We start from the raw sequence: 243,793 nt of genomic DNA, 5'->3' as shown, positions 1-243,793 counted from the left end.
GCCTTGGGGGTCAGGTGCGGGCCTCCCATTCAAATTTCAGGTGGTATAACTCTGGCCCCATCTGCACAGACTCTACCAATCCGTTGTTCTGACCAGGCCCTGGCTGTGACTGCAAGGTGCAGGGACCTTGACTGTGGGACCAAGCAAAGCCAGCAAGTTCTGTCACCTCAGGCAAGACCCTTCTTCTAGCTGGGCTTAGGAATTTTTTTATTTTTTATAGACTGCATTTTGATTCATTGTACACAAATGGGGTACAACTTTTCATTTCTATGGTTGTACACAATGTAGATTAACACCATTCGTGTAATCATACTTAGGAATTCTTATTTTAAAATTGACCCCCTCCAGTAACCCTCAGTCATGGCCTATTGTTTACCTAACACTAGTCACAGAAAACAAACCTTGACAAAAATCATCCTGTTGGGGGAGGAAATTTTGAAAGTTATTTAATTATTCTGCATCCAAGTCTTTTCTCAAATATGTGTTTGCAAATAACTTTTGTTAGAATGTAGCTTGTCTTTTCATCTTCTTAAGGAGGTCCTTCACAGAGCCACATTTTAATTTTGCTGATGTTTGATTAATCAGTTTTCCCTTTTGTAGATTGTGCTTTTGATTTTGGTATAAGAATTTTTTGTCTACAACAAGAACCTGAAGATTTTATGAGTTTGTTTCTCTAAAAGTTCACAGTTTTACATTTTAAATGTAAACTCATGTTACATATTGAGTTAATTTTTATACAGTTCTGATATTTGTGTCAAGGTTCATATCTATATCCAATTGCTCCACCACCATTGAAAAGGCTCTCCTTCCTCCATTGAATTGGTTTTGCACCTTTGTCTAAACGTGGTTGGTCATGGTTGCGTGGGTGTTTCTGGGTTCTCTTGTTTTTTATTTTATATTTTTGCTGAGATGGAACACAGAGCCCTCACACGTGGTAGGCAAGTGCTCTATCACTGAGCTACACCCCCAGCCGAGGATTCTCAGTTCCACTCCACTGACCTATGTGTCTCTCCCTCTGCCAATACTACACTCTCTGGATTACTGCAGCTCTATATTCAGCCCACTTTAATTTTTTCTCTCCCATTTTACTTTTTTGTTGAGATTGTTTTAATTATTCCGGGACTATACTTCTCCAAATAAATATTAAAGCAAACCTGTTGATGTCTACAAATAATAACATCTCTTTTGCTTATTTTTATTATGCTGGGGATCAAACCCAGTGTTGCACATTCTAGGAAAGCCACTCTACCACTGAGCCATACATACCTGCAGCCCCCAAAACACTTTTACTCTGTAGATTATTTAGAAATCCATTGCTTAATTTCAACATGTGATTTTTCTATGTATCTTTTTCTATGTATTCTTTTTCTATATGATTTTTCTATGTATCAGATTTCTTATTTAATTTCTCTGTAATCAGTGACCGTATTCTGCATGATTTTAAACTTTAGGAATGTTTTGGGTTTTTCTTAATGGTCTAGTATATAACTATTTTGGTAAATGTTCAATGTGCTCCTGAATATGTATTTTGCAATTATTGGTTACAGTGTTCTCTGTGTGTGTCAATGAGGTCCATGTTGTTAATTTCATTTTTCAGATAGTCTTTCTTACTTATTTTTTAGCTTATTCTATTAAATACCGAGAGGTATGTTAAAATCACCCAAAAGTGATCATAAATTTGTTAATTCTTTTAACTTGGTGAAATTTTTCTTTATATATTTTAAAGTTATATTATCAGGTAAATGTTTTGTGTTTTCCTGGTGGATTGATTTCTTTAATTATTATTAAATGCTTCTCTTACTGCCCACTGATTGTCCTTGCCTTTTTCAGATAGTAGCAACAACAGCTCTTCATGGGGTAGAGTGTGCATCTCTATCTCCCTCTATCCTTCAGTTTCAATGCTTCTTTTTCCTGACTTTTGTAGTGTACCTGTAGTAAACATTGATATTTAAAAAATCTAATCTGGAACCCTTTGCTTTTACACTTGGTATTCTCATTAATTCAGATTGAAACCTATCAGCATACCCACTGTTGTGGTTTGGGTATGAGGTATCCCACAAAGCTTCTGTGTTAATGCAGGAATGTTCAGAAATAAAATGAATAGAGTATGAGAGCTGTAGCCCAATCAGTGGATTAATCCATTTGTTGGATTAATAATTTGAAAGAACCACTGTACTGGGTGATAAATGTAGGCGTGTGGGGTGTGACTGGGAGGCTGGTCATTGGGGGCACGCCCTTGGGGATTACTTCTTGTTCCTCTGGTTCCTCTTTCTCCCTCTCTGGGCCCCCGTCCACCATGAGCTAAGCTGAATAGCTTTCCTCCACTATGTTCTTCCACTATGATGTTGTGCCTCACCTTGTGCCCAAAGCAATGGAGTCAGCCAATTATGGACTGAACCTCTGAAACTGGAAGCCAAAATAAACATTTTCTCTTTTAAATTGTTCTTGTTGGATATTTTAGCTACAGCAATGAAAAGCTAACTAATACACCATACTCAGTCATCTTAATATGAATTTTCTATTTGCCTTGCTTGCTTTTCTTCTTCCCTATTTTATTTTATTCTGAACAACTGCATTTCCCTTTCTTTGTGGATGAAACTGCCAAGAGGAATAAAATCAAATGGGCTCACACAGACTCCTGACTGCTCTTCAGAATTACCTAAGGTTCTGCTAAAATGCAGATTTATTTTTTCACCCCAGAAGTGTTGAATCAAAATGTGCAGCAGGTAATAAACTAGGTGTCTATTTTAAGCTCCACAGGTAACTAGGTGTCTATTTTAAGCTCCATAGGTAATTCTGATGGACAGCCAGTTAAGCCATCCATCTTGATCGCATATCAAAATGTGACTGAGAAAATATCTTTAGGATCAGTACCCTTTCTTAGCACTTCAACAGTCCCTACACAGGGCCCAAAGCCACCCTGGTTAGATTCCAACTGTCTCTACCATGCACAGCCAAGAGGCACACTCTTAGAAGATTCTTCTCAAATATATCTGAAGTGCCTGGAAATGCAAATATTCCAGGAAGCCTGAATCTCTGAGGTTGACCCCCGTGACAGGCTTGGGGTTATCAGCTGGGCCCCACCTGCCTCCTCTGGTCTGATGTCTGGCATCACAAGACCAGCAATCTGAATATCAACCACTGTTCCCTTCTCCTCAGTTTCCCTTCAGTGTCCAGCAGGCCTTTCTATAGGACTGGCTAACCTTTGTTCCCACTATGCAGGGAGATCTGTAACACTCTCTCAGAGACCAAGCAATGTGAATGCCGAATTCATGCAATCACCATGCACACTGGATTTTGTTTCTGTTTTATTGTAAGTCATTATCATTACAGTATTTATGGCACTGTGGATTACAGTTTTTAAAAGTCATCTTGCATAGTCCTGAGCCCTTGTGTCCTGTGGAAAGAGAGGTTACCTTTTAAATTAACCACAAATGCCCTAGATGTTATAAACCTGTATCTCCCTCTTGTGATATAGTTTAGTGCTTCCAGCTGTATCAAGAGAGAGTTGAAATTGGTATATCAGTTTTACCTTTGACAATCAAATGAGGGAAAAAAACTGGAGGACAGAGAGCAGTGAACAATTTTTTACCTTAAGAAGAGATTTGGTGTCGAGATAAGATCAGAATAAATCAAGGGGAAAAAATACTCTGTTAACTGGAGACATAAAAGGTGATATCTTAGTGTGACCTTCTTCCCCCAAAATAACAATAATAATATTAATAATAAACCAATATCTATGCCATAAAGCAAATAGAGGCATCATAGATATATAATATCACATTATATATATAAGGCACATGTCACTGAACTCATAAAAGCAAATATTATGCAGAGAAAAACTGAAGCTAGTTTTTCTGTTCTTTCTACAATTCCTCAACCAAAGATTTTGTTGGGGAAAGAATTCTGAAAGGTTTTTGTGTTTGTTTGCCTGTTTTTATTTGGCCTGAAGGTTTTAAAAACACATTTTTATTAAGAACCAAAAGTCTCAGACCTTTTCAGTGAGCACAGTACCCTTTCTCCTCAAAGGGCCTTGTGGCCCACATTGGTTGGAGCTGACTTTCATGTGGCTCTATAGTTTGAGTCCCTGCACAATATAGGATGAAGATATAAAATCTGACCCAACACAAGAGGCTGGGGTGTGTGTGTAAAGAGAGGAGGCATACTGTGCTCAAACTCTTCTTTGGAAGGCCTAGTTTCTCCTGTCAGCAGGACCCTGAGGAGCCTCTGTGGTCAGCCCTGACACTGTGCTCAGGACTTGTCCCTTGTGGAAACAAGGCTGCAGACTGGAACTACTCAAGTAGTCCCCACTATTCCCTCCTGGAGGGTGACAGGAGAACCAGTCACTGACCTACCAGCCCTTATCCATTCTCCCAGAGAGCTGACACTGACTCCAGAGCCTGTCCTTGGACATTTCTCAGTGTAATTTTCTGGCCTTCTGTGTTGTGTAGTTTTACTCTTTTGTGGTCTGAGTGGGTCAGATAGCAGAGAAGTAATGTGTGGCTTCCTCTTTCTGTTTCTAAGAGTTCCTTTGGGCCTGGCAGCTCCCACACATGCCACTTCAGAGGTTCAGACTTCCTGGGTGGTATGGCTCAGTGAGCAACCTGACCTGGACCCCACTCCCTGGTGAGGCCCCAGATGGACCCTCACAACTCACAGGGCAGCTCTGCTGGCCAGAAGAAGGGGATCAGGGCAGCACAGGTTAAGTTTCTCTCTTAGACAAAAAAACCATGAGAAACCAGCAAAAGATAAGAAGGAAACGTGCTAAAACTCACTTCCTTGGTCCTCTCAGAGGACCTGAGAGAGGTGAATTCAAGGGCAATCTGAGAATTATCCTTAGGGAGCTAACAAATAAACAGTTACCAAATCAAGTGAAAGCAGCCCTCTGGGGCTTTACATTTCCAGTTATCTCAGATGCACTTAAGAGGAATTGTTTAAGATTGTGCTTTTTTCTTCAGGCCCACTCATACCAAGTTTAGTCAGGTTTCTCTCTCCCAAACAAAGCTGGAATCATAGCTCAAAGAGGGTCAATTAGCAGCAACACCATAGGTGACAATAAACACTTCCACCTCTACTATCTCATTTGATCTTTACTCCACCCTGCGAGGTCACATTGTAGAGATGAAGCACCTGAGCTTGCTGGTCACAGGAAGGACCCATGAGCCCTGGACTCCTGCCTCCTGGTTTGATCCTTTTATCACTGTCCCATTACCATTTCTAGCTCAAGGGAAGGGGCCAAGAGCCCCGGAAGCCTGTCTCCTCATTCGATCCTTCTGCAACTGTCCCATTGCCACTTCAAACACATCTTTGGGAATTGAGTTGCTCTCTGTGGCCAAACACACCTGGGAAAAATGAGTTTCCTTAGCACTTGTGAAACCATCATGAGGATGGGCAAGGTGGGAAGGTGAAAGGACCAAACAAAGTGAACTCTTGAAAAAGTCAAAAGTCTCAAGTGTATGAATGAATGCAATTAGAACCGAAACAGTGCTTTGGAGGAATCTTTGAAATCTTTGACCAGTGTGAGTCCTAACTGCAATAAAATCCACGGGCATTTGAATATTTAACATTTTAACTCAACAACATTTTGTTAAACACATCTTAGGATGGAGGGAAGGCGAGAAAGAATGAAGGGCAGTATCTGGGATCTCTGTGGGTCTTCTTGGCCACAGCCATGGAGAGGGGAGCGCTTCCAGCTCCCAGGAGTCCTTGCAGCATGCTGTGCTGTGGGAATGACATGGGCTTCAAGCTAACGGCCATGCTGACCATTGGGAATGAGGTGCCTGTCGGCCCCAAGGCCATTCTTCAAACTGTCTCTGTCTTTGCCTTTGGTAGCTTCTTTCTCTTTCTTCTCCTTCTCCTCCTCCTCTTCCTCTTCTTCTTCATATTCATCTTCATCATCACTCCTCACATCCTGAATGTTCTAGACAAAGGAAAGAATTGGCTGTCAATGATAGCCTTTCAGGAAGAGTCTTGACTAAATATGCAAATGAATAGAGGCCCAGTTTAGAGGTTTGATTCCCTTGAGGAAAACCCAATATCCATGCAACCAATGAGCACCAGGAAAGACCAAATCATGTGTCATAAAACAAACCTTAACAGACTTACAGAATTGATATTATGTGAAGCATATTTGCAGCCAAAATGGAATTAAAGCTAGATGTCAATACTATTTACAAAAACAAAAAAAAAAAAAAAGAAAAAGAAGAAAACCTCATATATTTGAAAATGAAAAAATAATAATAAATAATAAATCAGCCAAAGAGTAAGCCTCAAATAATATCAGAAAACATTTTGAACTAAATGAAAATTAAAATACAACACAACTTGTCTAGTGTGCCTAAAATAGTGCTTGAAAGCAACTTTGTAGCTTGTTTATATTGGGAAAGAAGAAATGTCTCAAACTATTTGAGCTTTAACTTTAAGAAAACTAGAAAAAAAGGAGAGCAAAATAAACTCAAAGCATTCAAAAGGAAAGAAATGATAAAGACAAAGGAAATCAATTAAATTGAAAATAAACAAAATGAGGAAAAATAATAAAACCCAAAGCTCGTTCTTTGAAAAAACCAGAGCCTCGATAATTAATTAGTAAGTCTTAAAAATAAAAAAGAGGCAGAGTAAAAATTCCAGAGAAAATAGGGGTATGACCATGGGTACTGCAGACTATAATTATAACAGAAAGCTATCAATATCTCTATGCATATTCATTCAAAAGCTTAGAGGAAGTGGATCAATTTCTCAAAAACTAGAAAGGAATAAGACTTACTCAAGATGAAACAGATAACCTGAATATTCATATAACTATAATAGAAATTGAATTTGGAGTCAAAAACTTTCTGGAAAAGAACAGCATTAAGCTAAATGGTTTCATTGGTAAATTCTATGAAACATATAAAGAAGAAATGGCAATAATTTTTAGAGTCTCTTCTAGATAATAGAAGAGGAGGAAGTGTGTCTCATATGATCTTATAAAGCCAGAATTATCCTGATACCAAAACCAGATAATGACAGTATAAGACAACTACAGACCAATATCAATTCACATAGCGAAAAGTCATTAACAGAATATTTCAAACCAAAATAGGAAATGCATACATAATACTTCATGATGAAGTGGGATTTGTCCCTGTAATGCAAGACTGGCTCAAAACATTGAAATCATCAATCAGCATAATCTATCATATTAATAATCTAAAGAAGGTATGGTTACATTGATACATTAAAATGATGTGACCAAATTCCACATACATTCATGATTTTTAAAAATAACCTCTTGGCAAAGAAAAAATAGAAAAGAACTTCCTCAATTTTATTCAAGGGTAGCTTCAAAAACTTAGAGCCAATATCATGCTTCCAAATTAGTGAATGCGATCCCCCTAAGATTAGGAACAAGGCAAGAATGTCCATTTTTACCATTCCTATTCAACAGTGTGTTGGAGTTTTAGTCAAGATAAGAAAATTCATACAGTTTGGAAAGAAAGAAAGAAGTGTGTCTATTTGCAGATATAGTCATATCTGCAAAATCCCAAAAAATTCCTAAAATTATTGTGGTTAGCAAATAATTAGAATAAAAGATCAACACACTAAATCACACATACACACCCCCCACACACCCACACACAATCTTTATCACTAAATGTTCTCAACGACATTAGGCCCTAACCCCTGGAACCTGTGAATATTATCTGATATGGCAAAGTTTCTGGAGATGTAACTAAGTCAAGGATTTTGAGACAAGATTATCCTGGACTATCCAGGTGAGCCCTAAATGCCATCACAAGTGTCCTTATAAAATATAGACAGAGGGAATTCCATACATAGAAGAGAGGCAATGTGAAGACGGAGGAAAAGACTGGAATAATGTCCTTATAAACCAAGGAAGTCAGAAGGCCCCAGAAGCTACATGAGGCAAAAAACAGATTCTCTACTAGACTGAAGGGAGCACAGCCCTGATAACACCTTGGTTCCAGGGCAAGACTGATTATGGATGTCCGACCCCAGAACCGTGAGAGGACACCTTCCTGCTATTGTAAGTACCAGGTCTGTAGTATGGTGGCCATAAAAACTAATACAATCAGCATATCCAATTAAAAATTGACATTTAAAAATTCATAACATTTACAATAGTTTCAAAAATGAAATAGATAGACATCCACCATAGCAGGTATAGGATCTGTATATAACATCTACAAAACTCTGATGACAGAAATCAAAGACCTAAATGATTGTATAAATACATTATGTTCATAGATTGGAAGACATAACAGCAAAATTACTGATTATTCTCAAATTGATCTATGGATTGCACAAATAACCAATAAAAATCCCAGCAGGATTTCTTGTAGACACAAACTAGCTAATTCTATAATTAATATGAAGAGATTTAAAAAAACTAGAATAGCTAAAGCAATTCTGAAAATGGTGAACAAAATGGGAGGAGTATACTATTCAATTTTAGGACATACTATAAAGTTAACAGTAATCAAGACAGGATGGTATTAGCAAAGGTATAAACACATAGATTAGTGGAATGAACTGGATAGAGACTCTAGAAATAGATTCACATGAATACGACTGACTTGACAAAGGTTCAAAGACTAGTCTTCACAACAAATGGTGTTGGAACAATTGGACAATTACAGGCAAAAAAGTAAACTTTGATCTGAATGGTATACCTTATAGAGAAATAAACTCAAAATAGACCATAGATCTAAATATAGAATGTAAAACTATCAAACTTTTAGAACACCCATGACCTTGAGTTGAACAATGAGTTCTTAGACATAGCACAAAAGTAGAACCCATAAAATAAAAAAAACTGACAAACAGCTTCATTAAAATTGAAAACTTTTGCTCTAACCAGAGAAGGAAAAGATAAGTTACAGATTGGGGGGAGGGGGATATTTGTGAATCACATGTCCAACTTGCATACGCAATAAAGAACCCTGGAAGCTCAACAGTAAGAAAACAACAGATTTTTTTTTAAATGGGCAAAATGCATAAGAATAGGCACTTCACAAAAGAGAATGCAGGATGACAAGTAAGCATATGAAAAAATGTTCAACATAATTAGCTATTAAGACAGTGCAGAGGTTGGGGATATAGCTCAGTTGGTAGAGTGCTTGCCTTCAATGCACAAGGCCCTGGGTTCAATCCCCAGCAAACCCTCCCCCCCCAAAAAAAGTCAGTGCAAATTAAAACCATGATGAGATACAAGCCCATTAGAATTGCTAAAATTAAAAATACTGACAATACCAAGAGCTATCAAGGATGCAGAACAACTAGAACTCTCATGTCTTGTTGGCAGAAATTAAAAATGGTTCACATTCCCTGGAGAACAGTTTGACAGTGACTTATAAAGGGCAATACATATTTACTGTAGTTACACATACTCAGGTGTAGGTTTCAGCAGACCTACACTTGAGTAGCTACCTTGAAGAAATAAATATTCACACAGAACCAACATTTATAACAATTCTATTTATAATTGCCAAAAATGAAAGCAACCCAAATATCCTTTAATTGGTAAATGGACGAACTGTGATATATCCACATAATGAAACAGTAATTAACCATAAAGAGGAACAAACTACTGACACGTAAAATGTTGAATTAATCTCAAAGAGTAGCGAACCAGCGGGACCGCAGCTGATGTAAATCCGAAGGCAGATGCCCACCTCACCAAGAAACTACTGGACCTTGTTCAGCAGTCATGTAACTACAAGCAGCTTCAGAAAGGAGCCAATGAGGCCACCAAAACCCTCAACAGAGGCATCTCTGAGTTCATTGTGATGGCTGCAGATGCTGAACCTCTAGAGATCATCCTGCACCTCCCACTGCTGTGTGAAGACAAGAATGTGCCCTATGTGTTTGTGCGTTCCAAGCAGGCCCTGGGGTGGGCCTGTGGGGTCTCCAGGACTGTCATTGCCTGTTCCGTCACCATCAAAGAAAGCTCTCAACCGAAGCAGCAGATCCAGTTCATTCAGCAGTCCATTGAAAGGCTCCAAGTCTAAGCCTATGGCCTCCCCCCTGCTCTCCCCACCAGCCCACTACCAGTTTGTGTATCATATTGTCTGTCTTAGCATGTGGTCAGCGACTTTCTATAAAATATTGTACTAAATCTGTTTTTTGGATTTTTGTATTGTTTTTGCTTTGTTTCACAGGGTTGCTTTTCCCCATCTCTTCCACCCTCTCTGCCAATTCTTTTATCTTCCCTTTTGAAAAATGAACTAGTGCCCAAAACAAATAGCAGAGTGGTGGCACCAAAGGCAGGAAGAGCCAGCAGCAACCTGCCTGAGCCAGGAGAGCCATCCGGTTGTGGCTTTCATCCACTCACTCCCACATGTGCAGGACAGGATGGAGTGGACACTGGCCACTTTGACTTAGAGTCTCTTATGCCTGGCATACAGACTTTCCATACTTGTTACCATGATGTCCTTCTCTCGTCTTCTCTTCCCTCAAGATTGTGTCATTTGGGGACGAAGCATGTGTTCTATGAGATTGTTGGGCTTATGTCCAAGTGTATTTACTAAAGTATTCCTGTGTACTTTGGGTAATGTGATGTTAAATTCTTGCTCCGTCCATTCCCTGAGGGTGACAGAGCAGCAGCATAGCTGCAGGACTCCAAAGACAACCTGGGTGAATGGGCGTCAGGAGACAGTCTACCTGGATCGTGAAAAGTCAGGAGTGGCAAGGGAGAAAGTGTCATCTGGTGCTAGAATGAGGGATTCTGGGGAAATCACGGAGACCTGGCTGGAACCTACAGAGAGATGATGGATTCCAGGAGACATCCTCTCTGAATAGAATTTCTTTAGTGGCCACTTATCACCAGCTCTGGAGCCCTCGCCCATATCCCGCCACAATGTAGGTCAGACTCTTTGTCACATGAGGAGAGTGCTGATGTGTTGTTCATTCTTGAACATCCTAATAAATAAATATATTCATATTCCATTTTAAAGAAAGTAAAAAAAAAATCTCAAAGATATAATGCTAAAACAAAAATTAGTCTCCAAAGGTCACCTACTATATGACATACTAACGTCATTTACATGACATTCTTGAAAAGATAAGACTATAGGGATGGAGAATAGGTAAGCAGCAGTGAGGAATTGGGTTATAGGAAAGAGTTATTTTGAGTGATGGAATTGTTTAATATCCTGATTATGGCAATGGCTACACAAATATATACACATGTTAAAATTCACAGAATAAAGTACATTTTAGTGCTGATACTTTCCAAAATAACACTTAAAAAAGATTTCTTTTAAAAAAAAAACTAACACAATTGGCTTCCCCCAAAACCACTTGCTAAGTAAGGCATTACTCAGATAGGCATTTTTGTTGTTGGGATATTTTTATTAATGGTAATTAGAATGTTTTCTGTTTTCTTTTGCAGAGGCTCATTAAAGAGAGTTTTTAATTAAGAATTTTATGTTTCTTCATCTTCTTTCATTGCTTCTCAAAGTAATTTTGCTAGGAAATCTCCTAGAAGAAAAACATTACCCTAAGAAAGGGGGCAAGGGATTGGTATAAATTGGCCCTCTTTGTGAAAAATAAAAGATGGTATGAATTATTAAAACAAGTAAGAGAATTCTGCAAGTCTAGTCATAGACATGACCCCAGGGTTACCCACTAAGCCAGTTCACAAGCATCTCTATTAAACCCAGTTTAGAATGGAGGTTGGGGGAGAAAGGTAAAGGCTGTTTCCTCTCACATCATTTTTTAAGATGACATTCCATAACCATACAACGTATTTTTCCTCTTGTGACCTGAGGATTAAAACTAACCGCCTCCCAAGAGTCTCAGGGTAGATGTAACCAAATACCTCCTCTGGGTGCAATCTGCATGAAAACATGGCTTTTGAAAGAAACCAATGTGCATATATTCTGCTGACTTAGTCAAAGAAATTTAAACTTTATGGGACTTGTCTCTGTAGGTTGTGTGCTTTTCCACAACAAAGAAAGCATCTCAAAATAAACAAATTTCATTGCAAACGTTGAGGAATAAACTGGGCATCTGACGATGCAGCAGTAAAAGGTAAACTTTCTCTGTAATACTGGGAGCTGGGATCTTGGATCCTTATCCAGATGGAGCCTTCCAGGACAGGGCCATGCTCCGGGAATGTCAATGCCCCTCAGGCTTCCTATTCCTTTATCAAAATTTTTTTAGGGAACAGGGGGAAACTTGAAAAAGAACAAAGATCCCAATTTCTTTCCAGAAAGACAAACTGGCATCTACCCACTTATTTCTTTAAGACTTGGAGAGCTGCATTAGCTGAGAAAGAAATCAGTCCTTAGGTGCCACCTTATCTCCCCCAGTCACATCCTCTATACCCTCATCTCTAAGAAGAGGCCCTGGACCATATGGCACCTTTTGGGACTTAATGGCATCTCCATGATCACCAAGGTTGGGAGCACTACCGACTTTCAGTGAGCAGAAGCTAGAGATGCCAACATCCTTCAGTGTGCCTCACATTCATGTGTCCCACCAGACACATGAGCAGGTGAAAACCCTGCTCATGACTAGAATCAAACACCATTTTACGTCCAACTACAGTAATTATTGCATGGCTTTAATATATTGTCTTTCCTGGGTTCCACATCTGCAGATTCAACCCATCAAGGACCAAAAATCAAGGAAAAGAAATTGCATCTGTACTGAACATGTATAAACATTTTTATTGTTATTATTCCCTAAACAATACATTATAGCAACTGTTTACATAGTACTTAATTGTACTAGGTGTTTTAAGTCATTTAGAGATGATTTAAAGTATATAGGAGGATATTTGTAGGTTCTATGCAAATACCACATCATTTTGTATAACAGATTGAGCATTTGCAGATTTTGGTATCCTGGTGCAGGCGGGTTGTCTGAGAACCAGTCTCCTATGGATGTGGGGAAACAAATCTGTTCTGAATTTTCCATGCATGCAACTATGTATATAAATCAAAGAAATAATATAATTTGTTTTGTTCTAAACTCCACAATTCCAGAAAACCATGTCACAGATGGAAACACTACCAATGACATTTGAGTCACCTGCATCAACCCGTACTTATAGCTTGCCCATTTGTATAATTCTACAAATATAAAAATACAATCATCTGTCAGTTTTGTTATGCTCTCTACTATAATCATGCACACATTTTACTCATGAAATGTGTATTTTACCAGAAAACCCTTTAATCTTATCTCTTTTTTTAATGACAGTTGGGGCATTATATTATTTTTTGAACTTACATTTCTAGGTAACTTATATTACCTAGGAATTTAATATCAGACTTTTGAAGGGTTGTGGATGTGGCAGGACTGGAAGCCACTGCCTTCGATGATGAATCAAGCTCAGAAAGGAGCCTGTGGATTTCTTGGCAGTAAGAGTTTGTTGGATGGACATGTAGGTGGCTTCATGTTATGCAAGGTTGAATAACATAGATTGGACAGTGCATGTGATCCAAATATAAATCAAATCTTATTTTACATTCAATTTTATCTTAAATATATCATCTTTAATATAAAACTAACAGCAAAGACACTTAAAAGTCTTACCCTGGACCAGTCACTGAACTAAGCAGTTACTATAAGCAATAATATTCTCTCATCACAACCATCGGATATAGGAAGTATTCTCTACTTTAAAAGAGAAAACTTGAGCTGGGAGGGGTTCAATAACTTTCACAAGGCATACAGGGTGAAAACAGTCCTTTGCAGACCCCTATTGAAGAAGGCTGTGCCAATACTTGGAAAGGCAGGGGCCCCAAGGAGGCACACACCCCAGTTCTTTTTTTTTTTTTTTAATCTTTTTTTTTCTTTTTATTGTAAACAAATGGGATACATGTTGTTTCTCTGTTTGTACATGGCGTAAAGGTATACCGTTTGTGTAATCATAAATTTACATAGGGTAATGTTGTTTGATTCATTCTGTTATTTTTTCCCTTACCCCCACCCCTCCCACCCCTCTTTACTGAGGTCAGTTCTGTATATAAGAAATTTCCCTCTCCTCTCCTTCTGAGCTGGGCACCATTTGGCTCACTATCTCTTCTCTCCCCCATTCTGACCTTGCCCTTGATGCCATCAGGACTGGTCTGAAATAATGAAAATCATCCCTAACTAATGATTTTTACTAGGTGAGACAAACACTGACATGTTCTATTTTAGTTCATTTAAAATTGATGGTCAAGATTAGGCAGCGGACTTGGCAATCTATTAATGATTCGCAACCCACCATTTGAAAAACACTAGCTAAGGTATTCTAGACAAATGAGTTTTTTCTAATCAGCTGAAATCAGAAAAACTTAATAAAAGATGGAGAACACATGTTCTACAAAAATATTTGCATATTCTGCAAAAAAGAAACAAACCAATTTATAAATCTTTTCCAGCAATTAAAAGACTTAATAGAAAGCAAAAACAAATTGAATGTGCTCTAGGGGAAAACCAGGAATGCACATAATTGCTAAACATCAAGTCACAGTGTTTTCTGGAACTCTACCTGTCTGCTTTGATTGAGTGCCAAGACTTTTCTTACATGACCAGCATGGGTCCCATTCTTGGAACCAACCAGCCTCTTTTATTTTATTACCCTTCACACTTTTGTACACCAACAGTCCCTACTGGGTGTTGTCACAGGGCTGCTAGAATTTACCAGGTTACCAGATTTTGTTTCTGGGCTATTAGAACTCATCTGATACAAATTGTTGACTCTGAACCCTCCCAAAACATGCATAAAAAATGATTCAAACCTTCTTTGAATAGTGGAGGGGTGGTGGTCTTAGGTTTCAGCAGACCAAGAACTGTGGCGACCACATCATTCTCGTGTGCCAAGGCACAGTGCAGCACATCTGCTCATTATCTGCCAGATCCAGCTTCCCCTTGGTGAAGGCTTAGCAGTCACCATTTAAGAGAGCAATTTACCATTCTGATCATTTTAGATAATTTGCTTTCCAGAACTAGTGAACACAATTACTATTCAACTGAGTTTTCTTCGAAAGTGCTCTGGGTCCTCTAGAATAAATTATTAACAATACTATTGATTTCATAACTGAAGGTGGAAGAACGTAATTTTTGCAAGATCTTTTAAGAGCTTAAGAGTTTTTGCCCCAATGGTTCCCTTTTGGTCACACAAAAGGACAGTGAAAAGTACGAGGAGCAAGTATGAGGCTTGGTGGAGACCTTGTTACTGGTCCGAACAGATCTTGGAGCTCCCATGTCACTAAACAGGAATGGTCCTGGGAAATGCTGTTGGCGTGGTATACTCCATGGCTGAGGAGAACTGCATTCAGAGGACAGGCTGGAAATCACAGTCACCATGAAGGAGATTCTCATCAGTGCTAGAGCATCCCATAACTGGCAGAAACAGAACATCCTGAATTTGGGACCAAAATGACTTCACCTTATTGAAGTCATGTCAAAAACCAAATTGTCCTACATAAGGCATGTTGAAAGAGAGGGGCATGAAGGTGAACTGTCTCACATCCGAAGAGTCACTCAGACTTAAAGCAGGTAAATATCTAGTTTTCCCAGAACCAATGTTGAAAAATTTGTCCTCCTCCCACTGAATGGTCTTGGCACCCTTAACAAAGGTCATTTGACTGTCTTACAAGGGTTTACTTCTTGGGCTCTCTGCTTTACTCCATTGGTCAGACTGTCTGTGTTTATAGCAGTACCACACTGTCTTTGTAAATTTGCAGTAAGTTTGGAAATCACGAAGTGTTAAGTCTTTCAGCTTTGTTCTTTTTTGTTAAGATCATTTTGGCTGTTCAGGGTACCTAAAATCTTTTAAATCCTGTGGCACTTAGATCTATATTGCTTAAAACATGACCTTAAAAGTTGTCTATTTATAGTTCCCTGATTTATGGAAGAGGAAACAGAGCCAATTTTTGAGACAGGTTCAATGTATACAGAATGCCTCCTTTTAAGTTTCAGGGCCAGACACAAAAGCTTTCTTTTACACTGTCCCAACTTACCAATGTAAAACAGAAAATGTTTTATCTTGATTTATTAAATAATAAATAGACTTAATTATTATTAATCAAATTATCTGATTTTAATTATAATTTAATTATCTTATTACTGCATTATAATTATTGAATTTCTTTCTATTCCTTAGAAAACTTCCATTTTGCTAAGACTTTGAGGAATTAAAAATGAGCTTACAACTGGGTGCCTTGGCACACCCCTGTAATCCCAGCTACTTGGAAAGTAGCCAATCTGGACAATTTAGAGAGACCTGTCTCCAAATAAAAATTTAAAAGGGCAGGGGTTGTAGCTCAGTGATATGGCACGTTTTTTAGCAGGTGTGAGGCTCTGGGTTCCATCCTCAGCACCGGGAGTTGAAGGGGGAGAGAAAGTGCTTCCAAGAGGAAAAGCAAGTTTTAGGGCTAGATGGACTCTAGAGGGTATCTGGTGTGACATCTCCATCTTAATCCTTTGAAACTGAAATGCCATACTCATTTAATAGATCCCCATTTCTCCCTCTCCCCAGCCCCTGACAATCATTCTGCCTTCTGTCTCTATGACTTTGCCTACCATAGACACCTTGTATAAGTGAAATTTTACAGTATGTCTTCTTAAACTTATCTCACTTAGCACAATATCCTCAAGTTTCATCCATGGTTTAGCATGTGGCAGAATTTGTTTTTTTAAGGCTAAAAATAATATTCTTTTGTATTATGCTCCACATTTTACTCATCCATTCATCAATCAATGGACACTTAGGTTGCTTCCATATTTTAGCTCTTGTGAATAATGCTGTGTGAAAATATCTGCTTTTAATTATTTTAGATATATATCCAAATGTGGAATTGCTGATTATGTAGTAAGTCTATATTTAATTTTCTGAGGAATCACCAGACCATTTCCACAATGGTTTACTAATTTTAAGTTCCACTAGCACTTGTTATCTTCTGGTTTTGATAGTCGCCATCCTAATGGTGTGAAGTGGTATCTCATTGTGGTTTTGATTTGCATTTCCCTGATGAATAATGATACTGAGCATCTTCTCGTGTGCTTATTGCTCATTTGCATACTTTCTTTGAAGAAATGTCTCTTAAATCTGTTGCCTATTTTTGAATCAGGTTGTTTGAATTTTATTTTGGTATTGCTTTGAGTTTTAGTTCTCTGTATATTCTGAATAGTAATCCTTTATCAAGTAAGTTATTTGCAAATATTTTTCCCATTCTGTGGATTGCCTTTTTCTCTGTTGATAGTCTTTTGATGACCCCAATTAAAAAAAATTCTTAGAGTTCAATTTGCCAAACATGTTTTGGCGGCATCTAGTAAATTAGACCTGGCAATTCTACTTAAGGAGAAATTCACACGCATGGTCACAAGGAGACATTCATCAACATGAGTAATCCTATGAAGAGTTAAAAAAAATCATCAACTTGCATGATTATATATACTAGATCATACCATTCGTGTAAAGTTTTAAAGTACAGGAAACAATAATATCTATAGTTACACCCAAACATGATAAATATATAAAAGCAAGAGTGGAAGGACACAAGTTTCAAGGAGTGGTCACTTCTAGAGAGGAAGGGAGGGAGAAAGGGGAATAGAAGAGTCAGAATGTACTGGAATAGACCACCTGTCTTCACTAGCTTCTCATAGGCGATTTTATCTAGTATACAGTAGGTACTTGTTCAGTGAGTGAGTGGTGAGTGGGAGTGAGTGAATGAATGAACCTATACCACAGCATTAATTAAATATCATCTAAATGTAGATGACCTCTGAATTTAAATCTCCAGCATGAACCTGTCCTCCTGGCTTCAAACTCAAATAATCAAGAGCTAGCCAATCTCTCAGTTGTCTAACAGCCTTCTCAGATTCTGATCTCCTCCACCTACACTACCTTTTCCTTTGTTCTTTCATCTTTCAGCAAATGGAACCACCATTCACTTGGTTGCTCTCAGCAAAAACCTAAAAATCCTCCTCTTACAGGATATTTCATTTTCCAGCCTATTGCACTCAGCTGAGCTCTTTGATACAAGCCCCTGCACTTCTCAGCTCTCCAAAAGTTGTCTCAGCGATTTCTAAGCTGTATCAAATCTCTGTGGCCAGACTCCAGACTCTGAGCTGTCGCGGCCTGTGACCCCAGAGTAAGCAGGCACAGCAGTCTGCTGAGCTGTGCAGCACATGTCTTGGTCCTGAAATGCCCACTACAGACCTGCAGTCCCCTGCAGCAGGACTTGTGGCGGCCACTTCAGACAGTTCCTGCTGGACAGTGCCACTTCCCTGTCTTAGAGGAACAAGATTGCTATTCAAACAGTATTGCTCTTGCCCTTCTCTGGGGATAGACAAAATATGATTTGTTCTTTGGCAATTTCAGTCCACCAACCCAACTTCTAAAGGAAATGCATTACCTTATGATCAACTGGCCCACAGTGGAGTGGTCATCGCATGAAGCTATGCTACAGCAGAGATTCCCAAATGATGTGTCACAGAAAGGCTAAAAGGAGTGCTGAGATATTGATCCCCTCAGTCCATGGGGTGACTCTGTCTTAGTTCTTGAAGCTACCAGAGCCCCAGGTGCCTAGAGTCACTTTGGTCACTCCTCCTACTTTGGGTCCCACCTAAGTTCACCCTCGTGTACTGTACAAAAATCAATTTCAGATACCATGAAGTGATGAAGGCTGGGAAATACTGTCCTGGAATCTAACCTCAAAGCTGAATAAAAACTTTCCAACAAGTAGAAACCTTATCTCACTTTCTTCTGCTAAGAAGTCCTCTTAAGTATGAAGGCTTGAACTAAATGTAAGAGGCTGGGTGGCTCAAAGGTGGATCTGGTGCTTTCTATAGAGAGAAATGTGTGCGTAGTGGTACAGGTGAGGGTGGTTGCCACCAGCATGTGGCATAACCATTTCCTTCAGTCATTATCATATGACACAGCATGAAAATGTTTCACCATCCTGTGTTTTTAATGTGAATGTATTCCTATCCACAGTAACCACCCTGCATGTACAAAACATATAACATAACCAATATCACTCAACTATTATATGACTCTCTACCATGTTAACCTCCACCAAAAAAAAAAGAGTTTAAACTCAAATCCTGATATCTATGCTTTCTACTTATTTTTGACATGATTTTAAAATGTATTTTAAGATTCCAGAAGAAACATGTTTTTATTAATTATATGTGATTTGCCCATTAGTTATAAGGTAAGTGTCTGGACCTGGTCTATATTCCTCAAATACGATTGCAAAAAAAAAAAAAAAAAAAAAAAAAAAAACCCAACAACTAACCTCAACTATGAGAAAAAATACTTACTAATGCTCACAGGATAAAAATGTTCACTTCTAGTAAATGAATAATCTCTGCCCACTGTACTTCCACATATCTCTGGGAATGATATTTGCAACTATGTCTTCAATAAAACTGTAGTTGTATATTTGAAATGCTGTAACTAAACTCTCTGCTCAGGAATCTGTGGTTTTGCAGTAATGTCAAAAGCCCAGGAGGTTGTGAATGACTCATAATGTCCCACAGCTTTGTGAATGACTCCATGTCTAAATCCACACTTGGCAGTGAAACAAAGAGCAATATAATAAGCATTTTATACCATTTTGAAAGCAAACGTTTAACTTTCACTGTATTAAAAAAAAAGCACATTCAGTCAAAGTTTAATTTTCTGTACTAGCAAAATACTTTCCTTTTTGCTATATTAGTTCTTATTATCCAAGTTGACAAGGTCACAGAAAAAAAACAATTGAGTTTTTCCTTTTTTTTTCTCCTCAAAGGAGTTACATTAAATCTAAATTGGGTTCTTGAAACCTGGCTACATATAGACGTTTTCAGTAATGTGGAATACAAATTTTCTAGATCAGTGCTTCTCAAACTTTAATGTGCACGAGTCATCTGTGATTCTTGATGAATTGTAAATTCTCAGTGACAAGGTGGCTAATGGGACCTGAGATGTTGCATTTTTAACAGTCTTTGGACATTACACAGGCTGGTGGTCACAGACCACACTCCAGGCTACTTGCAGGGCCACAAACCTCTAGAATGCTGCTGTGGGTGGAAAGAAAAATTTGAAGCAGAATCCCTTCCTTACCTAGGTCTCTTTCAAGTTCTAAAATTCCATAATTTCAAGTTGATTTCCTTAGTCTATTTCATGACTAACATTTCAGTTCAGAGAGGAAACAAAATTAAAAGTATATTTTATCTTACAAAAATAAGTGGTTATTTAAAAATAATTAATAAATCATGATTCATTTGAATCATATTCTTAATTCTTCAGGGACACATACAATTTAAAGAATTCTGTTTTTCTACTAAGGAAAAAAAAACAATGTACTTATCTCAACAGACTGAATTTTTATTTATGAAGTTTATGTTAGCAGAGAACACCTCTGTGAATTGAGCATCTACTACTTATGTTAAAATTTGCAGGAGAAGAGTGTTTATTGAGATGTTGGCTAAGTTTATAAAGGTGGGGAAGAGTACAGATGTCTCCGGGTTTTAGGAAGTGGACCCAGTAAATGGAAGGATGTCCATGTAGACTTTTCCAGTGATGGAGAGGACACACACAGCTTATTTTTTCTACTTAATCTAGTGAATCTCAAATTAGATTCACTTAGGTTTGGGAAGAAGACTGCTTAAAATTCCAATGTTTGGGTCCTACCTCACATATTCCTGTTCAAGTGGTCTGATTTGGTCTGACCGCGAGCACTTTCCTGCCAAAGCCCATAATCAGTTGTAGCCAATGTTTCTAGTAAGTAGCAAGTTGATCTCAAGTAAAAATATGGAATTCTGGAAGATCTCAGGGTATGAGCAGTGTATCTTATTCTGTATTAACCTTAAATATGAATATAATCTCCTACTGATTAAAAAATACATCAGGCAAAAATAATAATAATGACTTTTTAGTGAGCTGGCTTGCATTGAATACTCCCAAATTTTTTAATAGGCCTTTTAAATGAAGGTCCTCAGAAACATTAAAGCCCCTGTCACCAAATGTCATGCTTTCTCATTCTCAAACAAAAGGCTCAGAAGACAACCTGATCAAGCAAGTGGAAATTTAACAAAAAGGGAGTTAACTTCCAACAAGAAAAGAAAATCACCAGCACCACACGATCCCCAAACAGAGGAAATGTGACAGTGCTGTAAGCAGGAGTTAAAGGTCTTAATCAATTTCAAGCTCAATATGAATTAACAGCATAATGTGACTATTAGCAACTATATACAAAAGTAGGTTGCATCTAGAAGTGGAATTGTCAGAAAAAGAGACCTAACAGACTTGCTTGACTATGTATTTATCAGACCATACCTCAAAAACTGCTCAGTTCCAATAAAACAGTTATAGAATCTGGACAAAATGGAACAGGAGAATGATCAGGTAGGTGGAAAGATGCCTCAGCATACCTTAGGAGATACAGTTGAAAGAATTGGATGTATTCAGCTTATGGAAGCAGAGTTGGGGATGATGAAGGCCAAAAGGGTTGGTCACTGAACAGTGACCAGGTGATTCTTTTCAGCTCTGGGGAGCCCTCCAAAACTGGGACATGGTCAATATCACTTATGAGATATGTGGTAAGATACCTGTATTTAGAAAAACTTCAAATGCCCAAGTGTGTAAATGATTTACTTGAAGGCTTCTGAAGTTGAAGAACATTGGTGGGTAGCCTAATTTTAGATTTCCCCCTGAAACTCCAAGAACAACTGTAGAATCACCTTGGACATATGCCTTAAGCTTTCCTTGGAAACAGAGAACACTGTTCAAAGAAATTATAAGAAGAAGAAAAATACATACAAATTCCAATTCCAGCTTGTGGCTGGAAAAGGCAGGAGGGGAGGCTGGAAAAACCCTATGGACATGGGTAGTTGAGAATATAGGACTTGAGAAGCACAGACAGCATCATCTCAGAAAGAGAAAGGGAAGCCATAAATGCCACATGGGGCCTTGGTAGTTCATAGCCCTTGCTACCTAGAAGGGGCCCAGATTCTCTGAGTCAGCAAGCGATAACCCTTAAGAAGCAGTGCTCAAGAGGGTGAATCAAGTACACCTAATATAATATATTATTAAAATTAATGTTGCCCATTATTACTTTTTAAATGTCACTATTAGATAATTGTTTTAAATGTCTATGTGTCTTGCATTATACTTTTATTGGACAGCACTAGCCTAGAGGGAAAAATCAGAAAAAAAGGAGACATCTAGCTATTATATTTGATTGAAAATTAGAACAGCCTGTCTCAGGAAGTATATTAGCTATTGTTATTTAGAAAATATAATACTACAACTTCTGTTCCTGGCCATGATGGAAAAAAATTGATAAATTACCCTAACACCTTAAATGACTAGGAAACTAGGTACAATATATAGAACAATGGGTTTTAGGTACTGTTCAGAAAGCAGCTTAGGACTGCGATTCCTGAGAAAAGGAAAATGAAAAATGAGAGCCCTAACTGCCCCAGTGTACTGCTTGGATGCAGTTTCTAAGCTGAAGCATAGTAAGGAACTCAAATAGACCAGTGGTGCCACTGAGCTGAGGAAACTGAGATAGGGTTTACTAGAGTTAAGTAAGCTAGAATTTGTGGGTCAAAATACTGGGAAGAAGGAAAAAGGGAGCCATGGAGAGAGGTTGAGAGCATGCACCAGAGATTGTAGAAGGGTTCCCTTCAGTCTTTAGCTGAGTACTGATCTGTGTGCATGCATGAGGAAACTGACTGAAGGCAGGAAACAAATCACCAAGAAGACATTGACAAAACAATCCCCAGAGTACATACTGGGTTGGCCATTTGTTGTCATCTTGTCACTGGCCAGAGTAAAAAGAACTCTTAACACATGGGCATTTGGGAAAATGTTAAGAAGGACTAAAGGCTATTTTTGTTTCATCTTAACAGAACTTAATGGAAAACCATAAAAAGAACAACCTTATTACAAGTAATTTAACTACATATAAAAGCAAAATCTAACACTATTTAAAAGAATACAACACCATCCAGCATCCAACAATGTAAAATTCAAAATGTCTGGCACCCAACAGAAAATTATAAAATTTGCAAAGAAGTTAGAAAATATGGCACATACCCAGGAGAAAATTCAACTAATATGAGCAGACCCAGAAATACCACAGATGATAGAATTTTTACAAAGATACTAAAATAGCTATTGTAAATATGCCTTATATATTCAAGGAACTAGATAAAAATTAAAACATAATAATGACAGAAATGAAAGATTAAAAAGACCAAAATGAAATTTATAGAGATAAAATAAAATATTTGAAATAAAATATTATACTCTATGGGAATTACTCACAGATTAGAAACTGTAAAAGAAACAACCAAAAATCTTGAAAACATAAGCAATAAAAATCATTAACAATGAAGCAAACAGGGATAAAAAAGACTGAAAATGAACATAATATCAATGACTTGTAGACCAATATAAATTGTAATTGAAGTTTCAGATGAAGAGGATAAGAGAATACCAAAGAAACTTCAAAAAACTTGCTCAAATCTGAATTCAATAAAAGCTAAAAATTCATAGTTTCAAGAAGCTTGACAAAACCTAGGTAGAATAAACAAAAAGAAAAATACCCAAGGACACATCATAGTCAAATTGTTGGAACCAGTGCTGCAGAGAAAACTCACAAAAGCAGGTGAAGGAAAAAGACAAGAAGTTAGCAGATATCTTACCACCTGCAGATTAACAGTATTGAAGTACTGCAAGAAGAAACAGAAGGAGAGAAAGAGAGGAAGGAAGGAAGGGAGACTGATGTGATATTCTAAACCCAGCAAAAAGTATTTTTTTAATGAAGGAAAAAAATAAAGACTTTTAGACAAACAAAAGCTGAGAGAATTAGATGCCAGAAAACATTAGTACAAGAAATATGGGTTTTCATGGGAGAAAAGAACAGGGGAAAAATTAAACCAGATAGACATTCACACAAAGGAATGTTTATTTACACAAAGGAATGAAGAGAGGCAGAACAAAACAAAGCTTTTGAAACTTCTTGCTTGGAGAGGAGAACAAGATTTACCCACACAGAGGGAAATGGATATTCGTACATATAGGCAATGGTTCTCATGAGTACAACTTCCTCTAGTGGGCATTTGACAAATGGACACAGTTTTGGTTGTCACAATTAGGGTGAATGCTATTGTCATCTAGGGGGCATTCTACAATGAACAGGACAGTCCTAACAATAAAAAATTACCCATCCTCAAATGTTACCAGAGCCCTGAGCTACAGGCAGGTCTACAGAGTTAAAGTCTGCTCAAAGAAGAGAGGCCCGACCTCACTGCTAAGATACATTCTCTGTGAAGGCTATGGGCCAGGAGGGCTATTGTCTCCATGGTGACTGAGAAACAGCAGATGAGGCTGTGAGGGCAACAGATCTGTAAGCTCCAGCACTTGGCTCCCCACACCTTCGGTAAGCTTCTGGGCAAGGTGAGGCCTGGCTTTAATCCCTTTCCTAGGACAGGGCTACCTACTAGAGCATTCCCTAATACTCTAGAACCCCAGAAGAGGCCAGTTTTCTAACCAGACGTCTAGATATAGTGTTTCCAGGTCCTCCAGTGGACTGGGGCTCACACGAGGACTCACAGCCTGAGAGATATGAGTGTCTGGGGATTGTGGGAAGAACAGGAAAGAACAACTGCAGTCCTGTAATCGAGCCAGCCTTGGACACCGTGGAATATATGCTTACACATCTATAACACCACCACCACCACCATTTACTCTACACCTCACAGTTTCAACAGTTTTTCGTGGAGAGCATTTTTTCCTCACCATAGTCCTTTAGGAAGACAGGACAGTTATTAACCCCAATAGGAAAACAGTTTAAAAAATTTAAGACTTTTTCAAGGTTTCCTGTCTAAAGGACTTGGGGCTCTGAACCCTGTGATTGGTTGGGTGCCTCCTGACTTAGGGAAAATGTGGATCCTCTTGGGGCTGACGCCAGGTTTGGAGTAGGGAAGGCACACATGGAATGCCCTGTGGGTGATGTGGTGCATAGAACCCCTCGGGACCAAGGCTCTCTACCCCTGTGGTGGGTAGGCACACAGCTGTTGCTTCTCTAGGTCTTATAGTGGGCTGATGGGAGCTGACTTGTCCAGAGTTACATCCCTTCCCCCAGAGGGCAGTCCCAAATGCTCTCATGCATGAAAACACACACACACACATACACTTTCTCTCTCTCTCTCTCTCTCTCTCTCTCTCTCTCTCTCCCTTTTCTCAAATGACATGAGGACGAAAAATGATGGCAACAGAAAGCTTTGAAGGGCCATGTTTGCTTCAGGCCAACTCAGCAACCTCATGCAGTTTAATCTTTTCCTCATTCCTCTCTTTTGCTGGGCAGCCAAGATCCTGGGGCCCTCCCAACAGCCTAGACTTCCTCACATTCTTCGTAATATCTCACGTCCAGGTTAAGTGGGTAAGTAGCTATTTCTGGTGTGTGGGTAGAATTAGAGGGTACCATATAATTGTTACATAGGTGACGTAGCTACCATGAAGGGCCAGTTCTGACGTTAAGCCAAAGTCCCCATTGTAGTCAGGCCTCAGTGAAGGACTCTGGGGATGTTTCAGTGGTTCCACCCCAAGCCAATTCCTTTTCTTTGATAGATGTAACCACATTTCCAGGTTCACACTGAAAATATATGATAGAAGCATACCAGTTGCTTGGAGCTGTAGTGAGTCCAAGGCTCATTAGAAATGACAATTTGGGCCTCCAGAGCATAGGCTGTGGAGCTAATGCAGTGTGTGTGCCCAGTGCTGCTCTCCTTGGATCTCCTGAGTCCTTGCATGTGGCAAGGAGACACAAATGGAAGAAAACAGCCCCTTTGAAAGCCCAGAGCTCCATAGATGACATACTTAGCTGTTTCCAAAATGGAACATAGATCATGTCATCTGTGTGATAAATCATTCAGGCACTAAAACCCACATGAGAGATCAAAATGGAAATGTTTTTAAAACTATTTTCTTCTACCATCCTCTACAAACTGAATGCATTCTCAGGAATATGTTTTCTTTTGTGTTACATGAAGCTCTCTTCTAAGACTTACAAGGTGGGGGTAGGGACTTAAAATAGTGGGAGATCAACGGGGACAGTGTTGGCCAGCATGGAGTCTCCCCGCACCTGTTTCTACCAATCTTTTTGGCCCGAGGCCACTAATAAAACTTTTACATCCTGGCATAAATGTGTAGATTTATTAACAAGCCATGAATTGGGCCTGTGCCCCTTGTGAAAAGCTCAAATTCCATATAAGACATCTGTGTATGTGTGTGTGTGTGTGTGTGTGTGTTCATGTGTGTGTGTGTCTTTCTCTCTTCTAATAAAATGGAGATGATCTATTTCTTTCAGGATAATATAAAGGTGTATTTTGTTTTTGTGAAGTGATTTTTTTTAAAATCATGGGTACAAGAAATATCAGAGCTTCTTTGATTTCTTCTTTCTTGGGCCTTCCTCACCCCTTGCCCTCATTTCCAACTACAGTAAGATCAAGAGCTCAGAGGCCATCATAGACATCATTTGGGAAAGAGGAAAGAAAGGCAGGATTCGAATGCTACAGGTGTCAAAGAAATGCTTGCATTAGGCAGCTTTCCTCTGAAGCAAGTTCCTTCATTTGACAATTGATCGAATGACTTGATCAGTCCATTGTCTTCAAAGAACTAGCATTTTGAAAACCATTTTAAGAAAATATTTCAGACAAGAAATTTAAGAGTGGCAAAGGGAAGTGACAAAGCAAGTACAGCAAATCATTCAGGTAATCAAATAATTCACAGGTGATTACATAGAAGGGTGACTGTTTTCAAATAGATACCTAGGTACCAAAATCTCCTTAGGGTAACAATTCTCAGTTGCTTTTCATACCTACTTCCAAGCAACAGGTAGACTAAAGAAGCCAAAATGAAGTTTATTTTCTTAAAAAAAACATTAATTTAATGTTTTTCCATTATGGGTCAGTTAACTGGATTTAAGAGCTGATGAGATACACTGGTGTCCCCAGCCACAGAGGCACTGCAACTCCTGAATGTGGTTATCAAACCATTGTTCCAATACACTAGAAAGAGGAATCATTTTAGGGAGACAAAAAAGCAACATAATATCCAAATAGTCTGCATAAAGATATTGAACATCCCAGTCTAAGAGGAATGTCAGGACAATGTTATCCTGGGGTAGAGGAAAGATATCTGACTGGAATCCAGGTCACTGGGCATGCCTGAGTTCTAATCTGCATGACCTCGGAACACCCCCACCCCTGATCCCCTCCAAGTCTCTGTTTCCCTGCTCAGCAGATGAGACCTCCTACCAGGCCTGCCTCTAGGTAAAAACCTGCAGTGGGGTCTTCTTTGGAGCACTCATCTGGGTGCCCTCATTGTACTTATGGATCCAATACGGAGGCTTCTAGGTCAAGGACAAAGGAACAGTAATTCCATGGGGGCAAGAAAGCTAGGAAGAAGTGGGTTTACTTATGAGCCCTACCTCTCACTCGTAATATATATTTTTTTCACTTTTATTGTCTTAAAGCCATGAAGATGGTTGTCTGTTCAAATCTGACTACTTTAAGCAACTGTACCCTTTCAGAGTTAGTTTATAATTGCTTTAAGTCAGAAAATCCCCAAATGGGATAGCCTTTATGCAATTTTCTAGAATTCTCTATATGAAGAGCTGAAATTAATCCATCAATTATTTGCAAAGTAATGATAACAAAGATAACTAGCAAAGTCAAAGATGAGATTGTGAAATTTTAAGTTGAGCATGAGCTATGTTAAATACACATTCAGACAAATACATAAACACACAGAGAATATGTATGACTTATGTGTTGAAGACATACATTCACAGGTACTGAACTACTAGGAAAGCAGAAGAGCACAGCATTACAACCTGGGCTCTGAAGTCTCAGGTTTCATGAGTGTGAATCCCACTATTGTGTGACCTTGGCAAGCCATGTCACTTCGTCATCCATACTCACTCTCTTCCTCTATAACGGAGAGGTGATGACAGTGGCTTCACCATGAGACTTAAGGTCAGCATGCATTCACATATGTGGATGTGAGTGGTGCACTCAAAACAATAGTAAGACCTTGAAGGGGGAGCCAGGTGTCATGGTGGACCACTTAATGGTCTCTTCCAGTTCTAAAACTCTACAGGGATTCTCTTTAGTTGTGGAGCTGAATATATAGTGTAGAAATATATTCAGATTTGAAATTCTTTATGCCAAGAAACATAAGTACAGTTATTTTTGCCATTATAAATTTATAAATTCCACTGTTTCTTGAAGTAAATTGTAAAACTAGTTAATCTGCATAAATATTCAGGAATATAGAAATATAAATCAAGAGCACTTTTATAATACTTTATTTCAATCATCAGCCTTTGTGACATTTTTATGAAATTTTTATCCAGCAAAGTGCAGTTTTTATATCTGCTAGTACCTACTAACAGACTTCTGGGCTTCTTGGGTATTACAGATTTTGTATTTCTTCTCTAATATGCTGACATCTGAGAGAATGTGTCAAAAAGGATCATCCAGAATGTGAGTCATGAAAGTCAACTGGCAGAAGACAACTTAGGAAACTGTCACTGGAGCCCTTGGCTGCAAGCCACAGATTCTGACACCTGACATCAGCTGTCACACTAAAATGAAGAACTCTGATGGAAGCCAACTGCCAGACAACTTGTTATTTGCAGGCTCTTTGTAAGTCAGTAGAAGAAACCTGCTTAAGAAGTAATGAGAATGATAGTATCAGCTAATGTTTATTATCTGCTTACTATGTGCCTGATGCTGTTGGAAGGGCTTTATCCCACAAGGCAGGTTCTGATGTCACCATCCTCAATTTGTAGGTGAGGAAACTGAGGTAATGCATAGAAGTTATACACCCAAGATCACTCAGCCAGGAAATGGGAGAGTTAAGGTTTGAATCTGCCAAAGCCTATATTCTTAGCTACCTAATTGCTTTATGTGGCAGTGATTTGGGATTAAAAACAAAACTACACCATACAAACAAAAAAACTAGCAAAATATTTTCTTGTGCTTTTAAAAAGTTCAAAAAGTAAGTTGAGAGATTTGTGTTCTATTTTAAACCATTGTTTTGATTACTTGGTTTGTTTACTATTTTTGACTCCATGCAAGTATTTTAAATTAATTTTCTGGTTATTAAATTTCTGCCCTTAACTCATATGAGAAATAATAAAAATGGTGAAGTATTTCAAGCTAAAAGACTCAAGTCCTAGTTTTTGCTTTGCCAGAAATCACTGTGAATTTGTCCAGGCCTCAGTTTCCTCATGTTTATTACCACCTTCCTTTCTTTAACTAAGCCAGGGCAGGGTATGCAAAGTGTCATTCTATGAAGTTAAGAGACACTGCCTGGTGAGTTGCAGATGGCTGGGGCACACTGCCAAGGGGCTAGTGTCTCCATTCCAGCTTTAATGGCTGTGTGCTCCAGCTCCCCCTGCACGACTTGGCTCTTCACCAGTGTAAGATGTCACAGAGACATGCTTGAGTTGGCCAGGACCCAGTATGATATTTAAAAAGAAGAAAATAAAAGCTTAAGGATGATCAAGTTCTCTTAAGTAATATTAAACAAAAGCATTCTATGCTTCTTCTCATTTCCTTTCAAAGCACTTCTCATGTTTGCAAAGAACATGACAAGATGAATGTGTCAGCTTTTCATGTTTCCTGATGTGATGCATGGGTTGGTAGTTCATCGTAAAATCACCCCTTTTATAGGAATCATGTTTCAGAGACAAACCTTGTTCTCTGATATCACAGTGTTACTCTTAATTTAAGATATTCAAGAAAAAAGCAGAGAGTGGGAGGCCCTCATTCATCATGTATATACCAGAACTCTGTTGTTAGGGAAAAGAAGAAATGCTAATTTTATGAAGTATGATCATTTTCTTCTGTTCATTCCGCTCTGCAAATTCATGGTGATCGTAATTGATTAATAAATTAGCTTGTAACTTTCCACCCAAAACAATATTGTTTCTCCCAAATTACTTTTTCATTTGCATTTTCAAAATTATTTACTGAGAATCTGCCAAGTGTAAGAAATTGAAGGCCAAATTCTCAATCTCTTACAAATTCTCCATCTCTGTCACAAGATTTAAAAGAAATTTTGGGAGGCCTATGAACTTCTGCATTTCCATTTTTAAAGTATCCGCTTTAATTAGTCACTTTAGTAACAACTTAGATTGCATTAAATGCTAAATACTTTTTAAATAGAGTTGAAAACTGATTTACTTGTTCCTCTAAGAATTTCAGCTCCTGCCTCTAACCCTCTTCTCTCTTTTGCAATGCAACTACGCCTTCAAATACCATTCTTTAAAAGGAGGCTTTATGGCTTTGGAGGAATAAGCTGATTTCACAGCCAGTTTTGCCACTGCTGTGGAAAACAGAGTGCATATGCAAGCCAGCTGAAGTCATACGAACTACAAGGATTAGGGCTGCAGGGCCCTCCACCACTACTGTCAAACTGCAATTGGAAACAGCTTTCCCAAAGTACAGCATGAGAAATCAGGGATTCTTGCCCATGGCTTGCCAGGTCCATGGGCTTCTAATTGGGCCTGGCACAACCCGTTAGAGATCAGAAATGTGAAAATCACAACAAAACCAAACTAGAGCATTTCTGGCTTCTAAGCCTTGCTCTCCCTGGATCCCTTCCAGGACTATAATTATTGTCACTCACCAGTTAATAAGGGGCTAGTTTCTGCACTGGAACAGGAGGTCCAGGAAGGCTTGATCCAATGGAATTACAGGTTCAGCTCAGGGCCCTCCCTTTAACCCAATGACAGATGTGCAAGTCATCTAACTCTTCAAATTCTTAACCTTATCTCAGTTACTGCAACTTTATTAGCCATTTGGATATAAGATAATTTTTTCACAGATCATAGAAAAACTATTTAGATTTTTCATGAGCTAGAACCATTTATTGAAAGTTCTTTTTCTTGGCATTTCAACTTGAAGAGTCACCTCTCCAGGAAACAAGCTTGTGTCAGTAGTAATTTAGTTATTTAAAAAAAAACTTTCAGATTTTTAAAAAAATTAAACAGTGGTAGCTCAATTTCCTATACCTCTTTCTAGATCCAAAAGCTAAGAGATGGAAAAAAAAAAAAAAAAAAAGAAAGAAAAAAGAAAAAGGAAAAAAATCCCTCAGGTCAGTTTTTACAACGTCCATTTCACTTGTCAACTCTTCAATCATCTTTGTTATACATTTAATAAAATGGAAAAATGAATTAATCAGAAGTTTGATCCTCAAAAATGAACTTATTTGCCTGTTTCCAGTCTACTTGTAACATACAAGTCACCCATTCTGATGATATATGATGCTATCGCTATACATAGATGTAAACACCCAGGGTGGGCCAGTTGCAATTTTCAGCTTAAAGCATGGCTACCTGACACTTTCTAGACATAGAAGGAGTGGGATCTGATTTTTCCCCTTGCTTTAAAAGTGCAACTCAAACTCCATCACTTAGTGGAACTTGCCCTGGTCCCTTGAGTGAATGAATTTCTCTTTTACCTTTTCTTTCACAGCAAGACTCTGGAACCTCTATTTAGCACAGGACATTCTGTACATATATTTAATTTCCAGTAGGTGAATATTTCCCCACTAGATGGTGGACTGCTTCCCTAAAGCCAGTGATTGTGCCCTATTCATTTCTCACATGGTTCTGGAATCGAAGCCCACACCTAATTCAAACCAAAATAAAACAAAATCTTCTATTGTCTAAAAGGTATTATCAATTTGTTATTACAGTCATATGCTGTACACTACCTTTAGGTCAATGAGGAACCACATGTATGATGGTAGTCCCATAAGAAAATTCCCATTACCTAGTGACATCACAGCCATCTTGACATCATAGCACAGCATGTGGCTCACAGGTCTGTGGTGATGCTGATGTAAACAAACCTATTGCACCGCCAGTCACATAAAAGTATGGTACAGACAATTATGGACAGTACATAATACTTGAGAATGATAATAAATAATTAGGTAATGAGTTTATATATTTACTATTCATTGTGTTATTACTTTTGAGTGTATTCCTTCTACTTATTAAAGCAAGTGTATTGTAAAACACTGTGCTCTGTTATGCCAGTAGCAGCCTCATCTATCTTGTGTTAATCATGACACTTGATCACATCATTTTCTGTTGTTTCATTCATCACAGCCATAGAAGCAATAGGCTACACCACACACACACACACACACACACACACACACACACACACACACACAGACAATACCCCAGGTATGCAGTAGGCTATATCAACTAGATGTGTGTGAGCACCCTTCATACTTCCTATTAACATGACAACCAAATAACCTAACAATGCATCTTTCAGAACATATCCTGTTGCTAAGTGATGCACAGCTGCATTTAGAAAAAGATGTTTTTACAAACAAAGTACAACTAAATGATGGACAATATTTCAGAGAGTAGAAGCAAGTTCAGGGAGAGACCATTACATGCAAATTAGATATTCAGCAGAGGTAAACACTTCGAAATATTACTCAATTATATAATTTACTATTATAAAACTGGTCACAAACTAGAGCAAATTTTGACTTATTAGGTGATTCTTTAAAAATCAGCAATCAATTATTGAATTAAACAGTTCAAAATAACATTCTCAAATAGAATCACTTTCTTTTTTTCTTTCTTTCTTTTTTTTTTTGTTGAGGGTGAGGGTTGCTAACGATTGAACTCAAGACCTTGAATGTGCTAGGTAAGCACTCTACCACTGTGCTATACTCCCAGCCTCTAAAAGCAATTTCTTAAATGTTCCTCAGGATCTACTTATAAAAATATCTAACTACATCATAGAGAAAATTTTTATCAATAATAATCAAACAATAGCTTAGTTGTAGAGTGTTTGTGTAGTATGGATGAGGCCCCAGGTTCAGTGCCCATCACTACAAAACAACAACAAAATTAATAATAATCAAACCAAGTAAAAAAAAAAAAAGAATTCTGATTAATCTATGAATTAACTTGAGCATTCCACCATCTGGGCCTCACCTCTAATCTGGCAATGAAGTCTACCTGTTGGGAACAATAATATTTGAACAAACCTTACCTTCAAGAATATACATCTTTTGAGCATCTTCACGATGAAATAACCCCAATAAAGATGAAGGACCTGCAGGATCATGAGCTGTAGGTTGAGGAAGATGTATGAAAAGAAAGGCTCAAGGTAATGCAGAGGCAGAATCAGTGTGCAATATAAAATCCTGAAAACCAAACAGATGGGAGAATTGCATTACAGCCAAAGCACTTGTGAATTTTTCAACAAAACCCAAATATTTTCTCTCCCCAAACACACATTTACTTCATTTCTAATGATGTCCAGGAAATTCTCAGGAGAAAAAAGTAGGATAATATTACCTTCTGTATCACTATTGGCAAGCAACCAAACAGTGCATACAATCTCTTTCCTGGAAGAAAAGTTAAAGCGAGTGATATTTTTACTGCCCACTTCTTTCACTATAGTTTCTGTGCCTCAGTTTCTTCTTTGCAAACAGGAAAGTATACACTAATCCTATTCACCTTCCAGGGGCAGGGGAGGGGATGTGAGGGACAAATGAGGTAACATGTACATATGGTGTTTTTATCACATTATGACACAATCTCACTTATTTTTCATCAGAGGTAAATGGAAAGGGCTGGAGATGTAACTCAGTGGTAGAGCACTTGCCTAGTATTGCAAGGTTTGGGTTAAATCCCCAACACCACACACACACACACAAACACACACACTCACAAAAGGTGAATGGAGAATTCCACAGAAGTAAAACTTCCAAATAAAAGAGCATTAACAAGGCAAAAATTCCACAATTACTTCCATTTGCACATCCTAAAGTGAATTGCATACTTTATCAGTATCATAAACAGGTACCTGGACATAATTTGAACTATCCCTTATAACTCAAGATGCACAGTGTCTTCAGATATTATTTCAGTATGAAGAGCTAATTGTCCCTTTCCTAATATTCAAACACCACTGTGATCTTAGAGTTCTTGATTATGTTTGTTTATAATCTTACTATTCAGTTATAAAACTAACATAAAATAAAAAAGAAAATGCCCATAATACCATCATCATAAACAAATAACACTGTAATTTTAGTGTACTGTCTTCCAGTTTTTTTTCTACCTGGATTTATGTTCATTTATTTTTTAAAATAGCATACAGTCAAATTTCCTGGTTTTTGGTGTAGAGTCCAATAAGTTTTATGTATATGTTTGGTAACTACACCACAGGAGGATACAGAACAGTTCATCCTGTCAAAGAGCTCCCTGACACTATCCCTTTACATTCACACCCTCCCCACTCTTAACATTTGTGACCACTTATCTGCTCTCCAACCTTTGCTTTTGTCTTTTTGTGGATTCACAGTGTGTGAGTTTTGAAGACTGCCTCCTTTCCTAAGCATGGTGCCCTTGAGTTCAGTCAAGTTGCTGTGGATTTCAGTAGCACCTGGTTATCCACTGTATGGATACACTGCAAGTTTATCTCCTCACCTTTTGAGGAACAGTAGGGATGTTTCTAGTTTTTTGACAATTACCAATAGAACTGCTACAAATATTCACACTTCTGTTTTTGTTAACTTAAGTTTTCATTTCTTAAGAGTAGGTACATAGGGTGGAACTGTTCTGTAGCATGTGGTAAGTGTATATTTAACTTTGAAAGAGATTAAAAACTGTTTTCCTAGGTGGCTGCTTTGCATTCCCACCAGCAATGCATGACATATCATTTGTTCTATTTCTTCATCAGTACCTGATTTTGTCCTGTAGAGATATTTTGCCTCTGCAAAATTATAGCACTTGAGAGATTTTTATGTTCAATTCCATTTAGTTTTACATTAAAGACATTTGACACTGCTTAAACAATCTGGGGGATATGGTCTTTCCCAAATGGAAGATGATTTCTTTAGAGGTGTATGTTCCTAAAAGTGAAATTGCTTGTTTCAAGGTGTACATTAAAGTTTCAAAAATCCCAGGTGTATATTAAAAAGTATTAAAATAGTGCCAAATTATTTGCCAAAATTATAACAATTCCTAAGGTCACCAGAAGTTTATGAATAGTTTCATTGAATTCTCCCAACCAGTGTTGGTGAGTATGAGTGAGTTTACAATTTTCTCATTAAAAATCAAAACAATTTCATTTGGCATTATTTGCAATGCTTTTACAGATCCCCTGTGCCTGCTTAGTAGCTCTGTTTTCTATTTTTCGAGTTATCAGTTCAAGTTCTTTTTTCAAAAAACAATGATGTAAGTTCTATATAAATATACTAGTCATTTATCTATTTTATTTATGAGGATATTTCTCAAAGTTACATTTCAATTAAAAATACAGCCTTATTGTTTTTTTAGAAACTTAGGAAGTACTAAAAAATATAAAGAAACTAAGAAAAAAATCATCAAAAATTTCACAACTCACAAATACCCCAAAATATTTTGGTGAATATAACTCAAATCATCGCTTCTAAAAACATATTCTTTAACCTGCCTTTCTTTCTTTCCTTCTTTCTTCCTTTCCTTTTCTTTCTTTCTTTCTTTCTTTCTTTCTTTCTTTCTTTCTTTCTTTCTTTCTTTCTTTCTTTCTTTCTTTCTTTCTTTCTTTCTTCCTTGTATCCTTTGATACCGGTTGATGTTATATAATAGAAATCACACTAAACGTGTGATTTTTTGCCCTGATTTTTTCACTCAATAATATGTTGTGCAGAGCTTTCCATGCCAATGAATATAGCTATACATCAGAAGCAAGTAAATGTGCTTGTAAAGAGAAAGATAAATGTTTCAGGCCTCTGGGCCATTCAATCTCTGTTGCAACTACTCAACTCTGCCTTCGTAGTATGAAAGCAACCATACATAATATATTAATGAATTACATAAATGAATTCAAGTAGAAACAGTACATAAATCAATGGATATTGCTGTGTTCTGATAAGACTTTATTAATGAAAAGAAGCAGTGGGCTGAATTTGGCCTGTGAGACATAGTTTGCCAACCTCTTACATGTATCATGCTATGTAATATCTGCCTAGAAATCCATTTCAGGGATATATAATTATTTAGTCCCTAACCGAAGACATTTAAGTTCTTCCCCAATTTTCATCATATTTTATAGAATACAATTACTTGTAAAAACACTGATAAAATTGTTTGATTCTATCCTTAAATAGCTAAGATTCTAAACTCGAAGCAAATATTCTACTCATTTTACATTTGACAATATATGGCTAGACTTCTTTCCTGCAAGACTGTACTGATAGATAGTACCTACTATGATAGATTAACCAACCAACATTGGTTAACCAACATTGTATTTTGTCAGTCTCTATGTAAAAGAACATTGTACTATTTATATTTTTACTTCATATGAAGTGACCATATATATTTATACCAGAGGTTGAACTCAGGTATACTTAACTACTGAGCCACATCCCCAGCCCTATTTTGTATTTTATTTAGAGACAGGGTCTCACAAAGTTTGCTTAGCACCCACAATTGCTGAGGCTGGCTTTGAAATCATGATCCTCCTGTCTCAGCCTCTCAAGATGCTGGGATTACAGGTGTGCATCACCACACTTTGCACATTTATATATGTTATTGATTATTTTTATTTTTCTTATGTGAACTGTTTATCCATGGTATCTGTTCATTTTTATATTGAAGTGTTTACTTTTTGTGTTGATTCACAAGTGTTCTTTGTATGTTAAAGATAACAATACTATTTTTAATTTATAATAAATATTATTATAGTCTGATACTTTCTTTCAACTCTTTTTATATTTTTTGACATATTAGTTTTAAAAATATTTTATAATCCAATCTATCTTCTCCTTTATATGTAGCTTACATATTATGCTTTAAAAGATCTTTTTTGTTCTCATATAGGACATATTTTCCCACATTTAAAAAAAATCCAGTTCTACTATTTATAGGCTGCATGACTTTGTGCCACTTCTTTGTACATTTTCTCAATCCTAAAGTGGAAGCAAAAAGTACCAACCTTATTCATTCACTAAATATTCATTGAGCACCTAACAAAGTGCTACCTGGCATTTGGCAGGAACTAAAAATACAGTAATGAATACAAGGGACCCAAACCCCTGGACGAGTGGGGCTTACATTCTGGTGCTCACATTCATAGGGTTATTAGTGGGAATTAAAGGCAATAATATTTGTAAGGCCCTTGCTGTTCTGGTTTGTTGTGTCCTTGGGCAATTTTCTGTACTCTAAGCCTAGAATGCACCTCCCTTTGCAACTAAAAGTTTTTTTTGTTCATTAAAGCAAGTCCCCTTCAAAAGTCTCCACATTATTCTGGTCACTCCTGAATTTATAACTTTGCTGTGGGACCCATACTGCCAACATCTTCGTAGACCCTGCAGCAATAGTTGCTCATATAAATTGGCTCCTCACTGGCAGGTAGGTTCCCAAAGGCAGGGCCACAACCCATAGTTATCTCTGGGCCTCCCCTACCTGGCCCAGGGCTTTGTCCCTTACTAGGTCCCCCATTGGGAGTTTGTCAGTGTCCAAATTGACAAGGGAACCTCGTTGAAAATACCTCCTTTACATAGTCTATTAGAGAATATGAATAATTAGCAAACTTACAATTGTTCATTGTGGTCCATGCAAAGAGAAAAGGACAAGGCGTATGGAAGAGTTCTGACTGAACTTTCTTTCCCTGTTCCCTCTAGTTGAAGGGAAGACAGGAGAGAGGGTTACAGTTGGAGGAAATTGTACTAAATATTTAGATGTTCTTTGGCAGGAGGTATCATGGAAAATTCAAGGAGTTGAAGAACCTTGATAGCAGGCTCTTCCATTTTGAAAGCTGTATAATTCGTAAAGCTCTGAAGGGAGTTTGAAGGGAGAGGAGCGGCAGGGAAGGGTGATCTAAAAGGAGGTGGCCAAGGAAAGTGGAGCCATCCAAGTAACAGTCAATTGCTGTTTTAGAAAGGGGACATCTGAACCAGAATCATCAGAGCCAGTTCAAGGCCTAACATTACTTGTATTTTGCCTCAAACCTGCAGGTATCACTGACCCTAGTTCCTTAGTCACCTGGTGGAATTAACCCCACCTCTCTGACTGGGAGGCCCAGGGAGAGACACAAACTGTAGAGCTCTCAAAATGGAAGAGACTGTCATTTTGGTGCAAATGCCTCTGAGAGAGTTAAGCCTCTGGGCAGAGGGAATAGGCCAAGGATGTGGGCTCTGAAGCCTGTGAAGTGTGGATCAGGGCTCCCAGGATCTTAAGCAAGTTCCATCACCTTCCTGGGCTTCAGTCATCTATAGATTGAGAACATCACCACCTGCCTCATCAGGATGCTGTGAGGATTCAGTGAGGTGACACATGGAAAGAGCCTAGCACAAGTATACAGGAACTGATAATTATAACTGTTACTCTCACCAGCACTATGATGTTACTACTCTCCTACCCCTTCCCTACTGCAGGCAACCCACACTAATGACACAGAGCAACTCCCATGCCGCAGTGCTGCAGAACCGGCTGGACTTTCTACTTGGTGGGGAGGAAAGAGCCACTTAGAAGGAGACCAGGCTCAGTTGCCCGGCATTCTCTACAGAGAGGAAGAGCTGACTAAGACATGAGAGAGGAGCTCAGAATAAGGGGAGCCTTTGTGATACAGGTGATGGCAGGTTATGATATCACAGTTAAAATTTTTAGAACCTCATTAAAGGATGATCCAATCTCACAATCTGCTTTTCTTCTCCTTCTTTGATTAAAAAAAAGTAGGGGGAAGAAAACTATAAATGCATCTCCACTTACCAACTTTCTCCTAATACATGAGCACACACATATATACAGGCACATGCATGGACATACAATACTTGTACATTTTATTCAGTCACGATCTCATAGTGACTGAATGGAATTTTCCTTTTCATAAAGAATGCCAAAAGACAGTCAGACTCCTGAATTCCTAGAACCACTTGGCCCCTGAACACTGGACTTGAAACTTTCCATATTGATAAAGTACTGCTACTACTAGTGTCCACTTGGATTGAAAAGCTCAGATTTTTCTGGTTTTGGTTTTGTTTCTGATCTTAACCCCTTTAATCACTAGAATTCACATAGTTAAAATTAATCACAGTTTTGGCATAAACAGTAGCTGGTTTTGCTGGGCTAGGTAAGGCAACCACCCAAAAGTTATATTTTTATAATGAAAATTAAATGTTGAAGGTCCTTTGTTCTTGCTAATTGTAAGTGTGAGCATTAAATCCTATTAGAAAATACTGGTTCTGCAGGTGAGCAACTGTCTTCTTCAGAGTTGTCTTAGATTCAGTGACTGTGTAAGTTGTCTAACTTAATAAATAGTAAAGGCAAATATCTTTCTTAATCATCTAGTTTAGTTACTAAACTAGAAATTTAATTACTAAACTAAATTAAAAAATATCTTTCTTAATCATCTAATTTAGTTACTAAACTAGAAATTTAATTGGAAAGATATCTTTGCTATGTTTCAAAATGTCCTATTTCTAGGACTGTTTCTCCCATAACTAACTGTGTGATCCTAGGTATACCATAATTCCTCATCTGTGAAGTAAATATGAGGTCTAAACGTTTTGGCAATGTCAATGTCATGAAAGACAAAGAAGGAATAGGAAAATGGTCCAGCTAAATGTCAGCTAAATGCAATATGTAATCAGAGGCCAGAATCCAAGTGGTGGGGAAAAATCAATAAAAGATATTATTGGATTGATTGACAAAACTGTAAAATGGAAGGTGGATTGCTACATTTCCTGCAATTAATAACCATGCTGTGATTATGTAAGAGAATGCCCTGTTTTTAGGAAATACACACTGAATTGTTTAGGGCACAAAGAATTATTTAGATGGTGTTAGTAACTTTCAAATGATTCATAAATAAGTATATACATGTATGTGTGGAGGGTAGTGGAAGAGTGAGAAGGAATAAGTAAATGTGGCAAAACTCTAACTAGTAAAGAGTATGTAGAGGAATTCTCTGCTACATGCTTGAAATTTTCCTGTAAACTTGAAATTATTTCTAAATAAATTAATAAAGGAGTTCAACTAAATTATGAATAAGGTCCCTTATTCCAAGATTCTGTGGTCTGAAGAATGGATGTTGTCTTTTATAAATTTATAAACAACATAAAGGAGCTACTAAGCACAGAGGTGGGAGACAGGGCTCCTCTGGGGGCTCTCTATTGAACAAGACAATGAACATATGCCACAAAACTCACTGTCTCCATCAGGTGTGTAACTGGAAAGTCTGGTTGTAAGATTTACATCTGTGGTGTGGCTTAAGGAGTGGCCCCAGCTCCAATAGAGCCTTTCTTGCCCCACACAAGCCCCTCCTTTCCTCTGCCGAAAGTGCCGAGGGCTCCAAGCCAACCATGGTGCCATTAGGGCCCATGCTTAGCCTTCTGCCTACCATGCAGGTCCCAGGCCTTCTGAGGAAAGAAAGGCACCATTGTGTCCTTCTCTTCCTTCCCCAGTGAGGAACATCGTCTAAAAGCATTGTTGGATACTTTCACCTTTATCTTTAAAAAAAAAATGTTTTAAAGCTCTCCTTTTTTTGCTAGCCATTTTTAAATGTTTCTATGGTCCTATCATCCATAACATTCCCTTTCACATGTGGCTTCCCAGAACATCAAAAGCTGAGATCTGAAATCCAGTGACCAGTGGTGGGAAAAATAAAATGATCAAAAGCATACACACTCTTGGAGATAAGCCAGCCAGGTATTTGAATATTATTTATAGTTTGGAATACTTGGATTTTTTTCTTTTTGGAACATTCGAGAGTCACAGGTCACTAATAAGAGTCTTTATATGAACAAGGGGTGGATACAAAGATCTCTTCTACTGCCAGTAGGCATTCTTGGAGGATAGTAACTGTGTCTCTCCACTCCTCCTACTCTTTACAATGTCTAGCTCTGGTGAGTTCAGGCCACAAAACAAAAAGCCACACTGTCACCTGAGGCTGTGCTGTGATGAACAGTCAACTCTCAGACTGCAAATCAGCAAAACAGAGTGCACCTTCCCTTCAGATTGATTAGTCTGGGGAAAATCTATATCAACTCTTATAATTTATGAAGCAAACTGTCAGAAGGCAGGGGAATGGTTTAGCTGTGCTAAGAAAGGTCCTTCTTGCCCTCTGATTCTCTGGTAGTATTTGTATAATGTTCAAGTAGATAAATTTAAAAATAATAGTTGGGAATACAATATGAAAAACGTAAGCCTACATTTTAGATGGTTTCAAATAAAAATGCAAATAAATGGGGTTATAGGCAATTAAAGTAATTTGACCAATGACAATTTGGATTTCTGCCTAACATAAATGAAACAATGCTTAGAAAAGCAATTTCTATTAACTCTTGCTGACACTGACTGAGAATCAGCTAAAGAGACTCCTCAGACATAGCAAGAGGAATGGAGACAGGTGATGCAGATGCAGAAACACAAAAGGGAGAGCTGTTGGTGAAAAGCAAACATGCTTGAGGCTCAGGGAAATGAAAGAAAAAAATTAGTGTGATGTACAAGCTCCAGTTCTTTTTCTCCAGGCTTTCAGACAAATCTCAGACAAGTAGAACCTCAGTTAGCTTTCTCCCACCTTACACTGAATCTCATCACAAGATGTGCAACAAAAGCAATTGAGAAGAACAGAGCAACTAGTTTGCAAACAGCCCCCTTAGCACCTAGAAATAGTCTGGATCTGAGTCTGTTAGCTGAGTTGCCTTCTGATGCACCTATCATCTACACATGGCCCACAGTAAATTCCCAGCAAATTTGTACAGAATAAATATCTTTGAGAATTGAATCTACAGAGTTACAAGTTTTGGATGGATGGGTGGAACCAGGCTGACAACAAGGAATTCAATTTTCCTCTTGGGCACCATCAAGATGATTATGTAACAAGTCCAAGTTGCTAGGAGGCTCCCCTAGGGCAGTGTACTACAGCTGAGAGAAGCCCCCTTTCTGACAGTAGGACCTTAGCAGCACAAACCAATGATTCTTTCAAAGACTTAAAAACTGATCTCCAAATTTCCAGTGGCTTGATGGGGTTTTTCTCAACCTTTCAAGCAATGAGAATCAGTCAATGTCAGTACATAAATATTTTTACCAACAAAAAATCTTACAGTTAAGTCTGTTAATACTGGTTATTCATAATCCAACTGCTCTTTGCAGTGGGCTGGTGAATTCAGTTCTCAGATCAAGAAAATGTCAAATGCATATAACTAATTCTTCTTGAAATTCAGAAATGCTGGCAGGAGAGTAAGTTCTTAAGTCTAGGATTTTTAACATTGAGATACATGGAGAAAATAGTATACTACCTTCACAGTCAACCCCAACACTGTAATTGATGGTTATGAGAGCAAACAGGCTTGTTTACTTGAGACATGGGAAAAGTCTGAGGTGAATGTTCTCCACTGCTAAATGAAAAGTCAACCCAGCAACAATGGTATAGAAACTGAAAGAGAGTTCCCTGAACTGAGAGCTTCCATGGTGTGTGCTTTTAAAATGGGTCTTCCAATTCTTGGAAATCATTTCCATCAAGAAATAGTTTCCTTCCTTTGAATATGAGCTGGCTTTAGGGATCTGGTTCCAATCAAAACCATGAGGTGGGAAGAGACATGATGAGACTTCTGAGGCAGAGTTCTAGAAGGAGATACGGTGTCTGCCTACCTCTCTCATAATGCTCGGCGTCAATGCAGCTACTGTGCTATGAAGAGGCCAAGGCCACATGGAGGAGCTCCAACCTACAGCCCCAGCTCAAAGATCAGCCAGAAATCATCCAACCAGCTGGTTTTACATGTGCTACTTCAACTATGTATCTGGGGAAGACTTCAAGAAAATTCCAACAGTAGACACTATCTGACTTCACAGCCACCATTTGATTGTAACCACATGAGAGACTCTAATTGAAAACCATCTAGCTAAGGCCAGTCAACTTTAAGAACCATTAGAGATGGTTGTAATGTTGGAACACTACTGTTGTAATGCTGTTGTTTTAAGAGAGGTCTGCAAACTATAACCTCTGGATAAATTCTGGCCTGCAAAATGTTTTTGTACAGCTTGTGGGCTAAAAATTACTTGGTACAGTTTTAAAGAGTTCTAAAAAAAAAAAAAAAAACCAAAGAAAAATATGCAACAAAGAGGATATATGGCCTTCAGAGCCTAATATTAATGCTGTAACCCTTTACAGAAAAAAAGTTTGTCCATCAATGTTCAGATGGTTTGTTATGCAAGCCACAGACAACTGGAATGTGTGGTGTCTTTGGACACGATGAGATGCACAACAGGTAAAGTGCTGGCCTTATACTGCTATAAAAGTCACACAAAAAACTATCTCCAATTACTACCTGAAAATCTATTTTTACCTTATCAATAATTGCTACCAAGACCTGGCATGTAGCTCAGTGGAACAATGCTTGCCTAGCATGGGTAAGGACCTGGATTCAATCCCCAGTACTGCAAAAATAATAATAATGATGATGATGGTGATGGCAATCATCATAATAATAATTTCTATCATACAACATTGTAATTTCACAAACATATCTGTCCAGTCAAAGCAAAAGTGATAGTAATGTGATTTATCATCCAAGGAATATATGAAGCATACCTCTTGGATTTGATTCTAGATTAAACTCCAAATTTTGAAATACTCATTAATAATTGTAGCAATGATAGGCAGCATTATTGAATCTTTACTAAGTACCAGACATTTTTATAAAACTATTTTATGTGTATTACTTCAATTAAGCCTCATGTCAACACTTATTTCCATTTTAAAAATAAGAAAACTGAGGTGAGGAGAGATGACCTAATCTGTCCAAAATTACAGAGGTCTAAGTGTAGGACCAGGACCTGAATCCAGGCCTGAGTCACATCCATGAAGTTAAACACTACACTGGGCTGCTCCTGTCCAGAAAATGTAAGACACCTAGCTGAGGTTGAGAGAATGCACTAGGCTTGCCTCTGGTCAGACCACCTTGGGTGTTAGTTAAGGGTGCTGTCCATTCACCTAGGATGAGGCCTGGAACAATAGTTTCCATCCATCTCCCTGGGATCTAAGAATCTTCGATAGTACCAATTCTTCTGTTGAGGGGATCTGAAGCTTCCAGAGCAGCCCTAAACTAAGAATGTTAAAGGATATTCCTTCCAAGTCATCCAAAGCTTCCCCACTTGATTCTAGGACCAAATTGTTTCACAAGAGTGAAATGAGTTTTAGTTTCCTCATATGAGAAGTGGGAATGATATTACCTATTCTTTAAGATTTATTGTGTAGACTAGAGCCAAGACATGTACAAAACCTAGTGCAGCAGCTATGTAATGGCTGTAATTATTATAATATGGAGTATGCCTTTGTTCTGGAGAACTGGTGATTGGCCAATGGCTTTACACTGAGAAACTGGAAAAGCTGTTCATCACAACAAAAGACGCTTAGTCATGAAACAAGACACAGAGTAAGAATTGCTGTTCACCCGTTGGACTACACACTCTCCATGTCCCTTTGTAATAAGCCTCTTCTGTGTTGTTTCAATTATTTATAAAAATGTAAGCTTTTAAAAAATTCATGCTCTTTAAATAAAATTATAAACACTGTATATAAAAATAACTTCATCATATTCTCTTCTTCAACTGAACTTGGAACAAATAACTGGAGATCAAAGTAAGGACAGAAAGGGCAATGTTACAATGTAAGAATGCACCCAGGCCACCTCAGCACGCTGCCCAAACATGGAGCACAGCACTTTGTCTACTCACCAGAAGGGGAAAATAATGAGGCGGCTGACGAAAAATATGGCAGAGAAGATGAAAAACAGGGTGTTACAGGTTTGCTTCCATCCAGCATAAGAAAACATCTTAGCAGACTAAAAACAAAGAAAGAAACTGCATTCAGATAAAGTGATAGTGGCATAGATTTCAAAAATTAATACATGAAATGATATGATGTCCGGGATTTACTTGAAAATGGTCCCAGGAAGTGAGGTGTCAGGAAGCAACTCTTGGGGCCCTCAGCTGTTTGAAATAAAGTTTTGAGCACTTGATTATTTCCTATTTATTTCATGCTAGTCTGTACTGCTCATATTATCTGCACTGAATAAGAAAAATTACTTGAAAGGGAAGTTGAATGCAGTTTTGGAAGGTTGATTGATGGGGACAGTCCATTGCACTATTCAGTGCAGCCCAAGACTGAAGAGAAAGTTTCTGGTGAGAACTGGGGGTGAGGGATGAGGGATGGGAGGGAGTGGCTAGAATGCAGACCATCCTCTGGGGAGCATGGTTTCAACTAAGTCAATTTCAGAATTGGTATTGCCCTGGAGTTTCAAGGTTATTCTTGAACAAGAAAGACAACATATGTACATTCCAGGAAGGGAGCATATATTCCATGCTTTTTCATATTTACCCAGGAGTGAGAATACGGTCAGCCTTTGAGGTTAATAGACCCCCCACAGGGAATAAATTTAGCTGCTGACATAGAAGGCTAGCACACCTGGTCAGGTGGGAGCCAAGTTCAGGGACAAAGACCAGAAGTTTGGAGTGACTGGAATGGAATGGGTATCTGTCTCAAAGGTCAGAAACCACCATGGGAATTTAGAGATGTGCACTTGTAAGGGCAATGCAGCATTCTTGGGTTAAAAAAAAATATGCACAATGCATTCTAGACTGTGTGACGATCAAATACTAGATGAGAGCCCCTCTTCTATGCTAAGTATTAGTCAGATTACATTAAAGTGTTGGGTCCTAGATCCAAACTCGGACCTGGGGAAAATTAAAGTGAATGGGAAGATGCATGGAGAAGACAAAAATAAGAATTGTAGATGTGGAGAATGTTTTTTCTTGCAATAAAAAAAGAAAGTAAAAAGAAAGAGGTAAGAAATGCACCACCAATTGTCTTGAGGAATATGAAAGATTAAATAAACTCCATCTCAAGGAAGGTCTAAACAGGGGAAAAAGTGGTACCATGTCTGGGTTCAATTGGAAATTGACTGAGAGGACAAGTACTAACATGACTACTCAAGGAAATCTTGGATCATATATCCTTGGGAGAATATTAGAAAATGGGGCCCTGCCACCATTAGATGTTGATGAAAGGTACCAGCCTTATGTACAGAACCTCAAGTTAAATCAGACTTGTGAATCAAAAATGATTCATGATCATTAACAACATAAACTGTTCTTAGAGTTTACCCATGAAGGGAACTCTAAGTTTGACATTTCATTTTTCTTGTTTTTTTTTTTTTTTTTTTTTTTTTTTTTACCTAAGAACTTCAGAACATTTTAAACAGTAATGAGCTAAATTTCAAAATATGCCCTAAGGGATGGATATGACTTCTCAAGTTACAGTTGGGGATAAAAATAAATAAATAATAAGTGATTTCCCCAAGTCTCTCAGGGAGTTAAGCTGTGTCTATGACAAGAAAAAGGAGGTCGAGGGGAAAACCCAGCATTTATTCCCAGTTTGAACATCTAACTCTCCTTTAATTACACAATGAAATTGTTTTTGTACTGGAGACACACCAAAGGCAATTGAACAAGAGCATTTAGAAGCCACAGACTAGTATAAGACTCTTAAGTCCTGGTCAATGTGATCTTTATTTTCAGTCAGGTTACCGAGACATGATCAGAGAAGGAGGTAAATCTAACGGAGATGGCTATAGTGAGAAAGCAACACAAGAAAAATCTGTCCCAATCCTTCTTTTTTCAAAGACATTTATTACCCTAAGGCACATACAATAATCTTGACCCTGAGAATGGGATTTACATACCTAATTACAATTACAAACTAGATACAACATTCAGTACACAGAGAATACTTTAACTATAACCAGGTGCTTTGAAAAGGCTTCAAATGACTTCTGGTTACTTCTCAAACAGGATTTGGAAAATTACAGTTCAGTTCATGGGCTAAAGCTGGTCAACCCCTAAGAATGGTTTTCACATTTTTAAAGGGGTATAAAAACAAGAAAAAAAATTACAAAAAACAAACAAACAAAAAAGAATATGTCACAGAGATCACATGCAGCCCACAAAACTAGATTTACTACCTGGCACTTTACCAAAAAGTTTGCTGAACTCTGATCAAGAAGAACAGGAGTCTATTAAATTTAATTTCTTCCATATCGACCTATATTTAGTTATTAGCCCTCCAAGGAGCAATCCTAAACTTGAAATGGGTTAGCATCATTTTCCTTGGGTTCATTATAAATGAGTATATTGAAATGAATAACTAAGTGGTTCTGGGAAATGTTGCTCTAAATACAGCAGGAGATCTGGCAGTGAGAGGACTGTTCAGTCACAGCCTCAAGGTCAACAGGAACGGATGTATCACAAGCAGGTCAAGAAAACAGTCCTAATGTTAGTTGTTAGGAAGACCCTTGCTTAATGTTTCCTGCTTCAGAAACTACCCTACGCCCCTTTTCTCTTTTAGAAAGTGATGCCTTTTAATAAAACATCAGCTTGCCTTCCTTAAAGCAAGGTATTACGTTGGACGGAGATTGGGGTATACAGGCATTGGCTTAAATGGATAGATGGTGCCATCCTAGTTTGAGACTCCAGAATACCATAAATCCAAGTATTCCTTCTAAAAGATTAGTTTGTTCCTTATTCAAATATCTCATCTTACTCCCTGAGTTGGCATCAGCATGCAACTTTCATAAGTGGAATCCCAAAAGTTAACCTTTCACTAGCACCTTGGAGAAGGCTGGAAAATAAAAACCAAGAGGTTTCATTTCTTTCATCTTGTAGGATCTAGAAACCAGAGACATTCTTGGACTTCAGGTGTTTTCAGGGAAAAAGAGCCCTACTAAATCGTTCACAGACAATTCTTTCTGTGAGTAGTTACAGAAACACAAGAGTGGTATTGTTAATATATTTTTAATGGCAAACGTTTACCTCCAGCCAAATGTCAGCTACATCGTGCACAATCATCACGAGGGTCCCACTGCGAATATAATTAGCACACCAAGAAAAGCTCATCAAACTAATAGCAGCCAGGTGGTGGATGACATTCGCTAGAAAATCCTGTATAACAAGAGGAAAATGGAAGCCATTAAGCAAATGCAGTTAATTCCCAATCCTTGGAAGACATGATAATGATAATGATAATGATAATGATAATGATAATGATAATAATACCAATAACCTGCACTGTATGTTTTGAAATTTATGAAGCACTTCCACTTTAATTTTTAAACACAATCCTTGTAAGGAAGCTAGGCCAAGTATTATCTTCATTGACAAAGTCATTTAACTTTGAGACAGCATTGAATAGCTGTCATCTAACCCCTATCATCTGCTATTTTTTCTACTGCCCCACACTGGACATACATGTACACACACAGAGATGCACACACACAACAAATACACACACGAGCATATCCTTGTGTACATTTACATATATTGTTTATTCCTTACTTAATTCCAAGAAGGAAAAAATAATGTACTAAAATTATATAACCATAAAAGTAAGTAACTGCTTATGAAATAAGTAACAAATAAAATTGGAATAATATCAGAAAATCAAGGCTAAGGAAAGCTACCATCACTGAGTACAAAACCATAAGAGATTTTCTGCAAAGAAGGACAAATAGCCAGTCAGTACCCAAAAAGATGCACAACATCATTTGCTTTCAGGAAAATGTGAATCAAAAACCAAGGTGCCACTTCACACTCCCTAGGATGGCTATAAGAAAAATGATGCACCTTAACAAGTGCTGGCAAAGATGTGGAGGAATCAGAACCTTGTACACCGCTGCAAGAAATATGAAATAGCACAGCTGCTTTTTTAACAGTCTGACAGTTTCTTAAAAAGTTTGACATAAAATCACGTTGCCCAGCAATTCCATTTCTAAGTGAAATGACAGCATAAGTTCATGTAAAAACTTCTTTATGAATACTCACAGGATTACTTATAGAGCCAATTTGAAGAAGCAACCCAAATATCATCAACAAACAATAAACAAAATGGGGTATATCCATACAGTGAACAATTATGTAGCAATAAAAAGGAACAAAGTCTGACACATAAACGACAGAGCATGGATGAACCTTGAAAATATTGATTCGGACAAAAAATCACCAAGAACTGTATGATTCTGTTTATGTTATACAATCACCAAGTATTGTATTTTATATCCATAAAAGGAAAATTCATAGAGACAGAAAGTAGATGAGCAGTTGCCAGGGGCTGGGAGACATGGGGAATGACTGCTAAAGAGTACAAGGTTTCTTTTGGAGGTGGTGAAAATGTTCAAAGTTGATTTCACAACTGTGAATACATTAAAAAACCAATGAATTATATGTTTAAAATGGTTGAAGTATGTGGTGACTATCTCAATAAGGATATTTTAAAAAATAAAGATTTTGGTTTCCCTGAAGCCAGACTAAAAGAGTAAATATGACACTACTAACAGGTCAATGTATGGAGCATTTGCTGAAAAACAGGAATTGTTTTATGTAATCCTCACAGCAACCAAAGGAGGTAGGAACTATTTTTAGATCCACTTAATAGAGTAGGAGACCAAATTTAGGGATTTTAACCAACCACCTCAATACGTTAGTGAGCGGGAGAGCCAGGGAACTGACTGCAGAGGTGTGCTTCAGCCATCCCCCAGCAGTTCTTTGTCTTTAAAGTATGAGTTTATAAAACATAAGACAAAAACCTAAATTTAATCTTTGAAAAGGAACTTAATACAACTTCAAATAAATGAAAAATCAACTATCATCAATCAAAAGTCAAAGAAATAAAGGATAATAAGATCAACCTACCTATCTAGGAAAATAAGAGTCAATTAAAGTTGGACATATTAGTTGCTTAAAATTAGCAACAGTTAATCTATAACTATTATTGAGTTACATGGGAATGGAAATTATTTCTTTCAGATTTTTTTCAGTGTGTTCTTACATTTAGAGAACGTTTTCATTGATGTCTAGTTGACTGCAGCATGCCCCCTAGTGATGGGTAACATCCATCACTCACCTCAAACATTTAATTAAGCCAACTTCATTTTACCTAAATTGAATTAAACTTAATTTTATTTATCATACAAATTTTGTTACAAACCAGACTTTTGCATAGGGTGTAGCATTATATAGTATAGGCCAAGAGTTTTATCATTTGACCTGTGTTGCTAACATATGAGGAATTCTGGTGACTGCATTCAGGGTCTAAACTGGTTTGCTTAAGCAGGGCACAGTGGTGCACACCTGTAATCCCAGCATCTTGGGAGACTGAGGCAGGAGGATTGAAAGCTTGAGGTAAGCCTCAGAAGCTTAGATAGACTCTGTTTCAAAGGAAAAAAAAAAAGACTGGGGATGTAACCAAGTGGTAGAGCATTCCTGGGTTCAATTCCCAGTACCAAAAAAATAAATAATAAAAACACAATAAAATAAATGGTTTGCTGGACCAGCAAAAAGTTCAACTAAACAGCCCCTAAATTTATCACTTTGTGACTTCAGAGGAGGCTTTTAAGCTGTGACTCAGTTTCTCTGTACATAAAGCAAGGCTAATAATGCTTGAAGCAAAATTTCCCAAGAAGAATGTCTGATGAATTCAGGGGAAAAAATGTTTGTTAAAAGTTTTTGAAAACATCAAAAAGTCTTATTTAAAGTAAAACTAGAAGATGTGTTTGTGGGATGTAAACTAATACTTTTCTTCTGTGCTTTAAGCATATTAAATTCCTAAATCAAAAGAAACAGAAAACATAAAGGAAATTTCTTTTCTTCTTCTTGGGGCTTCAAAGTTAAAGCTTCAATAGTGTTTCACTACAAATATTTATCAAGGCACCAAAGCAGGGGCATAACTTACATTACTTCATTTATTATCAGAAGCAGAAAAGAAATGAACTGGAACTAAGTACATATAAAATATAATTTAAAAATTAGAATTTGTGGCAGAGGGATGAAATTTTTAAAACAAATATTTTTAGTTGTAGATGGACACAATGCCTTTATTTTATTCATTTATTTTTTTGTGGTGCTTAGGATCGAACCCAGTGCCTCGCACATGCTAGGTGAGTGCTCTACCACTGAGCTACACTCCCAGGCCAGGATGAAAATTTTCAAGGAAACCAATAAAAAAGAAGTTTTGTAAATAAGACACTTACCTTTCTCTTGACGTCAGAGCCAAGGCTAAATAACAGAGACCAATAAAAACTCATTTCTAAAATGTAGTACCAATACTGGGATGGCAGCAATGGCTGAGGAAAAGGAAAGTAATCATTACTTTAAATGTCACCTTATCAACAATTTATTTTGATAAATTTATAGTCTACAAAATTTCCTAAAATAACAATGATTTATATTTCAACTTCCAGAAAGGAATTGGAGATATTTCAAGGTGTTTTATTTTTAAAAAGGTAAAGAAGCATCTCAAAATCAAGTTAAATGTTTTATCTAAGCAAGTCATAAAACTCATTGTAATTACCTTATATTAACTAAATGGAAGTTAAGTTAGAATATCAATTTAAAAATCTTAAGAACAATAGGAAGTCTGTTTTGCTCCTCTATGCTTCTTCTTGTTTAATATTTCCTTAATATTACTGAAAATTTGATGTCACAACCTCTTTTCTGGTTATAGTCTGGTGGTCAGAATTGACCCATGCTCAATAAAGTGTAATAAAATGTGCTCAGGGGCTGGGTTTGTGGCTCAGTGGTAGAGAGCTCACCTAGCATGCATGAGGCCCTGGGTTTGATCCTCAGTACCACATAAAAATAAAATAAAGATATTGTGTTCACCGATAACTAAAAAAAATTTTTTTTAAATCCTTAAAATAAAAAAAGAATAATAAAGTGTGCACATTATTTAAGGACTCTAAAACTTCTGAAAAAAAAAAAAAGAAATAAACTTCCACTACTAGACTTTCCCTTAATACTTCTGTAGCAGGGGGTGCTTATTTTAGCTAGGTTGAGACGTTTTATTACTTATGGGACTGATTGTTACCTTAATACCCCCACTGAATTCTGACTTTGGTACCCCAGCCTTGTGTGATTCCCTCCCACACTGTCTGTGGACTTGATCCTGGTCATTAGTCAAAGGGACATGAGCCAAAGGAATGGAAGCAGAGACTTCATAAGCACCCTTAAGAAACCTGAGCTATCTTGCTGGAGAGAGTGCAAAGAAGAGAATAAAGGGGATGATTGAGAAAAACATGAATGAGGGTCAGCTATTAACTGACTGAAAATGCATTTATGAACTCAGCTGACACCACATGGAGCAGAACTGCTTAGCTGAGCCTAACCTAAATTGCCAACCCAAATCATGACCAATAAATACTTACTGTTTGAGGCAGCAAGTTTGGGGATCATTTGTTATGTACCAAGATGATTGATACACCCAAGAAGATAAGAGAAAGTTAGAGATGGAGGATGACAGTACTGGGTTATGGTCTAGATATTGCCAGGGTTTCTTTTGATCTAACCTTCTTTGATTCTTTAATGCTGAGGCTAACACATTAAAAGGACTATTTATTTCATCCTTGATAAGATCATAAAAGAATTACAAAGTTTCTTCTTTCTTTTATGATAAACGAACCTGTATGAGACTAACATCAGTAAAAAAAAAAAAAAACTTAAAAATCTGGACAAAAGACAAAAAAAGGAATATCTGGTTTTGCCATTAGAGAGCAACCAAGGCATCCAGAACCTGAAAGTAAAGACCCCAAGGAAAAGAAAATGCACTAAAGTGAACATTTAATTTCAAGAAAACACTTTGTAAAGCAAGTATTACAAATGTTAAGCAGAATAAATTCAAAGAAAACCATCACTATGCATATCACAAACTTAGCATGTGCCAATTTATAAGCAGTTTTGGAGGCCAGAAACTAAAAAGTAGCAGAAGTTAAGCAGGAAATCTCATAGTAGTAGGAGGTAAACTGGTGTTCAGGCCACTCAAGGAAAAGAAGTCTAGTAAACACTGTATTCTTATTCTTCTATTTCAAACTACTGAAGAAAATGTGAAAAACATGGGTAAGCGGGAAACACATCTAATCCTCACAAAGACTGTGGTCCACACAAAATCAAAAGCAGATTAATCACATGACATACTTTATTGCTCAACAGAAGTGAATGTAATACTTTTAGAAGGAAAATATCATCCTGACCATCGATATGTTTCAACATCCAATGTCTGTCATTCAAAAGCTATAAAGTAGAAGGAGAGAGGAGTGAGAAAAGTGAACATGATACTAGACTTATCTGATTTAACTTCAAAATAATGTCAAAAAACAGGTTAAAAGACAGAAATTTTCTGGAGAGAACTGGAACCCATAAAAATAATTAAATGAAAATTTGAGAATTGAAAAATACAATAACTGAAATTATGAATTCAAAATATGTGTTTAGCAGCAGATTACACACTGCTGGAAAAAGCATTAGTGAACTGGAGGACACGAAAGTAGAAAAAATACCCAACTATAAAGTTGAACCCACTTTCTGAAACTGAAATTTTAACCCACTTTCATGCTAACAGGTTGATTTGTCACAAGTTTCTTGGATGCTAATAGAATACAGGAAATAAACTATAGTTTATGATTTACAGTAATATCAGTGGCCAGACTATCAGTATCTGGGCCACTTCTTCCATCCTCAATTCCCACAGGACTAAACAAAAAGGGCCAGATGACAACTATATACATAATAGGTTACATTATATGAGAGGAACCCTGAGCTAGGGGACCTGATTCTTTCATGACGAACAGTAATGTTTCTTTTCTCTGAAGGGAGACAATATCTCTATATTCTGAGATTGTTTGCCATACAAACATCCCTGAAAAAATAGTCTAGAATAAAAGACAGTGCTTCACTTCATGTGACATGAAGAAATCCAAAAGCCTTGTGGAGATGGTCTTTCAAGTAACTGAAACAAAGAGAGGGAACAGGAAGAAAAATATTTTTAAAAGCATAAGAGATATATGAGGCCCAGTGTAAAGATCTAGTATATTAACACATTTGTAACTGGAATTCCAGAAAATTGGAGACAGAGGAAGGAACAGAAGCAATGACTAAGAATTTTACAAAACTGACTAAATAAATCAAGCCACAGTTTCCAGATGTACTAAGCAAGGTGTACCCTATGCAGGAAAAATTCAAAGAAAACCACATCTATATATATCATAATAAAACTGCAAAAACATAAAATGTTAAAATCAGCTAGAGGAAAAAAGACATTTTCAAAGAAGCAAAAGTAAAAATGACAGCTAAATTCTTAAAGAAGCTAGTGGAATCCAGAAGAAAATGGAATAACATCTTTAAAGTGTTGAAGGAAAATAATTGCTAACTTAAAATTCTGTACCCAGCAAAATGACCTTTAAAAAACAAAGGTAGTATGAAAAATTTTAGCCAAACAAAAGCTGGCAGACCAACTATTAAAAAATGCCATAGGGACTTCTGGTTGCAAAAGGATAATAATTCCAGATGGAAGCATGGAAATGCAGGAAGTAATGGATATCAAGAAAAGAATAACTTGACTGATTTATAAAACAATAATAGAAATGAATGCAGAGCTTCAAATATATAAAACAGGAAGGTATGTGGTATATTCTAATGACCTTTCAATAACTAAAAAGAGAAAAGAGCACTAATTTGTATTAGACTCCAATTAGTCAAGGATGTATATTGTGATCTCTTGGATAACTAATAAAGAATAAAAAGCCCTGAAAAGTCAACATAAGGGAAGAAATGGAATAGCAACTTTTTAAAAAACTTGAATGTGGGGCTGCAAGTGAAGCTCAGTGGTAGAGCACTTTCCTGGCATGTGTGAGGCACTGGATTTGATCCTCAGCACCACATAAAAATAAATAAAATAAAGATAAGAAAAAAGATACAGAACTGCTTAAAAAAAAAAAAAAAACTTAACTGTCCCACAGAAAAGTAAGATGGGAATACAAAAGTAAATGGATCAAGTGGGTACAAATAAAAACAAATGGTAAAATGGAATATTTAAATCCAAACCAATCATTCATTAAAGTGTGATAAAACTAAGGAATGAGATGAGTGATGAGTTACCAAGGATGAGGAAACCCAGGTAGTGAAAGAACCAATGATGGCATGGCAGTGGGCAAAGAGAAGGAAGTGGACTAAGACCTAAGGGACAATTTGAGGGGGCTGGGTGTTGACAAGGGGAGGGGTATATCAAAGGGATCTTACCTGTCTGGGATAGCCATTCCAAACCTCCCAGAGGTCATATGCCCAAGGTTTCTGAAAAGCAAACAGGAATCCAGGAGAGAAGAAACACGTTTGTCAGTCAAAGGCTGATTTCAACAGAAAACAAGCACTCCTTGATGTTTATTGGGGGCAAAGATCCACTGCCCAGGAAGACTAGATTTTGTATATTCCTGTTGCTTCTGTTGTACTACATAGTTCTCCCAGGTAGGTATTTATCCATATTCTTATATGACACCCCTGCCAAATTCACTGCTTCTAGTGAATCTGTGATCAGTAAATAGTGCTATCTTATTGAAGGAATTATTTTGAACAATTACTAACAAAATTATTTCTGAACCAATTCAGTTACTGTGTCTGTAGCAATAAAAATATCTTGAGACATCCATAGCAATAAAATATTTGAGAGAAAGCTCTAAACCTGGTTATCTTATTGGAAGTATATACTAACGGAATTAATAGGCAAGAACTTTAAAAATTAAAGGTAAGGTAGATTCCAATCAAAGATATCAAAAAGACAACTTACATCATAAAGAAATGCAATTCCAGCAACAGTAATCATTAAGTAAAATGCAAATCGCCAGCTGCCAAAAGAAAGAAAAGTCTTTTATTCCCTTATAAATGCTATTGACATCTGAGAAGAAAAGGATTGGGTATGACAGAGTTTGGAAGAACATACATTCTGGAGTCAAAGAAATCTAAGTCCATATCCTGGCTCTGCCATTTGTTAGATGTCTACAACCTTAGGCACATAATTTCACCTCAGGAAGTCTTCACTTTCTCATCTGTATGATGGGAATAACAAAATTACATCAAAATGTAAAAGGAATTGAAGATAATTTACAAAATATTTTTTGTGTGTACAACCATTGAAATGAAATGATGTACCCCATTTGTGTACAAGGAATCAAAATGCAGTCTGTAAAAAATTTAAAAATAAATAATTAAATAAAAAAATTGATCATAGTTCTAGTACGAAGTAAGCAACAATAAATGATACCTATTATTATTATGACTAGTCATTATTATTATTATGACTGGACACATAAAATATAATGAATTAATACTAGGATTGCCATCAACATAATGAGAAGGAATCTAATTGGCTCAATAACCTATTTGGGGGGCTGGGGTTGTGGCTCAGTGGTAGAGCTCTTGCCTAGTACATGCGAGGCACTGGGTTCAATCCCCAGTACCACATAAAGATATAAATAAATAAAATAAAGTTTAAAAAATAACCTATTTTATTCCCATTTAATTTCTACTTGAAAAATTTGTATGTGGTCAGACTTTACTCTTTTTGCCTAAAAGCAGAATTTGAAAGAAAATAGTTTTTTTTTTTTTGTCATTAAGTTTTTTTTTTTTTTTTATTGTAAACAAATGGGATACATGTTGTTTCTCTGTTTGTACATGGCGTAAAGGCATACCATTTGTGTCATCATAAATTTACATAGGGTAATGTTGTTTGATTCATTCTGTTATTTTTTCCTTTCCCCCCACCCCTCCCACCCCTCTTTACCCTCTATACAGTACTTCCTTCCTCCATACTTGCCCCCCTCCCTAACCCCAAATCTAACCCTAACACTAACCCTTCCCTCCCCCCATTATGTGTCATCCTCCACTTATTAGCGATATCATTCGTCCTTTGGCTTTTTGAGATTGGTTTATCTCACTTAGCATGATATTCTCCAATTTCATCCATTTGCCTGCAAATGCCATAATTTTATCATTCTTTATGGCTGAGTAATATTCCATTGTACATATATACCACTCATGTATGGGGAAAGCTTTATGTATTAAGAACTTAAAAGACATATCAATTGATTGTAACATCTGAATCTAAATTTAGATCCTGATTCAAGTAAACAATCTGTAAAGAAAATTACAAGACAATGAAGACACTCATACCTGCTGTTAGCAAATTAAAATTCTTTTAGTATGATAATGGTACTGTACTTATGTTTAAAATAAAGAGTTCCTCCTTTTAAGAGATACATCCTAAAAGACTTACTAATTAAGTCGTGCAATGCCTGACATATTCTTTAAAAATTACCTATGACTGGGGAGAGTAGCATGAGGAGGTATTTAGATAGCATGGGATTGGCTTTGAGTTGATTGTTGAAGTTGGTGAATTGGTAATAGCAGTGATAGTTCATTACATAGTCTTTCTACTTTTGTATATGTTTGTAACTTTCCAAAATGAACAGAAGCTTAGATTAAAAGTTATGAGTATTTTATCTAATGATTGCTGAAGTGGTAATAATACCAGAATAATATTTATTCCTTACACTTGTGTGAGGCCTTACAGTGTTTTCCTCAACATCCCTGTAATACAGGTAGGAAATAGGGACACAGGCATATACTGATTTTGTAGATGAAAAATCAGTCTCATTATAGCCAGGCTACTTTCCCAGTTCATCTAGTAAAAAATAGTGAAGCTGAGGCTGTAAGTATAGATCTTTGGATTCTGCATCCAGTAGTGTTGCCTGAACTTTATCATTGCCTCTGAGTTAGAGCACAATCCTTCTTCATGGCTTATTACGACAGGAGAAAAAAGTGGGATTCAATGCTCAGAAATTTGAACCATAAAAATACTCAAAGGGCATTTTACAAAATGAGAGTTGAGACCTATCTGTACTTGTCATCTTTGTGTTTGGCCCAGAGAGCATTTCTTTGGCTCCCTGGGTTATCGTGTCCAGATAAGAATCAAAAAAATAGATGATAAGCCCAGACATCCTACAAATGCAGCCAAAAGTCTAGGTGGCACATCTTTTGTTTCTCAAACATTTATTGATATCTTGAGTCTGTGCCAGGCACTGTGCTAAGCACATGTTTTCATATTTTTATCAGGATTTTAACATTTATTTTAACAAGATTATGAAGTTGATACTATAATTAGCCACTTCTTGCAGACCATTGCTTGATTCTCACAACCCTAAAAAGTAGATAAGATAAATACTAAAGGAAACTAGTGCTGAGAGAGATCATGTAAGTTACCCAAAGTCATTAAGTAATAATCAGATGCAAGAGTCGAACCCAAGTTTCACATTTTTCTGGACCAGTTCTACTTAGGTTTCATCACATCATACCTGAGGTTCTCGAATTGTGCACCAGGGATCCCCAAGGTCAGAATATTTTCATAATATTAAAACAGTATTTCCCCCTTTAGTTCTCTTGCAAACAGTATTTCCCCCTACAGTCTCTCGCAAGACTGTAGTGGCAAATTCTAGAGGTCGTGTGACATGTGATTGTGTTGCTTTGAATGAAAACTGCACTGGTGAAAGGTGTGCACATGTAGTCTTATATTTTATAAATTTTTTTAATGTCTAATATAGCAAATGTCTGACTAATTAAGTTCTTGTGGTTTTTAAGAGAACATGGAATCCTGAGACCAAGAAGTTTGAGAACTACTGCATTTTACAGACAATAACATGAATGATGATGTATTTGCTGATGCCATTTTACTTGGTTCAAATGAACCTAAGAGGATAAAAACTTTCTTCTTATCCCCAGGAGGGGCTTATGTAAACATGATTGTGGGAGGGAAGAAAAAAGCACTGGAAAAATTCAGAAACTGATCCATTAGGTAAAGCTGGTAATAATGGGAGAAGAGAGGACTGCAAGGTGAAATCAGAGAGGAACTGGGTAGCAGGGACTTAGATCGGTGGCAAAAGAAGCTGGTGGGGTCAAGTGGGGCCAGATGGGACTCTGAAGTGGGAGAAGTGGAATGAAGTAGGCAGTGTACCTATGTGGTCAGACAAGGGTGAGTTGCCAGTGCATCTGGAAAGCCCTCCCTCTCGCACTGGGGCAATCTGTCTATATACTTTAGGCACTTTGGAGTTGTTTCTTATTATTAGATGGAAATGCTTACTTTAAAAAGAAAGATGGCCAGGTAATATGGAATTTGATTTTTTTGTTTTTTAAAGGCCCCTCTGAGGACTAAAATCTTGAATACTATAACATGGGAATAGTAACATAAAGGAAATAACATAAAGGAAATATAACATAAAGGAAATAACCATGGAAGCAATTAACTGAGCTCAGGGTGCTCAGAGATTAATCCATTTAGACATAATGGAGAGCTCCAATAAGATTTTCTGACAGTTGGAGAGTAATTTGTAAGAGGTTGGTGTTAGGAAATACAGGTTTCCTGAGATTTCAAAATGCCTGGGGATAGTACCTTGAGCAATGATTTCTAAGGCACATCCCAGGAATGAATAGGAAAAAGTGGATAGTAAAAATGAAACAGCTTGGCATTTTACCTACATCTGTTTACATAGTCCATAATCAACTTTCAACAGTTATCTGACAGAATAAATTTGGGGCACTGCTAAATAAGATGAAGTTTAAATTTGATTTGTGGGTTCACTATTTCCTGAACATATTATATAATTTCCTGCTTTATATCTTTGCTTTATGTGAAAATTCCACCCCAAATCACGCTTTCTTTTCTTATGGAAACTCGACCCATTCTTCAAGGTCCAGATAATAAGATCTTGTCTGCTCTGAAAAACTTTTCTCTAACTTTGCCAACATGCTGACACCCCCTCTGAAGTCCAAGAGTACATAAACATCACCATGAACCTGCTGGTATATAGTCCTGTGTCACTGGAGTGGAATAACAATAGGTGTTATGGCTTCATGCATGGTGGTCTGGTCCCAAGTCAGCTTGTTAAGGTCAGGTAACAGGCCTTACATGTTTACTTCCCTCTTAAAACTAAAACTCTGTACAATCTAGGATAGTGCTGCATACCAAGATCTTCAACATGAATCTCTGTATGGCCTGACTGACTGGTTAAGGTAACTTGAAATTCCCTTCTGTAGCTTGAACTCTGTGGACAGCTTTCAGTGGAAAACACAGCCCAAGTGTTTCTATATTGCCAAATATTACTCTGTTAGGGAATGCTTTGCTTGGTGAGGGGGAGGCAGGAGGTAGAAGTGGCAGTATGAGGCAGCAGAAATTATATCAGAATAGAAGACAAGACTTGGGCACAACAGCTCCTCAGACAGCTGACTTTGAGTCAGTTCCTTAAGCTAGATGGATGTGCAATTTGTCATTTTTCAAACACAAGCCCCACGCTATTGATGGGAGAATCGAACACACTTTTATTGACTGCAAGGCACTACAATGCATAAGAAATTGCCAGAGAATTTCACTGGAATATGATTCAGCTCAGAGATAGAGAATTAGTCCCATTCTGAGCACTTTAAGATAAAATCATCTGTTAGCAAGAATGAATGAATGTCAGCAGGAAAAAAGGAGGATCTAATATGAGACCTGATCTACTATGCACTGCTTTGTGGTGATGAGTTAGAGATATCCCTTGTGACCTGGCATCAGTGGTAAAGCAGTATTAACTAATCTTTCAAAAGCTAAAAACCAGAGAGAAACCAGTTAGAAAGAGAAAGGCCATGCATGTGAAGCCACTGCATGAAAGGCAGTTTAAGTCTATGATAAGAAAGAAGGTGTTTTGAGACACCCTAAAGAATTGTCTGTCCCTCTAGACATTAGCCAGCTTCACAATTAGATTATAGACCTCAGGAATGAATAGGGAAATTAAGTGAAGTCATGAAGTCTTGTGACAGGCTTCAGTTATTTATTTGTTTCTTAATTTGGCCATTCATTCATTTCAACATAAAAATAAAATTACCTGGTACAATGTGAGGGTCTTAAGAAACAGGCAGAAAGAAGGAATACATTGGTGTGTCGAATGTGGTATCAGACACAACCCAACTAATATGCACTTGTCTGGATATATAGAAGAGGAGATATAGTAAGAGCAATGATCTAGTTCACCTTTTTGGACAAAGTTTCTGCCACTAAGGGAGTGACCCAAAGAGCTATAATATTCCATAGGAGGGGGGAAAATCCAGCAGAACTCAAAGGAAACCAAAAATAAATGTAGTGCGGCCTCTCTACCTGGATACCATTCCAAGTAAACCATGCTAGATGCCCCAGCCCATCCTGAACCTCCTGTTAAGCAATCTGGGAACTAAGGCTGTGCAATCCACAGCAAGGCTGAGGCTCCTGAACCAAGTCAGACAGAAATAGGTCCTCACAGTCAGTGTCCTGAGAGGAACACACTGGGAAGTGTTCTGAGACCTCCTCTGCTCTTACCATCATAGTGATTGGAAACAGGAGAAAAAGCCTTGCGACCTAGTGCCAACCTCAGCTCTAGAACAGACAACATCAGGTAAAGATGTGTCTGTGATTTTGGGGACATCAGGCTAAGTATTTAGTGTCTCCTGTCCACCTTAGAGAGTTCATAGCTGGCCCGTTTCAGAGAGCAGGGAATGGAAGCACAGAAGGGGAAGAAGCAGGCACCTGGAACACCCTGACATACAGAGCTGGGTTTGAACCCTCTCTCCATTCCAATGTCAGTATCCTCCCTGAGAGGACCACTCTGCTCCACATAACTCTGGAGCACTGCAAAAGCTTTGACCATCCTTCTTACCAGGCTTCCTGGAATTTCTTCAACCTGCAAGGCCTCTCTTGATTCCGCCGACTCCTAAACCATCTTTCCACCTGGCGCTCCGTCAAGTTACACTTCTTTGCTAGCCCATAAATATCAGTCTGAAAAAAGGTTAAATGAATCAATGAGTGATAAAGAGCAGAATCAGATGGGCAGGCAGTCAAAAGACAGCAAGCTTGTATACAAGGGACAAGAGACCTTCTGCCATAAGACCTTGAGCCAGGGAATTTATCTCTTTTGCTTATGGAATTACACACACATACACATGTACACACACACATACACACAAACAAACAATAGAGAGAATGTCAGTAGCCCAGATGTTTTACTGAGAAAGACCAAATCTTACACTGGTAGCAATCCACATGTTTAAGTTGCATTTGTGAACTCATTCACTCAGCTAAAACTTATTCAGGCCTGCTGGGTGTCAAATAGAATAGCATAGTTTTAAATGTCAATGAAATCCAATTTCCTAATCTTTTCCTATAGGAAAACTGAAGTCTTAAGCATTTTAGTGACTGTTGAAGACATAAAATTCATAGCAGAGTATTGACAGGAACTTGGACTAATATGCTTTCTGTTATTTCACATGATTTAATAGCTTTAGAAGATAATTTGAGAAAAACAGGTGTTGGTCATCTACTTTCACATTTAATCAGACATACAGTTTATTTCCAACTAATCTGAAATATTTCTAATCATTAAAATAGTAATCAAAAAATATAATAATGACAGTTTATACTCTGGGAAACACTAATTTACAGGGTATGGTTTAAAATTAGAAACAGTATGGATGATGGATTAATTCAAAGGTTACAAGCTTGATGGTCAACTAGGGCCAGACAAAACACCAACTATCAAGTAGGTCAGATCTGTTTCTTAATAGGATTTTAACATAGGTATGTTTTATACGTTAAACTTAGGACAACACTCTTCATTTCCAGAAAGAAATACACCCTGTAATTTTTCAAAATTACATCAATTCCTAGATCTTTCTAAGAAAAAAGCATTTCCTCTTAATTCCATTATGAAAAAATTAAAGTTGCCTAAAACTGACCCTCAGCTTTGGCACTAAGGAAATAAGCAGTAACTCTGTGGATGCAGCACACAGAAAATCATATGTCACATCCCTGTCTGATGATTCCAGAGACAATGCAGTCCTAGGATGTTGATATGAAATCACTGGGTTTTAAAAATGTGGATCAATACCCAGAGGTAAGTTTTTTGTTTTGTTTTGTTTTGTTTTGTTTTTGGTATGGAGGATTGAACCCAGAGTCACTCAATCATTGAGTCACATCCCCAACCCTTTTTCATATTTTATTTAGACACAGGGTCTCACTAAGTTGCTGAGGCTGGCTTTGAATTTGTGATCCTCCTCAGTCTCTTGAGCTGTTGGGATTATGGGCATGTAGCACCATGTCCAGCCCCCAAAAGTAAGTTTAAGCCAGTAGTAAGGAACACTGTGAGGCCACACAAAGCCTGACTGCAGGCCAGATGGTTGAACCCCCAGCAGTCTGTAACCAGCCAGATAGCTTTTGCTGTATCATTTCATAGGGTTCATGGAATCATCCAGGGCACAGGACAACTGCAGACAAAGTCATCTGAAGCAATCATGCTGAAGGACTGGAAGAGAACTAATTACAGCTTTAATATCCCTACCAAACTGCTACTTGCTTACTTGATCTGAAGAGAGGGAAAAAAAAAAAAAGAAAACAAAAGCAGGATGCAGCCATGTTAGTCTGTTTCCCTTTAAAGTACCTTCTCTAATCGTTTTTAGGTCAAGGGTTCGCTTGTTGCTGTTTGCTTTGTTCTTCTGAGGAAATCAAATTCATTTGTGCCTACTTTTTCTGGACATTGTGCTAAATGTTGGAGATCTAAATGAATGAGACTTCCATGGGCATCCTCACAGGACAAAGTATGATAAGGATGTCAGAAGATATCACAAGGAATTATAATGAAATACCATGAGTGTTAAGACAGGGAAAGATCAGGGTACATGGGACTTTACTCCATGGAAGGTCCTATAAGTCACCCTTCAGCTGAGCCCTTAAAAGTGTCACAAGGAGAAGACCAGGAATCCAGTACCCTGCAGAGGAAGCCACATGCGTGGTCATGGAGAGATGAGAGCAGGGTGAGCAGAGAAGCCTGGAGGAACACAGAGCCTTCTGGAAGGGGAGGAGCATCTGAGAGGAGGGGAGGAGAGTGTCGCTAGGGTCACTTTGGGAGGACTTCATCTGGAATCTGCCAGTTTAGGGGCTGCTTGCATTTTCAGGTCTCTTTCTTACAGTGTGTAAAGAATGAATGAGTAGGACAGAGACTGGAGGTGGAGATAAAGTTCATGCTGCCCTCTTAAGCCTCTCCTCTTCACAGTGAGGGTCTAACAACTGAGGCTGGACAATACTGGAAGTTGGACCCTATACCCAGAAACCATCGCATGCTCACATCCTCAAAGGAACATGGCAGGTGTGGGGGCAGTAGAACCTGATGGGAAGGGCAGCAAGCTGAAAACAGAGGACCCAGTCCAACTGCCTCCTCGAAGCTCTGTCTCCAGCTCCAAATTCTGCCTTGGGGAAAATGCCATAGTAATGAGGCCATTTGCTTCTGGCCTCCCAGGAACAGCTTGAGGATCAAGGGATAGGAATATGACATGTTGAAGATCAAGTGCTGTGTCAGTGCTACAGATTTTTATGGTCAAACACAAAAAGAAGAGCATGGACTGAAAATTATTTAAGAAAAAGATATTCTTTTCCTTCTAAAATAACTTGAAAACATTACTGATCCCCAAGACAAATAATATAATTCAAATCCTATTGCTTAGTCCATAACAGGACATATTCTCAAATGCTGCTACACTGTATATGCTGGGTGTTCTGAGAGTGAAAAGGCTCTGGGTCTAATTTTATTGTTTTAAACATTTCATTCATGCATTCATTCATTCATTCAAAAATACTTAATCTCTCCTTACTAGTGTCAGGCACTATTCTAAACATTGGAGATTTAGCACTGAGCAAAATACTTAAATCCTCACCTTCATTCTGGAATTTCCCCAGATTTTAGAACTTTGTTATTATCCCACCACTTCTATAAATATCTGCTTAATGCATGCATCTAAAAGATAATAATTGTATATGATTTGAAGCCTTTTTGTTTCTTGTTTTTGAGTAGAGAGGAACCTAGTTGGAATTCAGTCTTGAAATTACTAGCCTCGTGAATGACAATATTATTGGGTGAGAAATCTTGCAAGCAAGAGTTTATAGAAGTATTTAATTAATACATGAAACAAGCAATTATTGAATACCTACATGCACAGAAAATTGGGCACGATATTATTGGAATGGAAACAAGCACAATTAAGAAATAAGTAATATGCCTTTGGTATAATTTGAGTTGAGCAGATATATTTTAAAATGCTCCTGTAGAAATCAGTAAATGATAAATACAAAATTAATGGTATGGACTACAAATAATAAAAGCTGACCTTTACTGAGCATCCACTATGCGCCAGGCACTATTCTAAGCCCTTGTGTGTATTAATTCAGTCCTTAGAAGAACCCTAAGAGAAAAACATTATCATTGTGTTCAATTCAAAAGGGAGAAAACAGGCACACAGAGTGAGGCTAATCTGCCCATCTAGGCACTTGAGGTCTGCCTCAGAACTGACTCAGTTCCCACAGCCTGTCCTCACAACCATGCTGTTAGCCTCTCCATTACATATTACTATGAACACCGTAGTGATTGGAGAGTGCGGGGAAAGCCTTACAGGCAGAGCCTAGGAGAGAGGTAGTATGGCCCTAAGGAAGAACAATGAATGGAGGCCAGGCTCCTGGCTGCTTGACTGTGGTAGAATAACCCAGATTCTTTGACTCTCATATGTCTCACCTATAAAACAAACTGTACTAGGTGAGGCTTTTGCTCTAAAAATGTATGAATTCATGGATGAGTCGGTCTAGCCAATGAGAACACACTCACTGACCTAAGAACTGGCTTTAGGTCAGTCTTCAAGTGCCACATTTTTAAAGCTCTCTTCCAGAACTTATTTGTTCCACATCCATTCTAATCATGTTTTTGCTAAGGAAAAGGCTTGACAATAAGTTCCATTGTCACTATATTTGATCAATGACAGAATAATTGATCTTTTGGTCAGATGTTGGTCTCTTTCATATCTTTCTCCAACATATCTGGTCAAGCCTCAGCATACCTTCCTATACAGGGAGCCCAACAGAGCAATGAGAGCAATAGTCATAGTGATACAACTGAACTCACAGAGTTGAGGACCCTCAAAGAATCTATGTCCTAAAATGGTATAAGCATATACTTGACTTTTAAAATGACTGATGAAAGCTGACTGCATTAATGGTAGCGGGTGTCACTTTTTTATTTTTTGTTGTACTGGGGATTGAACCTAGGGCCCCAGGCATGCTAACCAAGCACTCTATGACTGAACTACATCCCCAGTTCAAGAGTGTGCTATATTTGGAGAAGTTTCATTTCCCATGTCATTTTAACTATGGAAGTATAATGAAACTGCAGTGAACAACAGACTGACCTGGACACTATTTATTACAGTCATTAATTAATTAAAAACTTCAGTGATATATAAAAATGCAGTGCACATCAATACCTGAGAAGAATACTTTGTACCAGGCACAGTGGTGGACACCTATAATCCCAGTGACTCAGGAAGCTGAGGCAGGAGGACCACAGGTTTGGGGCCCGCCTCAGCAATTTATTTTATTTTTTGTCTCAAAACAAAAAATAAAAAGGGGACTGGGGCTGTAGCTCAGTGGTAGAGAGAGCACTTGCCTACATGTGAGGCAGTGGGTTTGATCCTCAGCACAACATAAAAATAAATAAATAAAATAAAGGTACTGTGTCCATCTACAACTAAAAATATTTTTAAAATAAAAATAAATAAAAGGGCTAGGGATGTAGCTCAGTGGTAAAGCATTACTGCATTCAATCTCTAGTACAAAAAACAAAACAACAACAACCAAACAAACCCCTGCTGTATTGGGAAGAGAACTACGACTCTCTTGAAAATTCTCTCTCAGGAGACAATCAGCAGCATGGCAAAGTTTTGAGTATGTCAAGGCCATGGCAAAATAAAAATGTCACTCAAAAAAGTGACCCATGAACACTTTCACTATACACAGTAAGTGTTTTCATGGTGCCACAATCATCAAAAGTGTCAGATAGGACTTCTCTGCTCTGACAATTATCTTTCTTCATCAGAATACTTTGTGTATATTCTCATTAAAAACTAAACTTACTATTAAAAATTAAACTGTGATCTTCATACCCAAATCATGGTACTGTTAATTCTCAATAATATGCTTGAAAACAATAGTTTGATTATTAACATTTGATAATTTATGTCATAATATGTATTTGTAATTTGATATTATCCTTGGGATGCTGTATAAACTGTCAACAGAGCAAAGAAATAATCCAAAGTGAACCAAATCCTTTGCTGATCAACTGGAAGAGACACCTTGCACAAATAAGGTAAGGAATGAATGACTGAACCACCAAGAAAGGAGATCTTTAAATCCACAAGCAAAGAATATATACTTACTTGTGATGGTTGCCTTGTGGAATGCTTGAAAAAGTTCTCTAAGGTGGTATTTGGTGTAATTTTTTTAACTGCCTTTTGAATGCCAAATGTTTTTGCTAGAGGTGTAGCAACAAACCTACAAAAATATGAAAAGAAATTAAGCTCAAAATCTCAGAATGAATCCACAATGACACCAGAAAACTAGAGTTGTAACTTCAGATGCCCAGGGGAAAATCCATCATTTGCTTGTGTTGTGCTATAGTTTGGATGCTAAATGCCTCCCAAAGATCCTTGTGTTAGTTTTGGTTCCCAGGGTGGCACTATTGGGAAGGTACTGTGGATTTCTAAGAGGCAAGTGGGAATTCTTAGATAATTGGGAATATGCTCTTTTGCTTCCTGATTCCTGAGGTGAGCAATTTGCTCTATAATTTCTATTTGGTTCTTTGTTATAATTTATAATTTTTATTACTTTACTGATACTGTTAATTTGATTATACATTGTTTTCATATTTTCCTTTAGTTCTTAAGTATATGGTTTTCTCTAATTCTTTGAACATGTTTAAAATAGCTGATTTAAAGTCTTTGTCTAATAAGTCCAACACCTAGGCTTTCTCAGGGACACTATGTTTTCTATGTGTAGGACATAAATAAATACATTTCTTATTTCTTCATGTGACTCCTAAGGTTTTGTTGGAAATTGGATGTTAAATACTGTAAAGTCACAACTCTGGAAATCAGACTGCCCTCCCTTGGAATTTGTTGATTTTTTTTACAGTTTGCTGTTGTGTGTTTAGTTACTTTTTAAAAACTAAACTGTAGACAACTGTAGACTCATTCTTCGTCATGTGTGGGCACTGAAGTCTCAATTAGGCTAGCTTAGAAGTCAGTTAAGGATTAGACAGAGATTTCCTTAAATGCCTAGAACCATTAAGTCTCAAAGTCTTTACTAAGTGGCTCTGTGGGCATGTTGGGGCACACCTTTAGCATTCAGCAAGGCAAGATGCCTTAGCTTACGCTCCCTGATTACACAGAACCTCAAGGTCATTCAGAGATGAGAGTTCAGGGCTTTCCCAGGTCTTTCCCGAGCCATGGACGTGCCCGAATCTTTACACTTAAAAGTTTCAAAAATATTCACAGTCCCTTATGAACACTTCATTTCTCAGCTTTTCATGTTATGCTTTTCCACTAGACTATAATTTGCTCTGATTATTATTCATTGCTTAATGAAGTTATGAAACTAATCAATTGCCACAGATTATTTTAGGTAAACATCCCCAAAGAAAAGCTTTTTCACTGGGTGAGCTGAGTCAGGTCTAATAAAGACAGCCTTCTTAGAAATGTCATCCAGGGAGCTAGCAGGCATGTCAGATAATGAAAATTCTCTAGCAATGATGCTTTGAAAAAGCTCCAACTCTGTTCTGCTCCCCTCATTGGCTTTTTTAATGAAGTATTTGCTCAAATCTTTTGCCCATTTTTAAAATCAAGATAAACCGAGTTATAAGATTTCTTCATATTACTGAAATTAAGTCCTTTATAAGATACATGTTTTACATATACTTTCTCCCTGTCTATGGCTTGCCTTTTCATTCATTTACATTATCTTTTTTAAATAAAATAATTATTATCCAGACATGGTGACAAACACCTATAATCCCAGCTCTTTGGGAGGCTGAGGTAGGAGGATCACAAGTTTGAGACCAGGCTGGGAAACTTAGTGAGACTTTCCTCAACCAAAAATAAAAAGGACAGGGAATGTAGCTCAGAGTTTGCTTGCCTAACATGCACAAGGTCCTGGGTTCAATTCCCAGTACCACAAAAAAAGGGTAAATAATAATTATTAAGGCATTTTTATATATCATATAATTAAACCCTTTCGAGTATGTAAATTAATGACTTTATAGTAAATTTACTAAATTATACGTTACCATGAATCACTTTTAGAATATTCCCATCACCCCAATATGATCCCTCATGCATATTTACTGGTTCCTTCTTCCTTCTTGAACCTACCCTAGGAAACCACTAATTTTTTTTTTAATATCCTTATAGTTTTGCCTTTTCTGGATATTTGGTTTAAGTGGAATCATATAATATATGACTACTTGTGTCAGGCTTCTTTCATTGCTTAGCAGTTCATCCATGCCATAGCACAGATTTGTAACTCATTTCTTTTTATTACCGACTAATCACCCAGGGTATGGAAATACATTCATAGTTTCTTTTAGACAGCAAGCATTTTTAGCTCTTTCTCAAGAGAAACAAATGCAAATGCCTGAGCATATTCTTTTTTTTTTATTATTAGTTGTAGATGGACACATTACCTTCATTTTATTTATTTATTTTTATGTGGTATTGAGGGTTGAACCCAGTGCCTTGTACATGCTAGGCAAGTGCTCTACCACTGAGCCACAACTCCAGGCCCTGTTTAAGCATATTATTATACTCAGATGTTCATAACAGCTTCATTTGTAATAGTTCCAAAGTCTAAACAACACAAATTTCTATCAATTAACTAAACCATAAATAAATTGTAGAATGGTATATCTATATGTTGAAGCTACTCAACAATAACAAGGAACCATTGATACACATTACAACATGAAAAAAATCTCAAAAGCATTATGTTAAGTGGAAGAAGTCAGACACAAACAACTATAATTTATATGATTTCCTTTGTAGGAACTCCTAGAAAATGCAAAATTATAGTGGTGACAGAAAGTAGATCAGTGATTATCAGGGGCTAGCAGGGGACTAACTAAACAAGGGTAAAGGGAAGTTTTTGGCTGATGGAAATCTATACCATAATCATGGTGATGGCTATATGACTGTATTCATTTGTCAAAATTCGCCAAATTTTGGATGAACTTTACATAAATAAAACCTTGATGAAGTCAATGTTGTAAAATAATGGGATATCTCTATTGTTCCTTCAGTTCTGATAAAGTTTGGTTTCTGCCAAGTCTACTCTATTCTAGTACTTATTTGGAGAGTTTCTGTGTTTAATTAAATTCAGGACATTTAAGTTATGAATGATTATTTAGCCCTTTATTCATTTTTTAATATCCATGGGAGTTGAATGAAAAATCTCCTAAGATAATGGGATACAGTGTATAAGTCTGTTCAACTTCCAGATGGACTAAGGTCCTTTGGAAATGGTCCATGGAAAGACATATAAAAACAAGCTAATTATGCACCAGATGTACACAGCAATGTGGATAGATTATAAAACACAGTGCTGGATTTTTTTACAAAAGAATAAGGTCTTAGTGCCATTCCATTTATGTCAACTGACCACACATGCATGTAAAGCACATGTTTTCCTGGGTCACACAAATAAAGGACCATTAGACACACTGGAACACAGCAGGGAGAAGAAAGGGAGTAGGGAATGGAATGAAAAGTCAATTAGGAAAAAGCAATTTAAATCAGTCAAAAGAGCTCTTATTAAGACCAATGACAATGTGTTATGTCTTTGTGATTTGAAGAATATGGTTAATTAATACCACTTTGGCACAAAAGTCCCCCCGCAGAAAAAAACCCAACTCATAGAAACTAAGATATCCTTAAAATGAACTAAATCTCAAAAAATGTATTTGGCAGGATTTTGGAAAAATAATAAAATTGGCTCTTTTATCCAACTTATTAGTTGAAAATTTCTATTGGTGAAAACATTCATTGTTTTTACTAGTAAAATAATAAATATGAATGGTTTCATATGGTAGTGTTCTCAATCATACTGACTCAGTGCTATCTCTTCAGATGTTAGAAATAAAGAAATTAGGTGGGGGGGACAATTAAATTCATACTATCAGGGATTGAAATCAATCTTGAAGCCAAAAGAAGTAGAACATTTCTTTCTAGAAGATCATTTGAAAGATAAGCATAAGAAGCTATAATACTGATATGAGAAACAAAGATAAATAAAAATTATCAGTTTAAACAAGAAAGAGAAATATGGTTCTCTTCATAGCCTTAATGAGAGAAATCACATTTTTAATAGAACAGAGAAAGTATATAATACAGTAATCTAATTCAGTTCTATCCTTTCTTTTCAAATAAATATAGAAAATCAATCACCTGCTGGGCATGGTGGAACATACCTGCAATCCCAGTGGCTGGGGAGGCTGAGGCAGGAGAATCACAAGTGCAAAGCTAGCCTCAGCAACTTACTAAGGCCCTAGGTAATTTAGTGAAATCCTGACCCAAAATAAAAAGTAAAAAGGACTGGGTATGTGGCTTAGTGGTAAAGTAGAACCCTGAGTTCAAACCTCAGTATTGAGAAAGAGAGAGAGAGAGAGAGAGAGAGAAAGAGAGAGAGAGAGGAAAGTCAATCACCTTATATAAGTATAAATAAATAGGTACTTAATTAAAAATGTTTTGAAAAAGGTAAAAGAATGAAGCACACAGAAACTATATGATAAGCTGAACGGATGCTGAAAGGGAAATTTTAAGTCTTAGCTCTAGAGATTAACCTGACTAAACTTTCATTTTATTAATATGGCAGAGAAAAGTCCAGAGGAAGGAAAATGAATGATACACTTCTTTCATGTAAATCACTCCAACTTAGATTAATTAGCAGGGAATGAGTCCCTTAAGTTCAGTAGTACTGCAGAACTGAGCCTTTAGATACGCTGTTCAGACACCAGTCAGCCCCTCTTTGTCTAATACCAGTCTTCCATCAGCCAAAAGCTTAGCAATCCCAGACTTCCCTCTTTATTTTCAATATTCTTTTATAGAATAAAAGGAGGGCAGTACCAGGCACATACTAAGTATGGCAATTTTAAATACTTCTCCTAAATAGATACAATAGCCTACTGGCATAAGATTGACTCCAGTCCCTAAGGATTCAGAGGCTCTGTGAGCAGGGTTGTTCAGAATTCCATATGTGAGAACAAAATATCTGGAGCAAGGCAGATCTCAGATAACACTCAATTCTAATGTGCCAATTTTGAGACTATTTTTACTTGCACAGCCAGTAACAACACTTTTTAAGTTCCTATATTGCTAAAGATGACTTACTCCATCTCCCCCATCCTTCTTTAAAGAATGAAGGACATTCTGTCCCATCATCACTTTATAGTGCTGAGTGGAAATGGTAGAGGTGGAGAATCTCTACCTTAAACAATCAAGTACAAGGAAAAGGTGACCTTCTGATTTTATTATCTCACCTCTGCCTTGGACTTACAGGGCCATAATTTACTCAGAGATGATGGGTCTATCCTATAAGTGCTAAACTCTGAGTGGTTTAGATCTTTCAGTCACACTTTGAACACATAAAAGAATGCAGAGAAGACAAGTGGTTGGAAACTGCTGGTCTTGAAAATAAGTAGATAAATAAAAATATAAGCCACAAACAAAAACATGCAAAGAAAGGAAATCCTAAATACAAAACAAATGTCAGTCACTTTCAAATTATCTGTTTTTTGTTCTTGTTCCTTTCTTATCAATTCTGTCTCTCCACTCTTACTTTTCTGGGAAGAAATATTACTTCCTGATCTTAAAAGGCTCTTGGCTAGGAATAGAAGACAAAAATGAGCCAGCCATATCAGAACCCCTGGTCACGTCAAACAATGTGAAGATGTAGGAAGTATAGTCCAGGACAAAAGAAGATTTCTTGTGACAAATATATCATAGGATATGCTGAAACAATGTCAAATTTATAGATTTAGACAGTTCAGAAAAGTTTACATTGCAATCATCTCTTTAAAATATGTCTTCTTTATTCCCCAGAGATATTCATTTTCTCTCTTCTGTTATCAGTAGTAAAAGTCCAAGAAGTGGGAAAAAAGAAAAACAAAGCCAACAACCCTGAGCCTGTAGTATCTGTGAGTTCAGGTCCTAGATCTACTCCTCACTTACCTGTGAGCCCAAGCAGGCTACTCTCTTTTCATTCCTCACCTGAAGACTGAGATCATCACTTATGATTTTTTATACCTCTTAAACTATAAGTTCCTGTCAAATGCAAGGTGTAAGCAATATTTATTTATGATATGAATGGCTTAATCTGCTACAAATGATAGTGGAAGTCCTGAAACAAATGTACTTATACTTTAGAAAGTGTGGTCTCTCTCCCATGTTAAATGTTCCTTCCTTCTATTGCACTAAAAGAGATATATGAGATTGGTGGAATGGTACATGATTTTCTGTAGTGTCAGAATGGACAAAGCTAATAGTGAGTTATTAGAAGTAAAAGTTACAAGGAGATAGAAAAGAAGATTCAGATTACTCTTAATCCCTTGAGAAAAGAAAAACAAAATGGTTCTAGGAATTTCTTCCTGATTGTTCTTGGAGAAGCCAAGACCAAAACATAACAAATTGGTCTTCCACAGCTGTGCTATTTTGGCAACAAAAATAATTTTCTGGATCACTGTCCTGATCGAATTGTAAAAAATGAAGTTGCCCACTGAAATGTAGGAAAATCTGGGATGGAAATAAGTAATAGACCCAGATTGCCAAATTCAAGATAACCAGATATATGCAAAAAAAAAAATATTTCAGGATAGTAAAGAGTAATTCTTTATTTGAAGTTCAGTGGCAAATGCTGCTTTATTTATTTATACATTTTTTGACAAATCCAACTGTGAGTAAAAAGTAGAGTTAACTGCTAGAAAGGAAGTACATTTTCAAATGTGCTCAGCTAAGGGTATTCGAGGACTTTTTCTTCCAATAGCAACAGCATATTGTTGGCCTAAGTGAAGTTGTATTTGAAAAAAAAAAAATTGGCAAGTCCATGAAATAGAGTTGATCAAGCTAATTCTCCAGATAAAGACCCTACAAATGGCTATAACCATAAGATCTGTATTGCAGTTAATCTCAGACAACATGATTCTTATCAGAGTTTGTCTTAAGTTTTTCCAGCTCTTGATATTCAAGTATTATTTTTGTTCCAAATAAATTAATATACTAATAACAGTTTTTTGAAACAGAGACAACTACAGAGATTATAAATGAACATTTATTTCCTGTTATCAGAACACTAGTACAATTTTAATTAAAAGATTGGAAGAAATATTTATTTAAATTAAATCAACAAAAAGAAAAAGAAGATTACTATTTTCTGAGAAAGTGAATTGATTTTTTCTTTGATTTGCCTATACTTTGAGATGAAGGACAGCTCTAAAACCTTTAAATAAACTTTTAAGATGAGTGATACTGTGCAGCAATATTTGGATTGGTCTTTAATGAGCCAGTTCTGTTATTTTACTGGCATTTTACAATGAGAGTTCATTCCTGAGTCACAGACTTTTCTTACCTTGTCCCTCTGGGAAAGTACATGTATTGTCAGACATTCCCATATAGTGGAAGATAAACTGGGTTCCCATAGGGTCATTGACTCTAATAAACTCTGTGATTCTTTATCTGCCTTTTATTAGTATTATTATTAACACTAATTTTACAAATCAATGGAACTCACTGTGATATTTCCCTAATGCATACAATGTGTGCTGATCATGTCCTTTCACCCTTAACCTGCCTTGATCTCAATCTTCTTTACTGGTAAACTAAAGCACACAGTGCTAGCCACATTCCCCAGTTTTTCTTGGTCAACCTCTAAGTTATGTTTGGTGTGCACTGATGGCACAAATTCTCCCTGAGAGTCTTCAGCCCATTAGTGGCAATCTCCAACAAGAGATTCATTAAGGACCTCACCAGATCTAAGAATTTATTATTCTAGGGTTGGAGCAAGGAAGGGGAATGAGGAAGACACAAATGTTACTTACTTTTCAAAGAAATGTCTGATGATCAGCAAGAGAAAAGCATATGGGATCGTCATATACAAATGAGAAGGTTTGACAAAGACGAGTCCATCGTGATCTTCAAGATCTGACCACTGTATTGTTGGAGGAAGCCAGAATCGTTCCAGCCAGAACCATTCCTTAAATGTCTGAAACATTCTGCACAAGTGAAAAGGATACATTAGACTGCCAAATCAACACTTAAGAAACACTAAGCACCTTCACTCAAAAATATCCAAACCAGACTAATTTTGAAAATAAAGCAAAAATGGAATACTACTATATCATCCTCATCATCATCCTCATCACCATACTGGGTATTGAACCCAGGGGCACTTTACCACTGAGTTACTTCCCCAGCCCTTTTTACTTTTTATTTTGAGACTATGTTTCACTAAGTTGCCCAGGCTGGTCTCCAATCTGTGATCCTCCTGCCTCGGCCTCCTCTGTCTCTGGGATTATAGGCATGCACCATTGTACCCAGCCTGGAATATTATTACTTAATGGGTTTCATGATCCCTCTCTGCATAAAACAAGAATTAATCTTTTAATACTCCCAGAACAATTTGGCTATGGAGTGGAAAACTAAAGTTTAGCATACTTCTGTTCACAATTTTGGCAGCACACGTGAATATCAGGGGTATGTATTTTCCTGTTATATGCATCTAGGATATCAAATTTTTTAATTTTTAGTTTTCTATGACTTCAAATACTAAAAGTCAAGCACATGAAAGCTCTGAGCAGGTTTAAGTCTTCACTAGTACCCTAAAAATTTTCCTAAAAGAAATATTACAAGGAATTCAAATTAGTCCATGTCATTAACTATTTTTGGAGACTATTACTTATGAGTACTATGCTAGGCACTGAGATCACAAAGATGAATAAGACAAGGTTCCTGTCTTGAGGACTGAATAGCCTTGTAGACAAGGCAGATGTCAACAGGTGACTTTATCATACTTCTTTAGGTACAATATAAAAAATATTTACAAGGGTATACCAGGGTGCTACAGGAAGAAGATGGTGGGCACTGAACCCAGCCAGGCAGTGTCATGGAAAGATAACTAAAATAGATGGTCCTCGAGATGTCTTGAATAAGAAGGGGAAATAAAACAAGCAAGAAAAGGTTGAAAGCTAGAGATGAGGGAATATAAGACTTAAGAGAAAGAACTATGGTCAAGTACAGAATAACAGAATTGGATTCTGTAGAAAAAGCAGTGTTTTGCCTGTGCTCTCACACCACAACAGGCAACAGAGAAGACTTCCGTGATCCCAGAAGGTATGGGTGTTTCTCCCCACCAGCAAGCAAGCAGCTCTGCAGCAGTGGGCCCTTACTGGTTGTCCTCCAATTAAATTCTATTTTGAAACTACCTGCCTGGAGATAATGTCATATCTCATAGCTTGGGAACTCAGTCCCAAGACTGTCATCCTGCCCCCACGTTAGATGCCAATCTGAAAGCCCAGGGTGTTTTGCATGTGCTTCTGGCAACTGGTTATACATGTGTGCTTCCTACAACCTTCTTCTGGGTTCAATTAATTTGCTAGAGAGTCTCACAGGACTCAGGAAACACATACTTACATTTACAAGTTTATTATCAAGGATGCTGATAAAGAGAAGCATTGGGCAGAGCTTCCATGCTGTGTGTGGGAGCACCACCCTCCAGAAAGTTCCACATGTTCAGCCATCTGGAGGCTCTCCGAACCCCATCCTTTTGGAGGTTTCATGGAAACTTCATTACATAAGCATGAATGAATAGATAGATCATTAGCCACTAGTGAAGGATTTAACCATTACTCTCCACCTTCTGCGAAGGTAGTCAGGGGTAGGGTCTTTGCTGGGCTCAGCCCATCCTGAGGCTGCCCTCAGTGAACTCATTAGCATACAAAAAGATACTGACCCTTTAATGACTCCAAGATGTTGTAGGAATATGCCAGGAAATGGGAATGAAGATGAGATATAAAATTCACAATATCCCTTTGATGTTTTAATCTCATTTTTAGGCTGTGCCCATTTTCATCTTGACTTATAATGCTTATGTAGGGGTTACCACTATAAATAATTCTTTGTTCATTATACACAAACATTGAATCAAGATGTATTGAAAACCATTGACACTGTAATGCACAATAGCCAAAAACACTTAAAAGGAGATAGAAAAAAAGAGTTGAGGACAGCCCCCTGGAAAATGTAGTTCAAACTGAGAATAAATCAATAAATCTACATTATTCACTCTTCCTTCATGTGCTGCCACCAAACATCAATTACTGCAGCTTCAAAAGTGTTAAGAATCCCTTCTTTTACATCATATGCAAAAATTAAGTAGCAATGAAGCACAGACCTAAATATAAAGTCTAAAGTTATGAATACCTTAGAAGGAAAATACGGGAATAAATCTCAGTGACCTTGGCTTAGGCAAAGCCTTCTTACATATGACACAAAAACCTAAGCAACAGAGAAAAAATACAGCATTCCATCAAAATTAAAACTTTTTCATCTCAATGGCAATCATCAAGAAAATAAAAAGACAACCCACAGAATTGGAGAAAATTTGAAAACCATGCACCTGATAAGGCATTCGTGTTTAAAATATGTAATTCTTACAATTCCAGAAATAAAAAAACAAGTACCAATTTAAAAATAGGCAAAGGATCTGAACTGACATTTCACCAAAAAGAATATACAAATGGCCAATAAGCACAGGAAGGAATGCTCAGCATTACTAGTCACAGGAGAAATGCAAATCAAAACCACACCCAAAAATACCCTTCACACCCACTACTGGATGTAATAAAAAGATAACAAGTGTTGGTGGCACATGGAGAAACTGGAATTCTGGGGCACTGCTGGTAGAAATGTAAAATGGTGCTGCTCCTGTGGAAAACTGCCTGGCAGTTCCTAGAGATGATAAATACACAGTTACTATATGACCTAGCAATTCTACTGCTAGTACTACTCAAGAAAATTGAAAGGATTAATGTTACAACTCATATTATCCTTAAAAATTTTATGCTGCCTAATAGTGTCCAGACACAAGCTGGGCATGGTGGCACATGCCTGTCATCCTGGCAGCCAGGGAGGCTAAGGCAGAAGGATTGCAAGTTCAAAGCCAGTCTCAGAAATTTAGTGAGACCCAAGCAACTTAGCAAGACCCTGTCTCAAAATAAAATTAGAAAAGACTGGGGATGTGGCTCAGTGATTAAGTGGCACGAGAGAGGAGAGAGAGAGAGAGAGAGAGAGAGAGAGAGAGAGAGAGAGAGAGAGAGAGAGAGAGAGAGAGAGAGAGACCAGACACAAAAGGCCAGATTATATGATATGTTGTATGTGAAATGTTTAGAATAAGAAAATCCACAGAGACAGAAAGTAGATTAGATGTTCCTAAGACTGGGGTGACAGAGGTGTGATTGGAAGGGAATGGGAAGTGACTTTATTATAGAATTATAAGCTGCTTTTGGTAGAAACGCTGACTCTTCATTTGGGCCTGCAGATGCACAATGGGTACCTAAAAGCAGGATAAAGTCTGGCATCTCTGCCTTCATTTTGTATCTGTCTTCTTTTTTACCTCAAAGTTTGGATCAGATTTCTGCTTAACTTTGTACATTGGCATATCTTGATGAATCATTTGTTTATTTAAAGTTGGTAATCCATTGCCTTCAAAGCTGAAGACACCCAAGGCAAGAGTATTTTCAAGATATGCTGGTGAGATAGGAATTTTGGAATTAAGGAAAAGATACTGAGTCTCAAAGGAAGTGCCCATAAACCACTGAAATGCAGAAAGCACTCATAAACAATTTTGCCACTTCTGAGCAACATGCCCTTGGCCCATACCCTTGATTTGCATCCTTGACCCAAATCCTTGTAACATAAGGGCAATGCACAGCACAGGGAAAGCCAACAGGAAATGATGTAACTCTACCCTGGGTCCACCTCAAATTCAGGGCCTAGCACCAGTCATCTATATATATTAACACCCAACACCAAGGGTCTGCTGTCTCTCCCTCTGTGGATAGTCCACATTTGCCTTCGAGTGTGTATTCCTTGCTTTACTCCAAAGGCGTTTCTCTTGAGACAGGTTCCATTCTTTTTTGAATATGTATCTACTTTCCTAAATAAACTCGTCTATGCCTTTGGATTGTGCTGAAATTCTTTCCTGTCCCATATGCCAAGAACCTCACTGGTCTTGAGTCAAGTTCCCTCTTCTCTCTGGAAACTTTCTTGTACCCTTCTTCAGAGACATGTTTTCTCCCACGACACAGACATTTGACTTGCAGCTTTTACAATGTATACCTAGGAGAGTGGTGTACACCTAGATGTCTCCAGTCATCGCCCTACACCTTTCAGGAACAGCAGAACCTTGAAGACTAATCATCCCAGGAAGAGACTGCCCTCCAAACAGGAGCAATCACCTCATGGTGAGATAGGAATTTAGGGATACACAGAGAACGCCAAATTTCAAAAGAGAAATGCCCATAAATTATGGGAACACAGAAGCAACTCCTGAGCAACCCAGCCTGTGTCGCCCCCCTGTCTTGTCCTTGCCTGCATTTCCTAACTGGTTAATGAAAAACCAAAACTGCAGGACAACCACAAGACATCTGAAGGAAACACTCCTGTAGGAAGCATGTGCATTAAACACTTTGGTGACTGAGAAACGACTCTAGCCCCATTACAACAGTAAGATGCACACCACCCTGGGTGGAGATTTAAGATGCTAACCAGACATTTGATGTAGGAAATAGCATGATTAGAACATACAAGGGCAATGTAGAAGCACAAGGAAAACTGGCATGAACTTGCATAACTCTGTCCTGACTCCACCTCTAGTTCAGCCTCCTTGTCCTCTAACTGAGCTGTCCTCTTCCAGGATCAGAGGTGTGAGAGATAAACATCCTCAGCAGGGAGTAGAGACTGCCCCCTCAAGCAATGACTTCTCCAGAGCCACCTTGCAGAACTAGACCCAAGCTAACAATCAACCAGACCACCATTTGACCAATTATGCATGACTCTCACCCTCTGCCCTAATTCTTTCCTCTATTTAAACCTAAAGCTCATGTCAGTACCCCAAAGACAGGGCTGAGATGTTTGATCTCACTGTGCCTTCCCAGTATAGCCATATTGATTAGAGTTTCTTTCTGGCTTTTCACCACTACATTTTCCACTTGGATTGGGGGTGAGTGGCCAGATTTGATTCACTGGGACCCCAGAGTCTAGCCTCTAGCCTAGAACTCTGGTAACAGCTTGAGAAGAGGTATAGCATTTCTTTAGGGGGTTATAAAAATTCAAAAATTGTGTGGTATTGGTGGTACAACTCTATGAAAAATACTAGAAAACGCTGATTCTCCCACTTTAAATAATGTATAGTTTGTGGATTATATGTCAAAAAGAAAACAAAAAGTCGGCATGCCTCCTCAGCTTCATCACTTTTTAACCTTTTCCCCCTTTAATCCATGGATCCTGAACTTCATGCTAGAGCTCCCTATTATTTCATTCATTGGGCTTAAGTTTTACCTCCCAAATTCACCTGAGTCAAGCCTGTGTCTTCAAACCCAAAAGAACAAATAACTGAAAGAAAGACTATACTCAGATTCAGACTTCAGCATGATTTTAAAGTATATGCCTTCCTGCCTGGGGAGAAAAATTGCAAGCTTTAAAAAGAAAAAACAAGGGGTGGGGTTGTAGCTTGGTGATAAGATGTTTATAGAGCATGCACAAGGTCCTGGGTTCAATCTCCAATACCACAAAACAAAACAAAAACTCCCCTGAAAAATCAGCTCACTCAGATGAGAGAATAAAAGTGTCCACTAGACCTCCATAAGTCAGCATGTTAGCTCTAGTCTTGGGCTTTAATAATACAGGCTTCCCTCTAGTCAGCCTCTTTACCACATCCTCCCCCAACCCTTTCTTTCTGTCAAGATGAGATCAGAGGCTAAACAGAGAGAAATGAGGTGAAGAGACGTGGAACAAGTGCTCTCTTCTGATCCTCTATGCCATTTCAATCTATTTCTAGGAAACAAGACACATACTCTTGGTTCCTTGGCAGCTGCTCCTAATGCACCACCTGTGCTATCCCATAACTACTACCTCTAGCATCCTTTACAGTCACCTTTCCCTGACCCTAGTTTACAGAACAGACCATTTTTGGGATAACTTAGCACCCCACACTCATAGAAGATAGGAAAAATCACTACCATGCATGAGCTGGTGCAAAGCTCTGCCCACCATGAAAGCCACATGCACAGCTCTCTATCCACTATCATCATGGAGGGCTTAGACACCCCAAATTGCCTGTTTTCTTTGGACTTTAGATCCAGAGAAGATAATGCCACCCAGCAGCAGCATATGGCACCCTGCCCTGACTGCCGCTGCTACTGCTGAAAAGATAGTTGCTTCTGAGCTACTTAACTTTCCGAATTGCCTTGGTTTCCACTGTTGTCCATGTCTGGTACAACAGTCCTCTTTTATGTGAGACACCTTCATTAAAGTCCTTTGTTTAAATACTAAGAAAGAAGAGGATTCTGTCACCTGCAGCCAAGATCCCTGAGTGACACACCTCGTATCTTCCACAAACTCCTTTAGTAGAACTAGTAGCTCCAATTCAGTTGTCTGAACCTTAAATTTAGCAGAGATGCCCGTCCTTAAGACTTCCTTCTAAAGCTTACATGGAGAAGTAGAACTCCCCTTCATAGCCAAAGAATGGAAGGCAGACTTATTAGACTTTGTCCACTTATCCTTCTATTTAGCCTCTTATCTCATCTTGCCAACAATGGGCACTCATTTGTTCCTTTATCTTCTTCCTTTCTCTCCCACTTTTACCTCCGTTTTACCTAAGTTTTAAATCTGACAGTGGCACTCACAGTCACTGAATAAAGTCTTTTCGTTTGGTTGGCTGATTGTTTATTTAGTTTGTTGTTCCAAAGAGGCTGCTGGCTTCCCTGATACAGCTTTAAAAAGATGCTTGGTAATGACGGAAGCTAGTACCTATCCAGGGAGAAAAATGATAAGTTCGTGCTACAATATTTCACCAATACCCAGAAAGAAAGGACAATTACAAAATATTGAAATAGAGAGACACCTTGGTTTTAAAACCTCCTCAAATTACTGCTCTGAAAAAATGTCATAAGCATTTGAAGCAATGCAAGGCTTCTGTCATTTAGGGATCCTTTTGATCAGTCTGAGAGGCTCACTGACTCCCACATTAAACTCTTAGCCCATCTCTCAGCTTTATTCATTTGGCTTACCTCTAGGCCTTTCTGACAATTTAAAAGTACACTGTTAGAGCCAGGCACCTGTAGCCCCAGCTATTGGGAAAGGCCAAGCAGAGAGCACTCGAGGCCAGGAGTGCAAGACACTGTGAGTAACATAGCTAGTCCTATCTCAAAATAAATAGATAGATAAATAAACTCTTCAGTATCTCTGCTTAGATTTTCTTGGAAGCAAACATATTTATTTACTCCCTAGTTATTCCCAGTTCCTTTCTTTTTCTTTTCAGCTACTCAGTTCCTTTTTCCCATTGCTTGTATATTTTCTGAGTACTACAACTTTTATTGATGTAAAAAATTTGAATTGATGTAAAAAATCCAAAGCTGTTTTTTGGGGGTTAAGGGGTACTGGAAATTGAACTCAGGGCATTCAACCACTCAGCCACATCCCCAGCCCTGAAGCTATTTCTTTAAATAAGAAATATTTTAAGAAAAATATGGGCAGTTTTTTGGTTTTGTTTTGTTTTTGTTTTTGTAATCTGGGGGAAGTATTTGTAATGGAGGGGCATCTCAGCCCAGCTGTGCTCTCCCACCTACTAATGCTTTAGAAGTTTCAGTAATTAACATTCTTTTTTATTATTTTTTATTGCCGTACTTGGGACAGAACCAGGGCCTCTTGTATGCTAGGCAGGCATTCTACCACTGAGCTACACCCCAGCTGCTACAGAAACTTTTAAACCCCATTTTCAACTCCAGCTGCCAAAAATCCACAGGAAGACAGCCTAACAGAGGCAAGAGTTTATGGCTCATTATCATCTGACCTCACAGATATAGGACCCAATAGGGTGAGCCAGTTCCTCTGATGGACACCATTAAATAAAACCATCGGGGCCACAAATTTATCACTATTTGAAGCAGGAGTTTTGTAAAGTACTCGAAAATATGACACTACAAATATTGTGGGTGGAGGTAAGAACTCCACATCAGACTAAGGCATCAGACAGCTTCTGGGGACATCCATCAAATCCCTACTATAAGTGCCACATCAGCTTAGAAGGTGCCTCTGTAGGACATAGCTCTCAATAGAGGAGTGACAAGAAAATACCTCTACAGAAGAAATCTTTCTCAGAAGACAAATGACACTGAAATAAAGATATATTCCTGAGGGATGAATAAAAGAAAGATACTCTTGAATTAATATTCACAATCTCTGAGTGTTACTACAGTTGGAGGAGGTGAGAATTAGTGAGAGTTTTGGGGACTAGGTGAACAGCTAGGTTATAGCTGGCCCAGGGTTCTCTGGTGAAGACAAACTCAGCTCCATTAGAGTGAGGACCTTGTCCATCTTGGTCACTGTGATCTATCAAGAGCTGCCCACACAATAACTATTTGTTGCATGAATAGACAGAAGGCTTACTGATACTGTAATGTATTTTGGAATAATGAGTGATACCATAGCTAAAAATGATATTTAACTTTATCTACAGTTTCCTTTTTGTTGGTTTTAAAATAATTCTTAAAATCTGGTTCTAGGGTCAGGTAAACATGATTATCTATATCAAGTCTGTTGTGGTTTTTTTTGTTTTTTTTTTTTTTTTTGGAACTAACTATACAAACCAAGCCAAAAATACTGGTTATGTGTTTAAGATAAGACAAAGGAAAACATTAGCAGCTACTTGCCTCCTGTGAACAGTATTATTAAGGACAGGGCCAACTGCAAATTCCAATTCTAAAAGCATCTAAAATTGTGCCATTTCAAATGAATGAGACAATGCAAAATGATAGAACAACTTAACCCTAAAGGATATTATTGTGACTAAGTTAGTGCATTAAAATCCTATAAATGCCTAGGCTTATAGCTATAAGAAAACTGAGGAGAAAACGGAAAATAAACTCCTATACTTTGTGTTGAGAAGCTATTAACTTTCAAAACACAATTTTAAACAATTCTTCAAACTAAATTTTACAGTTATATCAATTTAAAGCCTTGAAGTAATTCAGAATAAACTTAGAGATTTAAAAAAGAAAAGTTCAAAGAATTTGTAGCAAAAATGTGGTATCACCTCAAAGATGTCTTTGAAGGGTATCATAATGTCCCCAAGTACACATTTATCCTGCCTGTGAGTTAGAGACCCCACCCCTAACCCCCCAGTTTTACCTGGGCAACAATTCCCAGTCTCCCTGTGGCTAGATGTGGCAAGCCACATGACACAGAAGTGGAACTGAGGTGGGTAATCTCCCTAAAGACCGAGCTGCAGGTTCTGGTTCTTCTCTTCCTGTCTGATAGCTGGAGATGAGGATGATAGGGCAGAAGCAACCTATGCAGCCAACTGTCTAATTCGTCCTGGCCCATTAGTATGTGGATGCTTCCATACAAGAGAAATGAACTTCTGTCTTACCTGAGTCATTGAATTGCTAATTCTCTTTGTTATAACAGTATATACTTTAACTCTAATTAATCTGTACAAAGGGTATAAAGGAGACATAAGCAACAACAATACTTTGTATTGCTTCCAGGTAGACTATAAAATCTGGAGACTTTTACTCATTAAAAAAAATATCATTATGAGAATAAAAAGGCAAGCTGCAGACTGTGAGAAAAATCTTTTAAATATTTGCAATACAAAGAACTGGTATCAAGAATATGCATCTTTACATATAAAGATATATAACTCAGTAAAACATAAATCAGAGGACCTCTTCTATAAGCAATCTGCTGGGGACTAAGGTTTCCACTAACATTCTGCCTCGTGAGGAGTAGTTAAGTATTTGCTCTGCCTATAGGGCTTCTTGTTTGGAGCTTGTGCCAGTTATCTATTTGATGCCTCTCAGGGGCAAATTCACCATTTGGCCTGTTCTGGGAAAATGTATTGAATCCCTTACGTACTTTCCTGTTGCCAACTGGCCCCTTTGTCAGTAGAGGGTAGTGGCGAGACATTTTGCTTGCTAGTTGTGGAAAGCTCACAGTGAAGGGCTCCAGTGCCCCAGCAGCCTGCAGATTCCAGTCCCTCACTTGAGGGGTTTTTTGGCAGAGGGCCTCCAGTGAAATACCTCCCAACAAACAGCCCTTCCCAGAACTCTAGAGGACAACTTCATGGCAAGTTCCAGAGGGCTGGTCTCCAGCAAATTCTGCTGGTACCTGAAAGACTCTGCGTGTCAGTGCTGGGGAGCCTCTTCTTTGGGTGCTCGCCATCCCAGGGGTTGTGCCTGTTTCCTACATCTGCTATTGCTATATTCTTTAGGGTTTTTCTCACTGATCATGCCCTGGTGAATTCAATCCTGACGGGGCCCAGTCTTTCTTGATGGGAAAGTCCAGCCATCTTTATGTGCTTACTGTAATCCTAGAAGGCCGAGGGTTTCTTGAGAAAGTTAGCAAGACCTCTGAAGTTCACAGGATCAGGGGGAACCTGATCTCAGTTTTCCTCCAGTACTTTTAGTAGTGTATGCTTTCCTCCGCTGTGCCATAGATTAATGATGACTTCAAGTTTCATGAAGACATGATTCCACCCTTCTGCTTCTGCTAATTCTAAAACTTAGGTTATGTTCACATTAGCCAGCTATCACTTTCTATACTAGGGCAATAATTTTTATTGTTGCTAAACATAGTTGGGATATTTTCCAAGCAAACTTAGTAATCTCCTAAAATGCCATTTGTCTGGGGTCAAGGTCCCTTTTAGGACAGAACTGTTCCCTACTGTTCTTTTCTTCCAGCCATGCACTAAAACTTCACAGAATGCCTTAATGTAGGTTGCCATCCATCAGCCCCTTCCTAACCTAAATCTTGAGTCAATGAAGTGTGATTTCTATAAGAACTCTAGGCAGAGTTCCTGACTACTATCGTGTGTAGGAGAAACTCTACCCAGAAAAGGTTCCTCCAGAGGCCTATTGTCCAAAATGACTTTGATTGTCTGGTGGCAGCTCCCTCCCTCTCCTTGCCCTGCAGACTATCCTGAGATTCTTGTACAATGGCCCTGGATGACAGGGGCCCCTGTCTACTTCTCCAGTCATCCTATGTCACCCTTCCCCTCACTATTGGACACCACAGCCACAACCAGGTCTTCTTTCTAACCCTTGAGAATAAAGCCAAGGGCCCTTCTAGCCTTGGAGCAGGTACAAGGTTCTTCCCACGTGTCTTCACCCCACTCTCCTCCTGACCCCTCAGGTCTCCAGTTTAATGTCTGGAAGGTCTTCATCCAGACTTTCTAGGACCTTCACTCCCCTGACACAACCCTCAAAGCTAAATGAAGGACTCCTATGAGGTACTCCTGTCATTCCCCACTCCATTTCTTCATAATGTATCAAATTTGCAATTACATATTTGTACATTGATTTGACTAAGACCTGACTCTCTTCTGAGACTTCAAGATCCATGAAAGCAGAGACTACTTTGTAGGATTTGTTAGCATTCCTAACTTGGCATATATCATGGGGAGGAGAATAACACATGGCCAAGCACATGCACTTCAGAGCTAGGTTGCCTAAACCTAAAGTCTGGCTCTGACAGTTAACTAGCATGAGCTCTTGAATAACTAACTTATCTCAGTTTCCCTATTTACCAAAGGGAGCTAGCAATCATACCTCCCTGCAGGGTTATTAGGATGAGTCTGTGGGTAAACACTTGTAAACCACTTTATTACATGTCTGCTAAATGATAAATTGAGATAAAGCTATTAAATATCATGAAGTCATTCTCAAGAGAGAAATTAAATGAACTTTCAGGCCCTAAAATTCTGTAACTGACATCAATTAAATTAGAAGAAGTTATTTAAAAATAATATTCAGGGCTAACTATGACATAGTAAAGCTATTACAATCATACGTTACTGGTGACACACAAATGATACCACCCTTTTGGAAGTCAGATAATGAATTTTAGGAGTCACTAAAATGATTAGGCCTTTCTAGGAAGACACATAGAACCACATGAAATTTTCCCTTTTAAAACCATAGTTAAGGGCTGGGGATATAGCTCAGTTGGTAGATATAGCTCGCATGCACAAGGCCCTGGGTTCAATCCCCAGCACCGCAAAAAAAAAAAAAAAACAAAAACACCATAGTTAATATAATACACTAATAAATACATAAAACTATAGTTAATAAATTCAATGCTAGCAATATTCATTTTTTAAAAACTCAGTACAATGTACATTTTGAAGTGTTAATTCCAGGTAATAATATTAAGATGATGTTAAAAATTATAAAATTTATCGACCCCAAAAATGCTTGTGACATACTAAAAATCAAAACCCAGATTCAAAGTCATATTTATGTAGTGATCATATGTAATGGGATATTGTATTATCATGTTATGACATTTTATACAAATATATGTATATGTATGTATATGAAGACAAAAACTACAAAGAAACATGAAAAAATAATTGATATACTAAAATTCTGGGTGGTTCAAATTTGTAAAATACTGTTGAATCAATATTAGAAAATCTATAATTTTTTCTTATTTAACGATGTAAGTTAAGAAAAGCTAATTTAAAAATATATATATATACAACATCTAGCCCAACCTTTGAGATATGAAGAAACAGAGTCCCAAAGAAATAAAATTGCTTTATCTAAGCAAACCAATGTTTTTCTAACATAACCAGTTCCTCCTGACAAAAAGGTAATAATGTGATTTATTTCACATTAATTTTTTTAAGAGCCTAATTTTTTAAGTAAATGTTTTTATATACAAAAGTTAATGACCAGGTATAGTAGCACATGCCCATAATCCCAGTTACTCAGGAGGCTTAGGAAGAAAGAATGAAAGTTTCAAGTCAGCTTAGGCAATTTAGTGAGACCGTATCTCAAAGTAAAAAGTAAAAAAGAGCTGGAGGTGTAGCTCAATGAGAGTCCCTGGGTTCAATCACCAGTACTGGGGGGAAGGGAGGCTAATGGCTGATTTCAATAAGGCAAGTTGGTTATCTTCATGAAAGTTTATCACAGCATTTTTACACATGTGAACAGCTAACTATTGGGAATATTGTATCTTAATAATTTTCAAGAAAATACAAAAAGGTGGAGTTGCGAATTGGTGCAGCTACTCTAGAAAGCAGTATGGAGATTTCTCAGAAAACTTGGAAGGGACCCACCATTTGACCCAGTTATCCCACACCTTAGTTTATAGCTAAAGGACTTAAAATAAGCATACTACAGTCACGCAGTCACATCAATGTTTATAGCAGCTCAATACGCAATACCTAGATTGTGGAACTAACCTACATGCCCTTCAGTAGATGAATGGCTAAAGATGCTGTGGTATATATACACTTTGGAATATTATTTAACCACAAAGAAGAATAAAATTATGGCATTTGCAGGTAAATGGATGGAGTTGGAGGATATAATGCTAAGTGAAATAAACCAATCCCAAAAAACCAAAGGCTCAATATTTTCTCTGATAAGTGAATGATGATACATAATGGGAGGTAGGGTGGGTAAGAGAAGAATAGAGGAACTTTGGATTGTGTAGAGGGAAATTAGAGGGGGAGGGGGCTGGAGAAGGAAAGGTAGTGAAATGAGACATAGATCATTACCCTATGTACACGTATGATCACACGAATACTGTGAATCTACATGGTTTAAAACCATAGAAATGACAAGCTGTACACCATTTGTGTACAATGAATCAAAATGCAGTCTTAAAAATAAAATTAAAAAATAATAGGAAGACAGGTTCTTGAGATTGACCTATAAACTGACTTAAGAGTCTGGAAGTGTAAAGACATGAAGTTACAGCAAGTAATCTCCCCAAAATATTCTCCTTCCTGAAGCTTCCCCATCTCTGCCCTCCTCATTAAGTGGACAGAAATTGCCAAAGCCCTGCTCAGAATGGAGGAAGGTAAGAGTGCCAAGATATTTCTTTAGAATGATAATATGGATATAAACTTGCAGAAAAACAGGTATGACTACAACCAGAAGAATGTAAAGCAAAGTTACAGAATAGATAAGGTAGGATAATGTAATGTCTTAGGGTTCGAGGTGACTGGGAGGGACTCCATGAGAAAGTTTCATAGGATTGACGTTCTGCCTTCAAAGGCAGCACTCCCCTCCCCACCATCTTTGGTTCTTCTTCTTCTGTTAAATTTTCTGTTAATTTTAGGAGACTGAGAAATGTATTAAGTCTCTGGGTAACTAGGTAATGGTGTCCTGTTGCAATGTTAAGAAATTTTAACCAAAACAACATCACGTCAGCATTTCCTTTCCAATTGCTACAAAATATTTTGCTCCTCTCCAGTGGCTCCTTCCTTGCAAGTTCTCCTCCCTTGTTCAGTGAGTCACATCTTGCTTCATAAGTTACCCTGTTATTAGTCTCAGGCACAAGTGAGTGGTTCAGGCAAAAGCAAGGGAGCTGGGAACCTGCTACTGGTGACTCACAAAGAGCCTAAGATGAGTCATCTGGGCCTGTCTCAGTTCTCCATTGAGAGACTGCAAGATTGGCTTAGTGTTCGCAGAGACCTTCTGTGTGATACTCAAGGGTTCTTCCCCATGACTCCATCCTGTTAGAGAGGGTTCCATCAGTAAGGCCATCATACAAGTGGCAACCTGGTTATTGATGAATAAAATGAAAAAAATAAACCAACAAAAATGAATGCTGTGCTTTACACTCCAAGTAGTTCACTGTCTTTCACAGAGCCTACACATTAAGAGATTTAAAATACAAACATAAATTTTTTTAATCACTAAAGAAGATATGTGCAAAATCTTAAGACAGAACTATGATTCTGGAGTCAGGAAGCCCAGTTTAAGGGTCAGTCCTGTCACTTAATAGCCAAGTGGTCTTGGGTAACTCCATCTCTCTAAATCTTCATTGCTCACCTGTTAAATGGGGTTAATTCCACCTCCTACAAAGATGTATTATAGGATTAAGGGAGATTAACTATAAAGACATACCTGAGCACAGTGAAGTGCTGTATAAATGTATAGCAATCTGAGCTTATTATCCCAACCTATTGGATACAGAAAAGAATCAGCTATAATCTAGTTTAAATAATAAGGTAGATACTAAGTTTAACAAGATTCCTCAGGGAGAATGTTGGGAGACACCCCTGCTTTTCTTTTCTTTCTCTTTCTTCTCGTCCCTTTTCTTTCCTTCCTTTATTTTTGGTACTGGGGCCTACACCCAGAGCACTTAACCACTAAGCCACATCTCCAGACCTTTTTTAATATTTTATTTAGAGACAGGGTCTTGCTGAGCTGCTTAAGGCCTTGCTAAGTTGCTGAGGTGGGCCTTTAACTCATGATTCTCCTGCCTCAGCCTCCCAAGCTGCTGGGATAACAGGTATTTGCCACCATCACTGGCCCCTGCTTTCTCACCGCCCTCCCCTACCACATTCCCATCATCTCTCTCATGATGGGAATAGACCACTGGTTTCATATATTTATTTCTGTAAGGAAAGTCTACATAAAAGCAAAAAACCTAGGGGACAAGTCTTGGAGAGGCAAAAGTGCAGAAAGTCATGTGATTCCATACTTTCCGATGATGGGATTTACCTGGGGATGGGAAGAATGTCCTGCCCCAACCTCAACACACTAGGTATAATTTACAGAGCAGGACATATGGAAACCCAACACCTAGTGGCCTATTAATAAGGGTTTGTGAATCTGATTGCTACACTCAACCCTTCCAGCAATATGACTAGTGATGTTTTCTAAGTTTTTAATTACTCATCTGTAAGATAGGTGTAGCAATATTCATTTTTAAAGGTTTAGGTTAGGATTAAATAAGGTCATGTGTACAGATCACTTTAGTGTGTTGCCTGGCATACAAGTACCCAATAAGCTATGAGTGTTAGTACTGTGGTCACCATGTACCTTTCCTCATCAATGGCACTGTGGCCTTTGATGGCACAATGGCCAGCCATCACTCCCTGACTTCATACAATACCCTGTGCAGTGTTTAGGTCACCCAGAGCTGGTGCCATGAGGGAGCAGCTCTTCTGAGGGAGGAGTGTCACTTGACAGGCTAAATCACTTCCTCAGTGACAGCAGGATTCTTACATCATGGAGCCATCTTGGGCAGGGGTAACCAAAGGCATCACTTTATGGAAGACACAAGGACCTAGGGAAGGGTATGAGGCCACACCTCAGACAAGCAGGAATCTGGAACATGTTTCACCCACAGATACGGGGCAAGTTGGGTCACTTTTAGGGAAGAACTGGGGTTACTAAGGTACACTGATGAAGCAAGCCCCAATTTTAATATTTTAAAATATATGTTTATATGACATTTAAAGGCGGGGTTTCCTGTTGTACAGCCTGCCACCCCCACAGAATGAAGCACCCCTTGGAAAAGAACAGATGACAAAGATTCTAGTGATCTCCAGATGAGGGCAGGTTCAGTGGGTGTGACCACTTAGGGAGAGGGCAGAAAATGGAGAAGGGCACAGAAAAATCACCTGGTCTCAACTGCTTTCTTCTGGGACTCTAAAATCATTGGAAAAGTTGAAACAATAAAAAGCAAGATTTCTCTCTGGTCAAAGATCAGTGGTATTGGGCTAGAGGATTGAGCACCTGTTGGAATAGTCATAGTTTTCTCCCTTCAGCCAATCGCCAGGTCATCGGTTTTTCTTCTTTGGCTAGGGCAGTTGCTGCCTCTATCAATGGCTACCAGCTCTTGCAATTTATTTACCAACCAAAAGAAAATAAATCAGAAGGTCAAAACTGGAAAACAGCTAGTTATTCCTATCTACTTCCTATTTAATGCAAGAATCCCCTTAAAAGAAAAAAAAAAAAAAAAGATAACACTCAGTTTTTAAATATACAGAAAGGGGAGAGGGAAAGACTGATATTTTATATAAATAAAAATGGTTTCAGGTTGCTCTGCAAAATCTGGAATATAGGGAATATATTTAATTCACTCAATATACTTCTTTGGATTGACAATTAAATCTATGGCTTTAAATTTAGATGTATTTTGTATGTAGAGGTGCTGGACAGAAAAAAGTCCTGGGTATATTGTTGAAAAATCTATTGGATATGAGGGCAATCTGGCTGTGACATCTGTCACCCATTGATCCCTAGGGTTGAAACTGTAGCCTATTATTTTAAAAAAAATTTCCCTGGGTTTCTAGGTTTTTCAAATACACATTTTTCCCAAAGAGGATATCCTTAAATTTTATCAAGATATATTTATATACTTTCTATTCCATCTCTCTGATGGCTGACTATTAAGGAAAATCAGCTAGTTTTAATGAGAGAAAATAGAGTGCCAACATACATGGGTTCTTAGCTCAATACCACATCTGGCATGTTACCAGCTCCCTTTTCCTGGGGGAATCAGTCAAACATGTGACAATATGATTTTTTAATTGTTCCTCCATTGATCCTGATCAGGAAACTATGGATTTCTATAATTTCTTCTTAAATTTTCTTCTTGGGCTAGGGGTGTAGGTTAGTGATAGAGCATGTGCTTATCCCATGAAAAGCCCTGGGTTCCATCCCTAGCACCAGAAATAAATCAATGAATAAAATTTCTTCCTTAAACTAAGAATTACTGAATATGTGTAAACATACAGAAGAGAGAGGAATGGAATTGGAGTTGAACTATTGAACAGATACCCCCTTACATGATCTTAAAAGAAAAAAAAAGGAATGCTCTGAGAGAAAATACACTAAAGAGTCATATGATACTCTGCTCCAAATATACCAAGTGGAAGTACTGTCTAAAATAAACCTAAGTGACACTCTTCCAGGTCTTGGTGGATTCTCTGAAAATATGCTAGCAGATGGTGTCCATCTGAGCCTCAATGAAGACCTTTTATTCATGGAAAGGGACAGCCTTGGATTACCCTTCTTCCTTGCCAAGTAAGCCTCTCTTCCTGCTGGGCACCTGAAGATGGGAATGTTACTCATCAGTCATTTTATGAAACCTCAGCAATATTGACCTTTGCTATGCTGTTAGGTGGATACTGTTTATGGAGCATGACAGGAAAAGAGAAATACTATTTACATATTTGACATTCTGAAACTGCTCAGTCTTTGTCACTCTCTTGCATATCAACAGATGATATGATCAAGTGCCACCTGTATGTCAAAGGCATTGAGCTGGATGCCCAGGAGCAGCCCTACCCTTACACTCTGACCTTAATTGAACACATCCCACTCTGGTCATCCTCTGATCACACTTCTCCTATGGGATTAGGAGTCTATAGACCCAAAGGATCATGCCCACCCACACACCATGCACCCTTTCTGAATTTGCTAGGAGTACCTTGGATCCTAAAATTCTTGCCCAAATAGTTGTGAGCCCGTTTTCAAAGCCTGGATGGGCTCTTTCCCAGGTCTGTTTTCACGAAAGTAACATCACAGTACACTCCTAGGCCTAGGGAGCCAAAAGGAGACTGTTGAAGTAGAGGAGAGGAAGAACCAAGCCTTAGACACATAGAATGGAATGTCCACACACATGTGCATCAGGATCCTGGCCAAGTAGAAGAGAATTGGGTTTGGGAAGAGGGATAGGGCAAGGATGAGGTCTAGATGCCTCCACTAGTACTGGGCCCCAAAAGTATGAGGAATAGGCCTGTACTTTGGGCCTAGGATTGGTCTGCAATTCCAGAAGCCCCATGAATTCTGGAAGTCAAGGATATGTTCAGACTGTGTAGCCACCTAGAGGGTTCAATAGCACAATTGAGAGAGAAATTCTCAGAACTTTTGATTGTCCAGCTGAACCACACCTTCCCAGAGAAAGCTCCTTTTTAGTTAGCCGGGAGTTAGCTATTCTCTCTGTGGCTTACTGATGGCTCCAAGTTCTCCTTATCAGTAGGTGGCTTCCTTACTATTTACTTTCAACTCCACTAGAAAGCAGGCTGGGAAAGTATATTTAGGACTGAATGGCTTTGCTGTTTAGCAACATTTTGGGTAAAGTGTAGAAAATGATAGGCTAATGTGTGGTGCAGGCTTGAATGTGAAGCCCTTCTGCCTGAATTCCTACTGCCCCTTAAGAATTGAGTATGTAAGGAGTGTGGACCATGGGGCAGAGTCCCACATAAGCCAAGGACAAGGGGTAAAGGGGAAAGTATAAGACATGTGATTCAGATGCCCTGTGCCATTGATACCTGGGATTGCAACTGAAAATTTGGAATAATAATACCACCTTTTCACAGACCATTACAAAAATTAAATAAGATAATTAAAATTGTAACTAGCAAGTAGATATAACACATCACAGGTAACGAAGTTGCATATAAAAGCACAAACTCATTGAATCTTCACAACACTAATTATTCATAGCTTCCTATTTGCAGGTAAAAAATGAAGTTTAGAGAGATAAAAGGACTTGCTCAAAGTGACAGAGCCAGACGAAAGGCACTGAGAGTAAATACATGACTTCTCTGTACAGTACCTGATTTTTTTCATCATGTCAGTATCTGTGAATAATTCTCCACCACACCAATGACCAGTTTTTTTTTTTTTTTCTTTTTTTTTTTTTTTTTTTTTTTTTTTTTTTTGTGGTGCTGGGGATTGAACCCAGGGCCTTATGCTTGCAAGGCAGGCACTCTACCAACTGAACTATATCCCCAGCCCACAAAAGACCATATTGACTGGAATATTTTACAATTTTGAAGAAATGTGATTCTAAAAGTTCCTCCTTATAGGTGAGAAATTGGAGGCTGGAATCCTACCAGGCACCACCATCTCTTCCTTCCACTAGAACAGGAAGTACTGATGGAGTACTTCCATTAGTGAGGGAATGGGTGTGAGGGAAGAGGCTGTGAGATCAAAACAATGCAAGCTTTACCAAATATCTCCCCTTTCAGAAAAAAATGTGAATCTACAGTACCTCACAGAGAATAACATGGTAGTTGCCTTACCCGAACATCACCCCTCCCCAGAATGTGAAAAACCATACCATATAACTGATTTTGAGTCAAAGATATAATTTCTCAAGCTTACAGCTAAGAAAACACAATAGAGGTAAAATAAAATAAAATGTAACGATAATTACCTTGAGGGAATATAATAGCTTTCTACCAAAGGACTCACCTACTTTAACTATATCTATATCTATATTACAATGTTATAGTTACATTCACAATATCCCTGAAGAAGCAGAAAAAAAGGAAAACATAATTAGTGCACTATATGATTATATTCATAAATTGCTTTTTAGCTCTAAAACTTGAAGTCAGAGTTATAAACTGATGGTAGAAATTAGTTGTAGCCAAATTGGTTCTACCTATCAGTTTGGTCTGACAGAAATACATAGTGCTTTAAAACAATTGGAGCTAACATTTAAAATTCAGGAATTTTCACAAAGATATTCAGAATTGTAGTTTCTCTTAAAAACAAACAAACAAACAGAAGATGTAGCAATGATCACTACATCTATAGTTAAGTTCCCAGTTAAGGAACTATAGGCCTTAACTGGGGTACAAGGTTATACATCTGGTCCCTGCGAATTTCAGTCTCTAACTAGCTTTTTAAGGCATAAACTTTGTTACTCCTATGTTGCTAAGATTTCTTAGTGTGAATTATGTCTCCAAAGTCAACATAATTTGAGAAAAGATCATAAAGGCCTGATATAAAGATGATGGTTATGCCATAGCACATGGGTTTTCAAAGGGCCAGTTGTGAGTGTGGCTTTACATGTGAATTACTTGGGAGACATTTTTTAACTATATTTTCTACTTATCCAGGCTAATTAAATCAGGATCTCTGAAGACACAGTACTAGGTGCAATGTTGTTATTGTGGTATATATATAACAAACATGAACTGAAGTGTAGCATAGTAAAGTCCAAAAGCATAAAAGAATATTACTAGCACCCTAGACCCTTCCTCTGTGTCCCTGGCCCATCACTACCCACCTTCCTCAACTATCCCATCCCAACTTCCACCACTATGGATTAATGCTACCTGTTCTTGAACTTTACATGAATAAAATCATGCTAAACGCATTCTTTGGCATCTGGATTCTTTCACTCAACTTTTAGGACTGAGATGAGTCCTTGATGCTGTACGTAACAGTTGCTCATTTTCACTGGTGTTTAATATTCTTTCATATGACTCTATCAATACCTGTTTTTCCACCCTATTACTGATGAAAATTTGAGTTGTTTTGAGTTTGGAGCTATAACAATTGATGCTGCTATCTATGAACATTCCTGAATGTGTCTTTAGGTAAACATATGTATGCATTTCCATGGGGGAAACAGCTAGCAGAAATGTCAGGTCATATGTCATGCTCATACTCAGGTTTTGTAGCTATTGCAGAACAGTTTTCCAAAGCTGTTGTGCCAATTCGCACTCCCATGAGAGTGTATTAGAGTTCCAGCTGCTTAATTTCCTCACTGACACTGACACTTCTCATATCTGTCTTTTAAATTTTAACCTCTCTGGTGGGTATACAGTGGTACTTCATTGTGGTTCTAATCGACATTCCCTGATAGCCAACAAGATCGAGAGGTTCATGTTTCTTGGCCATTCGGAATGCTCCTTTGTGAATACTTGCTCAAACCTCTTGCCCCTTTTTCTATTGTGTTCACCTATCTTTCAAAATTGATTTACTTATGTCTTGGATATGACTCCTTGTTGGTTATAAGTGTGGCAAATGCCTCCTTTCCCTCAGAATCTTGGATTTTACTTTTTATGGCACACTTGGAGAAACGGAAGTGCTTAATTTTAGTGTAGTCCAATTTACAGATATTTTTTCAGGTTAGTACTTTTTCGTCTTGTTTAAGAAATCACTGTTTACCTCAAGGTCATGAATAAATTATATTTTTTTCATCTAGAACAATGCTTTTCAGTAGAAAACAAAAATGAGTGTAACATGTAATCTTAAATTTCCTAGTGGCTATACTTTTTAAAGTAAAAGAAAGTAAAATTAATTTTAATAACCCATTTTATGTAACCCAATATATCCAAAATATCATTTCAAAATATAATCAATATGAAAATTATTAATGAGATTTTGGGATTCCTTCTAAATATCTACCTTATTTTATACTTCAGATATGTTTTTATTGGAGCAGTTCCATTTTAGGTGCTTAATAGTCACATGGGAATGGTGTGTTTTACCTATCACATATAGTTTAATACTTAGATCTGACTGAAATGTGAGATGAGAATCAAAAGTTTTTCCATGTGGACTTTCAAGTGGTAATCCTTTCCTGTGGTAACCATCTCATCAAAATCAAGGGTCTCAAAATATGGAGGTTTGTTCTAGAATCTATAGCCTATCTTGTTGACTTATTGTGTTCTGCTTCTAGTTTATTTTTAGCAATTTCCTTGTTGTTTCAATTTTCATCTAGTAGTGAGAACCATTTCCAGTGGATCACCAAATTCATTAGCAGAAATTATATTTACAGAGTAGAATGAAATAGAAAACAATATGTATCAAGCATTATTGTGTAAAATTATTATTTCAGGAAATTGTGAGTACATTCTAAGTTGAGATTTGGGAGGTATTTCTTACTAACAGTAAAACTCAAAAAAGTTTGAAAATCACGGCAATAGCATAATCTATGAGACAATCACTTTGGGAATCCAACTTACATATTATTTTATAGTCATCATCTAGAGGAACTATGAAATTTTGCTCTTACACAATTGGTCATAGATCAGAAGTTTACATAAAGCAGATCTCTTTTGGAAACAAGCCAGGTAAAGCCAGTTACAGCCACTGGAACAGGAGGGACTTGGAGTGAGACCCTGAACTTTGACCAAAACATAATATGGCAATGATCCTGCAATATACACATTACAAATGAAAATTGGTAACTTGCACAATTTTTCTTTTCTTTTTTTGCATCAGCACAGTGTGTGTTTTTAAAGTTTTAATCATGGGTCAAACAGAAAACAAACTTTGGAAGGCAGAAATAAAAGCCAATTTAGTTATTAAACCTTGACTTGTTTTAATCTTCATTACAGAAAAATGCTCTCAGAATTTCTTGCTTGAATCTTGAAGCTATTAGTTTATCATTCAGCCTGTGTCGGGATCAACCTAATCAACAATTACTTATTGATTATCCAATAAAATATGTCCGGCAAGAGAATCAAGATAAAACAAAAAGGCCTTTTTTCTGCACACAAGTACCCCATAAAAAAAAAAAAAAAGTACCCCATAGAGAATTAAACAGATTATCACATACTATTTTTCTTCACTAAGTACTTCATTTCAGAACATGAATATAGTTAAAAATTATTTCAAGTCCCTTAATATAATATTTTATCTCCTCACATAACCTAAATATATACCTTGCCTGTGAATTTCACATTTTCCCATTAGTGAGAAATATATGAATCTTTGTTCCACTTTCATACTATGCACATGCAAAAAAGTGTGTGTGTGTGTGTGTGTGTGTGTGTGTGTGTGTGTGTTTGTATACACACCAGTTGGGGTCTTTAAACATAATTTATTTATTTATTTTAATTAGATTTTAGTTTAGTTCATGTTGCCAGCATTTAAAAATCTCAGTACAAGGACAAATCTTAAGGTAACATATATAGTTAGGCTGTAAAATGATAGGATTGATGGTCTCAGAGGGCTTAGGAAAATAAGTCCCTCTTACTTTAGAATGCCTTCTTTCACAGTGCCAATTGTCTGGCCTGTCTAGGGCTTACACAAAGATTTCTTCAATTATCTGGGTCCACCCAGTAAATAGAACCACAGATCTGAGCTGCATAAGACCAACATGGTGAATGCACTGAGTATGGAAGTGTTTCCAGGAGAAGGAAGAATATAATTACATTAGACTACAGAGGGAGTTTCCCTGTATTTTTCTCTCTTGTCCTTTGGCTACAATCTGCAGTTTCTCAGGATTCAAAGTTAGGGACAGATTGAAAAAAAAAAAAATTCTTGATGCCAACTGACCTACTCAATGAACTTGACTCCAAGTTTTTTGTCAGTAAATAAATCAAATCCATCTTTATAAAGGTGAATATCTCTAGGTCAGTCGTTGTATTTCATCCTTCAGTTCACACTGGGGAGGCCCTGGGAAGCTCAAAGTTGTTGTGTGGATGGGATGGCCTGGGGCCCACGGTAAAAGAATGGCTGCCATGCTACCCTCTGTCCTGAGAGGACCGAGCATCCTGGGAGTGGCCAGGCACCCTCCTCCTGGGTAGATCAGCTCCTGGTAATGCTTCTGCCATGCCTTTGGGGGCTCAGGGAAACTCACATTACAATGCATGCACGTGTGTGTGTGTGTGTGTGTGTGTGTGTGTGTGTGTGTGTGTGTGTTAAAGCATATATCTCTTGGTTTTCACTTGATACTTTGCAATGATTAGCACAACACACTTCCTTCACTTTTTTTTTTTTTTTTTATATTACTGGGAATTGAACCCAGGGGTGCTCTATCACTGAGCTACATTGCCCAGACCTTTTCACTTTTCATTTTGAGAAAAGTCTCACTAAGTTGCTGAGGGTGACCTCAAACAGGTCAGCCTCCTGCCTCAGCCTTCCAAGTCTCTGGGATTATAGGCAGACACCATTGCACTTGGCCACAAACTGACTTTTAAAAAGAAATGTTGGGGAAAAAAAGAAAGGAATGTCTGATGCCCTTGCTTTTCCCCTGATTTTCACCATGCTTTGGGAGACTTTTAACATAAAATATTCACTACCCTGCAACAGAGGCAGTTTCAAAGTTGGACCAGCTGCACAAAGAAGATCTCAATAACCATAAAGAGATTTCCAAAAAAAAAAAAAAAAATCCCAGTGAGACACAATAATTCAGCACCAGAGGACAATTAAGCTCCATGGGGCAGGACTTGTCTATGCTGTTCACTGCAGATATTCCTATGCCTAGAAAAGAGTCTAGCACACCAAAAGCATCAACAAAAAAAGGCAAAATGGAGAATACTATTTATTGAGAGTCTACCATTGTTCAGGCCGTGTGGAAGGTACTTGGTATCTCTTATCCTTTTATTCCTTATGACAAAGCCCTATGTAGTGGATACTATCACAATCTATATATAAATAAACAAAAAGCAGCAATTTGTATTTTAAAAATCTGTCTTTCTGGTCTGTGTTCTCTGTCCAGCTTGCCATCCATTCACCCCAACAGTAGAAGTAAACTATTGATTGACTTTTGATCTTTTGCTATAAGACACTAGTTAGAATGTTTGAATATTATTGTGGGTTCAGAAACTCTTCCATGTGTTGAAGACTGTGGAGGACTGATGGAATAGTATGGGAAGAATTAGAGCGGCTCAAATCCTCTCTCAATATGCACAGAGGCAACAAAGTTTGGGCTTTTTCACTTTCCAGCTATACCACTGTAAATCTCACTAAATCTAAATTTCCTCATCTGAAGACTATTATGAGTCTCATCTCTTTGAATTAAATGTAAAAATACACACAAAGCAAGGATTATACATTAAATGTAGACTATAATTAATAAGTTATAAATACTAAATAGGTTATAAATAATAAATGTCAAGTATAACTAAGTCAGAATTACCTGCAAACTCAGTAAACTAATTTGGTCAATACTTTAGGAAAAGGCATCAATATTTTTAATGAGAGGACCACACAATTATTATCCATATGAACAAATACCTATTATCTCTTTAAGGAATTTGCCTCTTTGGCCAGCAATTCTAATGATGAAATTTTAAGTGGAAATCCTCCTTAAGTAAATAAAAAGCTCATAGGTGGACAGGATTGAAGAGGTAAGGTATAAAGTCTGTACCCTGTACCTTCATGCATGGTAGAGATAGCACTTGAACATAATCAATTGATGAATAAATTAATATTCATCATCTGGGGAATCCCAGAGGTTTCTTTCCCTAGCTCTATATAAAGATTTTTTAGAAAACAAAAATGCTTAAAAAAATATTTACTAAACATTTGCTGGGATTAGAAAAAAATAAACTTCTCTTTTGTTTTTCTGCATGAAGCTGGTGGTTTTAGAAAAAAATCAGCTAATTTCTTCTGGGCAAGACTTTGAGCATTATAGTCCTCAAGACAGAACCACCTTGAAGACGTCTGTCACCATGAGGTGAGCGAATCCTGCCTTGCTCTAAAATTAAGGCACTATGAAATGATCTAAAATGGCCTTTGCCATGCCGCCTGGCCAACATTGGTGGTCACCCTTTTCATTTCACTTTGAGTCAGACTTTACTTTCCTAATAAACTGAGTTATGCCGAGCACTCAGCCTCCTGTGCATTCACTGCCCAAACCATTCTCCCCATCCCTTCAGTGAATCAGTGTAAACTTGCCAAAGAGTGAGTAACACAGGTCTGAAGTAGAAATATGGACTCGACATTTCCTCTCGATTTCTAAGCACTGCTGAAGTGAATTTCTTCAAGCAGCAGCTACAAGTCTCTTTCTGTATCTCTCACAAAACATCATGGCAAAAATTTTGTGCTCTCTGTACACTCCCACACCTCTCTCTCTCTCTCTCTCTCTCTCTCTCTCTCTCTCTCTCTCTCTCTCTCTCTCTCTCTCTCCCGCACACACACACACACACACACACACACACACACACACACAAAGTTAAGGCCGCCTTGTCTGAAAGTTCTCAAATACTAACACCACCAATGAGATGGAGATGGCGCCTACCTTTTGGAAATGTCAATCCACAGAAGATGCCCCTTGCTTGTGAAGAGCAGTTAGAGAGACGTTTCCAGCATTGCAGCCAGCTTTGTTCTCATCAGAAAGCAACACACCTCATCTATGTGTAAGCTCTGAAATTCTTTCAGAGACCCACCCTTGAAAGTTGCAAGTCAAGATTTCTGACTGAGGATAATTGAGTGACGTGAGGCAAAGCTACTGGATGCACTTTCAGGTTCTTCCTGATGGGATGTTACTTCCTGTTTCACCACTTGGAGAGGGGAAAACTGGAGTTCAGTCAGACACTGAATTACAAACGCATCATTTGCCTCGCGGTTGTTGCCTTTCGGTGCACACAGTCATTAGTCAACCACTCAACAGGATGGTTTCGCTGTTTGTTAAAAGAAAGGGGCTTATGCTGCTGCAGAGAGAAACCTGAAACACTGTGGGCAACCCTACACTCTGTTTAGTTCTGGTTTGACAACTACTATACTCTCTGGAAGCCTCAGAATACCAGCAGAACTTTTTGCCAACTGAATCACCACCACCACACACCACAAAACTCATTCACTATGGAGCTTTAGTCCACAGAAATGGGATTTCTCCACTTTATTCCTAGTAATGGAAAAGAATTGCTTTTTTGAACTCTATAGCATCCAAAAACTAAAATTGTCTGGCAATCTATTTTTTTAGAACCGTCAGAAGTAATTTGCTTTTGTTTCAGTCCCAAAGACCAATCATCACCGACAAAGACAAGCACATTAGTATCAAGAAATAGACATTGTCTCTGTGTGCTTGAAGCACTTCAATTTCAAAGGCAAGTGTGTGTGTTTTATAGTGTTTATTTGAGGTGTTGTACCTCTTAGGGCCATTTTCACTTTCTCTTGCTGAAGATGAAACAACTCTGAGCTTGGATTATTTAAAAGTGCTTTGACAAGTGAGAAAGCCTCAACAAGTTGATTCACGTATCACTTGTAAACCAAACATTGTGTTCTAGGAGGTTTAGGCAGCTCCGCCTACTCAGCCTGATTCAAAGATCTCATTAGCCACCTTCCACTGCTAAAGACATTTTTCTCTTTCTATCAGGTCATAGATGACAGCAGATTTAAAAAGGACTGGAGACAGAGAAAGGGAAACACTAACATCGATTCCACTGAAACTCCGAAGTTTCTCAAATTTTCCTAATGAATTTAGATCAAAGAGGACTGGTAAAAGCCCCTTCAACACTTGCTCACTCAACTCTTCCCAGTGTGTCTTTTTCCTCACAGACTCTTGTCTATTAAGAAGTTCATGGATTTAAAAAAACATTAGGTAGAAGGGTGGAACTCTCAGTGATTAGTTTCTAAAGCTGGTAGGCTGTCAGTTGGGTCTTGATTATTCCTTGCTAGGGATTGGAAAATCTCCTTGGCTTCCTGACATGGTCTTCCAAGTTCTGATCCACCTTCTTTCAACTGACCCTAGCTTATCTTCCTATTTACAACTTTTTCTTTTTTTTTCTTTCTCCTTCCTTTTTCCCTTGCTGGCAAGCCTCTGCCAGTCACCTTCCTTCCTCCTGTAAGATCAAAACCAAACTCCTGAACATGACACTGCCTGGTTACAACCTAAGGCCTCAGGTCTCCTTTTGCCCCTTCTGGCTGTTTCAGGCAAAAGGAGCTGGCAGTTTTCAAGCCCTTGCCACGTGCTGCTCTTTCTTCTTCTCTGATTCCTCTAGTTAGCTGTTTGGTGCTTATTAAACAACACCCCAAATTGTGAGCATCCCACATTCACTCACTTTCACTTCAAGGACATCTGGGGAAGAGAATATTCCTGAACCCTATTCAAATTCCTTTCCTCAGAATTAAACAAGCTAAAAGATTACTCTGGAACCATCTTTAAACAAACATTTTTAATCAATTGTATAATGAAATACCTGTTATCTACCAATGAAATATAATGTTCAAATAAAATAGGAACTCTTTATTTACATATAGTTTCAATATCTCCTTTACAATCAAAAGATCTCATTAGTATCTACTATCTTTTTTTGTTTTTGTTTTTGGAGGGGGAAATATAACCCACTACATGCTAAGCACGTGCTCTACCGCCAAGTCACACCCCCAGCCCTATCTCCCATATTTCTTGGGTCACTGTCAAGGTGTATTTCCTCCTTCTTCAGGAAAAATTGTGAATAGGAGCCTGTTGCATACTCTACACTAGAGGAAGGGAAGTAAGGAATTCTGCAGGCTGGCTGGCTAAGACCTCAGTGAGAGCTATGGATTATGTGTCAGTCTTCTGTGTCTCCTACAGCTTCTCTGATGAAGATAACCCCAGGGCACAGGGGGGAAAATGAACACGAATATGATTTTTTCAGAATTCTTTTTCTCTTTTTATTTGTGCCCTACCATACATTTATCTGTTCATTGCTGATAGAAGAGAGAGCTCCTGGAAGTATTATGGAAAGAGCAAGACACATGCAGAGGTGTCATTTCTTCCCAGGAATACTTAACTATATTATGTTATGAGAGAACTTCAGGAGTAAGTGGAAACATTAAAACTGTGTTATATTTTGAATCCTCAATAGGTATTTAGTCATTAAGTCAAATCATTAGAATGTTAACCATTCACTGCACTTAAAAGTAAAAGATCACACCTCTGACGAATGAAATGTAGAGAGTTAAGCATAACATTATTGGAGTGATTTTGTGGGGAGCAGAAGAGAACACATTACAAAATGGCTATTTTTGTACACAGAGCAAGCTGGATATTAAACGTATTGAAGTGAGTTATGTGTGAAGTACCTCCTACATAGTACATTTTTCTTAGTACCATAAGGGAGAGAAATAAGAGTGAAATAGGGGAGGTGCCTTAAGTGGATGGGAGGCAAACCCACTCAGGATTCTGGAGGGCCACTTAGGGACTCAGAAGAGGAAAAAAACAGACTAAGCAGGATGTAGGGAAATGGACTTCAGGCCACTGCAGGCAGAGAACTAGATATCATGCCAAACATTCTGCTAGCCAAGAGCAAAGGTACACAGCTGCATAGAGTGCAGACATGGAAGGAAGGAAAGTAGGGCAGTTTCTGATCATCTATACTGTGTGTTATACTTTGAACCAATCCTTAATTGAACTTCATAGAAAAAAAAATGTAAGTTAGAATGGACCTGTGTTTTCCTCAAAGGAAGGAATCCCTTCCAAGCAACTTACTGAATAGTTTTGATCAACTTGTTCTTACCGAACTAGGCAAAATTTCGGAGTGTTTACTGTCAATAAACTCTGTTTTATTCTAATGCTCAGTCTTACCATTTTCACAGACTTTTCAAATGCTAAGGTTTGCTCAGAGGCAGAAATTTCATGTCAAAAATGCTACCAAACTGTGTATATTTGAATAGGTGTGTGGGGAAACTCCTAAGTGACATAATGAAACAAATGCTTTCACAAATATGACACCACCATGCTGAGAATTCCTAAGGAACATGCACTAGACATCTTTAAATCCCTGATTCAAGCCAGGCATGACGGTGCCTGTAATCCTAGCTATTTGGGAGGCTGAGGCAGGAGGATCACAAGTTTGAGGTCAGCCTAGGCTACCCATAGCAAGACTCCTGTCTCAAAAATAAATAAATAATAGGAAAAATATCCCTTAATCAACAGTTACACTGAAACAGTCCCCTTTCCCATGATGACTCACCCAAATTCCTGACGTATTACAGGATTACAGGACCTGAGTTTTATCTACCCTCCTTCCATTCCACCAGGTCCCACACTTACCCTGGCCTATAATTAAAAGGCTGAAAGGTTCCCCTGGCAGTTAATTTGAGAAGCCACTTAGAGAGAAAGTAAGAAAACTAGAGAAAATCACCTGTAGTTAAACAAGTCTTGAGAATAGACATTCAGACTCCCTTGGGTACCCACCCTCCCCACAAAGAGCCTCTCTCTTGCTTTATCCCCCCTCCTTTCATCTATTCCCTTCTAGCTTACATGATCTCTTATTTATTTGTTTGTTTATTGTCTGTCTCTGCCCTTATACAGTCCAGGAGGGCTGGGATTTCTGTCTTCCCTGCCCTGCTGAATCCTCTGGGACTAGTTAGAACCATTCCTGGCACAGATTCAGCCCTCAATGCTAATAAACTTATTTATCTATATATTTACAGTTGTGTCTCTTCCTCTCTACCACAACAGGTTGTTACTTTTTCAAAGGTGTCTATTGGATTCTTTCAATATCTGAAGAGAGTATTGCATGTCATGAAGGTGGCTAGTTCTACTTTGAGTTTGTTGGGAGGTATGGAAATTTTTCCCTGGAAGACTTAAGTTTGTCATATACAAAGGACTTCAATGTGGCACATATTATAGGAAGGCCATGGTGCTGGAAGCAAGTTAACCATATTATCATGTGAGCAGGTACTCAACCCAACTGTCTCTTAATGGCCTGTCAGTTCACCACCCTCACTGAGTGAGGACTGGCCAGATGGTCATGGTCACTTATGCATACAATCCCTGGTCACAGGTGTGCCTACCAGTGACAGGGAAGAAGACAGCTCAACTTTCTTCCTCAAGAAAGTTTTGGTTTCTAAACTCAGTCCCACTTGGTGCTCACTATATGATCTTATTTGCTGCATTTCTCCAAATAAGTCACTTAACCTCTCAGTCCCTCGGTTTCTCAACTACAAAATGAGGAAAACAAGAGCAACATTTATAGACTTGTAAAACATTGTGACAGCATATACAAAAGCCCCTTGTACCTGGTATACAGTAAGCATAGAGAGCACTGTATGTGAAGTTAACTACAATGATGTTATGATGAGGATGAATATTTATTGTGTTTACAAAATATACCAGGCATATCATTTCTTTTGAAGGTGCTAAGAATCTTAGGAATAAAAATATATCCTGACTACCAAAACAGACACAAGCACACACATGCATAGATGAGCTGAAGCTTTCACAGATCCTTACACAGAGGTGCAGAAGGAAACATACATGTGTATATATGCTGTTGGTACATTTTTATGCTCAAACATAATTAAGGAGATGAACTCTCATTTACCTCTTCATGTCCCACCTGCATGAAAACAGAAGCTGTGGATTTTAAATGAGGATTTAAGACTATATAATATGAAACTAGGAAAAAGAAGTAGGCAGAAAAAGTTTTCATCACCCCAAATAACTAATCCCATGATTGTCTCAGATCATAAGTAGAACTTGGTAGGGTCAACATCTGTGATCCCTTTATCTAATATTGTGTAGGGCATCTCAGTAAAGGGACTCATGGGAGTTTCATCAGCACTAGACACGTAGGAAGAAATAGGAGATAAAGAAGAAATTAGTGTTCAAATAAATATTTGGACTGTCCATGCTATGCCATGTGTGAGCAAGACAAGGAAGCAAAACACATCTTATTCATTCATTCAACATATATAGTACAAGATGCTTGAAATACAAAGATAAATACAATGTCCCCGACCTCCTGGATTATGATCTAACTTCTCCCTCTTCCTCCTGTTACACTTCCTATCTCATACCCTACTATGCCACCTATTAAAAAACAGCTGGGAGAAATGCTGGAGAAACTGGAGATGCCCAAGAATGAATCACTCTTCAGCTCAGGCATTCCTGATGGGATTTAAAAAAAAATAGGTGGAAGCACCCTTTGAAAACACAAGTTAGGCTAAATGTTGTGGTGTCAGCCAGCTTAAGACCCATCCTCAAGAACAAGACATCTGTACCTTCTGCCTCCTTAACAAAAGATTGGTTACTTTAGCACTAGAGAAATTCGACAGCTCAAGGTCAGGGTGCAAAGCTATGGCTGTTCAGCCAGCTCAATTGCTCTGATCATATCCCCATTTTCTCAAAGGGAATGTCTAAACACTTCCTCTTATCACTTTGCTTTTGTGCATTGAAGCAGTGATGGTGAACTGAACATTATGGGGTGACCAGGTAAACAGTGGTATTGAGATAGTTTCCAATCCTGGAAGATTGTTTCCTTTGCTTTTCAGCTCTGAGAAGGAGAGAGACAGAGAGAGAGACAGAGACACACAGAGAGAGCAAGTGCTACCCTCCTGCTTGCCCCTACCAAGCAATCTCAAATCATAGCCCCATAAATGACTTTCTTGCTGCAGAAGTTATGGCTTTTTTTTTTTTTTCTTCTATTGCAGGGTTGGGGATTGAACCCTGGACCTTGCACATGCTAGGCAGGTGCTCTCCCTAGGAACCATATTCCCATCCCAGAAGTTATGATTACTTTATGCAAGTTATATTAAATTTAAACCTCTTTGTTTATTTCCCCACCCCAGAAATGTGATCCCCACCATATTTTCCACCATACCCCAATACTAAGCTGCTCCTCCATTGAACCAGAAGCTCTTCTGGCTCTGACCTTGACTCATGCCTCATCTGTGATTCCTCCTTATCCAAGCCCCTGCCATTTCCTCTAGGACACTGCCTATCAAATCAACCTTTCTATTTCTTGAGTCTTTACACTTTTAATCCTAATCACACCAGTAACCTCATTTTATATGCAGCACCATTCTTCAATAGTACAGCACAAAAATACTTTTGTAATACCACTTGATCAGATGATGTATATGTGTGTATACACGTTCATATGCATACACATGCAGGAATGTGCCTTATCTCCAAGAGGCTCTAAACCCTATGAGGTCAGATCTTTTCCCATAAATATTACAGAGTTTATAGAAAACCCTTAATGTGTATCAGAGTATAACATACTCTTATCTGAGAACAGTATTATACTATTATTTTATCTGATGGTACCATTTCCCCCCTCTGTTTTAAGCTTTATATACTTTATTTGCTTTACTTTCTTCCATGACATTTTAATTCATTCAAATTATAGAGAACTTACAGTGAACAAGGCAGATGTGGTCCCTGCTTTCTACTTACTTAAGGAGTCCGCAGCTTTGGCTATGGCTGGGAAAAGCAAGCCCATTCCCTTGAATGGGGGCAGTCACCCACTATTCCTCTGCAGGAGACTACCAACAGATCAACTGAGTTACCCAGCCAATATGAGGGGTTCAATATTTTAGAAGGCATTAAAGGATAGGAATGAAACACCACATACCAAGTTGATTATAATCTGTTTCTTTCTGGCTTCTACTGAGATTAAATTAGGAAAGAGAATCTTTTTTGAAACTCTCTTGCATTATATTGATTTTGAATTAGGAATTCAGATGTCACCTAATCTGTTTCACTGTTGGGTGTTGTTGGAAAATGTTGTATATAACAGGATGATTTCTACTTTTCTGATGGATGCCTCATAACTTCCATGAAACAAACCTGTCAAAGACTATCTTCTCATCAAATCAACCCCATGAAAAATTAAGTATACTAAGTATTTATATCAATATTTTGTAATTATAATGCTCATTCATTTACACACGTATTGAACTCCCATCACAGTAGTTATGATATCAGTAAGTATTGTTAAAATAAAAAATGGTTTGCTTGTTCATGTTAAACTACCTTCAGGGCCAATGAGCAAAATGGGACACTGGCCATTTACAATTAAATGTCTGCACTAAACAGAGGATAAATAGCACACAGGGAAATTATCTCCTAGAAATATAGTCCAAACTTTTAGCTATTTAAATCCTTAAAATCAAAATTAACTACCCAGCCAATCAATAAGTAAAAATACAAAATACAAAATAATTACTATAATAATCATTACATTGACAAACTTTAGTTTAAATATTTTAAAAAATTTATCAAAGCTGAAATGAAATTATCGTCAATAATAGATAAGAAGAATTCACTGTTATTCAGGTTCTAAATTTTCTGAGAAAATAATATCATAACTGGATCGGATCAGAAAATTCTTGAACTGTTAAACTTTTTTTAACTGGTTTTTGGCAGGGACAATGTAAAGCAAAGTTCTTAGTATGGTCACACATGGCAATAGTAGAGGTGATGTTAAGTCACACATATTTTTATAGTAACAATGATGGCTTATGGCTTCCATAATCAGTAACCACCAGAGCGACTGATCTCACATATTGGAGCAATTCTGTCATTCCATTTCTTACATGTCAGGAATAATCTATACTTACTATGATGGATCAGACACCAAAACACATACCATGTTATGTAAAGTCAATGTAAAACATGGAGTTAGTTAGGGCAAAATATCATTTGACTCTTCTACAGTTCCAATCATATAAATAGTTAGTATTCAAGGTTATAACTCCTGAAAAGACAGTATGTACATAATATATTTATCCTGGTCCAAATAACTTAATTTTTTAGTGTAAACCAGAGTAAATAAATTTTACATCATGACCTAATACAAATGTACTTACAAAATATATATTTTGATATAATGTATCAAAAAACAAAGTTTCACAAAATGGTTCTTATCTATACTATTTGTAACGTACCCTATTGTCTAATCTAGTTTAATCTTGACTCCTTAATTTAAGAAATTTTGGTTTAGACCCACTAAATTGATTTCGTAACCCATTAGTAGATGATGACACATGATTTACACTATGTCGTCAGTTGCTTTACAACTCCACATAGTACATGTCCTTCTAGTTGATTTAAGGACATTTTCTCTTTGCAGGGGTATGCAGGGTCTGGAGATTGAACCAGGGCCTACCACTGAGCTATATTCCCAGCTCCAAAATGTTTTCTTATGAGAAGAAAAAACTCTGGGTAAGCAGCAAGTATCAAAGAGTGATTCAGTCTCCAAACTATGACTACAAGCAAGACAGTGGGAGGTTTGTTCATCTTTGAGACCCCAACACCTAGAACTGCAGTAGGTCTTAGGCACACATTGGGCCCTTGATAACTTTGTTGAATTTTAGGACAAACAAAGGGTATGTTTTTAATGTTTGTTTAGAGTCAAGGTATAAAGATATCAATTTTCAATTGACCTACTTAAAGAGGCTTTGTGGCCAGAGGTAACAAAGATGATGGTGATGCACTGAGTCCAGTTCAGGCCACCAGCCCACTTGCAGACAGTCTCCAGGGCTCCCTGCTGAATTCCCTACATCGGAGCTCAGCAGAACGTCTGGACTAGATCTCTCCTTAACTAGATGGGGTTAATAACGTGCAGAAAAAATGGAGGTAACCCAGCAACCCTTCTTACAACTCCGCATCACAAAAACCTGGGAAGGCAAAGCAAAAATGAAAAACCACTGGTCACCGAAGTCCTGGGATGTGCCTAACTGACTTTGTAAGACTGAATATGCGGGGGCTGCAGTTAGAGGGGTGCCGACACAGACCCTGAGGACACGGCCTGCTGGGCCTGCTCCTGCTCAGAGGGGCCCGGGACCAGGCTCAGCCTGTGCGGGGACAGGGACTCAGTCTTGGCCTGGGCGGGGACAGGGACTCTCAGCCTTGGCCTGTGATGTGTGGTCTGAACCTCAGTGGGCCGGGCCTGTGCCCTCTGCCCGACAGCCTCATCCTCTGGCTTACCTTTCTCCTCCTGTCCTCAGGCCAAGGAGCGTCCTCGAAGCCCGCAAGGCGGTCGCGCCCCGGTGCATCCTGGGAGAGGCCCCCAGGCCAGGCGCTGGACACGTGGGTGCAGGGAGACCCCGGCAGGTCACTGAGCAGCTCTGCTCTGTGGTAGCAGCTGCCTTTATGGCTGCTCTTTCCTGCTGAGTACCTTACCTGGACCACACTCACCTTGATGGGCCAGTTGACTTGGTGACATGGACTCAAAGGGGCTAAGTCACCAGCTTGGGCTATTCAGCTAGTTAGGTGGCACAGGTGGCTTTGAACCTGGATCTTTTACGATTGGGAACTCAGCGCCATTACAGAATCTCTTTAGAGGGCAAATAACGTTGTAACTTGTCTACAGACTGTTGACAGCTTTCTGAGGTGAGGAAAGGAAGGGGAAGTTTTTCTAGCATAATACCTTAAGGGTCCATGCACTCTAAGCTGGCAAGCCCTGGTCTGCAGAGATTTCACATTACAAGGCTGAATTAACACAGCCAGACTGATAAATAGAAGACGGACAAAATGGAAGCCACTTTGAGAATGGAGTAGAGAGGCGCTTATTTCTCTGAATATTTGATTAAAATAAAAATCTATGAAGACTGTCACAGTGGCACACACTTGTAATTCCAGCTACTTGGGAGACTGAGTTAGAAAAATCACAAGTTTGAAGTCAGCTCAGGCAACTTAAGAGACCCTGTCTCATAATAAAATAATATTTTTAAAAAAGGACTGGGGCGGGGGTATAGTGTAGCTCAGTGGTAGAGCACTTACCTAGCATGTGCCATGCCCTGGGTTTGATCCCCAGTACCACAAAAAATAAATTTCTAAAAAAGCCCCAAACACAGATTATATTGACTCTTAGGCTGTAATTTGCTAACCCCTGATATAGAGAACAACAGGATGGGTATCAGGGAGTCACGGAGGGGTGTTCTGATTCAGCTTCCACCCTTCCTTGAATCTAATCAGGTAGTAGGAAAATTAAAGAGCTCATATTTGGTTTTCATTTCTACTAACATGGAATCATCTTTAGAATAAAATTCATATAATGCATTCAATATCAATGTGTATTTGCCAAATGCCTCATTTCAGTATTTAGTTTGTATCTATGTACAGCAAATATGTTAACTTATGACAAGAAAAATAATTTAAGAGGCTAACCGTATGTATGCTATGCTTCAGTGAAAAGCTTTCTGATTGTGTTTATAATAAAAATTCCATTTGTTATCCGATGCTTCTAAATGATCAAACTAAAGAAATCATACTAAAACATTCAGATTAAAAGTGACATAATATCCAGGTGGAACCTGAAAGCCTGACCTTATCCCAATGTTCTTGTCTCTACCTACTACAGTATTTTTTTAAATTATTATTATTATTATTATTATTATTTTAAGCAGGTGGTTTACAGCTCAAGCAGCAGAGCCAGGGTAGACAATATCAACTGCATAAGGGTTCCAGCATCATTTGTTTTACATATCACTGTCCCAAATGGCGTGCTGTGTGTTTGTGAATCCAGTCTCCCACAGTAGGTATGTCACCACTGACCTACAACAACTGAAATGACACATTGTCTCTGGAGGTGGCTCTTTGCCCTCTTTCATAGCAGACTACTAAAGAACAAAATAAGCAATACTGTTTACTTTTCACAATGCTGTTAAAAAAAAAAAAAAAAAGCCTCTGATGGAATCCTGGTGGTTGCTCTCTCCTTGCCAATCCAGGAAGTGGAGAGTACTTATTTCACATCTGTTTCTAAATCCCTACCTGGAGGTATGCTGACATGCTCTTTTGCCAATACAGACTTTGCAGAGACTCCAGCTATCTGTGTTTACTCTCAAATATTCTTCTGACTCCAGTATTCATTTGTAATAAAATTCACCTGTACAGGGGAGAAGTTATTGCTAATTAATTTTATTTTCCAGTTCACTGATCAGCTTCCCATCCGGGTGATCATCAAATCATTTATTGTTCATATTAAAAGTGAAACACAATTAAGAGGGCCTATGCCAGGGGCTGGGGTTGTAGCAAAGTAATAGAGCAGTTCCCTAGCATGCATGAGGTTCAATTCCTAGTACCTGTTCTTTCAAAGGGGCTATGTGCCATATCCAAGCAAGGAATACTGCATATAGTAAAAATGATTTACTTGTCAACAATCTAGTGGGTAAAAGAAAACGTTTTTCTTTATTGTGGAGAAAACTAACAAAATCACAAAGAAAAAGTTTTTGAAGACAATTTACAGGAAAAGAAATAGTAAAAAATCCAATTCTGTTTTATGTAAGTAGGCTATGCTATACATTATGTTCTACAGAAAAACAAACAAAAATATTCAGTAATCCTGGTGCAGTGATGGATTCCTATAATCCCAGGTCCTTGGGAGTCTGCGGCAGGAGGATCACAAGTTAAAGGCCAATCTCAGCAATCTAGACTGTATCTCAAAGTAAAATATAAAAAGGACTGGGGGTGTAGCTCAGGGTAGAGAAGCCCTGGGGGGGGGGGGGGGCGGGGATAAAAACCTAAATGGTGATGCTCTGGGGAAAACTGCCCTTCCTTATAAGGTATTAAATGACTTAAAATACAAAGTCACTAACAATCACAAACATGCACTGGTATATTAATTCCTGAACTTCAAGAGAGAATTGTGTTTGGCAGGAGACTTACAACAATTCAGAAACACACAGACCTGCAACTCAGCACTACTAGAAAGTGTTTTTCACAGTGTTTTAAACCCTACCACCTTGCTGTTATGGCTTGGATATTAGGTGTCCCCCAAAGCTCACATGTGAGACAATGTAGGAAGTTTCAGAGGAAAAATGATTGGGTCGAAAGAGTCTTAACCCAATCAGTGAATTACTCCCACCCAATCAGTGAATTAATCCATGATGGAATTAATTGAAGTGGTAGGGTGTGGCTGTAGGAGATTGGAATTCAGGCATGGCTTAGGGTATATATTTTGTATCTGGAGAGTGGAAACTCTTTCTCTCTCTTTCTCTGCTTCCTAAGGATGTGAACTGCTTCTCTCTGCCATGCTCTTCTGCCATGATATTCTGCCTCACCTGGAGCCCCAAGGAATGGAGCTGGCCTTCTATGGACTATGACCTCTGAAACCCTGAGCCCTCAAATAAACCTTTCCTCCTCTATAGTTGTGCTGGTTGGGTCATTTAGTCCCAGCAGTGAAAAAGCTGACTAAAACACTTGCCCTCCATGATTAGGTAGGCTCTTGACAAGGAGACTGTATGGAAAGGAAATCCATAGATCACATGCCATTTCTCAATGCTTCCAAGTCCCAGAGAACCATACTTTGAAACAAAAGTCCTGAAAAGGAAAATTACAAGCAACCCAGGTTATGCATAACATATACTTTACTCAATGCACTAAGCAACTGATCTACAGTTTGATCTGACCACTTGGCATAGCTCATGGTCAACTGTAAATTTAGAAAGGGATCACTGTTGGTTTTTCCTATTCCTTACATAGTAACTACACTAGTGAGCTTTGCAATGAGGAGGGGATACACTGTATTAATTGTAAAGGCTTTGGTCAGGGTTCAGCTCCACTTTCCTTAGAATCGAAAAACTTAGAATTGGTTTGTTGCTCTGATCTATGAAAGCTTAGTTAAGAAAGACATTTCATTAACTACAATTTCCAAATGGCCATTTTAATAAAACAAGGCAACTTTACAGGCTGTCATAAATGATAATCAGGACCAGTTGATGTTTGCTATTTAGGTCACATATTCAAATATCTGGGCAGACCAAGTCTACCAAATATGGCATCACTGGGTTGTGTTATGCAGTGGTGGGCGCAGGCCCCGAATGCACCCAGGAAGAGGTGGGAGGATGGGCAGTAAGTCAAATCGGTTTACAGGGAAGGAAATACTTGTGAGCTGAACATCCCCTTCAGTGATCATTATGAAACTGACTTGGATAGCATTGTTTCCAGCCTTTCTGTCATTCCAAACATGCCACCCCAAATTCCAGTTTCAGATGGTACAGAGAACACAGAGGTTGAAAACCACTGTCCTCATGGTTTCTACCTTCTGTTCTGTGGTGTAGATTTGGGTCCAACTAAAAGTACTCTCTCAAGTGCACCAATGCTTCAAATACTTTGCCCCAAATGATGCAAACATTCAGTAACTTCTTTTCGATTCTCATCCTACAGTTCTTCTCATTTCCTTATAGTATTTCTGGTTTGCCTGCCTTCTGAATTTATTTCATTTTCCCTCTTATATCCAGGCCTTCCTTACCCCCTTTTTCTATATATATACCCTCAGGGAAATGGTACTTTCTATGATTTTCATAATATCTACATGCAAACAATGCCCATATTTTGTTCTAACATTCCCTCCTGCTATTCAAGAGATTTCTGTCTACTGGATATCACCACATGATCACAGAGCCTTCAGTCACTTGGGTGAAAACAGATCTCATATTCTTCACAATGTGTTTTACCTCACTTTAGTTAAACAGCAGTAGCAGCATCTCAGCTATCAGAGGGGAAAAACAGCTCCTTGTTTCAGATTGACTCTTTGCTTTTAAAATGTAATGTTCTTTACAATCTCTTATCTCTGAGGATATTGATAGATTAACTTCTTCCTGTTTAATGTTTCATGTTTGTTTTGGCTTCAGCTTTTCCTATAAGGACCCAACCCCCATGCTTGATGATCCCCAGCTTCTCACTTTGTAAGAATGGGGCACTTACATGCCTTCTAGAAGGTCTGTACACAGAGTGAGGTTTGCAACTGTGAACTTCACAGTAGGGTGATTTGGCTAATTTCTTTGGGTACCTCCCTCCCCTTCCTGTGTCAATATGTTTAGATCTTTTCTCTTGGCTTAGATTTCCCCGAAAAGTCTTCTAGGCTCTTGGCTAGAATTAGAAGTGTTTTGGGAACAGAAGTGGGGAGAAGGCTGAGGAGGGAAGTGGTTTTCTCCTGAGTCCCCCTATTTCAATCTATTATTCCTATCAGCTGTATCTGGTGTTTCCCTGATCCAAAGATCCTCTGGTTTACTCTCTTTGGGAACTAGATCTCTAGTCTGCCAGGCTTGTGGTGGGGACAGTGAATAGAAATTTAGCTATAGGGAATGGAGCAGGGATTGACTTTCCATCAGGTATTGCTTTATACAGTATAATGCTCCCTATAATAAATTCCTGAGCCTTCAGGGGATCCACCATGTAAATCAGGCTGCTCCCAGTTTTCCCTATGTAAGATTGAGGATTTTGTTTTCTTGGGTTGCTAAGTCAGTTATTGATCATCTACCTACCTTTTAACTTTCAAAATTGTTTCTTCCCTTTCTGTTTTATCCTTGTGTGTCTTGTTGCTCCTGATTTTTGTCTCTTTACTATTATCTTAGGATATCTGGAGGGGGAGAAGTAGATATGATATTCAGCTGGAAGGCCCACATGTACCTTTTTCCAATATCCTGGCTTCAAGGGACTTCTGTAGCAGATTCTTGCCAATCTTTCTGTTTGTTCATCTAGTCATTACATTGCATGGAAATTACTTTCTTCGTTTACTCGAAAATCACATCAGCTTTCCACTGCCTACTCAGAATTTCTTGGTGTGGTCCTAGATAATCTGACCTTAGTATACCTTTCTAAGTATAGGACTTATACCATCCATCACCCATATCCAAAGATGCAACAATTTTAGTTTCGAAGTGTCCATCACTTTCTGTCTTGAGGAAAGGAAATAAATTATGGAGAGAAGTGTGAGAAGACACTGGAAGCAAACCACCTAGATCCATTAACTTGGCTCTACCACTTTGCCAACTGGCTGACCCTGGGCAAGTTACTTAATCTCCTCATCTGCAAAACAGAGCTCATAATAGCACTCACCTTCTAACATTACCATGGGGGTTTGCAGAGCACTTAGAACAGTGGCTGGCATTTGGGAGATGCAACCTAAGCATTAACAATTACGATTCCCTGCACATCTGTCTCCCCTAGGAGATTATCAAGTTTAGAGAAGACTCATTTATTCAACATTTGTGGTGTACCTATGATGTGGCAATTGTTAGCCCCTGGGGACAATGTAAAAAACAAAAACAATAAAACCAACCTTGGTAAATGGGAAGACTGTTGACTAATGATTCAAGTGGCAAGTGACAAATGCTACACTACAGGAAAAAGGAAAGTGCAGAGACTACAGAGCATGTAAAATCTAATGGTCCAGAACAGATGGGGAAGTCTTTCTGACCTAACATTTGAGATGAGATATGAATGAATGTATAAGGGCAAAAAAAGTCTGTGTTGCTAAGAACTGTGGGCAGGCGGAGAACCACAGGTGAGGCTGAAGAGGCAGGTTGGGGCCCATTGCACAAGGCCCTGAGTAACCAGTTTGAGTCTGCATGTCATTGTCTGACCAGCATTTGTCAACCTCACCATTCTAGTACAATGGGTGTGCCACAGGTAATTTTGAGGAATCAAAAGCAGTTTGTTACTAATAATAAATAAAATGTGGCTACTTGACATTTTTTTAAAAATAAATCAGGACACACTCCCAGGGTCTAACAAAAGAAGCCACAAACAAAAGAAAACTTTACTTCCATTTACATAGAAGTAAAAAACCAGGTAAAGCTAATCTCTATTGCTTCCATTCAGGACACAGTTGCCTTCAAGGGTATATAGTGACTAGAAGGAGAACTAAGGGGGACTTCTGGGTGCCACTAGTGACTTTTGACTGGGGTACTGGTTTCACAGGAATACCACTTCTGAAAATTCAACATTCTGTATACTCACACGAGCACCTTTTTGTATCCCTTATGCTTCAAGTTAAATAGAGTATGTTCATGACACTTTGTGTTCACTTGCTTTTACTGAGAGGAGTAGGGTTACAGATGGCCCCCTGGGAATCCCCTGGTAGATAAATATTACTCATTACCTGTTTCTTAATGGCCTAATCTCAGAACAGCTCCTGGTTATTCTAAAAAGCCAAGGACAGTCACCATATAACCAAGGGTCACCTTCAGTAATAGCAGGGCTTGGCATGGGTGTGATGAACTGAAATGCACTCAGATGCCTGTTACACACTTGGCACTCCTACCAGATTTCTTTCCCCTCATTTTATGTACAATGAAGGATGGTGGTTTCTTATTATCTTCATAAAGAATTGTAGGCCAAACATATCTGCATTTGCAAGAGTTAAAATTCATTCAATATTTTTGTATCCTAAGGAACATTTTCTCAAAAAATTTCATTAAAAAAATATATTTTTTACCTAGCTACAAGTAAAAGAGCACAAAAAGATATGAGAAGTCAAATCTACTTCACATCTCTTTCTCAAGGTAACCACTGTTAACACACACATACACACACACACACACACACACAAAATCTGGGGGCAGTCCTGGGGATTGAACACAGGGCCTTTTACATGCTTGGCAAATGCACTACCTCTGAACTACATTTCCAGCCCTTTTTATTTTTTATTTTGGGACAGGGTCTCCCTAAGTTGAAGAGGCTAGCCTTAAGCTTACAAACCTCCTGCCTCAGTCTCTTGAGGTCCTTCCTGCACATGCACTACCATGCCTGACTTCTCTTACACATTCTTAAAATCACCATTTATATGATCAGCCCTCAGTATTATGGATTTAACCATAGCAGATTGAAAACATTTGAAAAAATATTGCATCTGCACTGAATGTATCAACTTTTTTTGTCATTATTCCCTAACCAACATAATGTACATAGTATTTACATAGTATTAGTAATTAATCTAGAAGGATGTAGGTAGGTTATGTGCAAATAATGTGCCATTTTATAAAAGGAACTTGAATGAGAATTTTGGTATCTTGGCAGGGTGTGTGTGGGTGGAGCGGGTACTGGAACCAATTGTCTGTAGATACCAAAGGATGACTATATAAACACAAGAATGTGTATTACTTCTGCCCCACTATTTTTCCTAAATAAGTGGTTGCCAATTATAGCCATCTATTTTTACTAGAGATGTTCCATATCTATAAACATGGATACCACCCATTCTTTTCACAGGTATACAGCATTCCAATGATATTCCTAGTCTTTTTTTGTTTTACAATGTGGCACTGAACATCCTTGCATATATATTTTTTAATGTACTTTTTAAGTTATAGTGGAGCCAGATGCAGTGGCACACACCTGTAGTTCTTATTCCTCAGGAGGCTGAGGCAGGACAATCACTTGAGTCCAGGAGTTTCAGGTCAGTGTGGGCATCTCAAAAAATAAAAAGGGTAAAATAAATAAATAACTTATGGTAGAAACTGAATGAATGCATATCCTTACTAACAGTGTGCTAACAAACCTTTTGACCTTTGGATTTCTGTTTAACATGGGCACCTCATTATTTTAATTAGCAATCTTCTATTCAGTTCCACCGATCCTTCTATTTCTACCTTAGTAAGTACTACACTGGTTTGATTACCATAGATAATCAAACATTAAATCAAATATTAATCAGAAGATAAATTTTAATGTCTAGTAGATTAAGTCTTTTCTACAAAGGGGACATTTACAAAGTATTTTAAGGACATCATTTTAGATTGCTTTAATGACAGACTTACCAGCATGATACAGTTGCTGCTCATATTACACAAATCTAATAAACATAAAACTCCATTTACTGCTTCTGTTCAGAAAGACAGAATTATTCATATCACAACAATTTTAAATTAGAAAATTACCTGAAAAATTGCCTAGAAAAAATTTTTTAGAAGACTCTTGTTCAAAAGCTGGAGGCATCACAATGCCTTATATCAAAAACATGCTGCAAAACTATGGTAATCAAAACAAAATGGGATTAGCACAAAGACCAATGGAACCCAATAGCAACTCCACAAATTAATCCACATATTTACATCCAACTGATTTTCAACAAAGGTGTCAAGAACAGTCATTGAAGAAAGGACAGTCTTTTAAATAAATGATAACTGGGAAAACTGGACATAGATATTTAGAAGAATAAAACTAGACCCTATCTCTTACTACACACAAAAATCAATTCAAAATAGATCAAGGACCTAAATGTCAGACTGGGAACTATACACCACTCACATACACATACACACACACACACACACACACACACACACACACACAGAAACATAGGGGAAACACTTTAAGATATTGGTATAAGCAAAAATATTTTGGATAAGACCCCAAAAGCACATGCAACAAAAGTGAAACAAGGGAAATGACACTTGTTAAATGAAGATGCTTCTGCATAGCAAAGGTAACGAGAATGAGGAGACAACCTGAAGAATGGGAGAAAATGTCTGCCAACTATACATCAGACAGGAGATTAATATCCAGAATATATAAATAACTCAAACAACTCAACAGTAAAACAAACAACAACAAAAACAAATACTTCAATTAAGAAAAATAGTCAAAAGACCTGAACAGACCTTTCTCAAAGAAAGACACACAAAATCCTCGTAATCTGGAGTAGGGGGAGGGTGAGGGCAAGACAAATTCAAGTTTGAGGCCAGCCTCAGCAATTTAGGAAGACATTCAGTAATTTAGTGAGAACCTGTCTCAAAATAAAAAGTAAAAAGAACTGGGGATGTAGCTCGAGTGGTCAAGCATCCCTGGATTCAATCCCTAGTACTATTAAAAAAAAAAAAAAAAGATGACGTGCAGATGACCAGGAGTATATGAAAAAATGATCAACACCATAAATCAGAGAAATGCAAATCAAAACTACAATGAGATAATATGTCACCCTAGTTAGAATGGTTATTGTCAAAAAAGACAAAAAACAAAACCAGAAAAACAAATATTGGAGAGGGTGTGCAGATAGAACTCTTATACACTGTTAGCAAGAATGTAAATTTGTACAGCCATTATGGAACATAAATAGTATTGAGGTTCCTCAAAAAACTGAAAATAGAACTACCATATAATCCTATCACTGGGTACATATTCAAAGGAAATGAAATCAATATATCAAAGAGATACTTGCATGTACATGCTTATTGCAGTATGATATAATAGCCAAGATATATAATCAATTTAGACATCCATCAATGAAATAACGCATTAGAGATGCATTATATGTACACAGTATACACACAATGAAATATTATCCCTTTAAAAATAATGGAATCCTGTCATTTTCCAGCAACATGAATGGAACTAGAGGATGTTAAGTGCAGTGAGCCAGGCACAGAAAGACAAATGCTGCAAATTCTCACTCTTGTAGAAGCTAGGGAAGTTGATCACATGGAAGAAAGTAGAAGAGAGGTCACTAGAAGCTAGGAAGGTAGGAGGAAAGGAGGGGTAGAGATTGAATACTGGGTACCACGACATTGTTAGATGGGGGAATTGGTTCTAATATTCTACAGCACAGGAGGGTAACTGTAGTCTACAACAACATACATTTCAAAATAACTAGAAGAATTTGAAGGTTCACAACACAGAACTGATCATTTTGAGGAGTTGGAGATAGTAATTACCCTGATTTGCTCATTATACATTATATACATGTATCCAATTATAATACTGTGCCCCATAAATACCTACAAATATTATATGTCAACTAGAAATGTTTAAAAAAAGAATCACATTCATGCAGTAGACATGTTCATACAATAGACCTTCATTCCCCAAATCCATGTCCATCTGGAATGTATAAGTATGATCTTATTTAGAAAATAAGGTCTTTACAGATGTAATCAAGTTAATACAAGGTCATACTGGATTAGAATGAGTCCTACTTCAATGACTGTTGCCCTTAAAAGAGGAAAAATGGACATAGACACACACACACCATGCCATAAGCAACAAAGACTAGAGTGATGCAGCTACAAAGCAACAGACGCCAAGGATTGCTGGCAATACCAAAAGCAGGGAAGGTTGTTCTCTGCAGCTTTAAGGGAAAGCACATCCCTGATGACACCTTGATTTTGGACTTGCTGCCTCCAGAACTGAGAGAGAATACATTTTAGAGGTTTTAAGTTGTTAAGTAGGTGGTAATTTGTAATGGCAGCCCTAGGAAACTAATACAATAACTGTCCCAAATCGTGTACGCTTGAATCACCATCAATTTCAAGAAGCATACAATTACATCAAGTGATGTGGCATTTGCTTCACCTTTTTCAGGCACTAAGCTGTTTCCAATAGGTAAAAAGAAAGATTTAGAAAACCCTTTAGTGTTGGTTTTTTGTTTTTAACTATTATCTCGTTGAGACACAATTTACACTGAGGAACACCAATTCATGAAGTAAATTGCCACTGTTTCACAAAGGGCTCACACTTTTATTACACAGTGCCTCTGTACTTTTTAGCAACTTCAAAAGTGCAGTTGGATTATATGGGAAGAGATTTTTCTTTTGCAAACGGCAAATGGCATCTTGTAGCTCTTTGAAGCATTTTATTATTCTATAAAATATTCTTGCTTCAGAGACAGTGTTATTTGGGACTGCTTCACAATCAACGGAGAAGGAAGTAGTAGATTCTTCTGGAATCAGAGACCATGATTGAAGCTCATGGCTAAGTTCTCTTTTATCCTTGCTTGACCCAGCTGGGTCTTGAATTTTCTTAAGTGCTTCTTGGTATATAGATGTCTGTTCACAGATGTTTGCTGAACACTGGTTTGTGGATTCTGCTTCAGAATCATCAGAGTCATCATAATCTACTAGACTGTGAGAAGCCTGGAGGGAAGACAGACTATGATCCCTCATGATATGGGTTTCCTTGGACATCACAACCTGGTTTAGTGGTTCAGAAGAATCATCAGAAGCCCAGGAGACCCAAGCGTGTTCCTTTCTGTGACTATCAGGAGTGGTCAAATGATGAGGTGGTATGGGGTTGGTGCATCTGTCTTGGACTAGTGAGGGAACAAAACCACAAATATTTGTGCCATGATGAGATTCAGACGCATCAAAGAACTTACAAATAGTGAAAAAATTATCCCAGTCTTTTTGCAGTAATTTTAAATATCTAACAAAATATTCAAGAAAACAGGTTTCTGATGAAATCAAAAAGTCAAGAAGAACTGTAGAATCAAATCCTATATTTTTTAAGAAGAATAAGAAAATACAGTGAGGATTATAGCCATATTCATGGGTGTGGCACATCCACATTTCCTTTTCTTGAGTCAACCTTTTGGTAGCTTCACATTCTCTGAAAATGAAGGTAATGGTGAACTCAGATTAATGACGTTTTAAAAACATAGCAGTTTTGACAGATGTAATCTGCATGTCACATATTTACCTGTCACCTTACTTTTTAATCTACTCATTACTTAAAAAAAAAAAAAAAAAGAGTTCAAAACAAATTCTTTTCCCCACAAACTATAAATGAATTTGACTCAATAAAATAAAGCCCACTGTCTTGGGCATTTCCAGTTTTTGTCTGACCAAGGGAAGTCCTGTCATCTTTTATCCTGACATCAGAAACCCTCATTCTCTTCGGCAAACAATTCCATGTGATAAGGTGGAGCTGGAACCTAAACCTCCTTCCCCACTCTCCTCAGCAGAGGTGGGCAAGTGACCCAGACTGACCCATCAGTGCACTTCATGCTCCTTGCTGGTCACAAGGACTGGTTCTGGTAAGAATCTGGAACTTAAGTGAGTTAATCAGATCTCTGCTGGAATTTTTACTTGGACTATGAAAGGTTATAATTCTAAGACTGACATAGGCCTGATGAGCTGCTGGTAGCTATGCCTAGAATGAATTCAGAATTGTGAGAAAGCAAAAAAAGAGAAGTAACTGATGACAACTGAATCCCTGATACCAACTGGATCCCTTAGAACTCCCCATTCTGAGCCAATAAATCTTTATTTGTTTATACCAGTTTGAGATTTCCACCATTTACCGCCAAAAAAATCTAATACAACTACATTTTTAAAAAAAGTATGTATGACATAAGTGCATGCCATCCTGAACATTGAACTGAAGAGAGAAATTCATATATAAAACTAATTTAATTAAGAGGCTTCCTCTTTCTTAAGGAGTAAGAAGTCAACTTTGAATACAATTAAGATATGCTCTTAGAGGCCTGTGTATTTTCAGTATGAATTTTTATTTTACCATTTTTGAGCCTAATTCAAATCACATGCAGGAATTTTGTGTTCTTGATTAGAACCTTTTGAAAATTGGCCTCAAACACTAGATCTGAAAGCAGCCACTGCCAGCAGTGTCATAACACAGCAAGTACTGGCAGCACAATGCTGCACTGCCGATCATTAGTGAGAAATCCCTTTCTCCCAGGCCAAGAAAGAAATGGAAATAAAGCAAATACTTTAGGAGTTTAATAAAGCAAAGCAGAAATAGTGGAAAAGGTCATCAGTTATTAATTTCAAAAGCAATTATAGATATTTGCCACAAGAAGATATTGCTGCATGTGCAGCTGTTTTAATAAAGCAGAAATAGAATCAGTATAAAATGTCACCAGTAACAAAACTTCAAAACTAATTTTACATATTTGCTTGAATTAGGTATGAGTCAAAATGTGGCTGTAGATTACATTGAAAATATAGAACAGGTCCTTCGATTATTTATAAGTCGGTACTTTTAAAAGATAAAAAAAAAAAATCATCTTACAGAAGTTTAATACAGAAAAGTAAAGTCTCAGAGGTAAGAACCCAACAAATGTGATTTGTCCCTAACTACACAGGTAAAGCAGAGGTGCAGACTACACAGGAACCCCGGTATTCAGATTCTAGTCTAGTTCTACTTCCACTGCCTAGTCTGCCAAGTTTTCATAATAACTCAAATGTAATCTTGTTTGCATGTAAGGCAAGATTAAAGAAAGGAATTAGAACTTATGAGAAAACCACAAGATACATCCCCCAATGATGGAAGGTAAATAATACACTCAGCACATTTTCTGAAATGTTTCCTGCCTTTTTGGCTTACAGATAGTTCAATAATTACTTTCAACTACACTAACCTGATCAACTTTAGGTAGATGCCCATTGATGCTTTGGCAGCCTCCAGCATGTCATCATCTTGTTCTATGAAGACCCTGGACAGCCATTCACACGGATTGTGTATTTGTAGTGAGGGCTGAAGATGAGGCTTTAAGAAGGTCAGTAACTCAGACATGAACCTGTGTAAATCAACTTCAGAAAATGCAAATTTCAAAGTGTAGGCAATAGTTTACAGATACATCAATAATATCTTGTCTATATACAAATTCCTAATGTCTAAGTACTTTAAAGTGCTAGATCATAATTCACACCTTCTGAAAGTCATGTAAGTTAGGGATTATTTCTATTTTATAAACGAGGAAACTGAGGCTCAGAGAAAAAAGTGATTTAGAAGGCAGGCATTTAAAATGTACAGACAGATGTCTATTTGGCACAATTGCCAAATAAGTAATTATAATACAGCTGATAAAAAAATTACATGGTGATCTTTTGATAAAAGCATATACATAAATGATGAAAAAAGAGGTCTTTTCATTGGACACTATAGCTTCTTTTTACTAGAGACAATACAACCAAGCAAGCTTTTCCTTCAAAATAACAGAAAAATATTTTTTTTTTGTTTATTTAAAGCATGAAAAGAAAGTCTTGCTTAATATTAAGCAAATACATCAAAAAAGGTTTATGGAGTTTTAAAACTGAATTATACAATAGATGCCACCTAGTGTTCCAAATTGTAACTACATAAAATTATAACTAATATGTAATTATTAAAAGCTCAATAATATTCAAAGCAGTTCAGGAAAGTCACTGCTTACAATTTATGCTTTTCACTGAACTAGTAGGCTGCCTGGTAGACATTTATTATTCATTTTTCTCAAGTGAAATAGAGAACGTGTCTTTCCCAATACCTACACTGAAAATCATACTTTACCCAGGCTTTCTTTGAACACTTGATTTATCATCTTGGAAATTTTATGCAACAATTCCTTCATCAATATAACTTCTTACACATTAGTTTTAATTCAATTTCTAATTATCAACAATCCACATAAGTAGGTATACTACATTCATAATTAAATAAAATACAAATATATGACTATAAGTTGACTTCTATCACTTACAGAGAGTGATTTTTTGACTGAAGTCATTTATTATGCTACACACATTCAGTTAGCCCACAAAAAGCTGCATATTCCTTCAGGTTATTATTCTCTTTTTTGGGAAAATAAACTTAAATTAGTGGAATTTATACTAGTTCTGAGACTTCATAATTATGAATTGTTTTACTTAAGCAAATAATGATATTTAGTTTGCACAAAAAAGGAGTTTGGAGAATTACCTTTCATTTCATTTGTTGAGGTACCATTTTGAAACTTGATTTCTAAGGATTTCATTGTAATTAAGCTTGCTGCTCTAAGGATCACATGATCTGGACCACAGAGATGTGCACATCCAGGCTGAACTTCATCACCTCCAAAGCAGGAAGGTTTTCTGTGAATAGACAATGTCTTCAACAACCCCAGGTGCACAGTTTGCAAAACAGCATTAGCTAAAGCCAACATATCTGTGTCTAAGTGATGATCTGGTGATATTGCAGCAGACACAGAGCCATGACAGAGGTCTTCGCCCACTTTACAGAGAAGGCACTTTTTGATGAATATGATCAACTTTCTTTTGACAAAAGCCTGAATAGGCCAAGTGAGAACATTTAGCACACAAGAAGGTTTCAAAAATAAAATCCTTTGGCTCCTGCAATGTAACTTCAGGTAGATTCTGGAGGTTATGAGAAGTTCAAGCAATTCCAGGAAACATACCAAGCTGTTTATTATTTTAGAAGGATTTTGACAGTTTTCAAAATGCTGAGAAAATAAGGAATCGTAGAATACTTCAAGAGCAGTATCAAAAGGAGTCAGGAACTGCTTTAAAATTTCTGCAATTATAAAAACAGTAATTATAGACAACAGGGAAAACAAAAGCTTTTTAAAATACAATTTTACAATTCAATTTTTATAAATACCACTTTGTAAGAGAAAAGATATGTTTGGAATATTTACCTAGAGCATGAACAAATGAGAACAGAGATTAACAGTTAATTACCATGGTTAACATTCACTTTTCAAACACCGATAGCAGATTATATAAAGAATGCATAATAAATAAAAGCTTTATTTTTTTCCTTATAACTTTTTTCACTTTAAAAAAGTTAACCTTGAGCTGGCAGCTCAGTGGTAGAGTACTTGCCTACTGTGCAGGAGGCTCTGGATTTGATTCCCAGTGTGCGTATACATGCAGGCACACACACACAAAATACGGGGAGATTTTTTTTTTTTTCAGACTTCAAGATAGATCAGAAGTAAAGTAAGTATTTTTTCTTGATTATAAATATAATGATCCTGGAAATTAGATGATGACTGTTTATGGGGCAATGTAATGTGTACCTGTTTTTTCTGAACATGTATCTTTAAAGATTTCTTTCATTAACACTGTAAGAGTCCAGAGACAATGTATTGTTTCATCACTTGCAGAATATCCATAAAGATTTTTTTGGCAGAAAGCAATCCATGAATTACTTAATGTTATCTATAAGGAAGAAATTTAAAAATGTAGTTATGATTCAGTATTTTCTTTAAAATCATAAATTACCTAATTATATGTAATACAAATATACAACATTGTTTACTTGTTTGCCTAAAAAAAGGGCATGATAACATTTGGTTAAACAAGAAGCGAGTAAAATAACCTAATATTCTTTAAGTGAAGAAATTCAATATACCAGAGAAATAAAGGAAACATGCCAATATTAGCAGTCTTATCTCTAGGTGATAGAATGATATATAGCTTTTATTTTGTCCTTTATACTTTGTCACACTGTCCAAATTTCCTACTACCAATAACATCTTTTTATAATTAGAAAAAAAAGTTATTTTAAAAAGGGAACAAGTCATTATAGCTGAAAGAAGTCAGCAGATACTTAGAATTGCTTATTAACTAATTCACAGATAAGAGAGTAACTGATTCTAATATATATTCTTGTCCATATATTTTTTCCATTATGCTGAGGATCATTCTCAAAATTTATCTACATTAAACCTGTGAAATCAGGCTTGGTCTCAAGCAGAGATGCCTGAACTTTTTTTGTGAAGAGGAGTCTAACCTACTTCCTTGAGAATGTGAAGAAAGTTATGGGCTCTGATGTGAAACCCACCTCTTAGGGTTAAGAATCTGATTTATTATAATTTATAATGTATTTAAGATGCTAATCCTTGATTTAAGTCACCATGATATTATTACAGTCTTAGGTTTTGGTGGACTTCTACATTATTATGTAAGCAAATATTTTATTAATGCAAACTCTTGAAGGGTTAAAATCAAGTGCCAAAGAACAACTCTGAAAATATCAGAAGAGAAATAATAACATAATTTGATTACTAAGCTTACCTTTTCTCTCAATTGAAAATACAGAAGCAATGCAAGGCACTTTGCAGCCATGTGAGACAACAATTTGTCTGAATTTTGTAACATGTAGATCTACAGCAAAATAAATACATGTAATCACTACTGTTGAGTATTTTTAAGACTTTCATTTTAAATATCTAGATCTTCAAAAATGATAACCATGGCTTACCAATTTAGAATCAATTTCAGTTGACTGCAAAAGAATTTTAATTATATCTCTGTATTTCTCCTTTGCATGGATCTCAGTTTCAACAGACAATATCCTGGTTATCATCACTTTGATCACAGTTAACTGAAAGAGCATCATCTCTCGGGCACTGCTCATCTGAGAGTGTCTCTTCACACACACAGGTGCTTCAGGAATGGTAGTCACCTTGATCGAGAGCAACTGATGCTGGCCTGGCACAGCACTGGTGTTCAGGCATTCTAAGGAGCTGGCTGCAGAGCAATCTTGATCTGAAAGTGCTGGGTTGAGATAAAAGACGTAATCATGGCTGTCATTTTCAAGTGTGGCTCCGGAAAGTACTTTTTGGTATAACTGTTCTAGAACTTCACAGAAGGCTTTCATTTTGATTTCCAACATGAATCTTTAAGATGGCTGGTAACTCTAATCTGTAAATATTCGTATCTCAGAAATGTGATGAAACCTCTATAATGCTTCTTCAGTGAAGCCTGAAATAGAAGAAATAATTTAAAAATTGAGAGTTACATACATATCACAAAGGAAAGACAACTGTTTCCACTTAATCACAAAGTCTTAAGTAAGGGTAATGTTGGTTGCTGAATTTCTAATATGGAAATTCATAATAAAAACATCACTTAAAGACCATAACAATGAAATGTATGCTTTCCATATAGATTTAAGGGCATAAAATTAAGGGTAATTTTATCACAGCAAAAGTGTTTCCTTTCTTCTAACAGTGCTCAATGGGCTGCAAGGGTTTCTTGAGCTCAGTGCTGTTAACATTTGCAGCTAGATTATTCTGTGGTCAAGAGATGTCTTGGGCTCCTTAGGATGTTAAGCAACATTCCTAACCTCTACCCTGTACATTCCAAAGCACTCCCAGCCTCACCCACCAGATTCTGACAACCAAAAATGCAGACATTGTCAAATGACCCTTGTGGGCAAAACTGCCCTAGTTCACTGGGGTAACTCAAATTCATTAACTCCAATTTATAGATAAAAATCTGAGTTTAAATTGCTATATGGCCAAACAATATTATAGCTATTACTCTTTAAGTTCCAACTCAGAAGTATATAATAATAACAAGAAACCCTGATTATCACCAATATCTCTAAATTTAAAAAAAATTTAAATGTCATCTCAAGAAAAAGACAAAATATGAAGCAAAAGTAATCCAAACATGAGCAAACTGTATTTACAGCTGGATGCAAATTTAGAAATTCCAGTAGTCTAGGACTCCTCTGACATGATGGAGATCTGGGAGAGTAGGGGGAAGGATAGGACATTTAGGGCCAGACAGAACTTTTATAAAGCACAGAATATGGATCATTGACTGATGGATCAATATCAGAGGAAGCATGTAGTATAAAGACTTTGGCATAAGCAAAGTTTTATTCTTCTTATGGAATACTGGTGTCTCTGGGAATGACCTGATCCTGTGGGTGCTCTGACCCTTTCATTGCCTTTGAGCTATTTTACATCTCTTAATTGTAGATAACTGATACCAATGCAAATAATTCTTATCCATAGAGAAGTAAATAATGTTCTGACAGAGGGGCATCCCTTTCCCCAGTGGGAAAGGTTTTGCTTCCACTTGAAAACATTTTAATATTCCTTAACTCGATACAAATTCATGGTTCTCTTATTTCTCCCTGAAATGGGCTGTGACATCTGATTCCTTTCCCTCATGAATTAATGAGTTTAGTAAAACCTCTGGTAGATTGTTCATGTTATGTGGGTCATGATTTTGTCCTCTTAAAACTTAGTGTTTAACAAAATCCTTTCTAGTCCATCTGGACCCGTGTATAAATGCAGGACTCATCTTTAACCTCCTTCTTTGGAAAAGACTTTGAAGATGATCACTTACATTGGACCTCACTTCTACAGTGTGGCTCACCATCCTAGCTATGGTCTTCCACTTCTATACACCGGCTTCTTCCCCCTATTTAACTCCTAAGGAATTTCAACTGCTGACCACCCCACCAGACAAAGCTGCCCTGTTTCAGTCCTCTAGTGCAGAGCTAAATATAAGAAACCTATAGATTTTAAAATTATGAACAAAGCTTTGGTAAGGTTTCTCTGAATCCCATTTTCAAGCTGCAGTGTACATCCAAGATGATTGATTAACATATCTAATGGTAACTTTGTTCCATTTAACAGTGTTAAATTTTATCAGAGCACTGTGCTTCCAGAAAGCAGCTACATTTAAGAGCACTGTGCCCCTTTGTATTCCAGGAAGAAGTCAACCAGGAAGGATTAGCCCATGTCCTTATTCCCAGATAGGGTCTACCTCTAGCCTTCTCCCATGACTCCTTAGTTTTTATTTTTTATTTTGTTGAGGTGAGGGTCTCTCTAAGTTGTGAAGGCTGGCCTTGAACTTTAGATCCTCCTGCCTGAGACTCCAAGTAGTTGGGATTATAGGTGTTGAATGGCACACTGCTTTCTTTGTCCTATAAAAATCTTACCTTTTCTTCCTCCTTCTTAAGAGGTTTCTCACTGGTGAACATTCTCTCTATTGCAATAGTCTTTATAAAATCATCACTTCAGCTGTTGTCAGTTACACATTAGAAATTGGTTTTCATATTCTACTTCAATGTCCAATTTCATCATACTTATTTTTCTTTATATTTTAGTTGTAACAATAACATTTCTTCTCAATAAAACTACTGACACTTTAAAATAGAATCTTTCAGGCTTCAACTAAAATCATATGCTCAACTCATTAAAAATTTTAGCAACAAATGAAACTATTTTTATTTCAATCCTACATCAATAAAATACTTCTAATGATATTTCTATGGGCACAAATTCTTAAATTTTACCATAAATGAAAATGAACTTGCTATTTGATCATTTCTATGTGCACAAAGGACAATTTTGCACAGTTCAATCTTTTTAGCATACAAACAAAAGTGAGTATCAGTAAATAAAAATTTCAGAGAGAAAATAACCTGTTTTCTATCATGGTGGGACCCTGTGGCTATGAGAAAGAAATCAGGGTGAAAAGTTGTAAACTTTAAATTAAAAATACAGATTTAAGCCAGGTGTGGTAGCAAGTCTGAGGTCAGCCTCAGCAGTTCAGTGACACCCTCAGCAACTTGGTGAGATCCTGTCTCAAAATAAAAAATAAAAAGGGATAGGAATGTAGCTCAGTAGTAAGGTACCCCTAGGTTCAATTCCCAGGACCATAAACAAATAAACAATCCAGAGTCAAATGGAAACTTTATAAACAGAAAAGAAATGATGGGGTCACAAAAGCCTAAGGGCCAGGTAGATGACAAATGAATGAGGACCAGTTAGTTGTTAGGTTGTTCTGTTGGGACCAAATCAAACATAAATTACACTGTCTCTTAAAATATTTATGAAGGCTGAAGAAATCTGCACTAAAGTAAAAGTGAAAATTGAAAATTGCATGTTTTTTTTTCTTTTTTAAAAGCAATCATAGTGTTAAATAAAAGGGCAAAAATTGAAAAAGCAAACTAGGGGGATGAACTGACCACTTTTTTTCCAGAAGTGCCTGCTCTGAGGTTGGCACATGGCAAACTGCATTATCATGCTGGCCTGGAGGAAGGTGTACCCTTCAGACACCAAGCTTGTAAGAGACAAGAACAAAGCAGAAGGCTACTTTGGATGCTGTGAGGCTTTGAAGCTGTTCATACATAGTAAACAAGAGAGGTCTGTCTAGCCTGAAAAGGGAGTAAATAACTAGAGAGGTCAAATCAGGACAAGTGAACAAGCAGTGCATCGCTTGGTGTCTACAGAACATGCCTCTTGGCAGGGAAGAGTAGACTCCCACTCCTGGCAGCCTAAGAGGGTACCAAGACAAGTTACAAGGCAAGTGCAGTTCTTCAAATTTCCTCTGCTGCCCCAAAGCCCAGAATGACAGGTGAATAGCAGACCTTGGATAAACTTCCTAACAGTAAGCAGTAACTCATATAGCCTAACCTTGACCGTCTATTCTCTCATTGTACTATTAAACAGAATACCAATCCCCAAAATCATTTTCAAGGTTAATTACTATGTAATTTACCAATACAAACCAGGATTTAATTTAAAAAAATATTCAGCAACCAAAGGTTGGAACATTGATCAGAAAAGTTGCTTAAATTTTTAAATTAAATTTTAGTAGGTACAGCAAACCCAGCAGCTCCTCATGAAAAGTTGCAATGATCCTACTTTGACATCAGGTCATCGACAGCTTAAAGGTACTATGAATATAAGTGACTGAGACTCTGTACTACAATTAAGATAATTTTCATCTTTTACAAAATTAACTCAAAATGGATGTAAAACAACCTTTCAGAAAAAGAAAACGGACAAAATCCTTGGGATCTAAGGTTAGGTAAATCCTTGATTCCAAAAGTACAATTTGCAAAGATAAAAACTGATAAACAGAACTTCAACAAAATTAATTTTTATCCTATTAAGAGGATGAAAAGACAAGCTATAGACAGAAAAATATGTAAACCATATATCTGACAGAAAGCAAGTACCTAATATACATAAACAACTCTTAAAACTCAATGTTAAAAAAATTCAATTCGAAAATGGGTAAGGGATATGAACAGACTGAAGAGGATACACAGGTGGCAAATAAACACATGAAAAGATGATCAACTGCATTAATCATTAGAGAAATGCAAATTAAAACTACAGTGAAAGACCATTCTCAAAATAGCTAAAACAAAAATCAGTGGCACTAAATGCTGGTAAGAACAAAGAGAAACTGGATCCCTCTTATATGGCTGGTGGAAATATAAATGATACAGCTACTCTGGAAGACAGTTTTGCAGTTTCTTAAAAAGCTAAATCTATACTACAATGTCCTCCCCTGGGTGAATAAGTAAACTGGGATGCATTCACACTATAGAATGCCTCTCAGCAACAAAAATGGAAGAACTATTAACACATGCAACATCAAAAGAATTAGGTTGAGGGGGGAAAAGATAATCTCAGAAGGTTGCACATTGCATGATTCTATTCTTGAATGGTAAAGTGAGGAACAGATTAGTGGCTGCCTGCTGGTAGGGAGGCCTCCTGTCCCTCAGTGGGTAGGGTTATAAAGGGTAATGGAGGGATCCTTGTGATCATGAACTGAGTGGCAGACTAACTTACATAGATAATAAAATTACACGGAACTAAGTACACTTTCAAACAAATATAAGTAAAATGGGAAATCTGAATGAGATTGGTAGATTGTGTGGATGACAAGATCCTGGCTGTGCTGGGAATATAGTTCAGAGGTAGAGCACTTGCCTAGCAATTCCTGGCTGTGACATTGTACCACAATTTAGCAAAATGTTGCTCTGTAGAGGGAAACTAGGTAAAGGCTACATAGTATCTCTCTGTACTGTTATTATTTCTTTTTCTTTTAAAACATTTTTGAGTTGTCAATGGATCCTTTATTTAATTTATTTATTTATATGTGGTGCTGAGAATCAAACCCAGGACTTCACACATGCCAGGCAAGCACTCTACCACTGAGCCAAAACTCCAGTCCCTGTTACTATTCCTTAACTACTTGTGAATTTATAATTATCTCAAAGTGAAAAGTTTAAATAAAACTTCAACAACTTTGGCACTATACATCAGCCTTTTGATTCCCAGCATTAATGTACAAAGGAGTTTGTTAATATCCATTGTTTTAAAAAACACACTAGAATTTTGAATTTGAAAATATCTAGATCTAAAACTAAACAGAATGGTATTTTTAAAAAGGTTTTTTTTTTTTTAAAAAAAAGGTTAAAAATGTTTTCTTAAAAATATTTCCTATATAAGACATAGGTAGAGTTTCTAAGCCTATTCATTAGAAAACATTCTCATCACTTAATTTCAAAATTATCAAAGAATAAGCTACAAATAACTTCATCCTTTCTATGTGGGGAAACTACTTTAAGGAGTCTTTAGTTTAAATTCAGAAAACAGAGAAGCATCTATTTTCACAGTCAATGTTACTAAAAGTCAAAAACTTTCTCATATGACTTGGCTAATATAGTTTGCTAATAAGACTCAATACTGGGCTTTAGCCTAGTTCAACAATAGGTTCAAATCTAACCAAATCTGAGAGGCTACTTAGTCTAGATGCTAAGATACTTAAAGCAGAAGTTGAGGCACTCCAAACAAATGCTTCTTCCTGGATTCTGGTTCCCTCCCCCAACAAAATAGCATTAACTTTGCCAGAAAAAACAAAATTGGTCTGGTTTGGCTCTTCAAGAGCACCTCTCTCTGCTGTCAAAAGAAGGGAGGGGGACATCTTTCAAACAGCAAGACATGTGCTGGGTCTTCCCTTTGCCTGGCTAGATTCACTTTTCACCCTTCTCAGTGCCCCAACAGACTCCAACAGGAGATTTGAAGGGATGAAAAGAAGGAAGGCCACTCTCTCAACTACCAGGAACTGAGCTTCTCCTTACCCTCAGGCCTGACGGGGACAAGTAGCAGTTACTAGCCCTAGCCATAGGGTGCAGTACTACCCCTTCTTAAAATAATGGTGCTCAAACTTTGGCCTGCATCAGTATTACTTGAAAGGCTGTAAAAACAGACTGCAGGGCCCAACCTAAGGGGTTTCAGGTATGGTAGTTCTGGAATAAGGCCCAATAATTTGTATTCTGAACAAGTTCCCAAGTTATTAATTTTTTTTTTTTTTAAGGTTCAGGAGATCGAACCCAGGGCCATGGCACATGCTAGGTAAGTGCTCTACCACTGAGTTACACCCCCAGCCCAGAACTCTTAAATTCAAGTGTTTATAAATTGTCTTCCAATTAAACTTCTGTCCTGGGATTCTAATAATGGTCAAAATTTTTATTTAATTTTTTTAGTATGAAGACAAAGGCTGACAATCCAGTTAGAGAAAAGAGACTCAAAAACTTAAGTCATTTTGTGTTGAAGTGGAATAGCCAATAAACGCCTGGGATTTGGAGTCAAATGGCTTCACTACATCAAAGTTGTCATGGGGACAAATTATCTTCTAAACCTCAATCTCCTGTGTTCAAAGGACAACAATGATACTAAGCTTACAGGATACTGGGAAGGGTAAATGAAATCCAAGTGTTCCTGAAATATCCACCTCAGCTTCTGTCTATGATTCTTCTGCATTTCTATGAGTGGAATAAATATGTTTGTGGAAAAAAAAAAAAAAAAGGATGGTTTATTTTGATAAAGATAGCCCCTATCCTCATTTTATAGAGGGGCAGAAGGAAAATACTGATTGCCAGAATATATATATATTTTTAATGGTAGGATGCCTACCAGACTTTTAGTAAGGAAGTTTAGTAAGAACTAACTAACAGGTATGGGGCTTCTGGAAGGGAAGCAGGACATGAACTAAAAGATGGGAAACAGTGCAAAAGCAAGATGTCATGGTCGTCTGAACTACATAAAACCTGACTGCACTCATTGCAGTTCACCTTTAACTAGACAGATGCAGATATCAGTAAATGCAGAGCTGCTGGACAGATTCATAAGCAATTGGTATTAGTTTTAGACAAGAAATGAAATAGTTTTGTTTTTAGGAGCATGGAATAACAGGGATTATAGCATTTAACATAAACTTCATCATTAGAAAATATCTGCATGTATCTTTCCCAGGTAGCTCTATTATTTGACCACTCCAAAAGCTAACTTTTCTCCAGCATAGCACAAATTGATGCTGAACAACAGAATCGGAGCTTTAGGCTGGGGGTGTAGCTCAGTGATAACAGTGCTTGCCTACCATGCACCAGGTTCACTCCCCAGCACCACATACACATACAAACAAAAACAACATCCCCACCAAAACAAAACAAAACAATCACAGTTCATTGTCAGAAGAAATATTGGAGATGGTTTAGACCAATCAAACTTTAACACTGGAATTCCCTGCTAGGCTTGTTAGAACACAAATGCTGAGAGCACCCCCACAAGATGATGATTTTGTGGATCTCAGGAGGGTCCAAGAAATGGACCTGGGCCTACACTCAGAGAATCACTGACCAATCTACCCAATTTTTCTGATGAGAATCTAAGTTCCTTAGGTTTATATCATATTGTATAAGTATTTTAAAAATAGACACTTCCTAGCGTATTAATATTTTTAAAATGAAATTTTTCTACTCTTAGTTGTTAAAACATGATTTCATGTTTTAAGTGGTCCTTCAGAATGAAATCTTTCATTGAAAGATTTTCTTCACTCATTTACTCTGCAGTCCTCTCCTCTACCCCCCAAAATATGCCACCAGTGGCAGGTAGAATTTAGTGACTGTCTATAGATATAGACTACCAGATTTATAGAACTGCTGAATTTTGTACTATTTGGTTTTCAGTTTATTTAAAAAAAAATGGCTTCCTCAATGGAGTAGTACACACTTAAGGTATGGCTTATATGGTGAAAAGATTTGTATAACCCAAGGAGGATGTTGATACTCCCTTAGTCTCCTTAAAATGTTCTTTCCTGACTCTGAACCTTGATATGGTGCTGTTCCTTCTGCCTAGAAAGTTCTTTCATTCACTTTTCCTTTTGCTTTAAGCTGAAATATGACTTTCTCTGAGGTCAGGCCCTCCTCAGATGTTCTCTGTCTCCCAGTACTGATACTGTACCTTACAGAACATGTCACTATTATATTTTCATTGTTTGTTCAATGATTTGTATGTTTCCCATGCTAGATCATAAATTCAGTAAGAGCTGTCTGCTTAGTTCATTACTTCTCCAGTTTCTTGCATAGGAGAGGCACTTATATTTGTGGAACATATTCCTGAAGATAAATGTAGTAGCATATATATCTAAAACAATATTAAAATCAATTCCAACATGTTTTTGTCTGTCCTGCCCACCCCCTCATGCTGGGGATTGAATTCAGGGTCTTTGAATGGTAGGAGAACAATGTACCATTGAGCTACATCCCCAGCCCCTAATGCCATGTCATTTTTAACTTCTGAATTTTCAATTACAATCACAATTTCAAATAAAAAATTTACAAACATATTATATAGTAGTATCCATAATAGAACAGAGTTCTGAGCTCACTCAGTCTTTATTTTATATCTGACAATGTACTCAATATAAGTCATATCTAAAGTGGTTGTGGTAAAGTACAAATTAAAACTATCCTTGAAGAAAAAAAAATCCCTGCACAAGAGCTATAGGGAACGCAAAAGTTATCAGTTAGTTTCCTTTCTTTCGGTATCTTTTATACTGGGACAAAGGTACCAAGGTCTACAGTAGAATTTCTCTACCTAGCTCCATCCCTACTTCCTGCAACATACAGCTGACCTCAGGCTCCAAGAGAGCTGATAGGAAGCCAAGGTAATTAATGCATGTGTCTATGATAGCTCTATTCACTAGACCAGGTCCCTCAACAGTCCCCAAATAAAACGTACTGTCAACCAGAGCATAAATTGTTCATTCTTTCAAATAACAAGTGCTTTAAGGGCCAGGATGTAGCCTCCTGGATGGGAGTTCTAGACCTTGGTCCACACTGAAATCACTGGAACACTACTAGGAAAAATCTGTGAGCCCTGAACTCTCCAGAGACCAATTAAATCAGAATTGCTGCACTGGAACTTGGGCATTTTGCCAATGATAATTTTTTTCTACTCAAGGAATAAACTCAATTCTGGCTGAGTTAGGGTTTTATGAATTAAACTTCATAAATATTTATCCTGAGTTACTTCATTTATATGCTGTGAAATTAGTCAATTTGTGATTCCTGTCAATTTGATATTACCTAAATGAATAGAAAATGATGTCCATTAAAACCTAATCAATGTTAACTTGTTAAAAATACTCTGTAATCTAGGGTAGGGTGTGTAACTCAGTGGCAGAGTTATTGCCTAGCAGATGTGAGGCCTGGGTTTGATCCCCAGCACTCTGCAAATGAAACAAACAAATCTTTGCATATGTGAGGCCCCTGACTGGATCTGCAGCACTGAAAACAAAACAAAACAAACTCCAAAACCTTTGCTATCTAAATTATTTTTAAATCAATAAAAAGTTGTAATTTAAGAATTAGAAAATTTAATAGCATGATTGAATAAGTCCATTTAGTAATATCTCCCTATCATTTGAAAAGTTGTTGCAACCTAAACATAGGATTTTATGGGTAATCAAACCCAGAGATTTGAGTTACTGTGCAAGTGCTCTACCATTGAACTACATCCACAGTAGGTAGACTTTAAGTGAAGAACAAATGGCCAAAAATAGGGAAGAGCTGACAATCAGGAAACAACTCAGAGATCAGGTCCCTCACCAAGAACTCTTACATATTCAACTTTCAGGTGAAGCAGTATTTAGAGAATACACTATTTGAGCTGCATGTGTGCTACAACAGCTATAAGACAATATGTCCTCCATAACCATTTACATATTTATACACCTCTTTCTCTCCTCTCTTTCCTTTTTAGAGTTGAAATTGCCTGATTTTATAATTAGTACATGTTATAAAACTGAACTTATAAATTACATATGAGCTGTTAAAAAACAAAATTTTAAGAAATTTAGTTTAAAGATCTAATAACCATTTTATTTACTTGTAGTTCTGGAGCTTGAACCCAGGGATTTATGCACACTAGGTGAGGGCTTTACCACTGAACTCCAAACCCAGTCCTTGTTTTAAATTTCAAGACAGGGTTTTGCTAAGTTTCCCTTAGTTTCCCTAAATTTCCCAGGCTGGCCTCAAACTTGCAATCCTACTGCCTCAGCTTTCCCAGTACCTGGGATTAAAGGTATGCACCACCATGTCCTTCTCTAATAGTTCTTTTTTTTTTTTAATTAATAATTCATGAATTGAGCTGCATTTAATCTAAAGATTGAGAAAAGGTGTTCCAATGAGCTGAGTGGGAGAGAAAAACAAAAATGGATTGGTCATTTCAAAGTTATTTTCCTTATCGGGTTAAAACAGAGGAGCATCCTTATTATGCTAGTTCAAGCACACAGGGCCCCTTCTGATTTGTTGCTGGACATCTCATGTTTTTCAAAGTTCCTTAGATTAGTGGCATCTAACACAAGTGACTCCATTCTGGTTTGGTCTGGTCTGTTCACAGGGCTTAATACAGCAACATAATCCAAAACAATGGCCTCCCATATAGTTCTTTTAACAATGCTAATAAGACACCACTTTTAATCTTTTTTTTTTTTTTTTTTCCTCCCCATCACTTGAAGAACACTGGGGACATGGTGCAGAGATCAAGGTTCCCAGTAAGGAAACTTCTTGGGATTTGCTTTAGATAGAATGAATGATTAAGTCTAGAAATTCATAGCACAAGTATTGCTACAGCTTTGTAAAATCTATTTAAAGACAAAAATAAAGTACAAAAATATAGATAGACCAGCTACACAGGAGACTGAGGCAGAAGGATCCTGAATTTGATGTTGGCTTGGGCACACAGTAAGACTCTGTCTCAACAAACAACAAACAAAGAAAAAAAACACGGTAATATAGTTGAGTTAAAGGTGAGGTATTCTAAAAGTTTTTCAAAACTTCCTGGGAAGTTGTTTTGTTTTTATAATAAATTAGGAAAAAATCATGGTAGAGTTAAAAGACCAATGGCTACTATAATTTAACACCATTTAATTACAAATGCTATTCTAATTATTCCTAGAATTATAATGGTTTCTAATTATATTTCAGCTATCTATTTTAAGGAAAAAGGGAAATTTAGAGATTTAAAATTTTGAAATATGACTGATTAGAAGTATAATGAGATTAAAAATAAAGCTGATTAAAAATTGGAATTTGCATATCCCAAAATAAGTGGTATTCATCAAAGTGTTTTTTGTTGTTTTGTTTTTAGCAAGAGTTACCTCATTTTAAATGCATCACTGTTCTAGACACTTCCTGAAATCTCTTTTGAAATTGCTTGCAGAGCTTGGCATTTATTCTTTTGAATATACAGTTATATAACTATACTTTCTAAAGGGATTTAGCTTCAAGTAACAACCAGAAATGATGAAAATTTCTTGCATGATTTGCAACCTGGCTCTTACTGAACCAAACTTTTACATTTTATAATTCAAGCAAATGTTAATAAGGATGTTCTAAGAGTCTGTATTTTCTGAAAAGCCTTACACAGAACAAAAGGAAGTCTTACACTCACCAGATATGTATATAAATCAATAATCTACAATGTTCAAGTGCCTTCTCTACCAGTGTGAGGTGTCAGACTTTAAAACACATCATTTTACTCTTTTCTCTCTCTACTAATCTGTTTTTTCCACTTATAATTTCATTGGTGAAATTCCTGGTCAAAGGGAAAAATTCCTTACACAAAAAATAAGCATATGTTAATGTGCTTAACTGTGTAATGGAACTCCTTCCTCTCTGGAAGGTCCTACACAGTCACCCTTATTGGATCCTCTTCCTCTCCTAGTCTCTTATATGTTGGGATCTGTAAGTGTTCAGGCCTCTAGAACAATTTCATGGACTTTCAATATCTTTAATTATTACCTTCAGAGTTATAGGTTAGTTTTTTTCTAAGTTCTCTATAGATGCTCCTTGACTTACAATGGTGTTATTCCTGATAAACCTATCACAAGTTAAAAAGGCATTAATACATCTAACCTAACTGACATCATAGTTCAGCCTAGCCTTCTTAAACATGCTTGGACCCTAACATTTGCTTTTAGTTAGGCAAAATGATCTAACTATTTTTAGATCATTATTATTTTTTTTATTTTTATTATTATAACTATTTTTATTATTATTTTATTTTAACTAAGCCCATTTTATAAATAGTGTTGAATATCTCATGCAACTTATTGAACATTTTTGAAAGTGAAAAAAAAAAAAAAAACAATGATTATATGGATACAGGAGACACAGATGGGCATTTTGTAGATTTGATGGGACACAAAACCACAAAACACAATATCCAGAAAACATTGGCAATGCAGTATGCTGTAGAGTTCTGGTGGTTTCCTCTGGTGATCCTGTGGCTGACTGGGAACTGTGGGTCACTACCACTGCCAGCACTGAGAGAGTAGTGGACTGCATTATTGCCAGCCTGGGAAAAGACCAAAATTCAACATTTGAAGTACAGTTTCTACTGATACTTACAGTAAGTTGAACCATCATAAATCACACTGTCAATACTCAAGTACCAACATGCCTCCTGGAGAGCTCCACTTGGAGGTCTTACAGGCACCTTAAGCAAACTCAACACTTTTTCTCTTCCCTCAACTTACTTTTCTCCTACACTCCTCAGTTTAATATGACTTCCATATTTCCTTGTTACCCAAGGTAGAAACCTGGGCATCTTCTAACCCTTCCTCGACCTTCTTCCCTCCATCCTCACCATCATTGCTGCATTCACCACTTTTGTCCTGAACAACTACAACTAATTCCTTCCTAAATGGTTGTATCTTTGCCCACCCCACATCCACTTCCTTGAAAAATGTTTACTTTCTTTGGAATAAAGTCCAAGCCCTTTAAACATGGTTTAGCACGTCCTTTGAGATCTAACTATTGGGGTCTCCTCACTTCTAAGGTCACAAACTAAGCTCCATACTTTTTCTAACATTCCTGGAAACTGTGCACTTAAGAGGCTCCCAGGCTGCATGTAGCCCACTTTTTCTAATTAAATCACATTCAACCATCTTCTCTCCACCCTCCACCTTCAACTTGGAAACCATTACCCCCAGAGAGTCTTCTACATATCCAAGTCAGGATCAGAGAGTTCAACCAAATAATCCCTAAGTCAATACCGCAGTATTTGTCTCACTGAATTCTCAACTGTTTTTTAGTTTGGTCCCCCTGCCCCCACCAACACACACACACACACACACACACACACACACACACACACACACACACACACACACTTGACTGTGAGCTTCTCTGGACAGGACTGAGCCCTGTTTGTCCACCTAAGCATGTAGGTGGCTCATGTGGGAGGAACCAAGCAAGTATTCTTGAATAAATGAATGATAGATAGAAGAAAATAGTAGGGAACAAACAAATGGTTATGATCCCCACCTGCCACAAAATATCTTAATATATCTTATTAAATAAAAGTAGTTGATACATTATAATATTTCCTTCATATACGATCAAGCAGGTCTTTCATTTTTTAGAATATTGGTGGGAGTCAAATGTCTGGTGTATTGGGTGACCTTAGTCTGAGACATCATCTCTTGCCTGGACAAGTATGCTGTCCATAATTGCATTAATCCAGCTGTCCACCAGTCTTCTCTATCGAGAAAGTCAGTGGTCTATTCAAACATAAATAAGAGACTGCCAAAGCAGTCCTTATAATGTCCTGCAAGATCTGCTGCCTGTCCCACACCTTCTGCTCTTATCAACCCAACCCTTTACCCTGCTTCAGCTACAGTGGATTTCTTTCTTCAGTTCCTGTGAACAGCCAAGTTTATTCCAGCATCAGAAGCTTTGTACTTTTTATTCACTCTGCGTGCAAATTTCTTCCCCTACATCCTGATGTGGCTAGCTCTTTGTTGTTCAGACTGCTGATCAAATGTCACTCTGAGACCTTTCTTAACTACCTAAAACAACCTATCACGTTCTCGTCAAATTCGATCCCCTTATTTTGCTTATCTTCATATAGACTGTCCCTGATCATCCTGTATTTGTCTGCCTTGATAAAATGAAAACACAAGTGATTGCCTTTCTCTCGCTTTCTGTTGTCTCCCCAATGACTGAAACAATGCTTGGCCAGTAAACACTTGTGAAATGAAGAGACGCATTTAATAAACACGTCCTCATATGCCCATCTTTTATCTTTCCCACTCTCACATTCCCTTCACTCACAAAGACGTGGACCAGAGGACCGCTATCCCTCCAGGACAGCCCTTGAGCCAGCATCGCGATTCCAAAGACAATGCTATCTTGCACCCTACTGGAGGCATCCCCAGCCTGTAGCTCACCGGGTCTCTGAAACCGACAGACGCACCAAGGACTAGGCAATCGAGTCTGAGAAGCGCTGAGGAGAGGCGACGGGACAGGGACTCCCTCTTCTCACTTCGTGCAGACCGCTGCCTCCCCGGCTCCGGTACCAGTCCCTCAGTCTTCTGTACACACGCCTCTCCTGTCGCTCAGCTCAACAACCGCTTGCGGTTACCTGTCCCGGAATTGGCTCAGGACACTCTGCCTTCGCAACGCCATTCGTGTTCACATCTGTTCTCTCAGGGCCACCGTCGTTCACAGAATGTATACGCTAATCCACTCCTCCCGCATGCGCACAGGTCCCATTCGGTGTACAGCGTCTCTTAGCAACCACTTCGAGTCCCTCTGCCAGGGGCGGAGCCTTGGAAGCCTCCGCGGGGAAGCCGAGGGGAAGTGAATGAGACCAATCGGAGACGAGTCTTAGCACCGTCCGACACGCCTCCTCTAACTGTCGCGAATTCGCAAGCAGCTTTACGGCAGGCAGGGGGTGGGGGCTGCCGGGGGAAGGAGGAGAGAAGGAAGCAACCAACCAACCAAGTCGCCCCCACCCCCCCACCCCCTCCCACCCCGGACCTGGTTTACGGCTCAGGGCTCAGGCTCCAGTGCGGCCGCTGATTGGCTGCTGAAGGATTGGTCCCATCCCAGTGACCCCAAAGTGCTGAAGGGAGGGGGCGGGGGTGGCCCAGTGCAAAGTGCATCCCGAAAGCCCCCTGTCCGGAGACCCAGCTGCTGGCACTTCGGACCCTGTACGACCTGGGACCTAGCTGTCTCGAGACCTCCTGAGTCCCTCTGTAACTAGAAGCCTCCGGCCCGGAGCGCGGCAGCCCCCTGTTCCGAGCCCCTGAACCGGGACTGCACCCCCCATCCCCGAGCCGGGACTTCCTCCCTGCACCCCTGTCCCGAAGCTGCCTGGAGGCCAGGACAGCCACCCCTACCCTACTCGGCTGTCTGGATGCTCTCCGGGCCAGGGCCGTGAGGCACCGAGGAGGATCGGGAACACCGTGTCCGGCCCTGCCTGGGGTGTTTCTTCAATGGAGAAGTTGGTGAGTGTGGAGGAGGTTGAAAGGAGGAAGAGAAGCAGCAGCTGAGGAAGCAGGTAAAGTCAGTTACCTCCTCCGAGGGGGCTACCTGGGGGTGTGGGAGGAAGGAGGATCACTGTTCCTGCTTGTCTGCCCTTGCCACTTTTTAGCTTTTTCCTTTGCTCCCTCTTTCTTAGAACCCTCTCCTCCTCGCCCCTGGGGCACTGCACCACTCACTGGTTTCTGTTTTCCAGGTGTGAACTGACCAGAGGACACTCAGGAGCAGGAAAGGGTCTTGTCCACTCATCAGAGAAGCAGCAGGCAGAGTGCCTCTGACCAGCATCTTCTATAAAGGTAATGAGCCAGACCTCCCCTCCCCCATTGTTTATTCCTGGCCCCTACCTCATTAGGCAGTGCATTATTTTCAGGGCGGTTGCTTGGTGATGCACCCTTTCCTAGACCCCAGTTTCTTAGCAAAAACAAAAACACTGTGGGGCCTGATCCTTAACATTTTAATAATTTCTCTATTCCAGAAACGTATTTTCCTTTTCCTATCTGTTCAGTCAGTGTGTTTCCATGTTTTGCATTATCTTTTGATACACTGTGCCATTTGCTCTGAGGCTTTGAGACCTTTTTGTAGCTCTACCACCTTCCTTACTCTCATAGGAATTCTTCAATTCCATGTTAATTGCTTGTTAATTCTGAATGACTGCTTTTTAATTAAACCACAATTTACTGTCCCCCCCCCCCCCATTTACTACTGTCACCTCTTCTGTACCTGTGTCAGAAAACCTTTTCAGTTACCTGAGAACAGTCTGGTAGTGGAGGGTAAACTAATAGCTTGAAATTTTTATGTTTCAAAAATACTTTGATTTTTTTCCATAGTAAAAAGTGAATATATTAACCTTTTGAGTGTGAATAGTATGAAAAAAGTATTAGCCCCAGAAGCACATATGTATGATTAACTCTTTAGGTTTTCATGTTTTTGTGTGTGACAAAAATGAATAGACACCAAAGTTGTTGCAAAGAGATATTTGTTACATCACAGGTATTCTAGACAAACAAAAGTTTACACAATATCTTGTTAACAATTATTTGACAGTCATGAATGCAAAAATAAAGGAATATTTTGATGTGTTTAGATAGCTGGGGTTTAATTTTGGCCCTCTTAATGAAAAATTTTCTCATTTCAAAACTCAGAGAATTTGCTAGATCGAAATTTAAGTATCTAATTCATGTTATCACATTTCTGCTGCCTATTTTGATGCTGCCTTTGAAAATGTACTAAAGGTTAAGTTTAGGACATTAATGTCGTTCCTAAAGAGGACATATGAGCACAGAAATTATATAAAAGTTCATTCAGAAATCAGCCAAGTGAATGACTTTTCTAGCATCCACTAGCAAGAGTATAAAGTGACTTATTAACCTCAGGGTTATTTTAATATCTCAGATTGCATAAGGGTTTTTTGGTACAATAAGGTACTTCAAATAACATGATATTTTACTTACTCTGTTCCACTGGACTTTCTACTTTTCATACTTATTCTACTGATTCTCAAGATCTAGCTGAAGGTACTTTTAAGGGATTTTCATATTCTCGAGATGTGGAACCGGATGTCAAAGGGAGAGTATATTCTGAATGTAATTAGAAGCACCATCTACCAGTGACCGTTCTATGGTGAAAATATAGGTTGGCCTTTGTATGTATACAGGAATCAAGGCTAATTGATAATTTCAGTAAAAACTAGGCACAAAGCTGTCAAGTTAAAGACTGCTTTTTATTATTTAAATATGGAAGTAACCAGAGATACCTAATGATTACTTTAGAACCTAAAAAATATGCTAAATACTTGAGATATGACTTAAAGATTAAAATGAAGTGAATGTTTTCTATTTAACCCTCTTGCTGAAAGACTTTTTCTGCTTTGGATTTAATCCTAGTAAGTTCTCATTTCTGAAGGCTGTCTCCATTATCTGAGATGGTAAGGAAGGGGAAGTCTGTCACTAGTCAAACTTGTGAAGAGGGCATTGCTTTTCCCATGTTTCCCACCTGTTCATTTTCATTTCTTACATAATATTGTGGATCGGCTCAAGTTTTAATTGTTTTTCTAAAATGAGAGTATTTGGTCTAGGTTATGCCAAACATTTAAAATATTTAATTTGGGTACTTACTACCAACATGGTCAGTTAGGTTGTTTGTATTTTTTCAACCTGGCTGCCAACTTTGTGTTAATTCTATTGCCAGACACATCATTTTGAAAAAAAAAAAAAAAAAAAAAAAAAAAACTTCGATTTATTTGGTCACCAAATAATACATTTATAATCACATAGGGAAGACTAATTGATTTTAATTGATGCTATTCAATGATGCCTCTTTAGAATACTATGGATAATACACTCATAATTATTTAGTAGCATGACAATATCTCCTTATTTTGTTCATTTTTAACTTTGGTGACATAGAGGTATATGCTACTCCTAAAAAGCTTAAAGTCATTTAAAGTTTATGTTGTATCTACTACCTGACTTTCAGCCTTTCGTTTCATTTTCCAGTGAATGCAACCCACAGTATAACACTTGTCTCCTTTCTTGAAGACCTTCCACTTACTGACCCATGTATTGGCATACATGGGTTATTACAATAATATTGACAAGGTAGCATCATTCTTTATACTTGTGATTTAAGCTTTGAGTTGAGTCTGGATAAGTGAATTTTAAAATTTCATTTATTGTCTCATCTACATTTCAGGATATTGGGTTTTCTGCTGAAACTTAAGTGAGTCCTAGATATGTTGTACATGATAATAAATCCCTGTTATTCCCAGGCCCAATAATTTGGAGGAACTACGAATACCCTCATATTTATTCAGGAACATAAACACTGTGCTATGTTGAGCGATTTTAAAATAACACCTCCATTTTATTTTGGGTTTCAGGCTCTTGATCATATAAGTAGAGCTCGTTAACATGCATTTCAGCCATGTTGTATGTGTTGATTGGGCCTTGGGCCTTGGAGTGTTTCTGTATCCATCTTTCCTTTTAAGTCTTGTGAGCCTCTGGTAGATTGTTTCCCCCGCTTAGAGCCAGTATCCTTGAAGTTGCTGATTTTATTTCTTTACCAGCTTATATCTTTGTTTACTCTGTAAGGAAAGGCTTATTTCTTTTTTCTGAGTAGCAAGCTGTTATCTTGTTTCTAGTTTGTGTGAAATCATAAAGACAGTTCTAATTTGTATCACTTAATCAAAAAATGTGTGAACTTTTAGTGAAAATAATATGCAAAAGCAACTAAGTTCTAGTTATTTATACTGAAGGGAATTGGAGAAATGTGGTCAAACTTGGTGAAGGTTTTATAATTTTGGACAGGTTTAAATATATTTAGTTTTATGGGGTTTTTATTTCACTATCATACCACATATTTTCTTTTAAATATGTGAAACAAGAAGTTTTGGTTTTACTAAATGAGGTTCACTTGACCCCTATATGGAAATTAAATGGTAATTTATCTTAATTTCTAAACTTGTAGTTTCTAATATGATTAAACAGTATAAAACTTTGGGAACCCAAGATTGCTTTTTTTTGACCCCCATGAGAGAGGAAAAGATGAGTTAGCAAAATTTAAACACAGTGTTAACATTGGGCAATAAGATCGTCTGTAAAAATGATACATATTTTAGAACTGGTTCACTTTGATACATACTTCTACAGTATTCAGTGTTTGTATACTTTTTGCTTTATTCTGACTGTGAAACTTAAAATAGAATTTTTAAAGATTGTATCCTTAGAGGATCATTAGTTCCTGAGTCCACAAGTCATCAAGACAGCCTCACACTGAATATATGTTATTTAAAAAATTGTCTCCTTTGCCATATTCCTTTTTTTCATAGGTGACTTCCATGAGCTATCAGATTTTTAAACACGTACTCCCTGAGGGAAAATGGGCTCTTCTCCATTCTCATCTGTGGATTTCCTTGATGGTTTGTAATAGACCCTTTTACCAGTGAAAGCAGTATTCACTTTTAAGTTCTATGGTCTTTTTTTGTTGTTGTTGTTAATTTATACCCTATTGGGTGCAGCTCTCATAAAATAACACCAAGAGAAAATTGTCTGATGCTTTGGACTATTGGCTTGTTTTGGTAATAAATCAATGCCCTCCATAATTCAAAATGATGCAATTGACAGGGATCATGTATACATAGTACATGGTTTGTATGTGTTTTTCCCTGTATCGAATGATGAACCAGATATAATTAAGGAGTTCTTTCTTGATTTAAACCTGCAGTTATTAATAGTGCTTGGTTTTATCAGATAAGAGGAAAATAATCCTAAAATTTCTAGGATTTAAAAAAATTCATTTTATGTATGCAGAACTATTAAAATACTCCCCAGAGCTGATGTCTGTGGCCAAGGCCTAGCACAATCCTGGTCAGCTCAGACATTCAGTGGGCATTCATTTGTTTGATTGAAGTAACTTATATGGAATTATCACAAGTTACTAATGTTCATATATCTTTCTTGTGGCAAGAAATAATTTAGTCACTTTATCTTTTAATATCCAGTCTTTTCCTGATATTATTAACAAATACTTTTTTGTATTTTCCTCAGTCCCCCAGCTGTCATGACCTCCTCCCCATCATGTCTACCTACCTCCATGGTAGTGGTGATGGCTATTTAGAAGCCAGTAAAAACCATAAGGATCTTATGAGCTTGAAACCACATTGATCTTTACTTTGGGGAGGCAGGGACTGCTAGGACACACTTAGAAATAAGGTATCCAACGATGTTCATTTTTGACATGTAAATGCCATTAATGTGAAAAATGATCATAGGTCATATGTGGAAATGTGTGAGGATCACCATTGGAAATAATTGATTTGCATTTTTTAAATAGACTTTATTTTACCATAGCTTAGAAAAATCACAAAGATAGTATAGAGTTCCCATATATTCCATAGCCAGTTTGTACTATTAATATCCTATGTTAATATATATTTGTTACCTTCTTGAGTGGGTACTAACTACACACATTATTTGGAACTCTGAACAGGAGTTTTATTTTTCTTCTCTTTATTTGTTATTTATTATTTATTTCAGTGTGTACTCAGTGGTATTTATTTTATATTTTGGATTATAATTCAGTACTATTTGAAGTATTTCCTTGCTCCAGTTGTTTCATCTGTGGCCATTGAGGGCTCTTTCGTTTGGTTCCTTTGTTCTCTCCACTTAGTCCATGGTTGAGTTTTTTTTCCATTGAGCACAGGCTTTTTAGTACTACAAGCTGCTCCAGGCTCATCTTTTATATTTCCTGCCCCAGTCTTAGACTTAGTCATTTCTATAAGGATTGTCCTGCATTCTTTACACTTTGCCTTGTAGGAGGTGCTCTGATCTTATCTACTTCATTTATTTAGAAACAATAAGGTAGAATTTAAAATTTTATTTCCCAGTGAAAGTTAACAGTCTTTGCCTTCCTTGGAAAAGTTTGACAAAGAAAAATCAGATATGGAAAGAGCAAAAGGAGTGGACTATACTAATTTGGGTTGGTTGAAAATTCTAGCTTGCAGCCAGCAGCACCTACAACAACTGCTACTTTTTCCCTGCAGTTTGTCAGGTTGCCAGGTAGTCTGGCCATTCCCTCACCTGAAGGTTTAAGTGATAGGGGGCTTGGCACCTCTATCCTGTAATCGTGAGAAGGAATGGTGGTTTTCCCAATACATAATTCCTAGAGTGATTCTCTTGTGATGTGTGGAAATCACTTTGCATGTGTCCTTAACAGAGCTAGTATTCACTTGACATGGAGAAAGATCCCTTTTCTTGTAGATACAGTGGGAGTTGTTCCCACCCCCGCCAGGACTCATGGGGAAGTTGACAAAAGTGTTGTTACTCTTTTACCTAGTTTGGTGTATGCATAAAGAATTAATATTTTTGACATTATTGAGTTGATACCTCTTGAGCACATGAGACACCAGCATTTATCCTTTTAGTTATCATGGATCCCATTTTGACCCTGGCCATCTACTATATTCAGTGCGTAGACTTTCTCCTTTTAATCTTGTTTAGAAAGCACAGCAGGTAACTCATGGTATCACTTAAAAAGTAATTCAAATGAAGTGTTTGAAGATACATTCTCAGTAGAGGAAAAAGAAGAATTTGTGCTTGCATTCAGAATCCAAATGTGTGATTTCTTCTTTTCTTTACTCTTTAAAAAAAAACTACATGGCGGGGGGGTGTCTGTAACTAAATCATGTTTGATACCACCTTGAAAAGTATTGTAAGTAACAGGATCATTTTCTCTAAGAGTTTATCTGAGTTCTTTCTCTCTGTATAGATTTATTATAAAGTACTGAAATTTAAGCTCACCAAAAAAGACTGCAGGTGGCTACAATTTCTTTATTATTTTTAGGAATTTCCCTGTGATTGTTACTTGATTTGTTTTTAGGTTAAGAAGGCTCTTTTGCTCTGCAACCTGGACAACCCTCTGAACTCCTCCTCACAATGCTATATGTACACAATGGTTATTAGGCAGTCGATACACCAGGAGAAGGGACTCTCTTCTGAAAGGTAAGGTAAATCAGGTTATCAATCAGCTGTGCTACATTGGGCCATTTAACTTTCACTTTTCTTGAAATCAGCTAACATACTGGGCTGGGAGAATAACTCAGTAGTAGAGCACATACTTAGCATGTGTGAGGTCCTGAGTTCAATCCCAAACATCAAAAATAAATTAATAAATTAAATAAATGTGTAAATTATGAATTAAAAAATAAATCAACTAATGTGTACCTCATATGCAACTTGGTGAAAGAAAATGCAGGTTTGTTTTTGATACTGTTTCAATTTTTGGGGGGGAGGGTGGCATAGCAGCAGTATACTACATGCAACACTTGCTAAAAGAAAATTCAGGTTTGTTTTGATTCTGTTTCAGACTTTTTCTTGCACAGCAGACCTCCTTTAAGTGCCAAGAAAACCATCCCACTTAAAAACATTCTGTTAAAGTTGATTGCTTCGAGTATATAGTTAGTTTGTATTAATTCTTTCTGATGATCTTCACCTTTTCTCTTATAACACTGAGAATAAGCAAAAACCTAATTCTTTAAGGTTTCCAAGACAAAGTTTAATATCAGCGAAGTAACTAAGTGAAGAGATAGGGGGGAAATCTTATTTTTTAAGAGAACAAATTGTGAAGAACTTTCTAATTTCCCTATTTTCTCTGAGAAAACTGCTATTTGTAGCAGTAACTTCATATTTTTAAATTACATCACTTAGTAGTGATACTTATGAATATGTAATTACATAATGTTCCATGTATAAAATCATATCAGATATTTGTACTCTTAAGCTGTGATGGTTTGACCTAAGTTAGGCTTAGTTTAAACTGTATATAGTCTATAAGGAGAAATTTTGCAAGGTAAATTATTATTGGTCACAAGAGTATCCCAAAATGTCTAACCTACATATGAGAACAAAATGTCTTTAAATGGCCTTATCACTTAATTTTTAATTTTTATTTTTAGAAATGGCAACTATTACTTAAAAGATGAATCTAATCTATTCTTTCAAATGAGTTAAATTGGAATATCTTTCTAGAAGCTTATTAGAGTTTAAAATGTTTTTGTACTCACACATATGAGATATGGCCTTTCACCAATTCAATTTGGATTGTTCCTGTTTACATGAAGATCTCATTTTATATTTAGTTTGAGTATACATCTCTTTTGTGACCTACTCGAGCTTATGGGAATTCTAAGTATTTTCCTTTAAAATATTTTATCATGTAGTTAATCAACAGGTTTTTCAGATTCTTAAGAGTTTTAAAATAGATCATGATTTTTCTGCTTTGAATATTAATAAAGTAAAACTTCTGAAAAACAATTTAGAAATTGCAAAGAGGATGTGACAGAAAAGGAAGGTAGCAGCTCATACATCAGATAACCTAAACTTGGAAACACTGATAGAAAGAAACAGAAATAGACAAAAGGAAGGTATATATAATAAAAATATTTTACTCTAATTTACTTAATTCAGTCCACTTTTCCTTCCCCCAACCTTCCACCATAGGCTAAAAATAAGATATTATTGATTTACTTTAAAGAACCAACCTAAAGATTTTTCTTTTTTTTTTTAACTTCTCATAATTGTCTACAGTCTTTAAAGAACATGGATTGTCCATTTGATGTTTCCTATTTACTACTTCTGATCAGTGATAGAATCCTTGAATATTTGTGATCTGAATCTCTTCTGTGGTACACCACATAAATCAGATCTCCTAATTTTTTTAGCTGCCTGGTGTCACCTCCCATTTTATCTAAAGTAAAACTCTTATGCCCATTTGTTGTTTGTTTTGAATTTTCAAAAAATTGAAGAAGAAATGTTTTGTTCCAGGAGTTCAGGGCAAAATCATTTGTCATCTTAGTGAAATTTTGATCTTAATGTTAACCAGGAATATGAACTATTGTTTATTTAGGTTTACTGACTTAGCAAATGGAGATAATCCTGTGATATTTTGTGCATATAGTATTAGGAGCCACATATTATATTCTAAATTTCATAAATTCTACCTTCCTGAAAGGCTGATCCCTGTGACCTGATGAATCCTTTGTAAAAAGTAGACTCGCTAGGATGTTACACCACCATTGTCGAAGGAACCCTGAACTCCAGGAAGAATTGCAGATTCAGGCTGCCGTGGCCGCTGGGGATGTTCACACAGTGCGAAAGATGTTAGAACAAGGCTATTCTCCAAATGGCCGAGATGCTAATGGCTGGACCCTGCTTCATTTCTCTGCAGCAAGAGGAAAGGAAAGATGCGTTCGAGTATTTCTAGAACACGGAGGTGAGTTTATCACAAACCTTTCTCCTCATGGAGAAACTTGAAATCATGTTTAAAGTGCATGTGTGCATGTGCCCATGTGTGTATGTAATTTTTAATGCCTCCTTTTCGTTAATTCTCAACATCTTGTTCCCCCTTCTTTGTGAACAAAACAGTGAGTTTTGTTTAAAACCAGATTGTTTGAAAGATGAGTTTAACTTTCTCCCCTACATATATAGTTTCTATATACAGCCAGGTTTTCTCAAGTAATTTTAACCAATCTGCCCTTCTTGGGTTGTGTAGTTAAGTTTTGTTTTCAGAAGCAGAAGTGGTTGAGGTACTTATAATTAGAGAATTGCACAAGTTTCCCCTGTTGATAATTGCTCAAGCAGAGAGACCTTAGTGCAGACTTCTTTTAAACATCTTGGCTCTAATCGTCTTATACTTAGAATTTGTCTTTCTTTTTATTTTGGATTCTTGCTTTATTATCATTGCTTTAGAGTAGTTGCCTTTTCCAGAACTGTACATAGTTTCTAGGTATCCTACAGGAAAACTGGTTTTTCTGAGGTCTAATTTTGTATAAATATATGTAGTTGGAAACTACATTTGTCATTTGATGTTTTTGCTTCAAAAAACTGTGCCTCTCCCTAAGATTTTGTTTTTAATTTTTTTTTTTTTTTTTTTTTTTTTTTTAATTTTGGTACCAGGGATTGAACTCAGGGGCACTCGACCACTGAGCCATATCCCCAGCCCTATTTATATTTTATTCAGAGACAGGGTCTTACTGAGTTGCTTAGCGCCTCACTTTTGCTGAAACTGGCTTTGAACTCGAGATCCTCCTGCCTCAGCTTCCCGAGTCACTGGGATTACAGGTGTGTGCACAACTACATAAGATTTTTAAACTAATGATTGTTCCACATCAATTTACTTTTTCTTTTTCTTCCAGTTGAACTTCAACTGCTTGATTTTCCTAAGGTGAATTATTTATTTTTTATCATTTGTACCCACATTAGCTCTATAAATTATGGTATAAAACAGCTTGATTGGAACTCAGGTTACATATGTGCCATTCTAAGGCTTGAATTGCTCATAAACAATAGACTTTCATTCTTAAACTTGTGCTTTGTTGCAAGGCTAGCCAAACTTCCTTGCATTCTAAAGTGCATAAACATGTTAGAAGTCCCACAGTTCTCATGAGGATTGTGTGAATTACGTGAATTATGAGTACAATGGCTACGAGCATGGAATAGTTGCAGGACAAAGCGAAACCTGAAATTGGAAGTAGTCACACATCCCAGGGGCCCTGAAATGGGAATCATATGCCTGAAAATAAGTGAGTTGTCAACAGGACCCAGAAATTCATTGGCCTGTGCCTGCTTTCTAGTTGTCTTCCACATCATTTCACCATACAACTTGAAAACCTCAGTTCTGAAGTTAATGAAGGGGAAACATAAGCGGAATGCCAGGAAAAAGATTGAAAAAACAAAAAGGTGGGTGTAGGATCAAGAACACTTAAAATTCTGGCAGTACATTGTAAAATTAAGACCAAGATCAGAGCTCACATATTTTATTCTACGTAGTCTTGTTACTTTCTGCTTCCATCAGCCTTGCTTAAAAAAAAAAAAAAAAAAATTTAATTAAAAATAAAATTAAGAAGAAAACGTTTAAATATTCAGGTAACACATGGATACTGTCTCCTTAGCACAAATAAAACACATCTTCAAATAAATTACAAGTAAAGCCCAAGTCCCCTTTCACCAACCCCTAGCCCTTGTCTGCCTCCCACTGCCTGTAAATAACTATGGGTATAAGTTTCATTTGGTGCTTATCTTTCCAGAACATGACCTAATACCATCGCATGTACTTATAAGTATTATACTGTTTTGTATAACGTATGGTTTTTGACCATAAGCAATATGCTTATTTACTACTCTACAGCAGTTGCTTTATACTCAATTGTATGACTTAAAGATATTTCTGATATCAGGGGTTTGCTCTTGTAATAAGAAGGCAGCTGTAGGTCATATGTGAAAGGTGTGACTGTTCCATTAAAACCTTTTTTATAAAAATCAGTGGTGGGCTGGCTGCAGTGGTACGTGCCTGTAATCTCCGCTATGAGGAAGACTGACGCAGGAGGATTGCAAGTTCCAGGCCAGCTTAGGCAACATAATGAGACCATGTCTTGAAACAAAATGAAACAAAACAAAACAATCAATTGGGGGAGGGGAGGAAAACCAATGATGGGCCACATTTGATTTGTGGGTCACAGTTTCTAACCCCTGTTCCCTCTGTATACATATAATTCTGTGTCTGTGTGTGTGTGTGTGTGTGTGTGTGTGTGTGTGTGTGTGTTAGTGTATTTACAGCTTCATTTGTATGATTCAAAGGAGTTGGTGTAGCTCAGTGGTACTGTGTATACCTAGCCAGTGTTAGGCCCTGGGTTTGTTTGATCCCTAGCATCATAAATAGATACAATTCACATACAATTCACTCATTTAAAAGTGTACAATTCAGTGACTTTTACTGTATTTATAGAGTTGGATATCTATTACCACAATTAATGTTAGAATGTTGTCATTACTCCAAAGAGAAATATCACATGAGTTTTATAGTAACGTGTAACGTGAAAGCCGCCGTAGATGATATGTTATATATGTGACTGGACTACTATACCAGATCTAGAAACCATCATGAACACCTTTTTCCTAGGTCCTAATATGATTAATACTAAGTCTTATTGATTCTACTTCATAAATAGCTGTCAATAAACACATGTTGAGGTTTCAATATGTATTTACTAATATGGATTTACTATCATTTGTTCTCTTTTTAATTTTTTTGAGAAAGGACAAAATTTTCTCAAGAGATCTTATCTTTTGAGAAGGTAATATGTATGTACCTCAATAAAAACAAAATTAAAGGTACCAGAGACTGGTCAGAGAGGAGGAAGTAGATCCTCATTAGTCCTAGTCCCAGTCTCAATCTCCTTCCTAGAGGCCATAACTTTTCATCGTTTTTTTAAATACCTGCACAGATAGTCTGTGCATATAGGCATAATTATTTTTCCATCCTTTACCTTCTAGCCTGCTCCCTTTTCTTAATATTCTGTTCTGTATCTTGATTGTTGTCACCTAACAGCTTAGTGATAGTTCTTTGTGAGAATATAGTTCTATATATAATTTATTTATGTAATTTATTTCCGCTTAACTCCTGTTATTGGACACATTAAATTGTTTTCATTTTCCGCTAGTAGTAGTATTACAGAGAATGTCCTTAACTGATCTTTTTACATATGTGAGTTTCTCTCTCTAATAATTCCTAGACGTGCACTTGCCACGTCAATAATTTTTTAATGGATACTGACAAATTATCCTCCAAAGAGGTTATAATTGCTTATGTCCTTACAGACTAGTGGGACAGTGCCCATTCTCCTACCTTTGCCAGTAGTGTATCAGCAGATGGTTTGCTCTTCCTGTGTGTGACATGCTTGCCTCTTTTTTTTTTTTTTTTTTTTTTTTTTTGCAGAATCAACGAAAAATTATGAGACTAGGCTTTCTGTTTTTTTCTTATTGACTGGAGGAATTGCTTATATATTCCCCTTTGTTAGTTACATATTACAACAATCTTCTCTGAGTTTGTAGGTTTTTTTTTTTTTTTTTTTTTCACATTCTTTTTAATTTTTAGTAATCATTTGTTTTGTGGTACTGGAGATTGAACACAAGTCCTTGTTCATGGTAGATAAGTGCTCTACCACTGAGCCACATCCAGCCCAGTTTTTCCACATTTTTGATGTTTTTGTTGTTGGGCAAAAATCTACATTTCAATGTATGTGAGTTCTGTTTCTCTTTTGTCTTATGGTTTGTGCCTTTTATGTCTTGTTTAGGAAATACATCATGTCTTGGGATCATTATTTGCCTGTATTTTCTTCTGAAAAGGTTTGTGTTATTTAGGTTGGTCCAGAATTGGTTTTTGTGCATGTACAATTTTCACCTCTTTTCCCCAAAGATAGCCTCAGTTTTTCCTTCTTTCCTCATGGTGATGCACTGTTGGATCAGATAAAGTTTTCTAACGGGAAGTTCGAAGAACCTCACATGTGGTTCCATTTATTCTGTTTTAAGTACTGTTACTCTATAACACATTTTAATAAAAAAAATTTTTTTTGAGAAGCCCTTATTTGTTCTTATATAGCATCCCTTTCCTGCTTCTTTTATTCTAATAGAGTAAGAGCTTCAGAGAATATTTTTTTCTAGCATATTATGAACCAGTTCAGACAAATTTATTTGTGGGAGAGGAAACTCCTCTTACCTGCTCCCTGTGACCATATACAATGCTTAGGCATGTTCTATACTTACTAGCATAGTCCTGGCTTTCCATCTCACAACTTGTGGGTATCACAGCTTGGTACAAGCCACTACCCCCACTATGTTCTTTCCCAATAAATGGCACCACAGTGTAGGGCCACAATGCCAGAAGTCTAGAAACCATCTCAAACACACTTTTCCTTACTTCTGATGTGATCAGTTACTAATTCTTATTGATTCTTCCTTGTAAACAGCTGTCAACTGTTTCACCTCTTTTCACGGGAGACGCTGCCCAACTCTTAGGCAGGGAAGCCTCTTTCTTCACCAGGACTGTTGAATTGGTCTCCTTCATCTCCACATCGTCTCGCCCCACGCCCCCCAACCCAGCCCATCTCCAAATAATTTTATCTGTCAGAAATGGAAATTAAAATATTTCCTTTTCAAAATCCATCAGTGGTGTCCCATTTCCTTCCTGTGATCTGCTTGCAGAACCTGACTCCTCTTACTTTTCCTGCTGCAGCTTTGAGCCCCACCTCCTTTACACCTTTGCTGAGCTTGGGCTTTTTCCTGGATAGGTCACTCTTATGCTTGCCTCACCCTGACCCCCTTTCCCTTGTTTATGCTTATTTCTCCCTCAAATCTCTCCTGCCACTCAGGTCAGCTGAGATCATCGTTTATGTCCCTGTTGTATGATAAAATACTGTTCCAGTAAGATATTCTACTTCTATTGCATGGTATTGTTCCCTGGACCTTCTTATTGTAGCACCTATCAAAAAGCATGGTAAATTAGTTTACTATTCAATATCTCCATCTCCAGTTAATCTGAAGTTTCATGAGGGTAGAACCCCCCCTTTTTTTCCTCTTTAGAAAGAGATAAAATTAGCACCAGTTATCTAAAATAATGGTTTACCAGCCTGACAGAGATAACACTGATCTTCTATCAAAAACTATTGTTTGAAAATGGGCTAGCCTTGTGATAGAGTTAGAACATTACCTGAATTTATCAGACCTTCTCTTTTCAAAATCACCAAATGGGGAAATGAGTGAAAAAAAAAATGTATAAGAAGAGTTGAACATTTGGCTCTCTCCACCTTCTCCTTTCCTCCTTCTATTCCCCTTTCTTTTGTGTGTGTGTGTGTGTGTGTGTGTGTGTGTGTGTGTGTAAGAGAGAGAGAGAACTCATAGGTGAGTTGTCCATTTGGTTCCCTCTAAATAATTTACTCATGTATTTATTAAAAAATTATTTATTGAGCACCTATATTAGGCACCAGGTTATGGAAATAAACAAACATGGTGCTAACCTTCTGGCATTTTAGTTAAGTGAGTGGACAGATTTATAGCTATATTTACTGAGCATTTACGATATGCCAAAGTCTTCACAACTATTAAGGTAGTGTTAATTGATTTTCACAATGAAAAAGCAGCCACAGCAAAGTAGATGATTCGCCTAAGGCCATTCACTTCACTAATGTTGGACCTGGGAATCAAACCATTATCCTAACCATGATTACTCCTTGGAAGAAAATGTGGTATTTCCAACAGAGTGAGTTAAGTGCCATGTACTGTAAGGTCCCCTTTGTCTGCTGGGTTTGGGGTTGGGGTGGCAAGGATATATTTCTTGAAAAAGTGGGGTTTGAATGGAGATTTTGAAAGGTGTGCAAGACAGTAGTGTGGGTGCTGAAAGAATGGGGTGTGGAATTAATCCAAACACATGGGGAGTGAGCAAGAAGGTTGAAGAAGAGAAGAAACATGTTTGGTTTTAGGAACTGAAAAAAGTTGAGTATGATTGGAGCATATTCAATAATCTATTCTAAGGACATTGTGAGCTGTCAAAATATTTAATGGAGAGGAATGGGAAAAACAGATTGTGTTCTAGAAATTCTCTAGTCGTAGTAAGTGTATTAGAAGGGCCTAAGACCTAAGACCTAAGGAAGTGGGATATGAGCTGGGAGTGAAAGCAAGCAAGAAGACATGAAGGTTTTGATTTGAAGATCTGGAAGAAAGAGTTACCGATTCTTGAAATATTAAAGATTAGCAAACGAGCAAGGTAGATGCAGTTTATGAAACAGGAGATGTTTAATATAATCCACTCATGGAGCTACACATTATTTTTTTTGAAATAAATTAAAGGATCAGATTTTACCAATCTGTACACCCGTGTAGTAAAACCACTGATGAGTGTTGCACAGAGTTAGCAAAGCTCAGAGCTAAGAGGCCTCCCATGCCTCAGATGGGTGTGAGTGGTAGGACCATAGGCAGAGTGCTGCTGAGGAGCATCTATACTTCTACTATGGAAGAAATCCAGTTCATTTAAAAAAATAAGCAAGTTTGAATGAGATGTATTTGAATTGTATAAAGTATTTTTATGCATAATATACAAGTGAGTTTGTTTTAAACATAAATATAATTGACAATAGCTTATTTCTCCTCAGATGCACTTGTGGAAAGGAATTATAATTTATTCAAAAAATTATTTAGGAGTTCCCCAATAATATCTAAAAAATCAGCCTTAATAATGTAAAATAAGTAAATGGCTATAGATTTCTGCTCCTAATAATTGTTTAATAAAACACTTGGTGACTTGGGAAAAAAAATAAGCAAGTTTGAGATGGATAACTAATAATGTATTCCAAAATTCCAAAACTAAAAATGTATTCCAAAAGGGGGAAAATAAAACTCTTTCTGTAGTTCATTCTAAACCTGTGTAGCATAGCATGGGAAACTTTTTAAATTTCAGTTAAATGAATTCAGCTCCTTAGTCACATTGGCCATGTTTCAATTGCTCTGTAAGCACATGTGACTAGGGGCTCCTGTTTTAGCACAAGTATAAAACTTCGGCCTGCACAGGTAAGTGGCATTTTGTTGCCTTACTTTTAAACATCATGTTTCAAAATGATAAAAACTTAGAGTTTTATAAATTTTCAACACAAATAGAATACATAAAGTGATACCTCTGTACAAATCATGGCAGCCTTTCTGTGCTAATAATCTAGTGTCCTGTTGGAATTATAAGAGAAGTCTATTACAAGGGTAGGAATTATTTAAAAAACCCTTATTATTATCTTCACTTTCCAATTTTGAATCTTTCTGAAAATTCCAAGATAACATTGGACAGTTCAAGAAAAGAAAGAAATATACCATATCTTAGTGTACTATATTGTTTTTAGATTGAGTGCTTTTGTAAATTGGCCTGGAGGACATTAGACAAAAGCTCTAAAAGTTAATTGTATAGAGCAAATCCCCAGAGGAACCCAAGAAAAGCATCTTAAGTCCCCTCTCAATAAAGTAAATAAGTCATGCGCAGTGGTGCACACCTGTAATCCCAGTAGCTGGGGAGGCTGAGACAGGAGGATCAGAAGTTCAACGCCAACCTCATCAACTTAGCAAGACCCTATATCAAAACAAAAAAATACCAAAAAAAAAGCTTGGGGTGCTAGGGATGTGGTTCAGTGGTAAAGCGCCTCTGGGCTCAATCTCTGTTACCAAATAAAATAAAGTAAGTAAAACTCTCTTGGTGTGGAATACATGAAAATAAATGAGATAAGGGAATGAATAATCAGAGACATCCACAGAAGAATGGTAAGAACTTTTTTGATTTTCAGAAATGAAAGGCGGTGCAAATGATAATGCCAAGCATGGTGGGAATTTGTGAGAAGACTTTTTGAAAGCAATTTGGTATATTTGTAATCTTAAAACTGGTAGATGTTTTTGCCCATTAAGTGTACTTATGTTCTAATAATTTAAATTCAGTTAAATTAATAACTAAATCCTCTTAATTTATCCCAAGTACATAGGCTTAGAAGCAAGAAATATTTTCTCTATAAAAACACCACTTCCATTATATATAATTTAAAAAACTGAGATATTCTCAGAGCCCAAATACAGAGAAAGGGCTGAGTAATTAGAATGTGATTATGATTACATATAATATTTTTTTTAAGTAGGAGAAAACTGAAAGTCTGTTATTACATTAAACAGTCATTATTAGGGAATACTGTTTTTTACCTTTGAGTGGTTCTGTTGTAAATAGTATAAATATACTATATCAATATACTTATCTCAGGAATTCAAGGTTTGTTTAACATGTAGAAGTCCATAGGTGACTACTTTACTCTATTAAAAGGTTAAAAGATAAAAAATCAAATGAATATGTTAATAGATGCAGAAAATGGTTTGATAGCATTAAAATTCTCATTCCTGATTAAGGCTGAAGCAGACCAAAGAAGGCAACTTAACGTAAGGAAGTATATCTATGAAAAGCTACAGTTTGTGTTCTACTCAAGGATGAACTATTGAATATTTTCACTCTATAAGATAAGAAATAAGGCAAGGGTATATGCTTTTACTATTTTTATTCAATATTTTATTTTGAGTTCTAGACATTGGAATAAGAGAAGAACAATAAAGTGAAAAGGAAAAAGTATAATTATTTGCAGAGAACATAATTTACATGCAAAAAATTATAAGAAATCTGCAAAAATGGACTAGAACTGAGAATTTAGCTATGAGCCAGTATCATAAAACTCAATTTAACTTTTCTTTCTGAGCAATTAATATGTAGAGAATGAAATTTTAACTCACTATATATGGCAAGGAAATTTTGAATTTGTAGGAATAAATTTAAAAATGTATAACCCATGCACTGAAATATTGCTGAAGGAAATGAAAGAAGATATACATAAATGGAGAAATATTCTATTTGTTCAGTTTTGAAAAAATCAATATTATTTGTATCATTTTGAAGAGATTGCCATTTTTGGAGTCATTAGAGTTCCAATCAAAATTTCAGCAGGCTTATTTGAAGAAATTGAAAAGTTGATTCTAATATAAAATATATTAGCCAAATTACTTTTAAAGAAGGTTGGAGTATTACCCACTTTCAAAACTTTAAAGTTACAATAGTTGAGTCACTCTGGTATTGTATGGATAGACTTTCAGATTATAGAATAAAACAGAGTTCAGAAATAGACCTGCACTTTTATGGTAAATTGATTTTCATTGAAGGTATCAAGGGAAATATAAAAAGACAGCCTTAAACAAATTACACTGAAACAAGTAGATAACTTTATGGAAAATAATGAACCATGACCTTACCTTACACCAAACATAAAAGTTAACAAGTAGTAGATCATTGACCTAAACATAAGAAAGTTAGAAGTACAAAATTTCTGGAGGAAAAGAGAATATCTTTTTAAAAATATATTCTTTTTGTTATATACAATACCAGGATACACATCCTGACATAATCACAAAAGCATGGAACAGGACCCACTCCAATTCAGTCCCCAGCACTTGCTCCCTCCCTGCCCCTATTCCCTCCCTCCACTCCACCAATTCATCTTCAATCCATTTGCAATTTATTTTTTTATTATTATTTTACATTAGTGCCCTGTGGATGCACTCAATGCTGGGACCCACTGTGCCACATCCATGCATGCACATATGAAAGTTTGGTTAGATTCATTCCCCTGAAAACAGAATGTCTTTGTGAAATTGGTGGGCAAAGCTTTCTTAAACAGGACACACAAAAAAGAAAAAAATGATAGTGGACTAAATACAAATTTTAAATTTTTACTCTTGAAAGCATATGGTACAAAGAATGAAAAGGGAGTCAAAGAGAAAAAGTAGACTAGAAGAAAATACTTACAAAGGCTATCTCACAAAGGTCATACGTGTAGAATATATAAAGATTTTTTTTACACCATAATGAGGCACCCCAATAAAGATGGCTAAAAGATGTGAAAAAATAATTTACAAAAGAAAGTGTATAAAGTGGCCCAGTATTACTAGTTATCAGAGAAATGTAAGCCATGAAATCATAAGCCATGATTTCATTCTGTAGGTAAAATTGAAAGTATTGATGATGCCAGGATATGTTACTGTGGCTCTCATATATGGCTGTGGCAAATGCAAAACTGTATAACCATTTAGAAATTAACAGTTGGCGATTTCTTATAAAATTAATGTATATTGAACATATGACCCAGCTTTCAAATAACTTCACATTGGTAATAACTTATGTCCACCTGCTTACAAATGGATAAAAAAAAAATTGTATACCCATATTATGGAATACTATTCAGCAATACAAGGAATGATCTGTTGATACAACAACATGGATAAATTTCAAAATAGTGTGCCAGGTGATATAAATCAAACAAAAGTTTACATATGATTTCTTTTATGTGAAATTTCAGGAAAGGCAAAACTTCCTTTTTTTCTCATCCGTGGTTTGCCAGAGTTTAGGCAGGGAGTTGACTGAGAAATGAAAGAACTTTCTGAGGTGATGAAAATGTTCTAAATTTTAACTGTGTTTCTGTTTATGTGACTGTATGTAATTGTCACAGTTCATCAATCTCTACACTTAAAATGAGTGATTTTTATTTCAAAGGTCTTAGAAAGAACCCATATTCATCATAGGAATGTTTCTTTGCTTTTATTTTAATATGTATAAGAATTTTTCAATAGATTTAAATGGATTTATTGAGATTAAGCTACAGCTTGTTTAAAGTAAGTCCTACCTAGAAAAGAAAATGTTTGCTAAAGGAACAGATGAATAGGTTTGGTGGGGTTGCTAGTTAAGATGAAGTGTTCAGGGAAGGCTTTTTTATAAAGGGACATTCTTGCAAACATAAATGTAGGAGGTTAAGTAAATTCAAAGAAGTTTACTTTGCATGTGCCTTACATATTTTTTTAGTGAATATCTGTCTAGCAGGTGTTCTGTAGTTTCTGTTGCCATTCAAGAGGAGATCTTTTTCTTATCTTATTGCATTGGCAAATACTAATCCTGAAATTGAATTTTGTTTGCACCTTCATTTGCCTCATGATCTCTCATTTGGTTGTTAATATCTCCAGAACAGTAACTGTACAAATTTTATTCATTATTACCCTCCAGTGTTTCGTTCTGTGCCATGTTCCCAGGGTGTGGTCCGTTAATTTATTTGAGTGGGTTTTGTTGTTGTTGTTTTTTCTTACTGAGACTAAGCAGATCATTGTTGTGTATGTTAATCTGTTTTTCCTTAGCTCAGCATAGCACCAGCATATGAGTAGAATCTAAAAAAGACCTCACCAGACGTGGTGGTATATGCCTGTAATCCTAGCAACTCAAGAGGCTGAGGCAGGAGGATTGCAAGTTCAAGGCCAGCCTCAGCAACTTAGCCTGATCCTCAGCAACTTAGGGAGACCCTGTCTTAAAATAAATAATCAAAAAGGATTAGAGGATGTAGGTCGGTGGTAAAGCACCCCTCAGGCTTCGATCCCTGGTACAAAAACAAAAACAAACAAAAAACAAACCTAAAGTGGAAATCAGAGATGCAAGAGCAGTTTCATGTAACACAATTTTAATTTAGAATGAGTATAGGATACAAATAAGGATGTTGACTGGCACTTTTGAAGACTCCCCTGGTGGATGAAAGGTGGGAGAAGTGAAAGAAGGTATTCTTAAAGTTTACTCACAGGTAAAGAAGTAATGTCTGGAAACAGTTGGTTGGCCAGGTATAGATTGAAAATGACATTTTGGCAAGATTTCTTGCAACATTTGAATAGGAGGGGATCTTTTGGATTTCATGCCTGTCTTTGATTTGTCTGTTTAAGATGAACAAAGTTAGGTGAAACAGATTTGATCTACATCATCTGTCAAAATAAAACTTAATAGTTTATGTTCACACCATACCCAGTAGATGGCAGCAAAATGCTTTGCTAAAGTGTTCTTGACTGCCTTTTTAAAGTTACAGTAAATAGATGCTGTATGTTTTTCTTTTAGTTAAAACCAACACAGATGATACCCTCATTTTCTCTAAACAGATTAAATTGACATTACAATTGTATTTAGAAATTCAAATGATATAGTTTACCTAAAAAACATTACTTTTTATAGTTTTTGTTAGCAAATCCTTCTTATTGGAAATTTTCACTCTACATAGGATTATCCATATTTTAACATAAGATTTTATGCCTTATAGACTTTTCTAACAGAATCCAGCCATTGTAATATATTCTAGAACCTAATAACATTTTACTAAACAGCATATGAGTGTTTAATCACATAACTTTAGAGGCATTTTGCATGTGTGTGAAAAACACTATTGGCTTTTTCTTTTTCATAAACCAACTAAAAATTCGGGATGACTTTTATAAGAAGAAAGCATTTTAATTCTAGTAGTTATGTTTGGCCAGTTTATATTCTGCATTGAACTGCTGGCTTTCAGGAAGTAGCCTATGTATTGTGGAGGAAGCAGATCTTGAACCTGTTCTGCCCACTGTGCAGGAATGCCAGAGGGATTCAAGCTACAAAGAACTGAACTCTACCTCAATGAGAACACTGGGACAGGTGACAGAAGTCTGACTCAAAGGTCACATTATAGATAAATTCTGGTACCTTCCCCCCCACCCCCCCCAAAATCAATTTAGGAGAGGTTTTAAAAACTGTTTTGGCACATAGTGTATATATAGTGTTGAGTTTCTCCCAGTTTTTCACATAGTGTGGTATTTAATGCTTTTAAACTCCTAAGACCATGTAAAACTAAAAATTCAGTCATATTTTATGGGAAGATGATTTGTCAAGATCACTTTAACATACATCTTGCATGCTTTAGAATTTTTACACACCACAGAAAAACTTTTTTTATTATTTATTTATTTATTTATTTATTTATTTATTTATTTATTTATTATCAATTATGCCCTAAAACAACACAGTCTGCCAGAACATAGTATTATCCATAATTCAGAGCAACAGATGTTGCTGCATGTGCTTCTCTTTAGGACCAAGAAGTGCAAGAGAAAATGAAACATTCAAAACAAAAGAGAAACATGAGATAATGCAGAGATGAGGGAGTCGGGTAGCCAAAGGAGTTGGTTAAATTAGCAGAGGGGATATGATGATCTGAACTCTGTTTTTAGTATATATTAATGTAAACACTTTGTATGTGTTTTTCCTTCCATTAGCTCAGGCTTGATAACTTTCTACTATAATTTGTTTTTCATGGAAACTAGACTTCAGTTAAACTGAGGGGAGAAAGTACTTGATGTTCTTTGTAATGTTTGATCCCTTCACATTTTGTACGAGAATTGGCTAGACTTGGAGTGCTGTGCCATGGGAGAGTGCATTGTTTTGTCTTAGAGTCTGCTAACGTTTCGTTTTGGTTTTAACTCTAGCTGATCCCACGGTTAAGGACTTAATTGGAGGCTTCACTGCTCTTCATTACGCAGCCATGCACGGCCGGGCCCGGATTGCACGCTTGATGTTAGAATCGGAATACAGGAGTGACATTATTAATGCAAAAAGCAATGATGGCTGGACTCCCCTCCATGTGGCTGCTCACTATGGTAGGGACTCATTTGTCCGACTCCTTCTGGAGTTCAAGGCCGAGGTCGACCCACTCAGTGATAAAGGTACAACGCCGCTTCAGCTCGCCATCATCCGCGAGAGGTCAAGCTGTGTGAAAATCCTCCTGGACCACAATGCCAACATCGACATTCAGAACGGATTCCTGTTGCGATATGCTGTGATCAAAAGTAATCACTCTTATTGCCGAATGTTCCTTCAGAGAGGGGCAGACACAAACTTGGGGCGTTTAGAAGATGGACAGACTCCTTTACACTTGTCTGCCCTTCGGGATGATGTGCTGTGTGCACGGATGTTATATAACTATGGAGCGGACACAAACACAAGGAACTATGAAGGTCAGACCCCACTGGCTGTTTCAATAAGTATTTCGGGAAGTAGTCGACCGTGTTTGGATTTCTTACAAGAAGTCACAAGTATGTAATATAATTATTACTATATTATTGCCTCTTTTTAAAAAAAATTGCATATCTTGAGAAGCTCAAGATTTTTTTTTAATAACAAAATGACTAGACAGTAATGGTTCCTATAAACCCTGCTTGGTAAATAATGCCTATTCATCCAAAAAATTTTAAAGTTCTAAGTTCAATTGTGTTAGTAAAAGTAACAGGGTAGATAGTAAGGATGGGAAAATAGATGGGGAAAAGGACAGAGAGGAGAATTTTCAAAATAAAGATCTGTGTTAGAACAAGGCTGTTCCTAAGATTAAAGGAATCATCTTTCTAGAATTCTGTAGTTTTCAAACAGGGGAAATGGAGAATTTTGGATTTTAGATTCCTTAGTTATGGGACTGTTCTAGAATATGTGCCTTAATGTTAAGTTATTCATGTTTTAGTTGTGGCTTTTCTATTCATGTGAATCCACATGAAATGGAATGGCAATATTATTTATTTAAGTACCCTGGTTATGGAGGCTAAGGATACTAGAAATTGTTGTAAGAAACAATTCAGTGGGAAATTAGGCTCTGTTGAACCTGGGATTCACAGCTTCCATCAGTCTGACTTGTTTTTGTATGGCACTTTTTTTTTAAGGGTTTGGAAATATCTACTTTATGTTGTAGCATGTGCATCTGAGTTATTTTCTGATGGACTGTTAGTTTGTGTGGACTTCGCTTCCCTCTCTTGTCCAGCTTCCTTGTGACCAGTCAAGTACATGTCCCCGAGGTTAACATCCAACACATGAAGTTAAGTCTATAAACAAAATTGATTTTGTTGTCTGTTGTACTTTTTAATGAATGCCTTTTTCCTAGCTGATTTTGAACTTTCACTCATGATTATAGAAAAAGACATTAACATCCTGGGTACATGGGTAAGGAATTTCACTTGACTTACTTATAAACAGTCTACTCTAACCCTTGAAACTGAACTTTGGAGTAAAAATTTGCTTTATCAAGAAATGAAATGTAATTTGAATTTTGTATATTTATAATGGGGAAAATGAACTTATTATGACTAAATGTTTTCAGATTAAAGCTTAAAAACAATAACTCAGATCTAATTCAGTGCAGGCCTGTAGAACTTTTTATATTGATAGAAATGTTCTCTCAGTGCTGTCCAGTATGGTATCCATTGGTCCCATGTGGCCATTAAGCACTTGTTATGTGGCTGATGCCACTAAGGGGACTAATTCTTAAATTTTATTTACTTGTCATTAGTATAAAGTTAAATGGCCATGAGCACTAATGACTCTCTGTTGGTCTGCACATATCTGCCTGCCCCTGGAGAGGTGTTTGGGGCTATCTGGCATGTGTTTCCTTGCAGAAAGCTTTTGAGGCACACAGAAGTAGCCAGAGACTGGAGATGTGGTGTATGTGGTGCTACAGCCACTAGTTACCTGGTGTCTTTTGTCATTATATTCTTTTAACTTCTACAGTAGAAAATCTTGGTTAAAGTAGTATGACTACCCTCAGGAATGCCTGATACTTAGTCACATAAATGTCTCAACCCCTTTTGTTAAATATTTTGCTCAGCAGAGGCATAGACTAGAGATAGGCTGCTGAGTTCCAATCCTAATATCTATCCTACAGGCTTGTTATGAGGATTAAATAAGTTAATGTTTATAATCTACCTAAAATAGTGGCTGGAACATTTTAAATGCTATGTAAGCATTTTTCGAAATAGACTATAACTAATAAAGTGAGGGTAGATAAACAGCAAGGACTGGCTTACTACCAATTGAGTGAATCCTATAGATTCTTATTCTACCCCAGCTGCCTATTTTCAACCCTGTAGAATCTGTGCGTGGAGGCATGCAGCCAAGTGGCTGGGAGGGAGCTGCTGGGCATGTACTTAAGATTAGGGGCAGGAATAAGCATCAGTAGGGACTTGTACCTAGCAGATCCTCAGTAAATGGATGGGTACACAGAGGGGCAGGGACTGAGTAAACGCCATTCTTTTTGATTCTCCAGTGGTGTTTCCTGCCCAAAGAAGATTTGGTGCCCCTGCTTCACCCATGTGTTCCTTGACTAACAGATTTTACCAGTAAAAATGTTGTGTGCTAGAAGGAGCAACTATAGCTGCTACTCTTTAGAGCCCTCCACTGAGCCCTCTCTTGGAACCAGAAGCAAAGAAGGTTGGGCAGTTCAGAGGGCACCAAGTCAACTCTGTGAGCTGCTTGAGCCCCTAATGTCACTGAGCACCAGAGCTCTGGGCACCAAGCCACTGGCTTCTAATCTGAGAACTCAAATTCCTCAGGTACAAGAACCTCTGAGGTGCCACTTGGTAGTCTTTCATCAAGGCCATCTTTTCTATTATTATTATTATTATTACTATTACTATTATCATCATTATTATTTTCTTTTTTTGAGATGTTGTCTCATCATGCTGACGAGGCTGGTCCTGAACTTCTGGGCTCAAGCCATCCTCCTGCCTTGGTCTTCTGAGTAGCTGGGAAAAGAGTGGATGCCAAAGAACCTAGTTATTCAGAGCTATCTTAGTTGATTATTGCACCATTTTGACTAGAAACACATTATTCAAATTGGAAGAGATCCCAGAAATCTTAATCCTGGAATTTAAAAACTAAAAACTTGCCATTAAAAACTTGAATACATTCTATATAGAAACAGTGGTTCAGGTGACTTGATCATAAAGTAGGGTCTTCTGGTGGAGGGAGAAGCCGTGAAGGTTTCCTGTCGCGTTCTACCTACAGACTGAGCTGTCCAACAGTCCTCAGAGACCTCCACCTTCTACCATGGCTAGAGCTGAACTGGTAGCCTCCTCCAGAAAGCAGCCAAGTAAAGGCGCAGCTTCTTTGTGTGCAGGAGCAATAAAAACAACCAAGAATTATATTAATAATTATAGTTACTTTAAATTCCCTGGCTGATAGTTGCAACTCTGTGTCGTATGTTAAGTCTGGTTCTGATGCTTTCTTTGTCTCTTCAGACTGTTTTAGTATGACTTTAATCTTTAGTATGACTTGCAAATTTTTATTGAAGCAAGATATGATATAGAGGATAATAGGAACTGAGGTAAATAAGCCTTTAATGTAAGGTGTTCTAGTAATCTGCCTAGGAGTCAGGCTGTGTATAATGTTTGCCTTAACTGTAGGTGCCAGAAGGTTCATATTCCTCCAGGGTCCTTGTTTTTGGTCCCCCATGCCCTTTACTTTGGGCTTCCCTAAGTACTCCTCACAGAGGAGGTCTGTATCTGGCAGCTCTTCCAGCTTTAATCCTTCCCATGCTTTAATCCAGCATGGGAACCCTCTTAGTGTAACTGTAAGGCATGGGGAAAGGCCATAGTCTGTCTTTCAGTGTGCCTGTGTCCCTGGGCTGTGATCTTCACAAGTGCTTCTTCTTATGTAGCACCCCTCCCACACCCCGCATCCCATGAGGTGAGATAGAAAGGTTAGAGGGGCCTGAAGCCAGAGAAATATCCATTCCCCAAATGAGCTGAAACTGACTCAGGTCAAGTCCTTTCTTTGAAGAGCAATCCTTTGTTATGGTAAAGCTTTGGTGGGGTGGGAGGGGGTGCTCTAACCCTCCCCCTAGGGGCCAGAGCCATGAGGGGATCTTTATTGGTTCACTTAGGGCCTGGTGGGGTTCCTCAAAGTAAAACTCATATCCAGAAGGGGGCTTCTTAAGACTGTGGCTCTCTGTAGGCCATATACAACCTCCAACAGTTCCCCAAACTTGCGGTTGAAGTGTTCCTGTCAGTTTATGGCTCCCATGACTCCTACCACAGGTAAGCAGATCTCAAATGTGGCTCTCAGGGTTTATTTCTCCATAGTGTTTGGTAAAGTGTTGCCCTGCAACCTCAATTTACTGATTGGTTCAAGATAAGTCATTAATTTTAGTTTAAGGTTTTTTTCTTTAAGGATAGAAGCGACAACTTCCAAATACTTTGCATGTTGGAGCTGAAACCGGAAGTAAAAATTTTTACCATTTTTACTTAAAATGTGAAAAATACATCCTGTCTGTGGTCCTTTAAGCTGAATAATATTTTGTCCACTGGAATCAGAGACACAGGTGTCCCTTATGTCAACAAGGTCTCTCTACCATGCCTGTGTCAGAGGTGCTGTTAAATCATCAGGATGAGGTGGTTGAGAGAGCTGCTAATGGGCTCCTGTCTGACTTGTCTAATAAATATGGACAGACTTTTTACCCTTTACCCTCCATCGCTGAATCTTAATTTCCTTTTCTGAACATTGGTGGAATTGGTCCATAGTCCTTAAGATCCCTCCCTTAAAGTCTTTACTGATAAAAACTTTATTTTTTTGTATTGGGGATCAAACCAGGGGTATTCTATTACTGAGCTACATCTCCAACCCTTTTTTATTTTGAGACTGGGTCTTGCTAAGTTGCTGAGGCTGGCCTAGAACTTTCAATTCTCCTACCTCAGGCTCCTGAATCACTGGCATTAAAGGCATGGGCTATGGTACCCAGCTACCAGTAACCACTTTTAAAGGCAATGACTTCCTATTGCTTGCTATTTAAAAAAAATTTTTTTCTTTCTTTTTTTTTTTTTTTTTTTGATTCACATAGAACTGTGTTTCTCACCTGGCTTCTCCAGATCTTCAAGACTGTTTTATGTGTCCATCAAGTCCAAACTAATTTCATAAAGTATTATTTGCCTTTTTCACTTGATAACATTTATACTTTATGACATTAGACAAGCTGGAGGATGAACTCTGGCTTGTTAACATGAACATAAGCAGTGGCCCAACCAGTACTCATAGTCATTGCACCTTTCCAACAGGCACTATCAGTAAGAAGTATTCCAGTCGCATTTAAGAATGCCTTTGATGAAGCAGTAATTTTATTAAATATTACCCTTTTGTGTCTATACTTTCTTAATATTCTGTGGGATGGAAGTGGAAAATATTTTCCCCATGTCCCAAAGTGTGGTGATTGAATTGAGGAAAAGCAACTGTTATTCGTTTGAGGGGAACCAGCAGCTTTTTTCATAGAGCACCATTTTTACTTGAAGATTAACTAACAGCCAAACAATAGATTCAGTCTTGGGTAACTGGCAGACATTTTCTTGAAAATGAATACAATTCACTGGTCACTTTAAGGAAAACAACGGACAGTATTGGTGGCTAGTCAAAATTTGAACTCTGAAAATGAGATTTTGGGAAATTTATATTTTTCACTGTGAGATTCCTAATGTGTAAAGGCTTTGTTAGAAAATCATACCTGGGTAAAAGATCCAAAGCGCAAAAGAAACCAATGGATTTTAATCTAAAAGAGTACATAAAGTTTACCAATTGGGTTTCAGATTCTGTATTTCAACTAACCTTTAAAAGAAGGCACCACTTGTGTAGTTTCAATAGAGTATTGTAGATGATCTACAGTTATCTGGGGAAAAATCTATTAAAATATTCCTTTATTTTCCAACTGCATGTCTGAGTAAGGCTGGGTTTTCTTCAGGTACTCCAGTCAAAACAGCATGTTACAACAGATGACATGTGGAAGCAGATCTGTGAGACCAGATATTAAAAGAGATTTGTAGAAATGAGAAAATAATTCCATTTGTCTCATAATCATTTTTGTTTTGGAAACAACTCTATTTTTTTTTTCAATAAGAATTTATTTCTACTTCAACTGATAAATTTATTACTATTACTTTAAGTGAATCAGTTCAATAAAAGTTTCTAAAATTTGTTTTCTAAATGTGGTAAATATAGATAAATTCAATTCACATAAAGAATTCTGTGAGGTCCTACTATTTTAAAAGTGCAAAGAGGCCCTTAAACTAAAAAGTTAAAATGTAGTCATCTGTAATTTCTACATTCAGATTTTTAGCCTAGTATTTTAGAATTTGATGAATCTCTGTTGTATTTTCATTAAGTTAAAATTTGTGGGTAATATGAAATGTTTTAAAATTATTGCTTGCCCTATCCTATCATATTTACTACATAGGCTCAGTCGAGATCGATGATTCCCAAAATTTGTTTATTAAATTGTGGCCTAAACAGATTCATGATTTGTATCAGTTGAGAAGACTGGTATATTGGATCCCAGAGGCCAGTTACCGAGATTTGCCATGCAGGGTAATGGTAACATGTAAAAAGTGCCAAGCCCCTGAGTAAATAAACCATTTAACTTTGTTTGCTAGTGTCAGCAACTTAACTTTCCCAGCTTCCTTTCACTCACAGCATCTTTTATTTCTATGGCAAGCTCTGCTCTAAATTATTCGTAGGGCAGAGAGTATGCTAGTTGGGTTTGTGTTTGAATCCAAGGGAATCTGAACTGAGGCAGTGTGATCTGTGTTCTGGAAGACACTGCTCAAAGACTGGAAGCAGCCATCAGTATGTTTCAGTGGTGTGTAGAAGGTAGGACTGGGTAGGATTTTGATTTGTATGTTTTAGGAAACGGCTAATATTTCCAAAAGAAAAAGATTAAGTGGATGGGAACTGAGTTGTGTAAACTGTTTCACAGGAGGCAATCTGTCAACTACTTAAGCTAGTAACTTTCTGGAACATCAATCACAGATGTTTAAAAATACTATTTTATAAATATCACAGTAACCAGAAATATGTTTTTGTTTAGATTTCAGCAATAGTCAAGTACTATGTTTTTGCAAAAACAAAAGTACTATGTTTGCAAAACTAAAATTTTGAAAACAAGATTTCAAACTTCAAAAAAAAAAAAAAAGAAAGAAAATTAGGGCCGGGGCTATAGCTCAGTGGTGGAATGGCTTGTTTAAGGCCTTGGGTTCAATCCCTAACGCTGCAAACACACACACACACACACACACACACACACACACACACACACATACACACACAGAACCAATAAAAATCATGGTGTCTTTTTTTTTTTTTTTTTTTTTTAATTTTAAGAACGGGAAATCGGCTGAGACCTTCTAAGCTGAAGCCAGTATAGCAGTACATAAACAGATGATCGTGCAAAATGCCTCTAATATCAGCTACCCTTACTTACTGTCCTTTCCAATGCTGCTTTGATTGTTTTTTTGAAGGATGATTTATTTAAAACAATATTATATAGTGTAATTCTGTGGAGATATTTGTGTAACATTTTAACTAAGGTTATTTTTTATTATTAATTTTTTTCTAATGAATAAGGGATTTTTGCCAAGCGTCTACATCATAATCTTACTAGGTTTTCTATTCTTAATTACTAAAAAATCACTAATCATTTCTAGTTTCTAAAATTTAGAAATTTCTAAAATTAAAAATCAGTAGTAAAATGTTATGTCAAATTATATCACTTTTTAAGATTTAATGCTACAGAAAATATCTTATTTTGCACTTTTTTCATAGTATTTTTATTACTTTCAGTTTTTAATCTTGGCATCTAGAGATTTCTTTCCATTTGTTAGTAAGCCATGTATCATTTTTTGTAACATAGTGCCAAGAGAAGATACAGGTCAAAGCTCATTTGTGTATGGAAAAAAATGTAACCAATTGGCAAATGTCAGAAGGCTGATAGTGGATACATTTGGACTCTTAAGTGAATATACCATAATTTTTTTTTTTTAAGGGAACTAGAAACTGCCTTTGGGCCTATAAAGTAAAATTTGTTTAGCACATTTCATACTAAGCCCCAGTGAAGGGAATTCAGAGGCAAGAACAAAGGGATAAAATGTGTTTATGGTAGGGTTTTAAAAATGGGAAGTTGAGATAAAACAAAGAGGTATTAGGAGACCACTCCAGATGCTGACTTAAGATGGAGAAGATCCTGAAGGAGCGACAGATCATATAAAGTAAACCAGAGGAGACTAAATCCTTCCCTTTATTTCTTTACACACTTCTCTTCCTCCAGTCTCCCCAGGCTCCAAAGAAAAACCTGGAATCTGTTTTGCTTTAATGTTGTCCACTTTGGTATTTAAAATGTTTTGTGTCTCTGTCTACCTGGATGAATCCAGATAATTTTATCCTTAAATAATTAAATTTATCTTATCACAAATGCACTAATGGTGATGTCAAAGAATGTGGCTGGTTCTCATTTTGTAATTTATACTAAATTGGTGACCCTTTAAAAGTTGATTTCCTATTTTATACCAGCCCAATTACTAGTAATGATGGGCTTCTTTACCAAATGGAAAGACTAATAACCCTTTGAACTATTATGTAACTCCGTTGTAGTTGGTTAGCCTGTACACCTTGTAGTTTTTCTGCATCCCCCAAAGCATTTATAATTCCTTTAATTTTACTCTTTTTGAGAGGCGTCCTACATGTTTTTCCCTATTAAATTCCCATGGACTAAGCAATTCTTATTTAGTAGGAATTAATTTTCTAAGAGCCTAGTAAATAATATGCATACTTGTCCTGATGTTTTTGCTTTCATTCTCTTCATTCTTTCTCTTCCTCTGCTATTCTTTCTTCCCTTGCCCCTTTAATCTTTAGTACAGTGCATTGTTTAGTATGTAATAGGTGCTCAATAAATACTCCTTAAGTATTCTATTGACAGGAATTAAGTACTAATGCTTTAATCATAATCTTTTTCTAAAATGCTATTCCTGGAGACTCCTAGAATAGTCTAAGGAATAACAATTGCAGTGAGTAGCACTTATTATTCTTTATTATTTAGCCCCCTGTTAAATCAACAATATTGATATATTAAAAGATGAGTTAATATCTATATATAAGCCTATAACTACTCACTTCATCGCATCTTTTTACATAGTTAAAAGTCATGCAGTGATTTCCAGAATACAATTTCCATCAGTTTTCCCAGGACTATTTCCCAGTAATAAATTACCAGTTGCTCCTTACTGGTTATACTAATTAGTTTTCTTACTACATAACATCAAAAAGATGAAGACTTTACCTTCCAAGAAGGGGCTCTTCTGGGTCCCCCCCACCCTGGGAATAAGAAGCAAATATTATCTTTACAAATATTTAAAAATTCATTTACCAAATACTTCTTTTGTGTTTGGCACTATTCTTAGCACTTTTCCAAAATTAACCTTTTTAATGCTATAAAGTCTTTGAGATAGATGCAGTTATTTTGAAGATACTGAGGCAGAACCTAAATACCTTGATCAAGATCATGCAATCGTAAGGGCCAGAAGCCAGACCCAGGCAGTCTGACTCCAGGATTGATGCTTTTAACTACTATGATATGTCAGTATCATTAAGGAAGTTCTGTAGACAGGAGTTACACAGGCTTGAGGAATAAAGATCACATGCTCCCCAAACATTAAAGGATGCCACAGTACAACTGCTTGAAGGGGAAGAAAAACCACCAAATTGAGCAAAGTGTTCCAATGTATTTAGGCCTAGAATGTTCATTAGTTAAAGCACTCCAATATATTTAGTCCTGAACTGTCCTGACTGAGCTCCCAGCCATCCATCTGAGTGGACCATTTTGCAAGAGGAGAGGCCCCAGTCAAGCCTCTCCAGAAAACACTGCATGAAGCAGAGAAGAGATAATAATTGTTTTAAACCACCAAATGGTAGGAGAAATCACTAAATACTAATGGTAGGAGTATCAAGTGTAATGATGATGAAAATACTGCCATTCTTAGAAGTTATTTATCTTTCCTAGTCATCTAGTGTTAAGAGCATCCAGCCACATTGCACAAAGTATGAGGGACAGGAAAAATTGTAATCATCTTTGGGGAAGACGGTCTGCCACAAACAAGACTACCAAAAGAGCCCCCATTACATAACCTTTTGCCCCAATCCCTTCTAAGGGATAGAGCTGGCAGATTCCAGGGATTTTGTTTTGGCCACTTTGTTGATGATATGTTTTCAGTATGAATGTATGCTTGCATATGTCAGCTTAAATGGTACTTGAAAAGAACCAATAATCTATCAGAAAAATCAAATTCCTTTTTTTTTTTTGTACTGGGAATTGAACCCAAGGGTATTCTACCACTGAGCTACATCCCCAGCCCTTTTTATTTTTTGTTTTGAGATGGGGTCTTGCTGAGACTAGCCTCAAACTTAGGATTCTCCTGCCTCAGCCTCCAGTGTCATTGGGATTATAGGCATGGGCCATCACGCCCAGCAGGAAAATAAAATTCTTTACTTTAAAAAAAAAAGAAGAGTCAGATCTAATTCATATTCTGATTCGTATTTTCAGGTGAAATAGTATAAGCATTTGTTGAAAAATGACAGTGGTAAGTCATTCTCTTTCCCAAGGTAGCCCATGAGAGGTGTGAAAAATAATTCAAAACAGGTTAGGAAATGACTTGCTGTTGACATGGGCATGTTTCACAGTATATTGACTGTTCTATATTTTAAAGGCAAACCTATTAAGTATTCATTTATTCCACGTAATATTTGTTGAGTACTGTGTCACACCTTGGGTTAACATTGGCAAATGGTGTCTGACATGGCCTGGGCCTCATGGCATATGCCATATGATGAGAAAGATGCGCGTTAGTATGTAAGACCCAAACATATTCAGGTAAAATTACAGCTTGTTATAAAGGAGGGAAGCTCTGAGAGTTTCCATGGGGAGCATGATCTGTTCTCCCAATGAAGTGCTGTTTTGGCAAAGACCTGGAAGCTGGATAAAATTCAATCTTGTCCAGAGACCCCTGAGTGTATAGGTCACATCCTGCATGAATCCTTCTACAGACATCTGTGGTTACACATACCCCCAGTTGAGGCATTTCCAAGGCAGCAGTTGCTTCTGCTGTGACTCTGCCAAGAATCCACATATTCACTATGCTCTTGGAAAAGTGTTCACCCAAGCCTTCTAGAACAGTCGTCTGAGGACTGGGAGCCTTTTTCACTCATGAAGAATTATTTGAGTAATGGTGATCACTATAAACAAGTATAATTCAAGTAAGGGGTTACTAAGAATAGCAGTGGTTCTGCAAGTGCAGCCTGAGGAGCCTTAGAGTCCCCTGATCCCTTTCAGGGTATCTGTGAGGTCAAAATGATTTTCATAATAACATTAAGATGTTATTAGCTTTTTCATATTTCTTCTTGCATGAGCATAATTGAAATTTTCCACAGACTAGATGGTACAATTCTTAATAGACGTATATGTGAAAATTCAGCTGTCCACTTTTTTTTTAAGTAGTACTTTTTTTTAATTTTTAAATTTGTTTTAATAAGTTATACATGACAGTAGAATGCACTTTGATATGCCTTATATAATGGAGTATAATTTATTCTTCTGGTTATACGTGATGTAGAATCCCACCCGTCGTATAGTTATATATGTATACCACTTTTAAGACAGACATTAAAAAGTATTGCAAGAATGTGAAAGAATGCCATTCCGCTTACAATTTATTTTTAGTTTTGTTTTAGAAAATACGTTTTTTCATAATGTTATTTATTTTCATATGTAATGAGCTATTACTTTTAAATGAATTAATAAATATCTCTAAAATTTCTATTTTAACTACTTATGGTAATTATCCATAGAGATAACCCACATCAAAATTTCTTTTGGCTCCTCAATCATTTTTAAAAGTGTAAAGGAGTTTCAAGACAGAAGTTGGAGAACCACTGAAATACAGCATCTACCTGACCATACATACCCATGTTACTTAATCTCTCTGAGACGGTCAGTAAAATGGGGATGATGATCAAAGTACTTCCCTCATAAAAGGATTAAAGGAGTTAATATGTGTCAAGAACTTATAACAATACATGGCACAGAGTAAGCAGTTAATCTATGTTAGCTCTATTATCATTACCATTTAATGGGAAAGCAGAATGTGTGTGACTCCAAATACATTGAAACACTGTTGAACAATTTTTTTTTTTTTTTTTTTTTTCTTTGTTTATGACCTTCTGTATTGTTTAGGAAAGTATTCAAAAGTGGAATAAATTGGATTTTACTTTTTGTCCTTTGAGTTGGGGGATAAGCAGGGGTTATTGGCAGGTGGTCAGGGTGTGAGGTGTGACACAACATGGATTCAGACTAGCTAGAGGTGCCTGTTTACATTCCCTGCCTGCTGCACCTCCTAGCCCTCATCCTCACAGCTAGGGTTCTGCTCTGTCTAGAATGACAATGGAAAAAATGGGCAGATGTCCTTTAGAAAGCTCCACAAAGATTGAGAGTCATCAAGGCTCCAGACCCAGAGCTGAAAGGGCTCATAGAAGAGAGAGTCTCATTTGGTGCACGCTCTTCAGATGCTGCCTCTTGCCCAGAGAAACTGCTCACAGAGGCTTCTCTGTGTATTAGAGACCTCATCAGGATGAGAACCAGAGTTCTCTGATGGAAAGACCAGGCTCAGACTCAGAGCTGGTTTTTAGTTTTAGTCTAAGCCTTAGTTTGTTGTCTGACATTGAGCAATTTACTCAACTCTCTGATACTGAGTATCCTTATTTGTAAAATGGAAATGGAAATTTCTACCATATTATACAGGGTTGTGAAAAGGACTGACTGAGATTCACATGAAGATACCAAGGACATGTCATTCAGTCGGTGTCCTTCTGATCTGTGGTGTTTAAAATCCAGAGAGCACTCCCAGTGAAATAAAGTTCTTTTCAAAACCTCAAAGCCCATCTTAAATATTGTCCTTGGTAACAAAGTAACATTTTCTTTTTTCTGTCTTTTTAGGACAGCCCCGAAACTTGCAGGACCTGTGCCGAATTAAAATTCGACAATGTATAGGCCTTCAAAACCTAAAGCTACTTGATGAACTACCAATTGCCAAGGTCATGAAAGACTACTTAAAACACAAATTTGATGATATCTGATATATCAGAACTGTGAGCAAGATTAGGAGTTATATTCCAGATACTTAAAAGGCTTTTTGCCTTGCACAAAGTATATCCTATGCAATTTCTGATTTGCTGTGAAGTCAGAAAGCAGGTATACACTTTTAGGTTTTTTTGTTTATTTGGTTGGTTTTCATTGTAGGGGAGGGATTTTTATATATATACATATATATATAAACATACACCACATGCTTGAAAGTCTTAATTTGGTTTCTTGGTCCAAGTTTAAGAGGTCCAAGCTTTCTATACAATATTGCATTTAGAAAAATTGTCTTTCCTAAATGACACAAGCAGGTTTGAAGTGGAGAGTTTACCTTTTCCAAATTTCTAGTTTCATTGGTGAGCACGGTACTAGAAACCAGCAGCACATTTGTTAAAGTTTGAGGCACAGTTTCACCCAGGAGTCCTGGGTTATACTGGAAAATGCCCTAAAAATTTTTTTAAAGAAATGCTGTCACGTCATTCATTTTTAATAAGTACAAATTGGCTGTTTCAACTGTTCTTGTTTTTTTTTTTCTTTTCCTAATTGATGTAGCTTTCAGATGACAAAAATCCAGTACCTCCGCTTTCCTTTTGGTGTGCTCATTTTTAACTTATTTTTTAACAACAGTAGGACACTACCGTGAGACACTGCGTCTCAACTCTGTCTCTAGTTGAATTGTGCTTTAAAAAAAAAAAAAAAAAAAAAAAGTCAATGAGATAGAAAATAACTTTACAAAGCCAGTGTATTCTGTTTTTAAAACAGTGCCTCCAGTGCAATACTCTTTCTGGTGTATTCTATCCATTATTTCACTTGCTGTTCATCATTCCATGGCCGGCTTTGACATGCCCAGGAGAACAGGAACCGCCACTTTAATTTTCATAGCAGACCCATAGTGTGTCAGTTACGATTTCTATTTTAAGCTTTGTCTTTTATTTCATTTTAAGCAACAAATTTCGTATCCTGGTGGTAGAGTTTGTCCTAAAAATAGCCCAAAGTATTGTTAAACCATTTGCCTTTAATGGTTAAATAATTTGGGGTGGTTTCATAGCGGGTTTTTTCTTCCCAGTTTTAATCATATGTCTACATCTATATAGATATAGATATATTTTTTAAGGGTAAAATCTCTAATGGGTGCACATTTGCAAGTCTGGCTAATTCCTAATATGCTAATTAAACATTTTCTGTCTATTTTAAGGTTCTGTACAGTGAAGCTCTTCAGGACAGTTATTTTCTCTTCTGGGTTAATTGGTCATACGTGTGCAGTGTAAACACGAATATGATAAAGTGACAATGGAAAAGGGCCTAGATGCACTAGGCATCTAAGACAATGTCCTGGCCGATGTGTTGTGTGCTTCATTCATTATCATGTTAGTTTCAGAAGCACCTCAAATGTCCCAGTATCATTTTTAGTGATTTGGGAAGTGTCACAATATTTATATGCTATTAATAAATTGGTTATCAGAAGTTTACAAGATGAAGGGCTTCTCTTTTCTTGTCTGAATTTCTACTTTTAAGTCATAAAGTATAAAACTCTTTCACCTAGAAGCATAACTACACAGAGCGAGGAGATGGCTCTGGCTTTACCTTTTTCAGAGCTGATAGTGCTAGTTTCTCAGGCACAAAGTTTGCTCTCTTGGCTGCAGAGTAGCCCTGGCATTAGAGGATCTGATATGCTCCTACCTAAGCGGTTCGCAGGTTTCTGAAGAAAGTGCAGTTTCGGGAAAAGGATTATTAGGGGAAGTGCTGATGTGGCCTGTAGACTCTTGCAGGCAGCTAGTCAGCAAAAGGCCAGTTCTGTTAACCATCCCCAACTATCGCTGGAGCCTGATGGATAGGAGTGGGTAGTCAGATGTTTGCCTCTTAAAAATGTCTCCAAAAAGTTATCTCCAGAGAAAGTCCCTCGTGAAGACAGTTGCTGAGCTGTATTTTCATTCTCTAAACCAATTCCCAGATCAGAGCTGATATGCAGAAGCAGCATTAGGGACACATGTGGCCAGAGATGAATTGGGTGTTACTTCTCCTAAAACCCCAAGCCCAGGGAGATGAGGAGGCAAGAGGGTGCCCAGGGTCCTGCACTCTTTGTGGTAATGTTAATATTCCATTTGCACAGTGCTTATATCCACATATGTGTGTTAATTTATTCAGTTAGTTTAAAAGGATATTCTCTCCCCAGCCATTCAAAGATTTCCAAACTAAGTTAGCCACTGAGTTTGAGTCAGGGAATTCCAAGTGAAAAGATCAGATTAAGGTAAATTCTTTGTTCTGTCTTGCTGCTGTGACTTCTGAAAAAAATTATGGGAACTCTTCCTGGAATTGAAATTTCTATTTAATGAAGAAGTGTATAATTGCATTATTTATTGTTTGAGGTTTGATTTATCTGGAAGCTTCAAAAGAATGTTTTGTGTTTGTTGTCAATAAAGTCCCAATCACATATCATATTTAACGATAACTAAAATGTCTTGCAGTTGGTAATGGTAGAAAATAGCAGTGAACACACAGGTCCACACTCGAATTTGATTGCCAGAAAAGCATTTTGTGGTCACATATTGAGTAGAAAGAACAGGTATTTTCAGGAAATCAACTGATTAGTTTTTCAGAACCCTGATTAAAATGTTCAGCATATTATCAAATTTATCATTGATTCCTTGTTTTTTTTGAAATTTATTATTGAAACTTACTACTAAATCTTTATAAGAATATATTTGGCAGGTACACCAAAGAAACCAGTTCGTAAAAGATTTATGATAATTAATGAACTGCAAACCTCATTGTTTGAAAACAAGTTTGGTTTTTTGTTTTGTAAATATATGTGTTTATAAATGTACAGCAGAGTAAGAGTGTTTTTTAGATTATTTAATTCCCATATTTTGAAACTGTTATTACCACAGAATAATCCATGCTTGTTAGTTAAGAGGACTTGACTGTTTTGTTTTTTAATTCATTATCAGTCATGCTTGGAACAACATTTCCACTAGAGAATTCAGTGTTCTGGCAGTGGCAAGAGTACACATCTGGAGCAGGAGGGAGTCTAGCATGACTTGTCAGATGCACACCCTGAGAGACAAGAATGTGTAGCTTAATTACCAGAGTGGACCATACAAAACTGAGATTCTAACTTCCCTGCAGAATTGCTCATTAGCCCAGGATGTGATTGGGATGAGGCTGTTTGCCCACAAATTTAGCTTTCATGTTAACTCCCAGTGTGTTATATCATAATGTATTTTGTTCTTCCTTTGTAATGTAAGTTTTGCTTTGGGTCAATTTGAATTAAAAAAAAAAAAAAACTTAAATCTGGTTTAAAAAAACAATTGGAATTGTGTTTTATTTCTGGTCTGCCTTCACTTTTTAATATTTCTAGCTACTTGGTGAAAAACAAAAATCCATCTATCATTCATCAACATTTTAGATCACTGAGAAATAAGTAGGAATGTGATACAGAAAACAACCCCACTTTACATCAGCATTGAATAAGCCAATTTTTACCCTGCTGTTGAATTTATGGTTTAAAAATGCATTCTGCAAATACCAACAAAAGACTATCAGTCTTGGGTGTACTGGATACAGCACTGAACCTTCTTGGGTCATATTCATCACCAGCCTCATGCATGTACACCTTTACCAAAAATGGAGTTTAGATCACAAAATTCTAAACACAGGACAGTGAATGTAGTCACAGTGCATCTGAAGTAGTTTATTAGCCGGCAGGAGCTCGAAGCAAAATAACTTGGATTTCTCACTTCCTCCCTATGACATCAGCACAGCTTGAGTCAGGAGAGACCTGAAATTCGTATGAATGATGGTGTGCGAAGAGAAAGGGAGGACAGACCGTTTAGCACCCTGTGCAGAAAGGGGCTGTTCTGGAATTATAACCTTGATACATACTTGTCCAGGGTTTGGCACACATGAAGGCCAAGAATGGGACATTTGAAACGATTTCTAATGGTCAGCAGGGGAGTTTGAATTTGAAAAATAGCTGTGTTGCTTGGAAATCTTGAGGTCATTCTTTTTCCAGTATGATGTAAGGAGTGTATTGTTTTCTCAGCTGAAAGACAGTTTATAAAAATGGTTTACTTGCTATTGATAAAACAGATTATCTGCTTGATAGAAGGAATATTTTCCACATCCCATGTAATTGGGTAGCCAAAAGGAAAGAAGATGAGTTTGCATCATCTGCCTATATTTATGTAACTTAATGTAACTCTGTGTTCTGTTAAGTGGAAGGAGTGATGCTTTACAAATTTTGATGTTAGCATTTTTACCAGCTTAACTGCTAGATACTGGGATTTAGGCTGTAGTTAATGTAGACTCCCAAGACACAAAGATGATTTTCTCTCTTCTATTTTTGGCTTTTCTTTCACTACCTGTTACGTCTTTTAAATCTTAGATAATCAAAATAAAGGGTCCCAGCAAAGATGCTTCTGGATCTCACCACTTTCTGTATGCCACTAGTACATAGCATTCAGTTTTGTATTCTATTTCTTGAAGACCATAGTGCATTCCCTAAGTTTAATATCTTTTGAAGATCTCTGTGATTCCTGAGCAACAGTTCACTTTACAAATCACACTGGAAAAGACTGAGGCAATTTGTGAATGTTCTGTATTGGCAAGGAACTAAAGCCACGACCCCTAGCTCTTGTCAATGCAGTGCCCTTAGCAAGTGCTTAGCCCTTTGACTAAGTGCTGAGAGATGCCCTTTCAGTTCCATTCATTCAGCTATGCCCAGAGGATCTTGTGTTGCATTCCAATTGTGCATCTTCAAGTAAAATGATTTTTCAATTCTGAAGACCCACAAACCATTAGAAGCAAAGGATCTAATTAAGGCAAATTACTTTTCCCTTACAAATGTGACCTTTAAAAAAATCAGTAACCATTTGTAATTATTATAAATATATTTTAAATTAAATCTCTCACTCAGAATCTTTCCTGTATTTCCTTTCTATTAGGAAATTGTTTGAAATTAATATGAGTGTAATTTTATGTCACATTAAGAAGAAGTGAAGTGATTCAGTTTCCTATGGAAAAAAAGTTTATTAATTAGAAAAGAGATGACTGAATTTGGACAGCAGGATTCAGTTTAAGTTGAGAAACTGGGTTATGTGACCAGTAGACTGACCCTTTGTGACAGATGCAGAGGTAATCCAGCTGCACGATTTCCTATTTTATCTGGCAAATGAAGTCATATTGTTCTTGCTGCTCAATCTTGAGCTAATGTTGCTTTTCTTCCTCTCATAGTTTTGGGTCAGGTCACTGCTTAGTTTTCTTTTTCTTTACCAGATTTAAAAAAAAAAAAAAAAAAAGCAGAGGGCATGGACTTACTGTACATTAATATTTTAGATTTCTCTAGAGGCTTCTAGATTTCCCCTCCCTTAATTCTGGTTACTTAACCCCTAAGCCAAGTGCATGCTTGTACACAAGTTAAAGAATCGACCTTATTAAATTGCTTTAGTTTCCCAATTTTAGAGTTCTGAAATTTTCTCTGCCTTACCTGGGTAGAAATAAGGATCAATATTTTGGAAGAATGCCTACTAAATTAGTCTGGGCTATATAACCACTTCCCTTTGTGGGTAGTACTTCAGAGGACAAATTACATTTCTTCCTTGTTACCAGCGTTCCTAAGAAACCATGTGCCCTGAGTTCCCTGGGCACAGAACTCCTTGAGAACAGACCCTGGGTTTTATTTGCTTGCTTCTCCAACAGTATTGCCAGAAGAATCCATTTTCCCGAGCTTTAGCTACGTGTGGCCGATGGTCTTTAGGCTGTGGCTATGCTTCAAGCCTGCAAGAAAACCAGGACCAAGTGGATGGTAACAACTGTATTCCCTAACTCCAAGCCTCAGGTAAGTATAGCCTTGGCTCCTGCCAGCATTGCCTTTTGTTGTTTCTTCCTCCAATCCTCAGCCCCCATCCCTTCAGCCAACCCCCTGTCAGTCACCAGGTAGCAGACGCTGTGCTGTACTTTGACATGGGTACCATGATGGTGAGCTTTGGAACAGCCCACTGAACTCTGGCTGCAGGGAATCGTAGAGTCAGGAGTCCCTGCCTGAGCTCCTATGGCACTTGGAGGCTCTGAAAGAGGAGGGGTCCACTCTATGGATGTCCAGTGCAGAGCTGCTCAATGGATCCCTGACTAGCTGAGGTATTTCCATGAGTTCCAGCTTTGTTCAGAGCTCGCCTCAGTCCTTTGGGCAGCTAGATGGAGACTGAGGGAAAGCCCTGTCCCATCACCACTTCATGTGCTCTTTCTATGGTTTTCCACATCCTGCAGAGAGGGTGTGTGTATTTTTTGTGTGTATTTGTGTGTGTGTGGTGTTGGAGATGGAACCCAGGACATAGTACATGCTAACCAAGTGCCCTGCCATTGAGATACAGCCCCAGCCCGGTATAATTTTTTATGTTGTAGGAAAACCCTGGCATAGTTTGTCCTTTTTCTCATTCTAGATGTGGCTTTTAATCACTGGTAATATAGGCTGTAGAGGCCAGGCCAGCCTAACCTTTTACCAGATCTTCAGTGCTCCACCAATTAGCATAGCTTTGCTTTTGCCCAAGTCACTTGTCTGCCATGGAACAGAAATCAACCCACTGTTAAGAGAGCAATAATAGAACAACACACATTTTGGCAGGAGTTGATGAGTCAGGATTTCATAGGTATACTTCCTAGATTTAAAGCCCACACATCCATAAAATGCTCATAACTTCCTACAAAATGTGTTCTGAGCTCAGTCTTGGCTTCCACTTGCCTTTTTGAATAATCTTGCTTGAAAAGAAACAGATCATGTTCTAGGGACCCCCTTAACTACTTGTGCCCTTTGCCAGCCTTGTGAGCATGGCCGGACCAATTTCTTCTGTGGCTCTGTGTTTTTGTTTCCCACTGTGAGTTTACAAGATGGATTGGACAACTGAATGTGTGAGCCTGCACTAAGATGCCAGTGGTGTGTACACTAAGCTTTTTCTTTTTCTGTTAGCTTTCATTATAGGCAGCTAAGAGATTGAAATACTACCAGCCTTTCATCCTCTTATGCTCCCTATTATTTATAATACATACTTCCACTGAGAGTAAAAAGGATCTGGGAGAGAGAAGAACTAGGATATTTTGCCTTAAAGATTAAGTTGAATTGAAATAAACATCCTGGTATCATATAGCAACTAGTTGATTGTTGCATACACTTTAGAGTTGCCACTTACTTACCTGGAGAATTCTGAAGTTTATGTAAGAAGCTGATAGATACACTATTCTATCAGTTTGTAGACCTTTGCATGATTATCTGGCAAGTAAATAGTAAGACTGCTAGTGGTAGACTGAGTGTCGCTTCTGACTTGGAGAGTATTGAGTCATGAGAGTCTACCCTAATGCACCAGCCCTTGAAACTAAGGTAATGATGCTCTGTCCCAGAAAGTACTCTTGGCTCAAGTATACTACCCACAGAAACGTTTGAGGTCCTGTGATTAAAATCACATTGCATGTGTCCATGACAAGGTAACTCCTTGTTAGACCCAATACAGGGTAGATTTTCAGTCTCCAGCACCACCTCCCCAGCCTCCACTCCCATCCCTAACAGGTGTTTCTTGGACATAAGCTGTAGTGACTTAGAACTGCCACCTGCTGAGGTAGGACCTGTGGAGGAGAGATGAACATTGCCTGCTGCATGACTCTTATGGAAGAGCCAGTCCTGGAAGGAATGGAGTGGCCACAGCCAAAGTCTGATGATAGACTCCTAGGTGTACCTGGAGCCACAACAGAGACAGAATGGTAGTCATGACATCCTTGCCTTTGGGGTCCTGCAAAGAATGGGGTGCTGCAGAGTTCTGTGCAATGCCCTACATCCACCATGGTCTAGAAAACAGCAACTTCTTTGCTGCAACCTGTTCAGAACACCCATCAATTAAACCTGTCCTCAAAACAGGATATCTGTTCTGTAACACATAATAGACAAATTACTGTTATCACTCACCCTGAGGGGTTGTATGTGTGTGATAATATTAACATAAAGCCTAGAGGAACAGGGATGAGGTTCTGATAAAACAAAAACGTTGAGAGAAAACAGCAGCTGTGTCCCTGTCCATGGAGGTGAGTTGGCCCATAGATTCCAGAGTGGCCAGCTGTGATGAGCACAGGGTGGAGGAATTCTAGGCTATGAACCTGTGGATTTGTAGTGACTTGGGTTCAGTCGGTCTAAATCAGATGGGAAACTGAAGAGAGCAATTTGTGTAGATGACTGGGCACAGGTTCTAAAGTTGCCTGCTAGTTCTATGGCTGGGGAGAGCAGTGAAAGTGGTCGGTGTCCTGCTGGACACAGGGCCCATACCACCCAAAATAGCAGTTAGTGCTTCCTCTGGGGCCAACTTCTTCAAGGTGTCCCTATTCCAGTTGGAAGGGTGTCTTGGCCCTCTGTCTTCCCATTCCTTGACTCTGTGTATTTGGAAAGTCCTGGTTGGAGTTCTTTCTAAAGGGGAAATTGGTTTGTTTTCTGGTTCCACCTGCTATGTTGTATGCCTCTGAAAGTCAGGGATCTGGCCTTGTGCTAGAATGGTGCCACATGTAGTCACTGACTGGCAGGTGTCTGGTGAGTGGGGAGTGGTGGGTAACCCTGCCCACAGCACTGGTACTAGGAAAGAGAACCATAAGAGAACCAAAGTTTGATAGGCCCCAGTACCTACCCTGTAAAACTGCTTTACATTTATTCTCATGGGTTTTCATCACCACCCTGTGAGGTACTATTATTTCCAAAGATGAAGAGGCAGACGGTGAATCTTCTGACTCCCTCCCCACCCCATCCCTTCTCTGCCTTCTCAGCAGGAAGGCTTCCCCAAGCTTCTGAGCTGGCATGATTCACGCTTCCTAGGGTTCCCACAGACTTGCTTTATGACACACATCTCCACAGCCTTGTTCCTTGTGTGTACCTGTGTTCCTCCAAGTTCTAAATTCAGAACTGTGAAACCCTTCTGAGTGTGTGCACAGGTGACTTTTCCCAAGAGAGACTCTATGGCATTATCACAGTGTCAGAGGTCTATAACCCTAATGGCTTAAGGGGCACTTTGAGGGACATTGTGAGAGTTCCCAAGCATGTCTGCTCCTCTTGGGACCTTAAATGGAGTGCTGCATGTGCTGTGCTGAGTGGTGACATGAGTGTGGTACACTGGCTCCTGCCACCTTGATCTCTGCATCCCTGCCTGACCCTAATTCAGGTTGGGTGGGATTCAGAACCTGCTTGTTTTTCCTAACTTTCTCCTTTGTTAATCTGCTTTACCCAAAACTATCAGCTTATAAAGAGAAAAGGTTTATTTTGACTCTCAATTTTAGGGGTTTTAGTCCAGGATTGGTTAGCACTATTGTCTTGGGTGTGTGTTGACACATCATGGCAGGAGCATGTGGTGGAACAGAACCGATCGCCTCATGGCCAGGAAGCAAAAGAGAAAGAGACAGGGTCCCAAGATTCTCTTAGGAATGTGTCCCCAGTGACCAGAAAACCTTCCAGTACAGTCTCCACCACCTCCCAATAGCACCATGCTGGGGACCAAATGTTTCACCTATGAACCTTTAAGAAACATTTCAGATGCGAACCGTAGCACTTCCCTGGCTTTTTTCATTTCCTCACTTAATTCTTTCCATGTGAATCCTATCTTAAATGCAAAGATTACAGAGAGCAGAGACATTGTAAGCTCAAAGGGGCTTCAAAGAATCTGGTCTGCAGTTTAGTGGAGAAGAGAGGGCTACAGGGCTTGTGCATGCACCCCTGCTGGTGATGACACTGGACCAGGCTTGGGTGCTCATCATTGCCATCCATTCACTGTGCTCTTCTCTGCCCTGACTTCTTGCAGGCTCTCGGGTTCCAACATGAAGCTGGCTCCCTTTGCCAAATGGGCTTCGAAGACAGATCCTCAGTGCTGTGAGGGAAAGCAACAGCCATACTGAGTGTCTTGGTGATGAGCCATGATGTTACTGCTACAAGGGGGCTCACCTGCTTGAGAAAACCACCAGGAGGTTACTGTACAACTGGCACAGGGCTTGCAGTGGCCTGTGGCCAAGCAGGGTGGGAATGCCAGCACCAAGTTCACACCTTTGGTCGGTTGCCTCATCCCTGAGCCAGGCTGGCTCCCCAGGGTGTTTAACTCCTCATTGCATGCTCTTCTGGACACCTTTGTGCATTAAGATAAAAGGGCTAGTATATAGGCTCTGGCATGGAACATCTAAACCCTACATTATACAAGGATCCTGATGATTCCTTTGAGAATTCCATAGAAATACTTAGTCACGGAGCCTATAATTAAGTAACTCTGGCTAGCTTCATGGAAATGCTTGATGTTTAGGAAGCTATTAGGGTGTTAAAATTAAAAAAAAAAAAAAAAAAAAAAAAAAAAAGTCCTACCCTGAGATTAACTGATACCATTACTTCCTACTCCATTTAATAATTGTTTTAAATTAAAAAGTGCTTTAATCACCTTCTGTTTTGACAGGAAGTAATAAAATGTGCCTGCCTAGTAGAAGCCCACATTTGCGGGATATGTAGGTTGGGATATTCCACAAGTCAGAGTATATCCTCTGGAAGTAACAGGATAAAGATCTCAAGAGGAGTCCTGAGTCTGCCTAACGCAAGTGTAGGACTCACAGGAGATAAATGCCTTATGTGATGTTTACAGACTCCACCGTTGTGTTCTTTCCTGAGCATATTCACAGAATCCGGGAGAGTTTAGAAATGATCCAGTTGGGGCTTTCTCGCTCATTCAGTATGCATTGTTTGACTCTGGCCATCTAGAGTTCAGAAGGAGCCACACTGAACCCAGCTGACTGACAAGAGGAAAAAAGCAGGGTTAGCTGGGTAAAGCCAGGGTAGGCCAGTGTGTGTCAGCCAGTGTATGCCTTGGCATCGCCCAGGAGGCAGGCTGCCAATGGTGTGTCCACTTTCCAAATTCTAAATGGAGTGTGGAATTAATGGTGCTGTACTGTATACATTGGTGCAACCAAGCAAGTATCAGAATCCCCTGGAAGGCTTGTTAAATATTGCTAGTTTGTATGGTGGAAACTTCTGTAATCCTAGCAGTTCAGGAGGTTGAGGCAGGAGGCAGGAGAATCATAAGTTTGAGGCTAGCTTCATCAGTTTAGTGAGATCCTTTCTCAAAATAAAAAATAAAATTGCCTGGGGATGTAGCTCAGTGGTACAACAGCCATGGATTCATTTTCCAGTACCACACGTACACACACACACATACACACAAATTATATACATTTTGCTGGTTCCCACCCCTAGAAGTGTGAAGCCTAAGAATCTGCATTTCTAATAAGTGTCCAGGTGGATGCTACTAATCCAGGGGCCATACTTAGAACCATTTCATTAGGGTATTTGGACTCTCCATGGCAAACAAACAAAAAACTAAACTGAAAAAAGAATCTAACACTCCCTATAAGGTATTATAGAAACCACCTACTTGATTCTCTATGAGTTGTGAATAAAAGTATTTCTGGTGATTCTCAGGGCCCACATGTAAAAACGAGTCTCCTGATTTTATGGGCTAGCCTTGAATAGTTCTGTAAGTGTTATGTTAACAAAGACTGCAAATCTGTCCTGCCACATTACAAGCTAACTCCACGTCTAGACCTTTATGTCTCCAATTATCTTTTGCAACTACTTAATTTAAGTTGGGCACAGACAAAACTGGTAGCCTGTAGTTCTGTTATCCTGCTGTTATTGTTCTCTAACCTCGTTTAGTAGCTCATAAATAATATGTGTGCCAAACATTAATAATGACAGCCCTAACCTGTTTGGGGGTGGGGGAGACAATGGCTCCAGCTGCCTAAGCCAGCATGTGCCTTGGCATTGCTCAGGAGGCAGGCTGCCAACGGGGTGTCCCTAAGATCAAAGCATTGGCAGCATGGTCCCAAGTATTGATTGCAGAGAGAAAACACCTCGCCACATTCATTTGGTTGAAACTAGAGCCCCTGCCCCCAAAGTAGTTAGAAGGAACCACTGAACCTACAAATCCTTTCCCAGCCCCTGAATGCGGCCTGGGCTTCTTGGGGGCTAAGCTGGTGTTACTTGATTTAAAAGACAAACAAATGAGCTAGGAGGTGAGGCCACCCTGCAATGGATGCTGCTCCTGCTGCTGCTCCTGCTCCCGGAAGACACTCAGAACCACCAACATGAATAATCTTTGCGTGGAATCTGCCTGCAGAGATGAAGAAATGTTTCCTTTTTCTTAAAAAGCTTTATTGTGATATAATTGCTATACCCCCCCCAAACTGCACACATCGAATGTATGCAGTTTGGTGGGTTTGATTGATTCTCATATGAAGGTAGAAAGACAACCATGAAAGAAGAGGGATGTGCAAAGTTTCTGCTCAAAGTATGAAAGCTGCTATTCACCAGCCAGGGCCTGCGTCCAGCCTACCCCTTGCTCTGAAGCCTGACCAAGCCGGTCTAGGAGTGGGTGGCTTCAGGTCTACCTGCCCCAGTGCTGTCAGTCTTGGAGCTCCTTCCTGCCAGTGGTGAAGCCTGCCAAGATGGGAGGGAGAAGGGGATCAGAAATCCTTCATCGGGCGAAAGTGTATAACTAAGTTTTTAATGGTCATCTTCTCCAACCCTCCTATCTCCTAACTGTCCAATGGAAAGTTTTTCTAAAGGAAAATGCAAATCAAATCCCTGGCCAACTAGTTCAAGATCACAAACAATTCCTGGTCTACTACAATATTGATTTGACTTGTCTATTTGGTTTTGGGAGGAACAAAGTGAATAAAACATGATAAAATGATGTGTTTCGGAAGTCAGTCCATGGCTGTTTGTGTTATTTGTTATTCTGAGAGTCTTCATTTAAGAATTTTCATTTTTTTTCTCCAAAATGAAAAACTGCCACTTTACCTACTGGATTGTAAGGTTTTGTTTGTTTGTTTTGTTTTGTTTTTGTTTGTTTTTTGGTTTTTTTGTGGGCAGCGTCTGTTTTTCTCTCACACAGCTTGGCATGTCACTCCTTACTTGGAAGTTTTATTCTATTAGTTGAAGAAACAGACTCCTGAAGTTCATGGGGTGGTTATTTATGTAGACAGATTCATTCCTTTCAGCCCGCCCTCCCTCCTTTCCTTCCTTCCTTTCTTCCCACACAGTTGTATCCAAGGCACTGCAGTCATTCCTGGAAGAGAAATGGGATAGGAACCTGCCTTCCCCACATTCAGACCTTGGGAAAAGAGAGGAGACAAGGGCAAGTGATTGTGGGGTACCAAGACAGTGAGGACCACTAGAGGCTACAGATGAGGGCTGCTGCAGAACACCCCCAAGATCCAGCTCTGGGTTGAGTCACTCGCCAAAGAGTGCTGGTGACAGGTGGCACCAAAGACTGTACAGATCTCTTGCCCAGTATTAGAGGGATGAGCTAGAACCTCCTTGAACAAGCCATACTGTAGGATCCTAAGGTTCCAGAGAAGCAGGAGGAGGAAAGACAGGCACCTAGGACAAAGCTCCAGCTGTGAACCCCGCAGGTGGCTTGTTAACATACTCCCCACCCCACCCTCTCACAATGGCTTATTAGGGGTGGTTTATGAGAAGACTGGAATCTATGCTCGGGGCCGCCATTCTGGTAGAGGCTTTAGCAGCAGCAAACTCACTTTGTGAAAGTGCAGCAGCTGTGATAAATAAGCTTAAGCCTCAGTAATCACTTTTTCACTTTTACCAATTACTCTGGGCTGCTTTGTGACAGAAGTTAATACCAAGTAAGAATTTTAAAGAAGCCTCATTTTCCTTGTCTAATTAAATTAAATACTTGAAAGGTGATTCACATATTGATTTTCCCCCCATTTAGTCAACTGAAAATTACAGGGTCTTTTAGGAGTCCCAGTCACCTGATTCGCCTGCTCAGCCTCTGGGGTCAGGAGCCCTCACCCTGGGACGCACTCCTGCTGGCATCCCACCCACCAGATTCTTGTGTGCAGCTGTCCCCTTGGTGGGACTCTCAGACCAACACTGCCCAGGAGAATTTGGGGAGGGCTTGCCTTGTTAGTTTTCTAGTTCTTGCACAAAAACCCATACTGGATGTCTTTGTCTCTAGTTTTTAAAATATTATTGTTGAAGTCCATTGGTTTTTAATTATTTTAAAATTGACATGTCCAAATTGTACATATTTATGCATACATTGTGCAATGTTCAAATCAGGGTAAGCAAATCTCCTTGAACATTTATCATTTCCTTGTATGGAAGACATTCAGTATCCTTTCTTTTAACTTTTTGTGAAATACACAGAACACTATCATTTTGTATAGTCACCCTACTGTGCAAAATCACATGGAACTGCTTTTTCCTAACTACAACCCAGTACTCTGTTTCCAGGTTGTTAACATTCCCATCACAAAGCAGTTTTTTTTAGTGAGTGGGAAACCAGCAAGGACAGGGTCACCCTTTCCTGTTGTTTCTGTTGTAACCAGTCACAGTGTTCACCTGGGTTGAGTCCATCAAGTCAGCATCTCTAATCTTCCTCCACAGTGAAGATCTGGATTATTTAACTGCTACTAGATCCTGGCGAGTTATTTTGGTGGTACTAAGAGGATGCTGACATTTGAAATTTGGAATACTTTCTTTATTTTCTATTCTTATGCCTCTTCCTTTTTTTCTGAGATAACACATGAGCATGCTCTGCCCCTGTCTTTCCTGGGATACAGGAGAGGCCTCAGGGAGCATAGGGAACCTGGCTGATGGCTAATATGTGAGTGAGCTGGCTTTGCCTAGATATCTGAGGAATAATCACTTATAAAGTGATCTTTTTGGTGTAGGTTTCATGATTGAATCAAATTATTCAACAACATTACGATTCCATTTCCCGGTCATCTCTCCTGTTGCATATAATCATAGTGTACTCTTTAAAAGTCAATTTTTTTTTCAAAATAAGTATATACCCTTAAAATGTAATCCGTGAACATATACATTAGGGCCAGCCCAGAATGAGTGAGGGAGCCCTGTGATCTCTGGTGAGAAGTGCTTCTGGCAGAGGGACAGTAAGTGCACATTAGGGCAAAAGCTAAAGACCCTCCGACTTCCCTCTTTGTGTTACACACATAGTGTGGGTGCTTCCAGTTCTTTCTCTGTGTATCTGTCTCTGTGCACATTTAGTTTTATAAAAATGATCTTTCTGCAGCTTGCTTGTCTCTACTCACAGTGACCCTTTCATGTTAGTATGTGCACATGTGCCCGATTCTTATTGATTGCTAAATAATACTCCACTTTCACTTTTTCTTCCGACCAATATATATCAAGCACCTTTCATATGCCACCATACTTCTCTAGGGAAGCAGGAAGGGGTTCTTTATGTTGTCTTTTTCTTGCTGATTTTCTTCTGGATCTAAAGTAAGTATCCAACCCACTTTCTAATCACTATATCATCAAGGGCTTTTACTTTCTCAGGCTGAAATTTGCTTGGTGTGTATTTGTTTATTGTCCATCTACATTAAAATATAAACTCTAAGAGATCTATGACATTGCCTGACTTGTTCATTGAGAGATTCTCAGCACTAAAACAATATTTGGCCCATACCAGAAGCCCCAACACTTTTGATTCTATCTATACACAGCTGAATGAACAGATGCATGGATGGCAGGATGGATGGATGGATGAATGGATGGATGGATGGATGGGAGGATGGATGGATGGATAGATGGATGGATGGCAGGATGAATGTATGACTCCTGTATTTCCCATGAATAAAGGAAGCTGGGGAAGAAGTCAAACTGCTCATTGATAACCTTGATTGGGTTTTTTTAAACTTCCAACTGCTTTAGACAGTTAAATAAAGACATGATTAAGTCTTAAGTCTTATTTGTATTTATTTTGCCTTTAGCATGTGCTTGTCCATTCTTTTGTTAATATATTGACTACTTCCATACAGGGGCAAGTAGGCATGGCCTGAGCCCTGCAGTCCCTTGTATCCCACTGCCCGAGCCTCTTGGACCTCAGAGACCTCACCCAGATGCAAGAGCTTCAGGTTGGCCCTGACCCCCAGGTGTATACTGTGGCCTTGGCTCTGTGCAAGGACCAGCATTAGTTCTAACTGGTTAAATCCCTTGTCTCACAAGCGTCTCAGTGTTTTGAACATAATCCCTGCCTTCATGGATGTGCTAATGTTCTGTTTTTGAAGAATATTAACCAGATTCCACTTTAAAAACACAAATCAGATGTCACTTCACCACTCAAAACCTGACAATTGCATTCCATTGCATGAAATGTTTCCTGTGCCTTCAAGACCCTCTCTGACCTGTATCCCTTCCCTGGAGTGTTCTGAACCCTGTGACTCTCAATATGCAGAGCACACTCCTGCCCTACAACTTTTCTGTGCACTTACTGAGCCTCTGCCAGAAGCACTTCTCACCAGAGATCATAGGGCTCCCTCACTCATTCTGGTCTGGCCCCAAGGGCACCTTCTCAGAGAGCTCTCTCCTGGCCCACTGGTCAAAAGTTAATCCTGTTTCTAAGTTCCTTCACATTATGTAATTTTTCATAGCCTTTGATATGTATATATGTCTAGATGCCTGTATATATGTTACAAAATCTTTATGACATCTGTATCTATTTTTCTTTCTATCTCTATTATCTATCTGCATCTATCATATATCCTTCTATAAAAACATATACCTATCATCTATCTACAATCTATCTGTATCTATCATTTGTCTATCATCTATATGCCACCATCTCTCACAAACCTGTCATCTATCTATTTATCTGAACTATGACAGATCTTCAGTAAATATTTGTAGAATAAGTCAGGCACAGTGGTACGCACTGGGCATGGTTTGGGAGGCTGAAGCAGGAAGATTGTGAGTTCAAAGCCAGCCTCAGCAACTTAGCAAGATCCTAAGCAACTTAGTGAGACCCTGTTTCTAAATAAAACATGAAAAAAGGGCTGAGGATGTGAATCAGTGGTTAAGGCCCCTGGTTTCAATCCCTGGTACTTAAAAAAAATTGTAGAATGGATAAATAATAGATAAACTGAAACTTCCTATAATGAGTGAACCTATAATGAGTGAAGATTTTTTTGTTTTGTTTTATATTTTTTGGTACTGGGGGTTGAACCCAGGGACACTTAACAACTGAGCCACATCCCCAGTCCTTCTTTTCTATTTTTATTTTGAGATAGAGTTTCCTAAATTGCTTAGTGCCTCACACTTGCAATCCTCCTGCCTTGGCTGCTGGGATTACAGGCAATCGCCACAGAGCCTGGCTGAGTGCAGTTCTTTCTTCACTGACCAGAAGACTGAAGACTGACATAAGAATATTTTCTTATCATTCTCATAACCAACCACAGGAACTGGGTAGTATTTTAACTTGATTTTTGAGCCATCCTCATCGATCCACGCATGGCCCTTTTCATTTTACTTGTTCATTTATTAATAATACATCATGTGCATGGAACTTTCACCCAAACCAAGAACTGGAATACTGACAACTATTTCCACGGACATCTGTGCTCTTCTCCTGATCCCCTGTACCAGACATTTTGGTTTTATAAGCTCTTGTTTCCTTTCTTTCTTTCTTTTTTTTTTTTTTTTTTTTGTTTCATTCCTAGTAGTTTTATCATACATAGTTACATACTGCTCCATTATGCTTTTCAGAAGACAAGGTAGTGGAATGCATGGATTTAATTAGAATAAATTTTTCCCCAACTTTTAAAAGAAATTTTTAGTTTTAAAAATATCTTCCTTTTATTTATTTTTGTTCTCTTGGCTTCTTCTTTATTTTTTGTTTTCTTCTTTCCCTTGCTTTTTCGTCGGAAAGCATTATACAATAAATACCTCCATGTAGTTCCATTGTGACAATTTTTACATCATTGCTTTATATGTACACACGTGTATTTGCATTTTTTCTCTGCTATTTACAAATAGGAATGGAAACATCATATGGCCCAGCTATCTTACTCCTCAGTATATATCCAAAAGGTCTAAAATCAGTATTCTATAGGGATGCAATCATATCAATGTTTACAGCAGCACAATTCACAATGGCCAAACTTTGAAACTAATCTAGGTATCCATCAACAGATAAATGGATAAAGAAAATGTGGTGTTTATACACAATGGAGTTTTGATTTTTGAGCCATCCTTACTTGAGCCATAAAGAAGAATGAAATTATGGCATTTGATGGTAAATGGATGGAAGAGGAGACCATCATGCCTGGTGAAATAAAGCAATCTCAAAAAGTCAAAGGTCAAATGTTTTCTCTGATATGTGGAAGTTAGTCTAAAACAAGGAAAAAGAATAAGGGGGATTTCATCAAAATAGAAGAAAGATCAGTGGAATAGAAGAAAGGGATTGAGGGGGAAGGAGGAAGGACACCATAGGGAAGAATGTGAAATGGATCTGACCTAACATTCCTATGTACATGTATGAATATAAGGTGAATTTCACCTTTGTGTATCCACAAGGAATTAATTAAAAAAAAAAAACTAGAAGTAAGTAAATAGCAGAAAGATCAATAGAGTAGAGAGAAAGGAACCAGGGGGAGGGGAGAGGGAAGGGAAAGAAAAAATAGTGGGGAATGAATTAGGGGAGATCATATTTCATGCTTTTATAATTATGTCAAAATGAATTCTAACATTACATATAACCAAAAAGAAGTAATAAAAAAATAAGTTGCAGACATCACAATACTTCACCCTACATCCAAGAATAAAGACATCCTTCAATATAACCACAATAACAACATCATTCCTAAGAAAATCATGGTAATGCCACAATCTAAATCAACATACAGTCCATGTTCAAATTTCGCCAGTTGGAAATAGGACTGTCTGTTAATGATTGTTTTCCTGTTACATATTTAAACCATGATCTAATCTAGATTTATACATTTCATTTGGTTGTGTCTCTTTGCTTTCTTGGGTTCCAGAAATTACACTCTACCTGTTTAAAAAATATAATAATCTTAGATTGACTGAAAGATCCAAAAGGATCATCTTGGAGAATGTCCCACAGGCTCCACTTGTGTGACTGCCTGTTCCTGGTTTCCAGTTTCTGTTCCTCTACCTTCAGTATTTCCTGTAAGCTTGGTAGTCTGGCAGCAAGGTTGGGTCCAGAGTAAACACTTGGCAAATGTGCTTTCTGGTTGATGCGGTGAACACACTTTCAGAGCTTCGGCTCCAAAGGCAGTTGAATTTAGACAGCTGCCAGGTTTTGCAGAATGACTACTAATCTACTCAAGCATTAAACAGGCAAGAATCATTTCTATCCTAGGAAAGCCCTAATGAGGAAAACATCTGGCCCCTTTGCAGAGGCTGGGAAATGCTTGCGTCCCTTCCAGGAATTAGTTGGTGTGGCCCAGTACTTGGTCTGACTTGCATTTTCCTACCTGCTGAGGCATCCTGCGCCCGATGGATGGAGACCAGAGCCTGGGATGCCTGTTTTTGTTTGGATGGAGGATTTTGTCCCTCATTTCTTTACACCATGGTGTTTTTTTGTTTTTGTTTTTTTTTTCTTCCTATTGTTTTTTTTCATTTATTTTAATTTTTAAATTGGTAGGGAGAGGTGCTCACTCTCATGCATGTGCACATTGTTTCCATGTTTCATCTCTCAGACCAACAACTGAATAACAAAGAAAATCCATGGCCCAAATTGGTTAATTCAGATTTGGAGCATACAAGACTCACTTGAAAATTCCTTCCCTTAGATTTTTAAAGGCTGTGGCTCAGCCTGGCTTGTGTTTACAAACATACACACACTCATCTCATAGAAAGAGGGCAGGAAGAAAGTGGAGGACTGAGGATCACTCTGTGTTCTCACCTAATCTCAGTGATCATTTCTAGATGCCATTTTGAAATTGTTTCCTTCCTGTGGTAGGAGTCTCTTGGACTGAAGAAACCCACCTTTCATGACATTGTGAGTTATCGAAAGTGTGAATGTAGAGGTGTGTGGTGCTCAGGCTGGCTCTACCTGCCCTGAGTCTTGTAGTGGGCCTTCTACTGGCCATGGATTCTCATCTGCACCATGAGCCCTTGGGGACTCTGGTCCTGATGGCCTAAAAGCTGTGATTACTGGAAACCTGCAACTCTGGCACATGACTGCATACACCTGTATGTGTGTGCTTACTGGATGCTCCATTCCATTTAATCCTTCAATGACCCTAGGAGGTAAAAACAAAGCAAAGAGACTGACTTGCCCAAAGTCACACAGTGAGGAAGTGGCACAGGTGGGATGGTGACCCATGTGTCTGTCCTGGACACTTTCTGAGGCTGGTCTATAAGCCAGATGGCACTGCATTTAGTCCCACTGATCCCTTGGGCCAAGTCTGTCAGCACAACAGGGATTTGCTTGGTGTTTCGCAGGGTGGGCCCAGTCCCCACACCCATCAGGTGAGTCACAGAAAGTTTCCCTGCTGGGTAAACTGAGTCCTGATTGAGGCAGGTTTTTGTAAATTAAACTACATGTTTCAGGAACATATTGTCCGAACCCTAAGTCAAGACTTTCTTTCAATGGTTTTGGTGCTGTTTGGGGATCTAGGAAGCAGCTCATGGAAGAGTATTTTTCTAGCCAAAATTTGAACTTATGGTACATTTTGATGACTCATGAAAACTGAGGTTTAGAACATTTGGAAGTGTGATTTTTTAAAAATTTTTTATTTATTTTTTTGAGAGTACAGGGTGTTTGGTCACTGTGTTAGCTTAATAGGGCTGCTACCAAATACCACAGCATAGGTGACTTGAACAACAGAAATTTATTCTTTCACACAGACCTCCCTCCTACTTCCGGTGGTTTGCTGGTGGTCCTTTGGTGTTCCTTGGCTTGTTGAAGAGCCATCCAGTTTGTGCCATCATGTTCACATGGTGTTCTTTCCATGAGCGTCTCTGTGTCCAAGGGTCTCCTTTATATAAGGACACCAGACACCTCACATCAGAGCCTGCCCTAGTGATCTCATCTGAGCTTGGTGCAGTCTGCAAAGGCCTTATTTCCTAACAAGGTTGCACTCCAAGGTACTGGTGATTATAACTTCAACACATGGGGGTATAGCAGTCACCATAACTAGGTCACCATATTAAGCTTCCCTGGTCTGTGACCTTTTTGGTCTAGCCAACATTTACTCATTCTTGGACACTTGGTTTAGACAGGAAGGCAAGAGCAGGGGCTCAGCTTTCAAAGAGTGTTCACTCAAGTGATAGGTGGCTACAGGGATCCATGCTAGTAGGGATGGGCCCGGACATGAGTCCCTCAGGGAGAGAAGAAGGGGTGAGGTGTGTCATGTAAGCTATTGCCTCAGGAGCCATGAGCTTGGCTCCTGGGCTGCCAGCACCAGCCTTATCAGTAGAATGTTCAGGGAGTGTTAAGGCTTAAATGTCCCTCTAAAACTCCCATTGAAACAGAATTGCCATTGTGACTGTATTGGGACATTGAAGAGGTGATTATGTCATGAGGCTCCACTTCATGAATGGACTAGTGCTGTTATCATGGGAGTGGTTAGCTATAAAAGTGAACTCTCTCACACAAATGATCCCTCTGCCATATTGTGATGCAGCAAAATTATCCTCACTAGAGGCCAGTGCCTTCGGTCTTGGACTTCCTGGCCTCCAGAACCATGATGGGTATGGGGGCTGGGCCCTCTCTGCAAAACACCAAGCAAATCCAGAACCATGAACAGTACATTTCTTTTCTTTATAAATTACACAATATTCTGTTATAGCAGCAGGAAATGATCCAGGACAAGGGGCTATCTCCACAGCATGAGTCTGAGCTTTGGCACTAAGACCTACACCTGCAAAGGCTTGAACTTTTTCTATATTGAGAAAGAAGCTCCCACACTTCCTGAGAGCTGCCTGGTGAGCAGGGATGGAGGTTGACATGTCATCCTTGGACCCCGCTATTTTAGTATAATTTAAATATTAAATTATATTTTATATACTTTTAATGGTAATTTCCTGGAATTCACAGGAAGTGATAAGCCCTGCCAACTATTGCTGTTTAAGCATTCCCAGCACAAAGTTGGGGGCAGAGATGGAAAGAATCTCAAGTTTGATGAGCCTCCCCCTAACCAGTGACCACTCCTGAACACAAAAGTGCTGTGGGGCAGGGACATGAATTCCACATACCAGTTTCCACAGAGAAAAACTTTAAGGAAAGTCAATTAGTAAGTCAGGTGAGGCACCATGGGTTCCATACCTATCTCTGGAAATCTCTGGGGTTCTCTGCAATTAGATGCACCTGTATCCCATCCTGTTTTCTGTGATGAGACACATAGACTTCTCACTTCTCTGTGACTTGTTTCTCTCATCCAAATAGTCACTGGGCTCCTGCGAAGACTACTAAGAAGAGGTGTGTCAACAGGCACTGCCAAGGGATAGCCAGTGAGCAAAGCAAACCACAGCCAGCAAAATGCCAGCCTGTGCTCTGCTGGGTCATTCCCTCCCACCCCTGCAAATCCATATCATTACATAAGGGAGGTAACAAGCTCTCCCTAAGATACTCATGACTCTGATTCCTGCAATCATCCACATACTCCTTGGTATTTTTTTCCCTTTTAAGAGGAATTACCCAATAGAGATTGGAATTTGTTTATTAGTGGTCATTTGTGCACATCTGCAAAAAATAGGAGACCAGTGGAGACAGCAGTAGTTCTTAAAACACACACACAAGTGTCTTGCTTTTTGTTTTGTGTTTTTTCAAATGAGTCACAGTTGCTATGGCACGATCTGTTGGTCATGTGGACTATCGAATATTCAAGAGTCTAAGACTCGATGGAACACTGATTGTAAGTAGCACCATCATTTTAGCAACAGCTTGTCCTTGGAAAGAACATTGGGGATTGACCCTTTCATCTCTCAGGAACCCTTGCCTAGAACCTTTTTTTTTTCCATTTTAATCTTTATTTTTTAATTATAAAATTGATGTATATGTTGAATATACACATCCAATGGATGAGACATCATGATTTCTGAAGAATTAGCAAGTGGGTAAAATGCAGACCTTGAAATGAGGTCTGTGTTGTCGCTGGCTCTTTGCGGTTCCAAAATCCGTGGATATTTGTCACCGCTTGCAGCAACAACTTGCACGGGTCTTATGGGTGGTGGAGTGGAAACTGAGGCACTTCTATCTTTCTCTTCAGTGCACTGCTTTCTTACTTGCTTGTTTATAGAGGATAGAGGAAATGAGGTTTACTTGCTTTGAGAGGAGAGAGAGAGAGACTTTGCTTGAGAGACTTCGAGAGAAGGACAGGCTTTGCTTAGAGCTTAGAGGAAGAGAGACTTGCTACGCCTCACTTAAGTTCTGCTGCTTCCCACTGGTGCGTCCTGCATCCTGTGAACTAAGAGTGTGTCTACCTAAGGTGCCCTAGTGATACGTCTCAGTTCTCCGTTCTGCGATCTGCCTTCCACCGCTGCCCCTACTCGCTGCTGCCACACGTGTTTTTCCTTTCTTCTGGCTGCTGCCGCGTGTGTTTTTTTCTCTCTGGCTGCTGTCGTGCATGTGTCCTAGCTGCTTCCGTGTGTGAGTCTTCTTCTACTGCTTTTCTGCTAATTGCTGCTGTGTCTCTGTCTCGCTCCGCCTACGCTTATATCACCTCCAGGAGGCGGAGAGCAGGGCCACGCCTCTTACACAAAGATTAGGCGAGACACTCCGAGCAGGCAATTAGTGCTCAAGAACACATGCGCATACATTGTGTGTGTGGACGATAAAATCACCTGAGTGTGCTTGTGTCAATTAACCTCCTCGCTGCCGATGTGATCAACATGGCACAGCCCCTAACATGTGTTAGCATTCTGTTGCTGTGATAAAATACCTGAGATAAACAACTTAAAGGAGAAAAGATTTATTTTGGCACACAGTTTTAGAGATTTCAGCCCATGGTCACCTGGCCCCTTCGTTGTTGCGGGTCTGGTGAGGCAGAACATCATGGTGGGAATCAGTGGCAGAGCAAAGCTGCTCATCTCATGGTGGCTGGGAAGCCAGAGAGGGAGAGGAAGGTGCCAGAGTCCCAATATGCCCTTCAGGACACACACCCATTGACCTACTTCTTCCCACTGGGCCCTTCCTCATAACGCTTCCACACCTCCCATTAGTCTTTGGGGGACTTTAAGATCTAAAATATGGTGTATGAATCTGACCTTCTACAGAAGTGAGAAATGGCCACCTCCAAATAGGAGTGGGAGACAGAGTTGGGGCTGCTGTTGAGTTGGGGGTTTGAAAGAGTTTTATAGGGAAGGGGGAGAGCCTCATGTGGTGAGGCCCAAGCGCCTCCCTCAGAAAAAACACAGTATTGTCCCTGTCATCTCCACACCCAATTCAGGAACCCTTGCCCAGAATATTTTTTTTCTTTTTAATCTTTATTCTTTAAATTATACAATTGACAAATTATAGTTGTATGCATTTATGGTATATAAAGTAAAGCTATGATTTATGAATACAATGTGGAATAATTTAGTCAAGCTAATTAACATATCCGTCACTACACTTTTTTGTGGTAAAACATTTGAAACTTAAGTCTTGTAGTGATTTTTAAATGTACAACAAATTGTTATTTACTATACTTGGGACACTGTGCAATAGATTTCAAAGAAAAAACACACATTCCTCCTGTTTGAGACTTTGTGTAACTTGGCCATCATCTCCCCAGTCCTCCTCGCTCCCAGCCCCTACATCCACCATCCCATCTGTTTTTCTCAGTTCAATTGTTTCAGATTCTACACATAAGTGAGATCATAGAGTATTTATCTCTGTGTACCTAGCTTATTTCATCCAACATAATATTCTCCGATGCCATCCATGTTGCTGCAAATGACAAAATTTATTTCTTTTTAAAGGTCAAATAGTAGTCTGTGTATGTATCCACATTATCCTTATCCATTCATCCATTGGTGGGTGCCTCGGTTGAGTCCATGATCTCTATGACACCTTTTTATTGTGCACAGTGCTGCAATGAACATGGGAGTGCAGAAATACTGACCTCAAATTTTTTGAGTAAATGTCCAGAAGTGAAATTTCTGGATCATAAGGAAGTTCTGTTTTTAATTTTTTGAAGAACTTCCATACTGTTCTCCAAAAATGGATGTACCAGTTTACATTCCCACCGAGTGCACAAGGGTTCCCTTCTCTTCACATTTTTGTTAAAGTGAGGCCTTTAAAGTGCACAAGGGTTCCCTTCTTTTCACATTTTTGTTAAAGTGAGGTTGGCTTTGATCTGTTTTGTCTTGGCCAACAGTGTTGAGAGAAGAGAACAAAGGAGCTGTGATTGTCCCAGCAATGCGGTGCCCTATGGGACCTCTTGTCCCCCCCCAACTCTGCCTGCCCCAACTGAAATTGCCTCACACCTCTGGTGCCTGGGTTGCTTTGAAACTGAATTTTTTTCTTTATTCAGCAGGCTGGACTTCCATCTTGCATATTCTAACATTTAGTTTTTACATTTTTGGAAACAAGTTGTGGTTAAAATTGATGGCATCTTAGAATCTACAACATATAATAGTTGACCCATCCTGAATTCTCATGCCATGTGTGTGTCCTGACATTGCTCCTGGGTTGAAGTTCAAATTTCTTGTTGACCCATGGGCTCTGCTCATCTCTCCTTGGCATGTCGGCCACTTCCCCAGGCAAAACACTCTTTGCCTCAGTGCACAGCCTGAATGTGGCCTGGGTTCGGCCTAGGTCCCCACCCCATTAAAACTCCTCTTTACTGGTTGAATCCTGGGCATTCCACAGATCTTAGCTGAGACATCTCTGTCCTCTGGGAAGATTTCTCTGGCCACCTCCAGACTAGTGGGGAGTTTCTTTATTCCCAGTCTCATCTGCTCTTCTTCCCACAGGACTGTGAGCTTCATGAAAGTGGGACTTTGTGTGTCTCATTTGTCCAGCACCTGGTGCTTAGCATTCTACCTCCTTTCTAACTGCTCTGCCTTATGTAATTGGTAGGTCTCCTTGACCCAGCCTCTGTCAAAAACCGTATGGCACATCCTTTCAAAATGTCCTCTACCTTATTTGGAAATTGGAAAATTTGAGGTGCACAGCCAAACCTTGCATATGATAGAGACAGAGAAAGTTTTAATTGGGCGTAAAACTTTCCCCTGACTTGAAGCATTCAGACATCTGCCCATCTTCAAGGGCTGATTTGGTGCTTCCTGGAGGTCAGGAGTCCTGGAAGATCCCACCAAAGGATCTGCTCCCCGAGGGCTAGCCCCTGCCCTCTGAATTTGGTGGCTTCCTTTTTATTCTGCCAGTTGGCCTTGAGAGGGCTCTCAGAGATAGTCCAGGCCAGTCCTCTTGGAAAGAGATGACTTGATGAAGCATCACTTTCAAGGAAGAATGGAGATGGCTCCTTTACCTCCCCCTCACCCCCGTACTGGATCCTGGCCCTCCTAAAGAGGAAGGTAAGTGACATTCTGAGTGCCTCTGCATATAAAGAAATGGCAATCTTGTCTGTGAACTCCAGGGCTTTAACGAGTTAAATCACTTTCCCAAAAATGGAGTGTCTCTTGACTGACACTCAGAAGCTGTTAGGCCTTAAGAGAGGGTTGAAGACCAATATAATTCCTCCATCTTTGTTTCTATTTGAAATGAGAGACTCTGAATTACCCTTTGGTGTTTCTAGAAACATTCAGTGGATGTTGTTGACTGTTTTTTTGTTGAGAGCTGACCTACTGTAGACATGAAGTGGAGTTAAGGACAACGATATCTAGGCACTGCTCAGGAAGGGTAAGGATGAAGGCCACAGCCTTGGAGAGAGGATCAATGACCAGCATGTTCCCATGCCTGGGTTCCAGTAGATGCTCTTGCAAAGCCAAGGACCTGAGGTACACATCTGAGTACAACCCAGTCAGGCTGACCGGGTACTGTAAGAGATATGGAGGGCGAGGCTGATGCTGAAAGGACAGGAGAGCTGAAGACGATTCAGGGAAAGGATCATGTGTCTCCTGCTCATCAGACAGCTGGCTGCAAAGGAGCTGTAGACTTTCCAACATGAAGCCCTGGACTGTGTCTGCCTAAATGAAAGATTATCCAGGAAAGTGTGGATTCTGCATCCAAGATGGGAGGAAGATGGGCAGTACTTGGAAACAGTTTTAAAGAGCTCTCAGAACAGCTTCCTTCTGCCATGAAGTGATTCTGATATGCTAAGAGTTGGTCCCTTGGTTACTCTGCATGCCACCTGTGGTCATGTTGGGCCTGGGATAACTGTGCTGTCCTGTCACTGGCTCCTATGGACCACTGGCTCAGATGGTTCACCTCCATGGAATGCTGGAAAGCTTGCCGAGCTCACTCCCAACCTAAAGCCCACAGTGGGAAGTTACCGTGCCCTGTTTGGGTTAGTCATTTTGGGGTTTTCCCTCTTTCCTTTTCTAGACCTTAAACAAGACAGATTTGTATCTGAGTTTCCTCCTCAGGAAGGAGTGGGGAAGGGAGCTAATATTTTCTGAGCTCTCACTGTGATCCAGGTACTTTAGATGTCTCATCCTTTGAAATTTATCCCGTGGGATTACATCATTCTCCTGGTACAAGAACCAAGGGAGAGATGGTCTAGGCTGTTTGTGTAGTCAGGCTGTCATTGAGGGAACTGACCTTGGTACATCCTCACCTCATCCCTACCAAGGAGTAAACCCTGGTCCTCCTCATAGCAGCCTGGGCAACACCCACAGGACATCCCTTAAAGGGACAGAAGTCATCTTAACAAAATATTCTGAGTTTCCAAACTGCTTCTGTTGACCACCAGGATCCTGATCTCAACTGCTGTGGAGAAATTAGCATCTTGATAGGGCAGAGGCCTCAGTGAGGGTAGTCATACCCAAGGGGCACTCTGCCAGAAACCAAGCAGCTCCAGAGTGTAGGCAAATATGGCCATTAGAGGATGAGGGTAACCCAGCTGCTATAACAAATATCCTCCACACTTCAGTTGCTGTGTTAGTCAAATTTCTGTCACTATAACAAATAAGAGATAATTGCCTTAAAAGGAGAAAAGGCTTATTTTGGTTCATAGCTCTGGAGCTTTCAGTCCATGGTTGGTTGGCCCTGTTGCTTTGGGGCCTGTGGTGGCACATCATGGAGCATGAAGTGGAACACAGCTGCACTCATGGAAAGAATGCAAAAGAGAGAAAAAGGAAGTAGCTGGGGTCCCACTATCCCCTTCAATGGTATACCCCCAAACGATCAGGAGATCTCCTACTGGGTTCACCTCTTAAAGTTTTCACCACCTCCCAATTACACCAAGTCCCCCAATCCATGTACCTTTTGGGGACATGCAACACCCAAATCATAGCATTAACCTAGCACTACAGACCTTTATATATCATTCATGTAATACTGTCCAAGGCAGGTGTTTTTGATCAACAGGAAGTTATCTTCTATGTATTATGACAGGGGCATGGGTCTTTCCATCATGTGTCTTTGCTGTTCCCCAGGACTTTTGGTATGCTCTTTGTCCTGCTCGTAAATGGAAAAACTATGGGCCAGTCATATCTTAAGGATCCCAATCAAAATGACACTCAGTATCTCTACTTACATTCCACTGACAAGGATGACCTTGTCTATCCAGATGTGATGGAGGTGAGAGAGGGGATAGAATTGTCTCCTGGTGGGCCTGTCTCCTAGGGGCCTTTTCACACTTAGGCAGGAAGTGCACATTTTTGATGTGCATATCAGAGGCAAGCAGATGACTTGGAGAGAAGACTCCCTTAGAGCCAATTGCTGGAGGACAAAGAGAAGACCCCAGTTGTGGGGAGATGTGTCAACTGTACCAGCCCAGGCTAGGCCCATTGTTCATGAGACACATGTGGGTGGATTGTCCCCACATTCCAGCATTCTGGACTGCTGCCTACATTCTAGGGAGCCAACTTCAACTCCCTAGTGATTGTTGGTAGGGAATGATGGGGAAAAAGAGAGACAGAGTATTCAAGGAATGATAGTTACAGCAGAATAAAATATGGGAGTCCTTCCAGGCCAGTGGTCAGAGTGTCCTCAGCAGTAGCTGCACAGACCCTTCCCTGGAGACAGTTGGGCCTATGGGCAATTGAGCCCTTCATCTGGGGGATGGGAACAGTTCCCATAGAGGGGTTATCATAGTTCCTGTATGATCTTCCCTGATCAGTGGTTTAGGAATGATCATTCATAGATCCACCAAGGAGAGGTAATCACACATTACAGGTGAAGATGGTTTTGGATTTGAATTATGGTACTAACCAGAATGACAAAAATTGGAAATCCAGACAAGTGATTTGAATTTTAATCCTTTGGCATTTTCACAAGTGAGTAAAGCAGATGACTAATATTTTACTTTCCATAGCCTAGAATTAATCTTTCTGATGTCTGTTTGGCTCCTTGGATATTCAAAAGACATCATCTTGGACCAGTTATAAAACTAAAACTATCCATAACCCAAGTAGGAGGTGATAGAGGCATAAGACTTGATGGGGGCAGGACAAGAGGAAAGGACCTATTCTGGAAACAAAAGAAAACTGGTTTAAAGAAAGGAATACTTGCCTAGTGCTATGGGTAATTCTTAGTTTTTGTCCTTGGGAGAAAAATTAAAGTTTAAGTACATAGGGTGTTAGTCAACATGAATAAATGGTATTTTTCCTCTTCTTGATACCCCCCCACGCATGAGCCCTCAGCCAAAAATGATATAATATGTAAAGCCAAAAATTTGAGTGGGAGAAAAACTTAATAATGATAATTAAGTGGGTAAACATGTGCTCTGCCAAAAGTTTAGCAATGTTGTAATCAACTGAGTAAGAATTTCTCAGAGATATTCAAGATGAAGCCACTTCGTTCATAAGGAAAAGAGAGAACTTTCCACTGGAGGCCTGCAAGCCAAAGATGGGAATGTGCTGCTCTGGTTTTATTTAGAAACCCTCAGGATGGGCTGACTGGGTGACAGAAAGGGAGAAATGGAAAGGACAAAATGGAAACTGCCTGGTGGGGCGAATGCTTCCATGTGGCCGTTCAAAGAGATCCTTGCAGGAAGCCATGGACAGGGAGACATCACAGCCCAGAATATCAAGAGCAGGAAGGGCAAATCCAGGAAGAGACAGTTGTATCACCTCTTAGTGCTGACATCCGGTGAAGGAAGCCGCCCTATTACTGACAAAGGCTTCCGTCTTCCTCAGCAGGAATGTCTGGTGGGAATATCTATCAGCGATTCCTGCAGAGGAGGGGGAAGATGGAAGTCTTAACTAACTCTGGAGCAGCATTCCAAGGACAGATGTAATGCCAGTGGCAAGGGAGGAGATATATATATATATATCTCCTGTCTCTCTCTCTCTCTCTCTCTCTATATATATATATATATCAACAAAATGAGGGTGTTGAGACTATCAACAAAATGAGGGTGTGCCCTGGGGCAGAGAGGGTCTCAGGGCCCTCTAAAGTATATATGCCCTCAAGATAAACCAAGCAAACCCTAAACCAGGGGGAAGGGAGAGGCTTGACTCCAAGCCCTTCTTAGCTGATACTCTAGGGGGTCCTACTCAGGGCCCTAATCAGCCATTGCTGTGGGCCTCAAGTGCTACCCTGCGAAGTTGAGGCCACTACTCAGGAGTCCCTGCTCTGCGCTTGGACTCAGAGTATTAAGACTGGATTATTTACATCTGAGCCCTAGCAGATGTAAATAACTTCCCAGCCCCTGTCATCATCCAGCTTGCTGTGGGCACAATGTCTAAAACCACCACAGTTCAAAACTAAGGTCAGTCATCTTTCACAATGTTCGCTGCCTCCCTGCCCTTCTGGCCCCTTCCCAGTGGACACCGCTGAAGGGGATTGAGCTGATGCTCCTCCCTGTTCTCTGAAGAGGGAAGGGTCCTGATGAAGGAGTCTACAGCCAGAGTAATTTGGGGGCAGCAGGAAGATGTACTCTGTGTACCCCAGTGACATCAGTGTCACAGAAACTGTTGCAGTGTGGCCCTCCAGGAGACTCATGGTGTATCTCCAAGCCAGAGAGGTCAGACAAAGATTCACCTGTCTCATGCCCTATATTCCAGGATACTGGGAACATCAAGAAAGGTGCTGTCATTAGTGTGCCTGCCCCAGTAGTGGAATGGGCCAGAGATCCCAGAACTCCCCAGGGGAGATGGACCCTCAATATGCAGACAGCAACTTGTGATTCAAAAGTGCACCATGCAGAGAAGGAATATGCTCTGTTCAGACTTTCTCCTCTCCTACCTCTCCCCTACTCTGACTGTGATCAGGGGAAAGACATTGAGCATAACTGGCCTAGCCTGGAGCATCTACTGCACCCTTTCTAAATGGGTGACCTTCAGCATATCACTCTGCCAAGCCTGTGTGTGCACGCACACACACACACACACACACACACACACACACACACACACACACCTGTACACATATACACACCAGGATGGGACCTAGAGGGGACAGTCCCTGATTTGAGTACTGCCAGTTTGTCCACACTCATACCTTTCTGTCCAGTCATGCCAGTAGGTGTATCATAAATTCCTGAAAATCTTTGGGAGAAATGGCCCCGGGCTGGTTGAATGGATGCCTCTGTAATAACCAGCAAATGTGGTGGATATTTAGGGCAAATTCAGGAGCTGCTAAGGTGTCCTTCTCTTGTGATTAGAATAGATCTATCAGCCCCCAGAGATGATGGGCCATTGGCACTGAAGCTCTTGGAAAATGAACCTGTAGCCACTCTTAATTCACATGTTCCAAATGGAGACCACTTTAAGAGATTTCAAGCTAGCATCTACAGCTTGACTTCAGATTCTTTCAAGTGCATTGTAAATTGTGTGCCAGGAGGACTTTTTTGATGGAGAGGTTTTATTGGATTCTCAAATCTCCCCAGTTTTAAGGACAACTAGATAAAGAGGTTAATGTATTCTAGGGAAGAAGAATTTTTGATCAACTGTGCAAATAAACACAAAGATATTCTTCACCAGTTGTAGAGACAGGCTGTGGGAAGCCAATTTTAGTGACCTGATTAACATTATTGTTACTTTCTTTGTAATTCCTGGACTAAAATCCTCCCTTGTTACCACTTTTTCTAGCCAAGTAGTGCTTTCTTCCAAATGCCTGGAGGTGCCTCTCAAATTTGGCACCAGTCAGAACCATGACGTGAGACACACAAACCTCTCCAGGCCCCCAAAGGGTCATGAAAGAGTAGGCTGCCACTTTGTCCCTGCTTCTTCTTCCACATAGTGTTGTAGATTCCTACAGATTTTTAGATTTTATTTTGTTCTTGATCACGTTTCTAAAGAGAATTTGAAGTTTCTGTTTTTGTCAAGATGCAGGGTGTGAGTACTTCGTACGTTTTATGAATGTCATTTCACCAGAATGTTTAAGCAGGGCCCAACATACTCAGTAATCAGTTAATAAAATCATCTCACTCACTTGAGTGTGTCCAGAGGTTGCCCAGGGAAATGATTCCAGCTGCCTCATCTTTGAAAACACGTGGTGAGTGTCCTGCCCTCTGTCTTTCAAAACAGCTAACCGCCCCTCAACTAATTTTGTTGGTTAAATGGTTGAAATAGTTCCCCTGAGATTTGATGGCCCTAGGGCCACTACCCTAAGCTTTGCCTCTTTGCTGATGACAAGAGGTAGGATCATTTTGGTTTGTTGTGGGGCTTGGTGCTGTTCCTTTAGAGTGTCCTTGATGTGAGTTCTTTTTACTGTGGTTTCTCTTTCTCATCACTGGAGAATCTTAAAAATGACCTAATGCATTTAGAGTTTTGATTATTCTCTGGTTTGTTAAGGTTTTATACTGTAGTAAAGCCTCTTGAGTTGAAGAGGCTAGAAGGAGAGGGCCTGCAGGAAGCTTCCAATGGGCACCTGTAGGGACATGCTCGCCTATGTTGGCTGGACCTGAGTTTGAGGACACAGGTTTCTCTTCATGGAGGCCTGAGCTTCTCTAGCTCCTTGGAGGGTGGTTATGTTTGTTTTTGGCCAGGAAGGTCCTCTTTATCTTTTTTCTCTTTTGAATATTTTTCCCAGATATTTAAATGGTCATGGTCCCTAGCAGAACTATTGTTTTTTTTTTTTTTAATTTTTTTTTTTTTTTATTGTAAACAAATGGGATACATGTTGTTTCTCTGTTTGTACATGGCGTAAAGGCATACCATTTGTGTAATCATAAATTTACATAGAGCAATGTTGTTTGATTCATTCTGTTATTTTTTCCCTTCCCCCCACCCCTCCCACCCCTCTTTACCCTCTATACAGTAGTTCCTTCCTCTATACTTGCCCCCCTCCCTAACCCTAACTCTAACCCTTCCCTCCCCCCCCAGAACTATTGTTGAGGCCCTTCATTGAAAAATGTACCAAGTGCAGGTTCATATTCAGGTCTCTTTTTATTAACTCCTCTCTGACTTGCAGCTCAGGGCCCTAAAAGCCACCTCCTCAGAGAACAGTAATCCCAGCTAGTCCTTGTCAATCTTGCCTTCGTGTTTTACCTGAATACTGGGTGTTGCCCAGTGGAGTACAGGACACTGCAGAGTCTTGACTTTGGCTTTTGGGCACAGATGCCTCTGGTTCTCAGTCCAGAGCCCTGCTGGAGCCAGACCCAGAGTCTGGGAGCACAAAGAATGGAGGTCCCAGGGCTTCATTCACAAAGATGGCAAGAGTCAGGAGCAGAGCTTGGCACCAGGGCCTAGGACCAGGAACATAGCATCTGAGAAGATGGAAGCCCTCCAATGGATCTGGGGTGAACCCAGAGAGCTGAATTTCCTCCTGGTGACTGTGGATAATGGGAAAAAAAGACATCTTTGGAAAAGTCAGCAGCCAAATAAACAATATAATGTTTCTTACTATTTACCCATCCTGTGGATAAAAGTCTGTTGAGTGTCTAACTGGTTCACACTCAGACATCATCACTGTGACCAATGTTCTCATGAAAAAGTAAGGAAAAGTGCCCACAGCAGCCACATGAGGTGCCCAGGGTCCTCTGGCCACTCAGTGACAAAGCCAGGCCTTCAGTCCAGCCCCCCTCAATCTTGCCTACTGCTCCTTTGCCTGCACAAGACAGTCAAATCTGCTCCATTTGTGTATTGTCCTGACTGGTTATGATCACCTATTTGTCTTCAAAGCATAGCAAGTCCAAGGCCATGCACCTGAATTATATTGCTCTAGGGCATTTGGAATATTCTTGTTTTAATCTTTTTAACCTACTATAACAGAACACAATAGACTGGGTAATTTATAAAGAAAATAAATTAACACAGTCCTAGAAACTGGAAAGTTCAAGATCAAGGAGCCAGTATCTGGTGAGGGCTTTTTAGCTGCATCATTGAATGGTGGAAGGTGAGAGGGTACTATGTGGTCAAAGAGCATGAGGACAGATACAAGAGAGAGCCAAAGAAGCCAGACTCGTTGTTATAACAACATACTCCAATGATAACTAACCCACTTCCACGATAGTGGGTCTTACTCATCAGAAGAGGCACCCTTATGACTTACGCCCCTCTTAAAGGTACCACCTCCCTATGCTGTCACAGTGGCAATGAAATTTCAGCATGGCTTTTGGCTGGGACATCTAAACCGTAACAGCTCTTTAGGGATCTTGGACTTTGGGGACGTTTCTAACTTTAAAAGCAAGAAATCAGAAGGAAGAATTCAATAGGGCTCTCTAACTTTTGGTATCACTATGGGTCATCTCTTCCCTCAACTTCTATTTCTTAAGAGTTACAGAGCGAGTCACATCCTCAACTAGCCCCTAAGTATTTGCTAAGGTTCAGAGACAGTAGGGACCCAGGCTTTGGGCTCAGGCCAGTGAGCCTGGGCTGGTCTGTCCTCCACCCTTGCACACATCCCTGAGTATTTCTGACACCCCACAATCTTGGATAAATGCAGTGAAATCATTCCTTGACTATGAGACAATGCCCTTTCTTAGGACACAGAGAAAAGCCAATCCAGAAGGACCCCAGAGCAATTGAGAGTTTTAATACACAGAACCAGAGTGAGGAGAGAATAGTCAAGAGAAGCTAGATGTGGCTAGGTGGTGGCATTTTATTTCAGAGGGGCAGCATCTATATTCTTTGATATCTTTTCTCATGGGTGACCACTGACCTCAGGAAGCTAGACAGAACTGCCGGTTCTCCTCTTAGCTCTTCTTTGAGGTGCATGTACCTGAGGCAGTGGGCATCATTAAGCCCATGCTCTGACATTAGTGAAGATACAGGATTCAGAGGGGTTGCCTCATGGGGGCCCATCTTCTTTTGCAACTTCTCAGTGGCCTCATATCCTAAGACACTTTCTGTAGCTGAATAAAAATGAGTCTCTGCCTACACAGTCTCTGTCCTGAATGATAGAGCCTCACACTTTCATTTTACAGAGGCTCGGGGTGAACATCAACTCCACAGTGTATATTGGGTAAGAACACCATGTTGAAAGTAATTTAAACCATTATAGTTTTAATGGAGTTCCTTCCACATGCCAGGTGATGCTGAGCATTTTACATTACATCATACTATTTAACACTTATGGACTCTGTGTGTGTGTGTGTGTGTGTGTGTGTGTGTGTATCGCTTATGGACCATCTTAGGAAGGAGCTATTATCACCTCTACTTCATAGAGGAGAAAAAGAAAAAGACTTAGCTAAAAGAAGTGGGTCTCCCTGGGCCACATAGGAGAAATGGCAGAAAAAGTCTCAAACTTGGGTCTGTGTCACTCAAAGGTCCCTGTCTTTCTCACAAGCCCATCAACCTCTCAGTGATGACAGTGGCTTGGGAGTTTGAAGAGAGAGATGGTTTCAGACAGGCATCCATGGAAGCCAGGCTTCTAGAATGGGTAGAACTCAGAGAAACAGGGAGGAAAAAAGGGAACTCACAGATGGGGTGGGACAGTAGTGACAAACACATGACTGGTTTGATGAGTGACCATTTTGGGCCAGAATCAAGCAGGACTTTTCAACAGCAGCACTGCCAGCTTTAGGATACGATGATCATTGTGTGTGGGTCTGTTCTGGGCATTGGAGGGCAATTCCCATGCATGGACCCTGCCCATGAAGTGTCAGTTGCCACTCCATCCTTGTGACAATGAAAATGGTTCCATGCATTTCCAAACACCCTCTAGGGCATCCTCAGGCTGAGGACCATGAGAGCAAATGAGAGTTGGAAGTCTGGTGTAGACTGTTACTGGAATCAGATTAAGGAAGGCCTTGAAAGCCAGAGGAACAAGTTTGGAATTGAGCCTGGAGGCCATGGGTTGATGAACAAGGAAAAGTGTGTGGTATAGCAAGGGGGAGGGACTGGAGAAGGGAAGAGCCCAAGCTCAGAGGACAGCAGACTCTCAAGGCGGCTGAGAATAACTGTGAGTCATCTACTGCTGATCCCCCTGTGGTCAGTCTTGTATTCAAAGGAAAAAGAATCCAGCACCAGAACCAGCAGAGCGGGTAATGAGACAGAAGTGACGCAGCTCTTTAATTAATCTTTAAAGGAATCAGGGGCTCTGCTCAGGGCATGGTGAGTGTAATAGTCCATTTTCTATTGCAATGATATAACACTGGGTAGTATTTAAAGAAAAGTTGTGAAGGCTCAAAGTCCAAGCAGCATGGTATATCCCCGGCAAGTACCTGTCTCCAACTTTTTTACATCATGGCAGACGGCACCATAGTGGGAGTACTTCAGAGATGAAGAGATCACACGGTGAGACAGAAAGCCAGTGATACACTGGGAACTAACATGAGAATTACATTAATCCCTTTTAAGGGAATGCCCCCAGTGATCTAAGGACTTCTCACTAAGCTTCACCTCTTTAAGGTCTCATGACCTCTTAACATCACCACACCAAGGACCAAGTTCCCAACACATGAACCCTTGGGGGACACTTCTAAACCACATCCAAACCATAGCAGTGAACAGCTGAAACTATATACTGAAAAGACCTCCTACCCCAACGTTACTCACAGGAAGAAAGGAAGGAAGGAAGGAAATTGAAGAAAGATGACTGGAGGATTTGATGATGATTCTTTTTTTTTCCCCCACCCATTTTATTTAAACCATCTCTGAGCCTCTATCCCTTTATCCAAGAGGTCATCAAACTTTATCTTGTAAACTACAACACAGGATTAATTTACAAACAAGGAACATGCTGTACCAGCTATGGGTACTTGAGTCAGATATCTCAAGGAACTTAGTCCCCATGCATAGACTCAGAAGCCTTAGTCCTTGAGCTATAATATCTTCAGGCAGAGAAAAAGTACAAGTTTATGGGGCAGAGGACAAAACCTTCCAAGGTGCTGTGTGAGATATCTGGGACTGACTTAGAGAGGTCAGAGGAGAGGCTGTTTCCTTATGTGTCCTGAATGGTGACAGCTCCATTGGAGAATGAATCCTGAAACCCAGACCCCCATTATCCTTTAGGACCGCTGGGCATCACACTTTGGCTTAGAAAAGATGCTGCAACTGCTTGCATTCCAGTTATCAGACAGCTTCAAGAATGATATGTAGTTCTGTTTATAAGGAAAAAAGCCAACCCCTGAGAAAATTCCCAGAACAATGATTGTAACTCATGACAAGACAGAGTACGTGAAGTTTTTCTGGCGCCTTGGCCTAGAATGTTGATGTAGGAGCTTGTGGGATTTTCTTTCTCATCCTCTGAGGAAGTTATGCTTTTCCACCAAAATACTGATTTTTAAAAACTGAGATTTCATGACTCTGTGGGGAGTATTCAAAAGAATCTTAATCTAAGATCAGTATTTCTAAAGAACCTCCTCCACACCATGTCAGCTGGGCTATAAGTCATCATTTCCCATCCAGAGTGGGGGCCAATTTTGCGATGTGTTACCACACTGACATTAGATTTTAACTCAGGGTGGGATGGTGTGATCCTTGTTTAATACAATTTTAAATTACTTAAGTTGTACTAACACCCGCAGCTATAAGACAGCAGAACAAACACTGTTCCCTATTTAGTGAGGAACACTCTCAGTAACATACTCCAAACTTTCTTCAGTTCTAAAAATGGTCACTATCTCTTCAAATATTGACTTTATCACATTTTTTCCTGTCCCCTCTGATTCCAATTATATGCATGTTGATCTTTTCACTCCATCCTCTATCTTTCAAATTCTCACATTTTCCAGTTTTTGGTCTCTGTGCTTCACTCTAGATAATTTCTACTGACCTAGCTTCCAGTTCCCAAACTCTTTCTTCAGCTTTTTCTAGTCTTTTCTAAAGCTGGTTGTAAATTTTGACTCTTCTTCCCCACACCCTTTCTTTTTTAAATTCCTAGAATTCTGATTTATTTCTACTTTAAATTGACTATGTCACTTTTTTATAGTTTCTTATTGTCTGAAGATTTTTTAAGCTTTAAAAATCTTAAGATTTTGGCTTTCGTGTAGCTCAGTGGTAGAAAATTTGACTACCACGTGAGCCCCTGGGTTCAATCCCCAGTACCACAAAGACAAAACAAAACAAAATCCCAAACTTAGAACAATTTAAGTGTAGTTATTTATAACCTATGTCTTATGATTCTAATATCTAACTTTTTCTGTAGGTCTACCTCTGCTATTTCTATTGGATCTCAGTCATGGATGGTGCTTCGTTTCCTTAATACGTGGTTAGTTCTTATTGCATGATGCTCATTGTCCTTGAAATATATTTGTTGGATTTATTGCTTTCCTTCAGGATTTGCTCCTGTTTCTGCAAGTTGTCTGAGGCCAGAACTGGTCAAAGACTACTCTGAACTAAACTCACAGTTGAAATTATTCTGGGACCATTCCAGAACTGTGAATTTGGGATACAAATCTCCACATAGTCCTACATACAGCTGCAGATTCTCAGAGGACCCCTCTGCCCTCTTGTGCTCTACTGGCTGCCTCGGCAACTTTCATCCAAGTTCCTCACTTGGATGGGAGGAGGAAATCACTCATTCTTTTTTGGAAAGCATAACTTTTTAGGTTCATAATTTAATGTGGGGACATTCTCCTATTATATTCCTCTCTTTTGGCTTTTTTAAAAAATATTTTTACTTGTAGATAGACACAATATCTTTATTTTATTTATTTATTTTTATGTGATGCTAAGGATTGAACCCAGTGCCTCACACTTGAGGCAAGTGCTCTGCCACTGAGCTACAACCCCAGCCCCATCTCTTTTGACTTTTGCCCCCTTACCATCAGGGACCAACTATGGTTCAAGTTTGTTGGACCAACAAGTGCCCTTAGAGCAAAAGCAACTTGTATTCCTCTTCCCTCTCTAGGGGTCTTTCTTTCTTTGAGATTATCGACCTATTATATCCTTAGGTTGAGACATATGAAATTATTAGTGGACCATTTTTAAGTGACAAAAAGGCAAAACTAATAAGTCCAATATTAGTCACCCTTTGGATGCTTTTTATTTTTATCTAAATGCATCTTCTATTTTATCTGGCATTTTGAATTGTTTGCAAAAGGAGAGTTGACCCATATAATCTAGTCTGCCAGGTTCCCAGAATGGAGTCTGACTTTTAGCTCTCCTACCGATGGTTGTGGGAAGACATTTCCCTCTCCAAAGCCAGCTCATCCATGCATGATCTCTGGGAACTTTCTCCCGTGTCTTACCTCCTCATCTTGGGTGACCACAGTTCTCCTTTTCATCTAGCTCCTTCTTTTTTGCCTTTTTTGGTTAATAGTTCATGTTCCTCTGTTCACTGGAAAACTTTTCCAACATGTGGGAATGAACTTCTCTTTCTCACCATCTATGTACCGCAGAGAATAAATCAGGAAAGAGACAGACCATGAGAAAGGGGAAATAAGTGAACAGGAAACACAGTTGAGGGGCAAAGGAATGTTTTGAAAGGCTAATGTGAACAGAAATCCAGGCTCACCACCATCTTGCCTGTGAGAGAAGTCCATTCCATTTGGAGCAGGAAGGATATCTCAAAAAAAAGAAAAAAAAAAAAAAAGGTCAATTGAAGATTGATGGATTGGTGAGTGTGCTTAAACATATCAAGATGATAACACATATTCAGAGATGTTAGTAAATACCTAATCAAAATGAAACGGTCACAACAGTACATAAGCACATAATGCAAACAAAGAAAGAAACGAACAAAATTAAACCATTATTAATTTCAGGGAAAAGAAAAGCTGAACGGCAAATGAAAAATGGCCAGTGCTTATGTATAACAGTTGCATACCCATGAGTATGTGAATATGAAAATTGGTTCATTGTGATAGTCATATTAGGATAAGGGGAATATACATGTAGCCAAAGGTTAATATAAAAGAGCTAAATTCTTATTTTTGTAGTAAGTCAACAGTATTACACCTAAAAATTAAAAAAAAACAATATAAGCTTATCTCTTAGAAATATGGCATTTTGACGATCTCATAAGAAACGTCTAAAAGGTTAAAGTGTCTGTACCTGATGATTCAGAATCAAAGGTGAATGTAGCAAAAAAAAAAAAAATTAATGTAACAAGGATCTGCTGTTTTAAATTATGTCTTATAGTATCATTTGACTTTTAAAACTATGTGCTTTTATTACTAAGGTAAAACAAGCTGGGCAGGATGGTGCATGCCAGAGGCTCTGAAGGCTGAAGCAGGAAGATCACAAGTTCAAAGCCAGTTTTAGCAACTTAGCAAGGCCCTGTCTCTAAATAACATATTAAAAAGGGCTGGGAATGTGGCTCAGTGTTAAGCTTACTGGGTTCAACCTTTGGTATCAAAAAAAAAAAAAAAAAAAAAAAAAAATTAAATTAAAAAGTTTAATTTAAAAATACAAATATTAGAATTAAAGGAAAAATATTTTTATATGTGATTGTCATGATTGGTTGCATTTCTTAAAAACCCCAAAGACCAATTACAAATTAATATTGATAAGAAAATTTAGTGAGCTAGCTGAATACAAAGTAAATACACAAGCAATAGCCTTTCTCTATATTAACAACATTGAGTTAGAAATGAAAATTAAATGCTTCTAGTCATGTTAGTAATAATAATTCTGCAATCTTCATATAAACCTAGGGAGAAGGATTACATAGCACATTGAAAAAATTGTACGATTTTTTTTCAAACAAATTCAAATTGTATTGGAGAGACATATAAGGACAAAATTGTATAAAAACAAAATGAAAAGCAATTCTAAGTGGAATCCCACTGGTATATCTTGGAGCAATAAATATTTTTTAAAGGTAATATAAAAGAGTAAAGTCTGAGAATAGCCTAGACCATTTGGGGAGTGGTTTGCCCCACCAGATATTACAACTTACTTTAAAATTGCTTTAGCAAATCAGTATGGTATTGGCACAAAATAATCACATTAATCAGTGAAAAACAAAGTCCAGAAATATTCACATTCTCCTCATCATCTTTGGCTTGTTTCACTTGTTATCGATGTATTACTTCATAATTTAGAAAACCTAATACAGATAATTAAATGATAATCCAATGGAATATTTTTATTTATATGTATTTAAAACCTCTTTAAAAATGACATTTTTGTCAGATGAGCTTCTATTTTTCTGCATAGTTTTTTTTTTTTTATTATTCCAAGGCTCATTGTCAAGTATCAAATAATCAAGTATTTCTTCAAGACCCAGTCCCTTTCCCTCTCAAGAGGAAATTTGGGGTGTATCCTTCCCATTTATCATTAAGATTACTGTGCATGGTTTCAGACTGCCTGGTTCTATTTTGTGGTCCCACAGTACAGGATGCAAAGGAAAGATTGTTCTATAAGTATTTAAGGATTTTACTCTTTAAAAACTTAAATGAAATCATTCTATACTCATTGTTCCTCAACTCTTTACTTTTTAAAAATATAAGCTTTAGAAAAAATTAAAGGCAACAGATATATAGATTATTAAAAATAAAAGTTTTTTCCTTGGAGAGCTCATCTCACCTACTGCCAAACTCATTTCTCTTGCCAGAGTGACAGTTTGGTGAAGATCATTCTAGTTCTTAGTTTTACATACAGTTCACCTTTTTGTTGCACTTATACAAGTGGGTAGTGATAAATATGTTGTTTGGGGGCTTCATTTTTTTGCTTTTGAGTATATGTGTTTGGTTTACTTCCACTTCTATACCTGTTGAACCACAGCATTCTTACAAAGTGCTGCACATTTCATGGTAGGAATGCATCACCATTGATTTTACCAGTCTCATCCTAATAGACATTTAAATTCCATCTTAGTCGAGATTTTGCCAGCAACATGCAGGGAATGTTCCTGAACATGTGACCTTTCTCATGGTGTGACGAGTTGAGTCAGATGTATTTCTAACTATGAGATTGCTGGGTCAGGAACAGTTCAATGGTCTCCAAAACAGGATCCCTGTGCCACATTCCCACCAACAGCTTCCCCCACACTCTAACCTGTATGGTATGTCATCAGTCTTTAAATTTTTGTCTATCTGATAGGTTTTAAAATCACATGTCATTGTTCAAATTTGCATTTCTGTGTATTACAGAAATACACTTAGTATTTCTTCTGTGAATTTTTTTTAGTATCTTTTGCCTAGTTATTCTACCAGGTTGATTTTTTCCTCTTTATTAGTTTTAAGCAATTATAATTTGTAACATGAACTTGTCTTTTGTGTACATCACAGATATTTTATCCCTCTCGTTGTTAACTTTGCAAACGGTGTCATTAATGTGTATAGAACTTTAAAGATGTGTAAGTAGTCAAAACTGTCATTGTTTTATGGTTGATGAACTCTGTATCTTGCTTAGAAAGATTTTCTGCAAATCAAGTATGAAGATCTCTCTCTCTCACTCTCTCTCTCTCTCTCTCTGTATGTACACTAAGCTGCATTCCTATCTACCCTTTCTGTTTTTCTAATAATTTTATAATTTTATTTATTTTTTGCATGTGGTTCTTCAATTCATTTGGATTTTATTTTTGTATGTAATGATGAGTTTGGGCTCTAAGTAGGTTATTTTACAATACTAGTTAATAGTCCCACCTTCATTTACTGAGCATTTGAGTCTATTTCTGCTAGTTTAAAATGACTTCTCTACCATGTACTACATTCCCAAATAACCATAGAACCGTTTTAAGATTTGCTGTTCTTTTCTATCCATTTAACTATTTTGGTATCAATACCATAATGCTTTAATTAATGTACTTTTATGGTATTTTTGATATTTGCAATGACAATAACATTTTACTTTTCAAATATTTCTGGCATTTTGTCTGATATATTTTAAGTACAATCTATTTTGCAAATCCCATAGGAATTCTTTAGGATTTTGGTTGAGGTTTTATTCAATGTGTGCATTATTCTGGGGAGAACAGACCCGTTGATAAAATTGAATATTTCCACTTAGGAACATGAAGTTATCCAAGTTTTAAGAAAATGTCCTTAACTACATTATTATGTATCTTTCATAAAGAATCAAAGACTTTTAATTTTAATTTTTTGGGGAGTCATTAGATATATTGCTTTGTTGTTTCTTTCAATGGTACTTTCTCCAATTATAGTTCCAAATGGTGATTGCTGATGTATGGGGAGTCTGTGACTTTTTGTACATTTGGGTAAAGAGGGTAAAGAAGGGATGGTACCAAAAGTTACTCCCTCAATTGCTTTCAAGGAGGCACTTGGACTTCATCAAAATTCTTTAAAAAAAAAAAAAAAAAAAGATTCACAGACTGTTTTTTAAAAAACTCAAGTTCTTTTATTGTTTTATTATTCACTTATTAATTCAGTGATTCATAACTGGGGATGGGATGGATATAATTTTGGGGAGTGATAGCAATATACCTCAGGGATATTAATATACTTTTATAATATATTAAGAAATATTTCATACATATGACGAATATATGTACTGTCTACATAAAAAAAACATATAAAATCTCTTATCTACCTGCCACTCAGCTTGATAAATAGAACATTAGTAAGTCACTGATGATGCTTTGAAAGTCTTTCTGATCTCATTTTCTTCTTCTTTTGCAGAAGTAAGCAATACCTTGAACCATTTATAATTTTACTGCTTTTTATCATGAGTTTACCTCATATGTACGTATAGGAGCAATTTTTCAAACACATACACACATTATAACAAGCCTCCCCTTCCATTTCAAGCCCCTCCAATGAGGATCTTTAATGTCATAATGTGCAAATGTTACCCTGGGAATGTGTGGAGAACCCCAAAGTTTGGGAGTTTAAAAAAATCATTAAACCCTTATTTCAAATCCCTTCAAAATTTATCTTAGATTGCTGAAGTACTGGGGTATTTATGGTATGCTCATTTCTGCAATAGGACCCTACTTTTCTGATAATTATGATTTTAAGGTAGGTTTCATTTTAATATCTAGTAATGCATTTTACTTCTTCCTTTAGATTTTCTTCATTACTATTACCTTTTTATTCTTCAAGAACTTTACTGCTTTCAAGTCTCTCAAATATCATATTGGAATGTGGATTGGATGTACATTACATTTACAAGTTCACATGGGGAGGGTTTTAATCTTTGTAATCCTAAATATTCCCAATCAAGACCTCAGTATCTTTCTCAACTTGTTAAAATGTTATCTTACTTCCTTCAATAGAGTTCAGAGATTCCAGTAGCTCTGCTTTTTTATTCCTATGTATATGTTAATTTTGAGTAACATGGTGAAGAACCTTCTTTTATACCTTGTTTCCTACAAAAGAAATTTATTGATTTATCTATAGATGTTCTTTTTTAATTGGAAACAATTTAAATGATTTCTTAAAACTAACACACAATAATTGTACACATTTGTAAGTTACAGTGTGACATTTTAATACACATATACAAGTCATGATGATCAATTCAGGGCAATTAACATTCCCATCACCTCAAATTTTTATCATTTCTTTGTGTTTGGAGCCTATGAACTCTTCTCTTCCAGTTCTTTATAAAATACATAATCCATTATTGTAATTTTTAGTCACCCCACTGGGCTGGAAAACACTTAAAGTTTTTCTTCCTGTCTAACTGAATTTTGGTACCCATGATCCAAATTCCCTTTATCCTTCTCTCTATTCTACCACTATTCTACTCTCTACTTTTTTAAGTAGAGTTGATTTGCTTCCACACGTTAAGAGAATGTGCAGTATTTCTCATTCTGTGCTTGGCTCATTTCCCTTGATATAATATCCTCCAGTTCCATCCATTTTGCTGCAAATGACAGGGTTTGATTCCTTTTTGTGACTGAATAATATTTCATTTCCTCATCCATACATAGATCCAACATTTTCCTTATTCATATACATCCATCAATGGGCAGCCGTGCTGATTCCATGTCTTAGCCCTTGTGAATAGTGCTCATAAACATTGGAGTGCAGGTATATCTCAGATTTTTTCAAGCTGATCAGAGGTGTCCATTTGATATTTTTCCTTTTTGCAGTACTGGGATTGAATCCCAGGGTCTTGCACATGCTAGGCAAGTGCTCTGTACTGACCTATGTTCTCCACAAAAGGTGTTCATTTGAAAATGTTCAGACAAAGCTGTGTAGTTGATCAAGTCAGTGATTATCACATGCAAGTAAGCAAAATTATCTTTTAAATTGTGAGGTGATATATTAATGTTATTTATTCTTGTTATTGTTGTTTTAAAATTGTTCCAAATTTGTTGGCCAGTTGTATTTGTCAGAGAAGGCTATGGCATGCTGTAACAATAAATTAATCCTGTTATAAATAAGCCTATATTTTGCTCACTTTAAGGTGCAGCAAGAGTGAGCAGTAATTCTCCACCTGGTGACTCAAGGATCCAGGCTCCCTCTACTTCTGTGCTAGCTCACAGTAGAGAGAAGGAGTGATGGAGGGGGCTCATTGCTTCTTATTGCTTGTCTTAGAAGTAAAATACATCACTGGTGCTCACAATCCATTGGCTGGAATTAGTCACATGACCTAATAGCAAGGGAGGCTGAGAAAGTAGGTGGGCTCACAGAGGATAGGTAGATGAACACTAATTTCTTCTGTCACTGCAATATAGTCATATTGACTTCTCAATGCCTTCACTGAGAAGTTTTGAACTTAGAGGACTGGCCTTGCAGCTGCTGCTAATGTGTGGGGAAAAGAGTTGAACCCAAATGCGCTCCTGAATGCAGGGTCTATTCTTGGATTTATCCTTCACACCCTTTGTCTTTTCTATCTCTAACCTTCTCTGTGTAAACACAGGGATTATCTTCATCTTTTGGCTTAGTCATCACTTTTAATTCCCCATGGAGCCAGGGTTTCTTAAGAAGCATCTTGCCAGGTCTGGGGTACAGTGGAAAGTTGCTGGCAGAGACCATTTCAAGCCCCAAATGACAACAAAGTAGACCAGTTTGAGGATTCTTCACTTCCTGCTGCAAGCAACAGAAGCCTACTCAAACCTGGCTTCTCTTTTCTCTAATACACTATGTCCAATCTGTCAGGAAATCCTATGGCTTCTTCCAGAAATGTCCCTTGGGTTTCTAATCAGATTCACCACTCTCAGCTTTATTGGAGTACCATCAATTCACATCTGGATTATCTAGTTGCATACTAACCAGTCTGTCTTTCTCTAACCTCCAATCGAGTCTCAACAAAATGGCTAGAGTAAAACATGGATGAGTCTGGAAGATGCCATGTTAAGTGAAATAAGCCAGGCACAAAAAGACAAATGCTGCATGCTCTCATTCATATATGGAAGCTAAAAGCATTGATCTCATAGAAGTAGAGAGCAGAACAGTGATTACCAGAGGTAGGGAAGGTTGGGAAAAGTAGGGATGGAGGGAAACTGGGTTATGGGTACCAACATATGGCTGAATAGAAAGAATAAGCTCCAGTGTGAGGCAGTATAGCAGGATAGCTATGATTCACCATGATTTACTGTATATTTCAAAAGAACTAAAAGAGAGTATTTTGAATGTTCTCAACTCAAAAGAAATGATTGAGGTAATAGAAATGACAATTACATTATTACTTATTGTATACATGCACTGAAATATTGCACTGTACCCCATAAATATGTACAATTATGCCTCAATTAAAAATAAAACAATTTAAACATGTTTTAAAAATCACCAGCCAGGGTGATTTTTTGAGAGCACGTCAGAGGTGACATTGTTCTGCCCACATCTTCCGATGGCTATTGCCAGCCTCCTCCTCACAGCTCTGCCCTCTGCTCACTCTCTTCCAGCCCGTCTCTTTGTTCTTCCTTTAACATTTCAAGAGGCTCCCCCATGAGGGATTTGCACTCACTGTGGCTTTTACTGGCAGCACTCTTCTCTGATTTTTGTGCAGCCCTTGCTCATCCAAGTCGCCTGCTCAGAGAAAGTCCTCCCCACTTAATCACCTGAGACAACCCTATTTAATCCTACTATTTCTGTGATTTTCTCCCTCTCTCTGCAGACCTCCATTTCCTTCACCTTATTCTATGTTCTTTTTCCTATCACTGACCATGCAACTTCTCCAGACTATTTAACTTACCCAATCCCTAGCTTTATTGTTTCCTGTTCACTTCCCCTTGCTAGAAAATAGATTGTGTAAAAACAAGGTGTTTGTTTATGTGGTTCTCTAATAAATCCCAAACACCTAAAATGATGCCAAACACCTAATTGATATGTGATACTTTTTAAAATAAATAAATGAACAAAATTGACTTAAGTAACCTAAAAAAATAAGACTACAAGGCGCTGATGGACATCTAAGAAGAAGCACCCCTCAAATAGCTGGGGACTGCTAGAATTAGTCCAGGAAATCCATTAGCAATCAGGAAGTTGCCGCTCTTTCTGTCAGATGTGGCGAGGTCTTCATTTCAGATTCTCTCAATGCATCTGCCCTTCAGTGTCCTGTCTGCCCTCTTTCGCCAGACTCAGCCCTGTATGCCCACAGACTCGGGCTGGTGGAGAAGGATTCAGACACCTCAGACCATGGCTGGTGGGGATCAGAGTAGCATCTGGTGCACAGATGGACCTTGATTCTGAAACAAGGGTTTTTGCAACATTAGCCCCTTGGGTACCAGTATCTGGCAAAGGTGGGGCTTTATCTTAATGATTCTTCTGACAAGTCCCTCCAGAATTTTCTATTTACTTCCATTCCAGGAATTACCATCTTTCCTTGCTGCTATTTGCTTGCCCATCCCCCCTGGATATCATAAACCCTCTTATGTAGAGATGCATTGTGTCACCCTGTATCCGCAGGGCCTAGTTCAGTAAGAGCTGGACACTTGATAAATACTTGCTGCATCGATGAATGAATGAATGATTTAGTACATGAATTTTACACACCCCATGGTGGGTTTGCAGATGCCCATACACCTGACTGGAGTTTGGTTAAACAGAACTTCTGCCGGCCCTGCCCCCATATGCACAAGCCCAAAGTCATCAGTACTCCCCAAGGCCTATCCACATCACAGGATACATGCAGCAGCTCGAGATATTTTCTACCTTTCGTCTTCATCTTGAGAAATGTTAGCACCTCATCTCTATGCATCAACACCCACCTTCTTAAAAGTTGGCAAAACACTTAGGGGAACTCAGGACAGGTTTTAAACTCCTCATTCCAAGAAGTGAGGGGATTTTACTTCCCAAGAAAAAATTATCTTGTTTGTAAAGAGATGTACCATAGTGTTACCAGAGTAAGGTTTCAGCACCAATGGAAAAACATAGGAAGCACCTGTTGCCATAGACTCAGTCCTGTTCACTGGTCGTGTCTTGGGTTCCAATACTATGACCAAGGGTTCTGTGTTTTTCAATTCTCTCCACAACTCTGAACTGAGTCTGGTGGTCTTCCTTGAACCTCAGAGGGACTGAGAAGTTTGCCATAGCCACTTGGCTACTAGGGATGGGCATGGGAAGCCATGTTGTAAGCCAAGGGCCCTGGCTTCAGCTTCTCATCTTTCCATATAATGAGCACTGAACTGAAGCTGGGGCCTCCTCCCTGAAGACAAGATCCCTCAGCCTGGAGCCCACAGGAGCAGCAGGTCTCACAGTGGAGCCCCAAGACTACCTGCATCAAGACCACTGGCATGTGTGTCCTGTGCCCCTAAATAAGAATCTCGGGCACAGAGTCAGGTAACCCCCCCTTGTAATGGCACTGTCAGGAGCTTTTGTGTACACTGCTTTGAGAACCTTTGCAACTCATGAAAGAAAGTAGCTAAACATTTTTCCATATGTTTGTTGATTGCTTGTAGATCTTCTTCTGTGAAGTGTCTATTCATTTCCTTAGCCCATTTGTCGACTGGATTATTTGAATTCTTGGAGTAAAGTTTTTTGAGTTCTTTATAGATTCTGGAGATTAGTGCTCTATCTGAAGTATGATTGGCAAAGATATTCTCCCACTCTGTAGGCTCTTTCTTCGCATTGCTGATAGTTTCCTTTGCTGAGAGAAAGCTTTTTAGTTTGAATCTATCCCAGTGGTTGATTCTAGCTTTTATTTCTTGTGCTATGGGAGTCCTGTTAAGGAAGTCTGATCCTAGACCAACCAGGTGAAGATTTGGACCTACTTTTTCTTCTATAATCTGCAGGGTCTCTGGTCTGATTCCAAGGTCCTTAATCCATTTTGAGTTGAGTTTCGTGCATGGTGAGAGATATGGGTTTAGTTTCATTCTGTTGCATATGGATTTCCAATTCTCCCAGCACCATTTGTTGAAGAGGCTATCTTTTCTCCATTGCATATTTTTGGCACCTTTGTCTAGTATGAGAAAATTGTATTTATTTGGGTTTGTGTCCGTGTCCTCTATTCTGTACCATTGATCTACCTTTCTATTTTGGTACCAATACCATGCCGTTTTTGTTACTATTGCTTTGTAGTAGAGTTGAAGATCTGGTATTGCAATACCCCCTGTTTCACTCTTCCTGCTAAGGATTGCTTTAGCTATTCTGGGTTTCTTATTCTTCCAGATGAATTTCATAATTGCTTGCTCTATTTCTGTAAGGTACATCATTGGGATTTTAATTGGAATTGCATTGAATTTGTATAGCACTTTAGGTAGTATGGCCATTTTGACAATATTAATTTTTCCTATCCAAGAACATGGAAGATCTTTCCATCTTCTAAGGTGTTCTTTAATTTCTTTCTTTAGTGTTGTATAGTTCTCATTGTAGAGGTCTTTCACCTCTTTTGTGAGATTGATTCCCAAGTATAAGAGAAATGCAAATCAAAACCACCCTAAGATTCCATCTCACCCCAATTAGAATGGCAATTATCAAGAATACGAGCAACAACAGGTGTTGGCGAGGATGTGGGGAGAAAGGTACACTCATACATTGCTGGTGGGGCTGCAAATTAGTGCAGCCACTCTGGAAAGCAGTGTGGAGATTCCTTAGAAAACTTGGAATGGACCCTCCATTTGACCCAGCTATCCCACTCCTTGGCCTATACCCAACGGACTTAAAATCAGCATACTACAGAGACACAGCCACATCAATGTTCATAGCTGCTCAATTCACAATAGCCAGACTGTGGAACCAACCTAGATGCCCTTCAATTGATGAGTGGATAAAGAAGCTGTGGTATATATATACAATGGAATATTACTCAGCCATAAAGAATGATAAAATTATGGCATTTGCAGGCAAATGGATGAAATTGGAGAATATCATGCTAAGTGAGATAAGCCAATCTCAAAAAGCCAAAGGACGAATGATATCACTAATAAGTGGAGGATGACACATAATGGGGGGGAGGGAAGGGTTAGTGTTAGGGTTAGAGTTAGGGTTAGGGAGGGGGGCAAGTATGGAGGAAGAAAGTACTGTATAGAGGGTAAAGAGGGGTGGGAGGGGTGGGGGGAAGGGAAGAAATAACGGAGTGAATCAAACAACATTACTCCATGTAAATTGATGATTACACAAATGGTATGCCTTTACGCCATGTACAAACAGAGAAACAACATGTATCCCATTTGTTTACAATAAAAAAACAAAAGAAAAATTCTATAAAAAAAAAAAAAAAAAGAAAGTAGCTAAACAGCAAAGGATCATAAAACAGTGATGAATGTCCAACAGCAGATGGGTGTCCAACCTGCTCTGGGGGAGGGATGAAAGAGTAGGGCAACCAAGGCTGATATCACAGGGATTGGTACAGGAGTTGGGTCTTGATGTGGGAGTTTGTGTGCTGGATAATTGAAGAAAGCATATTCCATAAACAATATGGGAAAAGGTACAATAGTGGGAAATAACCTGACCTGGTCTAGAATAGGCACTGGTTTGGTGTGGTTGGGACAGAGGGCCAAAGCATGGTTGTGTTGTATGGGACATGGTGGAAGCTAGCTGGGAAAGATAGCCCGAAAGGTGGAGGCTGGACTATATCCATCCAAATGGTGCATGATTGGATGGATGCAGGGTCTTGAACTGTCTTGGGGCTCTGGAGGTCTAGGGGAGGAGGGATGGGCAGAGTGGAGATGGCAGACCCTTTCAATTGCCAAGGGTCACACATACCATAGGGTATTAGCAACCCAGAGTAGTTGTCATAGGTGCACTCTTGGGCACCACTACTGGATGGCAGACACTCTCTGAACTGCTTCCCTTCCAGAGTGGAGTTTGAAGGCTTAAAGTGGGGTGCAAAGCTGTAGGAAGTAAGCTGAGTCATGGAAATATTTTCTCGTTCATTTATCTTACAAGTTCTGGGAAGGCTCTGGCTGGCCCTCAGTTCTTGGTAACAGGGTAAAGAGAAGGGGGAAGGCCAGCATCTCCCTCTGTCAGTGGATAATCGAGCTTCAGAGCCATTGTCTTGCTAGATGCCAAGGTCAGCCTGCAGTCAGATGAGGAGCCAGGCACATAGAGCTGAACTAGGTTATGGAACTGTGAGCAGGTGGTCTTGGGAGAGCCCTGGAGAGCCACCCTGCCCCCAACTCGGATCCTCCCTAGAGATGTATTAGGTCTTCCTCTCCCTGCCTTCTCTGAAGGTGGGTGAAAGTCCCTTCATTCCAAAGGGACTTTCCTTGGCCAGGCGGAGACTGTGGGCTTCAAAACCCTGGCAGTTCAGCTCTGAGTTTGTCTCACTGGTGCTCATCATGCCCAACTGCCACCAACCACAGAGGGGCCCTGCCCATGCCCAGCTGGCCTGTCCAGGCCTCCTCCTCAGACCTTGCAAACAAGCTCTGTTGAGTTGAATTGCATCCTCCCAAAAATTGAACATGAGGTCACAATACCCAGTACCTTGGAACTTGACTTTAAATGGAAATGGGACATTAAAAAAAAAAATGTAATTAGTTAGGAAAAGGTCATACTGGAGCAGGGTGGGCCCCTAACCCAATGTGACTGGTGACCTTATAAAATTGAGAAATTTGGACACAGAACTCATTCAGGAAGAACATCAATGAAAATGAAAGCAGGGATCTATAATCCAAGGAATGACAAAGAGTGCCAGCAAATCACCAGAAATAGGGGACAAGCCTAGGACAGATTCTCCCTCACGGCTCTTGGCAGGAACAACCCTGCAGACACCTTATCTTGGACTTCCATTCTTCAGAATGGTGAGACAATAACTGTCTGTGGCTTGGGCCACCCAGGCTGTAGTTACTGTGGCAGCCCTAGGAAATGAACATAATCTTGTTTTGTGTGACACGGTGGTCATCAAAGACCCTTGAACCTTCAGGAAACAATAATCAAGATTTCTGTTGATCTGCAGAGGAGAGTGAGGCTGCCACCTTGCCTGGTAGGAAATACGCTAGGCTCCACGCACATTTATGTCTCTTTTACAATTGGGGAAGCTGAGACATAAGGCTTTAAAACTTATGAGAGGTGAAGCCCTGTTTTTCAGACTCCAAAACCTAAACTTTTAAGTTAGAGAGGCTGTCGTCAAAATAAAGCCCTTTCTTGCATAATTCAAGAAGTATTGACCGAGCCCACCTAGGAACCAGGCTCTTTCTAGGACCTGGAGATACAGTTTGAACAAGAGAGATGTACTCCTTGTCCTTTTGGAGCTTGCCTTCTGACAGCAAGAACAGACTCCAAGTATGGTAACCAACTTGATCACCATTGTGATGAGTTTAGGGAAGGAGAAGCAAATGGTGTTACAAGAATGTGTACATGTAAGGTCAGATGAACGTACGTGGCTGAAATGATTTTTTTTTTTTTTTTTTTTTTTTTGCAGTGCTAGGGATTGAACCCAGGTCCTTGTGTTTGCAAGGCAGGCACTCTATCAACTGAGCTATCTCCCCAGCCCCTCTGAAATGATATTTGAACTGAGCTCTGAAGAAGTTAAGGAGAGATATACAGGAGTTTTGGTGAGTGATATAAGAAAAGGAAAAGGGTTGGAACAATATTCTAGAAAAGCCAGTATGGCTGATTAGGAAGTCAGAGGTACAACCGACAGCTGTTAAGGTAGGAACTACACCAGGGGTATTCAATTCTACCCTAAGAGTAATAAGAGGAAATAGTGTACCTAAGAAAAGGGAGTGGTTTGTTTTTGGTAAGATTTCTTTGCTTGTGTAGAAAGTAGATGGGAGTGTGGGATAGATAAGGGTGGGGAAGTGGGGACCTGCCTGGAGCAAGCTACAAAAATCCTAGCAAGAGAGGATGGTGTTTGGATTAGATGACAGCTGTGGAGAATCAAGAGAAATGGTGGACTAAAAAGGATGCTCAATGTCACTAATCACCAGGGAAAAGCAAACCAAAACCACAGTGAGATATGACCTCACACCTGTCAGGATGGTAATTAACAAAAACAAAAGACAAGGGTTGGCAAGGATGTGGAGGAACTAGAGCCCTCATCCACTGTTGGTGGGAGAGTAAAATGGTGTAGCCATTTTGAAAAACACTATGGAAATTCCTCAGAAATTTAAAATAGAATCACCATATATGATTGAGCTATCCTACCATTGGGTATTTATCGGTCCAGAAGAATGGAAATCAGGATCTCTAAGAGATGTCTGCACTCTCATGTTATTGCATCACTATCTACAGTAGCCAAGACATGAAATCAACCTAAATGTCCACCAATTTGGACATACTCTATTGCATAGATGCAATAGAGTATCATTCAGCCTTTAAAAAGGATGAAGTTCTATCATATGCAGCAACATGGATAAATCTGGAGGGCATTATGCTTTGTGTAATAGATGTGTCACAGAAAGACAAAAACTTCATGATTCCACTTATATGGAATATCTCAAATAGTGAAACTCATGGAATCAGCAAGTAGAAAGTTGGTTATCAGAGACTGGAGGGTAGAAAAAATGGGAAGTTTCTAAGCAAGAGGCATAGTGTTTCAGCTGAGAAAGATAAATAAGTTCTAGAGATCTGCTATACAACATTGTCCCTATAGGTAATTAGAATTAAAATTAAAATTTTAATTAAAACTTAAAATTTTAACAGTGTAGATCACTTTAGTTATTCGTTATTGCAGAATTATTTTGAAGGTTATTTAGAGCACTAACTCTTGGCAAAGCTGGGGAGGTGAGTGAACTGGACTGAAGGTGGTGCCATCTCTGGAGATGGGAGAATCCTGGAGGAGGATCAGGTTTGAGGGGGAAGATCAAGAGTATAAAGCGCCAGTGAGTTATCAAAGGGCTTAGTCAAGGGGGCAGTTGGAAAAATGAGACTTGAAGGTCAGAAGAGGGTGTGGGGCAGGCATATCAGTGAGGGAGTCTTGGGAGGATGGGGAGTGGCCAAAGCCAGGGGAATGGCTGCCAAGGTCCAGAAAAGCACTGACAGAGCAGGAGAACCAGGCTCAGGCTTGAAGGAATGCCAGTATTGCCTGGAAGGGGAGAGAGGGATGGGCCAATAAAGGAGACCAGGACAGAGTGGGTGAGGGTTAGGAGGAAAAACAGGCCAGGGTGGTACTGAAGAGTGATTTACCAGTCTGTGTAAAATTCTGCTGAGAGTTTGGGTCATTGAAACTGAAATATGCCAGGTCAATTATAGTCATTTGGGTCATTGGTGATATTAGTAAGGGCAGCATCAATGGAGGAGTAGAGGCAGATGCCAGAGGACAGTGGGCTGACGAGTGAGAGGAAGGAAAGGATGAGATGTAGCAAGTCACATCAGGACTCTTCTGGTTTTGCTTCCACTTTTGTTGTCCAGATAATCATTGAACAGTTATCTCACCAACACTGATGGGGCACCAGCCATTTCTCAGGTACTTTATTGGCCCAGGAGATCACCATCATTTCCCACACTTGGGGAAATCCTAGACTGATGGAGAAATCAGAAATTGAAACAAAAGATTATAATATTGGAGAATAAAGGAAGGCAGGAATTGATAGTGTCAACCTTGGAAGGTGTGTAAGAAAAAGAAGGGCTTTTGGGTCAAGACTCAATAAAAGAGAAGTTTTGCAGTAAGAGGAAAGAAACCAGAGCCAAAGAGGTGCCTTGGTATCCTTTGTTCTTGGAGGAGCTCCAGCAAAAGTTATGAGAAAGTCTGCTCCATTGCCCTAGATGTGTCTCAGTGTTCATTCATGTTAAAACTTCTGACAAATATTTGTCAGAAGTTTGTAAAAGGAAACCATTCAAGTTTTAACCCAGTGTTTCCCAAATTTGAGGAAAGCTCTCTCTTTTTAGAGGGCAATTCGGAGAGCAGTTGGCATGGAGTTATTTCAGGGCTTTAAGAATTCTAGAAAGTTTACTCCAACAGTTGTGTATAGACCATACTGGAGGGGAAGGAGATGCAAAAAGCAGAGCTGGTTGTGGCAAGATTGATGTAGACCAGTCCTGAGCTCTGGCAGCTTTTGTGCAAGAAAGGGGCAGACTCCAGAGAAATTTAGGAGAGAAAATCATAGACTTGGATGACCCAGTGTGTGTGTGTGTATGTGTGCGGTGTGTAAGATGGTGATGGAGGTGATGAGGAGGCGATGGTGGTGGTAGTAATGGTTATGATGGTAGGAGTGGAAGTGGTGGTGGTGGTGAGGTTGAAGTGATTGTGATGGTGGCTGAGGAGGTGGCAGCAGTGGTGGTGGTAGTAATGGTTTTGATGTGGTAGAGTGGGGGTGGAGGAGTTGATGATGGTGATAGCAGTGCAAGTGGCGGCAGAGGTGATTGTGGAGGCTATATAGGTAGTGGTGATGGAGGTGGTGGAGGAAGTAAAGAGTTGTAGATATTTCTGAACTTGTGCCTGGACAGTTCATCAAGATAGAGAATGTAGGAGGATGGGAGGTTTGAAGTCGACAGCGATGTTGAAAATCAAGTCAGCTCATTTTGGACATGCAGAGCAGACACAATAACTAAAGAGCTACCTTATAGGAGCTAGAGCTTCAGAGAAGACTCTGAAAGGTACAGGTGTGGGAGTCAACTGCACAGTAATGATGTGTATGTGGAAAGAAAGTCAAAGGGACTGGTTGGTGTCCAACCCAGGTCCTGATCTTCTAACTGAGATCTAGAAGGAAGGGGCAGCTGTATCTCTTAAGTGTTACACCTACCAGAAAATTTCATAAGGTCCAATAACCCAGTCGGGTCATGCTTTTCCAGGCAGGAAGGCCAACTCATCTTCATCAGAAGTGGGGTAGGCCTGTGGTGCCCTACTGCATTTGTCATGGACCTCAGAGGGTCACACTTTTGGTCCAGTCATTTGTGAGCAGCCAGATGGTGGGGAAGGATGTAGTGCCATTTGGGAGTTGCAGGCCCTGCATTTTGGTTCTTTCTGCTAGAGGGTTGACAGGTAAGGGAGCTACACTTGGTCCTGGGTGAACAAGACTCTGTAGATGGGTGTGTTGCTTCCATGCCAATTAGGCCTGTGTTCAGAGCATGCAGATTCTCTTTGTCAAAGCCCTTGAGGTTGTGCTACCTTCAGCATGGTGGTAGTTGCTCTGGCAGGTTGGGTTGTTGGACAAATGTCTTGGCAACACTTAAGGAAGCACTGGCCACAGGCTAGCATAGGGTGCCTTGGTGCCCCTTCGGCTTCTTTAAACTTTGATAAATTAGGTATCATGTCTCAGTGTTGAGAGGGAAGACTGTGTTGGGTGGATGGGGATTCTGTACTTACGGGTTTGAGTCTGGGTTTCTGCAGTGGGGAACACTGAATAAAATAAGCCAATAGGTCCACAGATGACACACACAGTACAGTCATTCACTGAGGTTTGACTTTTGAGGTCAAAGCTATTTCATCTTAAAGCTGCTCTGCTTGATTCTAACCTATGCATATGACGCTCAGGCCCAGAGGAGCTACGGATCTTGAAAATTCCTACTAGGAGGGAAGATGTGATGTTCAGCTTGGGGCTTTCATCCCACAGTGTCGGTGGTGAGAACTTCAAGGGTGTCTGCAGAAAGAGCCAGTCTGTCCAGGCTGTGGCCAGCTCCATCCAGATCTCCAGAGTAGAAAGGACTTTCCCCAGACATACTGTTCTGAATCCCTTTCCAGATGGGCAGATTCTCATGCAGGCTTAGACTCCTTTCCTCCCTCCCTAAAATACACACTTCAGTGATCGAGTTCACTGGTGGTTGTTTGGTATTTATGTAAAAGCAAAACAAGCCAACGAGGCCCCCTTCCCAGTTTGCATTCAGGTGCCATTTGTGCCTTATAGTCTTGCTGACATAGATAGGGCTCAGCCTGCTCCACCTCTGTGTGCACTCTGCTTGAGGAAGAAGACTCCATCTCTGCCACACCCTCGAGTTCATGGGCAGACCAAAGGATGCGCTCCTCAGGCTCTGAAGTCACTCAGTCCCGGATGTCCAGATCTCCAGCAGCTCAGGAATGCACACAATCCTGCCTATTGGGCCACAGGCCCCATGGCACTGGGTGGGGTCCCACATGGACCCTGAGGCAACTGGTGCTCACCTAGCAGACTTAACATTGCTTCATCTGAGGGGTATGTGAGAGGAACCAAAGTGGGCCTGGCTGTGTGGACCAGAGAATTTCTGGAATGGTCTCACAGACCTGACCCTCATTGGAAAATGGAAGCAAGATGGTCTTATGGCTGAGACTAGAACCTTTGCTTAGTTTCTATTGGAAGTCTTTCTTGAGTTTGGCTTTTATTTAACTTTTTAAAGGAAAATAAAGACAAAAGAAAGATTTAACAGATACGTTATTCCTTAAATGGATTTCCAACCAATTCACTCTCTGGGTAGCAGATTCCCCGGGCAACCTTGTACCTGAATCTCAGTGGAGTCTTCGGCTGACTGGACCACATTAGGAAGCCCTGGATGTCATAGTCTATGACTTGGTCATTTTTGCAGTTCCAGAGCCCTTTGTGGCCCCTTTTACTGGCCAAGGAGCCCCATGGTCTGGCTGAAGGAACAGAGGGCTCACTGTCAGACAGACCTGGGTTCCTGCACTGACTCAGCTGTGACAGCCGGAAGCCTGGGCAGGAACCCCTCCCAGCCTGTTTATCTGTCTCTAAATCGGGGATAAGCGTACTTATCTGGGAGGTTGGTGTGCTGATTAATTAAATGTCATCATGTAGGTGCAGCCCCGGCAGTCTCCTGGGCACCTCATGCACCTCACAACTCTGACTCTGGCACGCAAAGGGCTTGGAACTGTCTGCAGACTGGAATTCCCTCAGAGGGATTATTCATGGTACAATAACTACCTATCAGGAAGCTGCTTCTACAATGGTCCTTTATCATTCTCCCTCTCATCCCTGCCAGTGGGGCCTATTTATAACACCAGAGGATTTCTCTGGAGTGACTCACCTGCCACACTGCTCTCCCCAGGAGACCTTGTCTATATGCCACCTGTCTCACCTGTCTTGGCTTGGGTTCTACTCCTGGCCTGGTTCTCACCTCAGTTGGCCCAGCCCAGGGATGTCTGTGGGTACCCTCAACCCAAGCAAGATAGGGCTCTGCCAGCTGGAGAGGTGGGCAGAGGCCAGGGGTCAGAGGAAGAGGGCAAGTGGAACTGAGTCCTGAGATGAGGCCTGGTCAGGGCCGAAGTCACTATTTAGACAGATGCATTAACTGGAGCTACAATGGGCAGTTCAGGGGAGGTCTGGTGTGAACTTGAAATACAATGACTTCTGAGACACCTTCCTGTCATAAAAATCCAGCCAGGTATCCAGTTGGCACAATAGGATGATGGTCAGTGTTCAGGGAGAGGGTCTTGGCACAAGGTCCAACCCAGAACCTCCTGGGCATACATCCCACATATTCTGGGGTCTCAGGTAGGCACTGTCCACCCCCTAGTAACACATAAGGTTCATTGCAGGCTGTGGCAAAAAGGTCCTCAATGTGGCATGCCCACCACCCCACCCCCGCTAGTGGACAGGGGCTAGGCACCATGATAGCTGCAGAGCAGAGGGCTCTGTGGAGCCTCATACCAGATCAGCCCTCTTCTGTGAGAGCCCTGTGATCAGCCTATGGGGCAGCCATTGAAGGTGGCAGATTGTGTTGGGGCCCTCCCTCTTACCTTCTCACCTTCTCACATTCACCTCCAGTCTTGAGGCTACAATTCAAGGGTTTTGGCTATTTTCTTCCTTCTTCCTCAGAAATGCTATAGAAAATGCAGCAAGAAAATTCCCTGCCTGGCAAGAGGGCAGTAGCAGGAATTCTAGGCAGAATAAGCATTTTCAAGCCCCATATTTCCTGGTTAGCACTCTGCTTCCTTCCCTGAACAAGGCAAAGGGTCCATACTAGGAAGCAGGCATTCTGCCTCCAGAGTCAGGGTCAGGATGGGTCCTCTGGGCCACTTTGTGGTCCTTGATGCCTGAAACTGACTGGCCAACTCCCGCGACCACTGTAGGACATCTTATTTTGCTGTCTTTTTTGTTTCATTCTAAAAGAGACATCTTTTTCAAAAAAAAATTACCGTTAAACATGAAGGTGAATTTAATTGATATCATCTCAAGAATTTTAGACATCCCTTTGGAGGACTTGGGGATATTGCAAAATGAAATCTAGATACTACCACCCTAGGTACTGCAGGAACAGCCTCTTTGGCAGTCCCCACCCCAGTAGGCCTGAGTGGTCAGGTTGGTAGAGAGGGCAGATTCTGCCTTCCACATGTTCTTTGTCTTATCAGAAAAATGTGGAAGAAAACACACTAATATTTGTCAGATCTAATATTTTAGATCTTTCAGTATCCCTGTCAATAGGTATAATAAACATGGTTAGCAATAATTAACAAGAGCCAAGTGTTTCCTGTTAGAGAAACTGTTTAAAGCACTTTATACAATTTCACCCACTCAGTGGCGTGTACTTTGGTGATCTCTACTTTACAGAGGAGGAAATGGAGGCACAGAAACATTACGTGACACACTGTGACAAGTTCTACAGTTTGTAGGTGGCAGTGCTGTCATTTGGCCCCGGGCTGTCTGGCTCAGTCTAAGTTCTCAATTCTTTCACATCATCCTCGCCAAGTGGTCAAGCTGGGAATCCAACCTAGATCTTTCCGAGGTGAAAGGTTATGTTTTCTGTCTTCTCATGCTACCTCTCAGGAGCCATAGGGAAAATGACCATGCTAATGCCCTCCCACACCTGCTGGGGATGGGCATGGTAGGTTCCAGTTCAGAACATCAGATTTCTGTTACCAGAAAGAGCAGCAGGTAGAAAGGGACAGAGGAGGAGTAGGATTTGATGGAGAGGGGGCTCCTTGCCTGTGTGCCCCTGGGTCTAGGATAGGATACCCTGATTTTTTTTTTTTTTTTTTTTGCTGGTTACCCCAGAAGCACCCAGAAGGCTCAAGTGCCCTGATGCCAAGAAGTGGGCCAGACAAAGCAGTAGCAGAGATGGTGGCACCAGCTTCCTCACAGCTTCCAACCTCCCAACATGAGAGAGAGGTCAGTGGGCTTCTCAGTGAAGCCACAGCCAAGTCAGTGACTCTGTGTCCTCTTCTTTCCAATCTCTTTTTACCTCGATTGTGAACTTGTTCAGGCGTCTGTCTCCAGGAGACAGAGGCCTGGTTCTATCTCACATACTGACACAGGGCCTGACCATCAATCAGTGTGTGTGGAAAGACTTAATGAAACTCAGAGAGTTTACTGGACAGAGACCATTAACCTCTGGTTCAAGATCCATCAATCTGACCTCTGTCATCAAATGGAGACCAGCTTAGTCCTTCTGAGGAGACCCAGCAATCCTTGGCTTGGAATCAAGGACTTCTCAGTGGTCAGTGACAGGCTTGACCTGGCTGGTGGCCACTGGCCCCAGGAGCAGAAGGCAGAACAGCCAGGCCTTGTTCCCATCTGTTGTCTCAGCAGCACCCCCGCCAGGCTTCTGGTCTGTCTGGTGTCTTCTTGGCGGATTCCCTGCTTCCCAGGGAAGCAGGCCAATTCTCTAGCCATGTGGACTCTAGGGTCAATGTGGTTGCCTGCCTAAGATAGAGGTCTGGAGAGAAAGGTGCCAGGCTAGACTTTTACTCAAAGTATGGGCCACACTACAAAACTTTACCTGTTTGCAGCTTGTTCCTGGTCTGAGGTGGGGGGTGGGGTTAAGTTCAGATGTTTCTAATCTGCATTTAGAAATATTTGAGTAAAGTTATACTCCATGTATGTATAATATGTCAAAATACATTCTACTGTCATGTATAACTTAAAAGAAAAAATAAAAAGTAAAAAAAGAAATATTTGCATAGTTGGGTATTGCTACAATGTTCAAATGAGGATGGACTGCTCTTCTTGAGCTTCCAAAACAATCAGTTCAAGAAAATGTTCAACATCTCTAGCAATTAGAGAAATGCAAATCAAAACTACTGTAAGATTTCATCTCATCCCAGTCAGAATGGCTATTCTCAAGAATACAAGCAACAAGAGGTATTGGGAGGATGTGGGGGAAAAGGTACACTCATACATTGCTGGTGGGACTGCAAATTGGTGCAACCATTATGGAAAGCAGTATGGAGAATCCTCAGAAAACTTGGAATGGAATGACCATCTGACCCAGCTATCCCACTTCTCAGTTTATACCCAAAGACTTAAAATCAGCATATTACAGTGATGCAGCCACATCAATATTTATAGCAGCTCAATTCACAATAGCTAAACTATGGAACCAGCCTAGGTGCCTTTTTTTTTATTATTATTATTGTTGAGTTTTGAGGGTTCTTTTTTTTTATTTTATTGTAAACAAATGGGATACATGTTGCTAGGTGCCTTTTAATAGATGAATGGATAAAGAAAATGTAGTATATATACACAGTGGAATATTACTCAACCTTAAAGAAGAATGAAATTATGGCATTTGCAGGTAAATGGATGGAGTTGGAGAATATCATGCTCAGCAAAGTAAGACAATCCCAAAAAACCAAAGGCTGAATATTTTCTCTGATATGTGGATGATAATTCACAGTAAGGGTGCTGGGATAGGGAAGAATAGAGTTACTTTAGATTAGGTAGAGGGGAGTGAAGGAAGGGAAGTTGTTATGGGGTAGGAAGGGTAGTAAAATCAGACATTATTACCCTATATGCATATATGATTACACAACTGGTGGGATTCTATATCATGTACAACCAGAAGAATGAGAAATTATACTTCAATATATATGAGATATCAAAGTGCATTCTACTGCCATGCACAACTAAAACAAATGAAAAAAAAGGCCAAAGTAAACAAACAAAATCTCTAAAAAAAAAGAGAAAACCCTTAACCACAGATGGCAGGCAAGGCACTGGGTTGAAAAAGGTGGCCTCAAAAATTCGTTTTCCTTGAAAGTCTCTTCTGCCCATCCTCACAAAGGCAATATCCATCTCTGGGCCCTGAAGTCTGAATGTGCACTGAGGTAGGTGCAGACATCCATTCCAGACGCTTCAACTCTGAGCCGTGTGACCTTGTGTGAGGTCCTGGGTGCCTCAGCTCTTCAGCTCTCGGTTATGGTGAGAGTTAACTGAATGAACACAGAACCGGGCCAGTGGCCACCAGCCAGGTCAAGCCTGTTACTGACCACTGAGAAGCCCTTGATTCCAAGCCAAGAATTGCTGGGTCTCCTCAGAAGGACTAATGACAGAGGTCAGATTGATGGATCTTGAACCAGAGGTTGATGGTCTCTCTCCAGTAAGTAGTTAAGTAGTTGACCTATTCTTGTCATTCACTTCTGCCCCAGGGACTTGGGGCATGAGAGGAGCATGAGAGCCAGGCCCTACCTTCGTGCTACCCTTTGGAGACAGGACTGGTATATACCGAGATCAGGGAGGCTGGGATCCTGGGGTGTGCTACCGAAGAATGGATCACGTGTGAGCCCGGGCCATGCCAGTAGCTCCTTGGAGGGGCTGAGTGGGAGATGAGCCTTGCAAATGGATCCAATGAGAAGTGTACAAAGAAGGGATTGAAAGTTGAACCAGTGTGGTTTTGGAAGGGAACTAGATGGAGTTAGCTTCCTTGATAAGATAGCCAAGAACTACCAGACAGGACACAATTATTAATTCACAAAGACCAGAACTTGATCCCATGGGCAGTGGGGTAGCTGAGGGAAATTCGTAGTTTCAGCGATGTGAGCAGAATGGTGATTTAGACAGATCACCACTGCCAGATGGATTAAATCCCACACTTAGTTGTTAAACCAGTGAGTGAATAAATGAATGAGTTGATGCATTAATCAGAGCTCTTTGCATTGTGAGTAAAATAATTCCAGAAAAACCTGACTGAAGTAGACATAAAGAAAGGGGGTATTGGTCACTGTAAGTGAAATGAACTGAGAAGGAAAATGGGGTATAGAGATAAATTGAGGCCCAGTTGGACCCAGGGTCTCCTCCCTTTTTTCTGAACAGCTTCACATTTCTAGTCATTCCATAGTTCTGGAATTTGGTCTTTCGGGCCAAGCTAGAGTCAAATCCCTGAGGAAGTGGAATAGATCAGTTGGTCATACTTAGGTCACCTGCACATTGTCAAGTAGCTGGGAGAGTTGGGGTGCCCTGAGCTAAGACAAGTAGACTGAGAACGGGAGAGAGGGGTCTTCTCCAAGGAGAAATGGGGCTGCTGTTGACAGAGAAAGGTGAAGGTATAATGGGCAGGCAAGGATATTGGATCATCACTGCAATGGATGGGTAGTTGGAGCTCAGGAAACCAGAGAGATGCTGAAGGTTTGGCTGAGGGTGAAGATGAGCATGCCACTTTATTGGACAACAAATCCTTTCCTGGCAACCTCTGTCACCAAAGGCAAAAATACTTGAGACCAGTCTGACTCAGATGGTTGGGGTGATTCTCCAAGGTATTCTCTCGGCAGAAGGCCTGAGAGAGGAATTGTAGAAGGATTGAAAAGAAATGGATGTATTGTTTTGTTTTGCTTTTCTTAGGGGGAAGAGAGGATTAACAGCTCCATTTGGGTTGTATTCCATTTGAGATGTGTCCTAGACACCCACGTGGG

At 38.7% G+C, this 243,793-nt stretch overlaps 3 protein-coding genes across 12 annotated transcripts; 2 read left to right on the top strand and 1 right to left on the bottom strand.

Annotated features, from left to right (window-relative positions):
- Nucleotides 1-3,275: 3,275 nt before the first annotated feature.
- Nucleotides 3,276-143,670, bottom strand: LOC306650201 (ceramide synthase 3). Of its 8 annotated transcripts, none has more exons than XM_079122043.1 (16): nt 143,223-143,649; nt 128,475-128,977; nt 128,288-128,377; nt 127,288-127,429; nt 126,189-126,779; nt 124,870-125,041; nt 74,867-75,040; nt 67,167-67,281; nt 61,574-61,692; nt 55,645-55,702; nt 55,104-55,154; nt 51,065-51,157; nt 47,853-47,981; nt 44,721-44,827; nt 33,040-33,193; nt 3,276-5,920 (listed from the first exon to the last, which is right to left on the bottom strand). In XM_079122043.1, exons 2-16 carry the CDS (start codon nt 128,886-128,888, stop codon nt 5,747-5,749), a joined length of 2,583 nt encoding a protein of 860 aa, XP_078978169.1. In that variant the 5' UTR covers nt 128,889-128,977; nt 143,223-143,649; the 3' UTR covers nt 3,276-5,746. The 8 variants fall into 8 exon arrangements, with proteins under 8 accessions (XP_078978169.1, XP_078978168.1, XP_078978170.1 ...); XM_079122042.1 differs by having other exon boundaries at nt 143,339-143,649; XM_079122044.1 differs by having other exon boundaries at nt 143,365-143,649.
- LOC306653713 (NHP2-like protein 1) lies at nt 7,981-10,964 on the top strand (the record flags this gene model as incomplete). Its single annotated transcript, XM_079126691.1, has 2 exons — nt 7,981-8,037; nt 9,627-10,964. The coding sequence occupies 2 exons, from the start codon at nt 7,981-7,983 to the stop codon at nt 10,008-10,010; spliced, it is 441 nt and encodes a 146-aa protein (XP_078982817.1). The 3' UTR covers nt 10,011-10,964.
- A 281-nt stretch (nt 143,671-143,951) lies between the features above and the next one.
- Nucleotides 143,952-183,232, top strand: ASB7 (ankyrin repeat and SOCS box containing 7). 3 transcript variants are annotated; one of them, XR_013760873.1, is made up of 7 exons: nt 143,952-144,453; nt 144,631-144,730; nt 150,810-150,931; nt 152,940-153,200; nt 166,634-167,239; nt 179,761-180,015; nt 181,100-183,232. XR_013760873.1 is itself a non-coding variant. In XM_079122239.1 (6 exons), exons 4-6 carry the CDS (start codon nt 152,990-152,992, stop codon nt 179,898-179,900), a joined length of 957 nt encoding a protein of 318 aa, XP_078978365.1. In that variant the 5' UTR covers nt 143,952-144,453; nt 144,631-144,730; nt 150,810-150,931; nt 152,940-152,989; the 3' UTR covers nt 179,901-180,663. The 3 variants fall into 3 exon arrangements, 2 of the variants coding, with proteins under 2 accessions (XP_078978365.1, XP_078978366.1); XM_079122239.1 differs by lacking the exon at nt 181,100-183,232 and having other exon boundaries at nt 179,761-180,663; XM_079122240.1 differs by lacking the exons at nt 179,761-180,015; nt 181,100-183,232 and adding an exon at nt 167,855-168,292.
- The last annotated feature ends 60,561 nt before the right edge of the window (nt 183,233-243,793 follow it).

The sequence above is a fragment of the Sciurus vulgaris genome (assembly GCF_902686455.1).
Source record: "Sciurus vulgaris genome assembly, chromosome: 2".
Lineage (NCBI taxonomy): Eukaryota > Metazoa > Chordata > Mammalia > Rodentia > Sciuridae > Sciurus > Sciurus vulgaris.
The sequence above is the reverse complement of the archived record's forward strand: the minus strand, read 5'-3'. Positions and strand labels throughout refer to the sequence as shown.

Excerpts from the sequence above, each read along its gene's own strand:
- ASB7 (XM_079122239.1), top strand. The coding sequence starts at position 152,990 with ATGTTACACCACCATTGTCGAAGGAACCCTGAACTCCAGGAAGAATTG. Across the intron at positions 153,201-166,633 it reads AGTATTTCTAGAACACGGAG|CTGATCCCACGGTTAAGGAC; the intron begins GTGAGTTTATCA and ends TTTTAACTCTAG. Across the intron at positions 167,240-179,760 it reads TTTCTTACAAGAAGTCACAA|GACAGCCCCGAAACTTGCAG; the intron begins GTATGTAATATA and ends CTGTCTTTTTAG.
- LOC306650201 (XM_079122043.1), bottom strand. The coding sequence starts at position 128,888 with ATGTTGGAAATCAAAATGAAAGCCTTCTGTGAAGTTCTAGAACAGTTA. Across the intron at positions 126,780-127,287 it reads TACATGTTCAGAAAAAACAG|AAATTTTAAAGCAGTTCCTG; the intron begins GTACACATTACA and ends TTATAATTGCAG. Across the intron at positions 51,158-55,103 it reads GGAATGGCTATCCCAGACAG|CCATTGCTGCCATCCCAGTA; the intron begins GTAAGATCCCTT and ends CCTTTTCCTCAG.